General features: G+C 40.7%; 1 protein-coding gene across 1 annotated transcript; it reads left to right on the top strand.

Moving 5' to 3' along the window:
* Positions 1–46834: 46834 nt before the first annotated feature.
* Positions 46835–227703, top strand: PREX1 (phosphatidylinositol-3,4,5-trisphosphate dependent Rac exchange factor 1). The gene is made up of 40 exons (XM_067308010.1): positions 46835–46999; positions 120908–120979; positions 124263–124385; positions 132412–132516; positions 135844–135945; positions 148935–149096; positions 154503–154636; positions 158051–158166; positions 159543–159692; positions 163697–163844; positions 169476–169576; positions 173264–173367; positions 174082–174131; positions 178510–178585; positions 183794–183866; positions 185252–185394; positions 192596–192688; positions 197196–197344; positions 199710–199795; positions 201360–201496; positions 201941–202112; positions 204238–204425; positions 205203–205364; positions 205934–206144; positions 207462–207720; positions 209329–209535; positions 213080–213168; positions 213578–213660; positions 214266–214356; positions 216067–216195; positions 216847–216888; positions 218731–218948; positions 220052–220151; positions 220833–220976; positions 221653–221767; positions 222219–222285; positions 223046–223233; positions 223935–224037; positions 224588–224655; positions 225684–227703. Exons 1-40 carry the CDS (start codon positions 46835–46837, stop codon positions 225724–225726), a joined length of 4968 nt encoding a protein of 1655 aa, XP_067164111.1. The 3' UTR covers positions 225727–227703.
* Positions 227704–228730: the final 1027 nt, after the last annotated feature.

Below are 228730 nucleotides of genomic sequence, written 5' to 3'. Positions count from 1 at the left end.
ATAGCCCCTGGAGATAATTTTTTGCTTTGACACCCTCCTTCAAAAAATTGCAGCCATCACCAGCATGCAGTGATCTCTTCTGTGTCGCTCCACAATGTTCTTAAATTAAGAGTACGCTGTCTAATTGAGATTACAGGAGCACATTAGACTGTCTAGATTGTCATTTTATTTCCTTACTTCCCAATCAGCAGGACTCATGCTCTTATCCTTTAAAATGCCATTAATGGATTTTTAATGCCACCTTGTCAAGATTTGCAAGTTTTATCCTAAAAAACACTAACAAATCTCCAAGTCCAAACATCTGCGCAAAGCATTTAGTTTAGTATTATTTCACAGGGAAAATAGGCAGTGCTATGTGATCACCTCTACTATCCAGAGGTTTATGTGGACTGGTTCACAGAGAGCTGAGGACTCCACTTACATTGAAAAATATGAGTTAGAGGAAGGGGAAATCAAACGTTACTAACAAGGAAGGATAAGAAGTGGGGGAAGTACCTCTATCTGAAAACAATTTTTAAGGCTTGTTACTGCCTGAAGACTTTCAGTTTTCCTTGGAGGTCAACAGTTCAAGTATGGGTGTGATATAAGTGTGATCTCATAGCTCGTCATAAGATCACAGTTTATCAGGGCATAATCTGCTTTTTTTTTTCCTTGCCACTAAGAGCATGTTCAGCCTCATCTGCCACCAGAAAATGTACAGTGTAATAAAGGTGGGACAACGTCAGAAGGTTAAAGTCCTTCTGAGAGTTTGTCAGCTGAAGCAGACATTAAGGCAACTGACTTGAACTTTCCTCTGCATCAAGTGAATAATGCAGGTTTTGGAATGAATAAGCTATTCCAAATCAGAATCCCAGAAATGTGGGCGGGATAGCACTGCCATAGATCACTTAGTCCATTTCCAAGCACTAAGGCAAAATGTTGCCTGTTCTTGAAAATCTCTAAGGAAATTCCACAGCTTTTTAGTTAGCTGCCTCTAGTGTTTCACTAGCTATCCAATTAGGAAATTCTTCCTAGTATACAATCCAGATGTTAACAGCTACATTAGCAGATGGAAGGAGGGTCTGGTAGCTGTATATCATGGTGATGGGAATATCAGAAAAATAGCAACAAATAACACAAAAATCAGAATATCAAATGATTTTTTAAAAAGAAGTAATTTTTGGATTGTGGCTTCAGTTTGATTTTGTTTTCTATTGAAAGTATCTTACACTCTGGTTGTTCCTATATTTTATTTGAATTTCTGGTTTCTTATACAAAAGACATTAATTCCTGTTATCATATACGTGTACTGTTTTCACTCTTACTGTAGCCCCACTAGCATCAGTGTTTTTACACTAAGACTAGATTTCATCCTCATGTTTTATGCTGATACTTTGTGTATTAGTTCTAACTCATTGCACAGGATATGAAACCACCTAACATATGCTTCTTCATATGCTGCTTAAGCATTTAGAAAAATGCATCTGATTTCAGAATGCTGAAATAGCCTCTATTTTTTCCTGGTGTTTTCCTAGCAGAACTCAGTATGCTACTATTTTTAAATAAAAGCAACTATGTAATCATTTTCTATATTTGCTATTTATTTTACAGAATATGTCTGCAGATCTAAAGGTGTTGTTTTAATCCGTTACATGGCCTGTTATACTGTAAGGGGTATCCAGTTCCATGAGATATTTGATAATATGCTTCGGGTTTGTAAACATCCCACAATTTTAGACCCTGGTTGTATGTCTTTGTAAGTCTGGGGTCATTGAAGTGTGCCACTTCTGAGTAGACCACTTTGGATATCAAGACAGTTTGCATGCCAGGTGGTTGAATTCATTCGCATTAAAGACTAAAATAAAGATAGTAGGATGGGGTTTAACTGCACTTTTCAAAACCTTGTTCCCAAAAAGCAAAGCCTGAGAAACAGGCTTTTCAGGTTAATGCTGATTCAGTGTGTCTCTGAAAGGGAATTAGGAAGGTGGCTTGCTGCTCATCTCATGACTCAGCTGCCTCCTTTAATTCCTACCACAGGTCCACTGTAGCTCTGCTATACCGCAGGCTTTCAAATCGTCTCCACAGGGTACCTCACTGACTGTGTCACTGACCAGGCAACATCTAATTTAATTTGCTCTGTTCTGAGGAGATTCAGGATAAACCTAAGAGCCTCATTACTGACAAAAAGAAAAAATGACAAAAAAGGGACAATTTCAGATTTTTCCTGACTAGTTTAATTTAGCACATCCAAAATAAGAAAAGGTTTAATATGTCTCCCTAACAGTTCCTGTCTATGAGAAAGGGACAGAGGGAGAAATAACACACAAAAAGGAGAGAACAGAATCACCTGTCAGAGAGTCGAGTACTGACATTGAGAGCTCAGTAGTTAAAAGAAAAACTGATTGTGCTTGGACTCAAGAGTCACTTCCTTTCAATGCTGAAATCTGTAGTCTCAGTATAGATAAGAATATGCCATGGAGAACATGATGGCCCTGCTTTAGGGCCAAGTCAGAAGAGAAGATTCAGCTGATATAAGTTAACCCCTAGTCATACTTGGGTGAAAAAAGTCTTGCTGGAAATGTGATGGAGAATGTTAGCTGCCACTTATTTTTGCTTCTAAGTAGTAGTGGTAAGGCAAATAAGCCCTGTCTCTTCAAAAGCCATTAGTTCAGCCATAACAAGATAAAATTTGTGGTTATTAGTGTAGAAAAAGGAGCAGAGAGCTCAAGAATTAAGGGATGTTTATTCAGAAAAGGGGGGGCATTCATTCTCATTTACTGCTAAGGCATGTTATGTTATGTTATTTACATTCTTATGGAAGGGGCCTTTTTATACTCAGAAGTTCCCAGAGAACTTCGTACTTTATTGCTACAGATAATGTGTAGATGAGTCATTGCAGACCTTTGCTAGCATCTAGGATGGCCTCACCTCACCTTCCTGTGTTATTGCGGGATATGAGGCAAAAGAAAGCAGACTCCTGACACAGACCGATTAGGTAGATATGCACAGTTGCCACAGTTGACCACAGTGTTGTTTCAAACATACAAGTTTATTCAACACACCCTGAGAAATGCATATATGCAAGATACACTGTCAGAGCAGAATGGACTGCTCCCTGATGCCCTAACACTAGCTTCTGAAGAAGTTGTCCATGGAAGAGCCTCCTTCCTTCCCTCATCAACAGTGAGTCCCATGCACAGAGGCAGATGGTTCTAATTGCTAACCCTTTTTTGCAGAAATGTACTTTTTCCTCTTGATTAGGCTTAACGCCTGCCTTTGATTTTGGTATGATCATGCCGTAAACAGATATTGAGCGTCTCAGCTAAGCTAAACTGTCTCCTTGCTAGCACTGATGACCTCACACTACCCAGGAGATCTGGAGTACAGAGCGAATCTTTATTTTCCCTCTCAGAATGCTGGTGAGAGACCTTTGTGCATTCTTGAAATGTATTTTACTGTGCACTGCAGCTTTTAGACAAGATGAGAGGCAGGACACAGCCCAGTTAAGGTTAGCAGGCAGCAATGACACCAGTCAACATACAAGTCTGGGAAGACAAAGAGGGTGGAATACCTTGCTAGTTGCATCTGTCTTGTTACATGAGACAGGAGTTGGAAAAAGAGTCATGATCTTTCTTCTTCCTCACAGGTGCAGCCCCCTCAGCAATATTCTAATATCCCCAAACCAAGGAAATCTTAGAGGATGACACAGGATGTAACATCCATGGGAAAACAAAACAAAAGAAAACAAAACATAGTGTCTTCTCAGAGCACAGAAAACTAGAAAAAACAAAATCTATTGAGATGTTTTCTGTGAATCAGCCTAAGATGCAGATGGGCCTTGGGAATGACAAAGGAAAATATGTCTGCCGTAGCCCATAAAAACTTAAAGAAAGGCTTGTGCCAATTTATTTAGTCTTTAGTTTGCAGGCTGGTCCAGCAGCTTGAGGAATTGCTCAGAGCATCTGGGTTTAATGCCTCTAGTCAGAGGCTTTTATCAGGAATTCAAAATATACTTTGATTACAGTAACTAGAGGTGCTGCAGCACGTTCAACTCACTCCAAGCGTAAGGATAGCATTTCTTGGCTATCAATTGGCAGTAAATGGTGCTGACAGGCATGACTTCATGCAAGGAGGGAAAGGTTAATATGAAAAGCAGTGAACGTCAGGACAGTTTATTTTCAGGCCAGCAGCATTAAATTGATATCCTGAGTCCTGAGGGGCTTAACATATCACACTGATCGGTTTGTCTTGGCTGAAGTGATCAGCTATAATTATCAAAATGTAAAGGCGAGTTCTAATCATATTGGAACTGCCTGTTCTCTGGTGTTGTATATTTGATAGCAATATTTCCAACTTTTTTCCAGCAAAATAGTTAACTGCCTGACAGTTGACTGGATGCTCCATAGCCTAAGACTGGATTTTATGAGAATTCACAGCTGAGAGCCCTTTCTGAAATGCACCAGTGCAAGTAACAAGATCATTCTCATGACTCTTCCTAAAGGGTTAGTGCACAGGAATGTAACCTGATTAGGTTTTCCCACCCATACACAGTTTTACCCAAACAAAATTTTGTTTCTTCTCCCTCAACAAAACCAACCCAGTTCTGCTAAGAAAGCCTTCTCCCTATATGCAGACAGTGGCAGGATATGGGTGAGACATCAATTTAGCATTCTATCTCCTTTAAAGTGCTCATACTTGGAGCCTTTGCTATTAGAGTTCAGATTTATCTCACCTAAATGCAGTGGCTTAACTGAAGTCCCCAAACTAAAATCCTGGGCCAAAATAGTATAGGTTCCTCATTGAGGCATACCAGTTAAGTGCTTAATGATAGGTGGGGTGAAGTGAGGTACATCTGGCTGAAGTACAGGTTTGGGTTCTTAAGTTTGTTTTCAAGATTTTTATCATCTCTAATGGGGATGGAAATGGTTCTATAACATTTTTAAACTTACTTGAATTTAATGGATTAATAAAATCAAATTAAAATTAATTTTAAAAATCTAATAGAGAGAAAAGAATGGAGTAGCCTAAATCTTCTCCTTCAATAGTAGCAAGTCAAACAGCACAGCATTACATTGGAAAGGAATGAAATGGACCAAAGTAAACATAAATAGTAACAAGCAACATCACTGGTGAAAAAATTAGTAGGTTGTAAAGACCATTTAGGGCATTATAAGTACCCACATATGAAAATATTTGTTATAATTCTATAAAATATTGTTAGCTATATCCAAAAACTTGTAGTATCTGCTGAAATTACTTATCTCAAATATCAGATCCTAAGACAAATTGACACATACTCTCCCAAGCAGTTTTTCTAGACTTTTTAAGTGAGTGGAATTTCATAAACCTGCCCCAAGTTCTTGGAACTCGGATGGCCCTTGGCTAAGCATAGGGCCAAGTCTATACAAGGAGTCCTTTGCCAGTATAAGCATATCAGTATCCTATGGGGGTAATTCTAGCAGCAGTATTAATGGTGAAGGTTTGAAGCAATGAATCTGGTAAATTTGCCAGAGAAGCTCAGAGATACGGTTCTGCCATATGACATGAGATATCTCTTCTTCCCCTCCCTAATAAATTCACATTCCTGTGGTACCAGCAAAGTATTCCTAGTATGAACCACTGGAACTTCTTTGCTGGTAATTCATTCTAGCTACCAGCGTAGTACAGTTTTGCAGCAAAGTATAGTTTTGCAGCAAGTATAGTTGTGCCTTTATAATGTTAACCACATCAAGAACTTTTGCCAGCATAGCTATGTTAATCACAGATCACAACTCATCACAATTTGTGTTAAGCATAGACCTGTACTATTTAACAATAAGACTGCTGCATAACATACTCACTGACCTACCCATTATACATTACATTGAATTCAGTGGATTTACTTTGGATTTACAGCAGTGTGAGACTGAGTCCAATCTAGTCCAGAGAGATGCAATTTAACCCTTCTTACAACTGACATATCTGCTAAAAGATTCAAGTAATTGATTTCTCTCCAGTTCTATAATTATGTTTTCAAGAATTCATGCATCTTTGTATATATATTTTTTTATTTTAAATGAACTGAGGTAGATCATCAACCCATGTAGACAAAATTATACTGATTTCACTTTGGATGTGCTCATTGGTCTAGTTTGCTGTCTCCTGTACAAATTTGTTTGTTCACCACCAAAATCTGCAGTAAAGAGCAAGTATATCCCTCTGGAATTTAGTTGCTCAGTGTTAGAAAGACAGAGAAGTTCTGAAGCCAGCAGTGTATTTTACACAGGATTCTGCTTGATGCTATGTAAAGATACAATGCTTGTTTTATTGTACTGATATATTACACCTTTTCATGTTAATATTTATATATATTTTATATTTATTAAAACATATTTTAATATAAATATATGAAATACTCATTATACATTCATATATATGAATATATGACTATATTATTAACAAACCATTAATTAAGTAAACATGAATTTTATATATTTATTATATGTTTATATATAATATATAAATGTGTGTTTTTGAAGTAAGCTCACAATCGGAGAAATGACTGGAAAAATGATCCCCTGAAACTGTCCACATTTGCTCTTGCTGCCCATGCATCTGATTCTTTTACTTACAGTAGTGTAAATCAGGGGTAATTCTACTTTGATCAGTGGAATTACAGTGATGCAGAAGTGATGCAACTAAAAGGCAAATGAGGCCCTGATTCTTTTCTGAGTGATGGTGACTTAGTTATCAACACAAACAAGCTATAATTACTGTCAGCAGCACTGCAGAACTAATTAGGCAGCAGAAGCTCTTCATGTATTGTCAGCCAAATGATCAGTTCTGATTTTAGGATCTTTACTGTGGGACAGGATTAGTTTTGATGAAAGAAGCAAAATGGATACAGGCTAGTTTTTAGGGACTGGATTTGACAGACAGTTTTACAAGCAAATTATCAAGCAAAAAAATTCTCTTTCAAATCATATGGTTGTATCTGTATTCCTAGATGTAAGATTACAGCTGAGGTTACGGTTTGGACTGAAAGGAGAGAAGAGTGAATATTAGGCCTCAGTTACAGTGAGCTCTTGGACTGTTCAAGGCAAGCGAAGAACATTCAGTCAGTGAATGGTAGGCTGTCCTATTTAAGGTTGAGTTATAGGTAGGCTCAAGTTTGAGACTGACAGAGATTAAAGAATGAAGTTAGCTATGGGCTTGCACCAAGTGACAAGTGCTTATGCTGAGAGAGAGGTGGAGTTTATCTAATTCTGAGACAACTTCCACCTCCCCCTTATGATTAGTGTCAGAATCACTGCTGAGATTAGAATTAGAGTTTGGACTCATTAGGGTTGTGGAGCTAAAGTTAGGCCTGGAGTGACGAGGAAAAGTCGCTCTTGAATATAGTGCTTTGAATTAATAGTGAGTTCAGGTTCAGTGGTAGGGAAAAGCCTTATTAAGAGAAAAGAGATAGTATTAGACCTGGACTCCAAGAGTCTATCTGGCAAAATTTAAGCCAGGAAATGCCAATGGGTACTGAAGTATATTTAGTTTTAGAACTTTTGTCAAGAGCTGAGTTGTGGTCAGGATTCTTGTTACGATTTCAACTCACTGGGGCTGTTGCTCCGCCTATTTTACAAGGAGAAATTTGCATAAATTGAGGGCTGGTATCATCAGTGGCTACAGATATACATTTGCCAGGCTGAAGGAGGTAGCTTACTCTGAATTAACAAAAGAATCGAGGTTAGGGTTAGGATTAGGATGCAGGTGAAGTTTTGGGTCCTGACTCACTAAGGGAGATGCAGTGAGGTTAGGCCAGAATTTACAGTAGGTTTCTAGGCTCTCCGTAGGGCTCATACCGTCAAGGCTTGCCAACTATGTTTGACTCTGGAGATGATAAAGGTCTTTTCTTAGCATTAAGATTACGGTCAAGGGAGAATTAGGGTTAGAGTTTGGACTCAGCAAGGGAGCTGAATTAAGGATAGGCCTGAGTTTGAAAGGGGTGGCTACATTAAACTTATGGCCGGATCCACTGGGATGATGCAGGCTGTATTCGGTTTTAGAGGCGGCTGGAGATAAGTTTCCTGCTTAGGGTTAGTATAATAATCAGAGGACTGGGGTTAATGTTCAGGGTGGGGTTCAAATTCTGCTCAGTATATAAGCTGGTGTGCATAAAGTTATTCAAAAAGCAGTTATTCAAAAATTTACTGTTGATTTCTTTGGGCATTGATGAACATTTTTTTTGGACTGCTATAGCTCACCAGCTGAGAGCTAAGGTCAGACTTATGGCTAGGATTAGGGTGAGATATTAAATTTGGTAAAGAAGCTGAGCTAAGATCAGGCCTTCATTTACTGGGATAAAATAAGAGCTGTCTGGAGAAATAGATTAGTTTTGTGGAGGAGAAGAACTGACTACTTGAAGTTATCAACAGGGGAGATGGATCTTAGTTTAAATATCAGTAGGGTGATCCCTTCATTGTCCGGGAAAATGCATTTAGTCCAGGACCTAGAAGATGAAAAGACTCTTTTTGCTTAAAGTTTACCATATAGTTAGGGTTAGGGCTAAAGTTAGGCCTGAGCTTAGAAGGGACAGCTGAGTTTAGGTTTAGTCCTAAGTTGAGGTTGTTACTGTTACAAGCCAGCAAACCATGTTTAGTTTTGTGACTCACATCCTTTTAGCAATCCCTATTATGCACAGCACCAACATCATCATTATTTTAATACAAAAGAGTCAGTCGGTCATCCATGCCAAAAGGAACATCTTCCAGGGAAACAGTTTTGCACATGCAGTATAATCTGAAAAAATATATATATGCCACTCCTCACTGGAGGAGAAGAGTGGTGTAGATACCACCATCCCAGTAGCCTATCTTCCACATTCCCTACGTAAAAAACCTAGGCACCTAAAACAGGTTTGTGAATTTCATTTCTAGAAACAGGCATCAAAAAAATTAGGTGTGCTTTTGTCCCTAGCAAATTCTTTGGACTTGCCCCAGTGCAGTACAACTGGATCATGCACGTCCCATACAGTTTGTCTAGGGGCCCCATTCTTTCTGCTCGACTTACCCTCAGTCTTTTCCATTTTCTCACCAGTTTGCCTTTGTGTTGCTTTTAATGCCCTAAGAGAACTTTGTGATGTTTACTCACCAAAATAGCACACCTGGCAAAAATTTATAGCTTTTTCTTTACAAACATAATAAATTAAGAAATTTGAGGAAGAGAAATGTGACCTGCAGCAGTATTCAAAGGCAGATTAAATCCTTTCGGCAATACCATAGCTTACAAAACCTAGGTGACAAGATAATTCTCCAGCAGAGAGCTTTTCTCAGCCATAATGAAAATAACTCAGAAATACTAGTGTTTATGCCATAACAGCACTCACCCCCATGGTCATATTCTGCCCGGGCTGGAGTCCCTGACAAGGAATATCAAGGCTGTTATTTATGCTTCCCCATTTTGTTACCTACCTGTCCTCTGCTTGTTTGGGCTCTTCCAGGCCCGCCACCTGTGCACAAACATGACAAGGTCAGGCCAGGATCTCCAGCCCAGAGCCCAGAAGCACTCGCATTTCTGTCTTCCTGAAGTGGAACCCTCTTCCTCTTTGTTTCTTTCTCTCTCTTTCTAAAAATCTGAGTATTTTTAAAATAGAAGCAGGTTCCTTGATAAGCTGGCTAAAGAGGAGGTAGCTGTGACTGGATATAGAGGTCAAAGGATGCATGAATCTTCGTACCAAACTAGTGAGTTAACTAAACCAAAGACTGCTTGAGGATACAAGAAGGAAAATGGGGAAGAGGTGGAGAATAGTTCTTTTAAAAAACTGTAATTCAGAAGAAAATGCAGCCCCATAGATGCAGCTTTTAAGAGAGATTACTACTTTTCTCCATGGCTCCCATGCCAAAAGGTTGTACTGGATATACTGAGGTGTTCCTCTGCCCTCCCTGGGTAATGCTCTGAGCACTCACAACGGGAGACAAGTGATTCCCGCAAAGCATTTTCCATGTTCACTTAATATGAGGACAGCAGCTGCAGAAAGATGGATCAGTTCTGGGCGGGATCTCGTTGGATGGCGTTTAAGAAATTTAAGAACTAAGAGCTAACCGTCAGACTGCTACTGAATAAAAAATGTTGTCTCCATGCAACATTGGCCTCTCAAAAGGCTCAGATCTCTTTTCTCACCCATGCCTGTTTGAAGCATCACTTATTGCTAATGCAACTATCCTTGCTCACATAGTTAGATGGTTTTGATTTGACAAACTGGGAACCATGGGTGTCTTTATTTTGTATTTTATGGGCCACTTCAAGTCTTCCTTCAAAACAGTTTATGCTGCAGCAAGGCGGCAGGACTGATCCCAAGCCCAGCTGGAGGGTATGCCGCAAGTACACCGTTACCTATATACACAGGCAGAATGAGTTGTTTAATACGTCTGCAAGCAGTCTATGAGCAGGCTTTGTGAGGCAGCCATGTATACGGAAGGCATGCAGGCTTTAGAGCGTGCCATGTGCACAGCCAGTCTTGTGGCTGCTATTCAAAGGCTGCACAGATTAAACCAGTTAGTTTTATTTGCACAAAACACTCAGATGTCCTTTTCAATATTCACACTGGGAGCAGTATGCCTTTTATTGGAGAAAACATTGCTTGACACAGCTGACAGGGAGGTTCCCTACAGCTTCTTGACCAGAATGCTTTAACAGAGGCAATTCAGTGGGACAGAGAGGGATCTTGCTGCACCTTTGCAAGTAACACTACAAACCTGCAATAAACTGGGGAGTATGAAATGAGAGTTAATTTCACTCAACACTATGACAAGCCAACAATCCACAGCATAGTGGGGTGCAATCCGTTGCACAGTGCAGAAAGGAAACACTTTCACATCTTCTAGAATACTTTTCATCTTTTTTTTTTTTGCTACTTGTGCCTGAACTGCCCTTACAGGTTTCCAGACCATTTCTGCTGAGTGCGATCTATTCATCCAGCTGAGGAACAGAAATATTTCTGTGTAATTTACATAACCAACTAGCAGGAGCAGTTTGAATTTCAAACACTAATTGTCAGATGGAGGCAATGACAGCAAGTGACAGACAGAAAATGATCATAGACAGAATATATATATATTCCTTCCTCTCACAAGTGTATCATCAGGCAAACCGTGCTGCACTTGTAAATCCCAATGCTTCAGACACCACAGGGGAAAAAAAACATCACAGAATCAAGACGGAGTGAAAACCAAGTCCCCAAACAGGCAGAAAACAAACAAAGGAATTTGAAAGACTGCCTAAAATCCAGGTCTGCTTGGGAGTGTTCGAATGGGCAGCATCCCCCTGACTTACTTGCTAACTTTTGCTCACATCTCCCACTGGTGTCAATGTAAGGTGGCAAGTAACCGGCACTTTGAAAATTAAGCCTGTTATTTAGGTAGTCATAAAAGCTACTCGAATTTATCCTGACGGTTAGATGACATAGCATTTGAAGTATCGTTAGTAGCTGGGAGCATATTTGCATTAGACTTCCTAATTTGAAAATACTAAGACAGCTGGATGCCCATGCTGAGAAAGATGCACTGTTTCCTGTAAATAACATCCTTTGGAACTGGTTTCTTGCTAGGTTGTATTTCCCCCCCCCCCCAATCTATTTTTGCTCTTGTTTAAACTAGTTTTCTTCACTTGAGGGCGCCAAAGGTCTAGCTCCAAAAAGCAAAAGCTCTTCCTCACTTTGCAGGCAGCCTTCCTCGGAAGTTCACACGACCAAAAAATCACACCTGATCACTAAAGTGCAAATAATGATTTTTAGTCGCATGCATTACCATGACGAAATGTTGTGCACTAGAGGCGGAAGAGACTATTTCACAGATGGCTGTGTGCTGCTGTCAGCCTTGGATCAGGAGAAGCTCACCCAGAAGACCAATATCATATCTGCTTCTCTATAAACAATATCTCTTCCTTACAGGTGAGTAGACAGATCCATGCCACAGTTAGCCCATTACGTTAAACACGGCCCTGAAGATTTTGCTTTTATTTGTCACCATCAGATGTGTTGCCAGTCTCTCCCAATGCATATATGTCCCAATCCATAGCTACCGTTCAGTTCCTTTCAGTTTCAGGAGTTAATACTTACTTCAGCAGCAGATCCAGTTCTCTCACAGACCTAAAGAGTTCACTTCATTCAGTTTCTCTCCTTCTCCTCCCTCTAGCTCCTCCTTTTCAATGACCCTTTTTGGCATTAATCTACACAGCAGTCATTTTATTTTATTTTATTTTATCTTTTGAAGATCTACAGGCAAAACATCGACTTTCTGTTCCTTCCTCAATTTGCATTGTCATTCAAGCAGCAAAGTACTTGCTAAACACAAGAGGTGACAAAAGCAATATTCCATTGATGTCATAAGCAAAGCCACTTTTAATAGATAAATCGCATATGACTAATACATTGGTCATGCTGATGTGCTGGGTTGTATTTTAATTGTTTCTGATGACATTCAGTAACTATTTATATGACTACTGCTTAAGAATAATCTGGCAGTTCATTTAAAACATTTACAGTCTGTTTGAACTAGAAGACTACTTCCCACCATGGGTTCAGATATTTTAAGCCCCTCTGCCCTCCGGGACTTTTTCAGCTGTAGCTTGATTTTGCCTCAATGTTATATAAATGAGAAAGCAACAAGATAGGAATGTGTTAATTATCACACATGCAAAATCAGCAGCTGAGTCAAGGGTCTCTGTAAACTGTGGGTCCTCTAGATGTTGGTTTCATTGTTAACATTTTCCTGCTACTGTGCATAGCTTGGGGCGTTCTCCACACCTCCATCCTGGGCTAAAGGCAGGCATATGTCACAGACACCCCCCCTCTATTTATTTATGCTGTTAAAAACGGGTCAAGTGCCTGTACAGTCAAGCACAAACACTGAGGTCAGCACCTGGAACAGGAAGTCTCGGTCCTTCGTCGTGCGGCTTACTCCGTTGCCTGTCCTGCTGACTGGCTATCGAAACGCAATCCAGCTCAGAGAGGCTGGTTTCCCACCCACTAGTTACGAGACACTGAGCTCTGCACGGTCACCTGAATTCCCAGGTCTCAATGAACTGGACACGGAAAGCTGGCAGAGGACTGTGAGCACAGAATCTGTCAAAACTGAAAAGCATAAAGGCCTCTTCTAAATGTGCTTATAAGCACATTGCCCTTTGACAGGTGGGAGGGTTGTCTGCATTCCTGACTAAGCAAGGCGTCTCCAGCATGTCTGTAATTTCAGATGACGGAGAAAAAATGTAAGGCAAAGTGGGAAGAAAGGAAATGATTCCTCTCTAGATCTTGAACTATCTAGGGTCTCCTGGGAGGAGAAAAGTGAGATACTTCAAGAACATGTCCTCCCATGTTGCACACAGGGAAATCAGGACAGCGCTGTCAACAGTGGCTATATCTGTGATGCTGATCACAGCGGGGCGACATATGCAGCAGCACAACCTTGTCCCCATTGCATGGTATGGAAACCACAGCGCAATAAATGAGGCCAAAGATAGAACTACATTACCTCAAACCTGCATATATTGGACTGTGTCTATAGGGTGTTAATCTAATCAACATTCCTTTTAACTCCAGTATTGACCAGAGACTTGTATCCACCCAATAATTTAAAACCAGCTGAGTTGTTTTCAGTGACACTCATATCAGCATGTATGAAAAGATTTTCAGAGGGGCGTATACCTAATTTGCAGTCATGGAGATGGCACATGTAAATCATCAAAATCTTCCATCACTAGGTAGTTGTGACACAGTTGCTAACCAAATGGCATGGGAGTGCTGAACCTGAATCAAACGCTTATCACATGTCTTGTCTGGGGAACAGAAGAAAAAGTGTCATGGAAAAAATAAAAATGTAACTATGTACCCCAATTACAGACTACTCCATGCCAGGCACTAGAGAAATACATGGCAAAAAACAGATTCTGCCTCCAATTACAGATATGTATAATGAAAAATATTGTTCCTTTTCAGTGTAATATGGCTGCTTTCTTACAGTATATTTCATAGACTCCTACATCATAAAAAACTGCCTTGTTCATACAAGGCATACAATATGATGTGTCTTTTTGTTTCTAAAAGCTTTAACAATTCCTAGATAAAGTGATACTTGTTCTCCTGATAATAGATAGACAATTGACTTTTGGTGGTGTCCTGTCCCTGCCTCTTTCAGGTCAGTATGTATCTATTAATTTGTTTTATATTTAGGGAAATTTCAAATGTTTGCAATGGCTTCACATGCTTGTTATGTTAAAATGCAGAACTGGGAATTTAGAAATACATTTAGCAAAAGCACATGGTTAAGTCATTTTTCACAGTAAGTAATAAAAAGTGGAAGGAATAAGAGAGAAAAAAATGGCAACATTACTTCCTTTCTGCACCAACCAACTCGCACGAAACTGAAACGCAACCAAGACATTTGGAGACAAACGACTTTGTTTCACTATGCCTTTCACTATGGTCAATCTGATGGGAAAGACCTTAAGTAACCTGATTTTCACCTGTTTGGAAAGCACGGGTGCATTGCTGTTGCTCTGTGAAGAGGCCACAGACCAGGTCACAGTGTTACTCGCTCACGGAGCTGTGAGGTCTGAGCAGAAAGATATCCATGGTTACAAGAAAATAATGTGTATGCTGGTTTCATAAGCAGTGAAATCCCCTGTAATTTTGTTGCATATATTCAGAAGCTGAGAAAGCAGAAGTCTTCTGGGGAATCTCACTAGTATTCCCACAAATCTGTTTTGTCTCCTATGCCAGTTGCAAGATCCAACATTTTGCTAGAAGTTCAGCTGGCCAAAGAAAACTAGAATTAGCAGTATAGCTATTCTTGAGGCAATGAGGACCACTGCTATGTAATGTTTCTTTGCCTCAGCATGATGCAACCACCCCTAGGCTCTGCTGGAATAGAGCGTACACAAACATGGCGAGGACTCGGAGTGAGGCAGAATGTGCAGTGGGGCTGGTTTACGCCAAAGAATTTGTTGGCCAAGGCTGGTTTAGATCTGGCTCACATTTTATCTCCAAATGAAGCCTCCAAATCCGTTGATAACGTGGCTTGGATGATATTGATTATGGCTCATCTCTATAGGTAATTGCCCAGCCTATAAGCTTATTTGTTTCAGCCCCTTGTGGCTTGGGTGTGTTTTCCATACACCACAGCCTCACAGTGATGTGTCAGTCTACACAGTTTTTTACTCCAGATTAAGGAAGGCAACAAAGAATAAATACAAGTCTCTTTTGTAACCCCTCCTCTATCACATACCTTCAATTATGCACAGAAGAACCTGCAGCTTCTTCAGCAGCCTGCAAATTAGTTCATTTAAAGATACAGAACACAGAAAATCAGAATCTCTTCCCCATTCTAACATTATAGTACATATCAGAGTTTGCACAATATACAGATATTAAATATGTGCCAGTCTTTTGCTTTCTGTGCCAATTCAAGGAGTCAACATGTCCCCGTAAAACTACCACAGTAGCTGAAGAAGGGGCTTCTCTGGGGTGAGATCAAACCTGGCATCCTTGTTCACTAATTAGCTTTTTCTTTGTTGCTAAATCCAAGCATTTGTGAAGCAGGAACATACCTTCCCAAACCATCGGATTGCCATGAAATTTTACAGAAGTTAAAACTGGTATGTTCTCTATTAGCCTTCTGATTGTAAGACTTTGTGTTTTGAAGATTTTCTCTGCAATCCCCAAAGCTATGCATCCACTTAAAAAATTTAAGAAATGCTCTCACAAATCATAGTTATTTTCCTAAAGCAGTAGCGGCATATCCTCAATGACAGGATATGTGAAGCCAGGCCTAGAAATTGCTTGTTTCAGACCAGAATGACACTCAAAATAACTCTGACCAGTGAGACCAAATTAGAATGATTTCATCCAGAGATCACATAAAAAAGTGATTGCATACTCTTTTTCCACCATTCTTTTAACATCTCTGTACTTTAATGGGAAAACAGGAAACACATTCATTTTTTAAATGACTGGGACATATAGGACAATGTTATGATTCCCATGGTTAACCTCTCTGGAACTTCCAGAACAAGCAGTGCAAGGGAGCCGCAAATCAATTTTCTTAGCCAAGGACCATTTATCACCCTGGAAAAGGGAAGAATGACATGCAGCCTTCAAACTTACATAGCCTGCAAGCAGGTAATTGAACTGCTAGGCATGGTATTGTGAATATGCTATGTATATACATATTTGCACATGAATATAGTGTCTCTGTTTTACAGTCTTCCAAAGTAAAACCAAAAATGTCAAAATGTGACCATGAAGTTGGCCTGTCAAAGAAAGAACAGCCATCAACATGATTTAGTTGGGAGAGCCTAAGAGCTCTACATGTTACATGTTTAGGGATGTTTTTGGTTGATGGGTTGACAAGTGGGCTGGTGTTAATGGAGCCCCTTTGCCCTCCTGATAAATCTCTACCTGTACAATAAACCATAATAAAAATGGTTTAGTCTACATTAAGTTTGAAGTGTGCCTCTTTCTCCAGAGCACCAAATGCACCTGGACTTTCTAGCACATGGCCTGTGGTTTAAACATAGTGTCTTGATCTCACAGTACACATAGTTCTGATGTCAAATTAAGCACACTCAGCAAACTGGCCTCTCATCACACTGAAATGAGAGTTTGCGATTGACTGCAGTGGAAGAAGAACTGGTTTGATATCACTCAGAACTGTTCTCAAAGGTTTTGATAATTTTTCTAAGGGGAGAATGCAAGTTCTTTGGCTAATTTAAAAGCAATACAGACTAGTTCAACATTACTACTGACTCCAGCACCATGCTACCTACAGAATTTAACTGCATGATGTGTGTTCATGGTTGCAGGTGTACAAGAAAAGAAAGCCTTTCAGAGAGAACCAAAACAGATAAACAGGGCAAGCATACATGCACCTGCATGTATGCGTTTGAGAGTGAGCGTAGTGCCAGTGACAAGAATTACTATTAAACTGATGTAAAAAGCTAGTTGTAGCAGATATGTCTGTAGCACAAAACATAAATCAAGTGCATAGAATGCCTAACAGGTGGACACAGTTCACAGTTTGTATAAGCTACTTCCTTGGCAAGAAGCTTCTCTGGATGTCTGCCCAGAGGCCAGGTGCTCCTCACTGATTGACAGGACTAACTTCATACCACTTCCCCCACTGGCATATTGCTACATATTTTACTTTAGGAAGGAAACCTCACCCTAAGAAAGATGCAGAATGGGCAGAAAAATTCTTGGGAAAACAGCACTGGTCTGTGTAGTAGCTCAGTTCCTAGCCCAGCATTAGCAGAAATTCCTTATAGAGCTTCTTTTCCCTTCTGCTGCCCATTTTTAATCATTTCCATGGGGAGTGATTCTATTTATTCTGCTTGGCTTCTAGCTGTTCTCTCTGCTGCCCAGTAATGTACTAGTAGATTTCCCAGAGGACTCCAGAAGTGATTCACTGTCTCAGCCCTCTAGATTTTTTCCAGTTCAATATTGCATGTCCTAAAGTCAATAAATTCGGGGTTTGGTAAAGATTTCTCCCATTGCTAACACTATAATTAAGGTAATTGAAGGATTAGTAAAACAAATTATCAAGCAGGTATTTAAATGAGAATTCAGGTGATAGTAGCAAGACATTTCATCATGAGGTTTATATACAATTCTCTCTTTCTCATTCCCTGAGTTTCCTTTAAATCCAGCTCTTGGACCTTCTGCGTCTTTCTGACCAACTTACAGGCAGCAGTCTCACACACTACTTCCATTTCTATCTGGAAAAGATATGTAATTTGAGAAAAGGACAGTGACCATCTATCTAAATAGCCCCAGCCAATGTCATGATATGAAAAGTTAACCATTTGGTGGGAGAGAGAATATAGCTGTATTTATACAGTGCCATCCTGGATGAATTAGTCCAGCTGTTTCTGTAATTAGCCCACATACAGCATTTCACTAATGCAATGATTCTCTTCTAGCCCCAAAGCCAGGCCTTTGAAGCTAACACCAGTATTTCTGCACAGCGGTGATATACCTTGAAGTAATTTACAAAGGATAATAGCAATATACGAACTATGTGAGATTTATACAATTCTAAGTCAATCAAAATTAATTTCTGCTTTTCTTGTAAAGACAACAGGACAGATCAGACTTTCATCTATCTCTCTCACAGAAAAACTTGGACTTTCTTGTAAAAAATCTGAAAAATTAACATTTTGGCTAAACCCCAAAATTTTCAGTTTTCATGTTTACAACTTTTCAAAGAAACAGCAACATGCCCAAAGAAAGCAGACACTTCTCACACAAAATAATTTTGTTAAAATCCCACATTTCCATCAAAACACATTAGAGAGGGTTTTTTTAGTAGCCCTGGCAGAAGGGGCTCCTTTCTGTAATCAGTAGTGGTCTGGTGCCTAATGAGTAGAATATGGAACTCACATGCATTAATACCATATCTTTAGATGTGCTATACAGATGCAGCTAAACACATGTCGATCTGAACTGCAGTCTCTGTTCACTGTCGTAATGAAAAATAATATATAATGATGGCATCTATTAAGAATATCAACAGGGTTTAGACAACCAGAGATACAATAGAATCTGAGGATCAGATTTTAAATCTAGGTGTTCATATATCCAAATATGATTATCTTCATGAATGTGGCCTATTCTACCTGTACAGAACACTCACTGCTCCTACTGACATCAGTGTGTGCTGCTGGTGCATAGCAGCCCTACAAAGAAGATATTTGAAGTAGCTTAACATACTCAGGCTTGAAAATTTGAGACTATTTTTCTTTTATAATCTTTAAAACCATGTCTAGGGCGGAAAAGCCTGCAAATACCTAAACACAGAGAAACATTAGAAACAACTTGTCTTTTAAAAAAAATGTATATTTGCTTAAAAAAATAGCAGGCAGAGTGAGAGAGCAGATGGGGAAAATACTTTTGCCAGTCACTGCTTTTGACTGCAGAGTGAGAAGTCTAATTGAGTGGAAAGACACAAATGAAATTGCATAGCTCCCACACTCTGAAGTGTCTGGGAGGTGGAAGACCCAGGGCTGGATAATCACTCACTTGCAATCTTTCCTGTCTGAGAGGTGATAATGAGACTTTATTTGCCACGCAAGCATGTGCTAGTTAGATTTGCATGTATTTGAATGCCATAGGACTGACTTGTTACACATTCTATCTTGTGCACAGAAAAGCCTGTTTTGTATTATATTTTGCTTTTTGTGTAGGAAATATAGTAATTATTCAGATTTTGTTGACAGAACCTTAGTATTCAGTGAAAATGAATGAAATAGAATACAGTTCTACCAAAGGGTACATGATAACATCACATCAGAATTTCTAAACTGAAAGGGGGTGAACAATGCTTGCAGACCTGCAGGTTTTTAGCAATTGCTTTCCACCTCTGATATACAGCCTATGCATCAGTTCTGATTTTGCTTACTAGGGGGATGACTTCAGCCACAGAGAGAGCTATTAACAGCATCAGGAATCAAACTGGTAAATGACATTCTCTCTGACCTTTCAGCTAATCTTCATATCACTTCATTTCTTGTTAGAGACTTACAAAGTCATCAAGAAATGTCCCGGGCTTTTACCATACAGTCTGGATTTTACTCATTCGTGTGCAGAGCTCTGTGTGTTCTTGACAAAGCCCATTCAAGACAGTTTCTTGGCTCCTTGATTCAGATTTAAGAAGACTTGTTTCCTTTCCTCTCAGCAGGGAAGACTTCCTCTCTTTGCTCATTACTGTATTCATTTATTCGTGATTTGCTGTTAGGTATGCTTTAGAGGAATCTTCATTTAGACAAAAGGAGCCTTGTTCTGGTTTTGCCTCTTGTATCTTCTGCCTCCTGCCCCAGAATTGACATGTGTAACCCAAGAGAAGGTCCAGGGAGCTCTCTGGTCGCCCTTACTTTATTTAAGCTTCAATTTCTTTCTCCTTTCAGTGTTCCAAATACTTTGGTCTTGTCAGTATCTGTTTCTTTTGTTCTGGTCATATTTAGTCTCATGAAGTGAGGTGGGGGTGGGGAATAGGGAAATTGGACTGGTTCAGTTTATAAACTCCCAAATCATTTTTCTACACTGTTGTCACTGGGAATGTTTCCACTGCAGTGATGCAGGCTTGCACAACCTTCTCGAATGTCTCTGTCTCATCATGCTGGCTCTTTGGGCCTTCTTTGTATAAACTATATTTTAGTGCTCTAGTTTCCCCCTGTGTTTCTGTACTTTGTTGCTTAAATCCCAGCTACCATTTTAATGAAATTTCCTGAACAAAAATTTAGTTGCAATATGTTGTATTGACAAAGAGAAAAGAAGCTGTAAACCGTCCTGGTCTGGCGCTACTAGTAAGCGTGCTTAATTTGAAACTGAAATTGTTCTGTAATTTGTTCAGCCAGTAGAGTGGAAACAAAATTTGTGTATCAGAGGTCATTCAAATGAAACGTGGAGATTCAGATATACTGAGTGCCCTGCCCCATCCACCCTTACGCGGATGGGTAATGCCAATGACTTCAGTTGGACTATTTGTATGATTACCTTGCACAAGCTTTCTTTCTTGCTGTGACTTGATGAATACGGAACAGAAATCTGGCTGTAGTGCAAGCCCCTGCAAAGGGCCAGCCTTTCAAAAGAGACAGCTTTCTCTGCACTCTTCTAGATGTACTTTCTCCTTAAGCCTAGGAGAAAAAAAACATAAAAGGTGTTTTGCCTCCTTCCACAGGGACTGGCAGGGCTCAGGGATGCTCCCCAAAGTCTGCAAGGAGTTTCAGAAAAGTCTGAATTCTGCAGCTCCATTTATGGCTTGGGACTATTTATATAACAAGTCACCGTAGAGATCAACAGATCATGGAGTGTGAAAAGGGCTGAAAAATCTAGTTCAAGTTAACATCCTGAAAAAAGGAAAGAAAATCCTGCTTAGCTTTTACAGTTTACAGTCACCTAACACCAGGGTGCATCTAAGAGCCATAAAATACAAACCTCATACATGCTGAAGACAAATACCTTAGACTTCTGTAAGTACTTTTTGTCTAAACAAAGCATTCTGTAGCACATTAGCTTATGTTTTTCTTCAGTTCTGAAAGGAGGGTGTATTTTTTCACTACTGCCCCAGGCAAACATTCTGAACAAAACTTCACATTTTTTATCCTTGGACCGAGATTAGAAAGTTTCGGTCAAAATGACGATTTCTTAAACTTTTGAGGGCTCTCAAAGCGAAGAATTTCTCAAAGCTTCTGAAAACAAAGGAGTTGTGACTGACACGTTTGCTATCGTTAATGCAACTTGATTGTTAAGAAAAGCTGCAAGAAACACAGGCCTGCTCTGTTTCCTTCCATCTTTAGTCTAATACCTTCTGCATGCTGTGTCCTGGGCCATTAGTGTTTACATGAAGTTCCATCTTCTGTGGTGAAACACACAGGCCACCTCCTAACTTTAATCTGCCGTCATTGGCTTCCTGTTACGACTTGGACAGCATTTACACTGTGCTTCAAATGAAAGTGTTTTGTGATTTCATGAGTGATTCTGCCAGTTTAGCAGTAATTTTATTACTACACCAACTTTTAGTGTTTCTGCACAAAATCTGCAAGAGAAAAAAAAGCCTTCTATGATAATCTCAGTAAGGCAAAAAAAGTCTGATTCTCTTTCTCTGATGGGACTGCTGGAGTCAATTAGCATTCTGTTAGAGCTGGGTGATGTTTTCCCAGAGTGTCTTTCTACTCCTACGTTGTGAGCTCACAGCCCATGCACTGACCTTGTGTAAGTGGTTATAATTCCATGGAATGCATCCAGCACTGATGCATGCAGCAGCGTAAGGCTACAGTTTCGCAAATGGGTTTAAACTGATCTGCATGTGAGTTACTGCCAAAAGAGGCAGTCCCATCCTTCTCCCAGCCCTGCCCTTACCACAAGACCTTATGCCTCCTCCCATGCCAGCACTGTCTCCCGGGCGCTGCACACTGAGCCAGTCAGGGAACAAATCTGACTGAAAAAGAAGCTTTTGTTTGTTGGCCTTCCGGGCAATTTTCAGCTGGATCAGCTGATCAGTTCCTGATCCCACTCACCACACTGTCACAAAGAAGGTGGTGAAAACACGTAACCATGGAGAAAGGGGGAAAACTGTAGCCCACACTTAGATTGGCTTAAGTCCAATCATGAAACCACAGCCTAAGCTACATACAAGACTAAATTTTTCCCAATTACGTGACTTTAGCCCTATGAATATAAAAATGTGTGCTACAATATCATGAAGAGAGTTTTACCTTGATACAAGATGACCAGGGTGTTTGTAAATGACAAAGTTACATATTACAGTAAAGCTATCTATTTTGTGCTAATGTGATATGTAACTGTCTCAGTCCATCCTTAGAAAAAGGTCTTTAGTTATCACAGAACTTTCGACTGATAGTATTTAGTGGAGAAGGGTTCACACATCATCTCACAGAAGTATATTAGGTTATCGAGGTCCCCTCTTGTTAAGAAATATCAGTTGTAGGGTTAGGGAAAAAACAAAAGTGTATGTAGAGACAATAAAGAACAGAAATTATAGCTCTGTTCAAATGAACATGAAGCATTGAATGTCAGAGTAGCAGCTGATGCAGCACCACATGTTGTGTGAGGTCTTGCTCCTTTCCCTTACACCATGACATGGATTAGGGGACAATTTAGTCTGTCACTTAAGTATGATCTGAACTTAAGTGTGTGAATGATCCATTAGTTCTCAGCAAACCTCTTAAACACATGCTGCAGTTGAAAGTCAGCAGATGACAGATTGCTGAGCTATTGCCAATTCCTAGCCCCCAAAATCAGAATCTGCATCATCAAAACCACTCAGGCACATGGGAAAAGGCAGAAAATTAAACTGGAGAAAAAAGGACGAATGGATAGATGGATGCCTGATGGATAGCATGTATTTCATTTATCTAATAAAATAATGTTTCTCTGATCTTCAAATCTCTGTTCCATGAGGAAGACTTTTTTTCTGACTCTACTTAAAAAAAAAACAAAAGTGCAGAAGTGGCCACATAACTCTAGTCTCCACCTCTTCATTACTTTTTTATATGCGCTGGTTGTGCTGACACAAAGATAGGTGGCTTTTCCTGTGAAATAAACTGATGGTTGAAAATAACAAGAGACAAATGCAGTTAAGGAGAAGCAATTTATAAACTAAAATAAGCACCATTGTTGATGTTAATTTTTGCTTCATCTACTTATAGAGAAAAAAATGCAAGTGTGCCTTTTGCTTGGTTGTGTTAGCTCAGGGCAAATACTTATTTGCAACACAATCTGCAAAACTTCCAGCAGCCTCCTTAGTACACCTCCAAAACAACAAATTTCATAGGAAAATGTTAATTTGTCAGCAAAAATGTAAGGAACTGCAAACTTGTAAATGGCTTTATATGGGGAAAAAATTGCTTGGAGTACCACCAGTTTTATTGACCATTTCAACAAAATCTGGCAAATTTCCAGTTTGCAAGATACCAGCTGCAAGATACAAAAATCATCTTATTTCAAGCATACTGAAGTTTATTGCAATTATCTTCCCCATCCCTAGTTTAAGTGCTTAGGTAAAAGTACCTAAGCCTGATGTCACTGAAGACAGTGTTGTTTCTTTATTATTGACTTTAGAGGTTAAAGAGCAAGATATCATATAACATTATGTAAGTCAGGAATAATAGAAGTGCTTTTTACACTTTATTGAAAAACAAAACTGCTTAAAAATAACCTGAATTGAGCAAAACCTTTTGATTAATTAAACCAAAAATCTTTTCTCATTTCAAGAGCCCAGTGAGAACCCTTAATTACATAATCAAAAATTATGTCAGGAAAGAGCATCACGAAAATCTAATTATATGCTTTTAGTACATGATTAGTTTGAAGTAGGTGGGTATGATTGGAGAAGAGCAAAAGAGGGGAAATATGACAAAAAGGGGTGAATCAGGCAGTGGAATGAAAAGAGGTATCGGAGAAGTGAACAATGACAAACACAACCACCCCCAAGTGTTTTCAAAAATTGTCTTGACTTGATTATAGAATGTATGAAATAAAGCATGCTTCTTCCTCAATCAAATGCATTTAGGACTTGACACAAAGCTCACTGAAGCCAATGGAAAGGCAATAGGCTATATTTCTAATTAGGGAGTTCAATAACAAGAATACATAAAGGTATGTCCATCTCATCTGACCTTATGATGAAAACAACTGTCCAGTCTTATAGTACTGTCCCTCTGCAAAGTGAAACTGTAATACAGCATTTTACAAAATGTTCTGTGCGGCTGCTATGATGCACTTCAAAGTATCTCCCTCTCTCTTCACAAATCCTGAATCCTCTTAGTTGTGCAGTTGTGTCAACCTTCAGTTTTCTCTGGGATATTAGAGTTATCAAACCAACAGGTACATGAAGATCCCAAGAAGCAGCGCAGGCTTTAGGCACTGCTGTCTCATCACACTCACACCATGGTTAAAATGTCAGTAGCTGACTGGAAACCTGTGTGACATTATGGGGGCTCCTTTGGTGGGGGAGTCTGTTGGTAAAAGACCGGAACTGAAGATTCCTGAAATCTAGTTTTGCACATACTGACACTGTATTCTTGGGCAGGCCACTTCAGTTGTCTATTCCTCAGTTTCCCCATTTTCAAATGGACGTAATTACACTTATGTCCGTCTTCCACACACTGTGAGTCTAATTAAGTGCTTTCAGAATTTAACTGAATGTGTGTAGAATATTATCATCTTATCAGAGAGAATTCCACCCAACCCTGACTAGCAATTTTGTTTCTTTGCTCTCTGTGCTCATTCTTAGCCTCTCTAAATTTGTTCTATGTCATTTTGCAGTAAAGTTACCTGAGCATTTTTCTTTTTAAATTATTTTCATGCTGATGTTAAAAAAGGAAATGTAAATGCTCCACTAGCAGCCTCGGTTCCTGGGGAGTGAGAACCCGAGAAATTTTTTCTGCAAAGCTCACTGCAACCTACCTCTATATATCTTGCTTGAAGATAAATCATTTGTAGAAATCAAAGGGATTAATTCTTAGCTAGAATAAATCACCAGTGGCTTTAGTGAAATCAGGAAGCTGCAATGAGTTATGTAGGGGTAGGTGAAAGGTTATTTGTGTCCACTATACACAGGCCAGAATCTGATTTCAATTACATCGGTGGAAATCTCTATTAACTACATTATTTTGACTGAAGTTTCTGGAATTACCCTGCATATCTTCAGATACAATGATGGGTTTTTAATTAGCTACTGCTGTTCAATAAACAGTTCTCGGAGTCAGGGCTTATTCTCTACTCAGCAGCAGCCATAGAAGCAAGCAGCATGTTAGAACCTATGTGGAAACAAAACATCATGGCACCACTGAACAAAAATCCTGGCGCACATACATCTAATGTATTGCACAAATCCATTACTAGCATCTCAAAAAGGATATATTAGAACTACTATATGTATAGAGAAGAGCAATAAAGATGGTCAGCTATAAGGAATGGCTTCAATATGAGGAGAGAATAACAGATCAGAGCATTTTACTTTGATCTAAGACAACTGAGGAGGAATATACAAAAAGTTTGCAAAATCTTAAACAGTGAGTGAAAGGTGCATAGACAGTGATTAGGCACTATTTCTCACAGTACTAAAGCTAAGGTGCAGTCAAGTAAATTAACAAGTCTGAAACAAAGGAATTTTCTTTCATACAACACATCATTCAACCGTAGAACCTATTGCCAAAGGATCCTGGGAAAGGCAAAAGTTTAAATGTGTTCAAAAGGGATTAGGAAAATTCACTGGGAAATAGGTCCATTGGTGGCTATTAAAAACAATGGTCCGGATATAACCTCTAGCTCAGGAAGTCCTTAAACTGCCTTAAGCCAGGTACGTCATACACATGACCTGAGTGCCAAAATTGTTCTGAGGAACAAAATTTCACGTGACCTGTAGATTTTCCATGAGTCCTTGGGCATTTCTACACTGCTCAGTGAAATGGGCTGTGGATACTGCTGAGTTAATGCTGAACTGAGCTCGTAAATTTAGGGTGCCCCATGAACATCATGTATCAGATGCAGAAGCAGTATAATTGTAATCATGTGGGTCCATGCCCGAGCTAACAGCTCTGCTGCGCCTGCCTTTCTGCAGCACTTACTAGCTCAGATGCAGCTCTACACTAAGCTGTCTGCTCCCAGGCAGTAGCTGCCTCATGCAATGCCAGGTATAGAGCTGCCAGATACTGGGGAACAACAACAAAGGTTAACACAACCAAAATAGGAGTAGGACTAGAATTAACCTTAGAGTAGATATGTCTATTTACATAATGTCTACTTTTTCTAATCGTCATCAGTGTGCCAAATGGTAGCATCAGCTCATATTCATCTCCAAATAAAACAAGCTCACTACCCGGCTTTAAGCTTCTCCTAAAGTTAGTGTGCCTTACATGGACTATTTGAGACCCATATTCACTCAGCGATCCAAGCAAACCAGCTTTTACTGTAACATACAGGAACCTGTAATTCAGCAACTCTTTTAACACAGCAAGAAGCAAAACACACAGACTAAAAGACCCAGTGGAGATCCTTAAAGGTACATAATGTTCATATACGTTGTCTCTTAGACCCACACTGCTGCCAACACTCTCTATTCTTATCCAGATACTGTTCATCACAGAGAGGTTCAATAAACTGTGAAATTGTGGCGTAATAAATTCCACTGAAAAGCTGTACAAACGTTTTCATAAGTCAAAGCACGTGAGGCTGGAGTTTATTTAGCACCACAAAAAGTAAATAAATGTATGAGATTGGTTCTTATAAATCATATATACAATGTGTGTGCGGACTAAGGGTCATGCAGAATGTTTAATGCACTGAACATCTGCCATTGTCATCAAGCCACTTTGAAACTAAGCATGAGTAGCATTTTTTTGCTAAGCCAAAAATAAGGAAGTTTGGGCAATGGCAACTGAGTTCATGCCTTTCCGGAGCTCTTGCACACCTGGCGTCATTGCGCCGTATACGTGCAAGCATGTGTGACATTAAACTAAAGCAACTACGTTTCAGCGTTCCTAAGGAGACTTTGCAAGCTAGTATGTCATTATTCCTCAGTGGAGACTATTTGCACACCTAAGACTGAAACAGTCTTGGGTTTTTCCTTTATACTGCAGACCTACAGCCTGCTGCAACTGTATCTTGACTGAAGAGCTAGGTTTTAATTTCATGTAATATGATACGTATGAAGCCTAAATCAGACTTCAAGATGACAGTTGTGTATGTCGGACCGCCATCATTTTTTCCTAAATAGAAAACTATCTTAATGCTTAGAATAAAGGAGTTTAGTCAAGACAAAAAAAGCTCACTGTTAAATTAAAATACCCATGGAGGTTTTTCTGTTTTAGCCTGAGAAAAATAACGATTTAGTACATTATTTTAGTGTTTAAAGTAACAGATCAGAGAAGTGTTTTCTCTCTACCCTCTTGTCATTTAAAAGTTCACATTATTAACATTTTTCACATTTTCTCTTGAAACTTTAAAATATTTTTTCTTAGTTTAAAAGAAATAAAAATGCTTTACCCATCTGAAGAAAGCCTGGCTGCATTCTTATGGTGTAATGAAGACATTTGGGAGATTCTCCACTGCCGTGACTCGAGTTAGCTTTTTGGAAGTCAAGAGGAGCAGCACTGATCTACAGGACTCAATTTCTGTGTACAGTTTACCTAGTTCACCTCTGCCCTTATGCTTTCAACTTATTTTGTATGAGCAGGTACGACCAACTCCAAAAACATCAGTATTTTTGCTTCACAGCAATGCAACATTTCTATTTCTTGCGTACACCCTACGTAGTCATGGTAAAAGGGTATCTCACAAGCGTGCAGTTCCTTATTTCTACGTATTAGTGTCTATTCCGGTACGCATACTCCTGTACGTATTGCTGTGTGACTGTGTGTGTTTGTGCGTTGCCATGGCAGGGTGTACCCCACAGCGTTGTGCAGGGGCAGCGGTGCGTGGATTTGCGCGCATCTCGGTCACGCAGGTGCACGTGCTGCGCTGCACGGTGAATTTGTGTGCGTGTCTCTGTGTCTGGGGTGTGAGCTGCTGTGCACCCTGCTATGTGTGTGCAACTGAGTGTGCGCGTGCACGTGTCTGCATGTTCTGGTGCATACCTCTCTGTGCATCTGTCTGCAGCATGCTGTGGGGTGTGTGTGGGTGTATGTGTGTGTCTGTGTGTGTGTGAGCCTGCCAGGACTGTACCACGTATGCGTGTGTGTACACGTGCCCTTCTAACCCTCAGCATGGGACGTGTGTGTGTACGTGTGCGTGTGGTGTTTGTGTGTGTGTGTTTGTGTGAGCGTGCCTGCACTTATTACCCCCCCCAATATACGACACCCTGTCTCCATTTACAACCTATATCAAACCCCATCAATAACGATATCGATATCGGTCCCTATCAAGGGCCCAAAACCACTCCTTCTCGACAGACATGCATAGCTTTTGCTCTGGGGCCGATGCTGCTCTCGGGAGGCATCGCTGCCTATCAACATTGACCGTTTTCGATAGCCGCAGGCCTCGATGAGTGTTGATTTCCATCCGTATTGCTCGGGCACGACATCCATAGCTAGCCATGCCCCTCGGTATGCATCGCTCCCTCTCGATCTCGAGAGGCACTGAGGCCCGTCCCTTTCCATACCTACTCCTAGGGATTGATAGCACTAGGTCTCCATAGGTATCGGTAGCTGAAGATATGGATCCCTGCCGAGCGCCATCGATACCTCTCGCTCTCGACAGGCATCTATGGCTTTTGCGCTCGAGCCCAGCTTGCTCTTGGTAGGCATCGAAGGCTATTGACATGGATCCATCTCAAGATGGAGCGGCAGGGATGCCTGTCGAATTCCACACCTATTGATAGGGTTCGATATCGACATTGATATCGACATTGATATCGACCTCTCTTGATAGGCTGCGAAACCGCTCCTTCTCGACAGGCCGGCATAGCTTTTGCTCATCGAGACCTGCCGCTCTCAAAACCGGCCAATGTCGATAGGCAGCGATGCCTCCCGCGAGCAGCATCGGCCCCAGGGCAAAGGCGGTGCAGGCCTGGCGAGAGGAGCGGTTGGGGCCGATCAATAGCGTTCGATATCGAGCAGTATCGCCCCACCCCGGCACTTATTGCCCTCCCATTTATTGCTCTCCCTTTTCAAATAGTGCACCCCCCTCTGACATATTGCGCCCCCCTGCCACTTATTACGCCCCCCCCTCCAGTTATTACGCCCCCCCAAGCCACATGAGTGAGTGCTCACGGGAGTGAATGCTCACGTGAGTGAGGGAGTTAGTGCATTAGTGCGTGTGCGCATGAGTGAGTGCGAGAGTGAGTGTGTTAGTGAGTGATTGCTCACGTGAGTGAGTCCTCACATGAGTGGTCACATGAGTGAGTGCTCACGTTAGTGAGTGCTCGTGTGAGCACTCACTCACATGAATGAGTGCGTGCGTGCGTGAGTGCTCGCATGAGTGAGTGTGTGAGTGCATTAGTGTTTGCTCGCGTGAGAGAATGCTCACCTGAGTTAGTGCTCGTGTGAGTGAGTGTTTGCATTAGTGAGTACTTGCATGAGTCAGTGCGTGAGTGAGTGCCTGAGTGAGTGCATCAGTGAATGAGTGCATGAGTGAGTGAGTGGTCGCCTGAGAGAGTGCGGGAGTGAGTGCAGGAGTCCATGAGAGAGGTGAGAAAGTCCTCACGTGAGTGATTGAGTGCATAAGTGAGTGCGTGAGTGCGCTCACGTGAGTGAGCGGCTGCGTGAGTGCATGAGTGCTCGCGTGAGTACGTGAGTGAGGGCTCGTGTCAGTGAGTGAGTGTTCGTGTGAATGCTCACATGAGTGAGCGCATGCGTGAGTGCTTGAGTGCCCAGGTGAGTGAGAGCTTCTGTGAGTGCTTGTGTGAGTGAGTGCTCACAGAAGTGCATGAGTGCGTGTTTGCATGAGTGAGCGCATGAGTGCGTGAGTTCTCGCATGAGTGCAAGAGTGAGTGTGTGCATCTGAGTGCTCACGTGAGTGAATGAGTGTGAGTCCTCGCTCACGTGAGTGTGTCAGTGCGTCAGTGAATGAGTCCTTGTGTGAGTGCTCGCATGAGTGAGTTTGTGCTCACACGAGTGAGTGTTCGCATGAGCGAGTGCATAAGTGTGTGCGTGAGTGCATGCTCACTTGCATGAGTGAGTGCTCACGTGAGTGAGAGTATGAGTGAGTGTGTGAGTGTTCACGTGAGTGAGTGCTCACGTGAGAGGGCTTGTATAAGTGCGTGAGTGCTTGCGTTACTGAGTGTGTGCTTGCTCATGTGAGTGCTCACGTTAGTGTGTGAGTAATCGCATAAGTGATTGTTCGCATGAGAGTGCACGTCTGTGAGTGCACACTCCCCGAAGTGCACACTCCCATGAGTGCCCACACACTCCCAGAGTGCCCACACACTCCTGTGAGTGCACGTTCCCTGGAGTGCCCACACACTCCCTGGAGTGCCCACTCCTGTGTGTGTGCACTCCCATGAGTGCACACTCCCCGGAGTGCACTTTCACTAGAGTGTGCACTCACAGATGTGTGCACTACAGGAGTGTACATTCCGGGGAGTTTGCACTCAATGGAGCATGTACTCACGGGAGATTGCACTCCAGGGAGACTGGACTCTGGGGAGACTGGACTCACGGGACTCATGCACTCACATGAGCACTCACTCAAGTGAGCACTCACACACTCATGCGAGCACTCATTCATGCGAGTACTCACTCAAGCACTAACGCACTCATTCACTCACGCGAGCACTCCCACACTCACTCATGCACTCAGTCACGCGAGCCCTCAGTCACGCGAGCCCTCAGTCACTCCCTCGAGCGCCCGCCCACGCCAGCGCCGCCCACGCCAACACGCACTCAAAAGGGGGAGCACTAATGCGAGCATCCACTCCCGTGAGCGAGCGCTCACGTGAGCACGCACTCACGTGAGCACTAATGTGAGCACTCACGCGAGAACTCACTCACATGAGCACTCATGGACTCACTCACACGAGCACTCTCTCATGCACTCACCCACTCACTCACGTGAGCACTCACGTACACAGGCACTCACTCACGCACACAGGCACTCACGCGAGCATTCACTCACACTACCACTCACGCACTCGGGCAATCACGAGAGCACTCACGTGAGCACTCACTCAGGCGAGCACTCACGACTCACTCAGGCAAGCACTCATGCACTCACGCAAACACTAACTCATGTGAATACTCACTCACGCACTCACGCCAGCACTAAATCACTGACACACTCACTCACTCGAGCACTCACGCAAACACTCACTCATGCACTTCCGTGAGCACTTACTCATGCACTCACTCACACAAGCACTCACGCAAGCACTCACTCACCTACTCACGCACTCATGCACTCACGCGAGCATTCACTTGAGTACTCATGCACTCACACACTCACACAAGCACTCATTCATGCGAGCACTCACTCAAGCACTAACGCACTCACTCATTCACTCATGCACTCACTGACTCGCACAAGCACTCCCACACACTCATGCACTCACTCACGCGAGCCCTCAGTCACACACTCACTCACGCACAGGAGCTCGCGAGCGCCCGCCCACGTGAGCGCACACTCAAGTGAGTGAACATTCACATGAGCAATCAAGGATGCGATCACTCACTCATGGGAGTGCACACTCAGGTGAGCACTAATGAGAGCATCCACTCCCATGAGTGAGCACTCATGCACTCACTCAAGTGAGCACTAATGTGAACACTCACTCATGCGAGCACTTACTCACGCACTCACGAGAGCACTCACTCACATGAGCACTCATGGACTCACGCGAGCACGCACTAAAGCACTCATGCGAGCACTCTCTCACGCACTCATGCACTCATGCTCCCTCACGTGAGCACTCACACAAGCACTCATGCGAGCACTCACGCAAGCACTCAGTCACTCATGCGAGCACTCACGTACACACGTGCTCACTCACGCATGCAGGCACTCACGTGAGCACTCATATGAGCACTCACTCAGGCACTCACGCGAGCACTTACGCGAGCATTCACTCACGTGAGTACTCATGCATGCGAGCATGCACTCACGCGAGTACACACCCGCATGAGTACACACCCACTCACGCCCTCACGCACGCAGGCACTAATTCACACAGGCACTCACGCACGCATTCACACACGCACAAGCGCTCACTCACGCAAGCCCTCATGCACGCACTCACTCACACACTCACGCACTCACGCCCCCAATCATGCACTCACTGACGCACGCCCTCACGAACGCACTCACGCACGCAAGCCCTCTCTCATGCACAAACTCACGGACGCACTCGCACGCGCACCTTCACACACGCACACCCTCACAAGCACTCACTCACGCACTCGCTCATGCAAGTCCTCATGCACGCACTCGCTCACACCCCCATGCATGCACTCAGTCATGCGCTGACACGCGTACTTACGCACTGATGCGTGCACTCACACACGCATGCAGGCACCCACTGACTCACGTGAGCACGCACTCACTGACTCACATGAGCATGCACTCACGCGAGCGATGATTCACGGGAGCAAGCACTCCCATGAGCACACACAGGAGCAAGCACTCCCGTGAGCATGCACTGCCAGGAGCAAGCACTGCCGGGAGCACTCATGCTCTCACACACGCACACTCTCACGTACACAGTCAGTAAGGCATGCACTCATGCACGCACGGACACGAGCAAGCACTCACTCACGCACGCAAGCACTCATGCACGGACGCGCTCACGCATGGATGCGCTCAGGCTCCTCAAAGTAGCAGTTAAGTGCAGTGCCTCATTAGAGCTGAGGAAGATGAAAGACCCATGCACACAAGTGGTCTCAGTTCAACTCTTCCTGGCTTTGTGACAGAAGAGGAGCATATTCTCAGGCAACGGTCAAGGCAGAGGCCAACGTGACAACTGGGGACTCAAAAGCGTTCAGTTCTGAGATCTACAACAGACCTTATCTGTGGCCTTGAGCCCATTTTTCCATACCTCAATCTGCGAAATGGGAAGATCAGCTCTTCCTTCCTGCCTTCCTTTCTTAAATTGTGATGTTGTACAGGTTAAAAAACATTACACATGCAGAACGAATGCCTCAACAAGGTAATGAAACAGCTCCTGGGTGACATTATACTCCCTGGGACTCCTTTTTATCCTGGGGCATATGCATACAGCAGTTTCAAGTCAAGAGAGCTCTGAAGGACCTGGCTTGGCCACCAAAAGCAGTGTAACTGTGTTAATATGGCATGCAAAGTTAAATCACCTTTAGCTTATGCCATATTTTGCCATGCAGAGATACCCTTTGACATGTTAAGTCTGACACCCACCATGTTTAGTACAAATGACGACCTTATCACATGTAGTGCAATGACATGCCTTCAATTGCTACATCATCAACCCTGAAAGGAAATAAGGTTTGGCTTAGTGTGTGCAAAAAGGCTTGAACCTGCAATGCTAGGCAGTCACGGAGACACAACTGTACCTAGAGTGTTGTCAAAAAGCGCGCAGCAGGATCAGGCTAGAACGCATTAAAAAATTTAGTGGTTGCAGGCAGGTTTTAGAGTTAACATGCAGACTAACAATTCCCCAGTTGCTCCTCTGCCTGGAAAGTCAGCAGAACAATACACATGGGAAAGTATTGCCTTTTCTCTAGAAAGGAAAATCATCATCTTTTTTGTTCTTATTCCAATAAAACATACACATAAAAATAGAGTCCCATGAGAGAGCAGCAAACAGCAGAGTCTACATCATAATGGCCCCAAAAAAACCAACCCACAAAACAAAACACACAGAAACAAAAAACACACACACTAAAACTATTCTATTCTTGAATTAACAAAAGCACACAAAGCACTTCTGTAGCTGTTCTGTCCTTAAGTTCATGACTATTCCTCACAGATCTCAGAACTATATAAATGCTTAGAGGTAAGTACGTGCTTAAGCGCTGTGCTGGGTAAGAAACACAGCCCTTGGGAGTTCTGCAAAATCCAGGATGATGTTTAGGGTGCCAGTATACAGCAAGAAACTAACAGCAAGAAGCTGTTTAAAGCTTCTGTTGCTGATTTCATGTTAAAGTGCTAGTGTTTTCTTGAGTATCTTATTCTTTTCTCATTCATTTCTAACAAATCAGGAATGTATACCATTATATAAAAGGCTAAATATTCGTGCCTACATATCGCAATTAGAGACTTTGTCTTAAAGGGGAAAGAGGCTTTTATAGGAATTGTAAATGTTCATTTCTTGACTATTTCTAGCATTATAAGCTGAAAACTTTTGCCACTGACAGAATTAGTGCTCATTTTCTGTATGATTTTGGTTCTTTAGTAGAAAACTTTATAGAGAAGGAATAAAAATAATTCCATTTCTAAATAAAAAAATTATCAACTTTCATGCTAATTCCTTTTCCCACTTTTCATGTCATTTCTCATTATACTAACGCTGATGCTGTGGTGTGCTCAAGAACAATCTAATCTCCATAGAAGTTAGCCATGCCCTGATAGATGTGTAAAAAGAGATTGAAATAGACGTTTTCCCTCTGCACAATGAGGATGGGATCACATGCTTCTTTGATAGTTACACAGCTGAAGCACACTTTCATCTCAGAAGAAAGAAAGTATTCAGTAGGCAACAGAACTAGCAATGATAGCATTCTAGCTACTTACCACTGCACAGAGAAAAATAAGCGAAATACAAGCAGAAAAAAATACAAGCAGTAAACAAATCAAGGTTAATAAATCACATGTAACAAAGATATGCAAAAGAAATAATGAAGTCATTACTACTCTGACGTTACCCTTATATTAGATATGTGTACTGACTGTTTCATATACACAATAATTTTATTCTGAAGTCTTATATTTTCATTAATTGCTAGAGGGACAAAAGGGACATGAGACTTGGAAAGAATTCTTGTTATTTTACCTCAGTATAAAATAAATATGCAGGCAAGAGAAAAGCTAGCTTGTGAATGTGCTTTTCGATTCCCATACTTGCTTTTCTTTGTGTTGCATAACATAGTATTTTTTTCATATGTGGACTTTAAACAAACCTTCAGTTAGTTAACGTGTTTCATAAAAGAGGTTCTCAATTTTTTTCCAGTTGCTGTACAGAAAAAACACGAGATTGAAAAAAGCGAGAAAGTAAAATGCAGATTCTGGTCAGTCTGAGACTGCAGGTGCTTAATGGATAGAAAAAATATTTGTAAAGGAGGACAAATTTACTCAACCTTCTAATTTTTCAGCTTCATAAGGAATGGATCAGCAATGCAGCCAAACAGTGTCCATTTTGTTAAAAAGGGAAACTTGTCACGTTTTGCAGGGGAGATGAATTTACTGAAAACAGGTCAAGCTGGGGCCATATACTGCTCTAATCCCAAGGTTTGAGTAAAATTTGACCAAAAGGCACAGACCTCTGAAGAGAGGTGGCAAAAATTTCACATCAAATTCCTTAAGCAACATACTCAGTACACTTAGAAAAGATGCCAACATTAACCAGCATGGATATCTGGAAACACGAAAGGACTGATAAAGTTAAACTGTGTTTAAGGTCTCTTCTACTTACAACATTACACAACGTTTTAATTCTCAAGCGGAAGAGTTGTTCCAAATGTCTCTGTAGCCTATTTTCTGTGAGCAGGTCCTGCAGAGTTAAAGAAGTCTCGTTTCTTTGAGGGGATTACAAGTTTGGCTGATAAAGACAAGAACATAAATGCAATATACTCAGAATTCTGAAGGTTTTTAAAGCCCTAAGGTATACAGTTAACGGATTAAAAACTGACTAAATAAGTGTTAAGAAAAAGGAAAAAAAAAGTTAGATGAAACCACCACTCAATAGGAGTCAGTCCTACTGGATTCCACAGAATCCCCTCTGATACAATTCAGTATGTACAGTCTGGAGGTAAATATTACATCCCTGCAAATAAAACTAACAGACAACAGAAAGACTATCAGAAGCCTAAACAGTGAAGATGAGAGGACATTCACTCAGAATGGGCCAAGATGACATGGGTCCATGCAAAAGAACGTTGTACTACACCTCAATGGGAAGTTAGAAGCCTGTGAATAGAAATTGCCATCCACACCTATATAGTGGAGGATGGTACCTTGCACGGCAGTGACTCTGAAATAAGTGCCAAGTTTCAGTATGATCCTTGGCTGCATGAAAGAGGAGATGTAAATAGAGATAGGGAAGTCATTCTACACATCTCTGAGGCACGGTTGAGACTTATAACAAAGTACTGCACATGGACATCTTGTCATGTTTTAAGGACATTGAAAAATTGTAGGGGATGCAGAAAAGAGGTTTCAGGAACGAAAGCCAAGGGACAATAAATAATAATAAAAAAAAAGAATAAAAAAGCTGCCTTGATTACACCTTTTTTGGACAAAATACCCAGTATCATGGTTTTTAAATCCTGTGGAATAAGGCTAACAAGACCCAAAGATAGGAAAACACAGTGAGGCAAGATGAAATTAGGTAAAGGTTTAAACAGGAAGAATGATAAACTGCTGAAACAAATGACAAAAGAAATAGCAGGTTCCCTGTCTCCCACTATCTTCAGATGCTGGTATGCCCTTCTGTCAAATGCAATAAAGTGAAACATAGTGGCCTGGTATTTGCAGGATGTTGGATTAGTTGATCTAACTATGGACACTGCCAAGAGAGATGAATTCAGCAGTTTATAGCCAGCAATGCCAACTTCCTCGTTTATGTTGTCTCTACAATTCATCCTGCAGGCAAGAAAAACTGCCACCTGGAGCTGGGGCTTGAACTGGAGTAAAAATCGTATCTTTTCCCTTCTCTCCTTAACTCCACTGCCACACGCAGTTTCTCAGTGCACTCTCCAAACCAACGATGATCCAGAACTATATCTACTCCCCACACTTTGCTCAGAAAGCTCATCTGCTATTCTGAGACACTTAAGTTCAAGTTAAGCTTCCTCAAAATGTGCATCATTGTGAAGTCTGTGAGCGTAAAGAAAGGAGAAAAAAAAACACCAAAAAAACGCACTACCATACCATACTCTCGCTTATGTTGCAAATGCATCTCCCTGCCCTCAGTTTTCTTTCATCATAAAATAAATGTCAGATTTTGCACATTCCTATTCTGGGTATTCCATTTTATGATTGCCAAGTCTAGAACTGTTCTAAGCCAGTCAATGATCACAGAATTTTCATTGTTCTGCCTTATTTTTTTTCCACAGTTGCACATCAATAAACACAACTAATAGTGTTATGAACCCAGATAAATGTTGACTTGAGAGACTTTATCACAGTGAAAGAAATGCATCTTTTCAAAATAGTGTTTGTGACAACTACTGTATAAAATAAAGTTCAATTGTATGATTGTGGCTATCATGTGACTAAAATGGATTTGTTTTCTTCCTCCTGGAGGCAGCCACAAAGTTAAGTAAATCCAGCAAGAGAAATTGCCTAGACACACAGAAACAGTAGCTGATTAAGGAGTTCTCAGAAAATCTCACCCAAAATCAGATGAAACTGCCCAGGTACTAGAGAAGAGCATGTGCCTAAAAGAGTAAAACAAGTTTATTCCCTGCCTGTTTTTCAGTTAATCTTATTTAGTGAGATTCTGCATTTGGTGACTGAATTTCAGACTTCTCCCCGGGAGCTGGTGCCACTTAGAGCTAGGGAAAGCACACTCCCCCCTGAGAGCATTAACATATTCCCCAGCGAGCAGCAGGGCACCATCTTCCCCCATCACAGTGGGAGTCTTACTAGTCCCTTTCTTGGAAAATAATAGTGAGGCAGCTCCGGCACTGCAAAGACCTCTCGTGTTTTACTGATAGTATGGGAATCAACTTTACTCCAGACAAGGACAAGAATGTCACACTGTCCAAACAGATCAGTTATTCTTTTATGTTGCTCCCACTAATTAAATACAGCCGTAGTGCAGTGTCTGGAAAGCTCGCATATCATACAGTCAATAATGATGATACAGAATAACCAAGCAACCAGCAACCATCATGTTCTGCACCAGGAGCGTGACCCTCCAGCGACCGCTTCTACGCTCAGCACCATTCCTCATCTGACCTTTTCCTAGCTAATTTCCTGTCTGGTCATTGCTTCTCTTTTTACACTGTTATCCATTCCCATCTTCTTGGTGATCATCAGTTTCAAAAAGCGTAAGGGCCTTCCTGGCACAAACCTTCCCTTCTTTCACTGCTGTCCTACTCACTTAAGCCTTATACTTTATTCTCTCAGCTCTCCTCAGTGGTTTCTTCCCCCTTGTGCATTCAAAGAGTTTTCATGCTGCATGATCTGAATTCTTAAAATGGTCAGAAATAAGGTTGCACAGTTATTTATTAACAATTTTTTTGTGTGTGACTGAAATTTAAACAGCATTTAAAACAACAGCTTCTCCACCCAATAAAACACCTGTTTATCTTCATACAACAAAACATAATATTTTTTTTAAGGGGGGGGAAGGAGGGGAACAGGGGTTCCAAAGAATAGTTCTGTGGTTTATTTCAAGTTTTAATTTGATGCCTTTTGTTCTAAACTGCTCACATCCCAGCCCTTACAGCAACTCCCGCTCTCTGGATATTAGCAGCACTGCTCCCCACACACACTCACCTCGGGTCACAGCCTCCAGGACACCGCTGTCCCCTCAGGGCTTAAGACCAGCGCACCTGGGGCCGCCTCCACCAAATGGCCTCCACGCACTGCCGTACTACGGGCTGCGGGACACAGCATGAAAGCAGCCAGCCCAGGAGACGAGTGGGCAGCCCCGAAGCAGGACCTGGTGTCCTGAGCCGGAGCAGCCATCCCCGCCGCTGCAGGCCTGGCCCTAACAGCGAGGTGCATTGCTCCTCGTCCCGTCCCCACAGACACCTCGTTAGCGCGTGGCAAATCTGCCCCCATCCGAATGGGCACCCTCGGAAAGCTTGCAGCATAAAATTGGAAACGGAGAAATAAATTGTGGAGGAAATACTCTGTGCCCGGAGGCTAAACGCCTCGCCACAGAGACGCACAGCCCCCACCTCGGAAAAGGAGAAAGCTGCCTGTGCCAGCGATTTCCATAACCGCACGATGTAACTTAAAATGAGAAGCACAGCCACTGTTTCGAGCATGGGGAGAGGTGAGGGGGGAAAAAAATCACATCCCTTTCCCAGGCCATTTTAGCTAACACCTGCTGCAACTGTAAGTTTGCTCATAAAAAACAATCTCAGCATCAAATATTAAAGCATTTCCAGGGAAATCTGTAAGTTCTGCACTTACTGCACTCAATCTTTTTTGTTCATCCCATCAGCTGCTACTAAATAATTAATAACAGGTTTAAAAAAATGATGTTTTTTACTAGCACAATTCCTACCACTGCTAAAAGAGAAGCATCGAAAGACATCCACCAATTCGAACCAAGCAACGCACGGTGCTCATTTACCTGTTATATTTAAATTCCAAGCTGAGGTGGTTTCTTTTTTCCTTGATAAAGCTGAAAAACATCCCACTTTCCAGCTCCTGCCCGCTCACGTTTCCACACCTTTTGCGGCACCACAGGCTCACCCAGGCCTCCTCTTCAAGGCCTTTTCTGTCCTCCCGCTTGTGTTCACCCTCCCCTCTTACCCTGGCAGCTCCCCAAAGCATGCTGCCACGCAAATCCCCTATTACTGACCACCCTCAGCCTCTCTGAGCCCCAGGAATGTAGCAGGGAATGTAGTTCCCTGCGCCTGGTCCTGCTCCCAGGGCAGCCAGCGCACACGCAGGCACTCAGGCAGGCACTCATGCACGCACACAGGAACACACTCATGCACACAGGCACGCACGCACTCTCGCAAGCACTCACTCTCGCACGCACTCATGCATGCACTCACCCAAGAACTCACTCCCGCAAGCACGCACTCATGGGAGCAAGCACTCATGCACTCACACAGACACGCACTCACTCACACACTCATGCATGCAGGCAAGCACTCATGCACGTACTCACGCATGCACCCACTCATGCGGGCACTCACTTTCTGACTCACGCACTCACTCTCGCACGCACTCACTCATGCACAAACTAATGCACACAAGCATTCACGCACTAACGCAAGCACTCACGCACGCAAGCACTCACGCACGCAAGCATGCGCTCATGCAAGCACTCACTCATGCGAGCACTCACGCACGCAAGCACTCACTTATGCACTCACGCAAGCACTCATTCACTCGCGCAAGCACTCACTCCTGCAGGCACTCACGCAAGCACTCAGTCATGCAAGCACTCACGCAAGCACGCACTTACTCAAGCAAGCACTCATTCAAGAACTCATGCAAGCACTCATGCAAGCACTCACTAACGCAAGCACTCACGCACACAAGCACTCATGCAGGCATTCACACGCTCATGCACGCACTCATTCACACACACACTCACTCACGCAAGCACTCACCCCCTCAGGCAAGAGCTCACTGATGCAAGCACATACACGCACGCACTCACTGATGCACTGATGCACTCACGCACGCAAGCACTCACGCACGCACTCACACAAGGACTCACGCAAGCACGCACTCAGGCACGCATGCACTCACGTGAGCGCTCATGCACACATGCACTCACGCACGCACTCACTCGTGCAAGCATTCACTCATGCACACTCCCCAGAGTGCACACTCCCCCAGTGCACACTCCTCCACGTGCACACTCCCTGGCGTGCACAATCCCTGGACTACTGGCTCACCTGAGTGCTCACCCACCTTAGTACTCGCTCACCCGAGTGCACACTCCCTTGAGTGCTCACTCACGTGAGTGCTCACTTGCATGAGTGAGGGCTCACTTGAGTCAGTGCTTGCTTGCTTGAGCACTCGCTCACGTGAGTGCATGCTTGCATGCTCCCATTAGTGCGTGCTCACATGAGTGCATGCTCGCTTGGGTGCATGCTCGCATGAGTGCTTGCTCGCATTAAAGCAAGGGGGTCCAGTCTGAACCTCGTGACTCAATGGGAGGGTTTCCTTCGCAAACACTCCTTTAGATACGCATGAGTGCATTTGCGCGTGAGTGAGTGCATTCGCGCGTGAGTGTGTGCGTAAGTGCATCCATGAGTACTCATGATATCGATATCGATCCCTATCAATAGGGCCCAAAACCGCTCCTTCTCGACAGACATGCATAGCCTTTGCTCTGGGGCCGATGCTGCTCTCGGGAGTCATCGCTGCCTATCGACATTGACCGTTTTTGATAGCCGCAGGCCTCGATGAGTGTTGATTTCCATCCGTATTGCTCGGGCACGACATCCATAGCTAGCCATGCCCCTCAGTATGCATCGCTCCCTCTCGATCTCGAGAGGCACTGAGGCCCGTCCCTTTCCATACCTACTCCTAGGGATTGATAGCACTAGGTCTCCATAGGTATCGGTAGCTGAAGATATGGATCCCTGCCGAGCGCCATCGATACCTCTCGCTCTCGACAGGCATCTATGGCTTTTGCGCTCGAGCCCAGCTTGCTCTTGGTAGGCATCGAAGGCTATTGACATGGATCCATCTCAAGATGGAGCGGCAGGGATGCCTGTCGAATTTCAGTCCCAGCTTTAACCTTTCATTAAAGTCAGCTTGCCTTGTTTGAGACCCATATTCGCTCAGTGATCCAGAGAGACCACCTTTTACTGTAAGATACAGAAGTCTGTAATCCAGCAACTCTTTTAACATAGCAATAAGCAAAACACACAGAGAAACTAAAAGACCCAGTGGAGATCCTTAAAGGTACATAATGTTCATATACTTTGTCTCTTAGACCCACACTGCTGCCAACACTCTCTATTCTTATCCAGGTACTTTTCATCACAGAGAGGTTCAATAAACTGTGAAATTGTGGCGTAATAAATTCCACTGAAAAGCTGTACAAACGTTTTCATAAGTCAAAGCACGTGAGGCTGGAGTTTATTTAGCACCACAAAAAGTAAATAAATGTATGAGATTGGTTCTTATAAATCATATATACAATGTGTGTGCGGACTAAGGGTCATGCAGAATGTTTAATGCACTGAATATTTGCCTTTGTCATCAAGCCACTTTGAAATTAAGCATGAGTGGCATTCTTTTGCTAAGCCAGAAATAAGGATTTCATTCAAAACCTGCTGAATTTTGCAGAAAGAATATTGTTGACTTCAGTAAACCCTTGGTCAGTTCCTGGAACAACATGCAATACTACAGAAGAATACACATTTGGGAAGGCTGATGAACAGATGTTCCTTTCCGAATAGCAATGGTTAAGGGAGTTTTAAAAAACAGTGAGGAATAGACTGGTGGGCAGTGTATCAGCTCTTCCTTCCTAAGGCCTTTATACTGAGATTATACCCCTTTAGAGTGAGATTACACTCCTTTAGGGTATAATCTCATTATAAACTAACAGATTTTACAGTTGTTCTGGATTGCTAACTCTATTCTACAGCAACGAAGGTCCCAACCACATCCTGCTCAACTTTCTGGGAGCTTTCAGCAGGAACTTCACTAGGCCAATAGTGAATAATGTTTTGTCCTATGCAAGGGAATATAGCCAGTATGCAAGCATACACATAGTTGATTACTATGTTCTTCAGTATTGTGATAGCATGTAGAGACTAAATTACCACCTCTGTGCTACTGTGGTAGACAATGTACAAATAAAACAGTCCCAAACAACTTACAAGTACATGCAAATTAATTACAGCTTCAGGAAAGATGGTGAATTTCATGGTAATTGATATGTCACACTCCTGATAATTGACTCCCTGATTGTTTTGCAGAGCAGCAGCATTCTTTGTTCGCTTTTGAAGTACTCACTTGAAAAAAATACTGGCAGTAAAATTTCTCTTCAAAACTGAACAGTAGTTGTAAACTACTTCATTTTCTAAAATATAAAAAATGAAAAAGAAACAAAAAGAAAACAAGATAGCAGGTACATATATTTAGTTGAAGCTTCATTCAGTTAACACACTATCCCTTTAAAGACAAAAGAGCTTGCTGGCTACAGATTTTTGTCTTTGAAATGAAAAGCTATGCTAGCAAGTAATAAAATATCCAGTCTCAAGCAAGGATTAAGCAAGGATGTGTATATCTGAGATAACCTGGAAAGAAATAAAGTAAACCGTAATTAAAAAAAAACACTTTACCAACTTTTATCAACACTTTTACTACAGCTAAAAGAAAACTCCTCAAAAAAATCATGAAAAATCCCCCTTTAGCATTAACATAAAAGCCTGTATTAACATGTTGAGCTTTCCAGTCACAAGTAACACCCCTTTAACTACTCTTACATGGTAGTGCTTCCAACGTTGAGAGTAAAGCTAGAGAAGTATTTTGAAGCAACATATTTCATACACAGTGTCAACAAAAATGCATCAGCATTACATGATAGTTCAAGTACTGCTCAGATCGCACCTATTGATTCTATGATGGTCTCCTGTCTCAGCATTTGCTAAAGGCAAATGAAACGGTGAGGAGACTTTTGAGGCAAACACAGGAGGCAGAGTTAGCAGATTAACAACTTCCAAGCTACCAGCTTTCTGATTCAGCCACAGGGTGATGCTGATGTTTCCTAGCAGAGGAATATTGTTATTAACTCTAAGGCTCTTTCAGGAAAAGAGTCCTCTCACTTGCCCCAAACAGAAAAATCATTTGTTTTTTAAACAGAGATCACTGGAAACACACCCACTATATAAAAGAAAATGTGGTAGTGACTTTTAGAGGAAAACAGAATGTTAAATATAATCAGCTTGAAGGAAAAAAAACTACTTTAGAGTCTGATCTGACCTGTTTTGAAGCCCTTGTATCCCTGCCCTTGTCACAGGCCTGCTGTGTGGTGTTCTTCCATCTCCCACAGCGCTCTTCAGTACCACTCAGACCTGCAGAAAACCCAGAATTATCTCTTGCTCTTCCCTTTCCCTCCGTGCTCTTCCCTCAGACCTCCTACATTTAGAGAGACAGGAGCTTTCCCATGTTTTTCTTTCCATTTTGAGCAGTCATGTTTCAGACTGACTTAGAGCGAAGGCAACATTTCTTACTGATGCGGCTGCAGAAATATTATAGCGTACCATGAGATAGTCATGGTTGGGAAGGTGAGTGTTGAAGAAGGCTGACCCAAAGCTCCCCCTCCTGCAGGCAGCCGAGGGGCAGCACCACTTCTGGGGCGAGCTGGAGAAGTTTGGGCAATTGCAGCTGAGTTCATGCCTTTCCGGAGCTCTTGCACACCTGGCGTCATTGCACCGTATGCATGCAAGCATGTGTGACATTAAACTAAAGCAACTACGTTTCAGCGTTCCTAAGGAGACTTTGCAAGCTAGTATGTCATTATTCCTCAGTGGAGACTATTTGCACACCTAAGACTGAAACAGTCTTGGGTTTTTCCTTTATACTGCAGACCTACAGCCTGCTGCAACTGTATCTTGACTGAAGAGCTAGGTTTTAATTTCATGTAATATGATACGTATGAAGCCTAAATCAGACTTCAAGATGACAGTTGTGTATGTCGGACCGCCATCATTTTTTCCTAAATAGAAAACTATCTTAATGCTTAGAATAAAGGAGTTTAGTCAAGACAAAAAAAGCTCACTGTTAAATTAAAATACCCATGGAGGTTTTTCTGTTTTAGCCTGAGAAAAATAACGATTTAGTACATTATTTTAGTGTTTAAAGTAACAGATCAGAGAAGTGTTTTCTCTCTACCCTCTTGTCATTTAAAAGTTCACATTATTAACATTTTTCACATTTTCTCTTGAAACTTTAAAATATTTTTTCTTAGTTTAAAAGAAATAAAAATGCTTTACCCATCTGAAGAAAGCCTGGCTGCATTCTTATGGTGTAATGAAGACATTTGGGAGATTCTCCACTGCCGTGACTCGAGTTAGCTTTTTGGAAGTCAAGAGGAGCAGCACTGATCTACAGGACTCAATTTCTGTGTACAGTTTACCTAGTTCACCTCTGCCCTTATGCTTTCAACTTATTTTGTATGAGCAGGTACGACCAACTCCAAAAACATCAGTATTTTTGCTTCACAGCAATGCAACATTTCTATTTCTTGCGTACACCCTACGTAGTCATGGTAAAAGGGTATCTCACAAGCGTGCAGTTCCTTATTTCTACGTATTAGTGTCTATTCCGGTACGCATACTCCTGTACGTATTGCTGTGTGACTGTGTGTGTTTGTGCGTTGCCATGGCAGGGTGTACCCCACAGCGTTGTGCAGGGGCAGCGGTGCGTGGATTTGCGCGCATCTCGGTCATGCAGGTGCACGTGCTGCATTTGTGTGCGTGTCTCCGTGTCTGGGGTGTGAGCTGCTGTGCACACTGTATGGCTCTGTGTGTGTGTGTGTGTGTGTGCACGTGCGCCTGCCTGTCCTCTACAGCTCTGCGTGTGCATTTCAGTGTGTGTGGTGTGTGAGCCCACCTGCCCTGTACAGCTCTGTGTGTGTGGTGTGAGTGCAGTGTGCTGTGCGTGCAAATGTGGTGGGTGGGAGTGTGTGCGTGCAGTATGCATGTGTGCTGGGTGTGTGTGTAAGGGGGTGTTTGTGGTGTGTGTGTGTGGTTTGTGTGAGTGTGCGTGTGGTATGCGAGTGCGGTCTGTGAGACCAGTGTGTGTGAGCGTGAGTGCAGTCTGTGAGTATGTGTGTGCAGGCAAGTGCAGTGTGTGAGTGTATGTGTGAGGGTGAGTGCAGTGTATGAATGTGAGTGTGTGTGTGAGGGCAAGTGCGGTATGTGAGTGTGTGAGGGTGTGTGGTGTGTGAGCATGGTGGGTGAGGGTGCGTGGTGTGTGAACATGTGTCTGAGGGCGAGTGCGGCGTGTGAGGGTGTGTGGTGTGTGAACATGTGTCTGAGGGCGAGTGCGGCGGGTGAGGGTGTGTGGTGTGTGAACGTGTGTCTGAGGGCGAGTGCGGCGGGTGAGGGTGTGTGGTGTGTGAACGTGTGTCTGAGGGCGAGTGCGGCGTGTGAGGGTGTGTGGTGTGTGGTGTGTGAACGTGTGTCTGAGGGCGAGTGCGGCGGGTGAGGGTGCATGGTGTGTGAACGTGTGTCTGAGGGCCAGTGCGGTGGGTGAGGGTGCATGGTGTGTGAACGTGTGTCTGAGGGCGAGTGCGATGGGTGAGGGTGCATGGTGTGTGAACGTGTATCTGAGGGCCAGTGCGGTGGGTGAGGGTGTGCGGTGTGTGAACGTGGTGTGTGAGGGTGAGTACGGTGTGTGAGCATGGCGTGTGAACGTCTGTGTGAGGGTGAGTGCGGTGTGTGAGGCTGGTGTGTGTGAGGGCAAGTGCAGTGGGTGAGGGTGAGGGCGAGTGCAATGCGTGAGGCTGGTGTGCGTGAGGGTGAGCGCAGTGTGTGAGGGCAAGGGCGGTGTGTGAGGCTGCCGTGTGTGAGGGCGAGGGCGAGGGCGAGGGCGAGGGCGAGGGCGAGGGCGAGGGCGAGGGCGAGGGCGGTGTGTGAGGCTGCCGTGTGTGAGGGCGAGGGCGAGGACATTGCGCGTGAGGCGCGGCCGGCGGCGCTGCCTGAGGGCGGCGCTGCCTGAGGGCCGCCCCGCGCCGCCCCCGCCCCCGCCTCAGCGCCCCCGCCCGCCGCGGGCCGGCCGAGCCGCCAGGGGCCGGGCTCCGCCGCCTCCGCCCTCCCCCCGCCGCCGGGGCTTCCCTTCCCCTCTTCATTCAGCGCCGCCTGGGCCGTCGTGCCGCTACGCCGGCATGTCCCGCAGCCGGGCTCCCCTCGGCGACCGGCCCCTGTAGCGCCTGCAGCCGCGCGCGAGGCAGGGCCGAGGGGCGGCGGCGGGAGCGGAGGGTCGTTGCCCGGCCGCGCCGGGCGCCGCGCGGCCATGGGGGGCTCCTGAGGCGGCCGACGGGAAGCGGAACGGCAGCGCTCGCCGCCGGCTCGCCCAGCGGCCGCCACCATGGAGGCGCCGCAGCCGCTGCTGCCGCCGGGCGCCCCGGCGGGCGCGGAGCCCTCCGGCTGCCCCAAGGACACGGACCGCCAGCTGCGCCTCCGCCTCTGCGTCCTCAACGAGATCCTCAGCACCGAGCGGGACTACGTGGGGACCCTGCACTTCCTGCAGTCGGTGAGCGGCGCCGCGGGCCGGGGCAGCCCCCTCACGCGGCGGGGGCGGGCGGGCGCCGGGCCGGGGGCTGCGAGGGCGCCTTGGCGGCGCGGCAGCGCTTGGCGCAACTTGCGGGAAGTGCCCGGGGCCGGGCCCGCGCCGCCGAGGGGATTTTCGGCCGCGGGGGATGCCCGCGGCGGCGGTGCGCGTGTGGAGGCGCGAGCGGGCTCCGCTCCGGGAAGAGCGCGGCCGCCAGCAGCGGCTTTTCCCTCCCGCGCGGCGGGGGAGCACGCGGGCGCCTCTCCGCTGCGCGCCGGCGGCGGCGCCCCCAGCGCGTCTCCTCTTCGGAGCGCCGCGTCCCGCTCGTAGCTGCTTAGAAGTTTCTGCGGCGCCCGGTTGGAAGCTCTGCTCCTGCTGCCTGTCGTTTATAAATAAATACCCTCTGTGTTCTGCTTCAGCGATAAACGTAAACATGTGATGGGGCAGGGTGTGTCGGTGCATGTGGAGGCAATTATACCCGCCCTCTGAAATTATCCACGGACTAGCTCAGAAGTTAGACTCCATCTGGATGTTTCCTTTTTCCTATGTGGACTCTAGATGTGGAATTCATCAGCGTACCACCACTCTCCTGCAAATAACTAGAAGAGCCTGCAGTAAAAGTTACTAGATAACAGATATGCCATAAAAAAGAAGAAGAAGAAACTATTTGATCACATGGAGATCAAGAATCAAAGCAAGGGAAGTCTCTGCAGAGATTTCTAAAAGATTGGACAGGGCAGAAATTCTTTCTGGTGTTTTGCTAGATAAGTACTAAACCTTTGTTTCATCTAAATGGCTTAGACCCTGAACCCTTTTTGACTTGTCTTTCGGGCAAGGTTTTTTGTTTGTTTGTTTTTTAAATTCGGGTTGTCTTCAGTGTTTTTCAGAATCACCCAAGTGGCAAACTGTCTAGCATAAAAGATAAATGAAAAGGACGTGGCTGCTTTGTGAAGTAGTCTCTACTTAAATCCTCCTTTTCTCTCTCGAATAGTTGAACACAGAAAGCCTGTAATTTCTGAAAGCTTCCAATTAAAGTGTCAGTTAGCTTCATTTAAAACTAAGATTCTGTTTCAGTGTAAGGAGATGCTTAAAAAAGCTGCAGGCTGCAAAACTGCCCCACCCTATAGGCAAAACAACAAAAAAAGATCCTTCTCAAAACTCCTCTGTCCTAAGTACTGAATTTGAGATTTTGTCAACTGCAGGCTGGAATGCAGATTCAAACTGCATTTATTTTTAGCTTCAGTTCCTATAGCTAAATGCATTTATGGTATTACTAATGGGATTTTCTTGTATTAGCAAACAAATCTTTTATGTATTTGGACTCATTAACTTGGCAGTTTTCCTGAGAGCAGTAGTGAGTAATATGCCTTAGGTGATGGCGGGAAAAGACAAGGACAGAGTGCACTTGGCTGCGTTCTCAAGACAGCACTGCATGCTGTTGGAGGCCTGCACAGCTGCTTCCTTACTAGCTACTAGGTATAGAATGGCTATAATATTATCTTGAGTGATTGGCTCTTAGGATGCAGTTTTATCCCCCTATAGAGTCTGAGTTTTGGCAGTTAGGTTTGAATAAAGTATTGAGGGATGGGCTATATGATAGATCTCTCCCATCTCTAGGCCTATTTTTATAAGAGCATTCAAATGTAGGCTTAAATTTAAGCATGTGTTGCATGTTCATGTGTCATCCTAAATAATAAGTTTCTTAAACTGTTGACCTAGTTTTTATGGACAGTATCTCTGTACAACTGGATTCAAATTGTTGAATGGTGTTATCATCAAGGAAAAAGGAGAATAAGGGTCTATGGCAGTATGTGAGGGTAAATAGAGCAGTAGTGGGATGAAATTTTTAAAAGTTAAATTTCAAGTGAGAAATACTTTCTGCATAAACTTGGTGGAAGGCAATAGCTCATTACCTTACAACAAAACTGTACAAAGGATAGAATTCTGCCCAGCCTCACACCCCTGGACACATGACATAACAAGCTTTTCACATTTTTACCTGCTAGGATTATATGATCTATGTAGTTGCTGGAATTACAGGTGGTTATAGAGCAAAAGTTTTGCCTTGTGACACTAATAGAAATAATGCTGTTGCACTAGGATCCTGTATTCTTAAATCTGCTTCAGCCCAACAAAAAAAGTCCACTTTCCTCCAATTGGTTTGTTTTTCCCAGTGCTTTGACATTATTGCGTAGGCACTGTTGCTTCTGCCCCATGGATCTTTTTCTTATTTTCTCATGTTCTGTGTGAGTAGCATTTACCCCACTGCAAATTAAATGTGAACGACTACACTTTCTGGGGAACATACCCAGTTAACACTCAAACATGGTTGTGCGATGTTAGTTTTTTTTATAGTGTGAATTATATAGTGTAAAACTGATCATATTTCTATATGTTGTGCAAGCCATTTTGACTGCAGTGGAGAAAAGACTGTGCCGTTCCTCTGTGCAGGACAGAGGTGCTCTCAGGAGTCATCGCTGCCTATTGACATTGACCGTTTTTGATAGCCGCAGGCCTCGATGAATATTGATTTCCATCCGTATTGCTCGGGCTCGACATCCATAGCTAGCCATGCCCCTCGGTATGCATCGCTCCCTCTCGATCTCGAGAGGCACTGAGGCCCGTCCCTTTCCATACCTACTCCTAGGGATTGATAGCACTAGGTCTCCATAGGTATCGGTAGCTGAAGATATGGATCCCTGCCGAGCGCCATCGATACCTCTCGCTCTCGACAGGCATCTATGGCTTTTGCGCTCGAGCCCAGCTTGCTCTTGGTAGGCATCGAAGGCTATTGACATGGATCCATCTCAAGATGGAGCGGCAGGGATGCCTGTCGAATTCCACACCTATTGATAGGGTTCAATATTGAACCGTAGTGATAGGCCCTGAAACCGCTCCTTCTTGACAGACATGCATAGCTTTTGCTCTGGGGCTGATGTTGCTCTCTGTAATTTCACTGGACATTTGGCTCTAACCTGCAGAAGCAGCTCCCACAACTTGGTCAGGTAATTGCAAGTATATACCACCGAACTATGTTCTGCTTGGTATATGTATGTGGCTCTTTTATCTTTCCAAAGACAAACCACCAACTTGTAAATTTTAATATCAGAATGACAGGATATTCTGTTAGCTTTAGCAATTGCTATGTGTTCTGTGCAGGCCTGAAAACTGTTCTTATCAGTCAGGTATCATGTTGGATAAGTAATTGTACCATGATTATTTTTAGTTTTGAATATTATGCCATCCTTTATTTTTATATGAAGATTAGAAATCTTCTTCTAATTTATCATGCATATAAATATGATACGTTAGGACATGTGCCATCAGATAATTTAGCCCACATCCTACAGACTCAAAATATTTATGTTCTGCTACCTTTTCTTGCTTGCTTTGTAGTTGTAATTGATCTAGTATCTCAGGATTTTGTACTCCACCCATCTTGAAATATGATAAGCATGAGGGCCCTTTTTCTTTCATACTTCACAATCTTGTTTGCATCCAAGATTAGGTTTCTGATGCTCAGATAGACAAGCAAACAGACCATTTGTCTCAGCTGTGAGGTGTGGTTTCCTGTCCTGCCCTGTTCTCTGCCTGTTTCACGCTCAGTAGATGCAGATAAACTATGATTTTGGAAGGTGGGCCATATGGTTTGGGTAATGTTTCTTTATTATGAGGCAGCGAAAAGAGCAATTGGAGAGAGGAAGGAGTTGGAAAAGGAAATTTACTCTGAAGAAATCTAAATTAGTTTTGCTGTTCTATTGTTTCAGTCAATCACTCACATGTGCTCACCTATAGTCAGTTGTGACTGTTGCCTGCAGTCAAGATTTTCTACAGTGGAGTCTTACACTACGGGACATTTTTTTCTTAAAAGCCTGGTTTCTGATATTTGTAAGTTTAGGAGCATCACAGCTTTTATTTTAAGGGGGCAAGTTTGTAGCCCTTGTGTTTGTAAAGCAAAGTTTGAAAATATAACACTAGCATAGCTAATAAATGCTTGTGAGATTTTAGGGGCTTGTGTTGTGACTCTTGAAAGTTTGGGGTTGGTAGTGTTGCTAAAAGAATTTTTGCTTTCCTTTCAGACTGAATAAGGGTAGGGCAAAATCAGCTGCTATGGGCTGAAATGCAAATAGATGAAAAGGTTCTTCTGCTCTGGATACAAAGGGAGAATGTGAAGAAGACAGTCTGGATATAGGAAGTGGAACAGAAGTGGAAAACAAAAGCAAAGCAAAACAAAGCAAAGGCTTTGAAAATATTTATTTGTCTTTAGGCTCAGAAAGAGGAAATCTTCAGCTGGTGTAAATCAGTGAAGCTTCAGGGATATCAGTGGAGTTAACGGTTTCTTGTAGCAGAGGAGCTTGATCATAATATTGTTATAAATTAAAAGGTTATTGTGGGGGCAAAAGGATATAATGAAGTATCTCTTTTCTCTCTCCCCTGAAGAGACTTATTTCATGCCTTTGGAAGTTTCCATTGACTCCTATGGTAGTCATTTTCCAGAGCATGCTGAATGCCATTAATATTAATTTGTACTTCCACATGTATTGAAGACAGAGGGATCCTTATAGTTTTTACTTGTTTCTGAAATGCCAGCAAGTAATAGCATCTCCCCTCCCTCCAGAGCAGAGACTGGAATGCAAAAGCGAGTATGGTCTAAGGCAAAACTTCCCAAAGTCTTAGGAGCAGAGAGCTAATGGGATTCTCAGATTTTCTTGCTAACCAGCTTGCATACTTTCTGTCAAACTTTTCACTGAGACACTCTCTAGGTGTTATGTGATTTGCTGGACCACTGGCTATTTCCATCTGGACCACCTGTGGTCTGCAGAGCCCAGTTTCAGAAGCAGAGCTTGAGGATACAGAATTCCAGGGGTCTCCTCTGCACTTAGATTTGTCTGATGACCATAATCTCTTATTTGGAAAATTGGGTGACTAGCCCATGCCTTTTGCAGCAAGGCTTTACAATCAAAGGTGTAGAGGAGCGCAGCAGACTTTTTTTTCTTTTTTTTTTCATACGAAGGCAGATCTTTAGTTATTTTTGCTCTCTAACAGAATATGCACAACAACAATCCCTTATCCAGTTTCAGCAGTTTACAGCCGCACAGGTAAGAATGAAACCTCCTTTCTCTTGCTTCCCTTGGCTCATTCAAGCTTAGTGTGCATCTGATCCTTGTTATCCTTTATCTCAGGCCAACTTTGGTCTTTTTGCATCCTTCAGAATAAGGTATTTGACCTGACTCTGGCTCTGCATTTCTCCCTCCCCTCAATTGTAGGGAGATGATCAATCAGCCCTTTTGCCATTTGTCCCTCCCTCTCAATTCAGGGATGCCAGTTGTTGTCTGAACATGTGTTATGATCTCTGGGGGAGGGCGAGAGCGGCTGCCCTGTGCTTTCCCAGCGCCACACTGGTGCCTCTGCAACAAATCTCTCTTGCAATAGCAGTTCAGCAGCTGGGTGAGTGTAAAAGAGAGACTAAGCTTTGGTGGGAGAGGGTATGTGGATCAAAACGGGAAGCAAGCATCACAGACAGCAAAAATGATTTCAGTGAATTGCTACGTGCATAGCTGAATACAGGGAAACAATTTCTGGCTGATTTTAGTGGAAGGCAGACTGATACCCATTGAGAGAGATTGTTTGTCCCTAAGTACAGGGAGAGAGAAAGTTTCAGATGGTTTTATTACTTTTCCACTCCCCAAATCACATAACATTTGCACCAGGCCTTTAAGGGGTGGGAAGTATGATTCCACAGTTTACCTCATATCATAGAATCATGAAAAATAGTCCTGGAGAGGATCTTGAGAGATCATCACATCACCTTCTGATCTGCAAGAAGGGTTGTTCCTGATGCATAGGTGGTTTATCCTGGTGTTTAGCTGTCCTTATCATTAGAAACGTTTTCTTGATGCCTATCTTAATGTCTCATCTGCCTTTTTGCAGTGGACACAGAGATATCTCTTTCTCTTTGCATCAATCCTTTAAGTAGTTGATGGCTGTTATCACATTTCACTTCAGTCTAGACTAAATTACCAAATTATTTAACTTTTTTTCTCACAAACTATTTAATTTTATTTCTGATAGTTCTTGTGCTATTATCTGGATTGTCTAATCAATCTGTATTTTTCTTGAACTGTAGTGCTCAAAACATAAGTACAAGGCACTGCTGAGTGAGGGAATGGATAACTTCAAATTCTTTGTGCATGATACTCTGGTTTATACAACCCAATTACCATATTGCAGCAGCCTTAGAAAAGGGTTGCCTGAGTCTGTAGCTATATTTGAGGACAACTCATTACTCATACTAGTGATAGCGTCTAGGTGTCTGAATAGAGGATTTAGGGGAGCAGTCTAGTCTTCAGACTTCTGAGATGTATCCTGGAAGGGCAGCACTGAACCTTTCTTCATGGGGAAGAGAGCAATGTGTCTTCAGGCCAGCTTTCCTCTGTTCAGGTGCTAGCACTTCCAGCAGCATCCCACTCTGAGGGGGTATCTCAAGCTTGAAAAAGCAGGATCTCCTGAGTGTAGTGTTTGCCTGCAGGCAGATGAGTTTGTGACAGATGAAGCTTTCGAGAAATAACTTACTTCTGTTGCCTGCCTATTGTTTTCTTCTGGCACTTGCAAGGAAATATAAGGGGCTGTGTGTGAATTTCCCTGTTCTTTTCAGCTGTAGAATCCCTTTTCTGTTGTTTTTGTTTCTAGTCTCAACTGGGTTCTCAGCCTGGAATGTTTTTTTTCCTCATTAAAGGCCTCAGAGTTGTATGAGTTTTAGGTGCACTGTGCAATGACAGTGTATACTGGTTGCTGACAGAGAAAGTGCTGTTGACCCACATATATCTGCTTATCCGCTAGGCCTTTATTATCTGCAGACACTACAGTAAACATCAGTTTTCTCGCACTAAATTAGGATTTAGCTACAAAGGAGAAGGGCAGAAGCTTTGCAGACACTCTCTTTGACCTCTCAGATCTTGTTGGACCAGGCCTTTCCTGTGGTAAAGACTTTAAAATCTTCTGCACTTCATCTCCTTGTTTGAGATACACTTGAAGTTAGCAAATTGAAAGATATTCTGTGGGCTCAGCTAGTTTGTAAATATTTTTCATTTGTGAATAGCAGTTTTCAGAATTACAGAAATCTGGCCTGTGAATCAAATCTTTGATGTTGTCCTGAATGGATATCTCTCCCAGTTTCTCTGACTACATAGCAAGGTTCCTTTGCAGCCACCTTTCAGCCAGGACCTTTTGTTTTGTGCTTTGGATGACATGAAAGAATGTGTAGTTCATTAGTGCTGCTGCTTATTCCCATCCTCTTTGTATTGTGATGGGACACAATCCATATTTACATAACAGTATTTCCGTTAAAGGCCCTGAATTGACAGATGATCCTTTGATTAGTGCAATCAGTAAGGTGGTGCTGTTTCAGAGTGCGTGAAGGCTGTTTGGATTAGGGAGCTAAAAAGTAGGGATTGGAGTTGTTATGTAGGATGAGTGCTGTTTCTTCCTCGGATGTTGAGGTGGCTTCCACCCATCTCCCCCTTTTGTCTCTTTTCATTTCTCTCTCAATATTTTACATTCTGTTTTCAACTTGTGCTGAAGCAACCAGTCTCATCTTTTTAAAAGGATAGAATGGAAGCATCGCTATCTTAACATGTTTCTTATCTACTTGGAAGAGTTCCCATTTAGTAGTGGGAATGACTGCAGCATTCTCAGCCTTTAACAGCTAGGGGCAAGAAAAAGATTTGAAATCTGCAACAATGTCATTTCTCAATCAGCTACAGAGGCTTCATTGTGGAGCAATGCAATTCAGGCAAAGCCATCTCCCATGCACAGAATGAATGCTACATTTAACTTCTCCTTTTCCCTGCTGGATCACAAATTGGGGCTTGGACTTGGGGTTGCACCAGCAGTGTGGCTAAGACCTGAGCAAAATCTTGGACTTAAATGTTGTTGCAGATGAAAACTTTTGTTTGATTGCCTAGCCTTGCAAAGCCCAATTAAAGCTTTAGCCCTGCCTCCTGCATATGTGATTAAGTCAAGTTGCAATGGACTTTCAGAACTGGCCAGTCTGCAACTGTACTGGGAGAGAACCTTATGGCGCTTGCCTTGACCAAAATGCCTGACTGCTAACTATACCCTCCTTCAACCCTCTGTAGAAGCCACTCATTTGATGAGGCCTCAGCTCCCTTTGAACTGCAGATCTCAAGATGAGAGTTAGGGAAAACAGCCCTGTGAGGAGAAAACAGTTCTTTCCCACTTCCTAATGAGCCCTCCTCCTTAAAGTTATAACCCACTACTTACACAGCTGATAGCTGTATGTCAAACCATAAGATAGTGATTGCCCAAAGCCGAATGGGAGCTCTGATAGGTCCCTGAAAACCTGATGACAGAAAGACAGGTATTGACCATTCTGGGCTTCATGATGCATATGTCTAAAAGCCCACCTGCTTTCTTGCCCAAAGCAGCTAGCACAGGGTCTTGTCATGAACTGCTGGGCAATGTGACTTCCTACAGTTCAAGGAACAGCTGCAGTTTAATGTCATGTATCATTCTGAGCTGCAGAGAAGGCAATAGATTTCCTTGATTATGTAAAGTTTAGGCCGGTTACTCAGCTGATGGGACTGTGGAACTGAGTTAAAGGAATATTTATGTTCATGAAAGGACTATTGGGTGAATCTCATCGCTATCATGCAGAAATTATTTTTATAGAAGCATATCAGCCATGCAAACAACACCTTTTTGCAACTCCTCTGACATCATGTGATTCATGGAGCAAATTTTTTGATCAGTCTCGACCTGACCTTTGTTTTTATACTTCTGGTTTTGCTTGTGGTCTGTTCTTGTTAGGTGCCAACAGGTTAATTTGTTGGTTCCCAAACCACTGAGCTTATGTTAAATGAGGACACATCTCTTTTGAGAAGCGCTGCCTTTTATTCATTAAAAACCTCAGAAGCTAGTCATCGTTCAGTTGGCCCAGAAATACACTTTCAGTGAAGAAAAGAGCAAGCATGCAGAGTGCTGATCATATTTTCCCTGTGGATTTATCAGTTATTTAGTTGTCAGTGTCTAACAGTTACAGCCAAAATTTTCAGGACTCCTTAGAGCATATGTTAGGAAGTGCTTGGCTCTCTGTTCTGGGTGTGCAATTGGATGTGACTGGGCTACGAGCTTGACTTGCACAAATCGGCTTGCTGAGTTTGTTGTGAACCAGTGACACTACCAGTAATGCCAAACCCACCTTCTTTCTGCTAATACATCTTGCCCTGGTGCAACTATTGGTTGCTGAAAGGTTACCCTGCCGATACAACTCAGTTGTCTTCTGAGAGGACCACTTTTAAAGAGAGGCTAGTACAGTCCTTTATGCTGGTGACCCTCACTGCTGAGCTTGCCACCAAGGAGTGATGCTTGTCCTTGTCATGTGGACTGCAATTCATTAAGAAACAGCTTTGAACTTGTGAGACTCATTTAACATTGGAAATGCTGGATGGCTGTCAGATATTGGCTACTTTTGTATGTGATAGAAAGGGCCTAGGCTTAAAAAGGCCTAAAGACATCATCTACATCTGCTTATGCATTTGTTTACCTACAGTAAATCACTTCAGTATTAACACTTTTGTTTTGAAAGTTTTGCCTAATGCTGCTCAGGGCATCTTACTACAGTTGGGGTAACTTGAATGACCCATCATAGCATACATGAGGGAAATATATGTTAGGAAAGACAGAGGAAAACATGAATGACTGCATTTCAGGGATTTTGGAGGCTGAGGAAGCTGACAGTGAGAGGAGGTGTGTGATGTTGAGAGTGGCCTCTGTAATTGGTAGAGGGCCCTGGTTTGAGGACAGATTGCTGATAAGAATTCTGCACTTTAGTGAGTTCTTATCACAGCTAGGTGGGTGGGTTTTAGCTACACAGCAAAGTCTCTGGTCCCATGGGACTCTGTCTAATCTGACAACTGCTTTGAATTCATCACCTTGCAGGGAGCCATTTGCTCTTAACCTCATCACTGGGTGGCTAAAGAAGCCCCTTTCACTTTGTTTGAAGGGGCAATAACAGGAGGTTGTAAAACTTTTGACCCAGTAAAATGTTTTAGATTCTGAAATCTGATTCTTAAACCAAATCCATGTTGTTGTGGGAACAGTAGACAAGCCTGATGTAGATATATGTCAGTGGGCTGTGGATTATTTCATATGTAGGTCAAAGAGGAGAAGGCATGGAGGCTAAGGTTTATCTGATTGTGTTGGATCTGATCAGCAGTTAATGGACTGTACTGTTAAGCAAGAGACATAGGCTACAGATGTAGTAAACAAAACAGTGCGGGGGTTCAGCTCCCTGCCCAGAGGCCAACTGGCATGATCTGGCCCTGTCTTGTAGCATTGAACTCAATGTCTCAAAGCAGGATGGCCACATTCAAACTGCTGGTTGGGAATGGTCCTTGACCCACCCTAACTCTGGCACTGTGCCTGGGAATTGTTTGGGAGAGTGCTAGTAGGCCTGGACCAAAAGTGTGCCAGGAACTTTTTTTTAACCGTTTAACAGTACAGATGACTGTAGCCTAACGCTCAGGCCCATGCCCTGGCACTGTTAGTTTACTAGCATAGCTGTAGCCTGAGGACCCACTCCTAGCTGTGGTGCCCCTTGGTGAGATAGGACTATGGTAGAACAGTCATGTCCCTGGCAGAACTCACATCCAGGCCCAGGGCTAGGCTGCCTGTGTTGGTGGGCTGGTGGGGCTGAGTTTATTTTCAATGCTTTGTGGTTATGTGAAAGTTTTAGGTGCTAGGCCAGAAGTGTTGGAAGTAAGCTTTGCCAGCCTTCCTTAGCCAATTTGTGTCACCACTGACTCTGTCATTGCTGTTGCTTGAGGTCTTCTCTCTTGATCTGTGAAGGAGGAGACAAAGAGGAAATGTAGATAGCATGGGTGAGGACAAGTTTAGAACAGTGTGAAAGGGAACTGGACTAATTCTGAGCATCATTACTTGAGAATGTGAGCTGAGATACAGTAGATTTAAAGCGCTTCGGTCCTTCACATGAAGTGCTGCTTGCTCACTTCTGTTTTATTTACTTTCCTTTTTATTGTGGAAAATCCAAGACTTCAAATGATAGTCACTGGGCACTTGCATATTATTTTTTACCCCCTCTTTATGCTGGTGGTTCTGTCTCTGTCCTGTTACCGACACTGTGTTCAGAAATCGGCTCAGATGGGAAGCCGCTGTTTGTGAGAAGAGGGTGTTGACAAGACACAGAAAAAGAGAACAGCAGGGGAAGATTTCCAAAGAGAGTTGCAGAAGTGTTTGCTATGAGCATTCAGAGGCATTTCATTTTCAGAGGCATGATCCCTCAACAGGAAACGGAGATTGAGATTGGGATTGGAGAGACACTTTTCCCAGAATCTGGCTCCTTCATCAGCTCCTCAAACATTGCACATGCAAATATCCCTGTTGTGAATAGATGGCTCCTCCTTTGCACTAATGGAAGTGTTTTGTTCACGTATGGGGAGAACAAGTTCTGAAAACTTGTCAGTAAACAAATAATGGCATTCAGGCTATTTGGCAAGAAGGTGAATTTTTGGGAGGAGGTATAACTATGCTTCCCAAAGGTAGGTAAAGGTGAAAGGTGAGGTTTACCAAGTAAGGTGTTTATACTAAAGACCAAAGTACCACTGGAGTTTTTAACTTGGTCATTAAGTGATACAGGACACACTAACTCCAGTGCATTTAGTATTGCAGTATCTGTTTTCCTGGGCTCTTTGCTGAGCCAGACCTCCAGCTTTTCCACCACTGAATTTCTAGTTTTCTGCTGCATCCAGGCCACTGGCCTTCACATTGCACCCAAATTCTGGGTTTACCATTGCCTTGCAGTGGATTGCAAAGCCTCTGCACAAGGACAGATAATCTTACCACACAATTTTTTTCACTTCTGTGCATTCTTCCTTCTCTGTTCAGCACTCTTAAGTAGTATTTACCAGAGTTACTGTGCTTATGAGTTAGGGAGCAAGAGGAAAAGGTATTTAGAAACAAAAATGAACCAATACAGAGAAGAGGCAGTCATGGCTTTTGAATTAAATGTAACTGGAAAAAAGGGTTGATTCTGGATGAATGGAAAAAGTCAAAATGAGATGGAGGAGAGAGAGATACCTCTGGAAATTAGAACAGATCAATGCAGATGTGTCAAATCATTTGATAAAATGTTTTACTATTCACCAAACATGACCTGACTGAAAAAAACAGCTGTGGGCAATTCCTATTATTATAAAAAAAGTTATGCATAGTTTTTATTACTTTGGGAGGGGGTTGTTGCTTTTGTTGTTGGTTGGGTTTGTTTTTTGTTTGTTTGCCAAATGGGGCAAAGCTTTCTTACTCTTTACTCGGTGAGCAAAACATTCCCTGAAGAAATGCATATTTTCCTCTATTTTTCAAGTATTAAGTCTCTCTTTCTCTAAATATTTAATGTGCTCAGCTGCATCTTCATTCTGACCTGGTGAACAGATCAAGCTGATGAAACTTTGTCTTATGGATGGATTTGCTGGTGAAGGGTCTTAGAAATTTTCTGCAGTTACACTGAGTAGCAGAAAAGGAAAAGAAGAAGAATATTTAGGATGATATCCTACCAGACATAATGCAAAACAGAGCACTTTTTGAGAATTCTATCTCCATGGACTTGATCCTGCAAGGTGCTGAACTCAGGAGGAGCTGGGGAAGCTCAACCTATTTTAGCAGGTGCCTATCACCTTGCAGAATCAGCATTTTATGTATATAGAATATAAACATCATGAACAGCAAGGCACATCTGGGGATTTCACTCTGACCTCTGTTTCCTTCCCCATTTAAAAACAGCTTAACATGCGTCTTACTGTAAGATAAGGCTAAAAGAACCACCGGCCTTTTGGCTGTTTTTGTCTGTTATACTGTATATGCCCTGTGTGTGTGTATATGTGTCATAGGAGATCCTTTTGCACAATGGAGGCCAATGCATCTTTCTTAAGCAGTTGCACAAGAAAAGCTGCGATATTTGAAAGTATGAATCAAGATTTTACAGCACATAACCAGAGGAACTGAAATTTGCAATCAGCCAGCAAGAATTAAATTGCAGCGGCAGCAGTTGCTGTGTCCAGGTGGTGTGTGTTTGGAAGCTGTATGACATCAGTTCTCTTTTAATGTGGTTCTGGGTGAGCTGCTGGGGCAGCATGGTATCACAAAACAGCTTAACTGAGGGGAAAGAAAAGTCTCAGGCTATTTCACTTAGAGAAGAAGAAGATTTTGCTTTGAAGTGCATTAGGAATAAAGATACCAGTCTGTGTTTATGCAGCAGTTTTTCATTTGTATTCTCTCAAAGTAGAAAAACAGCATTTAGCAGATGGCGAAAGTGAGGCACAGAAAGGCAAAATGACTCATCCAACAGTTGTGGCGGAAGTAACTAATAGAGTTAGGAACTGAGGCTAAATATCCTGTCTCCATTTCCTTACCTCTTTTAGGAGAAAAACTGGAATAAGAGATGCCACACAAGCAACACAACTTTTTCATGGAAAAAGTACAACAAGAATTTTAATTCTTTAATTCACTCTTCTGGCAACCAGCTGACACATCTTGGCAGTTAGTGCACAATGAACTGGTGGTCTTAGCTCAGTTCCAAGGGGACTCTTAGGCGTAACCAGAAGCAGTATTGACAATCTCTGTACACAGACCTAGAATCAAAAGGGGTGGGAGGCATTAACAGTTTTCCAGTTCTGGGAGTGCCTCTGCGAGATGAAAGGGTCTGCTAGGAGAGCTTTCCTGCTGTCACCCTCTGATGTGCACACAGGGTGTAGAACACAGGCCTTGGCTCTTCAAGAATTGCCAGTCAGCACCTTCCCATTACTTTCAGTGAGTAATAAAAATGTAAATAAAGAAGCTAAGTTATGTCTCAGAATTACTCAGTGGCAGTTGTCTGAACAGTTGTGCTTATGCTAGAATCTCAACAAGTGCAAGTGTAAACACTCAGACATCTGGTTGTTTCACGCTTGCCTACTCTGCTTGTGTGTCTGTTAGCTGCTGAAACTAACTCTTCTCAACACCATGGAGAAGTACTTTATTAAGCAGTAAGTGCAACCCTGAGTTCCACAATCAAGCCTATACTGAGCACAAAGGGAGTAAAAAACAGAAATGAAGTGAAAATGTCAGTGGTTTGAACATACTGCTGGTGCTGCCCCTGTCTTCAGTTGGAAAGGCCAGCCTGTTCCAGCAGAGTAAAAGCTGGCTGAGGCCAAACTGAATCCAAAGGAAGATTTGGAAAAAAGTTTAGTTATAAATGTCGGCATGCAGAATGTTTCACTTGTGTGGCTTCCTTCACTTCTTGATTTTGGTGGGGGAGGGAGGTGGAGATTCAGAGATGCCACAGAAAGGAAGTTTCTTCTCATGAAATTTTCAGCTTTGAGATTCAGACTTACATTTTGACAAGGAATTGGAGAAGTAGTTGAATCTTTAAATCCACTGCACAAACCCATCCCTCAGGGCAAGGGGTTGTATTTCTAGTATGTTTTGAACCTCTCTGTCCAGTTCTGATCTTGCAAGGCTTCAGCTACCTCCTTTCCATTCATTTTAAAGATACATCTTCAGCCAAGACTCTTGCTGGGTGTTGTGCTAATCCTCTTTATGTTCACATAAAAAGACTTTGGTTTATGAGCTCTGACTCTGTTGGAGGCCACCACTCCGTGGTGAGGATGGGTGATACAGTTTCAAACTAATGCACTACCAAAACTAAAACAGTACTATAACATATCTCTGAGTATCATGACAATATTAAACCTTTTGAATAAGAAACCAGGGGAAGGGTGGTTTGAGGACAGGGGGAGATCTCCCCATGGGAACATTACTTTCCTCTTCTCTCAGCCCAGCTGATCTGGTCTCTCTAGAAAGCCAAAACTCATCCCTGAGGGACCTCATATGATGAGGACTGCAGCCCAAGATGGTGTTAAAGTGTTTTTTCACCCACTTTCCTCAATTCAGCATCCTGCCACCTTAACAACATCCTGTCCCATCTTCTCTGTTTTCTGCATCACGCACTCTTCATTGGCCTCACATATGTTTCAATTCTGTTGCCCTCCAGCAGGTTATGAGGAGGGGAAGAGGTAACTCTTTCCAAGGGGAAGAAAAGGAGAGAACATTTTGTTTTCTGCCTCCCTGTCCCTACTGCTGGAGCAGGGAAGTGATGCCATTTGCATGGCTCAATGGAGATGGACACACACACATACACACAGGCCCACTGGCGCTCATTGGCGCAGGCCAGAATACCAAATTAATGTTGTGGATACCCTGGCATTATGATTTTGGTGGTCATTGCAACCATTTGGATTTGTCAGGCTACTGTGATATCCAATTTTCCTGGACTCTCTATGTCACATCATTACCTTTGGGTAGAGTAGACCAAACAGAAGGTGTTCCCATGCATTCTGCCTTGGTTCACAGCTCAGGGCTTTGACTTGTGTTTGTGGGCATGTTTAAATGGGGTGACCGTAACAGTTACTGCCCTGCCTGTTCATCCTGCTCCACTCCTAGAAGTTGAAATCCCGTGGTATGAATGTATGCCTGGAGTTTGTATCCTTAGCTGCTACACTTTACAGCTCAATGTATAAATGCAAATTAAAATCTGCAGTGGTTTGTTTAAATGCTTAAATGTTGAGCTGAAAAGGGCAGAGCTTAAGGAACAGATACACATACTGTGCAACCTTGTCTGAGAAGGAGGTGTAACCTTCAGGAGAGGGAGGAAGAGAAACACAGTAATTGGCTTCAGCATCTCATTTAAATCAGTTTGCAAATGTGAGTCAGAGTCTTTAGCCCAAATGCATGTTAATTGGCAGTTTACAGTTATCTGTAGGATGGTGATTGGAGTGGCTGAGGATTAGGCATTTGTCTGTTCTGCCACATATACTCTAGACAGTAAACACTAGGAAAGGGGCAGGGAAGACACATGGAGCCTTTGAAACACGGTATTTGCCAGAGCTCCTCTGTTGTGAACGGCCTTGCTATATGGCTTCTTGCCTCTAGGCTGAGCTCAGATGGCTCTTCCAAGCAGTGCTGGTCACCTGAGTCATCTGCAGTGAACCTGCGCCATAAGAACAGAGCTTGCTTTTTGGAATTGAGAAATTTAAAATAGAGATGATATTGAGTGAAAACTTTAAAGGAGAAAGAGAAATAGAAGCCTCTGCTCTCTTAGTCTGCTTCTGTTTTCTTGCATTATGATATTTTTTATATTTGCTGTTTAAACAAGTTCTAGCTGAGCTGGTGGAATTGGTCAGAAGGGTTGATACCTTAAGAAGAAATGGAAACAAATTCCCTAGGGTTTTGGGTTTTTTTTTTGGGGGGGGGGAGTAATTTGGGCTTGGGTGTACTCTGACTAATGATACACCAGCTGCAGCACTAGTGACAGAAATCTTACAATCTTTTCATTGCAAAGCTTCTTGATTAGCAATTTATTACCTGTCCATTTGAATCTGAATTCAAGTAGAATCTGGCTCAGTCAGTCATCTCTGTCTTCACCCATCTTTTTATAAACCTTTTCAATGCTTTTAAACCATCTTAAAGAAAAGCGTCTCTCCTTCCCAGCATTCTGAACCCAGGCAGTGACTGGAACCTGTTACAAGTCTCCCTGCATGTTACATGTTTTGATAACACAGTATTCAGCTCTCAGACTTCCCCATCCTTATACGGCAGCTCTGATGCTGCCTTTAGAAACTTTTGGTTGGGCTGCGTGATGCCATCCGCCAGGACCACCCTCAGCATAGGGAATCCCAGCATCATCTCCAGCACACGCTTCATCTGAGGCTCTGTGAACGCAGTCACGACTCTGGGATGCCTCTCCAAAAGGGTGATTTTTACCTCGGGGTGATTGGAAGAAGAAGGTTTGATGCTCCATGATATGTAGATCTCCTTAATAGCACTTTTCTGGAAACAGGGATTCTGTTTGAGCTTCATGAGGCAATCCTTTTATAACACTTTGCCCTTGTTGGGAGGGTTATTCTCTTTGTTGGAGTGGGGGAGAAGGAAGAGAAAAGCTGTATATCAATTTCAGATTAATTTCAAATGTGGTGCAAGTTCTCTCTCCACATCTTTCTTTAATCAGCACTGAAATGAGATCTACATGAGGTGTGTAGTGTTCTGCATACCAGCATTTCATAACCAAATGAAGATATTCGTTTTGGGCATAATATTTTTCAGGAGGGAGACAGAGAGTAACCATGAAATGCCATTTTTTCCATTTGTTCTATTTCTTGTTATAGATAAATGTGTGAGTGTGGAGGGGGGCCTTATTATGAGGCAAAAAGGCATAGAAGTATTTAAGCTCAGGTTTTTATCAACCAGAAGTTTCTGTTGGTCCAGAACTGGAGGCAAGTAATCATACAAAGGACTCCTGATTCAGGATCATGGGAGAACTCTGATAAACTGTTCATTTATAGCAAATTCTTCAGAGGTATAGGTCAGTTTTTTTTTCCCTTGGTATTTTTGTTATTTTTAGAGTGACTTGCATAAAACCATGCTGCTTTTTCCTGCATTCGTCTGCCCCTACAGTTTTTTTGTCAGCTCTGACTGGAGCTGCCTATACAGCAGTTGAAGTATAAAATAGCCATTCTCAAAGTGACTCTAGTACTGTTTTTAGCCTCCAAGGCAATAAACAGGAGAAGGGTGTGAACTGAGAAATAAAGTATCTTTTTTCCTTCATGTAAAAGTTCTCAGTCATTTTGTTTGTAAAGGAAATACATACCCAAAGATGTAAAGATGATGACAATAAGACAGCTTAGAAAAATAATGTCTTTATATGTTTCAGATTCAGCTGAATTTAAAGTCTGTGTATAGGTGTACAAACTGAATCCTGCAGGCAGAGGGTTACAAAAGCAGGAGTGGTAACATTTCTGAAACAATAAGTGCAATAAGTGGTAAATGCACAAGAGAAGAGGGAGAGGATTCAGTTAGGTTTGTACCAGTATAAAAAGAAGTGTTGTGTGTGAGTCCCTGCCTTGCTAGGGCACAGGGTCAACAGGCCCTGTGAAAGGAGGGTGCTGCACCCTCCCTTATTCCCCAGGAACAGTAAAAGAGCAGGTTTGGCTAGACTATTGGCTCTGACTTCCTACCTAAACATCTTGGTTAGCAGTAAATTGCTGCTAATCTGGAGCAGTTTCCAGTTACTACCTCCCCCAAATGATCTTAGTGTTTATGCTTTTATTTTCTTAAACAGATGCCGGAATAGGCCCTCTCACACCACATTTATTCTTTCCCTGCGTATTAATGGGATGTACCTTCTAGACTATGGTAGAGTTGTGGTATTCATGCTTCTTGGCAGTGAATTCTTGGCTATTATTGATTCAAATGGAGTCTTGATGAGTTTACATAGCAGTCATAACTCCAAATTTGTAATCTGCTGATGTGTGGTACCAGCTCTTAAAGCATGCACGAGCTAGAAATCTTGGCAGAGTCTGGAGTGAGTTATGGAAGGTATTCATGCATTAAGTGTGTGGTGCTAAATATTAGATGATGATGCATCTCCCCTGCAGCTTATCTATGCTTTCTGAGTCTCCAGTTCTCCAGCTGCAGTGGTCATTTCTTCAACAAAACAAAACAACAACAATAAAAGATCTGCTATTTTTTCATATACTACCATGAAAATATTAAATAAAATGCCAGGGAGGTACAGATTCTCTTAAGTGCTGGGAACAGGGTAGAAACGTCAATCTCTACTGATAACAAATTTTAAGAAGGAAAAATGAATTCTACAAATCAGTGGAGAAAACTGAGGCAGTGGTTCTTCAGAGGCAGAAATAACTCAAACACAATAGCGTGATCAGTCCAAGGGCTGGGTATGAGGGAGTTGACAGGGAAGCATCTCCTTTCATTTCTGGGTGATAGCTTGGTAGCTCTCTGGTGGAGAATGGATTAGCTCACAGCAAAGCGAAGAGTGGTCACGGTAAGGCATAGGCCTGCCCCTTGAAGGAAATGGGAAGAAAGGATTTTTGAAAAGGGAAGAAAAAGACTAAATGATCCAGTCAGAGGACTCAGGAAGTGGGATTTACTTTTCTTAAAAAAGCAGGTAATTGAAGAGCTGTTAGCATGAGAAGAAACTGAAATGCTATTTGTGTGACATACTTCTTCATGCCTTTTCCTATGTGCAAACCCTAATCTTGTATACGAGGGCATGGAGCCAATCCGTATTTCCCTGTCTGAATTCACCACCTAGAATGCACTGTTTGGACACCATGCTGATCAGTGTATGCAGCCACCTTTTTGCTCTTCAGAAGATAAGCATGGAAATAGTAGTAGTTTACTAAATAAACAGCTGAATACCATTGCCCGTTCTTTGTTTGTCTGTGTCTGTGACAGACAGACAGACATCACCATATACCAGGACAGGGAAGGCTGTGGGAGATGATGCAGATATGGGGAAAAGATTAATGGGCTATAAAGGAAGAACTACTAAATTCTGGAAAGCTCTTGAATTAATCTGATACTGTTAAAAATCAGGGACAAATAATAAATTCTTATGCTTGTACAGCTAAAACTGAAAGAATTCTTACCTTCTGAACTACATTTTATTATTGAAGTCCTTTGTTTAAAAGGATGATGTTTAGTTTGTGTACCAAGCTTCACAAGTTGTTTGAGTCCAGAATAGAAAAAACAGGAATTTTTTGAAGCATAAACTTGAATGAATTTGGATTGCTCGGGCTGCAAAAGAGAAGTGAGAGGAATTGATAATAGGCTTCAAAATATGTAAAAGACTGTTGCAGTGATGAAGGGAGTAAACTTCTGGATATCCACAGTTGATAGAACAAGAAATAATGGGCTTAAGTTGCAGCAAGTGGAATACAGATTAAAGAAATAAGGAGATGCTTTCAAAGGGTCAGGATAGTGAAGTACTGGAATAGATAAAGTGAAGGTTGTGAAGTGTCCAAAACCCGTTTTCATTAAGAATGAATTAGACAAACTTCTGGCAGAAGTGAGATAGGTATTGTGCTCCTGCCTTGGAGTCAGGGAGGAATTCTCATCTTGTATGGTCCTATTTTCCTTGGTTCTTTGATTTTAAAAGGTGAAGAGGAATTAAGTCAAAGGCTTTTTTTGTTCCTTTTAGGCAGCTTCCCTTTCCAATTATTTCCTCTTACCTTACTTTGTATATTCAACCCTCATCCTTTAGGTTTCGTTAAAATACATGAGGGCTCTTTAATCCACCTGCGTGAAAAGTTAGTGAGTTTAGCTCAGAGTGTCCCTTTGGTGCCTGGAACTAAGCTGGCTGACACTATGCTGAAGCAAAGGAGTAGCTCGCACAGACTGGCTGAGAGCAGGCACAGTAACTTCCAGCAGAGAAATGGTAACCGAGTAGCGGGGGTGGTGAAGTCTTAGATCACTCCAGTCCTTAGCAAAGTGAATGTGGCTTAGTTTCGAAAGCCACTCTAAACATTTTACCCTGACTCCTTCAAAAGGCTAACAGTTTTAAAAAGCAAAGCAAAACCCTAGAGACACATAATTTTTTTTTCTTTTTGGAAAAGTAATAGTAAAACAAGTGAATCAAAAGTAATCTTGGAACTAGAAATTTCCCCAAAGTCAGAATGTGGAATGCAGTTTTTAAGATGTTGTTACCAAACACAAGTGGGAAGAGTATGATGGATGACACCTTGTGATATTAGGTGCATGTTTCTCATTTGGAGGAGATTAACCATGTAAAATTATTGCCTAGATCATTCCTTTTTGCTGGGTAATTTTTTTTTCTTTCTGGTTTCAAGCGTCTCCCACAAATATAGTGACCTAAAGATTTTGTAGCAATCTGTATGTCATGCTTGGAAGCTCTCACCTAATATAACAATAGCCACAGTCTACTGAAGTGAGCTTTTTGCATATGTTTTAAAATCAGAATATTTCAGAAAACTTTCTCCCTTTTCTATTTCATTCTTACCTGAAAAAAATCAGTTGGATTTAAACTATTTTTGCATCAAAAAGATCAACAGTAGAATTTCTAATAACATAACTGTCAGAGTGCTAATATCCTCCATCATATGAAGGGCACAATTATTTGGTTCACAACACCCTGTGTGCTTTTCCTGTTTATAGTGTTGTGGATGGATGTATTGGTGTCGTCTTATTGAGGCTCTGGGAAAGCTTTCTCCGCACAGCTTCACTAACACACTTCAATCTTGATCTTTCTACTCTCTGCCTAGGAATCTTATCTAGCTATTCTATTCCAGTGCACTTTTGTTCCTTCCCGCCTCTTCCAGTTTTCTTCATCGCTCTTTTGTGTTCCAGACTCTCAGTTCCCCTGGTTGCTCCTAGCTCAGTTCTTTTAAAGTAGAGGTGACCTGTGATACCAGTGATTTGCGAATAGTGTCCAATTACGTGGCATTCTTTTGTTTAGTAACTAGATCGCTTAAGATCATATTATGTATTTCCTGGTTCCTAGAGCTTTGAGAAGGTTTAGTTTACAACTGTCTACATGTAGCTGTCTGTTCACCTAAAAAAGAAAATTACAGTTATTCAGCAGCTTTCACCAGACTTAAGTTAATTTGAGACCACGCTTTGTCATTCTTAGGCAGAATATGCAAGCACCTTGCAAGTAGTCCCATTTAAAACATGGGAAGAGCCCTGAGAAGAAGCTGAAAGAGGTTTTGAGCCAAGTGCTGACAGCAAAATCTCTGTCTCTGGTTGTTTGATTCCTGATGTATTAATGGAAACGGGACTTTGTATATTTTTGTAGATAAGCAGAATCACCTAACTTTGTTAAGCAGTTTCTCCTTCTAACTGGAACAATGTGCAGCTCCCCCAGACTTCTGGCTAGTTGCTTGGGTGAAAAAGCTAACAGCATGTTTTGTCTGCCTGGATTCTCAAAGATGTAAATCACTGGACCGTTTTCAACTGTACATTGAAATTCTCTTTCTTGATCCTCCTGGGGGAACTAGACGCTGCCTGTCAGCTTTCCCTGCATGCCTGGCTCCCTGTCTCTGCACAGAGCAGCACCGTACTAGTGTGGAGGCTTGCTGTGCAGATGAGAGAATTTTGCCCATTGTTCATAAGTTGCAATTTGGCTCCAGAACCTGGCTGGTTTCACCTTTTTTAAATGTTCTTGGCATCCATCTGCCTCATTTCCAATCATCTTTATCCTGGCTGGTTTCATTATGCTGTGAAGTGGCTTCCTCACGCCACTTCCTTAGTGGTACAGCTGCCTTTTTCACTCTTGTAGACAGTGTTTTCCCCTTAGCACTCTTGCCTCTCAGCCTGATATTCCCACACTTTATAAATACATTTGCAGTGGTGCCATAAGCTGTCCCTTCTTATTTATGGATAGAATTGCAAATTTGATCCAGATGGTGCTGTTTTCTAAGGTCTGTTTCTGAAATCTGTTTGCAAGATACGATCTGCCCAAGCATATGCCCAATAGGCTGTTTTCAGGAGATCTCCTTTCAGGACTGCAGGTTATTTTTGCTGTATCAAAATTGCCTTTCCTTAAATGCCTTGAGTCAGTGGGATTGGATCCTTTTTGTTTGCTAGAGCAGCAGGGGCTGTGAGTGTCTAAAAGCTGCTTAGACTTAATTGCTATTTTGACATAACCATTTCCAAGAGACTTAATGCTCTTTTAACTTAATGCGAATAAAATATAATTTTGTGATATGTAGTAAAATGACAGTTATACCATTAATAATAATTCCTAGCTTTGTACTGAGAAACATCTGACTGTAGCTCAGGTTGTAATATGGGATGTGGTTTCTCTGAATGCAGAGCAGTCGATGCCAGCCACATTTATTGATACATGTGCTGACTGGGTGTGTTCACTCTCGGTTCACACACTATCCTTTCTCGGTTTCTCTTGTGGACTTAATCTCATATCATTCTTGCTGTCTCATTTCCTTTTTTCCCCTCTTTCTCTCTTTATGTGCTTCCCTCTGTTCTCCAAACTGAAAGAACAGCATCTTTGGAGTATGCCATAGCATTTTTTCTTGAGCCTGCACGCTATCATAGAAGGCCTTGAGGAGGTCTCTGACAGCTTTAGTTTTGCAAGGTTTTGTCTTCAGAGAACAGAATAAAGAAATCTCAGTTGTACAGCAGAGGTGTGTAATGAAGTCTGCTGAAGTCTGTGCTTCAGTCAAATTCAGACCAGCTAGTGGAGTGAGCGTGTATGAGACTTAGAGTTGGCAGTTCTTAAGATTTAGCACGTCTCACACACTCGGGTCCTTCTCTGAGTTCCAACTGCTAAAATCATCTGATCGCAGTGGAATCTCTGCTTTTATTTCTTAAATTCCATTTCTAGCTCTCATAATTGATGGGAAATGCTGGAGGATGTGCACTCAAAAAGCTCAGAAACCACAAGGCAAAGAATTAAAATACCAAAAAAAAAAAAATTGTGATTTTAAAAAGGGCTTAACCCTTATGATTGGCTGGCCTCTGCATGTATCATTTGTCATTTAGTTCATTTGTTGATCCTTAACGGTTAATTTACACATTCAGCTGCCTGCTCTTCTAGGCAGAGATACTGGAAGTTCAGCAGGAGGAGCATGGGCAGCATTGCCTTCTTCCATGGTAAACCTGAGCTGTGTCTCTTCATGGGACACGGCTCTGGTTTGTCCATTAAATTTAAGTCCACCAATAGCTAGCTTTGAGAAAACTGAATAACTAGTGATTATGAAGACAAACTAGTGTGAGAGACCTTTGTCCTGAGCTTTCAAATCACAGTAGTTACGTTGCCAAAAAAAAGACCTGCAGCACAATTTTTTTTTTTTCCCCTATCACCTTCCATAAATTCAGGGGAACAAGAACCTTAGCAAAACCTGCTTTTGACCGTCAGTGCTGCACTGCAGAAAACATGTAGGACAGTGACCTAAAGCCCCTTCTTTCAGGCCACTTCCAACAGCTATTGACAAATACTGCACAGACACACGCTTTGATGTGTACAACTGTCGAGGCAATTTGGCTTCTCTGTTTCAGTAGATACAAAACCTTAACAGTATGTTAAGTACTCTGCAGAAGAAGGGCCAGACTCTTTCCTGGAGCAGAAGGGCGGAAGTTTTGTTGCTTTGCATTAGTGTTGCAGCTTTTTGTTTGCTCTGTTTCCATAACGTTCCAGCAAATAAGCCTTGCATAGCTCTTCAGACAACATGTGAGCAAGACCGGCCTCCGGAAGTAGTTGTGACACCAGAAACTCTTGATACTTGTGAAACACTACCTGATTATTTGTCAAAATTGTTACATGGGAGTGGAAGTGGCATCACTTCTGTCTCATCCATCCTGCCAAGAGTCACCATTCTAGTCTGACGGTGATAAACTGTTAAAAGTTCCCTCTTCCAAACAACAACAAAACGCTGAGGGCAGCCTTGACATTCACGTTTGCTCATTGGAGGAATTTGGCTTTCCTGTTGTCCCTGCCCGTGTACATCTCTGGGACGGTCGGCCGCCTTGTTCTCTTCAAAGTAGCCACTCTGTGGGCTGACTCCAGCTGGAGGCACAGGTTGAACTGTGGAGTGTCATATGCACATCGTGAGCGTTCCCAGTCAAAAGAGATGATGCATTCAGAGGGAAAGAAAAAACGAACCGATTAGACCCTTCTCCAGTTACCCTGTTATTCTGCCTGCTCAGTCTGGGGATTGAGTCTACTGCTCCAAGTATTTCTCATGTTAGTGGAGGGCTGAGGCAGGTGATTCAGAGTAAAGACTTTTTTTTTTAATTTTGTGCAGTGTACTGCTGAGCAAACTTTGTAAATGTTTATTTTAAATGATGTAGATCTCCAAAGTTAGGGGGAGTTTTCTAATTCCATGTCAGTATTGACTCAAAACCCAAAATAGCCATATTAAAAAATATGGCCAACTATGTTTTCTCACAGCAGAACACTCAGTACTGTACTGACCCTTGCTGAGAAAGCCTCCTCCCTTCTTTGTTGCTTTTTAAATAATCAGAATAAAATATAAAAATAAAACGATTTTTGGGTTATGTCTTGAAATCAGATTGTAATCCAGATTTACTTATAGCTTCTGTCATTTTTGTATTTAGCACCAGGGAAATCATCATGAGTTTCCAAATGTGGTGTGTTCTCTTACTGAGCTGCTTGGGAAAGGACCAAATTGTCGGGGGCTTGGAGATGTGAAACAAAGATGAAAGGGAGTCAGAAAGAGGTGCCTGCTATTAGATTTGCCAGTGTTTTGGCTGATTTGAAAAATTAAGTTGTCTTAATTCCATTAACATTTTTGGAAAAGTCTCTGAAGGTCCTGGATAATACTGAAAGAAGCAGGATGAGTTTTCCCCATCCCCCTTTTAAAGTACAGATTTCCTTTTGGCCAGTCCATTGATTAGATTCTTCAATTGGTCCTTCCAAGCAAAGTATTTGAAATGAAACTTAGTATCATCAGATGTATAGCTTAGTTAAAAGCTAAAATTTTTCCTGAAAAAATTTTTTTTTGCAGATCATAACACTCCTTTTTCTATATGAAAGTTTTCAACCAAAACCCAGGAATTTCCTATAACAAGATTAGTTTAATTTCAAACTTCTGGTTCAAAGCTTTGTTTGTTTTACTTCCTTGTGCTAGCAGAATGCTGTGACTGTAAGACAACATTTTCCTAATGACTTTTTGAATTTCAGTAAATCCAGCATTTTCAGTGGGCAAAGTATTTCATCCCAAATGTGTGTGATAACTCCTGCGTCAGGTGACTGTCCCTAACACTGGCAGGGGGTGATTTAGGAGCTCTCGCCAATTCCCGATTCTGCAGTCGAACATCCTCTCGACGTTGCCTGAAACAAGAGTCCAGAGTTTCAGAGCCTGGGGACTAGGATCATCACTGTGCAGATTGCCAGTGGAAGAGAGCAGTAAAGCAGCAAATACATGTACTCCATAAATCTGCCTTTTATGATTTTATTCAGATGGTTTTTTTGTTATGGATTCCCATTTTTGCCCTGAGCATAAAGTCATGGCATTGTAGATGTCTGGAGGGCATGGGAAGAGGGGAGATGGAAGAAAGAGGTGAAATTTTGGTTAACGTTTGGCATAATTAACTAATTAACTCTAAGGCTTTGTGTCTCAGGTTTCCCTGGGCAATGGTGGTTGTTTTACTGTGGCTTTTGGTTTTGGCACCAGATTTTTCCTTTTTGACGTAGTCACTGAAGTGTTTGAACCCACCACAAACCCCAGTTCCTTTCAAACAGACACCTGTTGCCATGTTTATTCCTTTTTTTTTTTTTTAATTTTTTTTTTTTACTACAGACAGAGTGGTATTAAATCAGTCTGGCCCAGTAAGTGAGAGCAGAAAGTTACATCACTGCAGGCAAAATTCAGATTGCAAGGGGGAAATAGTGCATTGTTTATCTTTTTTTTTTTTTTTTCTTTCTTTTAAACCCTCTAGTCACTTCAGCTTGGTACACAAAAACCATATGCATGTAGGGGATACGTGTGTGTAACCTTCCTTACTGCTGCTTCTCCATAATTACCTATTACAGAAGTCACAGCTTAGGTTTCCATATTTTCCTTTGAAATTTGCTCTACGATACTAAGGTTACCCCACCTTTGCAAAGGTTTAGTTCTTACTGAACAGAGCTGCACTGCTACTGGCTGTTCAGATAAGTTAAAATAAAGCAGTCTGCCCACGGATTTAGCGTGAGGGATAGCAGTGGGTTGTTTTGTCGTGTTCTGCCATGGACTTTGATGCAGGCTAGAAATTCCTGCGGAGGCCGGGGAACTGTTTTGCTGACAGGTGCTAGTGTTTGAGAGCTTTGTCTTCCCTTGCCTGCATGCATCAGCTTCTCTGAGCAGCATGGATTTGATTTATACGGAGAGACAGAGAAAGAAATGTGGGATGGGAAAGGGAACAGGAAGGAGAAGAATTGTAGAGCAGGGAGGGGGAAGGGGAGTAGTAACCAAGGAAAAGGAAATGAAGGAGAGAGAGAGAAAGACATAAAAAGAACTTTTCCCTTTTATGAGGAAAGGGAGCCTTCAAATCAAGATGACTTAGTTCAGCTGTGCAGGCCACTTAATACCCATGAACTTGCAATTAAATGTGGAAGTGGCAGACAAGAGACAAGCTAAAAGAAGATATTGTTAAATACTGAGCACTGGAGGATGCAGGGAGAAACTCAGAAAACGGCCAGAGCCCAAGTCATGAATAAGCACTCAGTTTCCTGGGCTTCTGCTGGCAGTGGGAGGGGTGCTGGAGGTGCTGGAGGCCTCTGTCATTCAGAAGCGCCGCGGTGGCAGCGGCCCTTTGTCCTGCTCCCCTGGACGCTGCCACAAAGGGAGGTTTTATTCAATTTCATGGTGCTGACTCGACAGGCCTCTTTCTGCAAAGAGAAGGTTCCTTCCCCAGGCCAAGCTCTCCGAGAGCTTTGCAGCGAGTTTCTGTGAACCTCACTTGTTGTTTGGCTTGGAAGTACATTGTTTGCTGCTTGAATTTTTCTTGATCTTTTGCCTAGATAACCTCAACTGGTTCCTATTTTGCTTTGGAAAATGACATGCCACAGTCAGTTTTTCCTGGATTATTTTGCAGTATGGAGACACAGAAGGAATCAGGACTGTTACTTTGTGGGCTGGCTGCAAGGTTCTGAAGTGTTTTTTGTTACCGTTTAGGTTATGGGGTGAAAGCTCACCTACTCTCCTAGTGACAGTTTGCACATAATTGTGCAAATTTCTAGTAAGCTCTGCTGGCTGGTGAGAGGTAATCCCCGTTTACTGCTATAAATCCATCCCACGTCTTGTTTCTGGCCAGAAGATAACTCTTGTAGTTGAAACATCAGCTAAAGTTTGCAAAGCATTTTGGAATCCTTTACAATGGAAGATGCTGTATATGCATGAGGTCCTGGGAACCAAAGGCAGAGAATGATTTAACAGCGTGCTCGGCACATGCCTTTGATAATTATAACTAAGGCAGTGATTTTTGTCATGGCAGACAGAGAGGTCAGTGGAGGAATCTGCTAGGTTTCTACTCCGAAGGGATGTCACATCGGGTCATTGAAGGTGTAGTTCAGTGATGTTATCCAATGAGAAAAAGGGTAGCATTAGTCACAGTTACCATGAAGCAAATACACAAAATATCTAAAATGCATAAAAGTTAGCTTACAGCTTAGCAACTGTAATTATGAACAAAGAATGTTTGGTAACCACTTCTTTAGTATTGCTTTCTGCTATACTCACACACATCACTGAAATTTAATGGAAAAGACCATGCTAAAACCATAGTTTTAAGTAAGACCATTTACTTTCTCGGTTACTAGGTTTATGTGTAACATTTTATCAAGGGCACTCATAGATTAGAAGTGTAATTATTCACGAATTTTGTTCAGGTAACTGTATATTCAGTTCTGATAGAAACCTATGTTGAAGGAGGTAGCGTGATATATTAATTGGAATAGAGGCAATGAGGCCTATTTGTAACTTCACTAGAAGTGCAATTTTCATCTTTTCATTTATCTGAAACTGTAGTTTGCAATGTAACTGCACCACTGGGAGCCTAATCATGGTGTGTTTTTATCCAGAACTTGTCCACACATATAAGCTGAATTTAAAAAATGATGCCGATGGGAAGCATTCGCATTGTGCCACTCAAACTTAGCAACGCAATGTGTCACAGGCATCTCCATGCTCCCCGTTGCCTGCAGGCTCCCCATGGGTTGGATGTATTTGCTGTGTGTTATTAAGCCTGCTGGATTTGTAGGTCAAACACTCAGAGTTCTCTCTGATGTAGACCCAAATCCACCGCTTCTGTGGATAACGTTTCAGACTGTCCATTCCCAGGATGGAGGAGGTTTGGGGCAGCAGAGGGTACCTGACAGTTGCTGGCAAGGTCACTTTATACTGTGTGACTGGGAATAGCTCTGGTGGATAGGTTTAACAGAGGAGAAATTCCTATCTGAAGGGCAGCAGATACAATCCTGTTTGATGTATCTGTGAAGTAACGGCACTCATTACAGCAGTATTTTAGAGTGCATTCACTAATTATTACTTAATAGGAGGACCTGATTTTCGGAAGACTGGGATGACGAGCAGTGACCTCAGCCTTCAGGATGTAAGAGGCCATGTTCTAGGAAGATGATACTGAGTTACCTGCAGAAAAGCAGCACCAGGGTGAGGCCTGTCCTTAAGCTAAAGAGGGAAGTGACTTGCAATTTGTAAGACTTTTATCCTGGTTTAGTGTGTGCTATGGAGGCCTACGTAAGTACAGAAATGGCCTCACTGAGGAAGATTGTCATTGAGGTCTGAAAGAAAGTACAGCATGTTGTGCTGAACAGGAAGTCTGCCCTATATGTGCAGGAAATTGATGGCGTTTCAATAGGTGGATCTCCCTTACTGTGACAGGGGAATAGGTATGATAAAGGTACCATATTTATTTCCCTGTCATGCACCTCTTGAGTGGTGGATTGGGAAAAGGTTTTCTTAATGTTTATGAAGACCTTAGAGGAACACAAAGAATGCTTTGCTTACTTTAACAGCATCTGATCTACAAAATCCATAATCTTGGAGAGCAGAGCGGCAGTTTTCACTCCATAGCATGCCAAACTCACTGAAGTAAAGGAGATTTAACTGGACTGAACAGAAACTGAATGTATTCTTTGGGATCAAAACTTATATCATGGATCTGTGGCAAGCATCTGAAATGTTCATGTATTAAAGATGTTTCTGTAAACTAGGTTTTGGGGTTTTTTATTACTCCAAGGACTGAAGCAGTATTCAGATAATAGCACATGATTCACACTGAAGTGTGTCTATTATTAATAGGGACTAGGATGTGCTCCAGCTTCTGGGGAGTGAAAGTAGGTCATTCTGGCTCCACTTTAGTGTTACAGCTCGACTCCAATTTGCCTCAGCATATGAAATCATTCTGAGGGAAACCCTTGAACAGGATGGCTGTTTTGATAGCCTCTTTGACTGGTACTGTCATAAGATACTGCCAGTTTCTTTTAACTTGGTTCTCTTCCCAAGGTTGTGTTCTATACTTTTTTTATTTGAAAAAGTATTTAGAATTATTTAGAAGGTTATTTTATTTCTTTCACACCTATATGGTTGGATCTGAGAGGCTGACCTGTGTTGGTGCTGCTGTGGAAGGGACAACAAGCAGTTTTTCCTGCTATCGTTTGACAGGGAAGAGATCCAGAGAGCTGATGCAAAGCTAGTAGTTCTTTTTGTTATTACAGCCCTGTGTGGATTAGGCATTGTAGAGGAGACATTTGGCTGCCTGATACCAGTTATCTGCAAATTATCTCTACAATGTAAATGTAGCTGTTAAATAACCCTCTGTTGCTTTTATAAATTCTCACAGTCAAGTATACTAGCTCTGGATAACACACTGCACTAACCAGTATCAAATGCATCAAATTCCTAGTAATTACAAATATCTGGTGGGACTGGCTTTTTGTGAGATTCTGATTCTGTGCCCCAACACACCTGGCTATCCACATAATGTGCTCTCTCACACTTCCAAGGTGCACCCAGAGATTTCTGCAGGCATGACTGGGAAGGCCTGCTGAAAATTTGACCTCTTGTGTCAATATAAGCAGCTGCTTTGATCACAAACCATGGCGTGACTGGAAGTCTGGGAATGACATGCAGTGTTAAGCATGAGGACCCCAACCTGTTAAGTCTTTTCTGATGAGAGATCACCCACCATCAGGATTTATTAAGTTTTGCAATACCTGTTTGTCCTTTTAGCCTTGGCTGCTGTACTTGTGTGATTAGGAGAGAATCTTAACTTTCATTTATGTTCTTTTCTTTTCTTTTTTTTTTTTTGGTCATAAGTAAAAGCTTGAAAACTTAAATCATAAAGATTTTTCTTTCTATTTTTTAAAGCGGAAGACAATCTGTGGTAACATGGCAGTATAGTTTTTTCTTTTTTCTAATCAGATCATGATTCTTGAGTAGTTAGAGTATATCCCAGAACCAAATTTTGATGTAGATCAGTTGAACTAAGTGTGGATTGCTGCTCTGATCTTTGTAAGGCTTTTTGCTTTCTACTTCATCATCTCATTTTTATGTCTGTCTTAAAGATGTGCATTGAAGTTTCATCAAAGATGGGAGCAATATATAGATATGAAAAACATGGATAGCCCAGATTGAAACAGAGTTTTGCTGATCTGAGAGGCTGCTTAAAAGCTTTGACGTTCAAGACTCTTAGGGACTTTGGACCATCTTATCTCTGTAGTGTTTCCAGTTGCTCTTTCACCACTAAGCTCCCTGCCTGGCTACTCAGAAGGGAGAGGGAGTAATCTGAACACACACAACAGAAGGGCAAGTGCGGTTGGAACAGCAGTGAAGGGGAATAATAGGCAGGGGAGAAGGGAGAAGGAAGGCTAGCTGTGAGCCGACTAGAATTGCCTCTCTTCAGGGACATATGGCCTGTTGGGTAGAGGTGCGATTTGTGCCAGTCAAGTGTGCAGCATAGTAGTCGGGAATGCAGGCTGCTCTCCTCAAAAACAGCTTTGTGCGTCCTGCCATGTATTCGCACTCATTCTGAGGCATCGAGCCCTGCACTGATAGAATATCCTGGTATAGCTTCAGCAGCTGAGAGCAGGATTCAACCATGAACAGTTAAGGTTTCCTACTGGGCAAGCGGTGAAAGACTGACATTTTTCTCTGGTTTGGAGAGGCCCCATAAATGCTTTTTGGAAATTATCAGGTCTGCAAAAGAACTGGGTTGGTAATCGGAGAACAGGATGTGTCTCAAATATGCTAATAAAGGCTCTATCAATATATGCCTGCTGCTTGTAATCAACACTGTCAAACTTGGAGGGAATGGAAAATAAAGCAGTCCCCCCAGACTGAAACTGCTTGAGTCACCCAACCTTTTGTTTGTGGTTGGAGAAAGCGTTGCTGGGAATTTTAATCAGAGTAGTTCATCTCTCCCTCTTCTCCAGCTCTCAGTACTCCTGGCTGATTTGGTGATTTGGCCCTTGTGCAAAGATTCCTGTCTAAGGAAAGAAGTGTCTGTTTATAATCTTTATTTCTTTCCTCTCTGTTTTCAGGCATATGGAAAAAATGTGGAATAAACAATGTTGAATAAATTTGCTGTGCACTGTCATCTTCATGATTTAATCACAAACTACTGGGGCTGCATTGTGCTTTGCCTGCATGAACATTTTATCTCATGAGGCCTTTCAGGCTGCCACATGAGTTGTCCTTGCTGCCTAAAACAAATCTCTGGAAAAGATTATTACCCATGGCAAGCAGCCATTTGACTGTTTCTTGAAATACCCAATTCCAGTGGCTAGTTCTAGTTCTGTCACTATCTCTTTCCGGGATGCATGGGAAAGGATGGCTGTTACTTGCTGAAGAGGAGATCTCAAGCGCAGTTGCCATGATGAACAGTACAGCTCTTATTAAAGCCAGATTGTAGCTGCTTCACACAAGTCAATCCAAGAGGTAGTGAACAAGGGCATAAAGAGTTTCCTTCTTTCTAATCCCTGTGCAGGAACTGGGTGCAGTCTGTTCCCTGAGCAATGAGGACTGACAGTGCTAGTTCAAGGCCCGTGATGAGGATGGCGTGAACAAAGCAGCTAGCTAACTGGTGGGAAGGAGCTTTTCTTCCCCTAAGGCTGTAGGCACGGAGAGGTTCCCCTGCAGGACTCCAGTGGATGCCGGGTGACTCCTGGAGTCTCGCATCTCCCAGTGCTTCTGCCCTGATGGTAGGGCTCAGCTGTCCCCTCCCCAGCCTGCGAGGTGCCACGTTGTTGGATGTGTGGCACCTTCAGCTCAGTAACAGTCACTGTCTCTTCAGATCTCTTTTCAACATATTCATAAGTGTGAATTGTTTTATTTTGAAGTTGTTGTTCCCATCCAGGTTGCCTTTTGTCCCTTTATACTGATTTTTCTCACCTGCAGCTGTTCTGTGCATTTTTATATATGTATAATATATATAAAGTGTGTGCATTTTTTATATATATATATGTGTATATATATATTTTTTTAATTATCCTCTCTGGCAATCTTGAATGGAAAACTTATTTTGGATTCAGGAACTGAATAAGACAGAGTCAGAGTTTGGTCCTTCCTTGTTCAAATCATCTCAGAGCCAGCTATCCACATGCTTTCTTAGTTCCTGGGCTGTGCTTTCAGTGTTCTACTTCAAAAATTGGTATAGCAGCTATCTCAGACTCCTGGGGATTCACTTCAGACCATACTGAAAAAACCCTGTGGTATCTCCAGATAATGCAGAGGATGGATGTTCCAGTGGATGCTCTCCAGAGCATCCTTCTGCAGAATATTAATCTTTCACCTTGTGAAAAAAATATTTTCATATGCCAGGTTATGTTCTGCAATAGTACGCCTCCTTTTGAAGATAACGTAGTTATGCTAGAGATGAGTTCAGCCCCTTTTGATTTGGCAGTAACAGGTGCTGTGAGGCTTGAGTACCTCTCCTTCTATGAATTTGTCTTCACTTCTGACTTTCTGCTTAGCAACTGCTAATCAAATTTCACAACGTGACTGTGCTTAATGGAGTAGTGGTTTGAATAGTTAGGTAGTTTTGTGCAGTTGGGATGGGCTTCTGTATGTAATCAGCATTCTTGCTGAAATGAAAAGACATAGCTCATAAGTTGTTGAGGGTTGCCCTTCATAGGCTGCTCCGTTGTCACCGAAGGCAGTGATGTTACTGTTGCTTCTTCTGACAAAGGCAGCTGCGAGCCAAACAGGCAATTACCATGTTTATCTTTTAGATGCATTTGTTGTTTAGCAACGCAGTTTCTCCACACCCCACTTCCCAAAAGTTTTAATAAAAAACCTGTTTCCTTCCAATTTTGAGACCTGATTAAAAGAAATAAGGTTAATTTCCAGGGATTAGGCTGTGTGTATTTTTGGTGCCCAGCATGTAACCTGTGATTCTCTGCTTGAGCAGAAACTGGGACTGGTGGAGATGGGCAGTTTATTGATAGGAAAACAAGAAGAGCCTGGGAAAAAGAACAAGACTTTAGATTCAGGTAGGAATCAAAGAAAGGCTGAGGAAATAAACATTTTTGTTCCTAGCAAGATTGATTACATATTAGCAGCTGGAATTGACATGTGTCAAGGATCTCTTTTGTTGCAGTCCCACACCAACAGCCATATGGTAGCACTGTAAAGAAGTTACGCATCAGACAAACTCCAGCTGTCCCTGCCTTCAGTTGAACTCTCATACTCTTTTCCCCCATGTAGACAGATGCCCCTTTGCCCTCTTATTTATGTTTCATTGGAGTTTCAAAATAAGAAGATGGAAATGAGTTTCCTGGTTTCGGTATTATATTTTTTTCTGCAGATTCTAAAGCTGGTAAGAACCCTGTGTGAAGAAATAATATCACAATAACAACTTGCATTGTATGTTAACAGCCCTTTGCAAAGGGCTCTGAGTAATGTAGCACAGAATACAAACACATGCAGCACCTAACAAAATTCCCCTGGTAAAAATACCAGCGTATTAAAACAAATGCGTGTATGCAACTGCAGTTTATATGGGGAAGGAAGAAAAGATGGAAGGGGAAGCTGATTAGTATCAGCCAACATCCTGGAGAAGGCTGGGGCAAGCTTTCAGAGCTGGGTTTGGTGGAGACAGATTGTCCGCTACTGTAAACTGGCAGAGTTCTCTGTTGGATTTAGTGGAGACAGATGACTCTCTGGCCCATGCTTTTTTTTAAGGAATAACTTCTATCAGAGGCCAAAGCGCAGTCGTATAGTATGCCAGGAGAGAGATCCAGCATTGCAGATTTGAGGGACTGAGTATCTTGTAGCCATGGCCAGCAATGTTAAAGAGGAAAGGCTGTCTGTTCATGGAACGCTGAATAAAGGACACATCTGCATCCTAACCAAGCATCTCCGAGGTGGAATAAGTTATGTGCTGGACTTTGTGTAAAGCTCAAATGCAGAGTCAGTGGAACTTAGTAAAATCACATCTTGGTGCACATTGTGTTTCCTGTGCTCTTTGTTTTCTCTGACTGTTGTGACTCCCTTGTTTTCTCCTGGGAGTTTGCATCCTTTTGCATATGTAGACCTGACCAGCCTCACATACACTAAATGCTAATAAAATCTTCCAGTCAAAACCCCTTAGTCCAATTCTCTCTAAAATGATGTCCCCCTTCAGTGATTCCTCAGAATGATCCTGACTGACAGTCTTGTTGGCATTTGTACAAAGAGGCCAGGCTACTGTGAGAAGTTACATCCATCTTTGCATCTGCCTGAAGAAGGCAGGGTTGCTGCATATTGGCACAACAGTCTTGATGTCTAAGTGCAGGTGGAATGAATCTAGTGCTACCTATTTCATGGACATAGTTCTTTTAAGGTGTGAATCCAGCTTCTTCTATCAACATTTGAATCCTCTCAAAAAGAATTAAAGATCTTAGAGAAAACTCTGTCTGGCAACAGATTTTCTAAGTGCAGAATGACTGAGAGAGGTAGAGTGGGCTATAAGGGATCAAGAAAGCAAGTTTTTCACTTTGTAATGTCAGATACAGGTGCTGGAGTTACCTGGATTTTAGCTGGAAAAGCTATGAGCAGAATGCGACTTGGTGAGTTTGTTCCTGAGTGATCTGTCTGATGTTCTTTGTTCTTGTGGCACATGCATTTTTTAATGATCTTAGTCTTTGCTGTCTAAGTCTGTGTTGTTCTGATACCCCCAAACTGCTTTTGAAAGCTAAAGCACAGCAATGGGTTCACTTAGCTGCTGTCAGATGGAGCTCCCCTGGCACCCACTGTTGCTCATCTGTTGTTGTACATTATTCAGAGGCAGTCGAGTGGAGACAGTTTTATAGAAGTTCACAGGAAGAAAATGAGGGCACATCTCCAGGAGATAGTTCTGGCTGATAGTAAGTTCTCCCAGATGAGACCGTTGCAGAGAGGAGCTGCTCAAAATGATTGCATTTCCTTCTGAAAAGTTTCTTGCTTTGGACGCCAAATCAAAATGAGTTCAGGAATAAAATGGAAGAGTTCTTAAATCGTCATATGTTCCTTTACATCTTAAAGACTCTTTATAGCTGGTTAATGTGTCATTTACAAGATTTGAAGCCTTGTCTGCAAAAATAATAATAAATAATAAAAATACACAGCAAGACCCCACAGTTTGGAACCGAATCGCTGCTGCTCACAGGATTTATCTGTCTCTGGTAATTACAGAGAAGAAAGGGAAAACTAAAGGGTTAACCCAGATTACAGCTTGAGATCACCAGGGAGTTCTGCCACTGATTTTAAGTGGCAGCCATAGCAGATCTGAAGGTGATCCATACATTACAGTCTTGGTCTATAAGCATGGCAGGTGGATTGTGTCTCTTTATGCATTGCTGTTTTAGTTTTTATTTATGTAGTCTTTAAAATACTTTTTTTTCTTTTTTTTTTTCTTTTTTTTTTTTTTGTTGAGGTACCACAGCCTTCCCCCTATTTGGGGTGGGGGGGATTATTCTGGCCTAGTAGTCTTCCTGAAGAAGCTTTGTGCACTATCAAATTAAATGTCATTCATAACTAGCCCTTAATTTGAACGGAACATGGCATATGAGTCCAGTCAGTGACCTAAAGATCTGATCCAGCACCCATTAATACTGAAGGGAATGTTTTGTGTAATAACAAACTGGCTCTGACCTCTCTCTGACATTCCCAGGTATTTTTTTTTTTCTTTTTTTAACAGCCACTTGGGCCAGAGGATGTTTTTATATCTGCAGCCTCATTCTGCATCCAACACAGCATAGGCGCTAAATATTTACTGTGATGATTACATTTGCAGATGCAAACAGAACTAACCATTGCGATTTTCTTATGTAGTTCCTATATTTTACATTTTTATTGCTTGCAATCTCATTAATCCCTCAACTCGGTGAACATCATTTCACTGGGTCAAATGAAGTCAAACAAATAGTATGCTGCCCACACAAATTTGGGAGCCTTCTTCCTCTACCCTCATCCCTTTTCCTGCCTTCTTGTATCTTAATAGAATCATTTCTGGATCAATCATGTGTTTTCAGGGGCAGAATTAAAAAAGACATTTTGAATTCTAAATCATTTTGTGGCCTGCAGGGTGCTTTTGTAGATAGCTTTGATTTCACACGTTGATGTTGAGCACTTGCTTTGACTGCTGTATGTCCCTGCTAGAAATAAATAATACATATTCTTTGTACCTTGTAGCCAAGGGAGAGGGAGATGGACCAAGAAAGGCCCTTTGCATCTGTGTTCTTAGGCACAGAGCTATTAATTACTGGAAAGGGAATGTGTTCTTGTCGATATGCAACAACAAAAGCAACTGTGTGTAGTTCATGCTGTAGTTTGGATCACTTGTTCCCTGCATTGTGCCTCAGTTTCCCCTTTTGAATAACAAGAGTAATATCTACCTCAGAGCCTTATTCACTAGTATGTTTAGTTCCTAAGATGAAATGCGAAATATGTATAGAAAAGATTTTACACCTTTTGGGGTCTCATCCTTTCTGGCCAAAAGCTTGTTTTCTCCAGTTTTCTTCTGTACTCTTTTTTCATTGGACCAGACAGGGTGAAACTACACTGAGGCATTAGGAGGAAGGAACAAGTAAGGAATGGAGCAATAGAGGAGGTGATGAACCAGCGGGAAATGGAGTGAGAGCACTCTCCTGCTTTCATACACAGCTTTGGGAATAGTTGCAGTGAGAGAAAAGAAATGGAGCTGAGGGGAGTATGTGTGTGCACACCCCCACGGCTGTTTCTCATGGTCCATTGATTTCTGCCTTTTCTTCTTCTTGCATTTCCCAGGAAGTGCTGGATTCTTATGCAATATTCCAATTCTGCCTATGAAAAGTAAATCCTAAGCTTCCAAAACCAGAAAGATGGTAGATAGGCTACCTGGCCATCAGGTTGGATACCTCTGGCTTAGAGCACCAAACCGTGCAAGGCTCTTCCAGGCAATCCCCTGCTGAGCTGCTGCCCCAGCCTCTGGCCAGCTGGAGGTTTTCTGTTGCCACGACAGTACAGGGAATTGGTTTTCCTGCACCCACCCTCCTGCTTTCTGTGATTGATTACGCTGGTAAAGCTGAATCCTCTCACCATGAAGGGTTAAAAATCAGTTCTCAAGAGCTGCTGTGTACAAGGTGCTAGCTTGGGGGAGACTTTCTTTGTGATTTGTGTAAATGAAAACAGAGGCCTGAAAGCCAGGGCCCCCCATCAGTCGGGTGGGTGCTGTCATCCCCCCTGCAGAGCTCTGTGTTTGAAAATGTTCACAACTTGGCCAGACTGAGCCGTAGAGGGAACAGCACTATCTCTGTATTGGTGTCTAGGCAGTGTCTGGCAGGATAGCTCTCTCCCTGTCACCTCTGTTGATAAATCCTAGTGTCCTTGTAGATACACATCACTTCATTGGCATTGCAGATTTGCCCCTGAGGCTCCTACATCAGTTCAGCAGGGGGTGGGGGAGGTGGGGGGAGTGCGCAAGGCCTGCCACCAGGCAGCTCCCTACCTTTGCCCCTTTTTCTTTATGTTGCCCTGGAGGGGTTATCACAGTGCCTCATTGCTGAAGCAGATGACTGGGTGGAGCAGGCCTCAGAGTGCCAGCATTTTAGACCTACATGTGCCTATTTAATGCCACATCACAGACCGTGGTATAAATAGAAGAGTGGTGATGCTGCAGTGTCCTAGGAAGCTAACCCTAAATTAGAGTGTGGTTCCAAAGCACTCCAGAGCTGTTCCCATGGGTGGCAAGAACAGAGAAAGGAGAGACCTCCATAACATGCACTTGACTGTTTAACCCAAACCGTACTGGTTGGCGTGTGAAAGAAGTGAAGTGCAGAGTGAGTATATTTGCCAGTCTTATGCTAAGGGAGGAGAAAAAGAGGAGGATTTAAATGACATTGATCAGTGGACTAGAGACCACAGTTAACTAAACTCTATTCTCGCAAGAGCAATAATGAGAGTGGAAGGAACAGCCAGATGCTAAATTCTGGTGCCATCAGTGACTGCACAGGTTGGACGTTTTTGAGAGTAGTCAGACTCATGCAACGCTGTATCCTTTTACAAAAGAAGCCGAACTTTAAAGAGCCTAGACCGATTGCTGTAATGTGGTATGGAAGAATCCAGAGTAGTTAAACTGACTGTGTGGAAATTATCCACAGAGAAGTCAAGAGCAGAATTTAGTTCAGAGTGTTTTGCCCAGAGAGTTTCGGTCTTTTCTCTGTTGGGGCAAATCCACATTATTATTTCTCTTTGTGCTTGGGCAGAAGCAGAAGCTGACGTGGCTGCTGTTCGTTTGTGTCTGTGCTGGCTGACGCACACACATTGAGCAGGGCAGACCACTGCCTTTCTCCTGTGCAACTCCCCTGGGATCCTTGAAGATCCCATGGGCGGATTGGAGTGACACAGAGAAGAATCAGGCCTGGTGATGTTCTGAATATTACGTAAGAGTGGAAATACTCCTTGACTTTGTTCAGAGGAATGATTGTGGCTGCCGTGAAGAAAGTTGAGCTGTGTTGCAGTGAGTGCATGGGTGTTACTCATTTGGGGAGGCCTTTAGACTCACTGCTCCCTGCTAATGCATTTAGGGCTGTGATGCATTACAGACTGAACATCTGGCTTGTTTTTTACAGGCATCACTAAAGTGTCATCCTCTCCCACAGTGTTAAATTCCACAAAATATTGTAATACTAGCCAAACCTAGAAGTTGACCTCTACAGCACTGTGAAGCTTGAGCTCCACATGTCTGCTTGTGTAAGACTAGAAAGCAAACACAGCATTAATTGTGATGCCATTAGGAATTGTATGGGACTTACAAGAGTAACTCTCCCCCGCTTTCCTCCTTAGAAATATATTAGGTATGGCTGAAAAAAATATCATCAGACATTTAAATGTTGTTGCTACCTTCTCTATTTCAGTTCCTTATAGTTCTGGTGAGACAGATGGATTGACGCTTTTTGAGACTGAGACATATTCTCACAGCAGGGCAAACAGGCAGTACCAACATGCTTTAACCTTCAGTGCAGCACATCTAGTCTCTATTTGTAAGGAGAGCTAAATTTCTCTCTACTTAAACCATGACCAAGATTGCTGATTAGTGCCCACAATGTGGTGGTTTTGGAAGAACTAATTTGTGACCCACATGACTGTTTTCACACAGGTCCTTGAACAGTTGCCAAATGAGGAAAAAAAATAGGGTATTACTAGAGTGAGCTTAATTCAATTTGATGACCAATTTTTATATAATCATATGTAAAGTATTCATATAAATATTTTTATATATATTCTTTTCTTTATGAGCACCAGGTCCCTAAAGTACCCAGTCCTCTCTTCCCTTTGTTGTAATTGATTAACAGCTACAGCAGCAGGATGTATCAGCTTGTGTCTTTGATTTACATGTGCCTTGCCTCAGGTGAGAATTACAATTGCCTTGCTGCTGAGACAGTGAATAACCAAACTACAAAAGAGTCCCTATTCCAAAAGCAATGGAGATATCAAAGTAAAATGTATTGACACGCAATGCTGCAAAACATCACTGAACATTTGCTGTACTTGGGTGATGCCAAGGTGATCAGCTGAATGTTCTTGTACAAACCTCTGGTCTTGGCTACTGGAACATGGCTGAGAAAAGATGGTGCTCTTCTCGAATGTGAACGCCATCAGTTTTATGGGAAAATCTCAAAATTATTTTGGCCGTGCTGTTCATGGAGTTCTAATCCTCCATGAGGTATCCCATGGTGCCACCTCACTTTTTTCTAAATAATCTTGATTTTTTTTCTCCTGGCTAAAGAATAGGGAGGTCTCATGTTCTCAGGAGCATGAAGTTGAGCTGAGCAATTCTGTATGCACAGCCCTTGCAGATATGTGATTATGCACATAATAGGATGAGGGTGAATCCATTTTGTGGGTCTTTGGGCCTCTCTGATTTCCTCTGGAAGCGATTTCCCATGAGCTGAGATGGATTTTACTAAAGCAGAGAGAATTCTCACAACAGGGAGCCACTTGAATGGGAGCTTTTGTACAAGCACAACATGAACAAAGCAAAATGATAAATTGACATAACCGTGTCTGTCTTCCTCCAAGGATGATTTGGTGTCATATTTATCAACAGATACTGAGGTGAATTCTGTGCCAGAAACAATGGGTATGTTATTCAAAAGCTTATTCTAGAAAACAAAACTTAACACCTACAAACAGCAGAAAAATATAAAAAGATGTTCAATATAAGTACATTTAAATAAATGAATTAATTATGACCTGCATAATATCTGCTTCTGTTTTGTTAAAAAAAATAATAATAAAAAAAAAAAGACAGTTTATCCTCTGCAAGAGTGGGGAGGGGGAAGAGCATCACAGGAAATAGTTGAAATGTCTGTATGACAGTCTGTCTACAGTGTGATCAACTTTACTGAAAAGCAGAAAGAATAGCTTGTGGACTGTTGTGACTAGACTGCTTCTGGTGCTTAAGCTATCTGATTGGTTTGCAGAGGTACGGCTACCCATCGCTCATATCTTGCTAGGTGCAGCAGAGATGTGCCTCTGAGTCTGCAGACAGCCTGAATCAGTAGACCTGAGGATGTGAACCGTATCATCCATCTAAATGCTGCACTAATTTTGATAACACTGTTGATAATTTCGATGGCAACTGTGTTAGCGCTTTTCCTGAGATGTGAAAGAAAAAGGAAGGGGGAATTGATCTGCAGTTTAATGGGAGCACCTTCTCATTTGGTACCATGAGTGGATCATATGTGGAGATCCCACCTCTTCCTTCTAAACTAAGCATGGTCCAGTTATTTGGATAGCATATTCCAATACGCTCCTTCAGGAGAGACAAATGTGCTTCTGCTTTTGCTGCCAAGGCAATAGGAGTGGGTGAAGGTGGTGGATGTCCTGCACGGCTTTCTCAGTCACCTAGATAGGCCCCCCAGCCCGACTGTCTGTTGCGGAGGCAGTGGGTAATGGGGGTGGATCATGTAACCCAGCTCAGTGTGGGTAGAATCATATAAGGTGTTCCATATTAGAAAGGAAAAAAACACAAGATCTACTTAAACCTGATTTTCAGAGCAGTTTGGCATCCAGCAGGTATCATTGGTGTCACTGAGCTAGTGCATGATCAGGGCAAATCAGATAGGTGTCTAAAGCTGGTTGGGGCAAGTGAAAGTTTGACTCCTGTTTTGTAAACTGATGGCCTAAACCTGCTTTTATATGTTATTATTTGTTTCCCTATTAGTACAACTTTAAAAGTGTTAAAAATCAAGTTTACAGGTCATCATTAATATTGGCTTTCAATATTTTTTTTATTGTGAAAACAAGGTTTGCATCTTGAAAACAGTCCTGGCAGTTTCATTTTCACTTCTTAGATGCTTAGTAAATACATAAATAAACCAAACAATGGACTTTCATTGCTTTTCAGTGGAAAAAAAAAATGGAATGGAAAAGTTTGAGCTGGTTTCATTTTTAGTAAAAAAAAAAAAAATGAAATTTTTGTCAGGCCCCAAGCATGTATGTTTCACAATGTCTCTTTAATTGTAAAATCATTTTGTAGCATTTACTGAGAGATGAGAAAGAGACTGAATGTGCTTTCATGCAGATCCTCTACAAAACACTGTGTCCTCTGCTGCTTGTTGTACGGGATTCGAGTTGCATTCTACACTAACCTCATTAAGTTCATTATGCAAGGCTCTGCTCTTCCCCAGAGACTTGTTGGCCATTGTCAAGGGCAGCTGCATTTGCTTATTACAAGAACCTCAGTCATTAGTAGCCTCAAAACAAAGCAAAGCTCTTAATAGAACCCCAGATTACAATTATAAATCAATACAAATTTCTTTTTAAGTGCAGTAGCAGTATAGGGCTTGGGATGCATTCACCCTAAGGGCTGCTACTTGCATGTATTTTGAGTTGTTTTTCCCAACAGATTGTCTTCTCTACTAGGTGGAAGGCTGAAGAATGCTTAGAGTTTCATGCCTTCACAAACCCTGAGTAAGATCTTATTTATTTTCAAGCTGAATGCATGAATATGAGAATACTACATCTGTGGGAATTTGTGCAGTTCTCAACAGATGTACTCTAGCACATCGTTATAAAGCAGACTGAGTATTTTACATGCAGAGCTGGTTGAATTTCAGATTTTCCTCTTTATGTTAAATTCCAATATTTCAGAAGGCCCTTTCATCCCAAATCAGGACTAGCTGGCTAGCTCTAATTATGAGAAATGTGGGTTCTAACCTGAAGGATGAATCACCATTTCTTCTAATCATTGTAGAGATGAGTTATGTGAGTTAGAGCTGTCAGGAAGCTACAGCTCTTAAGGTCAGATTGACTTTTGCAACATGATTCCCTATCTGTTTAGGCCATAGTTTCTTTTTTTTTTAATCACAGTATTTATGCTTTGCAAAATCAGGGTTATTGCTACAGATAATTGATGCCCAGAGCTAATACATTCATATGCTTATGCAGTAACTAGGGTAACAGAAAGTGAGAAGCAAGCAATGCAATGTAAGCCTTGGTCTAAGTCCAGGACAGTAGACTGTTGTGTTAAGGGGAAAGCCTGAAGTGACTTGTTACTACATCATCATTCTGGGTCAAAGGAGCTCAAAGGAACACCCATAGTTGAGAAAGATGATATAATTCCTTCGATCCTCTCCTTTTGGTATCATATTCTGACAGTGTGGTGGAATTCCTTATATATAAGCAAATGTAAATTCTCTGAGGGAAGGAGACCCCTCACATCAGGATTGGATACAACTTTCTAGGCAAGTTTCCAAGATTCAAGTGTTACTGAATGCTTGGGAAGAACTCAGAGCTGCCATTTCTCTGGGAGATGTTAATGAAAGGAAGGGGGTGAGAGGTGGCTGGTTTCCTTAGGAACACAAAGACCTTGATCATTGCAGTTTTTCAGTCTTTATATTGGTTGCCTGTAACATTTTATATTGATTTCAAGATTCTTTTATGTTCACTGTGCTGAAGTAATTAAGAGACTTGTGGGCATTCTGTCATCTGATGTACATTACATTTAAAATCCCTGGATTATTTTGTATGTCCCAGTTTGATTATCAGAACAATTTATAACCATACTTCTTGAAAGTAGAATTGATTCTTCTAGGGACATCTGTGCTGATCAGTTGCTTGTCTTATTTATAACAAAATTTAAATAGCATGTGTGCTTCTGCTTTTAAGTACTCTGAGCATGGTTAGTTTTGCTTGCATTTAATAGTCAGGTTTCCTGTGGCCTTTATGTGGATACTGAAGTTGCAAGTGCTTTTTTGTTGGTAAGAGTTCAGAAATAAAGGTAGAAATGCAAACCAGCAGTGTAAAAATCTGCTGGGTGCAGACACAGTGCTGGGAATATCACTTGCAATGGGAGCCTTAACCTCAATCTCCTGTAGTCACTGCAATGTAAAATTGATGCTTCTGGGTCAGTGACAGCTTATGTTGCTATGTGACACTTTGGTAACAGAGCCGATCTGCCTTTGTGAGGGAGCCTTGCAGCTGCTCGTGTTTCCCCCTTAGTGGGTGAACACTGAAGAGAGCACTGGGGAAGTGAGTTCTGACAGCGCTGTTTAATGTGGCGACAACTTTGCAAGCTCTTATGAAACCTGGAGTTACAGTCTGATCCTGTCATCATTCCTTTAGTTGCAGGAAGGGAGAGTTACTGAATTACAAGACACTGATGAGACCTTAAATTTGGCACAGATGGAGATTCTGCTTTCAGAAAAATGCTCAAAGCCCAGTTGAGCATTTCTGATGCTTTCATTTTGTTAGTTAAATGCCCAAAGCCCTGGGAATGCTGGAGATTCAGGACCTGGAGCTACATGCACTTCATGGATCTTCAGATGTTACAACAACATCCTTTTTCCCCCTCTGAATATGTGGCTCTTTAATGAATAACAAAAGAGCTTTGGAACAGTGAGGAAACAGCTGTACTTTTCATGAGACGGTTGGTAGGTAGTGTCAATTATAACGGTTGCTATGTCAGACTGACGGCTGGAATCCATCCCTGTGTTGCTATGTGACATCAGTGTCGCATTTGATACCTGAGCAATAAAATCACATATCCTATTTAAAATGCCTTTCCAGATTTCACACCACAAATGGGACAAGAAAGTGCCTTTTAGAATCAGAGCTCCTCAGGAGCAACCATCATTGCAATCAGCACATGAGAACATGTTGATTTGGGCTCTGAAACAGGGCCTTGAGCAGGATCTGAATCAAACCAACTGTTGGCAATGTTATGCTAATGTCTGTCTGACAAAGCCTTGCACTTGTGCTCTCGCTGTGACCTGAAGCAGACTTTGACAGGATGTGTAGAGCTGGGTTACCACTTCTTTTTTTAATTTCTTATAGCCCTGCATGAAAAATATCCATTTCTTCTCTGATTTTTCCTCCCAACCCCACAATTCGTGACTGCTATTCTTTCTCCTTACATGCAGAAACTGTCACTTTAGTCCTTGTTTGCACAAACAGATGTGCTTGTGTAACCCGAGATGTGATTTTAAAACAAATCACTGCTCTTATGCAAACCTTTTTGTAGCACATGCTATTTGCAGTTTAACTTAAATCAACCAGAAACAGGTTAAAACTAACCTGAAATAAGATACTTCTGCAGAAATCAAAGGATCCACACACAGGTTTGCACCTGCTTATCTTAATCACTTTAAATCAATGAGACCAAAATATTGTCCTTTCCCCACATTTGAAAAATCATATATTTCTTCATTGTCCCCTAAGGTCTAGATATTATTGATCACTTCAGATCAGTTATTGTAACTGCGTCATTTCTGGCCTCAGTAATAACTGTCTTCTTCCCTGCCAGTTGTCCAAAATTTACTAAAGACAGATCAGTACATCAGTAAACCAAAACTTTTACAGGACATTAGACATAGCTTTAAGAGCTTTCTCAGCAACTAAAGCAGTGAAACACTAGTTTAAGGCTTGATGAAAGAGTTTTACTAATTTAATTAAACCTGTACAGACTATACAGACAGACCATACTTTACAAATAATTCTTAAAATTCGCTGGATGAGCTTAAGAAGTTCAGGATTTTGATAAGCACTGAAGTGTTCACTGCCTTCTAGCTAAAGTCTCTGAACCTTTCTCAGTTGCAAAATTTGACTAGTAATTGCATGAATTCTTATTTGGCTTTGTTGTGATGTTGCTATATTTCTTATATTTGCAACACTAAAGCTCAGAGATGTATGAACTTAAGGAGTAAAGAGGAGAAAATAACTGAACATTATGCAATCAAGATAATGTTGACCACAGGCGCTGGCTCAAAGGTTAGGGCTGGTGACTTTTTTCACCATCAGGCCTTAGTTTCAGTCTTTCACTGTTTTTGCTTTCTGAGGAAGCTGTCCTGTACCTGCTTGTTGAATATGCTGTTGTTAGGAAAACTGGCTTCACTCACACACTAGTTCTTCTCAGGCAATGTCAGTGTAAATTCTTCTGGATTTGTATTACAGCAAAATATGTTATTCTCAAAGATGCTACAAAAATTCACTGCTGGAGGAAAATAGGTTTTACAGGCTGCAAAATTTTGTGTTGTCTTTGATTCTGTTTGTTTTTTAAATGGTAACATCTATTCAGAAGGTTTATCTGTCCTTCAGATCTTCCAGCAGGAAAGGCATTTATCTGAGCAGAAGTTTCACCAAATGACTTCAGCTACTTCTGTTTGATTCTAGAAATGATATTAAGGAAAATGCTGAAGGTAGTGTTCCTCCCTTCTCTCTCTCTGTTGAAAGGGAAATCACTCTGATGTCTGACACTCTCCTTCAGATTTTCTGGGTTTTGTTTTGTTTTCAAATAGTTAAGCATTTTACTATGATTAGTTTAAAGGGAAAGGTTAGAAGCATTTGGTTATGAGGCTGATGGGTGGATGACCAGAATTTGTGTGGATGTCTCCAGCTGACTTCATAGTAAGTATCAAATCTGGATTCTGCCAATTTATTGAGAAGCAAAAGACCTCTCTCTCTTAGGAAAATCACTTCCCCCTCAAATGACCATATGATTCCAGTATACCAGAGTACTTGTCCTACAGAAGGTTGTGCTGGGGTTAGATTTCACCACTGACCTTATGTTTTCCCATCACAGACTTAGGATGGAACCACATGCAGCTGAAAAAAGCTTCTTGTGTAGAGCCATGAAGGTGGAATAACAGAATTAGCAGTCCAGAAGAGCTGATAACTCTGTGCTGAGCTAATGAATAAAATGTTTTTGCAAGCTAGAACGTCTGAGTTCTTAAAAAAGAAAATAATTGATATTACCACTGGTTTTCTGCACAGGAAAAATACGGAAAGAATATGCTAGAAGGAGATCACTTTTATTCCTCTTTCATGTGTTGTGATTGTTAGGCTCATAGGATCCATGTTGATCACTGCAAATGGCTTAACTATGTCCGTTTTGGCAAACTGGATTAATTTTCTACATCTCATTTCAAGAGCAACATGTACCTATTGTTATCAATGTTATTATTTTGTTTTTTTTATTGTGTTTGTACTTTGAAATTCCTTTGCAGAGGACTAGTTGCTGTAAAAATACTGTCATGGGTTTTGTAAAATACCTTGAGTACCTTTGATGAAAGACTCAAAACAGGTGTGACTTTTTTCTTTTCTTTTTCTTTTGGTATTGTCATGGAACTTAAACAATTCCCCAAGTGCCAGGACAAAGTTCATAGTCATTCCAGTAGCTGGTGTAGTAATAGTAATAATACCTAATTTTATCTCCTCTGTTCTCCACCTAGATTGTAGATAAGATACTCCTTCTTCATTACAGTGGAAAAGGATGTGAATAGAGTTCAATACTACATTATCCTACCACTGGTAAACTTCACGGAGAAAAGAGCATGATTGGCTCATGCTTTTAGCTGTCAGCATGTTGATGGTGTCAATGAGAGGCCAAAGGAAAAGTGGAAACAGGAATTTTTAAGAGCATCTGCTTTACATGGAGAGAGAAGCTATAAATCTCTCAGAGAAGCTTCTCATTTCTGGTGTACATTGTGTAGAGGGTTTGTTTTTTTTGCAGAAAAATTTGCCATTTCTCTGCTGTGCAGCCAGTTCAGAAGCAATCTGTTAGTCCTGGAAGATCATTCACAAAAGTCAATTGCAAGCGTACATCTTACAAAAACTGTCAAAAACATAAGATGATAGAATGCAGGACACGGAAAGAATAACTTGTGAGATATTCAGCTGGTCACAGAGTTGTATCTGGGACATGTTTAGATAGACAGTGATTGAAGATAGGATAATGATTGAAGTTTTATGTGATGAGTCTGGACATTTAAAACATCCTGCCTGACTCATTGGTATTACCTGGCATAAACATTCCCGTAGTTGTCACTGTGATGAGCCTTGGGACAACAGAGTATGTCTTTTAACCATTTATTCTATTGCTTATGTGATGGAGAAGGCCATCCTACATTACTAAATGTGAATGAATCTTTTAAATCTGTTAACAGTAAGTGTTTTTAAGGGAAGACGATTGGAAAATGTGGTTCCCCCGCTACTCCTTTTCTGCTGAATTTGAAGGGAGTGATGTGATGACTCAAAAGGAAGTGGCAGATAAGAGAGGCTTTTTTATAAACTGTACTCTTAGTTCTTGAATGCCAGGTGGGAGTCAGCAAAAAAAGTTCCCCTGAAGAAGAGGAGCATTTCCCCTGCACATCTTAAGCAGATAGCTTCTATGGCTTTGTAGTTCAGTGCCTTTTTTTTTTTTTTTTTTTTTTAATGTTTAAGAGCTTTGCTTTCCAGCCTGAGGCTACTAAAATGGAAAAATGATAATGCAAGTAAGAATGGTAAGGAGGAAGGATTAGGGATGACTCTTGCTCAGATTTACTGGCTTTGCCAGTGTCTTTAGATGGTGTTTCTGTGGTTTATACCTCAGTGGTATATCATAAGGTGTATGCTGATTAATTTAACCTGAAATAGTTTTGAAGAGCTCAACTTCCACATTGTGTCCAAGCAGCTTTCTGAAAGGTATCTGCTTTCATAAGGACTACTCAAGCTACTCCATGAAAAGCATGCAGTGAATTTCATGAATAGAAGGTACTTCATGTCCAAGACAGCTCCATTATAGGAGACATGTATATTCTTGTGTTCATTCCTGAAGTTAAAAGTAGCTTTGCATTTTCCTTGATTTGGTTCCTATATGTTATCCTGGAAGCTCGGTTACTTATTTTTCACAACTAAAAACTGATGCTTTAGCCATTGCTAGGATGTGAGTTTTCTTTACTTTTTGGATCTTTTTTTCATATTCCCTTATTGGGTGCCAGAAGAAATGAAAACTGAAGGGACATTTATTTATACCTGCTCCAAAAATCTGTATCTTAAACCTGTCTCTTAAGAATATAGGTAATTGAAGACAGCAAGTACTAACTAGACTGGAAGAGATTTGTGATTAGAATGGCAGGACTCAGATTCCAGCTCTGCTGCTAGTTTGTAGTTTGACTTTGTAATTATTTCAGAGGCCTACATTTCATAACAAGTTTTTGTAATTTGGGTGCTTCCATTTTTAATTGTCCAGCTTTAGATAGCCACTGCCCAACTTCCACAGGTGGTCGCTGTCACTGCTTGGGTTCAGGTCGATATGAATTTTGCCAGAGTAAGAACCGTAAGACTGGTGTCTCCTCTGCTCTGTTCATCTTCCTCTGTTGGTCACAATTTAGAAGGAGCTCTGTGCAAGGATATTTCTTGGTGGACTGTGGTTTCTCTGAAGGGTTTAGCTTATTTGTATGCTGTTTCTCTAATGAGTTGCACTCACCAGCTAGTATATCTCATATAACTTTGGTGTTGTTTAAAAGCATTTTCTCAGTATATATCAAATGTGGAAAAACAAGATGGCTGAGCAGTACATAGAAAATTGTTCATGGAAAACTAATATTATTCAGTAGATGATAAAACACATAAACCCCCCAGGAGGAGGAAGTAATAGATGTAATGGATAAAGGAGGCAGAATAATAGAAATTGTCAGTTTAGGCTTTCTTAAGGGTGAACTAGTCACCTCAGTGACATACCTAGTGCCCCGTTGGCTTGATAGGATTTCACTTGCAAGATATGGACTGCATTGCACATGAAAGCAACTAATCCATCCCCCCAAACTGGCTGCCAAGTACAGGGAGGATAGGTTCCCTAGTGCCTATTAAATGTTATGGTATGAATGCCATCTCCGGAAATTATCAGAAACTAGGAGAATATGTTGGTAGAATGAGTAGTTTGTACTTGCTCTCTTTCCTATACTTTTTCCTTAAGCAGCTCCTCCTAGCCATTATAAGAGATAGGATGGATAGGCTTTGCCCAAATCCATATAGCATAAGGCAGGGGGCATATAGGCAAATTACACTTTTTCCATTTTACAAATGAGGAAATACAAGTGGAGAAGTTAAGTGACTTACTCCAGATTGGCTTACTCCAGGCTATAGGTGGCAATGGTTTAAGTGTGGGATTTAAATTCAGGCATTGGTGGTTTACAGTTCTGTGTTTAAGCCTCGCAACACTAAATAGATTGTGACTAGGGAGCCATAAAAATTAACCCTTGACACGAAAGAGCAATGACTTTCTAATCAAGGCAAAAATATTTCTCTCTAAACAATCCTGTGTATTCTGGCAGGGGCAGGTGAGTAATTCCCTTATGGTGGGCTAGTCATGTTGATTTAAGAAGCTTAAGTCTCTAGAAACAATACACAAGACAAAGAGTAAAAATAAACAGGACTCGCATGAGAGAAGCAAGTGAGAAAAAAGTCTCTTGACACTTCCTTTGAAATTCTTTACCTAAACAAAAGTCTTGGACAACTGAAGAGAGGGAAAGTGTAGAGAGGATTAGAAGATATAGTGAAGATGTATATGTGTTTATGTATATGTTAATACAAAAAATAACAGGCCTTGGTATAAGCTGTAGATCTCTTGGTTTCTCTAAAATCAGAATCCTTTTTAGCCAGTGGGGTTGCTGATCACTAGCACGTGTAACTGTTCATGCTCTTTCTGAATGCATCAATTCCAGCTACTAGTGAAGTAGAAAACCCACAGCCCTAATTCTTGGCAGATCCAAACCAAGCTGGCTGCAGTGCTTACCCAGGAAGGCATGTGTCCATGGTCTACATGGGCCAACCCCAAACCATTCAGTAAGTTGCATTAGTGGGCTGATGTGTAAGCGCTTTCCAACATGTCTTACTGACAAGGAGGTAGGAGGTAAAGACTCAGCATGAAACTTGGAGCTCCAAAAGCAGAGAATGCCGAGGCAGCAAGGGCAGAAAAGAGCAGAGGGATTTTGCCAGACCTAAACCCCGAGAGCATCCCTTGGACTAATGTGAACAAAAAGGGATAGAGCAGTCAAGTGCCTCTGTCTTTAAGAGACCTCCTTGAGCTGAGCTCATAGAGCCAGTGTGTGTTGTGCTCCCTGTCGCCATGAGGCCTGAGAAGAGACTGCCCCACCGGAAGAGCAACTTCCTTCTGACTTGTCAGTGCAACATTACCAGATACAGGAGTGATGCATGTGCTTTCCTCTACCATTAAACTGGGAAAAAACATCATTTCATGTGTTGTAAAGCCAAAGCAAGGACTTTATAACTGGGTTTATCAAAGGGTGAGAAAAAGAAACAACGGAGCACAGAAATCTTGGCAAAGGTATGTGCATATGTTTCTAGGCAGTGCCATCATAGCTTTCATACCACATCAAAGACATGTCAAAGTTCTGGTTTAGGACAAAATTAATTATTTCTGTTCAGGACCACATTTAGGCATGGGTTAAATTTTAAGCTAGGGTTTATATCTCACTAAAATCACTGAGATGTACACTAAATTGTACTCCAGTGCTTGCTTATGCCAGGGCAGTATATGAAACGGTTCCTAAGCAAAAGCTGGCCTTCTGTTTGCCTCCTTCATTTCTTTCCAGGTCTGCATTTCTCCTTCACCCATCGTCTCTATTGTTCCTTCTGCTGTTTCTGGAAAAGACTGAAGGAAAAAGGAGGTTGAAGGCTAAGAAGGAAATTGTCACTTGTGCTGTATCTCCTTTTGCAGGCCATTTTCGATAGCTGTCCATAGATAGGCATCTCAAGGTAAAACGTTTATATAGGTATCATGAAAGCATTTTGATGAGGACAGAGGGCTTCAGTATCTTTAACATGCCTTTGTCCATACTTAGCTGTGCAGTGATTTTTTACTTTGTTATCTGGTTCCTGATCAAAGTTCCCCTCAAATTATATTAAAAGACTTTTTGTTTCTGCCTATTTAAATATGATCCAGGTTCTATTTCTTTTACCAGAAGGGTTTGAAATATTCTGATGTTGTGGAGAGAGTTTGTTTGAACCACTCCACCCCTTTTGCCTTCAGCAGCCTTTGAGACGTTTTTCCCTTCCTTGCAAATTAAGAGTGATTTATTAACATCTTGCAGGAAAGATAACAAAACCGAGAAGCACTTAAGACAGTTTTTCCTGTAATAATCCTGCAGTTATTTTGTGGCTTCAGCATTCAGATTTCAAAAATGATTTTTTTGAAGTAAATGGACATGATTATTAAATAAAATACTTGGAAAACAAAAAATTTCACCATCTCCCATGATGATGACATATCTTAGAAATTGCAGTACTTAGTTTGGGGAATAAAAGGCTTGTTATATTAGGCTTATGTTTTATTAATAAAAATATTTAATATTACTTAATTAAAAACATGTGATTTTGAAAGGAATGCCAGGATGATGGGAAGGTTTTGTAAGTATGGAACTGTAATTAATCATCTAGACTCTGAATAGTCACTGCCATCAGCTCCCTGCCTCCTGCATGAGGTGCCAGGAGCATTATAATGTACGTGAGGACCTTGGACCCAGGACCATGGGTGAGATCTCATAAGATTTCTGGCATCCCTACATGCATGCTTCAATCCTTTAAGAGTCCTGCCCTAAGGATGACGTTTGGTTTGTGACAGTTCCTTTGTAATTAGAAGCATTGCCGGCAGCTTCAGGGCAAGGGATAAGATAAAGCTGACGTACCAGGCTGGCTCTGCATTCAGGAATTGACAAGGCATCAGGAGCGACCTGATGAAAGCTATGTAAATGAGCACTATGCTAATGAAGCAGCAATCCCATCAGCAGGAAAGGAGCTGTCACCTTTAAGGCTGAGGTCAACACTTCTTAATTCTTTAGAATTATTCCAATTCAGTCAGCATGTGCATTTCAAACAGAGATCAATCCGTAGTTACATGGTGCTAAGGAGGGAACTTACAGTCAATACAGACAGCAGGTACAGGGAAATTTATGTTGGCTGTGGTGGCTAACGCAGACTGTGCAACTGTATTGATAATTACCCTTAGTGTGTCACTGCATCTGACCAATGCAGCTTTCCAAACTAACAAATAGTATACATTTTGGTGACACCTTTGCAAACTGAAAAGGCCTTTCAGACTTGTAGTTTTGTGCTACTGGCATTCAGGTACACCATAGGAGTGCACCCAGCCCTGTATCAGAACAGGGAGAGAAAGGAAATCCAGGGTGCAGGGGAGAGGAGGAAGAAGCTGATGACACTTCCTCTTAAGGGTATCTCGGATCTCTCCAATCTGTACATCACAGACTGAGCCTTGTTTTATGTTACTGGAGAGAAATCCCCTTGCAGGAAGTTGTACACTGCCCGTTTATCTGTTTGTAGTGCTGAAGGGCTCAGGCAGCATGGCTGAGATAAAATGCTGGCACTCTGAGTTCATAGATTCTTTCCTTGAAAGAGGGTGCCTGCTTCTGATAATATGATGAGTGCTGTCTCCTCCTGTTTCTTTCAGGGAGTTCTCCCATTCTAATGGAAATAGAGTATATTCTTGTTGTCATCCAGTTTCCTTGTCTATAGCTTTCAGAAACTTGTGGAACAGATACTTGCTGCAGATTCCACATGGCCACCTGAACTGGCCTTTAAAAATATATGGTCACGCATAGCTTTACAGCTGTCTTTAATAAATAAAGAGGGCTCTATACAGTTTCTGTATTTAGCAGACAGCTAAACCAAAAGCTGCTTTTTCTGTTTTCTGCTCCAGCTGCCAGAAGTCATAACACGAGACTCATAACACTCATAACACAAGAAGCAACATATAGACTTTTGTTCATAAACACAAATTGCCATATGTTGCTTTCTAAAGCAATAAGTCAAGACATCGAGTGTTTGGATTCCTAGCTGGAGAGATCCAAGAGTCACTGGAAAAGTATTAGAGTAGGCAGCAGCCATTTCTCATTTAGGTGTCTTGCATGGCCTCAGAGGACTATGCTATTGGAGAAAATAAGTCAAGAGAAAAAAACAGGCACCGTGCCAAGTGTATTTGGAGGGATTGCAATGCTAACATCTTACAGGTCCCACTCAAATCAAGAGGCATTCTCTGTGTGACAGAATACATGTTTTATGCAAATTTAAAAGACAGTAAGTGTCAGAATCATACACTGGCACCTAGCTGTAAAGGTGATGTATTTCCAGGTGTGAGGCCTTTTCCACAGGGCATGCAGGAGGGTGCTTGTCTTGGTAGATCATCTTGAAGGAGGTTTGGGTTTCTCTGGAGGGGAATTAAAGAATAGGTAGAATCAATACAAAGTGAATTCTAGTGACATCACATGCTTATTACTTCCCGCTGTATTTTTTTTGGTGTTTGACATAGCTGTTTTGTATCGCCTACTTTCTGTCTTTAGTGGGTGGCCAACAGCAAGAGCAAGCCCCTGTTCTTTGGCATGACTTTTCTTGTTGGCAGGAATGCTGGTGTCAGAATGCTGGGATGATCTGGGTTTTGAGCTGCCCGTTCTACAGAGCCTTTTATTGTTTTTTCAAAGTTCAGTTAAGTGCCTTGAAGGTTCTTCGCTTATTTTTCAGTTTGTTCCCCTTCTTCAGCTTCCTGTCTGGGAGACTGGCAGGGAATACTTGCCCTTTGGCTGAGCTCCCTTCCCTGGACATCCAGCAGAAGTCAGGCTTTTGGCCACACCGAGGCCATGATTTTGCCCTGCTCACAGCTGTTGCTGAGCAGTGCCGAGGTTCAGATAAAGCTGCACCTGTGCAGACCTTTTGCAGAGTACCAGACACTCCTAGCTGCACTGGCTTCCTTAGCAAAACCAGAGCAAACTGCTCCAGCGCCAACCAAGGCTTGCAGCAGTTTGTCCTGTGTATATTAGGGATTTAACTCCGGTAAAACAGGACCGATGGCTTGGGTCCGGCTGCTGATGGCTGTAACCAAAATCAGTCCCTCAGCACGGATGAGACCTAACTTATATCTAAGCCTTTCCTGTGCTTAAATGTAGAAAGCAGGAAGCATCCATCAAGAGTTATTGATTCTTTGCCCACTGCTTTGTGCTCCAGCTTACACAGGTACAGAGTGAGATACCTTCCAAATTCCAGAAGCCCACTGTATCCTGGGGAAAAAAAAAAACAGTGAAAATGAACCAAGGGCAATGTTTCAAATAACTTGGGGAAGTCTTATTAAGTAAAGGGAAAGTCCTTAGATTGCTGAGAGGAAAATACCAGAGTTTGTAGCTTCTTCACTGCTAAACTACCCCTTACTCATTTTAGTTTAAGGGCAAACAGGCTGCCATTTTAACAGGAATAAACCATAGAGTTGGATTGAACAAAACTCTCTATGCTTGAGTGGTTGGAGAAGGCTTCACACTGAATCCTTATGAACAGACATGTATCTTTGCTTTTGAATATTTTCAAGAAAAGCACTGTCCCTTCCCCCTTTCTGAATATCAAGCCGTGCTTCTTTCTTACATGTACTCGCCACTCAATTAACACTTCTTCTCATGCACACACCCGCAGGGGTGTTAGCCACAGGATGTTACAGTGAAACCCCTAAGCCTCTGTTATTTACTTTACAGTCTAAAAGTAAGCGTACACAATAGTAAATTAGTGTAGCAAGTTCTCCTGTCCCTTTGGGCCTGACGTATGCAGAATGGTCAACTGTCCTGCTCCACTGGGCTATCCTGAGCTTTTAAGGGCGTATGTATAAAATCCAGTCAGGACTAAGCCTTGTAGCCCCATCCTCACTGTCTTCCATTTCAACTTGACTAGCTTAGTGTGTTCTGGTGTAAGATTGGCGATATCCAGGGTAAGGTTTAGAAAGCATTAAGAGAACTAAGGGTGCATTAGCTTTAACTGCTCTAATTGGGGTCTGCCTTGCAGTATATTAGAATTGGTGTTCAAATGAGTGGGTTTTGAGGCAGTCCAGGGAGCTAAGGTGTCTGAAAGGGAATTACTTAATTTTTGTGTGGTTAGTGTTTGGCCATTTGAGTTACCTTGGCTGTCTGCAATGAGCTGCAATTGCCTGATTGCATAAGCAGCAGTGTGGGTACATGGGAGAGGGTAGGAATGTGCAGACAGGGACTGGGTGCAGAGGGGGAGTTTGGTTTTAATTGCTTGTGGAATCACACCCTTACTTCTATCTGGTATTTCTTCTTTAATGGCTAGGCCAGTAATAGTAAGCTGTATTTAATAGCAAGCCACAAGACAGTGTTTAGTGGCTGCAGGGATCAAAACAGATTGAAACAGGAAGATGGGCTGTTTCCAGGTCCAGGAAGAATGATTCCCCAGAGCAAGGAAAGCAGGGAACTCAACTTGGGCTGTTAGCAGAGAAGAAAGAGTTGCAGTCCTACTTTTACTTCCCCTCTGCTTATCCACCATCTGTAGTGCATTTGAACATACTTCCTTAACTTGGTATGTGGCTCAAAGAAAAAAGTTTTTAATAAAGGGTACTGTGTTGAGGTGATAGTTGATGGAGCATCTAGAGTTCTTTTCTTGTACAGAAAGGCTGAAACAAACCCTCTAGAAAAGATACTGCCTTTCATTCAACTCTGTGAGCTCTCAGAGTAATTTTAATAAATGCTTATCCCTAAAAAGCCCTATTTTGGTATCTTCCCTATTGTATTTTCAATAGGGAAGACCAACCCTTTAAAAAGCCAGATACCTAAATACAATTTTGTATGCACATTTTGCCCTTAAGTTGGCTTATGCTGTTGTTGTGCTTAGGTATGCAAATTGGATGTTTTTTTTCTGTGAACAGTCAGCTATTTAGAGTAACTGTGTGAAAAAACATCCACAAATGGAGCCTATTTCTTACAATCCAGGACCTCACACTTTATTTTGTATAAGTAAAATTGGTCACTGTTTTAATACAAAACTGAGTTAAAACAGGCATTTATTTAATTGGCAGAACTTGAAAGTCCAGCTTTATTTATGTAGGGAATTCCGAGCATCTGAATGGATGCACCACAAGTCACTGGCAATCCGAGACTGTTGCTTTTATTAAATTCTGGGGTATTTTTCCACTCTAAATATTTTATTACAAATAAAAGCCCTGCTATGTGTGAGTGCTCAGTAACTGGCAATCAGCTAGGTTCACAGATGCGGTTAGGACTCTTGCAAAGGCTAAATTCAATCCAGTGTGTAAACTCCATAGATGAAGTGTTAAATAAGCTATTTGCTTTGGCCCAGTACATGGCAGTGGGGGGACCTGGGCTTTGGCAGCCTATTTAGGGGTTTGTTCTTTGGCCTGGTAGAGATGGTTTAGTGGGGGAATGTAGTTCCAGCAGTGTCTGAGGTGTCTGAAGATGCTGATAGACTTGGATGGAGATTTCCTGCACTGACAGATGGGCTGAATGTCAGGAGTGTGAGCTCCTTGTATGAATTTCTTGGCGAGGCAGGAGGTGCTATTATACAGCCTCTAATGAAAAGGAGGCTGAGGGGAAAAAATAGGAGAAAATGGGGGCCTGAATGAACAGACTGCAAATGCACCAGTCAGTGCACTGGCACGTAGGCAGTATGGTCAACGTCCTTAATGCCAATACCATTCTTAAGCCTGAATGGGGGACCAAAGCCACAAATAATCCTAACTCCAAGTGTGCAGATACTATGTAGCCTGCTTTGAAAATAGCTATTCCAATATTCAGAGGACTGTCCTGGTAATATGGCCCTAAGCAGCTGCTCATCATACTTCTTGATGTGCAGTTTTGCACAAGGAAACAACCTGCGGCATTACTCAGAAAAGTGCAGGCTGCAGAAACATGAGCTGGCTTGCCTTCAGAAAGGTGTGGGAGGGGAGATCTTTTGTTGAAAAGCAGGGCCTGCTTTGCATCTCACAACAGATCAGTTGACTTGAAATGAAGGGAACTCAAACTTTAGCTGTTTTTCCTTTTAAAACATCAAGATACTTTGAACAAACTATTCTGATCACAAAGCCACTTTTAGCAAAATTAAAATTTTAGTAACTTCTTTTAAATTTTTCCATCCATTTGCACCTCTGTAAAGAAAGAGCAAAAGGATACCAAAAACTACGTTTTTAGCTTTGCTCTGGAATATACATAAATTAGAATCACCACTGCTGGTCCATTTGCAATAAACCCTGCCTAACACAGCACAAAACATTTGATCTGTCAGTTCTAGATAGCTTCTGGTGAAGGTGACCTTTTAATATGGCCTGTGCATAACATGGAGCCCTGTACATCCTCATGCATACCAGCGCGGTACTGATACGTCCTTGTGAACATTCAAAACAAGTCAGAGGCCATGGGAATGCCAGGGAGGGCAGTCTGCCTGCTGGAGCCATTCAGTTCAGGGTATGCTAGCAAGTTTCTCTCTCTCTCTCAACTTCCCCTTTATGTTTAAAATATAATGGTCTAATTCTTTGCCCTGATTCAGAGGAAGCTGGGGTTTAAGACTGTGTGTGATATGATTGTGTTCTGCAAGAACTTGTGTGCAGAGAAGAAATGTCACAATGAGAGGGAGCTTGTCTTTAATCTGTCACAACAAAAAAAATGTACATTTAGGGGAACTATGCAATCCGGCTCTTTGGCTGGCTTGGGGCAGTAGGACAGCGGATATTTTTAGACTGTGCTCTTGCCTAGCTCTTTGACCTGGCAAAATGACATAATTTTCCACTTGTCTGAGAAGGAATGGGACAGGTTCCTGTTAAGTGTTGGATACAGTGCAGAATTTAGGCACTTCAAATCGGTGCTTTTTGAATAGACCAAAGTCGGTAAAACTGGGCGGGAACCCTGACATGAATAAGCCTTCTTAGGATGTGTCTGAAGTGTTCTGGGGACAGAGGTTAGTTCTAGACTGCCTTGTGGTGGTGAGCTTGTGCTTCTGTAGAGAGTGTAGGGGTACAGTGGTATTTGTGAGAGAGAAAAAACTTCAAGTCCCATAAACCACATTGCCTTCAGGGAGATTTCTGGTTTGGTTAAAAATTTGGTGTCATATTTCATAATTAACTGAGGATTTTCTCCTGCTTGTTTGTCCAGTTCACTCTTTGCTGACTACTTTATTCCAGTATAGGAAAGATGGGTGGAAAACAGTATCCATCACCATGAACAGCTGCACTCAGATGGTGCACACTTTAAAACGATGCAGACATTGTTGGATTGGGCTCAGTTTGGAAAACTAGATCAGATCAGCTACTGTACTTTCAGCAAGCAGCTTTTCATCAGCTGAACTGTTTGTTCCTGCTCAGGGCTAGTAACGAAAAATGTGCTGGTGAGGTTAGTTTTTCTAATTCCTCTTTTAAACCAAAATGTGAAAGACACTCTTTCTTTTTTTCCTCTTTTTTGCGTGTAAATAATTGCAAATACATCAGGGCAGATTTTGCAAGGTGCAGCTGTGTGTGCAGCCTGACTTTCTCTATGTGCAAGCATAACCGAAGGCTGTGTGTGAGGGCTGAGCACTGGGGGTAAAGCGCATGCAAAGCAGCAGCTCTGAAGTTGCGTTCCTTTCTTTTCTGTGGTAGGAAGTATAAATGCATCGTGTTTCTTGCAAAAGAAGCTTTAAATGAACAGCTTTTTTGCCTAGTTAGATTTAGTCAAACGTTGAAGTATTTCCTGTCTATGTTGCCCTGAAATGGAAATATTTCTCTTGAGCTGAAATCATGGCACAGCTGAAGCAAGTGCCAAAACTCCCTGGGTTTACTGGAATCCGAAGCTGAGTGAAAAAGCCCGACTGCTTGGAGAGAACAGGCACATCAAGTGCTAGGTCATTTTTGCAAGCTCCTTCCCTGTACTTGCTTGGAGAGAGGTTGGTGATCAGACCAGAGACCAGGGAATCACAAGTATCCTTCACACACTGACTCCATGTGTTGCCTTAGATAAGTCATGATGTTCTCTGCTCCTCTTCCCCCCTCCACAAAGAGGATGAGAATACTTTCGTCATGAAATAAAGCCTTACTAAAGTCAGTATTAGTGAAACTCTCAGGGGTACATATCTGTTCTTGTGCTTTACAGGCTTTGTGTTTGTCAGTGACTTGACTATCACATATAATAATTTATGACTTAGCTGCTTTGATGGAAAAGTACTTAATGGTCCTACATTGGGATGAGAGGGATCAATTAGGAAAGGGTGATAAAGACAAAAAATATAACTGCAGATATGAAGAGAAGAACAGAGAGAAGTGGTAGGATACAGCATGTAATGATTTAGAGCATTTCGGTGTTGCAGTCTGTAGTGAAACATGGCAGCACTTGAGCTAACCTTAAACAAGATTGCCCGAGTGTCAGAAACAGTCTGCCTTCAGCAATGTGGAGCTCGGTTTGGGCTAATTTGTCCTACTGAGAAGCTTGGTAGACTGCTTGCAGTACCAAAGCCAGCTGAAAATAAACTGATTTCAGGATCTATACTGCAGCACAAATATACTCTGAAGTTAGCAGTAGTTATTGCTGTGTACTGGGATGGGAAGCATGCCACAGGGACTAGCAGTTTGCAGAATAAATACTAAAAAAAAAGCCCCAAACCTGTAAACATTTCACTGAACATTAAAAATTTTCTGTCTACCATTTGACTCGGCCAGAATCACTCCCCAAAACTGTATTGTTAACCCTTTCACTCTTACAGTTTTATTCTTTAGTGAATTATGAAATTATAATGCAGACAAATATTTACTATGTAGCAAAAACACAGAAGAAGGTATCCCTGTAAATGGATACTTTCTCTTCCCAAATGACGTATAGCGTTGCGTAATCAGCAGTGTGTATAAAGGCAATAAATTGGAGGCCTAACTTTGCTTTCATTGATTTCAGGGGGTGCTGTGTCACATTGTCTCGTGGCCTTTGCTTGGGGAAGATGAAGATTCAGATCAGTGTCTTTCTCAAGGTTCATTTTCATTTCCATTTACCCATAGAAGGTTAATCCTTTAGCTCGCAAATAGACTTGCCCTAACGCCTAGTTTTATGAGGTGGGAGAATTCAGAGCAGGTAACACTTCATGTGCTGTTCATTTCTTGAAAGTGGCCCGAGATGCATGAAACGCATGATCTGGGGTACTCTGGTGAGAGAGGGAGAGAGCTGTGTGTTGTCTAAATTTTTTTCTCCTGGATTCCCTGAACATCAGCCCATTCTGCCTGTAACAGAAAAGGCTTGGGACAGGCCCACTTCCCTCCATCTCCCTTCCCCTCCCCCCCAAGTGCCTAAATGCCTTCTGGGATTCTGCTCCTCCTTTAGCCTTTCTACCAAATCACATATTTTTCCATGCATTTGAAGTTCTTGGAAACCTTTCACAGGCTGTAGAGAAATGGCCACCCTTCCTGGGCTCCGGCGGTGAGAACCCCCGAACGTCACGGCCTTTTGTGGAGCCTGTGCCGCCTCCGCGGAAGGAAGCGCTCCCCACTGCCGCCCCACAGGCGCTCAAGCAGGTTTTGCCCAGCAGGAAGTTTCAAGCGCCAAAGGCCAGGAAAGCTGGCAGTTGTGTTCAGCGCCAGAGCGCCAGTGGCTAGCTCTGAAGGAGCAGAAGTGCCGTAGGAATTTACAACCCTTGCCAGGGGACTGATAGGGACCCGCTGCGGCTTGTAAGGAGCCTGAGGGGAGCTCGCTGCAGGGCCTGCAGTGGCCACACAGGTGGATACTCCTAAACTAGAAATCATAACTCGGAAACTTAAGTCCCTTGACCCATTCCTGCACCTGTGTCTGGCATATCTGCATGGAGACTGTCAAATGCAGTCATTACTGCTTGCTGCCTGAAGTCTGGTGACCAGTGCGCCCAGCAGGATTTGCAGCAGTTGCTGCCAATTCCAATTCTGGTTATGTGGATAAGGCACCTACAGATATCAGTGCTTCACATTTTACGTCAGCTAAATAAATTAATCAGCTAAATAAATTGCTCTTTAGCTTTAATCAGCTAAAGACTGATTAAAAGGAAAATTCGAGCGCATAAACAGGTCCTAGTGAAATACTTCTGAGGACATCTCTAAGGTGAAATGTCTAACTTTGAGATCGTCTGATTCTTTTGTAGCTCTGAATTTTAGCAACTAAGAAGGTACAATTCTGTTCAGTCAACTTGTAGTCAACTTTGGTCCTTTTAAACCTAAGAATCATGTTAGAGAACTGGTAGCCTAATTTTTCTGTACTATGATGGAAATGTACCGCTGAGAAAACTGTAATGCATGCACACCTAAAGGAGATGCACAATTATCTATACATTATACATGCACTGAGGAGTTTGACCTGCCACAAAACCTGATACAAACCCAGCCTTTTGGGTCAGTAAATCACAGCGTGTGGAAAACTGTCATTTCAGTTTATTAGCCACTTACATACGCAGGAATCAAGATCAGATAGACATCTCCTTAAGAAAATAGCGTAGACTCATAGAAGCAATCTCAATATATAGATCCAATGTCTGATACTGACTTCTGAGACTCTTTAAGTACATATCAGCTGGACACAGACAAAATGTTCCTAGTGAAATAGGAACCTGGGATTTTGTTACATGTTTGAAATGTAGATCAAGTTTGTGGGTCACCTGAGATCATGATATTTGGGCCCAGGGTAGATTGGCAACGTAATTTAGAGCAATTGTCAGTGAACCTGGTGGCAGTAAGCTGACCTGGTCTGTTTCACTTAGCTCAGAGATTCAATCTAAGCTTGAAAATTTATATTATTCAATATTGTCACATAGACTGAGTTGTAAAACTGAAGGCCAGGTTGTCAGATTAGTCTGTTCACATGCAGGTCAGTGAGGTTGCACGGATTCACACCTCTGCCAATTTTGGCAATTCTGTTTGCCTGACCTTCCACTTGAAGGAAAATTAACTTTGGTTTGGTGCTGAAATGATCAACTTCTGACACATACAGAAATTGAGTATAAAAGAAAAGACTCAACATTTTTATTAGCTTTTATCTATTCTCTGTGACCTTTACCTGCTAAGGTAAGAACCGGTCACTGGAAAGAGAAAGAGTAGAAAAGAGAGAATAATCCTTCTGATGTCTCAGCTCTTTATCTTACGTCAAAAGCTTGAAACATTAACAGAAGAAATTCCAGCTTTTGATACAAATTCCATTTAACATCTGGACTTTAGTATCTTTGTTTGGGACCGTTTGATGTTTCTAGTCACTCTCATGCTTTTACCTCCCTTTTGAAAATGCAGTAGCTGTGTAGAGCCTGAAACTTGATTAGATATTCCTTGATGCTGATAGGATCTTTGTAGCTGGAGACATCAGTGGTCTAGAACTGGTTGCAGTTTGCAGGCTTATTTCAGTTATGGTGAATAGTAAATAATATGGGTCAAATCCTTGGGCTTTATCCAGTGTTTACTGGGCCCTTACTCCCAAAGCAAATGTCTGTCAGGATTTGGTCCTCTACCTAAAAGAGGAACAAAATAAAACACACTGTTCAAACAAAAAATCATTTTGCAGAGTTCCATGATGCAGTAAGAAGGTGAAAGTCTTCTCATGACTGTAGAACAGGGAGAAAGACATGAAGAGACCAAGAAAAGGGAGAATTTTCCAAGGGCTTAAGTGAATTAGGCACATGTTTTTCTCAGACTCCTTTGGAAAATCCAAACAAGTTTGTTTTCTGGTGATGTTAAGAATGGGCCGAAGTAGTACAAGGATAGATATTCACAGAAAGGCTTGCTCAGGTTGTGGGACTTCAAAGAAGGTGTGGGGTTTTTTTTGTTTTTTTGTTTTTTAATCTATAGTAGTGAGATTATTTGAAGCGATTTAGAGGTAGTGTTGGAGAAGAGGGAGAGCATGAAGAGTCAAGAAAGATAAGATACAGGACATACGAGGAAGTGAGTTCTGAGGGATTTTAAAAATGAAAAAGGTAGCTTTTGTTGGACTCTGAAAAGAATTGGGATCTTCAGACTCCCAAATGCCTGGGGATGCAAATATTGGTGACCAGAAGGGAGGAGGGGGTAGCAGAGGTCAGTGCAATGGTACAAAAGAGACAATGGGCCCCTTTGCAGCACCAGCTTCTCTTTCACTTCACAAAAAGATTTTTGTAATTCAAATGAAAACAAACCCTCCTTAAGAAAGGGATCTCTCTTTGGAGTGAGAAACACAGCAACATATCTCACTCTCACTTCCCTTTGGTTTCACCTTCCTTCATCATCAATGCATGAATGAATTTGATCCGACCTTTTTTTGTTGTTGCAGAATTCTAGTGTAAACATCAGTATGCTGGAAATAGAGATACAGTCTGGGATCCTTCTGGAGCTTCCTTTGTAAATTATTTTCTCTGGGAAGTGCTACTAGATGATTTCACTTGTGATGAGTCCCAGAATACTACCATGCTGAGAGTGTCTGTGCACATTAATTTTGCAGGTATCAACTTGCAGTGCCTCCATGCTCCTACACATTCATGCTGAGACACAAGTCACTGGTCTACTTTTAGAAATGATTCAGTTACACACTTTTCCCTGCAATTTTGTATTCGCAGATGCTGCGAGATTGGTACAGGCAACGGGGGTGGTCAGCAGTAGAGTGCAGTGGTGGAAGTCATTTCATGTAACTTGGTCCATCTGAAAGTCAGGTGTCTAATCTAAACATGTCATCCAGGATCTCTCTTGATGGAAAGAGAGAGGCATTTCTAGAGGGTGATTCAGCCTTCCTTCTTAGACATCTTACCTAGAGTGCAGTGATTCATCCTGTGAAGCTACCTGTCCATTGCTGTCAGTTGTGGAGGGAGCCTACGTCACTAACTCAGACTGGGCTTTAACTTTCAGGTGGGTGCAATAAGATGAGATAAATCCTAGATACAGGGGCTTGTTGACACAAACCATTCTGTGGTGGACCGCTGTCAGGAGAGTCAAAGGTAAGTAAAAAGCAACCAGAAGGTCTGGCTCCCTCGAGCACCACTGAAAATCCCAGTGCTATGCAATGCCAGTATTTTGCAACTGTTGTTCATTAACTTTGATGTTACATGCAGTATAACACTCAGTGGCAAGACAGATGTAAGATACCTCAGCCATTCATGGTAATACCTGTGTGGGCCTTAAAGTGCAGGATTTGTTAAGGACAAATCGGTTTGATTTTGGGGAATATCTCAGGCATATAGTTTACATAAGCAGTGGTCATTTCTCTGATCTCATATATAAAGAAATAATCCAGTTTGCTTGTTCAAGCACTTTATTCATACTCTTCCATGATTTTAAACAGCTGAGTTTCTGAATGCTTCTCCATATTTCAGTTGGTATTTATCAGGATTCATCATATGTCAGACTAAGTAGTGGGGAGGAAGAGGTTTCAAATTGCCAGAATCTGTGCTTAATTCATGTTTGTTAAGTTGTCAGTATTAGTGGAGGTTTTGTAATATGTATAGGTGTATTTATTGCTTATGTATCTGTAGAGTTAAAAAAGATTTCTCGAAAGTATGCTTCAGATAAGAAGATCCCTCCCCTGTGTTACATCTGGATTTTTGCAACTGAAGCTGCATTTGTTTTCTGGTGATCTTTGCAGTTTCACCTGTGATCTACTTTTTTGAAAATATTTGTGCAGTCTTTTGTAGGAAGAGATGATTCATGCTGTAACATCCATACTCTATTTGTGTGAAATGATTGTTATTCTAAAGAATGAGAACACTGGAATGAAAAAAATCTTCTTAAAAGAAAGAAGTGTGTGTGCAGGGAAGCATTTGGGCGTATGAGCAAGAAAAGACAGTGTCCCTGGGGATGGGAATAAGAGTTCTGAAGATACAGAGATCTTCATACTTGCTTTCAAAAGGTAATGAAATGCCTGTCACAGAGGATAGGTGATCATTATGATGAGTTCACCTCATTTCATGTCTAATACAGCCCAAGATTATGCCAGGGTTTTAACCTTTGGAAAAGAAGTGTCATTTTGAAAACTTCACAGTAGAGTTAATTTGACATTTTGCTCAGCAATAGGCAGTGGTGCAAGCCCACAGCTCTGCCTACCTGAACTGTTTCAGAGAATATGTTTGATATTCCATCATATACATGACTTCCATTCTGTTTTCTTAATTTATTTTGGTTAGTTAATAGTTTAGTTCCTCTTCAGGGGGTAGATCAAAAAATAAATATGTGCCAATAAGCTTTGAGGCTTTAAAGACAATTTGATACACAGGAAGCCTGAAATTAGGGCAATAAAAGATATTTCAATGCTATTTCCTCTTACTAAACACCTCTGCCTACCAGGCAAGTCCCTGTTCAGCTGTTAGCTGATGAATTAATTTGGCTGTAGATCTGAGCTCCTTTTTGCAGAGTTACTCTTCCTCCCAGCTGTGGCTCTTTATTGTTTCAAAAGGATCTAAAGAAAAATGTTCTTCATATGTGAAATACTCTGTGTAATAATTTCACTATAATGCACTCATCTGATACTTAAGGTCTTTTCTTCCTTCACCAGAAACTGATCATTTAAAATGTGTTTTTATAGAAATCTTAATATAGTAGCCAGTAATTGAGCAATGAGCAAATACTGGATTGCCAGTTTATAGTATGACGTATAGTAATATACTCTCTGTAGGTAGCAGAGTCACTTCAATCTTACACCATTTTGCATGGGTAATACTAGTAACATGAAAGGAGTTACTTCTGGTTTACGCAAGTCTAACTCACATTGTACCAGTGAAAACCTGAACCAGACCCAGTATTCTGCATGTGTATGCTGGCTTTTGTGTAGGAGGATAAGAGAGGTTTAAAAACTAATTGTCTGAATTTACACAAGAATGACTTCATCCATCACTAGAATCCAGCTTCCTCTAGGACGGATGGACCTCAGTAGCTTTTTGTTCCTAGTGTGCAGTGCTGCAGGACACTCTTGGAACAACAGGGTTGAAGTAGGTCCGCTTGCAATAGAAATGACTTGGTTCCCAATTGATTAGTAACCCAAAGCTGTGCTAGCGTTCAAGGAAATGCATTCAGGTAGTTACAACATAATTAAAAGGAAATGCCAAAAGACCTGTTTTTTTCACAGAAATGCACACTTAGTTGTTATGAATAAAAAAAAATTGTGATGGAACTTTTTTGTGCGAATAGGCTGGTGGAGTCATTGTTACGTTATTTTGAGATTATTTATTGTATTGTCTTTCAGACTTCAGTGCAGGTGAGAACTACAGTTCACATGTAGGATGCAGGATATTCATATTTCCTGTCATTTGTGTAGAGCTTTAGGTTATAAATTGCTTATCTGATAGAAAGCAAAAGAACACGATCCTGATGGTGAAGTTCACAGCTAACAATTGAGTAGCCTGAACAAGGATACACCTGCTCCTAAAACTCACACTTCAGCAAATGTTCATTTCAAACCATCCAAATATTTCAGTAGAGCCATGTTCCCACAGGACTTTACAGCAGCTTTGTTGAAGACATTTGAGTTTTTTGGTGTAAAACTGGCCCTGCAACAGAGCCCAAAGTATATCTGATATCCACATTTAATGGCAGCATTTATTTGAGTGATGAGAAAAAGTGAAATTATCCTTTGAGATGCTTGTTCATATCCTTATGACAGGCTTTACTCTGGATTGTCAGAGCCAGACTAAGACGTAGCTCTGTGTTGTAGCCACATGGTGAAGATGCTAGTGATGAAGCCAAAGGAGGAAATGCATTGGTCACCTCACCTCTTCATTTTTCACCCTGAGCACATTTTATTTTGCTTATGGAATCAAAACTGATATGTGTCTGCACTTGCAAAGAGCCTGAAATGGTTGCTTGCACAAGTGTAGAGCAATCTGTTCCTTTTAGTAGTGAAAATACTAGGCTCGTCTAGGTCTCTGACTTATTTTGATTCAGGCCTGATTACTGACAAGGTTAACAAAATTGTCTGTCACACGTCTCCCAAGGCCCATATGAAATTCCAGTCACCTGTTTAGAAAAGAGGGTTTCACAGGATTGTGCTTTCAGATATCACTCCTTTGGATATGGTAATAGTTGTCTGTTTCTGTTCTCCCTTTCGTTTCCCTTTGGGTTATGCAGTTTGCCTGCCTTGCTGTTTAATCAGAATCTCTTGCTATTTCTGAACATTTGAGGAAGTATCTGCCTTAGGCAGATTTGTATTTTGAGAAGGGGCATGAGCATGTCTCTTTGTCTGAGCTTCTGCTCCATCATTTTATTTACAGTCACTCTGCCCTGTATTTGCGAGTGTTCATTCATTCTTCTTACTTCTCATTCACACTGATCTTAGATTTGGTAAATTATGTGTGTTTCAGTATGATAAGATAGTCTACTCAGTGAAGTTCTGTGCTCTCTGCTTATATATTTTATGATCCTTTTCAATGCAAACAGAACTAGTTTGCTAGGTGTTAACTTAGTCCTGAACACTGTTAGGAGAATTACTTGTCTGGAAGTATTGCTGGCAGTATTATGCTTCAGAAGCAGTTTTAGCTGCAGATGCAGTTTTAACAAGCTTTCTTAGTGGTTTGTGGTGGGAGAGAGCTTTCCTTCCTCTGATGAAATGACATAAAAAGTTGCCTGCCTTTGTAGATATATTGATTTATAGGAGGCACTGACCTATTTGATATGCCTCCATTGTTGAAAGAGATCTGGTCTAATTTCTGCAGAAACTCCTCCGCTGGTTATCCAGCAATGCCTGTAATTCATTATTATGTTGTCCTATTACTAGGCCCTTCCTCCATCTTCATCATTTAGCTGAATCCTAATGACCTGAGCATATCATATAAAGAAAGTGCCATTAACCGCTGGACTCTAGTTATTGTACTAGGGACATAGATATGAGAAAGTTGAGATATTCTATGAAGTAGGATCAGAAGGATGATCTGGACAGTTTAGGATCTGATCCGAGTTCTCTGCATCTAGTGTTTAAAGCTGTAAGAAGATGCTTCTCGCTTTCTTTTTTTCATATGCCTGTAAAACAATGACACTGGAAATCAGAGGCTGTTTGGTACACAGTTTCTCTTCCCCAGGGAGATTTAACACACTAAGAAATAATGCAGGTCTTGTAATTAACACTTCACACTAGCAGCTTACATGACAGTGAAAGGGGAAGGCTGTTACTGTCTTTCTAGTCTCTTTTGAAAGATCTGTATTTACCCCCTAGGGTGCCTGCCTATTATGGATACCGCTAAGAGAAAAGTATGCATTCCTTATAGAGGGACCCATAAGGAATGGGAAGGGTTTCTAGATCTTAAGTTACATTCTCACCATGGAGAAAAATAAATATTTCCCAGGTGTTAAAAAACTCATAACTAAATGCTAAGGTACATTTTCCTCCACAGTTGTTAAAGCTATCACTGCCCTGTCTCCAGTATTTGCCATATGTTACTTAACTTATGCTAGAGAGAAGGTGGTAAAAACACTAATTTTTCCTAACAAAGTTAAAGCTACAAGTCAAAGTTCAGCAAGGGCCATTTGAAAAGCAATTGAGAGAAATCCCAGTTGATTCAGTCTGTTTCATGTGAGAACACCTCTGACTGGCAGATTCTGTCCTTAAACCAAACGCTGCAGGCAGTTGTGGTTCAGAGGTACATAATTCAAAGCAGCAAGGTTTCATTGCGACACTGGCTTGTAAGCATAGTGGACTGAAGAACATAACACTATATGAAAAAAACAGCCATTAAAAATACTTAGTGGGTGATATGAACTTTTGTACCTAAACTGCATTCTAGATTTGTCTGTGTTTGTCTTAGTCTTTGTCAGCGGGAGATGGCTGTTTTTCCAGGCATTATAAACTTACCCAGTATGACATAGTGCAGAAAGGAAGCATTTCACTCCACTCAGTCTAATTTGTTATAGATTTGCTTGAATCCTGCAAGGCATTTGTACCGTAAGACAAACCATAAACTGTGTTTATGCATGACATGAGGAGCATCAGACATTGCCTGCTAAGTTTGGAAGCGGCAAACTTCTAGGGCAACAAGTCACAGTGCACAAATAAATATTATGTTGATGCAGCAGTAGAATTTTAAACAAAAACAAATCCTCTGTGGGCTGTTCTCCTGATGATTAGCATGCACATATGGAAGATGAGACCTTTACAGGCCTTTATCAGGAGAAGGAAAATCTATCAGTCTGGTTTTCCATTTCTTTCCATACGTTGTGTTGTTCCAGTGCTGTGACCTGTCTTTGCTTGGGACCCATGAGGTCTACCAGTCCTTATCCCCTCTTCTGGCAGTAGTTCCCTGTTCAGCTTGGGTTGCTCGGAGACGTGGGTCTGGCCAAGTGTGAGCACAGGAAAACACAAAGAATGGCAAGAGAGCAAATGCAACGTATGTTGGGATAAGAAGGGAATATGTCAATTTATACCCGCCATCTTTTCATCTGTCAGGATTTTGTGAATTTTTTTAGCCTTACAGCAGTCCTGACAAATGTGCAACAAGGAGATAGGAGGAGCAGAATCTGCTGTTGCCTATTCATCTCTCTCCTACCTCTTTAACAGAACGTCTTTCCCATCTAATGTGTGATTGTTGCTTTAGTATACTCCATATCATAAGCTGCTGTCCTTCCCTGAATCTCTGATAGTTTATAAGTATGGGAAACTCGCAGCATGTCACACAAGAGAGTTCTGCTTTTGATTGCAGAGGAGAAATGCTCGTGATCATCCTGCTGTATCCTAGAAATGATTTTCACAGTCCTGCAGCAGCTGCAGAGAAAGCTGACCCCTGTGCTTCCCCATCTTGCCCTTGAGGATAGTGAGTTGGTTTTTGCAGAGACCAGAGGTGTTGCAGATGAAGAGTTATATTGATGAAGATGGTCCTGAAAGTTACTCATGGAAAATGTTGGGGACTGGACCCCCTTGAATTCATACATGAGCTGCATAGAGTGTGAAGAGGTTGGAGCAGCCAGAGAGAGCAGACAACAGCATTCATCTCTGAAACTTTTAGATAGCCAGAAAAGCCCCCACCCCTTCAATTGCATCTTTTTTAATAAGAAGACACTCTAGAATATAAATGAGATATGGACATGACAGATTTTCTGAAATGCTTCTCTCTTTCCGCTTTCATCATCCTTCTCATGCCAAGGCCCAAATACCTGTCTGATTTTCCAGATAAATCAGTTGGTCTGCTTCCTCTGCCTGCAGCTATGCTTCCCAAGGAGAGCTGCATGCTCCTTGTGTTATGGGCATTTAAATCTGTGTTGTCAGGTGAGTAGAGAGATGATGTTGGTACAGATTAGCTTAGAGCCTGATAAAACTGGTAGCACAAAAACTTGTGCTTGAGAAGTTTGGGAAACTCTGACCTAAATCTGTGAACATCTCTGGAAAAAGGGCTGCCCTTTCCAAGTTAGGAGAAGGTTGGAAGGAAAGCGGTGTTGTCATGTGAACAAGGCATGCAACATTAGCTCTCTGAGCTGCTGTTTAATAGCTTGTATCGTGCTTTTTAATTTGAATGACTGTGTTGCCAAAGATTCTGTTTGCAGAGGAGAAGGTATTGAAAACTCATAACAAACAGTTCTGCATCCAGAAGTTTAGATTTTTTTGAAAGTTGACTGCTTAATTTCTAGGACCAAAATCTCTCGTCACTGTCTTGTTTTACTATTGCTGGAGAGATTGTTGTTCATGCACGTCAAGACAAATCAGAGGATGTGAGAGGCCTGACAAACTATTTACAAAGTTGACTCTCTCGTTTCCACTTGTGACTTTCATCCTTTTATTCTCTCCTTGTTTCTCTGCCTCTCTGTTTTTCTATTTGATTTTTCTCTCTCCTCTTCTCCCTTTTTCATGCACACATTAAATGATCTTCTCAGACAAGCATCACAGAAAAGCTGTTTTTTAAATTAGCATAGGCTCTGCTTTTTTATTGACTAGCCTTAACAGCTAATGAGATTTGCATTTCTGTTTACCAGTTTTCTATTTTTAGACCCAACATACCGTGACTAATATGCAGGTAAATATTAGTCACCAGTGGAGCTGCTAATTGTGTGGATTAATTAATCATTCCAATTGGATTTGTTGTCTCCGAACAGAGATGTTTGGAAGAGTCTCTGCCCGGCTTATCTTTTTAGAATGAGTGACTTTAATATGATGTGCTACCTCATATAAATCAGATGCCTGATTATTAATGCTCAGATATCACACCCAATGCTGAAGTGGGAGGGCAACAACTATTCCTGTCAGTCCTGCTGCCATTAATCATCCTCCTGAACGCTTCATCTCAGACTGTTCCTTGACTGTTGCCAAGGTGCTGGGCAGTACATTAACATCGCAGCAGATCTTGGCCAGATTACTGGCAAGGTGGACTGGCCGCTTCTTTATAAAATGGCTTTTCTGCCACTGGCAAACACATCCTGTCCTTTTAAAGGAGTAGTGTGTTTTTCAGACTTCTCAGTCCACACAACCTTCTCTAAGTTCTCCATATCTAGCTGGAATCTAGCCAGGATCCCCTTCCTGTTTAGCAATACAACCCAACGACATGGTTATAGTCCTTGAAGTTTGTTCACAAAATGCAGGTTGAGAATCCAGGGCCCAGAACAAATGTTGGGTCTGTGGGCCTCATTAATTCAGCTCTTTTTTAGTGGTGCCTGGCCTTTAAAGTCTGAATGGCTGACGTGTGACCGAGAGCCATGGCTGAACACAGAGAGATATGGCCCTTTTAGTGCTGCAAGTCAGACAGAGGGACACGTTCACTGACCTCCAACCGAAGCACTGGGGGCAGAGGCGTTCCATAAGCTCCAGGTTTGGCTGCTGCCAATCCCAACAGACAGAAGGGAGGGGGAAAAAAAAAGGCTGAGTGTGCATCAGCTGGCATGGGCATTGCTGCAGAATGCTTCAACTTTTAAAAGCCTTTCATTATCAGGCTGTAACAAAGCTGCTTTGTACCATAAATATAAAGAAATAACCTGCTTCCCCTCTCTGTCTCAGGTGGTAAGAAAAGTTCCTTTCTTCCTTGTTCACAGTACTTGCTAGGGCTCGACCCTTTGTGTGGGAGGCAAGTTAGAAACCCCTAACAAGGATGGAGAGGAAAACCCTCTCCCCTTCCCTCCATGGGTCGTGTAATTTATCACAGCCGATTCTGTCCTCACTGGTCTCCCTTCAACCTCACCTGCAGGTACCCATATCTCTCTTTGCTGATGCCTGTGGAGGGTAAAATTCCCTGCTTTCACTTCAGAAGAGCCTTTTAGCCAGTGGTGCTAAAGCAGTGGAGATTCGAGGTAGCAGTCCCACACAGTGTGCTTTGCTAAATCCTTCGCACTGGATCAAATACGTTGTGGGTCTATTTGGTGCAAATGCAGACAGTACCCCACTTCCAGGAGCCAGAATCAAGCTTTAAAGGCTGGTATTCAGATCACTGTCCATTTGTATGTGGCCTGGAGCTTTTTATTGATTTGTCATTTTAAGCCAAAGTTGTGCAGAACTAAAGGAAGGTGAAACCTGGCCTGGGTGAAAAGTTCCAGCATTGTATTGCCTGAGTTTGTAAACAAATGAAACGCAGCGAACAGGATAATGTGTGCCAGGCATTGTCCAGAGATTTCCATTTCTCTTCCCCAAGTATTGAGTCTGTTGAACTTGTCCATAACCCTAGTCCATAGCTCTGACACGCCTCAGCTCCAGCAGCATGAATGTCCTTTTGTTGTTCCTTGCAGTCTTTTTTGCTGACATACATCTTGACGTGCGTCAGGCACTCTGCTTCCCAAAGCCATAACAGCTGCATCTTAGAGAGAGGAGAAACCTTCAAGGGAATAAACAAACAGATCCTCTCTGTGGTCTACTGATAGTAACAGATAATTAAGTCTAAAAGAGTTCAGCAGCACTTCTAAGGAAAGACATTTATTGCCAGGCAAAACCTAACAATGTCTTTTATGTTACCCTGAATGCAGCCCAGAGTCTAAGAACTGTGGTGGTGATTTGGTGCATGTTTGGATTCTTTCAGTCTTAAAGGTAATCAGCCACACTGTGACTGGGTGTTGATGGGAAGCCAGAGGATATGAAGGAGGGAAATCAAACTGTATCAAGCCATTTGAACATAATCTTTTTTCTCCCTGCAGGCATTTCTCCACCGAATCCGCCAGAATGCTGTGGACAAAGCTGAGAAGTACATAACAGAGGAGAATGTTAAGGTATTTCTTCCATCATCCTCATTTTCTTGGCAGGCAAAAGATATGTAATGAAAGGCTAGATTCAGGGATATGGAAATCAAATTTCCTCAGGTCATATTGATGCTTATTATTAAACTGGCTCCCTAAAGAAAAGAGGCTCATGTCATCAGTTTGTTTATCAGCTGTTTGCGCATTTGTATACCTGTCATTTTCCAGCAATTTTTCATCCCAGTGACTAATTTCAGTAAAATTTGATAACAGTATAGTGTTGTCAGAGATGCTAAATTTTGGCAAGATTTGTGGAAAATGGTGGTGGGTAGAAGACAGAGAGACTTTTCAGTGTCTTTACTGAGGGAAAGGCAAGGAATGCAAGTTTTGCTTGGCAGCATCCAGTTAGCCAATTTGCACCTGCTCCTTTAGTGCCTATGGTCACAGGACTGCTTGTTATTTATTTTCATAAACATTTTGCAAATGACTCTTTGCTTCTAGTAATTTGGCTTAAAACCCTTCTTTGTACACGTGTGCATGTGAAACCTCATGGCCAGTGGGATAGGATGCAGTTTGTTTGCCATTAGGGGCTTACTTACTGGGCTTTTGTTTAATCCTATACATCCTAAATCAGCAGAGACTTTGCCCTTTACATTAATGGGAACGGGGCCCAGCGATAACGGGTATGTCACACCAGCCAGCACTACAGTTGACATGTTCCCCCAAGACTGGTCCCTCCATTTTATGTACTCATATTACCTGAATGTTTAGAGATCCTACTAGGGCTCCAGGCCCTATATTGCTACTCATTCTGCAGGCTAGCGACACTGTAGTATTGAGTGACTGACATCAGAAGGGGATGGAAGTAAGTAGGTGTGCAAACAGTTTGGCAGCTTTGTGGAGCTAAGGTGCTCTCTGTCTTCAAACTTGGAAGTCCCTGCTCACAGGAAGCCATCTACAGTGTGAAGTAAGTTCAGGGATGTCTGAGGAAGAAGTAGACAAGAGCATGACTGAGACTGCCATTAATGGCAGAGTAAAGAAGGGATTTAGATCCCTGGCAGAAGTGCCAACACAACCTTGCTTGTCCTGCCCAGAAGTGTCACTCTTGCTTGAGATGTGTTATGATGTCGAATGTGTAGTATTAGTGATAGTGGATTCTGTGTGCAGAGGTGTGCAAAAAATATGTTCTGAGTGAGAAATAAATCTATGCAACCCTTTGCCGACTTGATGAATGACTAAGGATGTTGATGAAAGTTATTATTAATTCTATCATCATTCATATATCATCAAAATGAGTATTTGTTATGACTGCCATGTAATCAGGTGCATTGCCCACAAAGCCCATGCAGAGGAGTCCTTATTTCCTCTGCTGATTAAATGTATTTGTATTTGAAGGTCCATCACATTTCTCTGGGGAAGAACCCCTTTCTTTTTGCATCATTCTTGAAGTGCCGGGGGGGTTATCTGTGAATTCTGCTGCAAGCAGAGCTGTGCTGACCATCACAGAATGCATTAGATTACACAGATATTCCTTTGATCAAAAAATACCCCCCTGAAGACTGCTCCTGAAGGATAAAGTCATCCCTGACAGATGTTTTCCTCTTTCTCGTTAATCCCCTTCTGGCACAGTTTCTGGCAAAGCCGTGCAGATAGAGACTAATGTATCATCACATCAGTTGCAGCCATGCAATGGAACCGTGGTATGCTCTGCTTGAATCTTGCACTGGAAACTTTCCTTTCTTTTGGAGAACTGAAGAAGCTGTTCAGAGACCATCAGTGCACATTCAGTGTGTTGGAATCGTTAATTTATTCAGAGCCAGAAAGGAGCTATGAGATACAAGTATGCATTAACAGTGGTGCAGACTACCATATCTCAGTGTTTCTGAAGTGAGAGGGGAGCAAATACAAGGATACAATGTGCTGTGCTCTGTATGTGCAGCCAGCTTGCAGGAGGAATCTGCGGGAAATACCCTCCCCATCCTTCATAGCGCAAGGGATAAAGATGTATCTGCCTGTATGCAGAGAGGAAGACTCTTTGACTCCCTAATCTTGCCTACCCCTGAAAAATCAGAGAGCAACTGGTTTTAAACCAGGAATCATCCCTGTCTTTAATGATCAGACTTAATTTACAGATTATTGTTTTCCTGAATCTCTGCCACATCACCAACTACCAGGCTGAATCAGTGTCACATCTGGTGAATAAATTTCCCGCATAAAGTTGTGAAGCTTAGTGTCACTATAAGGTGCTGTGGGAAGTGTTGGAAGATCTTAGACTCATTCACTTCCCCCACCACTTCCCAGTGCTGGGAAGCTGATGGCTGATTCTGTAAGGCTGCAGGCTTTGGGGTTCAGAGGACCGTCACCCACCCACTCACTGGGCAAGAGCTGGGAGGCCACTTCCAATGTGAAAAGTGGTTTGGCCAGGATTTGGTCTGCCCATTCAGGCCATTCTCCAGTGACTGCCCATACTGATAGCTTGGTCTCCATGTGTCAGGACTCGTCTCCCCTGTGCATGTAGCATTGCATATCCTATGCATGTATTCATGCTTTCTCTTCATATTTCATATGATGATAATTAAAGCTAATAAAGCTTGTGTGTTTATAGCAGCTTTCACCCTGGCAGTTTACTCCCCTTAGCACACGTATCTCCACATCTCTAGGGATCATTTAGCTGTGAGATTACACCATTTCCGTCTAGGGGCCTGACTCCCATATGCATGCCTTTTATAGCCACTGACATCAGTAAAAGGGAGCTCTGAGTAAAATGCTACTCTTGTGGTTTGAAAGCATTTTACACGATTCTGTACTCCTGTCAACATAATGCTAGATCCCACATAGCAGAGATTTGGTCTCTCATTTACCGGTACATCTTTGTATGTAATAGCTTCAAATCCCTTTCTTCCACAAAGTGATTTATCTTGTGTGGGAAGGAAAGGCAATTGACTTCTTGCTGCTTTCGGCTGCAAAGTAGGTTTGGTCCTTGTGATTCCATTTACCTGGTTTGTCTCATAGGAAACCTTTTCTAGAATTGACAGAGGCTGCTGCTCACATTCATCATGCTTAGGTACCTGGAAAGTCAACTTTCATTTACAGCAGGTACTTCACTGGCAGGAAACCTTTCCATAGGAGGAAGGGAATGTGGCATGTACAGTATCATTCATTCCCTATCAGACACTGATCATTCCCACCCAGTCACTATCTGTGCTTTAGATCCCATCCTGGCAAGTCTAGGACCACAATATTTTGGTACTCCTACTCTAATATATCTGAGGGTGTTTTATTAACATCTAACACTGGATTTTTCTTTATATTTCAGATCTTATTTTCTAACATTGAAGATATTCTTGGAGTTCACAAAGAGTTCCTGGCTGCCCTGGAATTTTGTTTACAACCAGAACCTCAGTCTCAGCATGAACTGGGAAATGTTTTCTTAAAATTTGTAAGTACAATGACTTAACGCTATCTGAAAATGCAGTTTCCTGTCATAAGCTCCCATGCCCCTTAGCTAGTCCTAATCTCTAAGTTTTGTAGTGGTGCCATGACAATGTGTGCTTGTATGAAAGTTCTAGGTAGGGTGGGAAAAACCTTGTGAATGAGGTTAGAACAATGGAAACCACATCAAACCCAGCTAAACAACGAGGTATTTTTAGAAACTCTTCCTTTTCCCATTGAATATTTTTTCCCTTTTTTTTCTCACCCAGCTGATCACATTTTATTGCTGAGTATTGTCTGCTTTGGTTCCAGCTGCTTCAAAAAGCAGCACAATTTTAAGTAAATGAATATTTTTTGGTGTATTTTAATATAAAAAAAATTGAAACCCACAAAGGTCAGAATTCAAAGCTAAGGACAACATATTATCTACAGTAGTTAGTGTCTACGCACACCTTTATCCTTCAGTAAATGAAAAGTAATGTGAGATGGCTTATCTTGCACTTGCTGAAATGCAGCAGAAATTACAACACACAGCCAGTTACCATGGAATAAATGAAATATCTGAATTCTGTGGCTCAACTATACAGAAAATTGGCTTTTGGACTCATAATACTGGCTCAAGAATGTCAGAGCTACAAAATACGCAGTAGTATTGTGGTACAAATTCGCTCTACGGATTCCAGGTTGTTCAAAACATTCTGACAGGTTACTTTTGTGTCATCTGACTTTATGCCAGATAGCTGTATTGTCTGTTCTCCTACAGCTTATGTAAAAGTATACAGTTTCATAAATAAAGTGTTCTGTTAATGCATTCATAATATGATCATGTGTGCCAACCTGATCCAGTCAGATTTGTCCTGCTTGCAGTGCCTGCTTTGCAGTAAAGCACAGACCTATATTAAGGACCATGGAATTATGGCTTATGATTCTACCATTTCTTCTCTCACTGGAATTTGTTTCTCATACTATGAAATTCTCCCTCTGGTAGTTTATTTTAACTTGGTCTGGTTTTCAATTGTGTGTGTGCCATTCTATGACTAATTTATACATAAGGCACACTGATTTGTGTATGCAAAATCATTTATTGCATGTATCTTGGTACAAGCTGGGTTCATTTAAATGCAAAGATACCTGATTTACATGTATAAGAAATGTGACATTGCACATTTTTTAACACGCAGCTGCCCTCCTGAGATGTTTGAAAATTAGAAAGCACCTACATAAAAGCATTTCTTCAAATTCTTATTAACTGCCTGCAGCCCCAGCCCAACTTCCTATCAAAATATGTTCTATCACAATTTTTTTAATAATAACCCATGCTTTCACAGTTCATTGGGTTTGAGTGGGCAGCAATTATGCAGCCATCGATTACTTGTAAAGCTTTACCAACTACCTCACTTTGTGTAGTTTTTATTTATGCTGTGGCAATTATTAAAATAGTAGAAGAATGTGTTATGTTGAGACAGTGCCCAGAAATTGTATCAGATGTGAGGACTGTCAGCTGCTGAAAAACATACTGATTAACTTGGCTAAAGCCTTGAAAACCCAGTAGAATCATTGCCTACCAACAGGATATGCTCTACTAACATATTAGTACTCACTAACTGAGGGTATCAAAATAGGATGCCTCTTGAGTGATACTGTGAAACTGTCTCCTATGTTTCAGAGTAGCACTGACTAACCAGAAATGTTAATATCCTATCATTGGACTGAATTCATGCCTAGTATATAATTCTCCTGTCATTGATAGTATTTTTTTTGTACATGCATATAGCATTTCATAACTTTATTACTGCAAAATTTAATAGTTATTAAATTGAATGTTCCCTATTTATTAAACGTGCAAAAGTACAGGATTATGAAACTAATGCATAAGCAATGAGCGCTGATGAGAACTTATCTTCTAATAGAGGCTGATGGACAGAGATCAGCTTACATTACAGTCTGTGGTGTGCATTGCAAACAATGTGTACATCAATCATTTCACGATACCCTAGGGGAAAAGACCTGCAGCTTACACAGAAGGAGGTCAGACACCTTTCAATTCAGAATATATAGAAAAGGCTAGTCTCATCCATAATTACCTTAAGGATGTGTAGGAATAACACTGAGAGCATTGTGGCCCCTCAAGTCTGAGTAGGGAAGAGTCAACAAAAGGATAGCAAGAGAGAGAGAAATAGTCTGTCCTTACATGCAAATTGTCTGGATTTGAGAAGACAAGCTGTACTGCAGAAACCTGGGAGTGAGGGAGGTGGGATTTGTGCCCTGTCACACTGCAGGCTTCCCTAGTGAATCTCTAGCAAGTGACAGGGAGACGCCAGTGGCAACTGCGGTGCAGAGTGAGTTGTAGTTCCTCTCTGCTCAGGCTTCCGAAGCTCCATTTCCCTAATTGGGACTGTTCTGGTGAAGCAGAGGTATTCATAAGAAAACGGTGCCTCAGAAACGGTCAGTATTCCTAGAGGTGTTTCCATGGTGCTTTCTGAAACCAGTTTTTTTGAAATGGTGTGCAGTATTTTGCCTCAAGAAGCCCTTGCAGCACACTTGAGGCTTCTTCAAGAAAAATCCAGCCATTGTCTTCCAGTGATGCAGTTGCGTAACATGGCTGACGAGCTTCTCTAGAGTGTGTGTTGTTATCCAGCTTACCTGGGGAAAAATATATTTCTTTGGTTTTTCATTTTGGATAACATTCTCATGTTGTTACAATGAACTTAAAAGAAGTGCTGGGGAGAACAGCCTTGGTGCTTGAAGGGAGAAAAATTCATGCTTCCTGATTATTCTAAATAAAAGCGTAACTCTCTCTGCTACTCGAGCAGGTAGGATAGAATATAGCTAGATTTCCCACTGTGTATCACATGTGAAAATTACTGAAGATTTTGTGAATGTGAAGTAACAATGCCCTACGTTGTTTTTCATTATCATCAAATCACAGTGTATCCTCAGGGGAACTTGCAGTGAGGAAGTGAGATAAGGCCTGTGAATCTTGAATGTGTCAGTGTATCTTCTACTATGATCACCTGGCAAGGTCATTCTTAGTCCTGATTATGAGCCCTACTTCCCTGTCAGCAGACAGATGTTAGCACAGGTGTTCTTCTCCAGAAGCTAGATGTTAAAAATGCTCATAAATTTAAAGAATAGCTTGAGAATCCTTGAGGCACTGTTTTTTCCAGACACTGAGTTTCTTAGTGGTGCATGTTTTCTCTAAGTTTCTGTGTGTCACATAATAGAGATCCTCCATCAGGAGTTCCACCAGACTGCAGTGGTTGAGTCCTATTCATGAGACCTTTGTATCTTAAATTTCCTCTAATCTACATATGCCTAAGCCTGACTCTTTTCACATTTTACCTTGGCCTAGAATAGCCTCATTCAACATCAGCAGTCCACCCATTCTTGGAAACAGGACACCACTTTTAGTTGTTATGAGCCTCCAGGATCATAGTTGATCCGTTCATAATAATGCTAGGATATCCTCTCACAGATCTCCAGCTTGTAAGGATTCAGATTTTGGATAATGGCTGAAGCAAAAAAGCAGATTTTTGTAAGGGTTCCAAAAGAGCAATCATTTTTCACTTCAACTAATGCACATTGACTTTTTTGAAGGATTTTAACAGATGATGAATTGTTTAATTACCTTGCTATGATAATAAGATGTGAAAAAAATCTTTTGCTCTAGAAGATGGACCTTGTTTGCCCTAGTACACTGTATTTGATGAGATGATCATCAGAAGTTCATTACTTGTCTGATGCTAGGTGTTGGAATTTCTTCTGAAGTTGTTGTTCAGTATAACCATGAAAGACAGTAAAAAACACACATAAACCTTCATTCAAAATCAAATCTGCTGTCTGAGACAAAATGGCATGAAGAACAAACCTTGATCATCAAAGAGAACATATATGCTGAACTTAGAACCATCACACCTCATCAAGAGAAACTCTTTTGTGCAGGCCATGAAAACATAAGACTGTCTGCAGAACAGAAAGGCAGAGAATTGACTGATGCTAAACTTTTTTTATTGCCATGTTGTCAGAACTGACATGTTGGGTGGAAGCAGCACAGGAAATCTGCATGCAGATTCTGGGATCACAGTGAGCTACCTGCTGATGGTGATGAAAGTTCAAAAGACTGAGCAAAAAAGTCTGAGTCAACAAGAGGTGTGTCTGCCTCCACATAACTTGTAGTCTGAAAAATAGAACAGTATGCAAGAGTTTACATGGGAGTTGAAGTTCTCCATTATTTTTCTGGACTTCTCTCAGTTGAGGGAATAGGACCTTCAGTTAGTGTTCCAACAGTTTTGCACCACGTAACCAGGCAACATCTACAAAACTATTTTTATGACATTGCAACTAATTTGCTTTAGCTTCCATTCTGCCTGGGATCGGCATAAATAAAGCTGACTGTGCCGGGGCTCTAGGCAGGATCCTTAACGGCAACAGACAGACAAAATGCTGTTGGAAATGAACTGTACATCATACACGTCTCACCTTCCATCCAGTCAGGGCAGTCTACCAGGTCTCATCAGCTTTTTGAACTCTTTTCAATTTCAATTACATGCATTTACATTCATTCACATGCCCCATGGTGTTTGAATATAATCAGGTAATTCCATTTCAAGTTTGAGCCAAGTTCATATACCATCTCTTAATTAACCAGGAATCAAACAATTTAATCTCTTATCAAAGTCCTTCCTCTCACTGTACCTAAAATGAATGTTCTGATGGTGAGTACAGAAGCATGAGTATAATGAAATATATATATATATAATGAAATGATATTGTGGTGGAGATATTGGTGCTGAGGTCCAACTGAAACTTTGAAACACTTTGCAAATATTGGTAGGGACCAATTAGTCCAAATTAGGACTGACTTATGCTTATGTTTAATACAGAGCAGGTAGAGTCTTTTGGTGACCTAGTAGCTAGAAGCCCTCTTGAGGGAAATGTGTTTTGTTTTTTTTCCCCCTCATTTTCAGGAGCAATGCTGCATGAATGATCAATTTCATTGCTTATTTTAAGTCATCAGAAATCTTGTTTTGTTCTGAGTAAAATCTTCTGTTTTGTTTTTAACATAGGCAAAATTGGTTTCAGCCTGTTTTGAAACAAGAAAATGTCATACCTTATTAAAAATATGTCCAAACAAAATAGTTAAAATTTTCCAAATGTCTTCTATGCTTTTTTAGTTAAAACTATTTTCAAATCTGTACTAATTTGTAGGCAGTTCTAATGGACCCAAAATGACATACTTGGAGAATAAACTGTCGGTTAAAGATTTTTTTTTTAACCAAACTAAGAACAGTAAAAACTTATTTTTGTCCCCAATGTCAGAAGGTCTAGCTGTGTATCCAGCAGATTTGCTGAGTAAGAAGGTGCCATTTTTATGTGGCCACATCTCTGACGATAATTGCACTTTAATGTAGAGTAACTGTAGGTTCAGAATTCCTGGGCTTAACATCTGTAATTATGTAACTGATAATTTCCTCACCGGGGAGGGGAGAGTCTAGGACTGAATGTCACCCAGAGAGGAAATTAAACACTTCAGACACCGAGTAATTTAAAGCATAGTTCTCATATTTGTGGGTCTCATGCATGAAGGACAGCTGGAAAAGACTTGATGAAAGCACTCTGGTGTGTGTATAATTACTGTACTGACTTGAGTTTAGCAAAGGGATTTTGTCATGATCTAAATATAACCTCCCCAAACTCCAAGTACTTAGAGCTGCAGTCAGAAACCTAAGCAATGACATTTTGTGTGCACTGATGTAACGGATGCTGTCGTGCTAATGGTTGCTATTTTTAGTTTCAAGCACGCTGCTTGTGTGCATCCAGGGAGCTGAGGAGAGGTGAGAGGAGGAAATGTAGGAGAAACTCATGTACCTGGCTTCTCATTCTGTAACTCTTTGTTTTAAGGACAGAAACAATCCTATGCCTCTCAATTACCTCTTTTCTATTGTGCTCAGCCCTGCTTTTTCCTGCATCTGGTGGTCAGAAGCCTTTGTTTCTTTCTAACTTCCCAGTATTAAACTCCAGTACTAATAGGAACAGCTATAGATGAAGGATAAAAGTCTTGAACATCTGCATTCCAGCTCCTTGCACCATACTCTTTGTGGCTGTTGCTTTATTTGCTTTGCACCATTATTGTTGTGCTTGGACAGATATCTATTTATTTTCAGTTCCTTCTTTAGAAATACAAAGAGAGAAAAAGCCTGATCAGATTAGTGATCCTGTGATTTAAAAAAAAAAAAAAAAAAAAAAAGGCAAACCAAATAGCACTTTTCAGTCTCTGAGCATCTAGCCTATTGAGCATCTGACCAGAATGTCAAGTTCTCCTCCTAAACTAATGTAAACAGTTTCTTTTCCATGTAACCATAGTGAAGGGAATTCCCAGTGAGTGCAGCTATATTCCCATGGATTCGTGTTACTTAACTCTTTCAGTTGGCTGTAGTTTTTGTTTGGATCACTATAAGCTGTTTTAAATAAAAGCAATTGAGAGTCTGCAAGTATGTCATCTATAGCTAACGCAGAAAGCTCTACATCTCTGATTAGTGCTGGGAAACCAATTAAAACTCACAAAATTAACTTTCTATTTCTGGACAGATGAGAAGTTCAGATAGAATATTTTCACGTCAAGATCCTAAATAGGAAAGTGATGGTGCGAGTGCCACAACAAGCTCTGGAGGGCATCGTCTGCGTGGCATGATGCCCTGTGATGCTCACTCTGCAAAGCCTAGTATATTATCCCTCGCAGAGTGCCACACTAATGCAGCTAAATAACTGTTGATATGCAAAGCAGCTTGTCTGGGTACCTCTGCATGGCATACAGACAGACCTGAATCAGGAGAGAAACTACTGTTGTGAGAAGCACCCAAAAACCAATGGGCCTTTTTGGCTTCTGAATCATTAACCTGACTAAAGCCTAATAAAGCCTCTTGACCTCCCCCCCCTTCATTTCAGTGAATGCTATACTGAAACCTTGTAACATAACTGCCAAAAGTTCAGCCCTTCCCAACAGCCTTGAATGGATCAACTCACTCCTTGCCTGATCCACTCAGGCATGGAAATAGTTGTTACAGCTTTTGTGAATCATTTCAGTGTTTTCCTGATATTTGATGTTTGCAGTGGGTTCAGCATGTTTGATCATTTTCATTAGAAAAAAATCCTACTGTCACTGACTCTGGAGATCAGTGAAGCAGAACTTGGTATTGCCAGCAGTCCCTTGTTTGTTAACAGGGATTTCATTCCAGTGCACGTGCTGGTGGGTGTAACGTGGTCCAGTGTAAATACCTGAATCTAGAAAGCAATGTTATTGTGAAGCTGCCTTTCCCTTCCTTTCGTTTCTGCAATATGTTGGTTATTTTGTGTGTATTTGAGGAAATTTTTCAGGAAAGCTGTTAGGGACAGCTGACCCGCTGTTTAGCGTTGCACTGAAATGGTGAAGTTATTAAAGTTCTGCTGCTTGTTTCAGAACACAGAGTGACCAGCTAAGTTACGGGGGATTCCTCCCATCCCTGCAAGTCAGGGGATTTCCAGCCGGTTGATTTATGTACCATAGTTCCCCTTCAGCCCTCTGAGCCTTCTTCCAGTCTTTGGTTCTTCCCAGCCACCTCTGCTTCTTCCTTCTGCAGCAGCAATCACCTCAGCTCAGAAGTATCAGCCCCCATTTTAGTCACCCTTGCTCGTCACTTTACTCTGCTCCTGGCTGCTCTTCTGGAATATCTTGACGCTTACAACTGTCCCTGAGATAGCAAAATCAATTCTTTCAGCAAAGGAATATATTATTTTGGTGATGCACTAAAAGGAGAAATGCTGGAGGCCTCTGTGCTCAGAAAGCTGATGTTAATTTACAGCAGAGTAAGTTAGGAATTAGTGGAACACCTCTATACACTATTGACTTAAGAGCAGTATCATGCACGTCATGTAAAATGCAATGCTAAGGCTGGTCTGAGTGCACACTCCTTTGTAAAGAATTTGGTATCAGACTGTAACAAAATCGTCACACCAGTTTTGTTTGAGTCAACAAGTTGTTATTTTTTTCCTTGCAGAAAGACAAGTTCTTTGTGTACGAGGAGTACTGTAGCAACCACGAGAAAGCACTCAGGTTGCTGATGGAATTGAACAAGATCCCAACAGTGAGAGCATTCCTCCTGGTAAGCACCTTCTCTAGCACTCTTGACTTAATGATCTGACTTTACACCATGCTCATAATACCCTTTTGGTATCCTAGGAACTCCAAGCATTTTGCAGACATAATCTATTCCAGCTACACAGCACTCAGGAGGGATAGGTCTTGAAATGACTGGTGACTTCAGACACAGAACTAAGCCTAACTCTGGTATGAGTAATTTCAGTGAAAACAGGGAAGGTTGTTTTTTTTTTTTTTTTTTTTTTTTTTTAAGAAGCCATGGAAAAGTTGACCAAAGATTATGAAAGGAGTAATGCAATAAGTTGGCAGCAGAACTGTGACTAGCTCTCAGTAGATCTGATTCCCTGCTCAGTTCTCTGACCAATTCACCATCTGCAGACCCACCAGAAAAGTCTGGCCTGCTTTTGATACTCTTTTCCCCATGAGTCCAGTTGCAGGCAAGAACCCATTGCAGGCTGGATGAATTGTTTTGGCTGTTTTGTTGCTACTTGTATCAAAAATTACCCAGCTTCTCCTACAGCCCAGGATGTTTTAGTATCCACGTTGGGCAGGACTGTGGCATATAGCCTTCAAATATCTCTACAGAGGCTAGGCACAACTGATTTAACCAAAAGATGGTGCTTCCTGCCCAGTATTTCTCCTTCCAGCCTCCTCCCCAATTCTTTTTGATTTTAGGTGTCTGTTACTCCTGGCCATGGATGCAGGCATTTAGAACAGGATTAGCCTGTAGATGAGGGACCAATTCAGCACTTTAGTTTTCTTTCTTGGTAAAAGCCATGAGGTAAAAGAAAGGCTGTCATTTTGCAAAGGACCTTATTTCCTTTCTTTTTCTGCTCTTTCCTACAGCAGAAAACTTCTGCTTATATGTCTGTCACAAATAGGGCCAGAGCACTTTTTAGCTACAAAACATAGGCCTCGGGGAGCAGCAGGGACAGGCACTCATGCCACTGGGTACTCGGAATCTCTTTATCACCTGTGAGTTTTAATAAGTGCTGTTAAAACATTAATTTGAGTCACCAAAGGACCCTTTCCTTGTTTGTTGGCTCCTCTGGGTGCTTCTGCTGAGAGAAACTAATGAGAAAAAAGAGGCAAAAGTGCATGCAAACATCACCCTTCCCAACATCCGGAGTGCTCTCTGCACTGCCACTGGACTAGCAAAAAACCCCTGGCTGTGTTGCTGGCAGCAGCTGGCAGACTGATTATGAGGTACATAAAAGATATCACACTGTCAGCTGTGGCTTGCTGCAGCACCTGAATCCAAGAGCTTTTTAAAATAGCAGCAAGTATGAGAAGGCAGGCAATGCTGAAGCGTCATCTTTGCTGTGGCTGCTGTAATTTCTTCCAGGCCTCCACCTCTTCCCAAAGCCAATGCTATCATGTCACCATGCAGTGAAAACTGCATTAAAATACAGAGCTTTGCTTGTGAAGATGGATTTGGCCTGGTTGCCCCCTCACAGCTGCTGAAATACAGAATGTGGGAATGTGTCTGAAAAATCAGTAAGTGTTAAAGGGCAGTTCTGAGCCCAGAGCTAAAGGGAGGGCCAAAAGGAGAGACGGGAAGGACTGAATCACCCGAGACTTGGAAAATTGGGCAGGGAGCATTGCAAGCTGGTGGCCAATGCCACGGCTCTAGAATAGCCTGGGGAAGGGTTATCTTACAGATGATTGTCTGTAAAAATACCACTTAGGACTAATGAGATTTATGTATGATGTCTGTGAACATTTCTTGAAGAGGAAGATTATTGAACTACAGCCAAAAATCCACTAAATTTCAGAGTGTATCTGAGCCACAGCACACAATTCACAGGGGAAAATATTATCAGTAATGCCCCAAAACAAGCACATCTTGACTGAATTGGGTTTAAATTTCAGCTTCTGTTAATTGTGTGTGGGCTTGCCACTGGGGTGGTTTTTAGATCAAAACTGATGAGATTCATAGTTGAACATACACATGTAGAACTAGCTTATCTGAAACCGATATGAAGTCCATCTGCATCCACCTATCTCTGGCAGCAACCAGGACCAGCATCTTCAGGGAAATGTTAAAAAGGCTTGCAGTAGGCTAATGTTTGGTTATCACACAGGGCTTACAGTTTATTGTGGAGAAATGAGGACATGTGAAGGACTCTATATTTTTTTTTTCTATGCCACACCCAATTCTTACACTCCCCTTCCACATCAGCCCTGAGAGAGAAATTTCTATAATCCACTGAAAAATTGAGTATTACTTGTTTCCTGGTACTGTGCACAAATTTATCTGTGAAATTTTTCTGGTATGTAGTGGCCCCTCCAAATGTGTGAGGACTCATGTGCGAGTATTACAGGGGTTGATCAGTAGCTGTTTCTTTTTCTCAACCTGAAATCTGTTTGGATTTGAATTTGTTTGGTGTATTGGTCCAGTATTTGGAAAGCATTTATATTGTCCCCTTCCTTATTATGTTTAAGCAACAATGGGAGAGTGGTCATCGTCCTGGGTAGAGAAATGCCCTTGACCTTCTTTGTGTCTGGAAACCATGGGGCCTCACAGGAAGTGAACACTGAAACCCAATGGACTTTCCCATGAGCATCAGAATGAAATCCAGTTTCCTTAAGTTTGTCCTACTGCCCCTTGCCTCAGTGTCCTCCTATCCATAAAGTAGTCTTTCCTGCACGTCCCTTAACTTTTTTCCTTGGCAAGTAGCAACATGCACAGTGACTAGTTCAGAGCTGTATGTGTGCTGTTTAGCCAGCCAGTGCACACATGCTGTTTGGCCAGCTGGGCTTAGACATAACGTTTTGCTTGAGAATTGGTGAATGTGATGCAGATGACTCGCTTATTCCAATTCCACCTTGATTTCCTTCAGGCATAAGGGTTGAACTTGAGTTATTTATATCATTCCTAGTTAGTAGGATTTATTTTAGCCCTTGAGTATTTTCTGGACCAATAATGCAAATTTTGCAGAGTGAATGAAGACTTTAACAAACAGTCATGTTAACTGCAGTGGTCAGTTGGGTTCCTTTAGCTAATGGCACACCTAGCTTTGCGGATTGTCATCCTATTGTTATGACATTTTTTGAGTCGCCAACTGCATAGTATTTTCTCTGGGAAGATATCTTTCTACACAACTGCAGTTATCCACGGTGATTTTTCTTTTGCTGATGCATGGAGAGTTTTTCAGGCTTAACTTGATTGCCACTCCTAAGATAGAGGAAATAGGACTCCATCCACCACTGAAATACAACAAAGTGCTTTGTGACCATAGTGAATATTATAGAAATAAAAAAATCACTGTTAAAGAAAATGTGAACGCTTTATGTCTGAGGTAACATTTGTTTTCTTTTTTGATTATAGAGTTGTATGCTTTTGGGAGGCAGAAAGACAACAGATATTCCACTAGAGGGTTATCTGCTGACTCCAATTCAGAGAATTTGCAAATATCCACTTCTGCTTAAGGTAAATCAAGGAAAGAATTTCTCCAGCTAGTTGCTTTATTCTTAGAGTGATTCTGCAGCTTTTTAACCCTGGATTTACTGTCACAGCAACCTTCCTGGTTTGCACATCTACAAGTTGTATCCTGTCTGCAGAAAATGGCTTTTTATGGATGCAGTCAAAAAGCTGACTGGAGGCTGACAGACTGTTAAGTCCTGTAATGATGTGGGCAGACCAGGCAGGGTGACTTGCTGACTAAGTAGTGCCTTTTGACTTCAGATATCTTCTGATGTTTACTAAGACTTGTGAGTGCTATTTTAGTGACTTCCTGAAAAGCTGTGTTCAAACAGAATTGTATCAGTATTCTGGGGCACTGGATGGCTCAGGGGACTGGAAATGGGATATATCTTTCATCACTAGGTCTCTAGTTTGAGTGTGTTCAGGTCAGTAATGATCAAAATCCTTTATCATCTGACAGCTGTTTGGCAGCTTGTTTGAAAACTGTTTGATTGTGTCCCTGAGTTCCCAATGGACACGTGTTGTTGCAGAAATGACTACTGCACTTGGTACTAATTGGCCCCCTTCTTGGCAGACCTAAAAGGAGCTAACTTGCCTCTCATCCCTTCAGGTCAGGGCTGGGTCACACTCCTGGTGAGAACAAGGAGAGGGAGAAGGAGAAAGCAGTTTCTGGCAGTGCTTGTATCACCAATGGCCTTGTAGCTACTCTGTGGCTGAAAGCTATCCATCTCCAGCGGTGTCAGTCTCTCATTCTCCATCAGAGTAATATTCCACTTGCTAAAATAAAATTAATAAAAAGTATAAGAGGCAATTGCCTCTTATCTCAAAAGAAAGGTCCCTTCCTGAGTTGTGGAAGAAAGTAACAATCCTGTAATGAGCTGGTGTGATTCCTTGCTCACAGGTTGACTGCATGAATCAACTGTATGTCATGTAAAGCTATCACAGTGCTGTGTTCATAAATTCAGCATGAATAAGGGCTTTCATAGATGCAAGCTGGTCAGCTCAAAGCTGGCATGTTGTGCACTTTATTGAAATGCTGTTTGTTTAATCTGATGAAGATTTAAATTATTTCTCTCCATCTGATGGGAGCTTTCAGAGCCAAACTTTCAAAATACGTCCTTCCTACAAGTAGGATCATTTGTTGTCTGTGCAGCTGTGCACAAACCCATCTTACAGCAGACATTCATGCACCGTTCCTTTCCTACTAGGATTTAAATGCACACACAGGCAGTTTGTCAGTCCAGTCAGTCCACCCTAGTGCAGACTGTGCATGTGGTTTTGAACAAACAAAAGCACATGCAGTTTAGGCACATAGCAGGAGAAGCTAACATGTGATACCGCTACGACTATTTCTTCCACAGCATTAATAATAGTCAGGACAGGGCAATGATGTTTGTCAAGATCAGGAAAGCACATAAATGTCTCCAACTCTGATTATCTTCAGAGAGGAGAGTGGATATATAGAGATAATTGTAAACCTAATGATACTGTAGCTTAATTCTACTGGCTTTCTTTATTTGGGGTTTGTGTGGAGAGGATTTGGTGCTTGTTCTGTCTATGGATCTGCACAATGACTGTGAGCAACGTCCATGTGTACAGAAAGAGCTCCTCTGGCATCTGATAAACAGACCAGAGGATGTGGGGATCTTGAAATGCACGTTCCTGACCAAATATATTGCTAGTGTTTATGTTTTCTTGTTTTCATTCCATGGTGTGTTCTGTGATTGTTATCTAGCTGTGTGTTCAAGATTGAAAATCAGAGATTATTTTGATTCCTTAGAGAGGTCCCTTTTGTATTTTCCAAGGAACTTCAACCAGAGGAAAGTAGTGGCTGTATTCTTACTTTCTGAACTGTTCTCTACGTTTGTGTTGTTACTAAAAGACAAAGTGTTAAGCTCCTGCAGATTTCCTGGAATGATTACCCTTTGTATGAGGGGATTTGTTAGCAGGTACAGAGCCTGTGGACCAGGCTCAGACTCTTTCATCTCCTTCCTTATTCTATTCTAGAGACATCTGTGTGTAGCCAGAGTGGTCAATATCTGGTGTAGCCTTGCTATGCCCATCTTAACTTCTAAGCTTTCTGGAAAACATTATTATTAGTGGTAGATTTCTACCAGTCTGGATAATCTGTAGACATTTTATCTACTGACAGAAGTTTGACTTGTGAATCAAAATCTCCATTCTGTTTTAAAAGTCCATCAAAATATTAGAATGGCATAAGCTGCAAATACTACAAAATTTCCTGAAATTGCAGAACTTTTACTCAGAAATGAATGAGATATGCTCTATTACTCAAATGCCATGAAGATGTTTGCTACAGGATCACACCTAAAACAGACAGACCCTTTTGATTACAAGGTAGTAGCACCACTGATGCAATGACATTTTGATGTTCTTCAGCTTACGTTTTTCCACTCCTCTGTAACTTTCTAGGACAAGCCTTTCGGAATGTATGGGATTTGGTATCAGGGATTGGAAGAGCTATGAACAGACTAGTTTTTCTTGCTTTTCTTTAAGCATTTGTTTTGCAAAGGGGGAGCAAACAAAAGACCGGAACAAAATACATATCTCTAAACCATAGTTCAAATCTTTCCAAGTTCAGTGGCAGCCAAAGTCGTCATGCTCTGGGGATCAAATATTGGCCTTTGGAAATAAACTGGTGGTTTCCACTTTCTCACATTTACACAGTTGAAAAACCCTCCTGGCACAAACCTCCATTCTTTGAAAGCCAAAAATAAGACCAGCAAGGCTAAGACTGAAACAGCCTCTCTTACTTTCAAGCCGCCATAAGACAGAATGAGGATAAATTTGCCCTCCTGATGCCAACAGTGTGCCTGCCTTCTGGGATGGGGACTGGTGTTTGGATCTGGTGCCGTTCACCCAGAAGCACACATGCTTGTGGAACGAATAGATGTGAAGGGACAACTGGATGAGCTCTGATGAAGTCTTGTATTGTTGCATTCCATTTTTCTATGGATTTCTTTTTGTAACCTGATTGATATAAACCACACACTGTTCACTACTTGAAATTTCCTGGACAAGAAATCAAAGTTTTAAGAAAAAGCTGAAGGGAATTTAGTTTCTGTTAAGCAACAGATCTGCCTCAGTCAGTGAGATTATGCCGTTACTATGGGTTGTTCAGCTCAGAAAATATCTGTGATCACTAGAAGGTATAACTGATGCTGATTCTCAAAGGTCGTGAGTTTATGGTGAATAAATTGTGTCCCATTCAAGACTTGTTTGATGCTTGTTAGCACAAAATTGCCAGAGTGGACGTGAGAATAACTAAGAGAAAATACAGGACGATTCTATTAGTGCTGACCAGGAAAATGCAACTCCCCAATCAAAAAATAAAGTAGATTTTAAAATAATGTAACCCTCAAATTAAGTGTTTGCTCTCCCTTTGCTACTGAACTGCAGTTATTGCTCCTGAAATAGCTGTTTTGTATTCCTGGGGACTGGATCTTATTTTAACTAATTCCCAGGGCAAACTGATACTGTTGTATTCCAACTGATTAGAAAAATTTTAGACCAAGAGCTATCCTACTTTCCTCTTTTACTTTTTTTTTTTTAATAAGAGGTTGTGCACATCCAGATTTTCCAATAACTTTGATATGACCTTGTTATAGTATAGTTGTTTAGTATAGCTAAGTAGTTTGGTTTGATAAAGACTGTATGAACATAGTAATTCAGTCTTGTCTACACTTGAAAGTCAGTCTTAAATAGTAGGATAAGGCATATATTTAAAATGATGAAACTATTTTTGATTAATACCACATGTGAATATTGTTCTTCCAGAATAAGAGCATCCAAGATGGAGTTAGTTTGGGTTACTTAATTAGAAATAATATACTGGAATATCTCCAAATGCACCTTAAGCAAATATTACCAATAATTTCCAGTGTAATATATGATATCCTGTAATTGGTAATCTTATGTTTTCTCGTCATCTATCTGATGAAGCTATTTGGTTTTTTGAACCAACAAACAGTACAGCTTTGGAGTAGCTGAGTGTAAACAGTGGGTTGTTGGGGTTTTTTTGGTTGCTTTCTTTGGAAGTCTGTCCAATTTGCAAGCCTTGTGTATGGTTTGAAATGTGGGACTTGAACCTAACCACTGGCTTTCATTATCTCTGTGCAAATACAGTAGTAATGATATTAATATTTTTGTCCCTAAAATAACTTTTGTCTGCTTCAGACAGCGTGCAAGAGAATTAGCACAGAATTTGTTGGTCAGCAAATTAGTTTTATTCACAGTGCAAAACCTCACTAATATGATTTTCTTCCCTTTTCTTTTTTCTTGCTGTTGTACTTCAGCAAAGCAATTGAAGTCTATTTTGGGGATATTCTGAATGTTTGTCTGTTAGCAGTGAGCTTCACTATAAATTTTCCCTTAAACATGGGAAAGGGGCTTGGGGAAGGCTTGAACAGAACAGAACTGTGCTTGCTGTGATGGGCATATGATTTGGTAAAAGAAAAAGAAGCAAAGGCAAACTGATGCACAGACCTTGAGAGCATATACTGCGCGAGTGGCTTAAACTCCAGTGCAGATATGTACGCTGGAAAGCTTGCCGAGCAAATATTTCTAGCAGAATGTTTTGGATTAAGGCATCTCTGTCTCACTGATAGTAATTGTATGACTCTTAATTAGCGGGAACTACACTTCTCAGGAGTAGAAGCAGCTGTTGTGTAAACCAATCTCTGAACAAAAATAGCCGTTTTCCTTTAATAAAGAGCATTTTTGTCAGCAAGAAAGAAAACCCTAGGGGAGTGGTGATCATGAGTTAATCACACTATTGGGGGTGGGGATTAGGAGCAGTCCTTTCTGTCTCCTTCCTGCCGGCGCACCAGGAATGTGCAGCACATGATAGCTGCACCCCTTGGGCTCCCCAGCGCATGTCACGGAGCTTGTTTCGTGTTTGATGTCTGTTCTCTTAAGGAATTCCCAAGTCTCCAGCCAGAAATGCACATTCCGCCTCTGATCCTTTAAAAATATCTCAAAATATGCACAACTCTCTGGAAGGTTTAGGACAGTAATTACCTATCGCTTCATGTGATGGAAGACTCATAGGTCCTTGGAGGGAAAGGAAAACCTGAAGGCAAAAGGCTGAGTGACCAGACTCAGAAGCCTCTTGAAAGAGAGAGCCCCGCAGCGGGGCACCCGCAGGCCTGGATCCCTGCAGTTCCTCCACTTTGGAAGGGAACGATGGGAAGCCAGTGGTGTGGACTGAGAACGGGATGAAGAAATGTTAACTCGCCCGCTGCCCTCTCCTCCCTCTCCATTCCTCTCAGAGCTGTTTAAGGAGCAGAACCGTCTAATTAGCCATAAGTGAATGTGTTTAATCTTTGGGGGGTTGGTTTTTTCTAGAAACAGAAAAGTGGTGTTTCACTTAGATTCATAACACTGCTTGGTTGAAATCCAACTTCGTGTATCACAATGTTAAAAATTATATATACCCTATAGAGTTGTAAAGAACACTGCCAATTTACAAAACATACTTCTGTCTTCAAAACTTTATAGATATAATCACAAGTAATGAGTAATATTTATAGAACTGGAAATGTGTTTTTGTTAAGTTTTAAATTAACATATGTTCTAGATCTATTAGCCCGTAGAATATGATCAGTTTTACTGGTTTGTCATAGTTTCTCTAGTCTTTACACCATAGAAACAGTAACATAATTTACAAATTAAAAAATACACAGGATGAAAAAAATGCTATAAACTGGCAAGTGCCCAGATAGGGCCTGGTGTAACATTTGTTTTCTAGTTTGTTTAAGAGGAAAATACATTTTCATAGAAGAAAATATAAAAGCTATAAAAGGGAAATGTAAAACACATGAAAACATTTATATTCATAAAGTCTTTCTTTTTTTAAAAAAAAAAGTGCATTTTGGAGCTGAGCTGTTTATTAACTGAACTTTTTGAACTGATAAGCAAAGAAATATGGTGTCTTTGTTATCTCTGTAATCCTAAGATGTTCAGTATGTAACCCAACGGATGTATCTGAAACCATATTTTATGCATGCCCTGGTTTGTATTGCAAAGTGAGGCAGCGGGGCAAGAAATGATTTGCACCAATCAATGTACAGCATTAACATTCATTGTGCAAAATCCATGTTAAGCCATGTCTGAGTGTCCTCAAGAGTATGGAGATAGGAGGAAGGAATTTTTAAAATACAGAGACTTGCATATTTTAACTGCAAAATATGTGCTCAGTTGTCAGTTTTAAGTATACAAACAATTATTTTTGCGTGGCAAGAGAAGACATGGGGAAGGATGACGGAGACTTCTTTAAAAAAAAAAAAAGATCAATTTGGCAGAATAACATCCTTTCTGCTAGGAAATATTAAAGTTGTGTTTACATTTGAAAAACCTCTGGTTTCCTCTGCCCGCCTGCGTTGTTCACTCTTCGTCTCTCCTGCCACCTCTTTGCACCTTCCTGTGCAATGTTCTTTCTGCTGAGTTCTCTCCCCGTTGTAGGTTTTCTGGGTTTAGAGAACAGACGAATGCATGAACAGCTGATGTGTCTGTCTTTTTATGTGATTTAGTTTTTATATTTGGACTCTATCAGATATTTGGAACCCTTTTAGCTTTAAGCTATTTAAAGCTGCATCTGAGACTCAAATACTTAAGTTGGGAATCCTTTTACTACATTGCATAATCAAAGATTGGCATTTCTGAGTAGAATTCTCTTTCTTCTGGGTACAGTTAATAGGAAATAAGGTAGCGTTCAAATCATTAACATGGCCTTCTCCTGCACACTCATTTCCCGAGCATTAATACGTTTGAATGGAAATAGGAAGCCAAATAAGCTTTTAGAATCCAAATGCAAGAGCTTTACCTGTGAACCTGCTGTTTTTACACTGTTTCTTCCAAGGTTAAGTGCACAAATTATAGCTTCCAAATAGAGCTATGTGAGTCTGTGACAAACTGCAACTTGTTATCTAGGGATCCAAACCTGCTCACACAGAAGTCCATGAAATTGTTGCATAGGTTTGGCTGAAAGTATTTTAGTTTGGTAGAATGAAAGCTGAAAAGGGATCTGATAGAAGGCTATTTTAGCATCTCATTTTCCTGACAGGAATAGGGGAGGTCAAAAACCACACTGATTTTTAGATGGAGCTCAAGTAATTTATGAACTTTGGCCAATGCTTGAAAGTTACTTCCCATGGAAGAAACAGACAAATTTGTTGTAATTCTGATTGTCATAATTCCCAGTCTTGTATGAACAGTGAGTCTAAATTATTTAAGATGCATCAGACCTGCACATATAAAAAATGTCTAATGCATCCTGAAAACATCAGGTTCATTGCATGTGTAGGGTAGGTCTAGCACATCTCAGATGTTGCTGTATCTGTTCTGAAGTTCCAGTTGGGCTGCTAGACATCCAGGAATCTGAAAGAAAGAGAACATGGTCAAGGTAGTCCTGAAAGTTGTCCACCACAAATAAAAAAAATTCTGTATTTCTCATTTAGAAATGTGACACTTGTTACATTTATCGTTCAATCTGTATACTAAATGAACAGTCACAGTTTACTTCCAGATTTTTAAACAGTCTGTTCTGCCTCTATATGCCATGAAGTCAGAACAACTGCTGTAGCACACTGTAGAAAAGAGCTTTAAGAACCTCTGCACAAACACCAAAGCTTCCAGTCCCTTGCTTGATTCCATGTGGTTCACCGTACTGGTAACATCCTCCTTTGCTGGAGGTGTAACTTACAGCACCCCTAAGTGTTAAAATTCTCTGGGAGAACTGCAAGAGAGCGCTGCAAGAGGCATGCTGAAAAACTGATCTCCTTTCCCACTGTTGCAACACTAAGAACCAAGACAGAAAGGCTGCCTGGTAACAGGGGAGGTGAAGTGGGTCATGGGTGTACTGAACAGTCTGGGAAATTGGCCTTATCTCGTTACACAGACAAAAGCAGGTAATAAAACAGTAAATATGAAGTGCAAATTATAATGCATAAGAAGGGCTTTAAGAAATCAAAATAACACGAAGCAGTATGAATTACAAAATGCAACACAGATATTCTAAATATTTCCTGTACATATATTACAGGTTATCACATCTGTCACATCTGTGAAAGTTCTTGCTCCTGGTACATATCTTTCATATCAAAGTGACATGAGTGGATATCCTGCTACTGTGGAAATTATACAGCCTCAGATAATGTACTGTGAGAATTTTTTACAGTCTTGAATGTAATCATTCTTATACCCCACTTTAACATAAGTCTGTGCGTTAGTCTGTGTTTAACAGGTAGGGGACTGAAGCCCACAGAGCTTTAGTAAGCTGCTCAGGGTCACTCATGAAGTCTCTGGTGGAAGAGGGAACTGATTTGTCATCCCAAGCTAATTAGCTCCCCACTGGCCTATCCTTCCTTTCTGTATGCTATTTGGGAGGACACTATAGCTAGATGTAGGTGTCTTGGAGAGCTCTGTTACTGTCTTTGTAAAATCAGTGTTTGGGGCTGGGGCTGCTGAGTGGCACATCCTCAGGCTCTGCAGCTATGAAAGAGTAATGATAGAAGGAAAATGCTGTGCCCAGAAGAAGCAGTTCCTACTGCCATCTTTGTTCTTTAAAGAAGGGAGGGGGATTTTTTTTTCAGGCTAGTGATACAGAATATCTTTGAACTTTTTTTTTTTCTTAAGAAAAGAAAGAGCTCAGAGGATAATGCTGAAGATGAGAGAGGCTGTGGAAAATATCAACTTTTCTATTCTCCGTTGCTGGCTAGTCTGAAGGACAGACAAGTTTGTAGCTAGAATGTCCATGTGTTTTATGAATGAGTTTAAGCAACTCTGTGCAAGGAATAGTTTGCTGCAAGTGGCAGCAACCTCATTTCCTAGCCCTAGTGCTGCGGAAGTTGTAATACGTGAGATAATTCGTCCAGACAACAATATACATGAGCTTTATGGAGGACAGGACAATCATACCCGAGTTCTGCCATCTGGTCTCTCTCTCTCTTGACTGCCTTTCAAAGTGTTGGCAAATATTCTCAGAGTTTACTCTACACATCATAAATCTGTCACTAAAATAAAAAAGCACCCTGGCTGTATTTCAGAGGTGCTGGGCACTACCCTTTCAGGGGATGGCAGTGTCAGAGCAGCATGGCTCTTCCTCAGAGGGCTCAAGCGTAGGTGTAAATGGGGCAAGAGAGTCACCTGCCCTGATGGGCTGCCTGACCTCTGACTGTCTGAGCAGCTGCTGCTGAGCCAACTGACCGCCCCAGCCAGTGCCCTCCCTGTCCTTTACACCCTTGGGCAGCACCAGCAGCAGCTGGCAAGAGTGGGGAAGGTGCCCCCTTCAGTCCTCCTCTCCTCAAAATCTCCTCTGGCCACCTAGAGCAGCCTGAGTCAGAAGAAATGAGGAAGGGAGATGCAGGAGAAGGGGAGAGTGGAAAAAGGTAAGTGAGTCTCAGAGGGCTTCCTTTTCCCCACAACGGCAGCCACTGCATAAAATGCCTGGAGGCAGAAAGCAGGTACCAGCTCCTGTATCTTCCCTCCCTGATTGCAGGCACTGGGAGACACAGGAGAGGCTGAGGGATGATGTGCCTCCGGAGTGTGAGGGTGCAGTAAGCGGTGGTGCCTGAGGCATCAAAGTTGCTGACTACTGTGCTGTTCAAGCCAGTGCCAGACATGAGGGAGAAGTCCTGCCTGTGTGATGCAGACTGTCTCCCTTTACCTACAGGCAGGTCTTGGGAGAGGTAGTTCATGTTTTTATATACGTAGGTACAGTTTCTACAGCAGAGGCTGGATTCTTGTTTACATTCAGTGCAGCACAGGCCTGTTGTGAATGAAGATCCCTTTCTGTGTGTCTTGGTGATATTTCGTAAAGGGATGTTTAGATAGTGCTAATGTACACATATCCATTTCCAAAGCAGTGTGGGTGACACTTGAGCTGCAGAACTTCATTGATTTTAATGAGAGTCACATAGCAAAAATTCTGCGCTCTGTTTTGGAAGCATGGAGCGGAGGCTAGTGTCACCAAGGTGCAACACCTCTCTTCTGCCTTTCTTTTTGAAATACTTACTTTCCGTGGCCTTAACTTGAGCAAAAGTGGGATAAGAACCTCCCCAGGGAATTTCATCTGTGCTAGTGATTGGCAGTTGTAGCAGCCAGCTTCTTTTTCCTGTTGCATATGTTGCTACATATGCACGCTGGAGCTTAAGATCATTAACTCCTCTCTCTTAATGGGCTTCCCAGTTGTCAGCACATTACCCGTCTCCTCCATCATCCATCTGACAACAGCAGTTGTCAATCACCATTTGTAATTTTCAGGAAGGAGAAATTGTAGCTCTGAGTAAATTCTCAGAATACCAAATCTATGCATAGTACTGCATAGCCACATTTTCCTAGACAAACATGGCATTCCCATCCATTCCTTTAGACCTTTCTGTCTCTACCATCTATCATTTGGGAATGAGAGCAAGTCCCATTGACATGCTATGATTCTCATGAGACCTGTCTCTTGCATTATTTAAAGGAGTCTCAGTGGCCAAGTGGTTTAATCTCAAGATGCATATTTCACATTGAAAGGTTCTGCAAAACCAAGAAGTTAATGCATAAATAATGTCAATACTTTGCATTCTGTAATACTGGGTCTCAAGATAGTTTATTAGTGCTAATGAATTAAGCCTTGCTTCAACCAGTGTGAGGAAGCGTTCAGAAAGCACAAAGGCAGAGACAGATTTACTCCTTTTAGCTCTAGCTTCCTCCTTTAAAATATGCCTTCTATTTGTGCTGGCGCCTGAGCATTTCACAGTCTAATTATTTCTTCTGAAGATATTCCTGCTGGTTGGAAAGCACTTCTAGGTGCGTACACACCTGTCACGCGCTAAAGGCAACTTGTGTCTATAGAACTTTGTAGAGCAGATCTGTGGACTCTGGGACACACAGAGTTTCTTGATTACCAGCACAGAGTGACTGGATTAGCAGAATGGTTGGATTAGCAGCAGTTGTAGTTACTACAAGCTAATGCAAGCTTTAGCCTGCATCCTTCCGCTCTCTGACAGCCATGCAACTTGAGCCTAGAATTACCAGCTAACTTGATCTAGGGGTTATGTGTGGACTTAAGTCAATTTGGGGGCAGTGCTTGGGTTACAGGTTGTGCTACCAACTCAGGGGAGGCAAGCCCCAGTGATACTCAGGATCACACAGGAAATTGGAGCATGTCAGTGCCAAGCAAGGCAGTGTGGTACAAGGACCTCTAAACCAGTGCTAATATGGCAAAATTTAGTGTGGTAGTGAGATACTTGCTTAGGTTAACATCTGGATGTGGCCAGGCAAAAGGCAAATCAGACTACAGATTAAACCTTGTTGGAGCCCGTGACAGGCATTTGGGGGCTGTAATCTCTTATCTTGGATGAACAGCAGCTGGGATGGTTAGACAGTCTTTGCCCTTAGCTGTGGGAGCTATGGATTGAAGCAATTTAGCTCTGTTCACAGACCATGCTGCTGTGCCGGCTCTCTGGCTACATTCAAACTCATTCTCATCTCTCATGCAAAATGATGCAATTGAGCAGCAGTTTGCCATCTAGTCACTGGACTTTAAAACAACAAAATAACATGTTGAGGCAAAACAGAACATAGGGAACAAGTGAAATATTCCAGCCAACCTAAAAATGTGGGTCTTAAACACCATATTATGTATCAAGAAGAAATTACTAGCCTTGGTTAAGGTTTCTTTAATGTATTTTTATCCAATTGTGGCTAGCTATAAAATACCATTGGTCTAAAACACGATTAATTGTGAGTTGACAGTGGTTACCCCTTTTGCCAAACTCTGGTGAATATTGTTAAGTTCCAAGTTTTCTGATTGTTGTACTTCAGTGAGTATTGTTTAGCTGGGCTACTGTGCATTGAATCAAGTGATGCAGTGTCTCTTAGGAGCGCTATCAGAGCAGACAAGTTGTTCAGCTCTATATTAATTTGTCCAGTCAAAATATGTGCCCCAACCTCCTAATCTTTATCTGGGGAAGAGTCCCTGCTAAACTTCTGCTTGGCCTCTCTCTTCCTGCTCTAGCATATTTGTCTTTTGGGGAGCCCTCTCCACTTGCTATATGCCTGTTCTGGAGGTTAAAACAGAGCCAGAAGGTCTTCGTTCTGCACGTGACTTGCTATTGGGCAAATTACTTGCTCTTCTGTAAATGAACCTCCTCCTTCATAAGATGAGCGTTATATTTTCTTGACACGCAAAAACTTAACTGAGGTACCTATATTAGGAGTGGTGTCTCATTGGAATCCCTCTTTAGTTAATGAAGAGACAGGCTCCTCAGGAGGGCAATTAAAGTCTTAAGTGAATCTGATTTGCCCTTTGGTAGCATCTTTCTCTGCTAGTTATAGATCTAAACAACCTCGGTCCTAACGCCTCATGTGTGTTGGGATTAATCCACATCTGAACATTTCTGTGTGATATTACATATGGAGTATACAGCCTAGCTTTATTTCCATAAGGTCATAATTCTCACAAAATGAAGCTTCCATAGCTCCAATGGTTCCTGATGAGACCTGCTACAGGCAGAATTTTTATGAAAATCTGATCGAAGGGCCCAGATACAGCTTCACTGAATTACTAATGTGCATCACTGGGACTGGTACAGGATCTAGCTCATGGCTAGGACAACAGTCCATTGCATGTCTGTGAAGTGGACAGTTTGTTTTTTATGCAATATTTTAATTTATTTGGCCTTGGTTTATGCTAGCAAACATATGTGGCACCACAAAACATATTTGGCTTGAACTCTTCTTATCTGACATATTTAACAGCATGTGATACCTTCATTTATTTAGCAGCATCCATATAAAGCAGCAACCCTGCTCAGATGAACAGCATTTTAGAGAAAAGCATCTGCAGTAACATGCTCACACCTCTTTAATTTAGCTGTGGTTCTGGCATTTTCCTATGGGATTGTGTTTCAATGCTGTGCTTGTGTTTGGTCTTTCTGCGTGCCACTTTAAGTTTACATTGCATGTTTTCTTTTTTTTTTTTTAAGGAATTAGCCAAGAGGACCCCCTCTAAGCATCCTGATCACCCAGCTGTCCAGAATGCATTGCAGGCAATGAAGACAGTCTGCACAAATATCAACGAGACCAAGAGACAGATGGAGAAACTGGAAGCCCTTGAACAGTTGCAGTCCCACATTGAAGGATGGGAGGTATGATGTGGGACTAGCAAGTGCCCTGGAGGCAGTTAAGTGCACTGCACAGCCTAACGAACTGAAGTTTAGCGACTCGTACTGTGTACAGGGATTTCTGTGTCTTATGGGATATGTAAATACACTTGGAGGTGTGGGTGGCATCACTCTGATGGGTTTAGAAGTCAGTGTTTATTTTGGGTGTGCAGGCTGCTGCTAAATTGTAGCAGAACAAATGGATCATGAGGAAAAGAAAGGCATTGGAGCTGAAAAGGACTGAAATTTCAAATGGGCCGATCTCATTTGAAAGACAAATCTGGAAGATGAAATTCAGGAGTGGTTTCTCTTCATTCCTACAAGCCTTTAGTTTTTCAAGGGGCTTTGAAAGTTAGCTCACTTAGCTTCATATAGATTTCCTGTATAAAAAATAAAGATCAGATTAGACAGCAACTGGTATATTTGTATTTGCTCTAGTTAAGTTATTCGTGGATGTGATTCTAGTGGTGTGTTTATTAGTAGGTGGAACTATGTAGGTGGAGCCATTTACTGTGGAAGAGAGAAAAATAAGAGAAGGAGAGAAATAGGATGTGAAGCGTGGGGGAAGAGGAAATCTGGAAAAAGAGCCATCCAGTGGAAATACTGGGAAGTTGGAATGATGCACAAAATGTTGGCAGCTTGTGTTGTGATGTCTTTGGTTGAGATCCTTGAATCAGGGGAGTTTGGAAGCCTCTGGGAGATGCACCATAGGGAGTCAGTGGTGTTAAATGGTCTCATGGAGAGACTGGTGTTGGCGTTTAGTGAGAGTGACTTTTAAAATGTCCAGGCTGATTGTTGCCAGCTGAGGATTTCTTAGCTGAGGACATCTTTTTAGAGGTCATGTAAACTTCCTCAAGTCTGGACTCTTGGGTGTTCTCCATGACTCTTTTGGGGGCTGTTTTTTATCTTTTGTGTATGTTTTAAACCTTGCTCATTTTTTTCCCCTAAAGGATGTTCTTGGCATCCAGCTAAAGTTGTGAGAGCAACCCAGATCCAGCTGTGTATTTTTTGGATAGCAAGCTCAGCAAACAAAGTCATATAATGTTCTGTATAGCAAGACTTCTAGAAGCAGTTAAAACCATTTCAGGTTCAACACAACTCAGGGGTAATTTAGGCAAGAGGCATGATTTGAACTCTGGAGCCTCAAGCATGACTCTGCAAGTGTCCATGATATCATACATGAAGTAATATCCAAACTTATTGAATATATTTTTTTAGGGTTTAGCTAATCTACAGCAACATTCTGATGCTGAAACCTCTTTCAGATTTGTTTATATATACTGTTTTGTAACAAAGTCACCTAGGTTACTCAGCCCAAAAGCTCAAAAAGGAAGGAGTGTTTTTCATTCCCAGTGAGTTGTGGACCGTTTCTAAATCTGCTACTGGTATATTAAAAGGAGGAAAAACAGCTTTATACATCACAGATACAGGCCAATGCCAAACATGATGGTTTTTTTTTCTTCTGTACACATAAAGAAGGTTGAAATTGATTGACAGCTTCCTATCTTGAGTTATCATACTGCCAAGGTCTTGCAAATTATGACTCTGGAGCAAAGTGCTGTGTTTGTAAATACTAGTTTTAGTCCTTTCAGATGTGTCTCACAGTTCATTCCTAATAAGAAGGGCTCCTAACTCCTATCCTATAGAAAGTTGCAGTTGCTAAATTAAATAAATACTTAGCTTTAGCAATGCAGTGATACCAGCCACAGAGCTGCCTGTAGGTGGAAAAAGTGTATAAGGCAGATTTATGCCTGTTTTCAGTTTGTCTGATGGCAGTCTCTCCTGTGAAATAGAAAATCTCACTTTTCCATTAGCATTGATATGAATTCTGAAACATTAGTGGCCTGTATATAAGGTTATATACCATACATAATGGTTTGACAAGGCCTAGTTCTTCTAACCATTTTAATCAAAGGCATCTAAACTGTGAAAAATAAGTAAACATCAGCTTACTTATGACCAAGGCTTTTATGATTATAAGGGAAGCAGCCTGACCCTGGGGACTGTGCAAGCAGCCCAACCCTAAGTTCACTTGTGGATTTTCACCTAATTTGGAAAAAGCTTCATCTTGTCTAGTGTTTCTGTTTAAGCAAACTAGCACAGTATCACTGGTTTCTATGACTATGCACTTTCTTCCAACTGTCCCAATGGGACCATCCTGCTCTCGACTTCATCCTATGGCTATCAGTGCCACTGTCAAGATTTCCAACATAAAGAACGATAAAACATCATTTTTCTTCTGCAGTGTCTCATCTTCTTAGTCTCTTTAGTCATCTGTAGTTTCACTAAAGGCAGTAAATATTTTTTAGAATATCTCCTCAGTTCCACCTTTTTTCTTCAACACCCCTGCCTACCACACTGCATCTTCCTCTCTAATGCAACCATTCCCACTGTCATGCACAGAGCTGATACTGGAATAATGCTATCCATCTCTTTTTAAGTTATATTATAATGACGGGACATGTTGTAGTAGACCAAGCCTGGGAAACCTCTGAAGGTCTGCAGCCTGATCACAGGTTTGTTCATCAAAATGAACTCAGCTCAGATTCATTCTTCTGGAATGCACAGAATCCTTGTAGATGTATGCTGTGGATTAGTCGCAAGCTGGCCAATTTGATTCTGGTTAATCCTTCTGGGAAACAAAGATTAATTTTAAAAAAGGGGAAGAAATAGAAGTTGTATGAGAAGGGCATCTTTTGTATAGAATATTTCTATTTCTTCAGTGAAGAACCAGTTGCTACGCTGTTTCTATTAATTGCATATTGATTATTCTGTGGGGAGAGCTCCTCGTCATCGGTCCTTATGAATTATTTTTATTGAACAATTGCAACATGCAGAATCCCTGCGTTCTCCCAGTCTGAAATGTGGAGAGAAGCAAAACCCCCATCACAGAAGAACAGCATGAGTTGTAAGAGATGTGTTAGCACTCAGGCAGATCAATCATTTTATAATTGACTGTAATTTGCAGTTCCACCAGCTATGGGTTGTGGGTTGTTTGTTTGGTTTTTTTTTGCCTGCAGCCTAGTCCCACTCTGAAAGGTGAGAAATCTTGTCTTGTCTCTGAAAACATCAAATAAATCTTCTTACTGTGTTTCTTGCTATTGAAAAATGTCTCATATTGGTGTAAATGTGAAGTAACTATGTCAACAGCAAACAGGAAATGCATTGACAGTTTTCAGATACCATCATGATGCGTCTGATGGAAAAATAAAGATTCTTAGATTTTAAGGCAAGGAGCAACTGTTGTGATCATTTGCTTTGGCTTCCTGCACAAAATAGGCTAGAATATTTTACCCAGTGATCCCTGTATCAGTAAAAGATTGACCCTGATTATTAATGTCATTGTGCTCATTGCTTTTACTGTCTTTTCTCTTCTTGGGTATTGTTTGGAAATTAAATACCTGATATTTAGGAGCTCTGAAACCTTGATTTCCACACTGGTAAACTATCTGAGCAGCAGGTTTTTTATATTGTACATGCAGACAGTTTCTGCTCCTATTCATGTATTTGTAAATAGGGATTATGGTTCATAATTCTGAGATACAGTGTTTTCTCCTGGATATGGCCAAGGTCATATGGCCATATGGGTCATTTTCAAAATAGCTATTGCTTTTTTCTGGACACGCATTAACTATTTCTGTAGAATGATTAAGAAAAGAAAAACATATCAGGACAGCAGATGGAAATACTGCATCTAGCTAGTTCTCCCATCATTAAATGCAGAATGTGTGGAAACACATATGTGGCACACACAAAACCAGTGTCACGAACTTGGCACCTTTAAAGAATAACTGCTACGTTGTTAACTAAAAGTGAGGCAAGGACAGCACAGCTGGCAAGGTTTGATTTTGAAAACAATGTAATCAAAGCTTCATTCACACCTCTAGAGTGACTGCACTGAATTTAGAAAGGCTGATTTAAATTCAGTGATTATTCCTGAATAGCTTGATGGCAGCAGACTTTGCCTTCCTGAAAAAAATTTACTCATGTAATGTTTAAAACCATTCAAACAAATCCTTTTGGGGTGACTCTCTAGCTGGAGCCAAATTTCATACTTGTGCACAGAGTTATCTTCAGTCTTTTTAAGTGGAACTAATTGTGTTTTACAGAATTTTTGCAGTATTTGTGAGTATAGGGTTAATGGACCTTTGCAAATCAAGCAGTTTCGTTAATAATGGATGTCTTGCAAGCCAAAGTCATTTCTCTTTTCCAGTAAGACTCAAGGCAGTGGGTCAGATTATCTAATGTACTTCCTTATTTGCATGCTGACCATGGAAGGAAGTTACTGTTACCCTAAGAAGTTGTTCTTCCTTCCAACTCAAATAGACATGCAAAAAATAATACATGTTCTGGAACTGCATGGTAAATGTTTCCTATGCCTCGAGGTATTTTTCTGAAAAGTGATCTTTGTTAATAAGATGCTCTTGTACCTATGAAGCAATAAAAGACCAAGGAATTTAGGGCTAGTAACTAATGTCTAGCCAAACCAATCTTGTTTGGTCAGTGTAGCAGTTAGAGGAACAGAATCCCCACTTTATGCACTCCAAATGTGGGGACAAGTGGAGTTTCTTCATTCTGAGGGCAAGTTGGGACAGTTCTATGGTTGTTTTAATTTGGGCCCAACTGCATTGGCCCTCAAGGGCCCTATTTCAAGAATCATGGGATCACTTTTCCTGGGAATAATCTGCATAACATTTTGGGGAGTGAATGGCTTAGAGCCATCTCCTGTGGTCCTCAGCTTCCTAGGATCCTCCTAGGATAGAGAGTCCTTGAGTACCAAGCTCAGCTGTCTCTGTCGCTGTTCATTGCGTGTGATGGCTTGCACATAGCAACTAACACAGTGTGCAAGACCTGACATGGATATGTTTCTAACTTGCATGTGTTTATTGAGAACTCCAAAAAGGAGAGCAGCTGCATATGCTGCTGACAAAAGAATTGAAGAGACATCACCATTGCGATGATTTTCACGAGAGACAGTTAATACCAATTTATGTCACTATCAGATCTACAACATTAGGGAAATACCATCATCCTTTTATAAAGCATTCCTAAAGCCATTGCGTGTGATATTTGCAATGGTAGCTCAGGGTACGAAGGGAAGATTAATGTTCTAAAGAGAGTCATAATACAGCTGCTTCGGGAGTGGAAGATTTCTTCTGGAAGAAAGTCTTGAGTTGGATAGGGAAGATTTATCACAGTATATGAGGATTCTATAAAAATATTTGTAATCCTTAGAGACCATGATGTGTTTAGCCACATTAAGAAATTGAGGACATCCTGCTTATGGGCACACTGATGACATGCAGATAAAATAGTAAAGTTTTAGTAAAAATGCTTCATTTTAAACACAAAAACATTAACAATAAACAAGATTTATTTTCTGTGTTTTAGGGGTCGAATTTGACAGATATCTGCACACAGCTCTTGCTCCAAGGGACTTTGTTAAAAATCTCGGCAGGAAATATCCAGGAGAGAATGTTCTTTTTATTTGATAATCTACTGGTCTATTGCAAGAGGAAATCCAGGTGAGTCCCTCTGTCTTTATAGTTTTATGGTGGGACCTACCATTTATACGTAGGAAGAAAGATCACTGATCAGCCATTGTCCCTGTTGCTCTGTAAGGCTGAATGATGGGTGTATCATCTATTCCTTTCCTCTGTTTTTGGCTGTTGCTATCCACTTAGACTGATTAACAGACAGACTCGCTATATGGTAGGATAAATATGGCAGACAGTAATGGGGTCCCCTTCTTGAGAACTGCACAGTCCAAAGGCAGAAGTTGATACAGTACAGAAAACTACACAGAAGATTCTTATATCTGGAAAGCTTCTAGATGGGTCTGCAGTGATGTGAATAAAGGAGCCTTGCCAACTTTCATTGTGAGGTTATTCTAAGCAGAAAGTGACATGAAAAAAAATATAAAGCCAAGAAAGGGCAAAGTGGAAGACTAAGAGAACATTAGGTGGATGCAGGGCACAGAGGAGTGAAGAAGAGATGAAGATCAGCAAGTTGCTGTTCAGCATTTGCAGCCCACATGCTCTGTGCATTGTCTTCCTTCTTTATCCTAGTAACATTAATTTTTGCATCATTCTACCTTATAATACTTTAACATTATTAACGCCTACTGCTTATTATTAAAATAGCACTGGCAATGTGGAAGGCAGTTTGTTTCTGCACCAGAACTGGATTTCAGTTCTTAAGCATTCCACCTTCACAGCTCCAGTCTCATTCTCACATCTTGGTCTTTTCCTAATTTGCCTTGCATTCTCTGCTCTTCAGCTTCTCCTCCTTCTTTTCTTGTTATATTCTCCCAGCTCTTCAAGTTGTACCTCTTGGAGATTGCCAAGTCGAACCGCCAACCCAATTAGGACTTCTCAAAAATCACAGTGTCCTCCCCGTAGGAAGTTCTCAAAATTTGGGTTTAATTACCAGTTTTTTGTTGAGTGGAAATTTTGGAACCATTCAGCTAGGAAATGATCAGTTCATGTCAACAATGTTCAGACTTTTTGTGTGGATAATGTTGAAGCTATATAATAGAAAATATAAATTGTTAGATGAAATCTACATTAGAAATTATTAGAATATACTGTAGACATTTAAATTAAAAGAAACATGTACATAGCTCAATCTTATATGCAGTTTATATGGCTTTTAATCTTATCTAAATGAAGCATTCTGATGTTGTTGAAATGAAACAAGAAAGATGAAACATTTCATTTTGACACTTTTCCAAATTTGTCAAAATCCAAACTTCCATGTGAAGCAGAATTCAGAAATCTGTGTGTCTCCTACCAGAAAACTACTCCTTTAAAAAATCAACTCAACTTGATATATAATCTTTTAATTTTTCAGAGCTCTTAGAAACTGTCTTTCTAGTTCTGTTTGTAGTTCAGGTTAGCCTAGCCTCTCCTGCCATCCAGGCACTTTTCCCGGAATACTGAGATTTAGGAAACAAAATGTTCCACTGCCTTTTAAGCAACTCTCTCTTTTTTTGTGCAGAAGACATTACTGAGCTGCTCTGTAGTTTGGCTTGGTGTAAGAGGAGGCTGCTTTAACACTTTGATTTTCCCAAAGGATCAATATTGTTTATCTTTATTAATAGAGTTTGAACAGACTAAATTGTCCAGAATCTGATTTCCATTAAAAGTAGAGTATTTTAAGTCTGTTGAGTATTGTCTAATGTAAAAGATATATTTAGGGATTGCTGAGCAACTTTAATTTTGGATCTTTCCTTTGTCTAGCTGCTATTTATAATTAGTCCAGGATGGAAATGAATGTCTATCCAGTCGTGATAGCATGATCATTTGGCCAGCTGCTTGACAGACAACTGACATGTTAGTGGGACACAGATTTTGAAAAAACTGAGTCTGTTTGCAATTTAAAATTGAATGACTTGATTCTTATCTCACTCATAGTATGCTTATCAGATTCAAATCATTGGAGCTGTTCTTGATTGAAAAGTGGAATCAGAATTCAGACCTCAATCTTCATTACAGTGTCAACTATGCAGCCATTTGAATTTGGGCATCACATCTTTTTACAATATTATACATTAGAAGTAGTTTTGTTGAGACCCATTTCAGACATGTTTAGAATCAGACTAAGGATCTATGTTTTTAGATCTAAGATTGCAATCTCATCTTTTGCAGAAGCTTAGAGAAGTCTGACAAACTGATGACATAGATTTTCAGGCCTGAGTATTGTTTTGTGTTTTTAGCAGTATCATAGACTGCTTTTAAATTGAATCCTGATGTCAGGAACAATATGTTTCATGTGGGGAAATGGTCTGAGTATCTGAAGGGTTTTATTAAGGCTGCCAGGACAGCTTTTCTTTTGACTCAACAGTTGTCTTTAGGAAATGATCTAATAGCTCCAAGATCTCAGTCCCTGTCAGTCTTACTGGATGCAAGTATCTGGTCATCACCAAAGGTATATTTGTCACTAAAGCTAGTTGTAAAAAGAAAAATCGTTCAGAAAAATACGATGATTCTCTTCTCACCTCAGTTTATCATAGACATTTCACTTTGACAGTAATTTTCTCCGCAGCTGTATTTTATTGCAATATTCTTTGAATCTTATGAGCTCCTGGCAAGTTGCCACAGCAATCCCTTCACTGTATAGAGTTTGGACACCTGCCATTTCAAATGATGATCATTTGACCAGTTGTGTTTTGGTTCACATAGCAGTGTTGTTATTAGATATTAAAGCTCAGCAGGTGTCAGTTGGATAGTTTTAAATCTATTCGAGACATAAAAACCCAGAATATAAATAGCAAAGAAAAGTGCTTTCCTGAAATTTTTAGAAGGCACTAGAACAGAGACACTTATTTAAACTTATGGATAAGGACGTAAACTCTGGTGCAAAACTGCCACAGCAGCACTTGTGTAAATGCCTCATGCAGACATCTAACATACGTAAAACAGACCATGTGACACTAGTCTCTTTATATGTTTTATTTTGAGTTTGGAACTTGGTACACATACTGCAAATTTCCCAAAAGTGTAGGTGAAGAAAGGGGACAAACACGTCATTTTGTCGGGTGTTATTAGAGTTTTCATCCCAAAGCCACATGAAATTCAGTTTTATTGACATTTCAGTTAGTTCAGTCTTCAAGAATGTAAATTTTAAAGGTGTCCCAATCTTCATGTAATCTTGCAGAAGCAGCTCATTATCGCTGTACTGATTTTGCTGCCCAATTATCTTTGTGGGCTGACTGAGTCTTCATATTATTTGCAATCACAAAAGTGGTCAAATACCAGGAAGCACTATTTTGGGGGGGGGGGTTTATAGTCACATCTCAGATAGCTTGGTGTTATTGTTTCTTGTGACCATTGGATTTAAAAAAAGCTATTTATTATAATATGTATTATACATATAATGAATACTTTTCACTGTTTACTTAAGTGAAGTGTTGCTAACAGTCTAAATCCTAATTGCAGAGTTGCTGGGAAAAAAACATCTAAACGGACAAAGTCAATCAATGGGTCCCTTTATATCTTCAGGGGCCGAATAAATACAGAAGTCATGGAGGTGGAGAATGTGGAAGATGGAACAGGTATGGATCAAATTCTGTCTTTTAACAGCACAGCAAGTCCATATTTTGTTTTGGAAGTTGGTACAAAAGTACTTATCCATGTCCTTCATGTTTTTTTTAATGAAATCTTAGGTAAGCAGTGTAACTTTTGATGTCTTCTTCTAACTCTGTAAGTTAGTCTAATAAAGGAAGGACATACTTTCAGGCATTAGTCCTTCATTCTGAAATGACCTCACGGAAGAGCTTGTGTATGCAAAAGCTTGCCTATTTTTTCTTCTAATCCAAGTTGATTTAGAAAAAGATACTGTATCTTCCTTCCATCCTTTCCTTTCTTACATTTTAAGCCATTACAGCTGTAATAACATAACTGGCGAATCTTCTTCTCATTTGGAGAACTACCAAGTATTAGCCTCAGCATCAAATCAGGAACATGGATATGTGGTCATGAATGAAATACAGGAATGGCTATTGCATTACTGTTCTTGTGTTCTGACCTAGGCAGGTAGAACAAATGGATTTCTGATTACATCCACAAAGGCCACAGCTGCCCCTTCTCCTATTGTAATAAGTCAGGAGTTAATATTATATCCTTCTAGGCAACAAGTGATATCTCACGAGTTCCAGTGTCCTGTGGACAAAAATTCTTACAGTGCAAGAAGCTAGTTCATCCCCAGAAAATTCAGAATAAATAATCTTTGCAAACCTCATGGACTTTTTCACTGATGTCACTGAATTTAAAATATTTTAGTTCTTCCTGTGAGATGAAATTACAAAATGTCACTCTTAGAGAAGAAACCATAGAGAAAACGGATACAGAGATTTAAAGGGATTCAAATTATCTGTGGGGCTGGGTTTGGCAGTTAGGTAGCAGTCACACTTCCTGCCAAATATTTGCTCTTCTGGGCACAAGTAGATGAGTTGTGTTTTGATCCTTTTTCACTTTTTCTGGGCAAAGCATTGTGGCAAGGGTAAAAATACCAGTCTATCTTGAATGAAATTTCAGTCACCAGTGCACCCAGCTTGGATTTTCCCCCTGGGCCTGGCTCGTGGCATGGGACGAATTGCCTAGGCTTCTCTGAATGTGAGGCTCTGCTCCCTTGGAGTCACTGAGAGTCCTGCTCACAGATCTTTTTCGCATAGTTTGTGAAAGTGACAGATTTTTCAATTTGAACAGCCTAGCTATGGGTGTTTCTATTAATATTTGTACTTCCAGAGTGGTAGGTAACAGCCAGTAATATGCACAGTCAGTGCAATGCATGCAGATGCCTGAGGAACACCTCCAAAAATCAAGTTCTTCAAATATTGATATTTTAGGAAAGGTGTCCCATGATGATCTGTTTTCATTAAAGGGGCAGGCCTTCCATTCACTGTGTGCATTGTGCTTCGGGTTTTTACAGCAGATTATCACAGCAACGGTTACACAGTGACAAATGGCTGGAAGATACACAACACGGCCAAAAACAAGTGGTTTGTCTGTATGGCCAAGACTGCAGAAGACAAACAGAAATGGCTGGATGCTATTATCAAGGAAAGGGAGCAGAGAGAGAGTAAGTGGATAATGTATCTTCTAATGCAGTGAATGAACTTGTGTACAAAGGCAAAATGTTGTATTTGCGTGTTTAAGTATATGACTGATAGAAAAAGAAAAGAAAAGGTTACAGTTTTGTGGCAGACTTTAAATCTAGCCTTAATGACAAACAAACTGAAGTGATAGAAAACAAATTTTTCTGAACATGTTTCTTGGGTTTCTTATGCACTTGTGTCATTATATTTATCAAACATTTTTACTTATCGGAGTCAGTTTCTTTAATGAATTGAATTACTGTGAAAAAAATACATTTAATCAACTTTATTTGCTGGTCTTTTATTTGTAAGATAAAAATGTATTTGTATTTATCTTTAAAAGCAAAGAGGAAAATGCAATCTGCAGCCATTTTCCAGAGATAGTGGTACAAACTTTTTACATTCTCACAAACTCAACCTCCATAATCTTGAAATAAACAAAACAATTCATGGGGAAAACCTCTGGGAATATTTAAACTTCTTAGACCAAGAGGAGTGACAAATGTGTGCAGACGTTTGTCACTTTTATCTTTTCTTGTGGAATGAAACAAGAATAAGCTTGTCTTGAAACAGCAGCAAGCTCACAGAGCCGCGAATCGGTGAGTGATAAAAGTTCTGAATTCCTTTATAAGTCAGATTAATATATATATTATATATAGTCAGATTATATATATTATAAGTCAGTCTTTCACTAGTGAATCTGCTTCCCTGTCTGCTGAATGGGAACAATAATAGTTCATTGCCAGAAGAAATGACACTTATTTTAAAATGTTCTGCGCTTACTTTAGAAGTGGTTCCCCGCTCTGCAGCCACATCTCCATTAAAAACATATAATTGCTCATGTATGCTAATATTAAAGAAGTCAGTCTGATACCCTTTTTAGTAGTGCATTTTCAGGACTTGCACTTGCTAAGCAACAGTGCTTTAGGTTTTTTAAGTACTTTAAGAAAGTTACAGTCCTGTCATTGAAATTTGACGAAAGCAGAGAATCTAAGCGCCTTTGAAAATCCAAACCTTAGTTTTTATGTTACAATACTTTGCAGCAGGAAAACATCTAATCTGCTAAAGGCAATGCACATTACAGTGTTATCTATTATCATAGAATATTAAATATATCTAACATACCTTGTCATGTATGAACCCCAATGTACCTTTTAATAATAGCAAGGAATCCAGCTTCAAAACGTAGATCAGGCATGATTTAAATTAAAAAGAAGTCTTAACTGAGACTTGCATTAAAAGCTAGAGATTACCTGAAGGCAACGGAGAGAATCAGTTTTGATTCTTTCTTTTTTTTTTTTTTTTTTAAAGGAAGTGTGTTACTGTTCTGAGCTGGTGATCTGTTCTCATTGATCAATTTGCATCCCACCATACTATGAGGATCCTGTTCGTCCATGTCATGCATTTTTTTAATAAAATACATTTCCTGGCTCTTAGTTCTACCCTCAGAGTGCTAAATCATACCAGAGTGCTAAAAATCCAATATGTTTTCATTTCAGAGTGAGTTTTATGAGGTCGCCAGTGCTCTGTGGAATTTCCTATGTATCAAGAAAAACATGTGAGGAGAGAGATTTGATAAGAAGTAAAAAGACAGGACTAGAAAAATAAATCACATTTAAACAGGAATCCTGAGAATATGGGGAGGAGACTGAAAAAATCTTAGGGAGGGAAGAAGCATTTTTCTTTAATAGAAGGTTTCTCAAAGTTTTCCATGCAGCATTGGCTACTCTGACACTTTTTTTTCTGATGCTTTTTGTCATGTAGTTTTATGATGTGGCAGTTGATGACAGGAACTCAGGATAAACATGGATATTCTGGCAGACATTCCAGGCCTTATTGGAAAATCTTCTTTGAATCGGAGTACTTGCAGAGTCACAGAGCTATCAGTGTTTGCATTAGAAAGCCTGGTGAGATTCCCAGTGCTGTAGGATGAGTTGGGCGGAATGTGCATTCCAGTCTGCCGTTTACATCAGAGCCTGGGGAATTCGGTGATGTAAGACCAGCATGAAACATGTGTACTATTACACAGGCTGTTTTCTATCATAAGTTCACATTGCAAATTAGCCTTGGCTACACGTGTCAGCCTGAATATTGAATTGAATCACAGTATTGCAGGAAGGGGGAGGAGGAGGAAGAGGAGGATGGAAGAACAATGGCACTAAGCCATGGGATTTGCGGAGCCAAAACCTTTAGGCAGATATTGGACACATGAAAGAAACACTGTTTGCAAGACAAAATGTTGCACAAGACTACTTTCTGGAACACACACAGCAAATCTCTAAAACAAATATATTAAGCATTTTCAAAAAGCCAGAAAGCAGCTCTGATGACACAGAAGACTGTTAATTCTATTAATTCTTCAAGTTCAGAGTAAGGCTAAAAAATGAGAAGTGTGCATTCTTTGGGAATAGCTGCTCACCCTAATGGAACATAAATTGTGTTGCTTTACGGTAAGATACTGATCACTTAAATTCTGCCTAATGCCATTTTCTGTAAAATTTAGGTACATAAATCCAAGACCAATTCAGGCTGCCAGTTCTCAAGCACTAGCTAGCCTTAGAGATGTCTAAAATCTGGGCCTCTGTTTCGGACTCCAGGGTCCCCTAGATTTGCAAGTGAATTTTTTCTCTCCATATTCAGGAGTGTCCTGGTCATGATTCAGAGATGTACTTAAAGACAAGTAATCTCTGCTGAGTATTGCTTCCTGCTCTGTCAGTTAGGAGTAATCAGAGCTCACCCTAATGTGTTTAGACATTGGTGTGTTCAACACCAAGTGTCAGTGAGGGTCATTTTTCAGTGAGATGCAGCAAAGAGGAGGGAAAAAAGGTAGCATGAGCAGAGTTGTATTTAGAGCACTTGTTTGGGCAGTGAGAGACTTGGATCTAGGCCATCCTTAGCCTAAAAGGTTCAAACGCAGAGTTTCAGCTCCTCATCTGAGTCCACTTCAATTTGGGACCTAAAGTAGGCTGTCTAAATCCAATCCCTAACTTACTTATATGCACTTATTGCCTGGAAAAGTTTTAGAGTAACATAGCCAGAAAGCAAAATGATTTGTTCAGGCTAAAAGAGGCAATGCATGCACAGCATCAAATAATTTTTTCTCGTGTGCTCTCCTCCTAAAGCAACTTGCTCTTTATTTCTAGGTAGAGCACATTTTCCAGGGTCTTTTCACAAATCTGAGGTGAAGAGTGCCAGAAAATGCAGGTTAAGATGATAGTTATTGTAACATAAACACCTATTCTTTTCAGATAATCATCCTGACTGTAGCAACTCTCAGCTACTATGGGCTATGTTGGAAGCTCATACAAATTGGAGGTGAAAGTTTCTCTATATCCATTTATCTGTCATTCCTTCAGCCATTCAGTATCTCTTATAATTAACAGGATAATATGGTTGTCAAATTGTATTTTTTTAGCCTAGAGGTATTGGTAAATAGGCTAATTAAGAAAGAATGAGAAAATAGTGTTCCAGTCAACCTTTGATTTATTCAAGGATGTGAATTTCAGCAGTTCTGTATTTTTGGCTTCAAGTAATAGAATACTCAAAAAGTCATCTGCTCTGTTGAGCATTTAGCTGCCTTGGACAAGTCTTATGAAGGCAGTTATTTCAGGGTTGGAAGTGAAATTACAACAGGAATTCAGTTTCAAAGGGTATATATTTTATCTTTCTTTATTTGGTATTTACTTGTCCATGTTTTGTAGACCATTCTACTTTGTGTGATGTGATGGGACCATAAGTTTGGAGTTATTTTTTCTTGAACTGATAATTTTCTTGGACAATGGAGAAGAAAAGCTGCAAACATTATCTAGGTGCTAAACTCGCCAATGACAGTTTTGTGCTTAGATCAATAAGCAATGTTTCCCCTTTATCTGAAAAATAAGTCATGTAATTTTTGTGTGTCTAGCACTTTGTTTGGCTTCAGCTTTTGACTTTGAGCAAACACTGTCCAGTGTTAAGGATCTGAATGAATTCCTACATTGTATTCCAGGTTTGAAACTGGGAATGGAGAGGGATGCGTATGTCATGATTGCAGAGAAAGGAGAGAAGCTGTACCAGATGATGATGAGCAAGAAAGTGAACCTTATCAAAGACAGGAGGAGAAAATTAAGTACTGTTCCCAAGTGCTTTCTTGGCAAGTAAGTGGCATTTGAATTGAAAAGGCCTTTTCATACCAATTAAAAGAATGGACTCTGGATTTTCTGAGGACAGCACTGCGAGGGCAGATCAGATGTGCTTTGGTGGAGCTTAATTGGAAAGGCCATAACCTCCATTACAGTTGTGGTTTATTAAAATTAATCATTAATTTCACACCACGCACAGGCTGTACAATAACAGCTCGTTCCTTTCTAGAGTAACTCATAGCAGCTGTTTCAAATCAGCAAAAGGAATAAGAAAAAATACTTATATTCCCAAAAGCTCAGGGCTGTTGGTGGCCCAACCTGCCTCCTCTTTTGTATACTAGCAGATGCTTACTGGGTGATGTTTAAATCCAGCAGAGTTGTCCCAGTCTCAGAATTGAACTTAGAGATTTCCTGTTTATTTGCCAATGTAACAGATACAATTGAAAGTGATCAGGAAACTCTATGTATTTGTTAGAAGTATAGGGATTTCTTTACTGGGTGGAAAAAACCTCTTTCACTCAGGCTAGGCATTAGAAAATAATTCTTCAGAATGACATGTATGAGGCATTGAAAAGAGACCCCACGGAGGGGCCAGATCATCATCACAGGAGACATTCAAGAAGAGATTAGTAGCAGGGCTATCAAAGGGAAATGTCCTGCACGGCACACGGGGAGACACAGAAGTTGACCTGAGAAGACTTTTCTGCTTCAGCTGTTTGTGATTGAAATGATCAGCTGTGGGAAGAAAAAAGTTCTGAGAGGCAGATTGTCCATTCATTTCCCTTCCCTCCCTGCTCGTCTCTGTTGCATGCAGCATTCCTTGTGTGTACTGGGAGTGGAAACAATGCATTGCCTTTCTGCCTGGCAGAAGGCAGTCTGGAAGCATAAACTGGTGTTGTTTCTGCTATATCAAGACCTCTTGGCTTTTGGAGATGTGGTTGCTTCCCCCTCCCAGTTATCTTGCTGGATTCAAATAGAAATCCTTAAGCTCTGTTTTGGAGGCATGATCTAGTATTTCCTATTTTCCATGCAAAAAGAAGTACCAGATCAGAAGCTTATGTTTTTCCACTGTTGATATATACAAGTCCATTGTGGATTCCCTGATATTTTGTTTATTTCCAAGTCATACATGGTATTTCCTGCTACTCCTTTTTCTTTTAAAATATCTTTTTCATTACGTGCTCTACAGTCTGTCTTGCTCATTGCCCTCCGTTTGCTTGGCAACTACCTGACACTGCAGTAGTGAGGACTTGACATAACTTTGCTAATGGGTAACTGAACTTGGACTGAGATACATACAAGTATCCTTATCTCTGAAAAAAAGCATATTTCTGCTATTGTGCCAGCCTTCTCCATAAAAAATAACTCCGCCAATGTCTTTTCAACAGTCCTGGGCTACCAGTGCAACTTAATCATTGCATTTCAATCAAGATTTGCAGACTTTTCAAATCATTCCTGGAGCTTCCCTTGAACAGTGCATTTCAGCTGTGACCTATTCATTTTTTTCAGATATTCCTGCCTAAGGGAGACACTAATAAGTGTGCGGAGGTACATTTAGTGGTTTTCTGGTGCATCCATCTGGGAGTAACGCTAAGGCCACAAAAATATTTTTTTCTCTTGGCCTTTGGATATCTGATAACATCCAGTGATTCAAGAAAGAAAATGTGGTTGTAGAAAAAAAACATGAACTACCTCGAATCACTTGGAAATATCACATGAGGCTGTCTATTGAATTTAACTTCAAAAACTGACCAGTTGGACTCTTCAGGTGTGCTGGCATTCAGGCATGTGATATAGTGTGATAGTGATACAGTGTGAAAGATGGGTGTTGGTGCCAATATATGTATATGATATGCTTGCCACTCTTTTCAGCACCACAGTAAATTGACTGCAAAATCTTGAGCTGTATTGAGCTTGTAATAGGGAGTATCTATCAATCTTAGGAGACATTTCAAGCATATCTGGTCAGATTGCACAAACCTGGATGAGTTGGATTTTACTGCATATTTCTTGAATAGAAACCTACCTCTTCTAATCCCTAATTTCAGAGGTATAGCTGGGAGCATGGCAGCACTGAGAATTGAAGATACTCTCAATTATACTGGAGAACTACATAGGACAAGATAAATACTAATGAAACGTAAATGAAGCTTTGCCACCCACTTTTTGACTCAACTTGGGCTGAGCAGAGCTGAGTATTTGGTTTAGCCTCAATTTATGCTTAGCCAGAACTTTCTAAACACCTCTCTTCCTGCTTTGAGTGCCTTGTATGAAGAAATGATTGGCTGTGTGGGTGAGAGGAGAACTGTGGATACCATTTATCTCCATTTTAGCAAGGCTTTTGATGCAGTTTCTCAAAGTGTCCTCCTAGCCGAACTGGGGAGGAATGGACTGGATGGGTTGACTACAGAGTGAGTGACAAACTGGCTGGACTGTCAGGCTCAAATGCTAACGGTTGACAGTTCAAAGTCTGCCTGGCAACCAGGTACAAGTGGCCTTCCTCTGGAGCCAGTAGTGCTTAACATCAACAATCTGGACAATGGGATGAAAAGCACTTCAGAAAATGTGAAGATTTTACCTAACTGGGGGAGAGTGGACAACAGGTTGAACATGGATCATCAGTGTGCCCTTGCAGTGATGAAAGTAAGTGTGTTAGTAGGCTCCCTTCGCAAGAGTATAGCCAGCAGGTCAAGGAAAGTGATTATTTCCCTCTGGTCAGCCCTCGTGAAACTGTCTGTAGGATACTGCATCCAGTTTTGGCCCAGTTCTGGTTAGTGTCTGCCATATGAGGAGAGACTGAAGGAACTGTTTATCCTGGAGAAGAGAAGGCGAAGCAGGATCTAGTTGCAGTCTTCTGCTACCTAATGGGCAGTTACAGAGAAAGCAGAGCCTGACTGTTCACAGAAGGACACAAAAAAAGGATGAGAGGCAATGGTTGCAAGTTGAAACAAGGGAAATTCTGATTGGATAAAAGCAAAAAACTTCACCATGAGAGTGGTTAGGCACTGGAACAAGTTATCCAGAGAGGCTGTGGAATCTCTCTTCTTGGAGATTTTCAAAACTCAGCTGGACAAGGCCATGAGCAACTTCATCTAATTTTGAAGTTAGTCCTGCTTTGAGCAGGAGGTTAGACTATATGGCTTTCAGTTGTCCCTTCCAAACCAAATTTTTCTGTGATTCTGTAATAAAGTTCTGCCTTCCATCTTCTACATCTTAAGATGAGAGTATTCAAAATAAATTACATATAATGAGACAAACACCATAGACTCCACCAGAGTGTTTCCACTTCTCTTTTTCCTCCATCCCATAGAGGGATGCCTTTTTCTGAGGCATTTAGTGCTGTTCCGTGCCACTCAGAAGACATCCTGAGCAGAGGAAGCAGGAGCCTGGTCCCAGAAACCTGTAGGAGATTGAATTGGATGCTGGAAGCCTACAGTACTCTCTAAGCACAATATGAAAACAAAACTCAGTTGCATGTACTTGCAAAGTTATTTCAACTGTGCAAAGAAAGAATCCAGATACTGTGGTTGGCTTGCTGGCCATTTGTACATGTGGTTACTCGATCTCTGTGTGCATTCACGGTAACTGAATACATGCAAATCCCCATGCCCAACAAATGGATGAAGTGAAAATTCCATCATCCTGTAGACTTTTTGATTGTCTGTAGAGTACTATAATTGCCTTCAGACAGATGCTTTTTCGGCAACAGTGCAGCATATGCCAAAAAAACTCTTAAAATATTTCTAGATCATGCACTTTTCAGAGTTTATGAAGCCTTCAGAGCAAGCGCTTACTAATTTTGCTCATGAATCAGATGCCACAGAAATCTTAAAGTAGCTCTTAAGAAAACAATCCTATAGCTCTGAAGCTTCGGGGACTTGGGAGCAGCATTCAGTTATTTTCCCTTTTTAGCTTTGAGTTTCAAACTTTAAGACGACTGCTTTACTCTGAGGATACCAATAAGCTCTGGGGACGCGGTTCAACATGAAAGAAGCAGGAAGGCTGAAAGAGTGGTAATGTTCCACTTAGATTTTGGGGAAGTGGTTTAAGTGCTGTAAACAGTCATAGACCCATTGCACTCAATGAAAAGTGTATAGCACCTGCAGGTCTACCCTGGGCTCTTAACGATTATGGTCATTGGTCAGCATGTCTGGGATGGGGCACTCCACAGAGTAGTAGGTAGCAGATCTTGTATTACCAGTAATGGGAATGGAAGATCAATCTTACTTCTCCTCCCTCTTTAGTTTATATTCTATATTTTTGCCTTAAAATGATTCTAAAAATGTTCTAAATTACTGGGAAATTGAGACCAAGCTTTCCTTAGAAGATACCAAGCCTGACTCATCACTACAGTACTCTGATTTTAGGAGTTTTACAAAACTGCTGGTTTCCATGGGATTCCCCTGGCATAGCTGAATAGGTTCTGCTGCTTTTTCTTCACTATGACAGTTATAGAGTAGCCTCTCAGCAGACTGAAAGTGGTGGTGGTTGTTGTTGTTATTTTAAAGGCAAAATACAAATGCTGCCTACAACTTAGATGAGTCAGCTCTGATAAACATAAAGAGACTAAAAATACTGTATTCAGAGCCCGCAACTGGAGGCATGGATGCTGGTTTTGATAAGCAGCAACCCTCTGCACATTGGCAAGTACCCAAGTGGTTTATTGAACTCAGATTTCCCATATGTTGTTCTACTTTCAAATATTCCTTTTGTTCTTTTCTATGAATTTAGCACATTTCTAGTATAATCCCTAATTAACCCAGAAAACAAATCGGGTCCCCCTAGAGCTTTGCCAGTGCTGCATTCATCAGGCTTGTAATGTCCATTTTTCTGTACCTACTGTTTTTAATTGAGTAACATCCTACATGTCTATCCATTTTTAGCTTTTTTTTCTGCCATATGTGCAGCACTGCCCCTCACCAGAGAGAGGTTTTGTTTTGTGCTGCATGTGCAGACAGACTTAGCACCTTTGGCTATAAACTAGAAGCATCATTTATGTATCTACCAAGCACCAGCTCCAGTAAATTACCTTAAATTAACCTGTCAGTGGGACTTGCCCTGTTCTGTGCTTGAATTCAGTGAGTTTGAATCTTCTGTCATAAGTCCTAGTGTGATTCTATTAAAGCCAATGCAATTACACCACTGAGGAAAAAAATCAGACCCAGTGAAGACAAACATATGTAATTAATTCAGACCATGGACATTGCTTGGAGGGATAGTTTGGATGGAAGTAGCTGTTTCCATTCATGTGCAACTCATTGTTTTCAAGGGCATCAGTTAATCTTGCTTTTCTGCTCCCCTTTGTATGTCTGGATTGCTCATTAAAATAAGTGTCCGCAGCACCTTTGTAGATCCAGCTAAGCCGTCTTTCCCTTCACATGTCAGCTGATTATGATGAACTAAAAGAATTAGTGGGAAAAGTCCTAGATAGGAGACTTGATTCTTCTGCAGAGTGTTTCATCCAGAAGTATAGGTTATATTCCTCCAGAATGTATCCACCTAGAAGAGGTGTCATAATTTACAAAAGTTTTTGCACTTGCTTCAAGTAGAGAGTCATCTGTGGGTGACTGACGACTTGCAGAGGCATGTATCTGCTTACCTTCAGGGAGGAAAAGCTAATTGCTTCTGTTCTGCTTCCCTTTGCAGTGAGTTTGTATCATGGCTCACAGAGATTGGAGAGATAAGCAAACCAGAGGAAGGGGTCAACCTGGGACAGGCGCTGCTGGAAAATGGAATTATTCATCATGGTAAGTGCTCCATGTCATAAAGAGATGCCAGATTTCAGTAATGCGTGGAAAGAAGGGTGGAAGGGTGGCTGCAGCTGTTCACACGATGTTCAAATGCTTTTCTGTACCATACCCATCAGATCTTCAAAGTATTTAATGACTTTGGTATTAATGGGAATGGGCATATTTATGTCATGGAAGGGGGACTCACTGGGTATTCTGAAGGCATTTATGCCTGCAGTAGCTTGATTTCTCTGCAACATCTCTGCAACACCTGCACACAGACAGGTGTACATTCATTTGCACTTTGTGTGTTTGAAAGTCTTGTCATGATCAGTAAGTATAGCTTTCCATGTGAAACATCAGCAATAAAGAAGATAGTCGAGCAGTGCTGTTTTAGAATGGGGCATAGGTATGAACAGAGTGAGGAGCTCCAGATGCTGGTCATTCTTTCTAGTGAGATTACCCATTATAAAGAAAAGAGATGATGGAGAATTTGTTACAGGATTTGTTCTTTCCAGATTATTTTGCAAGAGTGTCTCTTTAAAACAGTAATGTATCATATTTATTCATCAAACTGAGCAGATGACCTTGAAGTCCTTGAAGTCTTGTGGTGGATATTTTAGAAGCATAGGATAGTTCATGCAAGTGTTGCATGAACAAAGCAGCACAGGATGTCTGTTTGAAAATCTTCTGTGCTACCTGCCTTTCTGCTAAAAAGCAGGACTTTCTCCTGCTTTTTATGACCTTTAAATCTAGGCTTCTCCTTCTGTTTCCTATCATTTTCACGTTTCACAATGCAGACTGAGCAACACAGTCATATTCTATTTAAACAGCAAATGCCTTAATTTCAACTTTCAGGTGAGTTTAGCTGCAAAATGCACATCAAAGCAATAAGCCTTATAGGTCTTACGTCACCAGTGGTCTGCATTTCCTTACAATCTCTTGGAAACCAATTTAAATAGAGGAACCATTTAATTAGGCTAGTATTGCTTTAATCTTTTGGCATCACAGCTCCACAAACTTGTCTTCCAGGTGACAATAACACTGTTAAGGAATACTGTCTGTTATCTTTGCTTAACTAAAACACAGAGAAATCACTCTTGCCACTAATATTAGCATCTCCATAATCCTTCATGCACATATATTTCCACCCCCAAGTACCAAGACATACTCTCAGGCACTCAGACTTTGAAGTGCCAGAAACTGGAAAGAACTTGGTGCTTATTTAGGTAACAAAATAAGAGTCCAGTTTTGCAAAAGTGTATAGGGAGAAGCATATCATGTCACATTCATGTCAGACTCTGTATGTGTCAGCTCAAATACATTGAACTCTTTTGAGTAGTTGGCCATAACTGTGGCTTTGGAGAACTTAAACACTATGGCCCCCTTTGCACAAAGAATGCTCTTTTGCACTCACACCCTTGCCTGCCTACATCTTGAATGTGTGCACTTGCACTGTCAATGCATAAAGCTCTTCTGAGACTTGTTATTCCATCATGACTCTTTACCCTGCCATAACTTCATACTCTGACCATGTCATCAGTGCCCTTTTTCTCCAAATACAAATTTACAGTTCAAAGAAAGTCATGCCCATCCAAACACCCTGAGCAAGATGCATATGATTTGATTTTAATGTTGCCTTTACTTAGAGCTCCTGATGTCACTGTCTGCAATGACAGTTATTGCTAGATATTAGGATATATTTGCAACTCTGCATTTAGTTAAGGAAATATCCCTTGAAACTTTGGTAAATCATTAGACAAGAATAGTGTCTCATTATGTGTCTCCTAATGTAGCAAGAACATAAAACCAGTGCACCAGCCCTTACCCCTACTCTACATTAGGCAATATATTTTATCTTTTGTTTTCACTTGGCATAACGTTACTGTCAGCTGGAAACTGCTGATCTCTCAGCCTGCTTGAGGAACAGGGCCAAAGAAGATTGCTCAGTGACAGAGTGCTGAGCTCTGTCCATTTTATCACTCCATTTCCTCTGTCTCCCCTTGAATTCTGGCTCTTTTATCTGGAGTTGCTGATGTGTAAGTCCTGGTACCCATCACAGAAAGCAGAAATGATCAGAACCTGATCTGCTATGTGCCAGACACAGAAGACCAAAAGGTACTTTCTGCAGACCTGGTTCTCAACTGGATTTAGAAATACAAAACCCAGAGCATGCAGACTCTCAAAGACATCAATAGCTAACACAGACTACGAATTCCACCATATACAAAAGGATATACACCTGATCCTGCACATTTACTGTCTGAAATTTAGGAAAATATCACCAAAAGCAGGAGGAATCTTCATTATAATACTCACAGACCAGGATGTCCTATGAAATGAAGACAAGTCCCCAGAATTTCTAGTCTCTGCCTTCTAAACAATTGTCCTAGCTCCTCTGCGAGGGGAATACTAAATGGTCAGCCAGTGCAACCAGCTGTGTCAAGCTAGTCAAACTCAAGCTAAGATGCATCTTAAATAGCGTAAATCCATATTTCTTGTCAGTTCAAATGCTTTGCCTACACTATGAAAGACTGCAACCAAAATGTTTGTGGGTGCTCCACCACAAAGGCCTGGCTATTTTGTTCCGTTGGCAAGGCAGGGAAGACTACAATGACTAAGCTACTCTTCCTTATCCACTGTTTGCTTTGGCTGCTGTTCTCTAGATATCCTCCTCCTTTGTTTCTCTACGTAGTCGTAAACTGGTCTCCATTAAATTAATCTGTGAACAATGTCATTTCTACACTAGTTATTATGATATCTGAAAGACACATTATTGCTTACTTCAAATTTGAACGCTCATTGGCACCTATCAGTTAAATTACCACTTATTTAGTAATCAGTGAAACAAATAATTTCTACCAATTAGATTATTACCTTCAGTATGAGGGTTTCCCTCCTACATGTTCTCTTAAAATGCTTTACATTTGAACAGAGACAGAATAAACCTATATATAATTGCATACGGACTTCAACCCTCTTCTGATGATTTGGCCCGTTGGATAGATCTATATGAAACTGGATATGAATTCAACTCTTTTCTGATTTGGGCCAATGCTCCTTTTGAAGGTGTTGCTTATCACACTGAAGCATCTTTTGTGTGCTTGCCTTTAAAGCCTATTAGTATATAGCATGACCCAGTAAGATTTTAACTGCACTCCTGTAGAGCAGCTACTCTGGCAAAAAAGAAGCAGTCTCTTGAAAGTACGTTTAATTTTTAGAAGGAACTCTGTATTAAATACAAGAACCGTGGTAGAAGTATACCTCTAACAGCTGCAGTTCATTCCACTGCAATGCTCTGTGCTTATGGAATTGCAGAGCTGTGGCATTAGTGCTGAGATAAATGGTGTGGGATTTTGGAGGCATTTGTTTCAAAACACATTGGAAAAAGTCAGAAGATCCTGATTACCTTCACTAGGGCTGCTTCCAAAGATGTAAATAAACTGAATCTGGTGTAAAAGAAAGAAATGTCAGTGTTTATTGGAGATGTACTATTCAGAAAACTGTTCTTGTTGGTGGAGCCATTCAGAAATGTATGCACATATGCATATACATGCACAAGAAGGGGAAATGTGAAGAACTGAGTCCTTTCTTCAGAAATCAGCTAATCTTTAGGTATAGAAGTGTGTATGGCCAAGTGCATGGCCTCTGAAGGACATACCAGGGGAAAAAAGACAGGTTTTATTTACTGTACTGATGTTTTAGTTTCAGATAAGCACCAGTTTAAGAATGAGCAGGTGATGTACAGATTTCGCTATGATGATGGAACCTACAAGCCAAGAAGTGAATTGGAAGACATCATGTCCAAGGTTTGTGTTATCAGTCTTAGCTGGAACCTAATAATCTGCATAATAACCATGAAAAGAGTTTGCTCTACCTCTAAATGTCGGTGATCTGTTGTATAGGAGATGCCTACCGCTTTTTACTTTTGTTGTATTAAGCTATCCATCCTAATGCTGTAGGAGACACTCACTCTAGGAAGAAGAAGCTGAGCTTAGCAATAAATATCAATGCACTTGTGAGTGCACCCAGGGTTTCTGATTACAATCCTAATATAGTAACAAAAGGTCTTAAAAGAAGACATTGGCCATAACACAGTATGTCTGTTGAAGATCTGGTCATGATAATTTAGGGAGATAGTAAAGATCAATATTGAACTGCAGTTTCTCATAATTATATTTGTCAAATGAGTTCTGTTGATCTCGTATCTGTGCATACTGTTTAATAAATTGGACTCCTTCTTATGCACATCAGTTCATAGGCTGATTGTGAGGAAGGATTAATAGAGAAAATGTTGGAAGGGAAGAGATTAAGATAAAAGAAGAGATTTTTCAATTTCTGGAGGTCAGGAAAGAGGAAAGAATGTTTGACAAAGAGAGATAAGAGTTTAGAAAAACAGTTAGTTGGTAGATAATTCTGGCTGAGTAGAGACCTCAGTGTCCAGGTTTTGCTAGCTTCAGCTAGTCAGTGGGTTTTTTTTGAAAAGAAAAAGCTGATAATACCATGTATCTTTTCTTCTTCAGGGTGTGAGACTTTACTGTCGACTACACTGTCTATATACTCCAGTGGTAAAGTAAGTTCATCTTGATGATCCCCTTGTGTATACTATCTGGCTTTGTTAAAGTGATGACATGTTGCCATTGAAATCTTTCTTCTTTCTCCTTGCAACCTGTAATAAACATTTTCTTGGCTCTTTTACTATATCTCCACTGTTTGAATCTGTAGTTGTACTTCTGCTGGAGGATGCTGGAACTGTACCCTGGGAGCGTGAAAGGCTAGTTTCACGCTCTTCCTGGAGTTTGCTTCCTCCATCAGTCCACAGGAGCTGTTAGCATGGCACAAGTTTATTTGTTTACCCTGACATTTTCTGTGAATTAAAGTGAGTGCAATTAATAAGTGACTACTGATTCAGGGCAGACTGTGTAGTGCAATTGTAGCTGCTGTATTACTTGGGCTATGGAAAATGTAGACAGATACTAAAGGGATGTAGACAGATGTTAAAGTGATGTAAACAGATGCCAATATAATGCTAGGATTCTTTCATTTAAAGAACTCTAAATGAACAAAAACCAATCTGAAGTGGAACACAACCTGAAGCTAATTTGAAAAAACCCTGAATATTTTGGATGGAATCTTCAGAAGTTGGCTCTGTATAAATAAATGCTAAAGAATAGAGCTAATCTGCAGGCACTAGTTAACTATCTTCCCAGACCCCAGGAGATGATTTTCAGATGTTGTTGCCTTGCTGTGACATCAAATGAATATTTCTGGCCTGTGACAGAAACCAGCCTGAACTACATGGGTGTTCTGTTTAGCTACCCGTGATTGAGAATTGGGCATTTTCATTCAGCAGAGCTTCATTTTAAGGTACAGAAAAACTGGCGATGAAGAGAAAACCTCAGGTGGGCATGGCTGGAATCCCAAATTCAACAAAGTTAACCTCTTCTTATACAACCTCCGAGCTGTACAACAGATGTTTCACTGAGAAATAGATGTTATTGTCATGCTAAAAGTAGCTACAAAGATAGATGCAGTTCATCAATCATAAGTCTGCCTAATTAGATCTCTGTGTGTTGTTGGGTTGGTTTGTTTGTTTGTTTTGGCCATTCTACAGTAATGTAGATCTCAGCCCAAAGGGTAAGGAGAGAGCAGTAGAGGGTGATGCAGCTCTGGGTAGGCAAAATAGTGATGTATATGCATGTGTATTTGCACATGTGCATTTCATCTCTTAAGACAGTAATTCACATGCAAAGTAGGAATAATTGTAAATGAAGCTGAAAAAATGTCTCTGACCTCAGGGTACCCACAGACTGAGAGGGATATAGACTTGTGCTTTAGGGATTGGCAAGGAGAAAATTACCACAAGCCTGTCTTGTGGTATTTTATCAATGTGCTATTTTTGTAATAGGAAGATTCTCCAGCTGAGATTCTATGTCAGGATTAATCTGTGTTAATTACAGCATGAATGTAAACTGTATGATCAATGAAAAATTACAAACTCTCAGAAGTTTTAGTATCCTTCTGGATAGACTTATATTTTAAGTATGTTCAGGCTCTTCTTCTGGCCATTGGCTTTCCTACTTGCCCTTCCTTCCATTTCCCTGAGAGACCTGAATCTCCCAGGCTCTCATCCTTTCATGTCTTCTTGTCATGTCTTTTTGCCTTTGACAAGCCTAACATGTTTCAGGAGCCAGCTTTTAGGTGACAGCCTATTGTGCAAAGCCTATTACTTTCTGATCTGTCTGTGGTCCACTACTTTGTTTGGCCTCTTCAGATTGCTGATCCCTGCAATCATACTAGCAAGGTCGATAAAACCTTGCACCTTTTCATGGTGCAACTTCCCTTCGAAAAAAGCAGGAAAACTGCTTTGAGTACCTGGTGTATGTACCAATAGGATCTGGAGGAATCGTAAAGTACACAAGTCACTTATTTTGTTTACATCCTTGGAACAAAACCTTGCTTGGTTCTCTTCCCTGGAAACTTGGGAGTTTCCATGTAGCAGTTGCCTTTAAAATTTTCTTTAAATAAACCCTGACACTTATGTGCTTTGAGGACAATATGATGTACTCCCCCACCCCCAGCAACAAAGCGTGTTACTTTGGAGAATGATACATAAAAAGTAAAATGTATAGAATAGTGTTGGATGTAGAGAAGGTTCTGAATATGTCTCTCATCTACTTCAGGTGGAAGTTGTGAGGGTGGGAGAACTTGCTCCACACATACATGTGTGATGGACAATACTTCAGTGTGTAGATGGTCTAGAGCATGTGAAGCATCATTTTCCTTTAATCTGTGTGAGGCAGTGAGGTTCTGCAGGAAGTTCAAGGATTCCCACATCCATATTTGACTATTCAACAGCAGTTCATGGACCTGGGTAACACTTTATGGTTGCTGCTCCACTCTTGTTAGGGATAGATTGAAATGGGGGAAAAGCCAGTGAGTTAATGTTAAAATATTCATCCTGACAAGCATTTAAATACAAGCAGTGAAAGACTGGGCCTTGGACCAAGATCCTAATGGCAGTGAAATATTAGCTTATTCAAAGCTCTAACTCTATGTCAGCATCCATATTAAAATGCTGGGAGTTGCTTCTCAGAATCTGGAAACCCCTACTCGTTAGTACTCAATTTTAATACTTTCCTTTATTGTTCTGACATTTCAAAAACACATTTTCTCATGATAAGAGTGTGCGAGGAAAAATTGCACAGAGAACGCCCACAGTTTTGTGCTGGGCTTAGCACATTACTGGAAGACAAGCTGAAAAATGTATGTAAGTACTATGAGGAAAGCTTTTGTTCTGAGCATACATATTTCTGGAAATGCTGTCATGATTTTTTTCAAGTTCTGGAAGTCCTGCTTCCCTTTCTAATTTCTCACACCCTGAGTTGTGCAAACACACAGGCATTTCTGCTGCACTCATTTACAGAAGCCAGTCACAACATATTTGTATCTGTAGATGATCAGTGAAAAGAAAACATGGGTAGGATGAATTTTAGATCGTTGTTTGATTTTAGATTTTTAGAAAAAGGGGAATATCAAATGGTGTGGTGCTAATGAAAGAGGTTGATTTGGCAGAACCAAAGACTAAAATCTTCTCTGGGGTTGCAAAATAGATACATCCGGACTCTAAAACAGTTACAGGGGCTGTGAAAGTGTCCCTCCACAGTCGTGCCAGTGGAGTTCAAGCTTGAAATAGTGGACCACATCCAGGGGTGAGAGAGGAATTAATTCTCTATTGCCCGTTCAGCATTTGGCCTCTCGGCTGAGACTCTCAACAAGAGGGAGCAGCCAATTAATGTGAATTAATTGTGGTAATACCTTTTGTGATGTGGAACTAGGAATTGCATCAAGACCACCCAAATTTCTTCACACGGGCAGTGAACAGCCTTAAAACGGAAAGAACTTTTCGTACGCTCATGAGCTGGATTAAATCCAGTGACCTGGAGGTGAAAGGTGTTCAAGCCAGGGTACTGAGCCACGTAATCCTCTTACTTTAAAGAATTTTGATACAAACATATTTGATAAGAGATGAAAAGCATCAACTATCTCCATGTTCTGAGAAGAGGAATGGAAGAAACCTGCAAAATGGAGCAAGTTACAACGAGGTTTCTTTTCCTGATTTCAGAAACAGTGGTCCTCCCAACAAGGGCTGAGTGAGAGATCGTGCAAGTTGTGTTACAAGATCTAAATGCCAACACGTCTACTTTTTAATTTACAAAAGCTGAAATTGTCTTATGCCATAAAAGAACACTGTGCTCTATTTGTATCTGGCTACTCTGTGATATCCTGTTGAAGGAAGTAAAATATGAACAGGTGCAGAGAATCGGGAGAGTATCTCATGACAGCGTAGGCTAAAAGGTGCTTGATTTAGTGAGGCTGACAAAAAGAGGGCAAAGAGGCAATATGTAAGATGACTGTCTATGAGTACATTGAGGGATAAACATTGGAGAACTATTTAAGCTAGTGACTGTGGCTGACTGCGAGCCAGAATATGTAAACTGGACATGAATGCATGAATGCAACCTGAAGATGACTTTCAGCCAAGAATGAGGTTTCCAAAAGGAGTTGTAGTGGCAGTAAGCTAACCTGAGTTCAAGAAGCTCAATGCAGTTATGAAAGAAACGTACCATTTTCCTCACTGAAGATGGCTTGAAACAATATCTAGAGAAATTTGAAATAATACTGATTTGTATTGTTCTGGAATATCTTTCTAATTCAAGTTCTTAGAAAAGTTTAAAACCAGTCATTTCTTCTAGAAAAATAGAATATCTGCTTCCTATTCTTTGTTTTATTTATTTGTAGCTAGAGGTCTCATTTTTTTTCCCACCTATAATTCTTCTTTTATCCTCAACTTCACAATAGTAGGTCACAAGAGTATACTTAGGTTTAGAGCCTAAAAGAAATATTTACCTTTCTGTACTGATGTTCCCTGAATTCTCTTTCTTAATTAGAGACCGTGACTACCATCTAAAGACCTACAAATCAGTAATCCCTGCCAGTAAGCTAGTGGATTGGCTCATTGTACAGGTAAGCAAATTTTAATATGCTGCTGTCCTTGATAGCTTAATTTTTCAGTTCCATTTAAAAGTAAATAAAACATACTTAGTACAACATAATTAAATATATTCAGATTCTTCAAACTTACACTCATGTTTTCTGTTATTGTTCATTTGGTGAAAACTCAGGATTTGGCAGCATTAAAAAGAAAATACTGCATTAGCCCTAGGAGTGATGAACTGGATTTTCTCAGAGATCTTTTGCATTTCTATTTCCTGTGATTTTGTGAAGACACTCAAAGCAATGTTGATCTCATTTAATCTAGGATAGACATGGTACAATTTCACTGAAGAATTAACTTAGAGTTTTATACCAAATATTCACTGTTGTCTCCTGAAATTGGAGTTGCCCCATATTTACCTTGTAATTACTGAGAAGAGAATGTAGCTTGGGGAATTTAAAATCTAGTGTTGATAGTCTAAAGCAATCTAACATTCTGTTTTCATCTTAAATGATGGTCTGCTTTGGAATCACATTAAGCCCGTGTGTACTGTCAGAATGACATAAAGGGAGGCTAGTGTGAATGAGAATCAGGCCCTGGCAGCCAGGGATGTTGTCTTTCAGAAATGTTTCCTGCAGTTGCATTTGACATCTTTCTACATTAATAAGATAGATAAGATTTCAGGTACTCTGTGCTGAACAGCTGAATGAGAATGGAGTAGTCAATTGCTTTCTTATTAAGAGTATAGAGGAGGACAAACATATTGGCACTGAGATTTTCATATCAGTTGCATGTGATTTAATAGGGTCCTATTCATGGAAACCTGAGATAAAAAAAAAAAAAAAGTCTGCCTTGGCCAAAGAGGAGAGATGTAATCAGGCTAATCTGGCCATTATAATAGTTAAACATAGTGCTGTAGGCAGTAGAAAGATTCAGATGGCAAAGTAGAAGATCAGCTCTAGGTCTGGAAAAAGGTAGTTCTTTTCCTTCACTGTTCATTCTGGTACATTAACCCAGCCTTTCATTTTCCTGTTCACTGAACTTGCCTTTACGTTAGGATTGAACCAGATTGTCCTAAAGCCAGAAATGAAGATATAGGAGAATATGTACTTTATTTCATATATATGTATATGCATATACATGCATACAGATGGAAAGACAAGGGAAGATGCTTCTGTGCTTAGTAAAGGGGAACATTGTTAAACTTTTAAATTACTGTCTAGTACTCAGACGAATTCCTGTCTATGTGGCTAAATCAATTTTTGCTTGTAGATCCTTACGAGTAATAACTTGCATGGGGGGTGCTTGAAGTTTTCATACCAGATTGAAATATAGCTACCATTCGTGCTCTGGCTGTACTACCTAACAGCAGATTTTAGTGGGAGCTGTTGAATGCTCAGCTTTTTGCAAAGCAGTGCATTTTTTAAACTGCTCAAATATCAGCTTGTCAGTTCAAATTTAAGCATCTATTTTTGAACATTTTGGTGATGGTTGGTGTCTGATTTGATAACTACACAAGTTACAGAAAAATGCTGGGATATATTTTTTTTCTGTTTCTGACAACCGATATGCATCATGATTTTCATTTGGAAATGGTGCCCAAAAAGTGAGGACTATTGTTTCTGTTAGATTTAATGACACAAGGATGACTATTTTGAAGGACAGAGTCTCTGATTTCTGTTTGCAATTTAGAGTATAAATGCCAGTGGGACCCTTCCCTAATAAGAAAGCTGTTTTTCATTTCCTTGACCTTTACAAATATTCATAAGACTGAACGGTGTGTAAGACTAGGGACTTTTTTATTCAAAGAAATGATGTTAACTGTATTTCATACCCTGATCCTTCAACCTGAAAATTGTTACATATTATTCCTCTGTCAAGAGATAAGTTGGGTGCTAATCGAGGCTTAATCCTGTGTACGTTTGAAGGGTTGTATTCAAATGTGATACACGTTATTATCCCCCATGTGTTGCATGTGCTCAGAGTCTGGGCCTGGACAGGCATTAAGAGCTCTATTATCAGCTGTGCAACGGGCTTGTGCCTCTGCAGACATCAGGGCTCTGCAGGAGCTGAGCAGCTCTGCCTGTCAGGTTTATTAATGTGTCCTGTGACATACTAGCACAGCATATTTACTACTAGGGAATTTTCACACGTGAGAGAGGATGGTCAAGGGATTTCCTAATGACTGGGAGATTTAATGCTGAGCTTGCTTGATTTTTTTTTTTTGATTTTTTTTTTTTGTTTGTAGCTCCTCACAATGGCTGGATTCTATGGCAGTTGCCTCCATACTGTGTCTCAGCCATATTATGCATCAGACACTAAAACAAAGTTTTAAGTGTGATGGTGGAGAGAAATGTGTACCAGCATAAGCGCTGATAGAAGATGGAAGTGTTTATGCCTGTCTTATAGGCACAAAGTCAAATCCTGAAAACAGATACTGCTGTAATAAATAGAGTTTGCTGTGGTTATTACTTTAGTGTCCCTTTGAATTAATGGGGAGATGTTTTCAGCCATCACAGCCTGAAAGGAAAAATATCTGAACCATATCCAGGGATTTAGACTGAAAGTGTCTGTGAATTTTATTACAGTCCCTATGTATATTTACAGGTAATCCTTGAAGGAAGAGGCTTCCCTTGTTTCATCGATTCCAGACCCTCAACTTCATTGTACAAACTAATCTTTCTTCTAGTGTCACTAGGTTGAGAAGAAAGAGAAAAACAGACCCCACTTACAAATGGCAGAGCTCTTGCTCCTCACAGAATCTGAGGAGCTACTGGGGGTGTTTTGAAACATTAAAGGATTGCACTGCCACAAAACCAGTCCACTTGTCACCTGGCTAAAGATTTATAACCAGACCTCCAGAAATGATCTGTGATAAAACACTACTAGTTGACCCCCAGTCATAAGTCTAAGAAACTTTAAATGGTAATTGTGTGAAAGGCAAATCCGAAAAATCTCCTTTTCCATGATATCGACAATATATTTAACAGGGGTGTGGTTGCTGGTGTGCTCATCAGTAGTGCTTCACATCTGTCTGTGTTCATCTGTTTTCTTTTCTCTTACATGTAGATTGTAAACACTGTGAGACAGAAACTATTTCTATCGCTGGGCTTATGCAGCTCAAAACAATGGTCAAAGCAGACCATGATTAGGGCTTTAGACATTGTAGCACCACCAGAACTAGACAACAAGAAGTAATAATAACAATAATATTAATGTGCACTGGACATGATCCTTCCCTGTGGTACTGGCTGTAAACTGTTTTTTAATTCTACTGACTGAATTTCAGTGATTATATTTGAATAAGCCTAAGTTAGAACATCGAAACTAGCGTATCTAGTTTCACATGCAACTTCTGTAAGAAAAGGTTATCTAAGACACATTCTGTCAAGATTGTTTCATCTAAGTGGATCTCTTTCCTTAAGATTTCTGTTACTGCTTTTATTGTATTTGGAAGAATTGCTACATAACATTTACAAGTACTTACAGTGTACCTGATATGATCTATTTTTAGTTATCTTTTTACATTTAGAAAATGCTCTTTTGCCAAGGGAATATTTTGAGACCAAGTTAACATCACCAGGAGTAACCATGTCTGTTTTAAAGCTTTCCTACACATAGATTTTGTTGCCTAAAACAAAACTAGATTCCTAAAGGTTAAGAGAATGATATCAAAAGGCATTTCCCCTCCAGTTTATTTACAACTGAAAGAATAAATTAGATTTTAAGTCCCAGCCTCTGTAAAATGTCCATTTTACATAAACTGTCCATTTATGCCATAGAGTAACACAAAATGAGTGTTGAGAACTGTTGCATGGCAGAATGCTGAAAGTGAGGAAAGACTTACAAAGCCTTGAAATTAGTTCATTGTAAAAGTTAAACTACAGGTTTATCAAAACCCTTTGCTGGGCTCTCCTTCGGTGATTACATAATCATGCAGTTCCTCTAGAACTGCCTCTGTCTCTCTTTTACCAAGACAACAATATTTGGTTCTTAATTTGTGGGCGTCAGGGCTTTTTATTGCTCTCGGAAAGTGGCACAGTCACTGTCTCTTCAAATACCAGTAATGCAGCTGATTGGCAAGGGCTGATCCTGTATGATTCAGTATGCAAGTAGTATCTTTACACCATAGCGGTGCTTCTTGGCAATATTGCCAGTGAGCAGCTTGGCAAATAGCTACTCTTATTTTTAGGTAGGACTTGGAGTCCACACCGATGTCCCACTACCAAGATTAGAGGGCTGTTGGTCTGCAAGCTGGTTTGCTTAAAACAAACTCAGTACACTACTTTGCAGTAGCTGCTAGAGCTTCAGGATACCCGGTTCTCCAAATGGAGGAAAAAAGAAAAATTATAATACTTCTGTAGGATACAGCTTCTAATTCCGTAGGAGGGGGAGTAAGTTGCTGAGCTCACTCCTCTGCAGAGCAGCAGCTCCCCTACCTACAGGAGTGCACTGAGCAGCTGCTCTTAGTGAGCTAGTAGATCCCAGGTTCTGCTGTGTCCCTTGGGGGACTCAGAAGCAGATAATCTTGCATTATAGTGAGTGACCGCTGGTCAGCAATATCTTTCATCTGGGAAAGACCGGTGGTTCCTGCTAATTTTTGCCAGTGCTATTCAGAATTCATCTGTTTGCCTAAAATGTACAGCCAGCACATTTGTAAAAGTCTTCACCTGTGGCTACAAAGAAATAGATGCATAGAGAAAACTGGACATTCCTTCTATTTAACCAATTTGTAAATGCAAAATGGAGTGCCACTGCAGTTTTAATCAGCCTGACCTTCAGAGTTCACATGCACTGGTTTTACATAGAGGTTTTTCTCCCCTGGGTTGAATGTAGATAAGATCTCTCAACCACTCTCTCTAAGAATGAGTTTTATTGTCTGTGGCTAATGGGTCCTAAAGTCAGACACTAAGATTGCAAATAAAAAGTCTTTACATTGAGGTAATATTATGTCTCTTTGTCGGTTAAACAGCTGCTTTCCTGAATCCTGGTCTTTGTCCTCCCAGTTCCTGTAGGAGGGAAAAGATGTTTTATATATATATATATATATATATATATATATATATATATATGAATGAATGGGATTGGATTGGGGGGGGGGATATTTTAATTGCTTGCTATTGTTCCCTACAAAGAGCATCCTGCTAATTTCAGAGCTACTAGCCATGTTGCAGGGAGGGGAAATAATTTAGTTTAGGAAGTAGTCTGAGGTGTAATATTTATCCTCCTGTTTCTAGGGAGACTGTCAGACGCGGGAGGAAGCTGTCGCACTGGGTGTTGGACTCTGCAATAACGGCTTCATGCATCATGGTAATGCATCGATATTCCTTCCCACACCCAATTAAAGGAGCTCTTACAGTCAGATTAACTGACAGTGTCTGAAAATCCCTTTTCTATAGGCTGGGCCACATATGCTGACATGCAAACAACTGCAGACATCCAAGCAGGTCCATCTAAAAAGCAGTCTTTGAACTTAAACAAAATGCCTGAGCTAGTACCTGCCCAAGTGGACCCGCTTGCTCACAGCTATGATGAGCCCTGCAGTGATTAGACAAACTAGGGGAATATTTTTCACTGCATCTGTATCTGGGCCACCAGACCAATGCGCAAGCCAAGTGCTGTCCTGAAATGTCACCCAAATAGTCTCAGATACATGAGGCTGAATCCTCTAATGCTAGGCTGAGCATTGGAAAAGAGGAAAGAGGATACTAGATCCCTAGTCTAGTTTCTGCTGCTTGGACAACAAGCATGAGCCTCAGTGCTGAACCCCTGAAGCTTCCAAATCTGAAGTGCCAAATTGCTGAGCTAAACATCATCCTCATTGATGCTGCTGCTAAACTAGGGAAGTAAACAAACCACATCCGTATCAGTTTCAAATTGAGCATACAGACTCCTTAAGGTAAAACAGCATTTGTCCAATGAATTGGCTAGTTCTAGTCATAAATAACATTTACTATCCATGTTTTGAATAGTGGTTTTTAAGAGCAGACTATTATAATAGGGAATTTTGCATAGCGCTTGATAAGAATGTAAGAATAATCAATTTTCTTTAAAGAATCTGTTCTCTTTTTGAAGGCACTTTTGGCATTCACAGCATCCTATGGCAAGGGGTTCCACTGCTAAGTACATGTTGAATAAAGAAGCAGTTCCTCAAGTTTCAATATTGTCACTTGCTGGTTTCACTTGATGCCTCCAGTTCTAGTATTTGAAAACATGTTAAACAACTTTGCCATGCTTCCAGAATTTTATAGATCTTATTTCCCTCTCAGGTGATTCCTTTTCAGGTTGAAAGGTCTTAGTCTATTTATCCATTTCTCTTTCCTTTGATCAACCTTTTTACCCCTCTTTGTTCCTTTTCTAGTTTTACCATACGCTTTTTGATATGGGGGAGAGGTATAACTTAATGTGTAGCATCTTTCTTCCAAGAGGATCTTTCACATTTTATATGCATTCTACCTTCCACAGAGGTCAAACATCATATCGTGAGCCACTATGCAACATGAAGAAAAGTGTGCACCTAAAATACTGTAGCACCTTAAAATTATAGAGCTGAGTAGCTGGTTGAATGGGATGTATCTGGTCTTTATTCTGCAACAACAGGAGAAATATTTAGCATTTCCTTTAACTTTCTTTTGTTGTTTCTCTTTCTTTCTCTGTGTAAATGCACGTGTGCATTTCATATACATTGTTTCCAGTCCTGGAGAAGAGTGAATTTAAGGATGAATCCTTATATTTCCGCTTTTATGCTGATGAGGAGATGGAAGGTACCAGTTCCAAGAGCAAACAATTACGTAATGACTTCAAGCTCGTGGAAAACATCCTAGGAAAGAGCCTTCTGGTAAGAAATATGTTAATGTAACCCTTTACCTTTCTGTGAAATTGGTATTTTCTTATAGTAAAGTGGAATGAAAAGGAAAATTATGATAGAGCAGAATTAAAATGGGGAAATTACAGCTGTAACTAGACTTTCCTTCACTGCAGCAGTGCTAGTTCTTGAGCTACCTTGCTGTAGACCTTCAACTCGTGTAGCTCCAATCTGTAAGTTGCTCCCTTCTCCACCATGTGACCAGACCTATTGCACAGACACTACCTGGAAGCATTGGATCTACAGCTCACTGACACACACATTCAAGTGCATCATTCAAGTATCTGCCTATTTCTGGCAGGTCTTAAGAAAAGAGGAGACTCAGAAATAGGGCTGTTTTGTCCAGGCCACAGGCCAGTCCCTTTCTATTTCCATGAAGCTTGTGAGAGAGACAGTGTGTGAAAGTGAGCCAGGAGCCAGAGATGTTTTCTCAGCAGGCACCATATGTCTCCGAGCTCACAGAGTGGGCATCACAGTGTTAGCGTGATGGAGGAGGAAGTATTGTGCGCTACTGTCTTGGCAGAGGTCTGATATCAAGTTTAAACATCTTTAATATGGGAAGTAGATTCAGATGAGAGTCAAGTGACTGACCAAGATACGGATCTTTCAGGACATCATTGTCTAAGTGATACAAATATGCCCTGCATGACTGGATCAAGTATCAGTCCGCATCCCATGTATAGAAACCGTTTTCCAGACAAAATTTTCTTTATGTTCATGCTCTTACAACATTACTGTTATTTGCAGATTCCCACTCCACTAAATACCATCACCGCCTTACTGCACTGAGATTATTCTAATGCTGTTTGGACTTGGTCGTTGCATCGGTGCACGCTCTTTGTTCTGAGATCCTTGTTTAATGCCAGTGGCTCCAGGCCGATCTTTTTCTCCCTTTGAACACTGGCAGAATGCAGGAGCAGGATGAAAGCTTGGGTCAGAAAAAACAAAAGCAGAATTGCTGGAAAGGATCCAGAGGTCCATTATATGGGAAAATTTTCCCTGTGGTTCATAGAAACTTCACCCTCTCACTGTTGTCTTGTCTCCAGGGAGACCAATTTGTGTTTGTCTCAATGATCAGAAGTAATATTTAAAGCACCATGGGCTCTCAAAATTTTTCCTACGTGCATCCAGGGACAGAGATTGGAGTGTCAGGTTAATATATTTATCCTCTTGAAAAGTTGTTGGATAAAGGGAAGCAGTTAAAAGGTGTAATTTACTAAACTTTGAAGCACTTAATGTTGTGTGTGTGTGGGGGGGGGTGTTCTGCAATTTGCAAAGCACTCAGAGATCAGTTTCATAAAAGTTGGTGAGAGCTGTCATTATTCAGGTACATTTAATTTTCCTCCTTACCAAGAGAAGACAGTTAGAAGAAACAAATTAACTAGTATGTTTCCTCTAATGTTTTCTATTAGTTCAAGGCACTGCTGTTAAAAAGCAAATGCCAAAACCCAACAATACCATGTTACCGTTGAAGTGAGAGATTTATTTAAAGTTGTTTGATTCTACTTTCTGTAAATATAATGGTCATTTATTAGTATTCACTAAAGAGACTGAACAAACCGTAGCCTCTTGAGCAAATAGGAAACCTTCCACATGGACCATTTATTAGTGATTAATCGTAGTGCCTAATTGGTCCTTTCAGTCGCTCCGTAATTTGGTAACTGAAGTATTTAGAACAACAATAATTGTAATATTACTATTATTATAGTTCTGAAGTGTGTCAGTCAACCTCTGTGTCTCATTGTGCTAGTGAAGCATAAAACTTGAGAAAATGCACTCACTCTCAAAAAGTAAACAGTATGAAATGAACAGTGTGTGCTGAATAAAAAAAATGTTCCACGTAGAGGGCACAGATTTTTTTCCAATGAGCAGTAGTCATGCTAAAGTTCTGAGCTGCACTCATTTTCACAGATAAATTAGGAGTCCCCTGAATGCTTGGGAAGACGATCCCACAAATAGCAGTACAATAAATGCATTGCACTCATCTACAAACACATTTGTGCCTGACTTCTTTTTTATTTTGTGTTTAGCAATTACGAGCAGCTGGACTCCTGGGGCTTTGCTGTCTTGCCTCTTCACGGTTATAATAGGGCATCAATCCTTCTCTTCCCCAGGTCCCAGCATAGGAAGTTTAATGGAATTCCTCAGCACTGGCTTTTGAAACATGCTTTTCTTCTGTTATGAAATCCTCATTGTTTAATTGAACAAACCCCACCCACTCATCTAACTTTGCTCTATCACAGGAGAGCTTGCCCTCGAAAGCAGAAAACAAAAAGCTTTGGCAAATATAAATGAGAAATGCCAAGCAAAAAAGTGCTTTCAGTTTGCAAAAATACACTTCAGACAAAGTTTAATACTCATTTATTTGTGCAGTTGTTTCATACTGAAGGACATAAATCTTGATACACTGAAAAAATATACAACATTTTTTGCATAGTTCAAGAGAATTTGGATTTTGGATTGACTCCAAGCATTGTGACTTGTTTACTGTGGTGTGCTGTTAACTTGTGATCAGCACCTCTACTTGTTAGCCTAGGCCTACCACAACACAAATTAAAGCTGGTATTTTGGAACTGAAGATCAGACAAAGAAAGTTGCCTGTAGAGATGGGCCTCCATTAAGGTCCTGTGAGAAGTTTAATACATACACAGTCTCTCAGAGACTGTAGTATATCATTTATCTGATCTCAAAAGAAAAGCATTTCATGTGATTTCTTAAGATGATGCCTGTGTACATCATGCATAGATTTTTTCGAAACTATCATGCTGGACTGTACTTGAGATCCAGGCAAAGTCTAAACCTCGTCAAACTTCTAGACCTGTGCTGTCTCCTACATTCCTCCAGGGCATCTCCTATTCCTCATTACTTCTCAGTAGAGTTGTAGTAGTTGCAGGAGAGGAGTTGCAGTGTCCCACTGTAGTTCACAGGAAGGGCTGTGGCATGTCCTGTAATTCAGGTCATGCAGGGGCCTGATTACGGTAACATATTCAATGAAAGCCAGGGGTTTGAGCACAGAAGTCAGGAATAACTGGGTTTTAATCTAACTTTTCACATGAAATCACAGTGCAGTTAGAGCAAGACATAAAGTCACTCCATGCCTCAGTTTACCATCTGAAAAGGCATCTACTAAATCTCATCTATCCACAGGGGTTTGCTATTGCTGTTACATCTAGAACCAGCTTTGAAAATTAAAAGCATTAAGTAATCTTTATAATTTAGCACCTCAGACATCAAGTTTTTAGATACTAAGTAGTATTATCATTTGAGTTGATGCCTTTTCAGTTTTAAAACAGCTAATCCAATATACATAGCATTCTCCTTAGAATTCTTATAAAATTATAGAACACATTTCTCCTATTCAGATTATAAATAATAGTAATTTGTATTACTAAAATAAAGCCATACTTGCTCCTTGTAAACATTTCTTTCATCTTTAATCATTCCAGGAGAATTATTCTTGTGTCTTGTGCTAATATATAATGACCTAATTCTGCAAAATTTCAGCAGAGAGCAAGCTTCGCCTTTGCTCTTCATTACACTAGTGTACCAAGGTCTGTAATAGCTTGAGAATTCAAATCATTGATTTAAAACACCCCTGGGAACAGAGCCACTAGTGAGAGCCCGTCCTCTAGGGATTTCTGATCTCTCAGGGAGTCAATAGCAAGAGGCATCTATCATCTGGGTGTACGTAGCCAGATAAGGGCTTTGAGGTGATTTGGATACTAAAAATTCTAGTGAACTCTGAAGCAAAAAACATCCTTTACACAGTAAATCTTAAACTGTTGAGAATGGCCTGTTCAATTTGGAGCATCACGAACCAGAAGGAACTTGGAGTTGTTTTGTTTGTATCAAACCTATTTTACTAATGTGACAAAATATACCCTTAAAGATAATAGCTGTAAGGCCAACTTGGATCCTGGAGCTTCTTCTCATTGACAAGAGATTTTTGTAATTTCAAATTTTGTTTTAGTGGCCAGAACTGTGAACTTTTGAAAGTCTGGGGGGACTGGAACAAACTGGGAGGTGAAGTGGTGGGAAAATAGGTCTCTTCAAATGAATGCAGTTGAGGACCACAGAAACCATGTGAATTTTGTGTGTGTGTGTGTGTGAAACATTTAGAGCTGTCATTATCTAATAAAACACTGCTCCTTGAGAAATTTTCACCCAACTCAAACTGTTCACATGTGTCTGACAGAGAGGAGTTTACACTGGAGAGCTGTAGTGAAGGCTGTGAGAGAAAGATATAAGTCCTGGATTCCAATGTGAGAAATGGTGCTCTGTCTGTCTCTGCTGCCCCTTTTGCTGCTGATGTCCTCAAGAGTTTAGGCTGAGAGTGGCTGCCTCTGTCTATTTAATCTGAGTGTTAGCAGCAGGTGGGGGAGGCAGCCAGGGGTGAGGTGGATCTGGTTCCTTCACCTTCTTCACTAGGGCAGGCTTGGTGCCCAACCCAAGGCTCTTCATGTACATGCAGTGGGAGGGTTCAGCTAGCGTGGTAAGTGAACCAGACACTAGACCCTCTATGTTAAAGTCTTGCCGTCGTGGCATCAGCATGACCACCAGCAAGATGTATGCGATGCTGGAAGCTATCCTGCAGCTAAGGACCAGCTGGCATCAGACCAAGTTACTTCATGTCTCTGTCATCTTCATCCTCCTGGAAATCTGCCATAGATACTGAGCATTCCCACACCACATGCATTTTCTGATTCCATAATCCCCCTCATACTGGAAAGGGGAGAAGGGAAGAGCTACCAAGCTGGGATCATGACCCACGTGCCAAAATGCTTTGTGGATATAATACATACAGGTGTAACAGACCGTTCTTTGCTAGTTTTTCTTTTCCCCTCCCTCCACCTTCCCCATCTCTTTGCCAAAATTCTCTTTGAATATGTTCTGACTATGTTTGCCCTCTGGTTTTGATTAAACAAGCTTATTTCTCATATGGTTTCATTTTTTAATGTGGTGGTTGTTCAAGATTAAATAGCTGCTGCCTTACGTTCAAAAAGCCCATTGCATTTCAGGGGCACAGAAATAATTATTATACATGGCAAGTAAGTTAATTGCTTTGAGCTCCTTAGGGATGAATGGTGTTCAGCTGTGGAATTGCAAGGTATTACTATTTTATGACAGAGAATGATTCCTAGCCTTCTCCCAAGTATTGCATTACATCAGAATATGATCCATAGTCTCCCTTTTTATAAGAGAGTGTTCCCAGTACAGGAAAATGAGTATACAGGATGTGAGACTTCTTTCTTTACAAAGTAGTGGCAAAGTTCTTAGTGTTGATACACTTGTTTTTTTTTTAATTTGTTTTGATTCTTTGCTTTCAAACAATACCTTTTGCTATACTGAGAAACAGAGGAAGTTAGGTAGGTCATTAAAAATGATGGCATATAAAACATCTTCATGAATAGTCATCGTAGCTGCACCCAAGAGATCATGTAAGTTTGTGTAGCTGCTGGCTTGCTGGTTTGGCAAATCAAAGCCTCCAAACTTTTAAAGATCTTTTTTGCATATGTTTTCACAATCCAACAAAAGAAACTGAACAGTCCCTTCAAATGTAAAATGAGAGTTGGATGTAAGAGCTATCCTAGTAATTTTCTATTTAATCCCAAATGTGAGGTGATAAAAGTATACGTTGTGTTGGTCTGAAACTCATTACACTTGCTATAGTAAAAATAGAACCAGTGATGGATGTACCATTTTGCTAAGCTCTCTTTGTGTTGCATGTGCTTAAATAGCATTGTTTTTGCCAGTATTGTGTTATTTCAGTCTTTTTACCTTCCTGTCCATCATATAATCTGAACATCACCTGATAAGAATTTTTTTCTGTGCAGGTGTATTAAGGTCATGCATTATTTTAACATGGCTGCATGGCTTCTGCAGGAAAGGATGATTCTATTTCTTTTATCCCTTTCTAAAGTGAATTTTTGTAGAAGGACAAAGCTTGTAAGCTGATGACATTGACTTCAATAGAAAAAGGCCAGTATTCTTAAATAGTGTAGGGATCACCAAAATCAAGGGATTAATCCTCTATAATTTTTAATCTCCCAGTGGCATACTAGATTATAGATAGCTTTTCCTTTCAACTCAATTCTGATTTATTAGTTGATTCTTAAATGTTAATGTTAGCTCAAATGCAAGATACCTGGTAGAATTTCCACTTGACCACTTATCAGAGGCCAGACTTGCTTTATTTTTTTAAAATGGGAAGTGAACTGTTGTTAGCTTTTTTTCATTATAGCAGGCCACTAGAAAAGGATGAAATACTTTTTTGCCTTGATTGATATGATTTTAAAAATGTATTTATAAGGCTGAGCCGTGTGACCTCAGTGCAAATAAAAGGAGGCAGATTTCCAGCAGCAAGAGCAGCAATCTTCTGCCAAGCAGAAAAGGTGCAAACTGAGCACAACACACAAATCTTGTGTGTTTTCCCTAATGCAAAGCCTACATGCTTGTTCTCTAGGGGAAGGACCTAGACGTGTCAGAAATCATTCTCTCTTACCAGCAAACTAACTAGGATTTTAACCAGCAGACTAACTACTACAATGTAATTTATGTAGTGTATAGTATTATCTATTAGAAATAGGCCTGAGATCCCCAATTTATCTGAAATTGAGAGCTAGAAAGGAGTCATAGTTTCTTCGTTACTGGGTACATAGGACATATAAATTTGGGGCGGGGAGGGTATCAGAAATGAATGACTAGATTTTGGTCTGTAAGTACTTTCACCAAAGGAAAATACTGAATGTTAACGTATTCTGTAATCTAAAAGTGAAACATCTAATCAAGAATGAGAGTCTAGAAGTTAAAACCAAACTCAAATGAGAAATACAGCAACCATTTCTTTTTAGAGGAAGTGATTAACCATGGGAACAAAATCTTAAGAGAGGGAATAGATTTTTCCCTTCTTAAAGATTGCAGATCACAGTTGGGTAGCTCTCTGGAAACTGTGCTTTAATATAGTAAGGTCTTAGTGCAGAAATAACTAGATGAAATTTTATGGCTAATGTTATGTAGGAGATTCAGATCAAATGACATAATAGCCCCTTTCGGCCTTAAAATTTATGAATCTATGTCGATCATGGCTTGAAGTGAAAAGTCCAATTTCTTAACTCTATCTTTCAGCTAACTTCATATTCATGAAGTATTACACTATGCTCTTTTTATTTTTAAGATTTTACCAGAAGAGGATGACTATGGATTTGACATAGAAGAAAAGAACAAAGCAATTGTGGTGAAGTCAGTTCGACGAGGGTCTTCTGCAGAGGTAAGACTTTCTATTATTTGTAAATATTTTGGTTTTGGTACCTAAGGAAGCAGTAAAATGCTTTGAAAAGGTACAGAAATATCCTTTTAAATTCATTAGTTTTAATTTAAAGGCAGCTAACAGAAAATTGGGAGTTTTCTACAATTTCTCTGGTAACAAACTCCATAAATTGTTAAATGTTTTTGCAGCTTTGGATGACTTCCTTGCTCAATATTTTTGTTAAGTGATAAGACAACAGCAGCATCTCTCCATGATGATAGTGTAGCTCGGGTGCATTAGCAACATAAATCTGAGGGCAGAGGGAAAGCAATCAGCTTGGGATAGCACAAAGAAATACAATGAGAAGCACAGGAGTATTTGAGGGGAAACTGTATTTTTAGATGTGTTTTCTCCTTACATGCATATACTGATTTTGCTCATGAGCCCTGATATTTTTGAAGAGTACTAATCAGCTCTGCAGAATGTATTTACTTTACTTCTTTGAGGCACACAAATGGCCCAAATGTCATACGATCCGAGTACTTCATTATCAGTTATTTATCCATACAAAACCCTTGAGTAGATAACACAGCATTATCCTGTTTTTACAGATATAAGGCACAGACAGACTGGTCTGTTTTTTAAAAGGTATTTAGGTGCCTTTTAATAACTATGAAGATAAGATCAAGGACTAAATGACTTGCCCAAGGTTTCGCAGAAAATTGTGGTAGAGCATGAACAGTATTTCTAATTAGAAGTCCAGGACAACCATTATAGAACTTTGAATGTCCCCATTTGTTTGTGGGTCACTGCTTTTGGCTACATGCAGTTCCTGGGTGACTAGCCCATTGCAAACAGCCGAAGTGGACAGACTGATTTTAACAAGTTGAGAATGTCAAACAGGAGGGTATTTTGAGGTGAAGTTTAATATTAGAATTAAATGATCTTAGTATTCCTGATTCTCATTTGTTTTATGGTCACCAGAGAAACTGATCCTATGCTCTACCTCATGCTCAAAATCAAGAGAGGTTGGCCAAAAATTTTATTAATCTAAACCCCCACTGTAAACTATTGCCTGACAGATAATCCTGCTGTCCTTTCTTTGGCTAGCTGCCTGTAGAATGTCCTTCAAATCTGTTTGTGTTTTAAGACAACAGAAGCACGCAATTTTCCAAGGAATCTTTTTCTAGACCTTCCAAGACAAACTATCTGTGACCATGTGCCCATCTTTTCAACTTGATCTTAAAAATATTGCTGCAGAAAAGAACTAGATCTGCATCTCACTGAACTGGAGGGCTGTCAGCTCATTTTGGGAAGACCTGATGTCCAACAGTGATGCGTTTCATTATATTCTTGAGCTTTTTTAATTGCTTTGTGATACTGCAAAGATATCCAGCATGTGGTTCTGCGTGGCTCAGCAGCTGCAGGCCATTTAGAAATCCTGTGCCTGCTGTCACACTCTCCAGGGACAAAAATTAAGACATGCAGCTTTGCTTCACAGTGTCCATCACAGTGCATTACTTTCATTAGGACTGTTAGACTTTAGGCCAGAATAAGATTCCAGGTCTGCCAATTGAAGTGGAGACAAATCTATTGGTTGCATAGTTTTATTCAAGATTAACACATTGTTTTTGAGTTGGGACTGTCATCTGTTGTCCCTAGTGTACCAGCAACAAAATTGTCATGCACAGGTTGTGGTGGCAAACAGCGTTGAAATTTATGCACGTGCAACAGGGAGCTGTTTGGGTTTTATTCAAAAATCAGAGTTGCCAAGCATTATTTTTTACTATTATTGTCTTTTTTATTTTGATGCTTAGTTAGACACTGTTTTGTGAGCTGTTAGCTTTGCCAGTGTTTCCAAACTGTATCCAAAAGTTGTTGAGAATTGCTGAAGCATCAAATTCCTGTACTGACAGGGTACTCAAATTGCAATTTGGGAATTCTTTTTTTGAGGTGCATGTTCAGCTTCTCAGAATTATGCCTAAGATTTAGAGCATTATCCACCCACTTCCACTTCTGACCTACAATGGTGAGAAGCTCTCAGCCTGGGACTCTCACCTGTAAGAGTTCTGCCCTCCTTGTGCTCCTGTCAGCACCTAGCTGTAATTGTAGCACTGGCTCAGCTCACGTAGAGGGAGGGTCACAAAAAAATCCCATATCAGTGGTTGGTGGATGTGGATTGCTGCAGAGACCCATGCCTAGCCCAAGTTCTTTTGTCTTCAGAAAAATGTCATCTAAACAGTCAATGTCTCCTCAGTTTGTACCTTGTCTTCCTTTCTAAGCCAGTTCACTTATAGGTTAATTATAGCTGGGCTTATTCGCACAAGTTTTGATCCTAGAGCTGATTTATGAATGACACACCCTATCAGAAGGAAGCAACAGTGAAAAAGTTATCCTTTAGGGAGGTGTGGTTGCTGTCTTACTCTGAGCAGCCAACTGACAAGCAGATGTCTGGTGTCTGAACAGAGCATGTTCGACAAACAGCCAGTTGGCCCTTGGCCATGCAGATGAATAGCAAATAGCAAGCTGCTGGCATTTGGGAAAAGGCAGTGGCCTGGATCCAGACAACTGCATTGAGTCGTCATAAGGAGCATCCATTATTCACAAAACGCAAGCTCCGTGACACTGTAGGTCTTTACTCTTCGAGAGACATGCTGCCACATTCTCCTTAGCCTGGTTAGTTCTATCCCACTAAAGTAATAGATTTTTATCTGAAAGTACTAGTTTGTAGGGCTTAATATGGGACAGGGTCCCTCATATATTCATGGATTTAATATGATTATGTGTGCAGGCTGGTGTCTCATATGTACAAACGGTCAGTTATAAATATAAAGAGGACATCAACAGGTAGAGTGATTGCAAGTGTGCAGAGATTTTAGCTAGTGGCACATAAATCAATTGCATGAGCTACATTGAGAAAATCAGCCCTAAAATACAATGACTTTAAAGATATATATTATTATTATTATTATTATTATTATGAAATATAATTGAATGCAAATAGCAGAAACACTTCCATTGAATTATAAACCAAAGTTTATAAAATTCTATCCTAAGTTAAAATGCAGCTGTCTTGTTATTTGTACATATTATCCATGTTATGGATTGTTTTTAACAAAAAAAAAAAAAAAAAAAAAAGGCGGGGGGGCATTATTTCCAGGCACACAAGAGGATGTTATGAACTGTGGAGAGCTTGAGAACTAAACTAAGGAGAGCACTTTATAGCTTCTCCTGTTAATAGCTTTGATTTGAGCTAAAAAGCATAGATTTTGTAGGTAAACCCACCTCTGACATTCAGACCACAGAATATATATAAGAAAAGCCAAGCCAAGTATCAGCAAAGTCACCCCGTCTTTCCAGTGCTATACTTCCAGATTCACTTTTGCCACAGGTCGAAGTTTTATATCTGGGATGAGATCTATGCAGTAATGTTTAGACCTCCTTTTTCTAAGTCAAGAAATTTGTCCATGGATTCCAGACAGAACAGGAAAACTGCTTGTGGTCAAGACTGTAGTCACATTTAGAAAAAAGCCCAACTGCTGGAGAAGACACTGTTCTCTAAAGAAGCAAAAAGTAACCAATAAATACTGACTCCTAGGGAAGGACCACAGAAACTCTGCTTTGATTTTACCTAAGAGGACATCTTGGTAACAGGCTGAGTTCAAACTCAAATGAATCATTTCTTTTTCAGTTACATATTCAAGATGAAACACTTGAACGAAATTAGACCTTGAAGTAATAGGAAATAATCCTAATCTGGCAAGGGTGAACAATTGGGCCCATAGATTTTTTTTTCTTTTTAATCCATTAAAAGGAATTTGATATTTCTTTGATATCCTAACACTTAGTCAAGGTGCTGTTATGTCCCATTTTAACTAGTATTAATTGTTAAGAAGTCTATTAAGGGTTATTGTCCAGTGGGTAGAATAGGAGACCTGGGTTCTGTTGCTGTGCAGCCTCTGACTTCCTCTGACCATGGCCAAATAACTAAAGTTACATGAGTTAACTAAAGTTAGACACTGAAATGAAAGTGTTCTGGCTTTTTGAGATGATGAAAAGCCAATACCTTGCTTAGAGCAGAGGCAGGTTTTTACCACCACTTAACAACAGGTTACATTTGGTTATCTGACTAGGTATGGATTAATTTTGCATGGCTAGTGACTAAAACCTATGTTCTTGGCTCCTTGTGCCCCACCTGTAAGTTGTGGGAAGTTCCACTTCTGTATTTCACTGGGTAGCGCAGCTAGTCTGAAGCCGCATGTTAAAAAAATGTAGCAGAAAACTACAAAGTACAATGCATCTGTGAGATGGCATATCTATACAGATATTGGTGAAATCTTTTGTTTTGTAAATACAGATGACTTTTAAGGGTGAATGACATGATTCTATGACCCAATACAGTATTCCATGTCACAGTGATCCTAGGATCTTCCCTGGTAGGGAGCAGTTGAACGTCTCAAAGCACACCTTTGTAGCAGAGACCCTGCTGCCGATCTGAAGTTTCCTGTGGCGTTTGTTTCGTCTGCAGATGGCTGGCCTGCAGACAGGAAGGAAGATCTATTCCATCAATGAGGACCTAATATTCCTACGCCCATTTTCAGAAGTGGAAACCATCTTAAACCAGTCTTTCTGCTCACGAAGGCCGCTTAGACTTCTGGTAGCCACCAAATCCAAAGAGTAAGTGCCAAGATGACGGACAGAAGTTTATCTAGAAACTTCAATTTTTTTTCTACTGTTTGTAGTGAGAACTGTGTGAACACTTTACCATGCAGAAGCTGCAGTTTAATAGGAAAAAAACTGAGATAAATGAAATAGATGCAAGAGTCACAGATCATTCTCAGTGATGATGCTTGTGTCTCTAAAACAGGATGGAATGTATTTTCTTCATACTGCAGTTAACTTTTGACCTCTTTGTGCACAAATAGAACTGAATCACCAGAATTGTTATGCTATCGTAGTCATTCAGACTCTAGTATCTGTTCGAGGGAAGGCGATTCCCACCCCATTAGAGTTTGGCTTATTTTTGGCACTTTTATATGGCACTGACCATATCAGTCCATACAGTCTTTCAATCCACTATGGTATCTCAAAGTTAGGCTTGGTCCTGTTAAGGTCTCATTAATTATTAGATTCTGTAATCCCAGAATTTTGAACTTGCCTGGAAATGGAAACCAATATAGACATAAATGTCATAGAAAGTTTTTGTCCTGTGTTATTCACTTACAGATTTAATAAATTCAGAAGTGCCAAATTTTAATTAACAAACAGAATTTCCCATCTGTTGCACCAGAATGTCACAGACCAAAAGCAGGATATTGGTCCAGGTACTTGCAGGGCGTGCACGCACTTGCTAACGCTCACCATCTCTGCTCACTGAAGTTTCATCTGGTTTAAAACATCCTGCTTGAAATGAAAAGGCCTGCAGACCACAAGACTTTCAGGTCTGTAGAGGCTTGCAAACACATAGCAGAATTCAATTCTTTTAGTTAACACTTATAAGGGTGTTGCTTGGTATATTTTCACTCTGTAAACACATAGTGTTTGCTCCATGTTTTACATGGAGTATTCACTGAACCTGAGCTTTGAGTCTGTCTTCAGACAAGAGCTCGCCCATCATATATTCATCTTCCTGACACTCTGCATCAAAACCATGTTTTGCAGCTGTCTTTAGTTTTAAATTTCCACAAGCTGAGATAATATTCCATATAGAAACACAGTCTGCCAAAACTGATCATGGAGAAGTAAAGTCTTAGCTCAGGATCACTCTCTTGCTTATTGTTTGCTTGTTTGCTCTTTGTGTCACTTTAACATTGCTTTAATATCATTTAGAGTAGAGTAAATTATACTGAATTCCTTCTAAACCCTGTAAAGCACAAACTTGCACGGTTTTACTACACAAGGTAAAGTAACTCTGTCTTGCACACGTGGATATGTTGACTCAGAACTCTACTTCTTGCAGATAGTACACTTTAACTCAGTGATTATTAGAATCTAATTCCACATTAAAAATTGCTAGAATGGCTTCTTACAGAAGCATCAGCCCAATTGCTTGAGTATGGATGTCTGTCTTAAAATTCACAGTCCCAACTAGCATCAATGTTGGGAAATCCATCTTCCATCTCCTAAAGCCTAATAAGTGGATTGATTTGCCTGTGGGCCTAACCTTAGGGAAGTTATAAAGGATGGAAAATATGAAGAAAGTCTGCGTTGCTGCTGCCCAAGTTCTGTCAGTCTTTTTGATATTTGAAATAATTCTTTGAAGTTGTCATTTCAGCAATAAAGTATTAAAAATTATAACCTGCAGAAGCAGTAGCTGAAGTGGTAAATTAGATCCTGATGACCACATTGCTATTTGGGATTAGCACCTCCTTCATTGGCTTCTTCACGTACATTTTTAAAGGAATCTTTTCACTGCACTGTGTGCTGGGGAGTGTAGGGCTGCAGCACTCTGTCCAGTTTTCTGTGCTGCACTTCAGGAAAGACTGATTAGAGACCAGGGGACAGTAATAGTAGTAGTAGTAATAATAATAATAATAATAATAATAATAATAATAATGGTCTGTGGTCTAGAAAACATGACTTGTGAACAAAGATTGAAGGGCTGAGGTTACTAAGCCTAAAGAAGAGAAGACAGTAACATGCAAGTACAGGAAAGGCTGCTGCAAAAGTTCTCTTCCTTCTGTGTACCATGAACAGGACAAATAGGGCTTTAATTGGTACAAGGAAGATTCAGATTAGACATTTGGAGAAACATTCTAACAAGTAGTGAAAACAGATTGCCAGAAACGTTGTGGAATCTTTATAGGTCTTTAAAAATAGGTTAAAGAGACATCTAGATACAGCTGTTTCTGCCTTGGAGAATGGAGATGGACTGGATGGTTTTTTCAGACTCCTTTATTTGTTATTTATTTGCAAACTGTGTGAGTGTTTTCTTTGATCCAAAACACAGTTGTGAATGCCAGAAAAAGACATTGTTAGAATTGCTCAGAGCTCTGGCAGTGTAACAAAATGCTACTTTCTTTTCTCCTTGATTTTCCTGCAGGATTATTAAAATCCCAGATTGTCCTGAAGCACTTTGCTTTCAGATACGGGGAGTAGCACCACCATATGTTCATGCGGTAGGAAGAGGTAAGCAGGGAGACTGCGGTATAGTTAAGGTTGGAGTACAGCTAAATATACGTATGTATGTGTGTGTGGTGTATGTTGGAGCAAGATTCAAGTTTCATTGTCAAACTAGTTCTAAACAAGTTCTGACAACTTATTTTAATAACCGTAATGCCTAGGAACCCCTATCATAGACAAAAATCCCACTCAAATATAAAAACATAGAACAAAGAGGTGGTTCCTGCCTCAGAACATTTAAAATCTAAATACAATCTAAGAAGATTGTTTCATGATAATAAGCTGAGTGTTGGTCACTATCTCATCAACACAAACCAGGAGTAACTTAGTTCTACCGTAGAAGAAATTTGCTAGCATTGCAGTCCACAGAACTGCAGAACAGCTCTTGAGGAAGCACTGTCACTTGAGCTCTTCCAACTTCGAAACACACCTCCATAGTGATTCTAACCTGGTTGCTTTGTAAGACCACTAAGATATAGCTTACAGCCACAGGGAGTCAAAAGTTAAAACTAAGGTGGCTGGGAAAAATTCAAGGCATGATTCTGCCTGTTACTTCCTCAATTTGTTGCCGGTGGTCAAGATAGAGGCAAACTGTTTGGTCCTTTTAAAGGAGAAAACAGTTTGCCAGAGATAGTTACCAGTTCTGTAACTGAAATGCAAACTGAGCTCCAAATAAAGCACAGCTTTTACCCTTACTTTCAGAAAATGCAGAAATTATGACCTCTTGGCTGTGTACCACTTCCTTCCTTCAGTATAATACATGCGATAATATATATATAGTGTAGCTAGAATACAGAAAACAGTCAACACTCGAATGCACCTAGCAACATGCTCAGGGAGGCACATTAATACACCCTTTCATATCAGCACCTGTAATCACTTTTTAACAAACTAAAGAGTGCAAACTGGAAATGCCAGCAAAACGATTTCCTTTTTCAGGGCTTTTTTAGCAAAGGCCAGATTGTATTTGGGATAAAACTGTATGAATTTTAAATTATGGTGCCTTTAAAAGTTAATCACCTTAACTGTAGATTTCTAGGAGCTGGATTTGGATCTGAATCTTGTTCATATGAATCCGGAGTAAATCCACTGAAGCTGATTACTTTGCTCTATGCTTACTCTAGTTTTAAGTACATCATAATCTCATTGTTAGACCCTGGCAAATTGCGTAGCAGGTAAGTATTCTGCATCTTTCCAATGCAACAAGTTGAAACATATATAACTGTTTATATGTAAGTAGGCCTAAGCTAACATAAATATAAGGCTAGAAGGACCATCTAAGATTCCCAAATGATTTCCCGCAGGAATTTCAATTCATAGCATAAATGTATTCAGATCTAGGGGGGGCTCTGTTTTTCCCAGCACTACTGAAAATAAGAAGGATTGATACACGATGTTTTCCTCATTCAACAAAGCTCTCCTAGGATAAGTAATTAGCAAAACCACGACAGCACTATGAACTAACTTTTCTTCCTACTCTTCTTAACCAGAACCCTTTGTAACCTTTCCAGTGTTCCCTTCCATGGTCAGATGGCTTCACCTCCTGGATCCTCTCTTTTTTCTTTTTCAGGATCTGAGGCTGCAGCTGTAGGCCTTCATCCAGGGCAGTGTATTTTGAAAGTTAATGGGAATAATGCAACACATGCAAATTATATTGAAGTTCTGGAGCACTTTACAGCATACAGGACCAGACAACAGGAAGCCCTGGTATGAACACGAGGCCTTAAAGGAAATATATTAATTCCTCCCCTTCTTCCATTTCTGATGCTCCCTAATTATTCAGAAAAGCAACTTAAATCTGTTTCAACTTATTTACTCCTGTACCAAGGTTCTGATGTAATTAAGGGAGTAGATAACAGTAAAACCCTATAATTGGCTATAATTGCAAAATATCTACAAATAACACATAGGCCAATTCATATACTACATAGACTACTACATATTATTAACTATTGCTAAAACTAAAAGTGCACCCAGATATGGATATAGATTTTATACACTTCGAAATTCAGAGGAAGGCTGGGGGAATGCTGGTATTTCAGCCAGCTTAGAAGATATAAAATTGACATCCAGGTTTACGTTTGTAGTACAAACCTAGAGCGATCAAGCATTTTTACTGAGGTCATAGTTCAAGTCCATATCTTTTGAAAGGGATTGTACCAGTGGGTGTACAGAACACATGAAGATGCTGAGGAGGACAGAGGTCAGCAATCCACATCCAGTGCCTATCTGAATGGCGGTCATCCCGGGTCCAGCAAAGAAGACTCTTCGCTGGAAGGAGGTGCAGAATTGGATCCCCTACAGAATAGCCAACAGGAATCAGGTAAAGATTCTCATGGGGGACAGAAACCTAGGGAAGTCAGATGCTTTCAAATCAGAAGGAAGGAAAACTGCAGTAGAAATATGAAATATAATTATTATTGTGGAAAATCTCTTGTTTCAGCAAAGCTCTGTAATGAAGTCTGCCAGAGGAAGTAGACTCACACTGCAGTTCATTTAGGAGAAACCAAAACTGAGATACCTATAGAAATCATACGCCTGTGACCCTGAAGAGGCATGTGCTCTGCTCTGAACAGAAGAGAAAACAGAAATTCACTGTGTATTCTTAGATATCTGTTTCCTGCTAGTGCCTTAGAGAATCTTTATAAGTATCAACATCATTTATTATGTAGGTAGAGGAAAAAAACTCTTGGTACATCTACTTTTATTGGCTGTAATAGCCCCAGTCCTGCAGTAAATGACTAGGGTCTTGCATGCTGAGAAGGCATGTACTAATTGGAGTTATTTAGTTGATAGCTTTGACGTCAAGCCACAGACCAGTATAATTACACAGTGTCTGAGAGCTAGGTTAACATATACCACACTGAAAATTCATTTTCATGGAACAAAGCTGTCCCCTGTGCCATGTGTAGTAATTGATGTGCTCTTACGCATTAGGCTACTAAATAAGGGAGACTGCCACGTAGAACCAGGGACCAGTGGATATCGTTAGCAAGCCTTCACATAGTTAGCGAAGTGACAAAAACAGGCAAAAATGGTGACAAAGGAGGGTCCTCCTGTGGACACTATTTGGCATGTCAGCTGTGTGGTTACTACTACCAGCTATCCCAAACTACTGCAGTGCTTAGTCTTACCATAAATTCTAAACAAAGCCAAGAAAACTGTGAGCGCATGTCTGGGTTGGCACAGTTTAGCTTGTGAGAGGCAAATGTAGACAACCCAGCTCACATGTACTAATATTCTAATTTACTTTTCCTGCAGCGGAACTGTATTTGCCTGAGTGAGAGTATATACACACACTGGCAAAACTAGGGTTCTAGCAAGAAACAGACTGGATATACTGTCTTCTGCAAACACTGTTAGCACTTTTTAGCTTGTTATGCCTTAAAAGAGCAAAGAAATCCCATCCTTTCTGATCTTTACAAGAGAGCCAGTGTCTGGAATAGCTCAGGAATACCTCTGGTAGCCCTTGCAAACCAGGAGGTTAGAGGGAACGGCAGCTGGAGAGGGAGGATCTGTGAGTAACTAGCTAGAACAAGATATGTTTTCTGTGATTAAGTACTCCACCATTTAAAATGACTTTGCTGATCTGGAGCATGTTTTTGGAGCATTTTACCACTGTGTCAGCAAAATGTGTGAGTGTACTTCCTCCAACTTAGAAAAGTGTAACTCGTGATTGACTTTCATGTTTAGAGCTTACTAGGAAGAGTAGATTTTAGGAGAGAATATTGAAACCAGATTCATTTCAAAGGACTGAGCCTGGCTCTCAGAACACCATTGGCAACTTCTCTAGGACCTACATGAATCCCATGTAAGCCTTGGTGAGCTGCTAAGCTAATGGCCAAACTGCAGCTCCACAGCAGAATAGCAGGAGCAGTACCCTGGTAGAGGCAGGTAAGCAGTCCTCTGGCAGATCTCATTCTGACTGGAGCTTCAAGCCATTCTCTGGTGACAGTAGCATTGTCTGTGTGCAAAAATGTTATCTCCTCCTCCCATCTCACTTTTGTATCTACATGTAAAATGCATCTGGAGGACACCCTACAGCTTGGACAGAAAAGCGGCAAGTCTTCCAGAGGGTGGTTTGCCAACAACAAGACTCTGAGATTAACATACTTCACTTCTCTTTGAGAGTTTCTGCTGGGAACTGTGTATTTGAATGCTAAACAGAACTAAAAGTGGTGTCCTGTGCATAGAAGTGTGCATACATGCATACAAGAATATCAGAATATGGACTGGAGCACGTGGATTGTCTCCTGTCACTGCCTCCAGCAGTGCCCAACAGCAAATGTCTTCCTCAGAAGACTCTCCCAGTCTCTAGCAGTTTGTGGTTCAGAGACTTCTTGAGCCAAAGGTGGTGTCTTTGCAATTAATACCTCTCAACAGATTTCTCTTCCATATGCATGCTTCTATGCACGTGTGCTGCCTCTAATGACTTGTTTTGGTTTCAGGCCAAATACCGCAGGCCATCAGCTCTCCACTGATCATTAGTGAAGAAACACCTCTCATTAGCCTGACTGTGGATAACACCCACCTGGAGCATGGCGTGGTGTACGAATACGTCAGCAGTGCAGGAATCAAATCCTTTGTCCTAGAGAAAATTGTAGAACCGAAAGGTTGCTTCAATCTCACTGCAAAGGTACCAGACATCATACATTGCCAGCTTCATTCCTAAACAGAACAGGGAGGCCAGTAATCTCAGCATTCCCCTGGTGCTTGGCTTAGCACTTCTGATGAGGAAGCACCTGCTCTTCTCAATCCTGCCTGGAGTTTTCTTAACTAGAATGCATCCAGTTATAACAGCTTTTTCTTGGTATGGGCAAGTCAGCGAATGCTTGGAGGATTTTAGACGTTAGGGGCCCGAAGGGGGCCCCCTGCTGTGGAACACTCCCTTTTTCCTGTCTGGTGAAGCATTCTTTGCTGATACTCAAGGTTAATCTTCTCAGGCAAGAATTGCTTTACCTTGGAAAAAAATTCTAGCAGCTTTTTCCCATCTGATGGGCTGGGTGGGTCGTTAAAGGAAACGGATAAAACTGCTGCTATCAGAAACCAGCAACGCTTAGTATTTTGGTTCAGATGTGCACAATAATGAGATAATAGTAAATGTTTCCGTCACATCCCAGTAACATTATTGTTATGTCCCATGAAAGGGAAAGCATGTCAGAGCAGGTAACTTTGACAGTGCACAGTGGCTATTTTGAGCCATGTCAGTTATTCTGAAAATTTCTGAGAAATATTTTGTGAATCTGAGGTTAGAAATGATAATGGTTCCCAGGTGGTAATAAAGGCAACTTGTTCTGAAGGCAGCTTTATTCATCCATGTCAATATACGGGCTTTATGGTTTATTCAGTGGAAGAAAACTGCATTTTCGCTCACTGCCAAGTCTTTTATCATTGACTCTGTCTTCTCATTTAGATTTTAGAGGCCTTTGCTGCAGAGGACAATCACTTCGTAAGGAATTGCAAAAGGCTTATATCCCTAAGCAGTGCTGTGGCCACCATGCCCCAGTATGAATTCCGGCAAATCTGTGACACTAAGCTGGAAAGCATTAGCAGAAGGCTCGCAAACTACCAAGAGGTACAACGTTACTAGTTATTGGTGAAGTCTCAAGACAATACTTCATTGTGATGACTGGGTCTTGGTATTCTTTATTTATGAATCTGAACTGCTTTAGAGGTAGGTGTCCTAGTGGCATGAAGACAGCTCTGCAAGTTAATTAGATAGCAAGTTGTGAGGGGAAAGGAACTTATTTGTAAAGCACTCCTTTCAGCTTGTCAGAGCTGAGTTGGAACATATTATTGCAGGTCCATCTCCACCTTATGAGTGAATAAATGTGGCCACAAAGTAATGATAAGTGTCTGATTTGTAGAACTAATATGAGCTTTAGTACAGTGTCTAATAGTGGAAGTTAACTAAACATGCTCTTTTGTGCAATTATGTGAGTTGTTTGAAAAGATGCCCCTAGAAAGTAGTTAATTGTTTTCATTTGTTGTTTTATGAGCATTTTTTCTTGGAAAGTGTTATTTCAGCTGCAGCAGAAATCATATGATTCTGGAATAGGAGACTGGCAGGAAGAAAAAAGGATTGTCTATGTTGCATCATAAATTTTTGCAAGTGAAGTAGCACGTTTGCTTTATTTCTCCCAGTTTGCAGATGAATTGAAGACAAAGGTGAGCCCAGCCTTCAAACAAGCCATCATGGAACCACATTCCCTTAACAGCATGGATTTCTGCCCCACCAACTGCCATGTGAACCTCATGGAGGTGTCTTACCCCAAAAACACTACCTCAGCAGGGAGGTCGTTCAGCATTCGCATTGGACGGAAACCTTCTATTATTGGTCTTGATCCAGAACAAGGTGCTAATTCATTTTCAAAACATACTGGTATTATCTTCGTAGAAAGCTGTGTCTTTCTAACTGCTCAAAAAGTTGTGAAGAAACACAGCCTTGCCAATACCCTTTTTTCTAGTAAAATGATAAGCAGGTTGCACTGTAAAATATTAAGGCCTTTATGGATAGAGAGGCTTCAGGTCAAACATTTTTACCAGCTAAGCAGTGTGGTTATCTCATAGTAACTAAGTGTCCTGTTTGGACTTTGTAGAACTGACTTATTGACTAAAAGAAAAGTAATGAGGGCTAGTAATAGTGCTAGAAAAACTAGTTTCATACTATGAAGAGAGGTGGTATTCAGGTGGAAAGTCATAGTCAATCAGATTGTAGTGCTGTTACCTTTAGTTATCACTAAATAAATTCCACTTATTTGAGCTAGGAGTCTCTACTCTGTCAAGGGGATCTATTTTGTGATAAATGGCCACTACATAGCATTTGTCCTACAAGCTGAATATTTGAGTTCCAACATTTCATCATCATAGTCTCACATAATACACTTCTGATTCATTGTCTGGCAAGGTCAGAGTGCAGGAATGTTTGGAACGGACACATGGAAATGTAGACGAACCAATGTACTCAGGAATAGTGTTGACCGTGTTCAAAACAAAGTCAATAAAGAAACCCTGCTCACTTAAAAATGTTAAAAATCCATAGTATTTTTAATGTGATCTGAGGTGGATAAGAAAGTACCATAGACTCGCTGTCAGCATTTCTAAATGAAAAAGGATTTTATTTATCTTAAAGACATAATCCCATTTCTTTTATATATGTAAACATATATTTAATAGTGTTTAGTTTTTATATATATGTAATAGGTTTTATATAGAGAAAAAATATATAGTTGTGTGTGCTTGTGTGTGTGTGTGTGTGTGTGAGAGAGAGAGAGAGAGAATGAATGACTGTAAAGCTAGAATAATAATACTAACCAATTCCTGAGAGCCTAAATTCATTAACATTTCAACAAATGCTTTTAGATACTCATATAGTCAATATCAATAGTATATGGGTGGACACCGGCTATCATTACTTCCATAACTTCACCTGTTTCTGGACTGCAGTAACTTAAAATATTCAGTTGGCTTGCAAGGAAAGAATTTTTTTTTTTTTAAAAACAAACACTTTTGTCATAGAATGTGATCTTACAAAATAATTGTGGGGAATTTTCTTTATGAGTACATTAATTCCATTCCTATTAAAAGTTCACCCATCCCAAACTATCACTATTGGGATGGAGTGCAGAAAGGCATGAGAGCCATACTAACTAGACCCTTCAATGTTTAGTAGGTACCTTAAATCCAATCTCATACACTCAACATTGCATCACCACTATGGCTGCACCGTCCTGGAGATGCCTGGCCCCTGAAGATGGAGATCTTGATGGCAGCTTTGGCCAGCAGAATGGAGGAACAAGTCAGGAGGAAAGGGGACTCAGTTTTCTGCTGAAACAGGAAGACCGGGAGATACAGGACTCCTACTTGCACCTCTTTAACAAACTTGACATTGCAGTGAAGGAAATGAAGCAATATGTCATTCAGATAAATAAGTGAGTAGAGAATCCAGTATGTACTGCAGAGAACAATTCTTACAAAATGGAGGCTTTACCCCCCGGAAAATACATTGTGCCTATCAGCAGTGATTGTTATACTCTGTTATATTTGCCCATTTATACACACACTTGCCTTAGTGCTCCTTGCTAGCTGTGAAATGTCAGACCTCCTCTTCTGCAGATCCACTAGTGTATATATAATTGTCATTTGCTCCTAAAACTCTACCTGAATTCAACAGCCACCATTCTGCTTCTTCATGTATGCTATATTCTAATATAATAATCTGTTTGCTGCCAATAGTGGTTTTGGAACTCCATATAGACAGAGTCCCTAGCCTTGAGATATTTTCTACGATAAGGCCAACTAAGCAAAACTTGTGAGTTGAGGCAGCTTTCTGTTTGGGACCTACTTTTTCCCTTCCCCTTTCAGTCTTTTTCTTTTTGCCATCATGCATCTCCTAGGAGTAGTAATGAAGGATTTGAGTAATGGGTCTGGTAGGCAAATACTGCGGTGCAACATAGAAGAAGACAGAGCAATGAGAGGAGAGGAAGGAGGCAAAAGTGTGATGGGAGTAAAGGTGATAGACAAAGAAATCAATGACATAGGAAGGCTTATGTCCCAGGCTTGGGAATCAAGCTAATGTCTTCTCTTTTATGAGGGACCAATGAAGCATGCCCTACTGTGGAACTGGGAGATGTTTTCATTCTACAGTGAACAACAGGAAGGGTTCAGTCTTTGCCTTTTATCTGTATTTGTCTGAGCTTTAACCACTGGAGCAATCTTTGGTAGATCAAGTGAAAAAGACTCTTAGTAAACAAGGTTGTAGTTTGGCAAATACAGGATATGCACAGAAATCTGTAAGGATTTCAGCCTGACTCAGAAGAATGAGACTAATTCAAAGAATTAGAAAATGTTGACTAAAAGCATCCCACCACTGGTCAGTGACGAGCAGATTTATGATGTATACTTTGTGGGTTTAGGGGTGCTGGTTAGTGTCTAAAAAAAACTTAGTAGGTTACTAGGAGGAGATGGCAAGTGGAAGCAGGAATATTTGTACACAATAATTTATTTTAGCAAATAATTACACTTATTTTCCAAGACATATGTTGCAGAAAAATTTGGGTGGCCTTCTGCTTCTACTGTACTGCTAGAGGTTTACTTTGCATTTTTTTTCATCCCAAATTCAGCATTAAAAGGGGAGTCTGAAAATCATATACAAAATTGAGCTGAACTTGTTAAAGAGAGTGGCTTTGCTTTAACCCACCTGGGTTGGGAGTTTTTGGTTTTGTTTTGAGGCAGAGAGGGGGGCTAGATCAATTTTGTGTGGATAAACCGGTCACAACCTTATCCTCTTAGCCAAGTTTAATATTACACTTAGAGGTACGAACAACTGGAAAATTGACCTTTTATGATTTTAGATTAATGAATTTCCGTGAACTACTGTCAGAGCTCACAACTTTACATAGCTGTAGTCTATGTACAGTTCAAATACTGGCAAGTTTGCTTTTGATTTCATGTATCTGAATTCCAATCATAGTCATGATACTTAGTTTTCGAGGTTACCCACCAGTCACTTAGAGCAGCATGATGTTTCACTTTTGCAGACTTTTGTCCACCATAACAGAACCTACAGAAGGTGATGCGTGTGAGCCTCCATCCACGGAGGAGACGTCTCCACCTTCCCTGGGAACAGAAGAGAGTGATACTGACAAAGCTGAGCATGGTGGCATCAAGAAGGTTTGCTTCAAAGTTTCTGAGGAGGACCAAGAAGATTCTGGACATGACACAATGAGTTTCAGAGACTCCTACAGGTTAGTCCAGAGATAGATGTGTCTCTTTCACCTTACTAAATAGTATTTTGAAGTTCTAATCCAGGTATGGATTCACCAAATAGGAGGGCCAATCAGGCAATAGCTGGTTCCCCTTGCCCAAAATCACACAGTTGTCACATGAACTCCTGCTAAAGTTATGCAGTAGTACCTGCAACTCTTCCCTCTTCTTTCTGTCTCATTTTGTCTCAATGTTATAGTAGTAGACAGCAAAGTAATAGACCGGGATTCTTTTCTCAGCGGATTACCCACTATTTACACCAGGAGGTATATCTTGCATGACTAAAATGTCAGGTATCAGTCTGAAGTTTCCAAAGTGTGGTGCATGTACATGAATGTGGTGCATTTCTCACCAGTTGGACTCCATGTGGTCTCAATCTGAACAGGTTTTGAAGGTTGCATTGCATGAGAAGCAAACGAAGAGCACTAGACTGTCAGCCTTGACACAAGCGTGCGTCTGGTGCTGTGCCACGAGAATAACCACTCTCTCTGTGTGGCTCTGCACTGAGAAGTGATGAATTGCCATGTGACTTCTCCTAGCAGAGAGGAGGTCCCGACTTCTCAAAAGTGCATCTACATTCCTGTTATTAGTATTTTGTTAGGGCTTTTCTGTTACTAAGAATTTTCCTATTCTTGGGAAAGTTATGGGAACAGAGTTATATGTTAAACGAGATTGCTGCGCTTGCCTTATTTAACCACAGCATCTAGAATTCTCTGTTTGGGCTCTCTCCCTCATTCTGAACCATGCTGCTCACATAAGGCTTTATATCACAATGAACAGTACAGTAGTAGAAAGCACCAAAACACCAGCAGAGCTTACAGAGCTTCAATGTAAACTGGCCTTAAAGGGATGATTTTTGCTGATCTGAGGACCCTCACAACAATCTTTCATAAAATCTCCTGATAGGCTGTTTGCCAGTTCTTGGAAGTCTCAGTTCAGGTTTTCCGGATACTCTGCATTCAGGATTCATAATGCCAGCTGCATGTCCTCTATGTGACTACCGTATGTTCACCAGAGTCTTTTTTCAAAGGACCATGCAGAAATTAGACATCCAACTCTCTTAGGTCACTTGCAAATCCCATCCCAACTCTAACCCACTTAAGGATTAGAACTAGTTTTTCTGAGGTTGATTATTTGAAATAACATTATTTTCAAGTCAGCCAATTATTCTGTGGTAAAATATATTCACTTAGTAAAGTGGTAACTAGCTATAATTATTTCACTACATTTATTGCCATGGAGACATACACAGAAAAAAATCTTTTCTTATAATGATACCGCAATACCAAGACTTTTAGAAAACTAAATTATCTTAGAACATAAAATAGTCTAGTGTGACTTTCCCCTTCTATTCCATATAATTGGGAACCACAGAAGCTCAGCAGAGTTTGCAGAGTGCTTGATCTTACAATAGCTGCTATTGTAAGGGGACTTTTCCATTCAAGTCTGCAAACAGTTTTCCCAGAAGTCTAAGATACTGAGAAAGAGAAATGGACATCCAGCTTTTTATTTTTAATAGACCTTTGAAACCACAAATGCAAATATTTATTCAGGTGTCTCAAAATCTTGTTTTTGAGAATTGATTGTGCTTCTCCTGGAGTATTTGCTACCAAAGGAAATCTCACACACTCCAAGTCTATCTTTCTTCTGAGGAAACAGTTGAAAAGTGAACTTCAGAAGAAATCAAATAACAAGTTGTGATCATGTCTGACCACTGCAATTTTGCATCCTTAACAGGTCGTTTTAACATTCATAGCAAGACTGTAGGATTTTTCCTATACATAGGAGTAAGGACACTCTCCAGAGAGTTATGAGGATTAGAGTAATTTAAATGAATGATACATCTTTGAAACTTCCATGTTACAGGCCTGAATCTTTACCTGGTGGTGTGGTTTTTTTGTTTTTTGTTTTTAATATATATATATACACTAATATGAGCGTTACATTTATGCAGGACTGTAGAAATGACAGAATCAGAATAATTTAGGTTGGAAGGGACCTCTGGAGCCCATATGGTCCAATCTCCTGATCAAAACAGGTCCAACGAGATTGGTTGCTCAAGGTCTTGTCCAGCTGAATATTGAACATCTCCAAGGACAGCAGATATCAAGTCAGTAAAGAAACAGAACCAGCACTTAAGATGTTGAGATCTGCGGCATCTATTTATTCTTACAGATTTAAATCTGCTCATGTGCTCTGAAGCTGTTTCATTGAAATGTGAAGAATTTCCTTCTTTGTTAATAGGAATCCCATTTCTCAACACTGTTTAGTTTAAAAGTATTATATAACTGAGGGTAGTCTATTCTGGGTAACAAAATGAGATCAAAACCAGAGTCTCTGTGGGTCTGTCACTTGCTCCAAAAAATTACACATAAAGGCAAGATGAGAAACATTTTTCTGTCTTACCTTTATTAGACAGAGGCAGAGAATTAAGCACAAATTACAGATAATAGTTACTCAAATGGGAATAAAATGTATTTTGATAGTTTTTGACCTAAAAAGCTACTACTGAGGAGCTACAAAAACAGGCAAATTACAGATAAGAAAATGTCTTCTTTGTGTTGGCCTTTCTTCTTTCTCAGGGATCATTAGGAGGTATCATTCAGATTTCATAAGAATTTGTACTGCAATGCAGTCACCTTAAGTCTTCTTCAGAAAAAATAGATTTCTTTGATAATAGGTTTAACAAAGGACAGACAAGAACCCAGGTCATGGACCAGGCATCTTTTAATTGCTTTTACTTATTTTCCTCATCTAAGTCCAAAATAAAAATAGAGGAAGAGCCAATCTTTATGGAGGATTTTGTAGTTCTTACGTTGGGCTTGTACCATTAAAACCACTGTGTCATTTACCTGGAAGGGGGCAGTCTGAAGTCTGTAGCTTTTTAATCAGTTTTATTAAATTATGGTTAGTGTAAACTGAACTTTAAACAGAGGAGATTCATGCTAGAATTTTCTCTGCGTGGAGCCAGCATTGATGTGAAGCCAACGGAAGTGAGTCTTCTGCTCCCTGAGACAGTGTTAGGTTCTGTCATGCCTGGTTCTCCAATGGTATAGATTCCTTAGAAGTCCTCTCCCATCTCCAATATCTGTGCTACTGCACCTTCAATGTATGCTGGAACTGGATGATGTGATATCCTGAGACCTGCTAACTAATGCTGCGTTCTGTTGAGATTCAAATTCATAAAGTATAATTATTCTTCCCCTAGTCTATTTTCCTAGGGCATGTTTAATGATGCAATCCAAATGAGGCCTGTGGTGGGAAGTTCATTTTCATCCTTTATAGGATCCAGGCAATATATTAAGCATTGAGTGGTCATGACAAATGGAAAAAGACATCCTCTTACAATGCCAGCCCATGAGGCCTCGTGTACTGGTTGTTCTGCATGTAACTGGGTTTTCTCTTGTATATGCTTAAGAGAATTTGTTTTGGCAATTGCAGTGTTAGTAAAAACAGAATGATGATGTATTAGAGACTGGGTGTAAGTACAGCTTTTTTAAACACCTTCTTTGCTTTTCTTTCTAGTGAATGTAACAGTAACCGGGATTCAGTGTTGTCCTACACCAGTGTACGGAGTAATAGCTCTTACTTAGGCAGCGATGAGATGGGATCAGGTGAGTATATGCATAGGTAACTGACATACTTCTCATACCAGACCCTTTAGTAGGGTCTTTGCTAATTTTAAGCACTTGCATGTTTAAGTTGCCAAGGTGGTTTCTTCAAAACTAATCACAAAAAATATGAAGAGATAGATATATGTTCATTTTCTCATGAACCACGGTAAATTTGGAATATGGAAGAGGTATTAGGCAGAGATAAGGTTCTTTAGGTTTTGGATATTTGCATAATATGAAAAATCATGAATATTTTGATGTATTAGTTATAGAAAAAGCTCTTGAGCTACCATTTTGTCTTCAGTAATCATTTTTCACCCACTCCAGTGTGAAGGTATGCTTGTGTCATGACCTCATCATAGATTACTTTAGTAAGACACTTAAAAGCATTTCATCTTGCCTTTATTAGGGGATGAGCTTCCCAATGATATGAGGATTCCTTTAGACAAACAAGACAAACTTCATGGCTGTCTGGAACATCTTTTTAACCAGGTCTGTAAACCATTACTAATACACAGAATTGCATGCTCTTTATCATTGTCAAGACAAGAGATCAGAAGTATCAGATTGTTTAGTTAAATCATATTTTGAGGGAAGGCAATCTATTAAGATTTTGGGGTACAGTGTAAGTAAACAGATTATAGGACAGTTTGAGAAAGCAATTTCATCAACATTCAAGTTGCCTCGTGTGATTAAGGTAAGGTTGACCTACCTTATATAAGGCATTAGATTAAGGAGAAAAAAAGCTTTGATGAAAAGGAAAGAGATAGCAAAACTCTAATACCTTGTGTGATCAAGATGGACCTCATATATGGATACTAGGAGAGCCTACAAGTTTAGCCAGCAGATGTCTTTATAGATGTATAGCATTGTATTGCCTTTGATCTCTTCAACATGTAGGTCGTTACTTGTCTGTGCAAAATATTATGTGAGTTCCTAGTTGGAATAGCTTAACACTATTTGCTAATGGAGGGATGTTTATGGAAATCATTCCAGAATCAAGTAGTTTAATGGCTTTTGCATTTTCCCACAACAATTCTGTCCAAATTTTCTTCTGCAAGTCTTACTAGCACTGATTGGAAATATTCCTATTGCAGGTTGATGCAATCAATGCACTTCTAAAAGGACCAATAATAAGTAAGGCCTTTGAAGAAACCAAGCACTTTCCAATGGACCATAGTTTGCAAGGTAAAGAAAAAGGTTGGTTGTATTTAATAATACGGTTTCCTAAGACTGAACAGCTTAACATGAATGCACACAGGCTACATGGCCACATGGGGTTACTTCAATTATGCAGTCTATCCAGTCATACTGACAGGACACATTAATAACTGGTGCCATGTCTGACCACTGCAATTTTGCATCCTTAACAGGTTATTTTTACATGAATTCCTTCTAAAATGCACAGAGCACTTTTCTGTAATATATTTCTGAATCCTCATAGCTCTTTCATAAGTCTCCAAGTCTATCCTTTGATGTAAACACAGACACACATCTCAAAAGGTACAAGGGAGAGATAGATCAGATTCAAGGAAAATGAACACTCTTGATAAGCTGATGAGGGACTGATCACTGTAGATCTGAGGCACCAAAAAGTTTTGCCTGAGTTTGCTTAATGAATTATTCTGCTTTTCTTCAAAGATGGGTGATTGCCAGAGTAAACTCATCCTCACATGACATTCATTTTGAAAACTGAGTCCCACAGAGAGCAAACAAATGATACTGTGTTTTTTTTTTCCTCGGGGAGCATGATGAGACTTTGGTCTTAATGGCTTTGAGGCCCAGGATGTGGTTTCTTCTCTCTCTGAAATACACAGGACTTTATTTTATGAACATTTGCTGCATTTCCTTTCTCAATTGAAATCTGAACCGTTTCTCTCTATTTCTACTATACTTCAGATGTTGTAGTCATGGGTGCCCCTACCTTTATAAGCTCTATTTTTAGGTACAGTTGCAAAATCTAGAAGACATTTTTTTCTGCTTCCAGAAATAGCTCCTATTTGTTTACATAAACTCATCTTTACAAAACATATTCACATATATGTAGAATATGTGTTAGTCTTTCCATGCACTGTTTGAACGAGGTGAGGAATTAAGATGCCCTGTGTTCACTTCCTTTATTTTGCTTAAACAGTCTCATTTATTACAACTAGATAAATTCCGTGACTCTTTTAGCTAACTGAAGTTAACTGATGAGCCCACATTCATCACACACAAGCCCTGCTTGCATTCAGCTGGAATCCTGGACCACAGTGACTGTTTAATACAATCCCGAGCTACAACAGACACCTTTCAGGGATGGATGTAAATTTGAATGCCATCCCATTCCTGTTCATGGGCAGGTTTTTGGCACAGTTTTTCTGCATTTCTCTGTCTGCTTATGCATTTTACCACCAATGATGGGACATTTGGCTTAGCTAATTAGCTAATTGTCCTGCATAGTTAAATAATTAGCTCCTATCAGGTAAAAGAAAAGCTGAATATTTCATAATTTCTCATCAGTATTATCAAATGTGACAGCTGCAACTAAAAAGTTGGTCTGATTCTGCATAGCCGGAGACTCTAGATATAAGTGCCTATACATTAAGAGACATAGAAAAGAGAAGGGAATTTTGTGCTTTGAGTGTAGTGGAGAACTCCCCTTCCCTGTGCATGTGACCTATGTACATAATTTCTAGTCCACAGTCCTGAAAACAGTGCTAGGAGACTGCTGACCGTGAGACTATAGGAATAGTCTTTTTTTCCTTCTGTATTAAATGTGGTTCAGAACCTCTTTCATTCAGAGTTGTTGCTGTTGATACTGTATCTCCGCTTGTATCTGTGTGCACATTATAACTAATAAGCCACTCTCAGCTACATAGCATTTCCTTAATGGCTAACAAACTCCATTTTTTCTAGAATTTAAACAGAAGGAAGAAACAACAGTTAGGTGCCGGAATAATATTCAAGCCAGCATTCAGGAAGATCCATGGAACCTTCCACTGCGCATCAAGAACCTTGTTGAAATCATACAAAAACATGTGGAAGGTCTGTGAATAGGGAAAGGTTTGTTATCAGCTTCTGGGAGAAAAGATAGCCCTTATGTGATCCGGTCTAGTAGTTCATTATATCTCAATAGGCTACAGACTACTAGATTCAAAAGAAGAACAGATAAAACAAGTGACTATGCAAAGTTCCAGTGCTGTATGGTAGCATCTCACTGATGCACTAAATGATTGCAAAGAATTTCTTCTCCCTTATTTTATCTCCTTAGTCCATTCAGACAGAATAGTGAGAGATGGCTGGTATATTCTAAAATGTTAATCAGCTACTACAACATCCTAAACCATTGCAGTCTGGTTGAACTGGAATAGGCTGGCTGAATCAGATGCTTTGCACTTGAGTGTAAACATCAACTGGACAGCAGTCACTTCCTTAGGGATTCAGCTACATGTGCAGTTTGCCTCCAATAATTCATGGTAGTTAATGGAGCATTTAGCCTATAAAAGTATTTGATTTACACCTTTTTTCTTCTTCTATCATTAAAATGTCCATAAGGACTACTAGAATAAATAGAAATGACCATGCCAAGGGGTTGAGGAGAGGGAGTGTGGGGAATGAGGAGACTGTTAAGCAAATGCAATCAAATCTACCTCAGTATCATGTTGACTAGAGCTTTCCTTCTCTTTACTTTTTTAGATGGGAAGAATCAGCTGCTTTTGGCCTTGTTAAAATGTACAGGTAAGGAGTTCTGATTCTGTGTATTAGTGCAAAACATTATTATATATACAGAGGTCCCTAGTATTTATAGCTTTACATGCTCATGCATACATCTGAGGGTTTTTTTTCTTAGCATTTAGTTTCTGTCCTGGCATTTTAGGCTAACATTTCTTGAGTTCCTCATCTAGGACAGCCTTTTCATGCATCTGTCATCTGTTCTTCAGTTTACATTGTTTCAGCTCACTTCAGGCTGCTGTGTCACCTGGCAGGTGGTTATGTTGCATAAACACCATTTCCTTTTTCCTGTCTTCATCTTTTTCCTTTTGTACAACCCTCATTCCCAGATGGCCTGGGCTGTTTCCTGCTGTGGTGAGGACATGCAGCAAAAATGAGACCTATTGCACAACTTTCTGTAAGACCATGGGCCCTGTCATCTTTCCAAACAGAGCAGGCACATTAGGTGTTAGGATTGTGTATACTGAAATTATAGCCAGGAGCAGATTAAGAACTTAAATATGCAGGCAGCACCTAATTACATTGTGAACACCATTAATGTGTTACCACACACAAAATATTGTATTGGCAGATCAACTGACTAGTGTTTTCCAGGACTGAATGTGCAGTCATTTTCGCAGTTGAAACATCTACTTGGTGTACTTTTGTTTGAAAATGAAGTAATAAATAACTACAATAGGCTGTCATTATTTCACTGTGCGAGGTTTGATTCTCAAGTCTTCATAGAATGATCATAAAGTTAGTATGACTCTAAATCAGCTCTTTGCTGCTGCCCATGCTGGCCCACGAGTCTGTCCAAACCAGCCTGTGGTGTCAGCCTCATGCCCGTAAAGGCTGTTTTAGGTGATAGCAGATACACTGATCCCGTAAGTCTCTACCTGTGCCCCATCTCGTGCAACATTTTCGTGAACATCCGCTGAAAAGAATGGAGGAGCAGATGGCACCGAACTGGTTGCGCCAGCTTTATGGCACCAGGGATTTCCTCATCTTGAGAGCAGGTCTCAGCGCTCTTTGTCTTACTTCCAGCAGTACAGAGGGGACTTGTCCTTAGGCTGGGGATATGGCCCAGGGCCTGGAGCCTATCAGTCAGTCTATTGTGTTCAGTGCTTTATAAAAATAATCCAACCTTCAAAGCCTCTGGGGGAACACTGCCTTGGCAATGAGAGACTGCTGTACCCCAGTGCCTTCTGGAGGAGCCCAAGGTGCTTGGGAAGTAGCTCTTCACTTATTCATGTGCCTCTTTGGTCTGCAATCCCCTTAAGTGTGACGAGGTTGATTTGACCAGCATGTGGCTGCCTGGCAGGCTGACTGGAAGCAAAGTTAACACAGGGGAAATTCTCCCAGGAAACATAAACCAATTGGTACCGTATGGGCAAGTCCAGTTAATGCATTAAGCATATGGGAAGCCCACAAAATACAGATGGATGAGGGGGAAGATGAATCTCTAATAGCCCAGGAGAGAAGTAATGGCAGAGACCCTCTTTCATGAATTCTCTTGCTTCTGTAAACATAAAAAGGTGGGAATCAGTCCAGATATGGCACTAAAGAATTACAGGGACACTTACACAGCTCTTCCCAGTCAGAAGAATGAACATGCAGATGGGAGAGGGAAAATAAACAGATGAGTTGACTGGAAAACTTTCAAACATGCATGTACCCCAGCTATGCTGTCTTTATCTCTGCACCCAGGTCACACAGCAAGAAGAGGTTATCTGTAAAGTCTGTGCAAAGCTACAGCAGAAGCTAAATGCCATGCACACACATACATACAAACTGCCTCTTCGGCAGTGAGATTAAAGACAAATATATTCCTCATGACTTTTGTGCTTCTCTCCCCTTCTCTGGCAGATACCGAGCTACAGCTGAGACGTGATGCCATCTTCTGTCAGTCCCTTGTAGCTGCTATTTGCACCTTTTCGGAGCAGTTACTGGCTGCTCTCAACTATCGATACAACAACAATGGGGAATACGAAGAGAGCAGCCGAGATGCCAGCAGGAAATGGCTGGAACAGATAGCAGCCACTGGTGTTTTACTAAACTACCAGTCTCTGCTCTCCCCTGCTGTGGTAAGATGAAGAGTTGTGGCCCCCTTGGGCCTGTTCACGTTTGCCTGTATGCTTCTGCTCCCACTCACAGCACAGCTCAAGCCCTTGCATCTAGCAGCATGTTTAGACTCATTACAGCAGCCTCAGGAGATTCTCGCTGCTGTCAGCCATGTCCCAGTATTCCATGTTCCATCATTTTCATCTCTTCACAAATACTGGACCACTGTCACATTAGAGCGCTTCAGGGATCAGTCTGTTTGCCTTAGTACTTTGGAGTCATTTGCTGCATGTATGGAGGATTTAGTGCTCAGTTGCTGGTAAAGCATATGTGTTCTGCCCTCTTCTGGTGAAAAAATACATTTCAACAAGTAGGCAAAAAAGTTCAGAGTATTGCTAGAGTTCCAAACAATATGGAAATCTGGGCTTTTGTTAATATGCCGACCACTTTTCTACAATAGATAGACTGCAGTCTCTCTGGAGACAGAGGTAATTCTGTAGTGCCTAAAAGCCTAAGCTGGATGCACCGTATCTAAGGGGGAGAGGACCAGATCTTATACAATTCATCTGTACCTAATGGACAGAAAATCCATAGCTGCAGTATATAAGCTACAGTAACTGTATCAGTGATAAAGAAAAAAGAAGCATTAAAAAGGGAAATAGCTCTGACTCTATAGAGAAACCATATTTTTTGCACTTTGTTAAAGAGTGCATTTTCAAATACAATCCAAACCATATGCATAAGCAACTGTATTATTCCTTCACATTAAATGGAATGTATGTACATTTATTTCACAATAACTTACAGGCTGTTCTTTAGGCTGTTTTTCATGTGTGTAGATACAGGATAAAGTTTAGAGAAAGAAATCTCTTAAAACTTCTTCAGTCCTTAAACTTCTCTGCTGTCTGCAAATCCCATCAAATGACATCTAAGCAAAGGGTAGCAAAGCTCATACCACACAGTGAAAGAGCCATCAGTAACTACCCAGCTGGGATGGAGTTAATGGAGAGCTGCATATTCTGCTCTAAGTCTCTGGAACCAAAGCATTGCAGTAGTGACTATACTTTCCTGCCTTCCATCCCCTTCTGCTAGATGACCTATTTGTGTCTGTTTCTCTGCCCTACAGAAGGAGGAGCGTACCATGCTAGAAGACATCCAGGTCACTCTGACTGAACTGGACAAAGTTGCCTTTTATTTCAAGCAGCTGGATGAAAGTCTTGTAGCAAGTGAGTGTTCTCAGTTTCTTTGAAGCTCTTTTCTCTTGTTTGTATTATGGGTTAACATCCTCCATGTTTATAAATCTGTCAGACCACATCAGTCCTGAGTGTTAGTCCATGTCATGTCAGTACTAAGCAGCTTCTTTGAAGCACCGTTGCATTCCCTCAGCTTCTACTGTGTACACACAGCAAAGCGGGACTGACAGGACGGGATGCCAGTGGCATGGTCGGTGATTCGGAACTATGGTCTGTGCCAGTGTTCCTCACCTATGTGATTTTGCATGTGGAGAGATGTGACAGATGATGGGCAGTTCCTGACAGATGTTCATAATTCACCAGACTGTCTAAGGTAGAAGGACTGTCCCTCCCCACCCTTCCTGTGTCTTCCATCCCACCCTGCCAGATCTCTCTCCACACTTACTGACTATAAGCTGCTGTGGAACATGATGGGATTTTACTTATTAACCATGCCTATTGCAGTAGCATCAAACATCATGTTAGGTCATGCTAGCTATGTCTTTGTAAGTACAATCTTTCAGAGTCTGCTTTCTCCAAATACAGACTCTTTCACACTCATCTAATGGTGGAGATCTGAAATGTCATTAGATAATCTGACAAATTCAGAAAGCAGTGTTTTCATATTTTTCCTGCTCTGGTAAAGCAGCAAGTGTTTTATTTTTATTTCTCCAGATACTCATGTCTTCTACCACATCGAAGGAAGTCGTCAGGCCTTGAAGGTTATCTTTTATCTTGACAGCTACTACTTCTCCAAACTGCCTTCTCGATTTCAGAATGGGGGAAGCTTGAAACTACACACGGTGCTCTTTACAAAAGGTGTCTATAAAAAGCTTTCTTGAAAAAAATAAGCTAACTGATGATGTCAAAAGATTCAAAGTAAAGAATGACCATGAAGTTCTTATCATAATGCAGCTTACAACTGCAGACATATTTAAGAAGCAGATGCTTTTATTCTAGGAAGACCTGGGGAGTGCTAGAAGTTAGAGTAAGACACAGTCATGAGAACAAGATTTGCCTCTTTTGAGCTTTTTTGTGCCTTCCCATAAAGTTTCAGGTCATAGTCAGAGACATTATATTGGATTAGATGGACAGTCTGATCTAGTATGGTATCTCCTATGTTCCCAAGGTATAGACAAATGTTTTTAAAAATGTTTTTAAAAGCATACATCATGACAGAATCATCTGGGCTGGAAATTAAAGAACATTGACTAGCACATATAAATAATAAGCAAATATTCACACTGTGATGTAACACTGGTGTTTTCCTTCAAGAGGATATTAGTAGGGAGTAATCAGTGTGAGGTCATACTACTTTCTGTGAAGGTCATCTTTATGATACTACCAGTACATCCCCATACAGGCAAATGCATTAATTCATGCAATAATAGAATCAACCTTGACATGACCTGACAGTCATTTGCTGAGCAGTTAGATGATATAAACAATTAAATTTTAAAAAAACATAGGTTTAGTAAAATGTTTTCTCCTCCAGCTCTGGAGAGTATGGAGGGGCAATCACAACCAGCTGGCTCATCTCTAGAAGAACTTCCACAGCAAATTAATGGTATCTCGCTTGAAAAAGTGCAGCAATATTACCGTAAACTCAGGTATTTCATGCTTCTCCTTCACCTTAAAAGACATTGAACAGAGTGCTCTTTGCTAAAGACCTTAAAACAAATAAGAGAGATCCCTTTCCTGATGATTTCATGTCTTGTACAAATATGTTTCTTTGAGATCCTCACTGTGTGGGAAACCTCTTAATTTTCTTCCCACAATTAAGCTTGTTCTGGAGTAGTGCACTGTGTGGGAACAAATTCCCATCTAATTTGACTTAAGAGTTTTGAGCAAAGCTAAAATTAAATAAGAAGCGGGTTTTTAGAATATTTCAGTACAGATTCAGTAAATTACTGCAATCCAAGTGCTTCAATAAGAAAGCAGATCTTGAACTACTGGACTTTTAGCTTAGCATTCTCAGATGTTTTATAAAAAGTAGTTATACATATATGTGTTTGAAATGAGAATCATTGGCTAATGTATTTCTTACTGACCTTTTTGCAGGACATTTTACCTAGAGAGGTCAAACTTGCCCACTGATTCTAATACTACCGCAGTGAAGATTGACCAGGTATTATTCTTGTTTTTATTTCTGCATGGGTTAGTCTTTAAAATCCTAGTTGTGGGCCAGGATCCCCATGTGCCAGACCTGTGCAAACCCAAAAGTCATTTAAAAAATGTTCTCTGCCCTAAAAAACTAATTTGAATTTCTCTGAGGCTTGGCTACAGTTCTTTTGTCTAGAAGTAAATGTGGCAAACTGGGGCAGACAAAAAACCTTTTAATCTAGGCACTAGTAAGATTCCCTATCACCTTCATTGCCCCTGTTAAATAAGGTATCTGATGTTAGACAGAATGAATGAATTTTCCTCTCCCACAGAGGTATGAAAATGAACAAACATTCAATTTGCAAGTTATGCTTTGTTCACAATTACAGAAGAAAACCACATGAAAATAGTACTTCCCAGTATCTCATCTAAAGGCAGTCTAACTGGGGCAGGTGATATATGTGAATATAAGCATGAAAGATAGACGTAAATACTGCTGCAGTGAAGACAAATCAGAGACTATCTTTGCAATAGTAATATACATTGTAAACTACGTATGTGATTTGCGATCATTTGCAAAAAATTTTCCCAAAGCTCAGTCATCGTTTGTATTTTTTCAGTTCCAAAGTTCATATATATTCTAAATTCTCTTACTTTGTGGCAGCTGCTCTTGTGCAGATTTAAGGTATTGTGCTTAGACATAGGATAAAGTATTGTAAATATCTTTATAAACGAAGGAGTAAATATGCCACTGATACTTTTTTTTTTTTTATTACTTTGTTTAGCTTATTCGCCCTATTAATGCAATGGATGAGCTTTGCAGGCTGATGAAATCTTTTATTAATACAAAACCCACCCAATCAGGATATTCCAGCAGTAATACATCAGGAGCTGGGCTGCTGCCTATATCCTCAGAGCTCTGTTATCGACTCGGAGCCTGTCAGATTACTATGTGTGGCACTGGGATGCAGAGGTGAGATTTAACAAACCTACATGGTACTGCTGTGATGAGAACTTTTTTCCTCTCCAGAAATGTGAGCAATATATTTCATTCTGTTCAAAGCAATAGAAAAGTAGATACTGAGGAAGGGAACCTATAAGGACCCATATCTGCTGCCATTTTTATTTTAGGGTAGGTTGCAACTTTTAACACTTTTTTTTAATAATTAACACATTTTTTTTATGTTCTAATAGGATCCACCAATGCAATTGACTGAGCAAGCTCATTGCATATAACTTTCAGTCAACCCCCTCTTCAATCACACACTGAAAATCTAGGAAGTTGCTCCTAAATAGCTTTATAATCTTGGTATATGCAAGCTTTGATTCTACACACACCACTGTTCTTCCAGTGGCTCAACACCAATGAGTATAGAATAGATTCATTTGTGAATATCTTGTATGAATCAATGCAGAACAGCAGCAAAACATAGCCCTGTGGTAACAACGTAAGAGACTCCAGCAATTGCAGTCTCTCGATGTACTGAGACTGGAAATGGGTGACTTGAGCTCATTGTTTAGGTTTGTAAGTCAAAAAGCTAAGAAGTAAATATAAAAACAGTAGCTAATAGAAGTTCTATGTAACAGTAAGTAAGTGTCCTACAAGATATACATATATCTTTATACATTTTAAAATATGATTTATGATTTAATATTCCTTATTCCCATGTGCAGAAGTACATTAAGTGTGTCCCTGGAGCAGGCAGCCATACTGGCTCGAAGTCATGGACTTTTACCCAAGTGTATCATGCAAGCTACAGACATCATGCGAAAGCAAGTAAGTATTTGGATCTGTGTGTCTGCTGCATGACACCATCTTCATTCCAGTAGCATCACTGTACAAACACCAATTTGCTTCTCTGTGGCTCTGTATTTTGTGCACTACAAGCCCATATAGCCAAACATCTAGTAATGTCTGAACAGCTACACATATATTAAGCAGAAATGAACTTATGCATATACAGCAATTAAAATATATTAGTCAATGTACATTATTTAAAGTGTGTGCCTTGATGGTTAGAAGGTAGAGGCTATCCTGTATATTTAAGGCAATTTCGGTATATACAAAAAAACAAGGTCTTGAACACAGAGTGTTAAATTGTAGAAATTCCCTAGTGCTAGACAGTAGTGCCTGTAAAGTGCTTTGGGACTAATTCCATCTTTTAAGTAAACACAGATGACTAATGTATCCACCCAATGGATTCCAAATCTTCTAAGAGTAGTTAATGGATTCTCAAATAAAAACCATATTCTCATTATAATATTTTCCCCTAAGGATCAGATGCTTTATCGATATTGTCAGTACTATAAATTCTCTGTTTCCTTAGGGACCAAGGGTTGAAATCTCTGCCAAGAATCTCAAAGTGATGGACCAAATGCCACAGTGTGCACCCCGGTAAGTTACTACATACTGTGCATTTTATCTGAGTGCTGGTTTTATGTTCCTGTACCAGTTGCGGAGTTCCTGTAACAACCAAAGATCTCTTTAGTAGCAATGGAGGAAAAGAGAAAAAAAAAATCCTGTTCTTCATCACTGTGCTAAACAAAGTGCGCTGTAGCTTACAGAGCTTTGCTCCTAAAACTTGGCAGGTCATTAACCTCAAAGGCTTCTGCAGTTTTCTAAATAAGACTTTGCTGAATGGGGAGAAGGGTCTTTTTTTGGATAGCTGCTATGAATCGGTAAAGCTAATGATTGACAGCCATCTGGGGAATGCTGAGAAAAAAATTCCTGAATGGCAAATCTGACTGCAGCTATGCAAAGATAATTCATAAGCTAATACCTTGGCTATAGCCCTATTGGGTATTTAGACTAGCTTGACAGTTTAGTTATTTATAGAAGAGCAGATTTAAGAGAAAGCACTTCAGGTCAGAGTAACCATATAGTGATACAGCTTTAAAAAAGATCAGTTGCCCAGGGTTATGTCTGCTGTTTTTGTCTAGAACACAACTTTGAAAAGTCCTGCACATTTGTGAATCCTACTGCATCTAATGGGAGCTGGAGATGTTCATCATCTTTCTCTACAGGATATTTTTTAAAAATACCTTTATTACTAAGAGAAGCATCTCTTTTTAGCCTCTTTCCTCCAACTTCATATATCAGAGAAGAGGATATTCTTTAATAAACTATAACAAAGCATTTTCACACAATGGTAGGAATAAATTGTTATGATTTAGATGTGCAATCAGTCCATATAAATTATCAGAGAAACTTCTGCTTCTACTCTTGTTAATGACGTTGTTCACATGAAGAAGGCAAAACACTTCTGGCTTGTAAGAATAAGCACCAGAAGAGATCAGTAAGGTTTGTGCCATCCCTCCAGATAGTGCAGATGTATTTGCTAGTGCAAATCTCACATACTATGCTATTACTTTATATTATCATTATTAAGACATTTAATACCATACTCTTAATCTGCCTTTAAGACTCTACAGGTTGTGCCAGCCACCTACAGATGGGGATTTATAAAAGTGAAAGAGACACCTACATCACGGCATCATTAAAGCATTCAACAAAGAGCAGCCCTGTCTGAGGACCCACGCTGACTGACACTGACGGCGTTGAATCAAGAGAGGAAGAGTTTGTGCTCCGTTTTAGTAGGAGATGAACCTGCTGGACCCAGGCACCAAGAATCTGCCTTTGAACTTCTGTAGCACATGCAGGAGTTCTTGTATTTCTTTGACTTGTTGAAGAAATTCTTGAAACAAATGCCACAGAGCTAAGATGGACGTTACTGCCGTTTGCCAGATGCCTGGAAAGATGGCAATTATATGTCAAGTTTTACTGATGAGCTGTTTGTGCTGCCACTTAAAAGTTGTGGACTTCAAGATACGGATTGGTTAAGAAAATCCACAATGAAGCATATCTCTCTCCCTGTACTGCATCTGGCATCCATTTAATTGCCAGCATAGTTTTGGTCAGTGGCCTTGAGCAGTAGCTTCCAAACACCACTTTTTAATGTACTGACCTGCACTTTTGAACACTGAATAGCACAATCTATGGTTTATTCAGATGTGAACATAAAGAATTTCTTCTGGAGTCATTTTCCACTTCATCCCAGTGAGAACCAATCTCTCTATGCTGCAGAGTATACATTCCATAATACTTCTTACCATTACTTCATTTTACTTACTGTAGCTTTCAGGTTTTGGATTAACTCTTTTTACTAATGCCCTATTATGTACTCTGGAAATACAGTAATATTTAAGAGGCGAGATTGGGAGTGAAGGATTTTAAAGGAAACTTTACAAAGGAAAAATACAGTCTTACAATCTGATTATTTGAACAGATGTAGTTTTTAAAACAGGTCAGAAAACCTATACTTATTTATGTGGAGTGGAATATGTGTTTTGGATCATGTTATTATATATACAAGATTTAAATAAAAATTATATTGTTTAAAATGGGACCAATATGCTGGCAATTACACAGCTACTCCCAGTTTACTGAAAAAAATCTACATTATTTAAAATCTTTCAATATTTAAGTAGTCTTTAATACAGTTATTAAGATGTATTAGGGATGCTTTTAAGTTAAAAGAAAAAAGAAATCATGTATATAATGTACTTTATTTTTTCTTGTTTGAAGAATGTTCTCCATCCTGTCAGTATTATCCTAAGCACAGTAATTTTTTCCAGATTACTGGCTGAAACTAATTGCAACATGTCAGCAGTCTCAGGACAGAAATAATGTTCTTTTGGAGTGAGTGCCTTAACATGAACACCCATCCCTAACCTATTTCAGTAGTAGTGGGTGACGGAAGTAGAAGGGTGTACGGGAAACTATTCTGCTGTTTCTCCACAGTCTCATTTAAAACAGTTTATTGTTAGGAGATCCAGAAGCTCTTTGCAGTGATGTATATTCTAGAAAATAAAGGTTTGGGGTTTTTTATTTGTGAGGTTTGGTTGTTTTTTAACTGGCTTAATTTTATTTTATTAACATCCCACCTATTTCAAATATTGAATTAAAACTAGATTCTTTCTATTTGGCTGTGAAGGTCTTGTAAATTTTTTGATCTACAAATCAGCACAAAACAGCTGATGTCAAGTTTGGCGGTGCAGGTTGTTCTGAACCTTGCTTCTTACTTTTCTTCACTCAGACTGAAATAATTTTGGGGAAACAACTGCTTTTGTTTAATCTCTTTCTTTTAACTATTATTTCCTCTGACCTACAATAATCCATTGCAGGGAATTATGGAAACACATCACTAAGCTCTCAGATACAAGGGTTTGTTACTGGATGATCCCTTTTGTACTGCAGTAAGATCAGCAGAGCATTATTTCAATGCCTTTTCTGATCTGCTTATTAATTTTGGAAGAGTTATTCTTGCCATTTGCTGTTTGAAGAAGAAATGGATGTTTCTTTACTGAATCCACAACTTAAAATTAACTGTAATATTATCAAAATAAGAACTGTAGGAACACCCCCCCCAAAAAAAAAAAAGAACACATAGGCCAGGATCCTCCCTTTGGCTAAACCTGCTCTGTTGACCTCAGTGCAACTGTAGCCGTTTATGCAGCCTGGGAGGATCCCGACCCACATTTATACGGTCATTGTAGACATTAAAGATGCATAGAAGAGTATCTAAGGGCATTTACACTGTGCACTGTTTTACGTTGAAATGTGTATGTTATTCTCATTAAAAACATGATAGAAGTTTTTATTATTAAAAGCTGGTTTATATTATAAGGAAAGAAGGTATGATCTTATTTTTCTGTTAAACTCTTCAGTTCTTTAGCTCTCTAAGTTGTATTTAACACTTTAAGTTCTGTTTGATATTTGTATGCAGCTATGGGAGGTCAGAAGTTTAAACTGTAAGGGAAAAGTTTTGATACCTGCTCAAAGTGGCAGTGTAGTGCTGAACTCTTCCTGTTTGTGCAGTGTCAGCTACAGATGTGGTCTCACTGCAGACTTCCTGTCAAAGTAGAACAGAAAAACTGTTTTGCTGCTGTAAAACTGCAAAGTTTAAATCCAGAACTGGAAAAACAGATTCAAGTGGAAAAAAGAGGGCAATGCACAAGACAGCCTGCAAGTAAAGAGAGCAGATCGGGTCTGCAAAATTTCCATGGCTAAAAGCAAAGTGAGAATTAGGCTCACCAGAACCTCGCAAGGGGAGCTCTCGCAGTTCTGGAGCATCTGATGCATTACCATGTGGAAAACTTGGTTCAGATGGAGAAAATGGAAACTAGCAGCATGCTTATGAGGTGCATAAGCAGCTGGCTAAAGGAAAGAAGGCAACACCGAAAAGAAAGTGAGGCTTGGGTGGCAGTTGCAAGTGGAATTTCTTATGCATCAGTCTTGTAACTGAACATGTTTAACATTTTCATTTACCACTGTGGCACAGGTATTAGGCAATTGGGGCTGATGCAAAGTTGGGAGGCACTATCCATCCAACTAGAAGAGAATCAGGATACACACAAAAAACCCTAGAAGACTTTGAAGACAAGTGATTTGAATGGGATGAAATTTTATA

Source organism: Apteryx mantelli, chromosome 18, assembly GCF_036417845.1.
Source record: "Apteryx mantelli isolate bAptMan1 chromosome 18, bAptMan1.hap1, whole genome shotgun sequence".
Taxonomy (NCBI): domain Eukaryota; kingdom Metazoa; phylum Chordata; class Aves; order Apterygiformes; family Apterygidae; genus Apteryx; species Apteryx mantelli.
This window is presented reverse-complemented; position numbering and strand designations above follow the sequence as displayed.

Excerpts from the sequence above, each read along its gene's own strand:
- PREX1 (XM_067308010.1), top strand. The coding sequence starts at position 46,835 with ATGGAGGCGCCGCAGCCGCTGCTGCCGCCGGGCGCCCCGGCGGGCGCG. Across the intron at positions 213,169-213,577 it reads CAGCGATGAGATGGGATCAG|GGGATGAGCTTCCCAATGAT; the intron begins GTGAGTATATGC and ends TGCCTTTATTAG. Across the intron at positions 222,286-223,045 it reads CCGCAGTGAAGATTGACCAG|CTTATTCGCCCTATTAATGC; the intron begins GTATTATTCTTG and ends TACTTTGTTTAG.